The 288,358-nt window shown below is 48.3% G+C and overlaps 1 protein-coding gene and 1 pseudogene across 1 annotated transcript; one reads left to right on the top strand and one right to left on the bottom strand.

Annotated features, from left to right (window-relative positions):
* Positions 1–46,529: 46,529 nt before the first annotated feature.
* On the bottom strand, positions 46,530–123,241 carry LOC131571253 (serine/threonine-protein kinase PAK 3-like). The gene is given in 14 exon segments (XM_058823897.1): positions 46,530–46,628; positions 58,214–58,427; positions 66,098–66,165; positions 67,532–67,669; positions 69,408–69,604; positions 70,012–70,111; positions 70,797–70,914; positions 71,586–71,698; positions 75,730–76,062; positions 76,334–76,468; positions 110,265–110,396; positions 117,477–117,514; positions 118,368–118,598; positions 122,869–123,241. Coding segments are annotated over 14 exon segments (2,289 nt in total).
* Positions 123,242–129,882: 6,641 nt separating this feature from the next.
* LOC131571252 (serine/threonine-protein kinase PAK 3-like) lies at positions 129,883–209,096 on the top strand (annotated as a pseudogene).
* The last annotated feature ends 79,262 nt before the right edge of the window (positions 209,097–288,358 follow it).

Here is a 288,358-nt window from a genome sequence, read left to right as displayed (position 1 = left end):
TTAAAAACCTGTGCACAGGGGTGCTGGGGGTAACTTCTGGTTCTCCTTTGGCAGTTCTTTCCTATGTGCCTTCCCTCTGCCTCTACTGATAAATTAGCTGCACTTTACACTGCAGAAGAGCTTCCTCTGCCTCCTTCATTCGTCCTCCAGGGGTCTTTACTGCTAGGCAGCTGGCCTAGAGGTTCTGGCTGAGGCAAAACCCTAACCTAGCCAGTGCCCGCTCTTGCCATTGTCCCTGGAACATCACAGAGCTAGCCAGGGCTCCAGAGGGGACAGTGACAGTGACCCATGCCCTCACATGTCACAACCCCCAGGCCACAAGCCCCAGCCCTGGTCCCACTGCCGGCCTCAGGAGCTCCTGGGCATCCTCAGCCCTGGGTGCAAAGGCAGCCACAGGTGCCTTCCCAGGGTGGTCTGGATCCAGGCTACAGACACACCTAAAGCATCACTGAAAGGGACATGGATGGGGGACTGCAGGTGGATCTTCCAGTGCTCACCAGCCCTGACTGCTCTCTGAGTGCACCGAAATCTCACCTGCAGCACCTTGAGTACATTTACCTTTCTCACCCATCCCTGGAACATGGTGTTCCCACATAATACACTAGCCCTTTGCAGGGAGTGACCAGCTCCCGGCTGCTCTGCTGGCCCTGGACTTACTTTTTGGTTTCCTCGCAATGAACTTAATGGACACACTCATGCGAATGCCAGCACAACATATGCTTCTTAGGAGCTCTTAGCAAAAAAACTCCACTGATGACTAGTTCTTGCACAGAGGAGGAGGTGCTGACAAGCATAAGGCACAAGCAGTGCTCTGGCGTAATTATTCCTGATCCACAGGATTCCACCCATTGCTGTTGCCAGCTGCTTTCCTCATATGTTAGAGCCAGTTCTGGACAGGGGCTGCTGCGGACAGAGTAGGAAAAATTTGGAGAAATAAAGGTGCAGCAGGTGAGCAAAAAAAAAAAAAAAAAAAAAAAACAAAAAAAAAACCAAGGGGAAAACCCTTAGAAATATAGAGCACATAGAAGTCCTTGGAGATGGTTCAGTGAGTATGCCACCAGCAGTGAGTGGAGCCCGAGGCTGCTCACTGCCACCATGGGGGCTCCTCAATCCCCTGCTGGTTTTTGTCTGATCCCTACTGAGCTCTCTCTACCCCCTTCAGCAGACACAACCCTGCCTGGAAAGGGCTCCATGCTCTGGTGTTCCCAGCTTGCTCCGGGCTACATTCTTAGCAGCACTGAAAGATGAGGTGAAACAAAGCCATTTTCTGTCCTTGCCTGCAAACTCTTCTGCTTCAGTGCCCACTGCCAGAGATCATCCCTCTGTTGGCTTGGCACTGTGTCTGCTGCTGCATCCTCGTCCCAGTCCCTTCCATCAGCTCTGTACATTGCACTCGCCTGTCCCACATCATGAACAGAGAGCTGTGTCAGAAGTGCAAAGATTGCATTTTCTTGGCCTTTCAAACAGACACAGGAAGCATGAGTCCAAATAACTTTGTTGCTTGTTCCTGACCTCCTTTTAGATAACTCTTTCCTGCTTTAATGCAAAAGTCTCTTTTCCCACATGGATGGAATGTTCTGTAATGGCAGTTGTTGAGGCTGTCAGGCACCATCGGAGTTTTCTTTTGTCTCTGATGGGGATGTGGTGAATTTTCCATTGGCACTTGTTGGTGTCACCATGGGCTGGGCTCAGCGGCCGAGTCTGCTGTCCCCAGGGGATGCAGTGGGACGCCAAGCCCCTCAGGGCTGGAATTCGGGGTTGGGCCGGATCGGAGCGCCAGGAGCCTGGGCCCGTGAGGAGCTGCTGCTGGCGCTGGCTGTGCTCAATCCGCTGTGCCGAGCAGCCGCGGCCATGGAGACACGGGCGGGAGCTGTGGCCGAGGCCGGCAGGCGGCCCAGGCCGGCTCGCAGCTGCGAGGACGCCGACAGCCTGTGCCCTGAGGCCGAGGCCGTGGCGGGCGCTTTGCGGGCAGGGCTTTTCCGAGCCGGCCGCAATGTGCTGCCTCCCGTGTGGGCCGCGGCAGAGGCAGGCGGGAGCGCGGCGGGGCCGGCAGCGGCGGGCAGAGGCCGCAGAGAGCAGCAGCCCGGCCGGGCCCGCTGCGGAGCGGCACGGAGCTGCCGGACAGCCCTCGGCCGTGTCTGTGCGCACAGGGCAGGAGCAGAGGCCGGAGCAGAGACAGGAGCAGAGGCAGGAGCCGCGGCAGGAGCCGGCCATAGCGGCAGGTCGCCGTGCCCAAGCCCGCAGCCGCAGCTCTCCCCTGCCGGCCACAGCAGCAGCCGCTCGCCTCCGAGGCTCCGGCGCTTCCTGAAGACGAGGGGCCCGGCCCCCAGCACGGCCTGGAGCCCCGCAGCCAGAGGAGCCGCCGGCGCCGCAAAGGGCAGTGCAGAGGGCGCAGGTTGAGGAGGAGGAAATGAGGCTCGCTGTGGGCCACGGTGGGGCAGCTCTGCCCTCTCGGCCTTCGCCTTGAGCCCTTTGCTTCTTTTCCAGAAGCCCTGATCCCCGTCCTCGGCCAAGGGCCCCCGCAGCCCTTTCCAGGGGTGCAAGAAAAGCTCCCTCAGTGACAGAATCACAGAGTCACTGGCTTGGAAGACAAGACACCTTCAAGATGATCGACTCCAACCCATGTCCTAACACCTCAACTAAAGCACAGCACTGAGTGACCCATCCAGTCTTCTTTTAAAGGCTTGCAGGGATGGTGAGTGCACCAGCTCCCCGGAAGGGTCTGTCCCAGGAAGAACCAAGATAACACTGGGGCCTTCTAACCCCCAGCACTTGGAGCTCTGGAAGTTTGTCTTTCTGCTTAGGCAAAGGCCATGGAAAAGGACTGGGAAAAGTAGTCACAAATAGAGTAGCCTACAGAGCCCTAAATAGATGTGCAAAGAATACAGAAAACAGAAAGGAAAAAAAAAGGCAAAACCCAAATGGCATCAGCAAAGTCTTGGGCATAAACACATAGATGCAGATGGTCTTCTCAGCCCTTTTTGTTTGTATTTCTGGGAACCAGAGGAATCCTGCTTGAGCCTCTGGGGAGATGGGTTTGGGAGGTAAAAGTTCATTGCTTTTTTTTCTCCTTGGGGCAGCTCCTGTTCCTAACATCAGCTGAGCCTCTCTCCAGCCTGATGCTTGTTCTGATTGTTGCAGCAAAACAATTTATGGCAGACAGAAGACACTGACACTTGCAGAGATGTGACTTTTTCCAATGCCAGCTGAGTGGGAGTCAGAAGAAAAACTCCAGAAAGCACAATTCCATTGGAAGATTGCCTTCCTTTTCATTCTGTAAAGAAGCTCTAGATCCACTTGCAAATTGTCAGTTATTTGTTAAGGATGGAAAGTTGTCGTTCATGCTTTTTTTCATGTGGTTTGGAAGTGGATAAGGCTCTCCTTCATTCACAAACTCCAGACCCAAGTGCCTTTGGAATATGGCCCACTGGGCAGTTTTTGCCCAGCCATGGTACTTGTGGATATAAGAAAGCAAGGGCAATGGTATTTGCAGCCAAAACCCAGCAAAGCTTGGCTCAGCCAAAACATCCTGGGGAGACAGAGGCCTCCAGCTGTTCCTAGAAATCAGCAGAGTTCCAGCCAAATGGTTCTAAGTGCAATCTCTTTGCCTGGATCAGAGCCTTGCTCAGCTGAAGAAGCAGAAAGATAGCAGGGAGTTCCCAAATGCCCATCCCGTTATTTTGGTTTTGCTCTTCTTGTGTAAGTGTGCAACTAAACATGTGTTTGTGGTTGAGCTAATGAGAGGAAAAAAAACCAAAACCAAAACAAACAAGAGGCTTATGACAGGGCCATGACATTCCACAAGAGGAATCACTGGTGTGCATTTTATGGACCTCTCTCAGTCCTATAAAAAGTATTGTAGCCCTGACTGAAAATAGACCGGTATGAACCAGCTTGGAGAGACAGAGACTGAAATGGCTTATAGGGTTTTTTTTTAAAGTGAGGAAAACTACCCAAAGAGATTATTTTGTGACATTTTAAAATAATACTATTTCAGAATTACCAACTGCAATAAATCAAGAGTTTAAAAAGTATTTTGGTATAGGAATAATTAGAAACACAAAAATGTGAAGATATGAATGCATGTTTTCATAAAAATCTTGAAATTCTAGACAAAAAAATAGATGCCCTGAACAACAATAGAAAGGCAGGTAGAACTGTACTTGAATTAGCTCTTTTTACATTACTGGAGTATTTTCCTTCAGAAGAAGAGCTAGTAGGGTATTGCTGAAGAAAAGTGACACAAGCAGGACGGGGCAACATGCCGTGCTCAATGCAGAGGCTGCCAGGGGCTGCCCAAAGAACGCCCTGCTGCAGCCAGAGCCCTCCTGGCCTGTGGCCTGCTTGAAAGCATAGAAATGTGTGCAGAACCATTGTACAAATTTTGTTTTCTAGAACATGCCCATTTTTGTATTCGGTAGATGGATACTCTGGGTTTTACAGAATACATGGGGTTTTTTCTTAAGGTTTTTTGGGAGAACTCTCAAGTTTATTTTTATTTGCATTTTACATCCAGCATGTATACAGATTTTTTAAAATTGTTCCTTTGTAAATACTTAGGGAGCAAATACACAACCATTTTTTGGGATATTGTGATTAATATTCTTAGAAAGAAAACCTTGTTGAACAAGTGTGAAAACACAGAGAGAGGGAAAACAGTGTAAAAGTCTTTTAGAACAGGGCGTGTAATAGGTAGGTTCTGTATCCAAGGGTAGAGATCTCAGAATTGTTTTGCATTGTTCGTCTGGGTTACTCGTGGCAAGCTTGCATAACAGCCCCTTTCTTGCCTCTGTGCTCTCTATCTGTTTTTTCAGAGCATCTTTAATTCTGTCCACAAATTTGATAAAGCTTTCATCTACTCCTTGCTTAACATTAGAAAAGTGTTGGGTAGGGATAGAGTTATCTGGGGTAAGAAGTAAGGAAGTTTTTGCTGCAAGTGACCACATCTTGTAATGCTTCCTTAGGTAAGGTGTCAGCTTGGTCAGAGGGTTTCTGTAAATCCCCTTCCTCAGCCAGCTGTTCAACCGTAAAATCAGACTTACCAGCATTTGTAGAATATGAGTCTGATAATGTTTTTAATTGTCTTTTCCAACGCCTTTTCCAAAACATATATTCTGCTGGGGCAAGGAGTCAGTGGGCAATATTTTTAATGTCATGGGGTACTAAAATATGTGTTGAGAACATAGCTTCTAGGAAATTTCTAAAAATATGTGAACTTCTGCCATGTACTTTGGCTATGTTTCTTAATTGTGTGAGTTCCTTATTTGAGTTAGGTTCCCATGTTTTTCTATTAGTGGCCCCTCCTCTTTTTCCCGTTTTATAATCTACGGAGAAGGTGTTAATTTTTTGTGCCATCTGCCAGTCTCCTGCCTTGGTCGCTTCTATCTTAATTAGAGCCCATGGGTCAACGTCCTCTGTATGAGAATCGGAGTCACTGTCACTGCTGTCCTTAGAGGAGGAATGAGAGCGAGCAGGCCGTGGCCTATGCTTTTTACGGCGTGTTGGAGTGAGATTTTGCAGGGGTTTTTATGGCTGAGAGAAGGCACAAAAGAGCTTGGCCAGAGGGAGCCAGCAGTGGAGCTGGAATGGCAGCAGAATGGCATGCACAGGGTTGGGGAAGTGGGGTGGTACCGTGGGGGGTTTCTGAGGTTCCGTTCGGGTGACATTGAGGGTGGGTGGGCGGCTGGAAAGCCTGGGGGTGGGGGTAAAGGAGAAGCGGGGCAGAGGGGGCGGTGGGATTGGTCTGGGCTGCCGCGGGTACAGCGTGGTGTGCTGCGGCTGGGGTGTGCCGGCATGCAGGGAGACCTCCCAGTGCAGCAGGCAGGGATGGGATGGGGATACACGCCCGGGTGCAGGTGGCAGCAGCAGGGGTGGGGGCTGGGATTGAGGGACTGGTGGCGGGGATGGGAAGGACTGCGGCGGTGGCGGGGGGAGAACGGGAGGAGGGGTAGGGGGAGCCGCAGCAGAGGTGGCTGCAGTGGGGGCGGGCGCAGTGGGGGCAGGGGAAGCCGCGGTCGGGGTAGGAGAAGCAGCAAGAAGGGTGGGGGGAGCTGACTCAGAGGAACGAGGCACATTTGCACTTGCAGATAACACACAGGATGCCGCGGAATTCGTGTTTGCCACGTCCGGGAGGGGAAGGGGGGACCACGCAAACCCCGCGGGCGCGGAGGTGTTGGGGGGAAGCGGCGAGAGATTTGCAGGGAAAGGGGCAGAGGATGGAACAGCGGCAGAGGTGGCACTGCGACCTTGGGGGGACCCGGAGGCGGAGGGCGGAATTCCAGGGAAAGATTGTTATCAGTGTGATTGGGATTTGAAGGGAGGTAGTCTGTCCCTGCTGTGGGAGGTTGCAGGGAATGTGAGCTATTTCTGTTGGCTTTCTCTAGGGCTTTAGTTATAATGTGGAACATAGGAATAAACTGAGTTACAGAGAAATCTTGGTTAGTTTGGAGTGTATGTATTGTGTTCCCAACTCGGTCCTAAAAGAAGTCTTTAGCAGTGATGTCTGTGTTAGTATCTGGAAACTGAGAAAGGATCCATTTTATAAATTTTTTCAGGTTAGTTTTTGAAAGATTATCTTTAGAGAAAGAGAAGTTGTTAGAAGATAGGATTGCTAGGATTAGTAAGTATAAATTTCTCTCGTTGTGGGATCCTTTCAATATGCTAAGTTTTGATTCCATGTTTTCCTGTTCCCTACCAGCAGACAAAAGGACAAAAAAAAAAGAGAAAAAACCAAAAAGGGGACCCAAGATGCCTGTGATAAAAGCTGTTTTAAAACTTACACTTCTTCAGCTGGGTGTGGGTCAAGGGTCTGCTGGAGGTGGTCTGCTGATGTCAGTCTCCTCAAAGACTCGTTCAGAAATCAGCTGAGGGTCGACTGGCGCGCCCCCCCCCCCCCCCCCCCCCCCGAAGAGTCCTGCTATAATGGAGGCTTTTCTTCGGGGGCCCTAGCAATCTGAAGGCAATAACGATTTCAAAAGAGATGCTGCTCCAGAGTTCCTTCAGTTCAGTGCGCCATTTATTGCGACCTTTTGCTGGGTTTCGGAGTGTCTCCAGCAGGCTGCAGGGGCCCAGATAGCGCAGTCTGGTTCAGGACAGACTGTCCGAGCCACTTAGCAAGCTTGAGTGATATCAGCTCTTTAGTGATTATCAGCTCATTATAATTTCAGCCCTTCAGCTTTCTAGGTGCCTAGGCAGGCAGATGCAGGGAGAGAGAGGAGAAGTCTGTGTGGGGCTCCACAGGAGCGTCTTTGTTGATTCTTCTGAGAAGGTTCCCAGTGACAGCTCTTCTGCCCAAGCTGGGCAAAAGCAGCTCTTTACATAGGGTACCCGGGTATCAGAAATTGTCCAATAGCAAGGGTTAAAGGAAAGTGACCTACAGTCTTACAGAGAGGTAAGCAGGGGTCCAAAGGCAGAAGAGAGGGGCTTCTAGCCCATTCACCATGACTTGGCATTTCCTATCTTAGACTTCTGCACACCAGGGAGCCCTTGCAAGGCCCTGTGCCTGCTACATTGCTTATCATTTGCCCAGTCACAAGTTACTGCAGCTGGCAAAAACAACCAGTCTGTCCTTATGGCCAAATAATAGTTGAGTGCTAGTGCAGGGACCCACCGTCTTCACTGGCGGCTCAGGAAAAACAGGGAAGGCCATTGTTACCTGGAAGGATGATGAGTCTGTATGGCAAGTGCTGGAAGGCCACGTGTCCAGCTCGGCCCAACTGGTTGAACTAAAAGCTGTTGCTATGGCGTTCCAGAAATTTTCTGCCTCTGAATTTGGTCACTGACTCTGCCTATGTCGCAGACATAACCAAGCGTTTGGATTGCTCGCTTCTGAAAGAGGTCAATAATGCAGATTTGTTTGTTATTGGAAGCCTTGGGGTGTGCAATTCAAACCCAGGTTCATTTGTGTTACATCCTGTGCGCGAGGGCGTATGTGGCCCTGAGGTCCAGCTAGCTTAGGAGAAGCAGCCGACGCCTCTGCGCATCTGAGGACCAGCCCCCCTCAACTTCCTGGCCTCGGGCTGGGCTGGATTGCGGACGTGGATAGAAGCGCGCCAATGAGTTGAGGAAAGGAGGCGACCACTTGCTGGGGTGAAAACGTTGGTTTATTGAAGATGGACGGAACCAACCACAAGAAGGGCACCGACCAGCAAAATGGCAACGAACAGGGGGAGCAACAAGGTTTTAAAGAAGAGGGGTGGAGAAAGGAGGGACGCCCAGCTAACCAATAACAGAACAACAAGGGAGGTACAAAACTTAATGGGCATACAAGAACAACCAATAAATACAAAGTAGAGGAGGGGCCCCGGGACCACAGCCAACCACAACCCCCAGAGAGAAGAAGCTTCTAGAACAGAGGGAGGAGTGGGGGTGATTGACTGGGCCCAGGGAGGAGGAAAACTTGACCTTTAAGGATAAGAAGGGGGAGGAGAAGTTACATGACCTAAGAGCTTAGTAACTAAGGGGGAGGGGGTAACCATGGAAACTCAACAGGCAAGGGAACAATGGCGGGAAAACTGTGAGGGGAAGAACCATTTACAAGAACATAGGGGAAGGTACACAAAATGAGGGAGCGAACAGGGAAACTTAAAAACACATTACAACAATCCTGCACATTCGGAGTCTCACCACTTTACCAGGTTTCATAGCAGAAGGTAATGCCAGGGCTGACAGGTTCGCTGATGCTGCGTGGGTACCGCTTCAGCCTGACAAGATTGCGCAAGCCAAAGCATCACATGATTTTTTTCATCAAAGTGCACATACTCTGCAGAAGCAATTTCAGTTAATGTTGACTGAAGCTCATGGCATTGTCAGTTCCTGTGCTGAGTGCCATGGACTTGCTGCACCTTTACCAGCAGGGGTGAACCCCAGAGGCTTAAGGGGCTTGTAGCTTTGGCAAATAGATACTACATTGCTGAGTTTTGTATGTGCATGTGTCTATTGATGCCTTCTCCTCTGCCATGTGGGCATCTGCTCAAAGGGGTTGTGATGTGATTGCTCATTGGAGGATGGCTTTTGCAGTTTTGGGGATACCTTCTTCTATGGAAACTGACAATGGCCCTGCCTTGTCTCACAAGAAGACACGTCAGGTTTTACACCTATGGGGAGTCTCACACAAACTTGGTATTCTGCATTCACCAATGGGTCAAGCTATTGTTGAACATGCTCGTGGCTCTTTAAAGCATGTTCTGGAAAAACAAAATAGGGGAATTCTGGGAGAGACTCCCCACAGTCAACTGGAAAAAACTTTATACACAATTAATCACCTTACAGTGCCAAAGAATTCAGAGATTCCTGTAATTCTGAATCATTTTCTCTCGTTGAATTCAGCAGGTGAGACGCACCTGCGTCGAGCGAAGGTCTGGATATGGGACCTTGCCACCAATAAGTGTGAGGGCCCGTGCGACCTTATCACCTGGGGCCTCGGATATGCATGTGTCTCCACAGGTACCAGGGTACGATGGATACCTGCAAGGAGTGTTTGCCCTGACTTGCGACATCAGAAACAGAATGTGGCCAGCAGGCAACCTTCAAGCAGTGGCCAAAGTGCTGACCATCAGTCACAGTCTTTGAATGATGATCAAGATACTGACCATCAACAAGCTAGCCCCTCTGCGAATGGGGTATGAGCATTTATCTTTTCCTTGTTTCTGGAAACAGATTGTTGATGAGTTAGACTCCCAGTGTTATGAGCAGATTAACAATGTTACTATACTAAAAGTTGGTAACTGACTTTTAGAATTAATAGTTAAAGTTTATGGAATGTAATGGTAGAGAATTTATAGTATAAGTATGAGATCTCTTTGACCATTCTGAGCCAATGTCTGATTGCGGTTTTGATTGATAACTGATAAACCTCTGGAGCTGTGTTTATTCTCTTTCCTGCAAGGGATCCCACAGGAGATTACAAACACTGCCTCCTCCTTTAAACAAAAAGGGGGAATTATGGGTATCCTCGGTTCAGTAGAAGAAAGAACAGAGAAAATTTCTCCCAGGCCGAGCCTGGGAAAAGAATTAAAACAATTATTATCTCTCTTTCTGTAACCGTTGTTTATAGATATGGTTCTCCAGAGTGTGCTATTCATAGTTTACCAATAGTGTGAGAGGTTTTTACTTTGAGACCAACCAAGTCTTGCCTTAGCGAGTCACATTATAAAAGACACGCTACCATCATTAAATTGCCTTCTGATTCAGCTTCTGAAGACTGGAGTCTTTCATTCCATCCCTGACTCAACAGCATCAGTTAATTATTCTACTCATTCACCTGGAGGTTGCTGAGGCAGCAGCAATGCAGTTCAATATCAAAGATTTGTTATTGTTTAGGCCACATTATGAAATCTCTTGATTATCCATGTGCAGCATGATTTATTCCTTTGGCTAATATTTGTGCTCTTGGTAAGCAGCTATGAATTATAGGAGACATTTTAGATCACAGACTCTATGGCTTCCGTCTAGGAAAAGTAATACTAAAAATGCTTTAATATGCTTCTTCTTTATATTCTTCTTTAATATTTTATTATTTTAAGCCAAGAATCACTTTTGCCTGAGTTTTCGTCTTTGCCTTTCTGGGCTGCTCCAAGATTGTATATGAAGGCTCATCAAGTCTGTGAGAACGAGGTATCTAGAATTTAGATATCTATAATTTAGAGCCAGATATCTAGAATTTATCTGTAGTCTCAGCACAGCTGTCTAATATTGTTTTAAATGCAAAATGTCCACAATATGACCCAAGACCTGCAGAACATGCCCTTGGGACATGCAAAGAAAAAATTTCATATACCATTAAAATTGATAACAAACTCTTAGGCAGCTGCATAAAGTCTCTATAGTAGGACTGCATCTTCTTTGCATTCCTTATTTCCCTCCATTCCTTATTTCCACAGGTATATTATAGTTAGAGATTTAATAATTTTGGCTGTACTTTAGTTTCCCATGTACCTGTGCCTCCATGGGAGCTTGTTTAGATAGATATAGATATATAGATTTATACATATATACATCTAGAGATTAGATACAGCTATAGATATAGATACATAGATATCCATCTATATAGATACATAGATGTATAGATATATAGATATATGAAAATCTAGCTCAGCTCGGAGGCATGACGGTCTGCAGGAGATGTTGGCAGCTGCAGATGTGCTCAGCTGGCACTTCTGCTCTTAATTCTCAAGACAAACCCAAGAGGCTTTGTTGAGGAGGTCTCCATCGGTGGGAAAGCAGCTTCATGAAGGGCAATGACTTTAGGAGTCTGACTTTTGAAACAAATTATTCCCCGTGCTGAATTGCTGTGATATTTAGCAGGTATTAATGGTTAAGGTGAAACTCACTTAAGGAGAGGGTCACACACGTATGTGACGTAGCAATCAAAAACCAAAAAGACCACACAATTGGGGTGCACTTTTTGACTCTTCACTGTCCCTACTCATGTGACTGCTAGAAGAATAGAAAGGAGAACAGCAAATTCAATTTTAAGAGTGGTGTGAAATACCAAACTAAGACTAATAGCAGAGGAATGATTGTGATTTATAAGCATGTATCTTGTTTTTATTGGAGGAAACAGACTGATTACAAACCATATGAAGATCAGTTTAATGCTTTCTCTGGGATCTTTTCACAAAGTTAATTATTTCCAATTTGCATTTTCCAACCCACCGCATTCAGCAAGAATCCTTAAACTGATCTGAACTGACCTAATTTTTCTCATAATAGAAAGCACTTATGCATGGATATTTATTAAAGATGTCATAGCCAATCTTGTCTTTTTTAAAATTTATTCTGGTGTTTCTACCATTCCTTTCAGTTAGCGACTAACGAGCAGACTTCAGATAGCTTCAGAAATTGCTTGACATGGTTTGACATGATTTGATTCTGCCTGTGTTTAACATCACTCTTTAGACGGTACTAGGTGTACTTCATGCTTTTATTACTTTTTTTGTACAGCCCTACTTAAAAATAAATGATGGAAAAATCCATAAATACTTATACAACTTGAAATAAAAGTTTCGGAGTCATAGCCATTCAGTGTATAAAATAGGTTAAAATCTGTATTATGTGTTTCTGTGCTTTTATTCTCAGCTCTAAGCTAAGTTTCTTTTTGATCCCTATATTGCTTCATTGCCTTTACTGAAGTGCAGCTTTAAAAGCATTTAAAAGCAGGCAAATCTAGGGAATTCCCTATTGTAAACACTATTTTTCTCTTTGGAAAACCAACCTTTTTTCTTACCCATAAATCACAGATCAAGCCAGGAGAGGATATTTTTCCAATATCCCTTAACTGCTTTATTAAACACTGCTCAGAGTATGTAAGGATTACCATCTAACTCATGAAATGCAAGTTGGTCCGTTCAGGCTTTACTCATTATGCAGTTCTTCAGGCATGGAGATGGATTACTCACCAGTTCCTGAGAAAAGCAGTTCTTGACCATACTAACTGCCAGACCAATCAGCACCGAGTAAAATCATGTTCTCCTGCGTGTTTGGGCTATCCGCCCTTTGTGCTCAGCTGGGTAACAACCACCAAACCAGCAACAGGACGGGCAGCCCTGCAGTGCAGATAGTTGGCACGGAGACTGATTTTGTACAGTCTTTTGAAGAGTTCTCTTGACAGGAAACAAAGCACAGGTACATGCATCTCACCCTTGAGAGACAAGGAGATCTTCAAGGTTCTGTTCTTGGTGCAGGGAAGACCTCAGCAGCATGGAGTTGTCTCTGTCAGTGCCTTCCGAGCATCTTCACAAATTCTGAGCAGCACTAAGAGATGGAACCATTTAGTCCCAGTGTGCGAACTTGTGTGCCACTGGCTTAACTTCCCACTGGATAGACTTTGCACCAGAAAAACACCTGGACCATGACTGTGCAGGGGTATCTGCAGTTGGAGTCATCTGCTGCCAATATGCTCCATTTCGATGTATATCATCATGGGATTTTCCTGGTTCAGCATTTTCCCTGAGGGAAACCAAATGGAAGATGCTGACTTTAAAGCAGAGATGCCAGCTTCCAGGAGATACAAAAGGCAGCCCCACTCTCTGGGGCTCTTTCCCCTTTGTGCTCAGATGGGTAACAACCACCACAACAGGAAGAGGACGGGCAGCCCTGCAGTGCAGGTGGCTGGCACAGAGACTGATTTTGTACAGTCCTTTGAAGAGTTCTGCTTGACAGGAAACAAAGCACAGGTACATGCTGTGAGAGTCTGTCCAGAATATCTTTCATTTTTGCCTCACAATTGTCATGAAGAAAAAGACCACCAAAAAGTTAAAAACTGTTGAGCCAGTGGGGAGGGAAAGTCATAGGCCTATTAGCTTAGTGTGTTCACAGGTGTTGTTTGCAGAACATGCCATGCTGAACTTGAAGGGGGGATGCTGCCCTTTCTGAGCAATGGATCTGGACTTTCTCCCTACCTCCCGGCCTGGCTGGTCTGAGCTCTGGGGTGGTTCCCCCCTCCAAGAGAAGACCCCTCTCGCCTGCCTTCAACCACCGTGACAGACAAACAGAGATGTGAGCCTCTTCATCAGAGAACCAAGACAAGAAATCACCATGCAAGAAAACCCCCCTCGCACCTTCTTCCAGGGACTGGGACTGAACACGCCCCCCAGCACGGGGGAGGTGTGCACGAAGGGGGGAAAGTCTGCCCAGAATAAACGCACCTGCAAGCATTGGGCCATGAAAACAATGACTGTGTACTCCCCCTCTTTGTCTGTTCTTTGCCCTCCTTGGTGACCTTTGTTTCAGCTCCCCTTCACCTCTACAAAACACACTACAATTTGAGATGCAATTCGGCCGTGCTTTGAGATCTCCCTGGATGTGCCCCAGTGAGCTTCCCCGGCTGGACCCCGAAGGATTAAAGTGGCACCACGACTCGGTAGCTATAGCTCCCCCTGTCATTCTTTCCTCCCTCTTCCCTAATCTTCTCCTTTGCTTCCCCAAATCCCCTCACCAATGCATATCAGTTGTAGTTATTTCAAAAAAGCTGAATTTTGTCCATTTGTTACTGCAAATCCCCTGTGCCTTGCTGGTTATTTTTCCACCAAAAAATCATCGCGTCACCCGTCCACCGGAACAGACTGTGACACATGCATCTCACGCTTGAGACACAAGTAGATCTTCCAGGTCCTGTTCTTGATGCGGCAAGACCTCGGCAGCATGGAGATGTCTCTGACAGTGCCTTCTGAGCATATTCACGAATTCGAAGCAGCATGAGAGATGGGAGCATCTATCCCCAGTGTTTGAACATGTTTGCAGCTGGCCTAACTTCATGTTGGACAGGCATTTCACCAGAAGAACACCTGACCCATGACTGTGCAGGGGTATCTGCGGTTGGAGTCATCTGCTGCCAATATGCTCCATTTCAGTGTATATCATCATGGGATTTTCCTGGTTCAGCATTTTCCCTGAGGGAAACCAAATGGAAGATGCTGATTTTAAAGCAGAGATCCCAGCTTCCAGGAGATACAAAAGGCAGCCTCACTCTCTGGGTCTCTCTGCCTTTTGTGCTCAGGTGGGTAACAACCATCACAACAGCTATATACAGGCACGAATTGAACGGGACCGTCTGAATCAGTGTCGTGAGCTGTTTATTTCACACATCAGTCTCGCTACATTGTTAGGACAATGGAGACAGTATATTCACAGCTCTCTGATTCCAGTGGAATGCCAAGGATACGTCACATTACAGGGTAGCATAAAGCCATCTCTACCTAGGTTTCAGCCAATCACACATAGAGCAAAGAATTATTGACAATAATTCTATCCAATCGTATGAAACACACATAATGGTATTTAACACAATAGGGACTAATTTTCTAACACAGCGGCTCATTTATGAGAGACAAAGCACAGAGACTCATTCATACTAACCTTCTAAAGATATACATTAAATAAAGTTGTTGCAATCTATAAGGACACATCACAGGTGCTTATTGTTCTGTTTGTCATGTCTACTACTTACAAAAGTTTTCACTGTATTAGCAATGTTCATAACTCTGCTGTCTGAGGCCTGCCTTTTTAACCACTTTCTCAAAACCCTCTAATTTTATAAATCCCAACAGCCCCACTCTCTGTGTACCCAAAAAAAACCTTCATACTCTTGTCGTTTTTGGCAAAAAACCTTCAACTTGTTGCGTTTCATAGCCGTACTGTAAAATTTGTGCTTACTCTCTGCTGGAGGCCTAGTCATGCTGATTCTAGGCATTGCTATGTTACAGCACAGCAACTTATATCTGTGAAGGCCCAAGCCTTGAAAGAGGTATGAACCATGTCTGACAATAGTTACAAGTCATTGCTTAAAAAACTCTTGTCGATTCCAGGGTCTTAATTCAAAACCTTCCTCCATCTCTACACCTTCGTCTACTATTTCTGTGAGATTCTGAACACTCTCTGTGCTTCTACTTCCTAATTCTGTCTCTTGAATGACAAAATCTTCTCGGACCGTTTTGTTCATCATTTGCCACACACACTGAAATACGCAGGCTATTACTTTCAATATTAATACCAGAACACCCAATACATAACGACCTATCTTGCAAAGTTGCCTTAGCCAAGGTGCAAAGCTCCATTCTTGAAACAAATCATCTATCCAGGAACCACCATCTTCTTTAATTTGAGCTTTCAGATCTTTCAATTTTTGTATGCTTTTGTGAATGGATTCATAATGATCAGACAAATTCATACAACACAATCCTTCAAATTCCTCACAACCATGCCCTTGTGCCAGTAAATGAAAATCGATTGCTGCTCTGTTTTGAAGAGTTTGATGTCTAACACTATCAACATTGGTTAACATATCACTAATTGCAGAGGATGTGGCATTAGCTCGTTTGCTCAGCCAGCATCCAACTCAATCTAATTGTTTCAATGCCACTGCTGAAGCCAATTGGGGTAAAAACAAACCTGCTGAAACCTTTCTGGCATCTTTCCAAGGCCTAAAATCACTCTGACAGTTCTCCTCATAATGAGGAACCGCTCTCATTCTCCTTTGTTTCTTTTTCATAACTGCTTTGGCAGTGGGTGGGATTATAGTGAGCACCCCAATGCTACAAGGGCCACCTTCAAGGTGTGCTGGAATACGTTGCCAAGCTCTGTCTCCACAAATGAACCAATACCCCTTTGGCAATTGCTGTGGATATTGATCAGCCTCAGAAAGCACATCCCAACTGTTTGAAAAATTACACCAAAACCTCAAATTTCTATATGCAAAATAATGGGGGGTAACATTGTACTTTGGAGGATCACCTTTTCGCCAGGCACTAGCTATGAAAGTAAAGCAAAAATCCATGGTTAAAGAGCCAAGGATTTCTAATTCTTGAGGTTCAGATGCTGCCTTGGGAAGCTTTTTGGACCAAACGTTCCAATTCAATGAGGGATTGTTTCCATTGTCAATTCCACCTGGCTTACCATTGGATTGTTTTTGACCAAAGGCAATTCTTTTACTGTTACACCAACAAGACAGGTTGAAAAAGGTTTTTCTGGTTCCGAGTTAGACAAACATATAGTATCCAAGCCAGCTGCCTTGGCTAAGGTTACCCAAACATTTGTTTTCGGTTGTTCCACAGGCAAATCTGCACGACAAAAAACAATTAAAATCCACCAATATGAACATACAACTTGAATTTGCTCCATCTTTTTCTTGAGCTAAGTTTTGGCAGAATCCTTGCAGATATATCAATTTTAAAATTTTGTTCTCCACAAAAACAATAACCTAAACATTTGCCAAAAATCAGCTCTGTTAAACAAACATTCAGCATATAATTGACAGACTCATAAATAACATTAACACAAAATCAGATTTTGCCAGTTGTACTGATGCACAAAGAACGTCAGGCACAAGGAACGTCAGGCGTGACCCGGGATCCCTCTGTTTGGCTCACGTCAGTGTACTTGCTTCCTCGGTTCTGGGCTCGTCAACAGGTTCTGAGGTGCGATATGGTTTGACATTTTTGGCAGGGACCCACTTAATTCCAGCACCTGTAGAGACAGAAACATACCATTTGCCCCAGGTTATTAACCAAAAAGGACCTTCAATCTGTCCAGATTCAGGGTTTCTAATTAGAACAGGAGAATTTTCTTTCAGCTTTGGCTGTGTGTTATTTGAAAAGTGCCTAAAGATTGGTGGATCAGGTTCTGCACTCAAATTGTTTTGAAAATTAAAAACATACAAAGCCTTGTTCAGCCTCATCTGTGGTGTGATCTCACCTCTCCCTCTCTGTTGATCTAAAATGCGTTTTAATGTTTGATATGCCCTTTTAATAATTGCTTGGCTTGTGGGAGAGTGAGGAATACAAGGATGTGCCGAACACCCCATTCGTTTAGAAATGTGGCCAATTTTTGAGATATGTATGTGGGACAATTGTCAGTTTTTACTTCTTGGGGTACACCCAATGAAGCAAAATCTTGCCAAAAATGATGACAGGCATGATTGCCTGTTTCACATGTGTGAAGGGAAGCAAAAATTGCAGCTGAGAACGTGTCCACTGAAACATGAATATTTTTGGATTTACCAAAGGAAGGGTATTTAGTGTTGTCTGTTTGCCATAACTGCAGACTTTGCAAACCTCAGGGGTTGACTGCTCCTGTAGAAACAGGAGGTTGCACAATCTGACAATCAGGGCAAGTACTGGTGATAGCTTTAGCTTGACTTTTAGAGATTTGAAACATTTGTACAAGTGCTTGTGCATTTTGGTGAAAAAAAGCATGACTCAGTTTTGCTTGTTCAAAAATGTTTGGCAAAGTATTTGAAATAACCATTGTCAGTTTGTCCGCTCTCGCATTTCCTTCCACTAAAAATCCAGGAAGCAAAGAATGAGCCCTGATGTGAGAAACAAAATATGGATTAGTTCTATATTGCAAGGTTGTAAAAAGACATGAAAGCAAACGATATAAAGTTTCATTGCTAACATCCTTTAAAATTGACCCTTCTAATCTCTTAACCACATTAGCAACATAAGCAGAATCTATGATTAAATTAAAAGGTTGAGGGAAAAGCTGAAAAGCCCAAACCACAGCAGCAAGCTCGACAATTTGAGGAGATCCTTCTACTGTTTGAATATCAGACTCCCAAGCATTAATTTTTTGATTCAACCTAGTTATGACTGATTTGTGACTTTAGCCAGAGCCATCAGTGAAGAGGGTCACTGCATTTAAAGGTTCTTCACTTAATTTAGGTTTTTCTCTGAAACTCAATTTTGCCTGCAATAGTTTGTGAGCTGGGTAGTGAACAGAACAAACACCTGGGCAACCCAAGAATGCATATTGTAAATCATCAGAATTTTGCAGTGCCCAATTGAGGTAATCTTATTTCAATGGCAAATAGATAACTGAAAATTCTTAGCCTGCTTAAGTTAACAATCTGGTTCTGGCCTTAATTACAATGTGTGCAGTCATTTCTAAAACTGAAAATAATCTTTGGAAACCTGTAGGGAGGAAAAATCCACTCATTTATTAACAAAGGATCTGGCTCTGAAGGGTCCCACTGAAAAATGAGACCACAAAGTTGCATCTTTTCTCCTAAAACTGCAAAAAAGAAAGGGCTTTCTAGAACACAGTGATGAGCTTGTCTTCTTTGGAGAGCTTCTGTGATCTTGTCAAGGGCTGCACAAGTGTCAGGGGTTAAAGTTCTTGGTGAAGTGATGTTGCAGCTTCCTCTCAGCAAATCAAAGGGTGGGCCCAGTTCATCATTGGTAATTCCCAACACTGGTCTGACCCAATTGATTTCTCCCAGAAGTTGTTATAATTCTTGCAGGTTGTGGACACTGGTCCAGATCTGTATCTTTTGTGGTGTTATTGTCATCTCAGTCATCTTCCATCCCAGGTACTTCCAGGGTGGAACTTCTTGAATTTTTGTTGCAGAGATTCAAGTCCAGATTTTTGGATTTCAGCGACAACACAGGCACAGGTTTCTTCCATCTCTTCCTGTGTAGAAGCTGTGATGCACAAATCATCCATGTAGTGTAAAATCATGGATCTTGGAAACTTCTGTGAACTGAGGACAAAACTTGTACAACAAGACACTAGCAAATCATATACATCATGACAACCATATCTTATGACAGGTAGAAAGTTGTTTTGGTTGGAATGTTTACATATGACAATCCTTTTTTAACATGACCAGGTTTACAACAAGCAAAGCAATGAGGCCTTTTGTCAGAATCCAGCCGTAGAGTGCTAACAGAATTTTCCCAATTTTTTCTTGTTTTTCTAAAAGCTTTTCAATTTTATCCATTCGTTGTGTCAAATTAACTTCCAATGTTTTTCCCAAAGCATTGACCTGTAAATTTGCAAGATTTTGTGAACCCATAAGTCTGCTGCAAGCTGTTAGCATCTGGGTAATGGTTGGAGGCTGATCAGGCAAAGTTAAAATCATTTTTCTATATTCATCATTAGCATTTACAAAAGCAATGTTTTGAACAATATAGGAACAGGCTTGTTCATCTGGACATTGCCTTTCAACTGCTTGAGTTAATCTACCCAAAAAAGAACCATAGGATTCTGTTTCACCTTGTTTGATCAGTGGAAAAGAATTTAAAAGTGTGCCAGCTGGCTCAAGTGAAAAAAAGGCCTTCCTTGCAGCATCTTTAATGTCTGCTAATACAGGCCGAGGCAGGTCTACTGCTTGATTTTCAGCGCTATGTTAAGATGAGTCACCTGCTAATCGAGCAACATCTAAATCTGCATAATCAGTATTTGCTTATCCTTCAACAAACTTATTAAGAAGTTTTTTCCATTGTAATTCCCATAGGTGGTACTGTGAATTGGTTAAAATCAGAGAAGCCACATTTTGACCGTCAGCAGGGACTAAATCATAAGAGTTAAAAGTACTTTTTAACACATTGTTAAAATAGGGAGAAGAGAATCCACTTTCTTTCAAATCCTGACGTAATTCCTTTATATCATGGTGAGTGAGTCTTTCATATTGTGGGTTTCAATCATTCCTAACATATCTTACTGGTAATGCAAGGAATTGTTTCTTTGAGTCTAAATCTTTTTCTAATCTTTGATTAATTGATGGCCAATTCGGCAATCTTAATGGGAAATCAGAATTAGAGCTGAAAGTTTCACTTTGTCTAATTATAGTTTGCATTTTATTTCTATCTTTCATCAATACTTTTTCTGATTCAGGGGAACAGACAATTTCACTAACAGCAGCTGTTCTGGGAAGTCTGCCAATGTCCGAATTCTTGGCAGGGACATTGCTGTAGCAACAAGCTTTTCCGGGAATTCTGTCAGGGTGAGCATGAGGTCACACCTCCAGATTCTTGGCAGAGACCTCCAAACAAGATGCCCCCCTTGGAGCCCTGCCATGAGGGACAGAGGAGTGCTCCATCCAACAACACACCTCCTCTGAAGCCCTGCCCAAAGGGGCCGGGAAGGAGGCGTGTTCCCTGGATCGAGGAACAAAGCCAAAATTTGCCTCTGTGTTTGTCCTTGAACTTATATCTCTGATAAAGTTAGGAGCATTAATGCATGTTTCACAGTGTCTCCCTGCCAATGAAAACTCAGCTGGAGGGCTGCCCACACCAAACTGAGGATTTAAAATTCTATCTTTTCTCTCAATAGCAAAAGAAACAGACTCTGAGTTTTTTAAAACTTCAGCTTGTTTTTTTCCCAGAGATCTTTTGAAAATGTTCTGCTCTTTCCTCCAACCTCTGCCTGGGCAGAGCCCCCCTAGCTTGACTCAATTCCTGGCTGCCACTGCCAACCATTACATTCGACCTCTCTCCTCCCCTGCTCTCTGGAAACAAGGCTGCAGCTCCAGCTATTTCACCCTCTGTATCAAAAGCCTGACGAACCACAGAAAATCCAGGCAGTGACTTATTTGAACAATTCACCAAAAAAGAACTCACTAAATCCCCAAGCACCCAACACACTTGAACTGAATCTGGAGCGGTACTTTCCTGAGAAGGGACAACAGTGGTAGGAGCAGCCCCCAAAGCCCCCCGACCAGGGAAAGTAGACTCTAAATCAGTTTTTACTGTCCTTGCTTGTACAATTTTAGAACACACATTTCCTTTATCACAAAACTATCACAAAACCTGTTTTCATGTCCCCTTTCCACACATCTTACACCCTCCCCTGAACAAATTTCACATATTTTAACATTCCCGGAATGTAACGAAAAGTCTGAACAGTTTTCCTGACTCTGCAAGAGTTCCTTTTTTCCCAGAGGGAGGGACGGAAGGCTGTTCACGACTGCAGGGACACTGGAAAGCCTGGAAGAAACAGAGGACACAACACTGTCCACAGAGTCTGGAGATACACCCGATAAATTCCCCGAGAGGGATGCAGGCTCCGTTTTACTTGGATTTAAAGAGTCTGAGCAAGATATTTTATTTTGTGAGTCAGAACTGTCTTTGGTTAGTATCAGTTTGTTTAAAACACTCCAGCAAAGCCCTGGAGGCAGTTATAAGTACACTTAGGCTCTCATCTTTTTTGAGAGAGAACAAGTTTCCAGTGGAGAGAGAACAATAGATTTTCTAGTTTATCTGATCCCAAAACTCAAAGGTAAAAGCAGACTCTAAATTTATATTTTGAGTATTCGTTTTCACCCAGATGAGTAAAATTTTAAGCTCAGTTTTTGAGATATCTGAATGTCCTTTTTCCTCTAACATTGTCTCAAGCCGATAAACGACGTCCCATTCTGTTTTAAATAAATGATTTCCCATTTTCGTCACCCAGGCACCCCATAGAAAAAGATTACTTACAATCATATCAGCTGCAGGCTAAGAGGGGGATGGTAAAGTCCTCCTGATTAACACCTGGGTCTCCAGCGGCCGGGATTTTCCACAATTTTCTTTTTTATTCTAGTCTACTTTCCTCACACGAGCTCACCATTTTGCCGCGGCAGCCATATACAAGCATGAATTGAACGGGACAGTCCAAATCAGTGTCGTGAGCTGTTTATTTCATACATCAGTCTCAGTACATTGTTAGGACAATGGAGACGGTATATTGACAGCTCTCTGATTCAAATGGAATGCCAAGGATACGTCACATTACAGGGTAGCATAAAGCCATCTCTACCTAGGTTTCAGCCAATCACACATAGAGCAAAGAATTATTGACAATAATTCTATCCAATTGTACTAAACACGCGTAATGGTATTTAACACAATAGGGACTTATTTTCTAACACAATGGCTCATTTATGAGAGACAAAGCACAGAGACTCATTCATACTAACCTTCTAAAGATATACATTAAATAAAATTGTTGCAATCTATAAGGACACATCACAAGGGCTTATTGTTCTGTTTGTCCCAACTGCTCAACTGCTTAGAAAAGTTTTCACTGTATTAGCAATGTTCACAACTCTGCTATCTGAGGCCTACCTTTCAAACCACTTTCTCAAAACCCTCTAATTTTATAAATCCCAAAAGCCCCACTCTCTGGGGCTCTCTGCCATTTGTGCTCAGCTGGGTAACAACCACCACAACAGTAACAGGACGGGCAGCCCTGCAGTGCAGATGGCTGGCACAGAGACTGATTTTGTACAGTCCTTTGAAGAGTTCTCTTGACAGGAAACAAAGCACAGGTATATGCATCTCACCCTTGAGAGACAAGGAGATCTTCCAGGTTTTGATCTTGATGCCGGCAAGACCTCGGCAGAATGGAGATATCACTGACAGTGCCTTCTGAGCATATTCACAAATTCTGAGCAGCACTGAGAGATGGGAGCATCTATCCCCAGTGTGGGAACAGGTTTGCCGCTGGCCTAACTTCCCACTGAATAGACATTCCACCAGAAAAACACCTGGCCCATGACTGTGAAGGGGTATCTGTGGTTGGATTCATCTGCTGCCAATATGTTCCAGTTCGGTGTATATCATCATGAGATTTTCCTGGTCCACCATTCTCCCTGAGAGAAACCAAAGGGAAGATGCTGACTTTAAAGCAGAGGTGCCAGCTTCCAGGAGATACACAAGGCAGCCCCACTCTCTGGCACTCTCTGCCATTTGTGCTCAGCTGGGTAACAACCACCACAACAGCAATAGCACGGGCTGCCCTGCATTGCAGATGGCTGGCACAGAGACTGATTTTGTACAGTCCTTTGAAGAGTTCTCTTAACAGGAAACAAATAGCATTCTCATGAAAATAAACTGCAGATGTAGTAGTGGTAACTGTCATAAAAATGACTCAGTAAGATGTGGGGCAGAAGGGTTTTTCAGGAGGGAGAAAAATCAACTCCACCAAAAATCCCTCACAAACCATCAAACACAATAAAAAATCCCCTGAAAAGCAACACAAAAACACCCCCCCCCCTTAAAAAATAAAACAAAAAACTCAACCAAAAAGACAAAACTCCAAATCCCGTCTATTTCTTTGAAGTTTTTTTTGCTCTGATGACTGGTTGGAAGTCAGGAGTCTAAAGAGAATTTAGGAAGCTGAAAATTCTGTTCAGTTTGGCCACTAGCATACATGGACTTGCCTAAATTATTTGCTAGGTCACAGCCTTCTGCTGATTCCAGAACAGTTCCTGCTTCAGCCTTTAGCAGAGAGGGATGCTCAGGCAAACCCAAGCCGGTCCAAGGTGCCCTCAGAGGCAGCAGGAACACCCAGAGCGCTCTCTCGCTGCCTTGGAGCACAGCACTGCTCAGGGGAGTCCTTAATGGCCCTGTGACACCAAACTCAGGAGGAGCATTTGGTACAGCTCTGCTGACACCTGCACACAATGCACTGTCCCTAAGACAAGAAACACACTGGATGTACCCAGCATCTCCAGGTGCCTCTTCTCATTCTGCTGTTTCAGGGAGACGAAGGAACTGCCCAAGCTTGAGTTCCCAGGTTTGACAGAAGGGCTTCCTCGAGGTAATGCTGCTGCGGCAGCAGAAGGGGACCAAGGTATTTCTTCTCCCTCTTTTGTCTTTGGGATTGTTTCCTACCCACGGGGGAATTCCTGGTCAGGTGCGGGCAAAGCAAATTCCTCAGGTCCTGAAAGATCCACCTTACCAACCCATCTGATGCTCAGTCCTAGATAGCTGATCTCTTGGCCAACCAGGAGATGAAGGAGGTCTCCAATCACAGCTGAGGATCCAACCAGGTTTATTGAGGGCGAGGCAGAGGGTCCAGGAAGGGTAGAGGTGAGGAGAGAGGCAGGGGCACAACCACAGTCAAAGGGAGGCTGGTGGTGGAGCCAGGGGCAGGGGTGGGGCCAGGGTTTATAACTCAAGCCCAAGCTTAATTCCCAGGTTTGACAGAAAGGCTTCCTTCAGGCAATGCTGCTGTGGCAGCAGAAGAGGACCCCAGGGCATTTCTTCTCCCTCTTTTGTCTGCGTGATCGATTCCTCACTGCGGGGGAATTCCTGGGCAGGTGCGGGCAAAGCAAATTCCTCATGATCTGGAAGAGCCACCTTACCGACCCACCTGATGCTCAGTCCCAGATAGCTGATCTCTTGGTCAACCAGGAGATGAAGGAGGTCTCCAGACACAGCTGAGGATCCAACAGGGTTTACTGAGGGTGAGGCAGGGGGTCCAGGATGGGTAGAGGTGAGGATGTTAGCGTTCAAAAACACATAATCACAGGGGATTATATGCGGTGCTTTTTATTAAGAGCTCTGGGTGTCAGGGGTATATTCAACCCAAATCTGACTCCGACCATACATCCGAAATGATCATGTTTTTATACTCTATTGTTATATAACTTTCATGTTAATTTTTAAACTTATATTGTTCTATTGTAGACATAAATTTAGCCCCTCTCTGAATTTCCAGCATAGTTTCTCATTATTCTTCTTATGGTTATATAATAATTACATTTAATTACTAAACAATGATAACATCTAACAATTATATAATTTATCATACTGCTTACGCAGGTGCAGTTGATCTGGGAAAGCACAAAGCCTAACATTTTAGATTCTATCTTTAACTTTTTCCAGGGCTCCACTATCAAGGAGAGAGGCAGGGGCACAACCACAGTCGAAGGGAGGCTGGTGGTGGAGCCAAGAGCAGGGGTGGGGCCAGAGTTTATAACAGAGGAAAGGTGGGCAGGGGCAGGGTACAGGGAACCAATGAGGAGAGGGATCAGAGGAGGAGCCAAAGTGGGGTGACGAGGAGTACACCAATGAGAGTGGCAGGAGAGGGTGGTCTTAAGAGTAAAATCCAGTGGGGAATGGAGGAACATAGAACTTCCTAGAACTGGGAAGGGAGCCACGGTTGATTGACATTCAAACAGGAGTGTCCTCCTAAGGCATCCCCGTCCCATTCTCCTTGGGTCCCCTTCTGCACTCTTGTCCTGAACCCACAGGAGCTGACAGGTGCCGGCTAGCTGCTCCTGGAGTGACGGGTGGAGACCACGAATCCTGCCACTCCCAGGTTTTCTGCAAGAACACCCGAGTAGTGGCTCTGTCTGTGACGTGGTGACACAGGTGAGAGCAGGACTGCGAAGCACTGAGGTGAAGGAAGGAGCGGACACACATATGGGTGCCAAGGCGCTTTATTGACCCAGGCAGGGCCAGTAAATGGTGTCAGTGAAATAACTGTTGGGGAGTCACTTATAAAGGGCAAGGGCCTGACAGGAGGAGACACAAGGGAACCAATGAACGAAGCCAAGGGGAGGAGTGAGGGACATAACAAACCAATAAGAATGGCACAGGGGAGGGAAAAGGCTCAGGAGACAAATCATATCTTCAGTAAGGTATGATTGACAGAGAAAATTCTCAAAATAAAGGGAGGGGGTGGTTACAATGATGGACAGGTAACTGGCTGGAGGAATAAACCATTAGGAGGGAGAACATGGGGGAACTGAGGGTCAAACCAAAATCTTAACTTATAAGAAATAACCAACTTTAAAATAAAACCCGTGTAGAACACACAATGCTACATCTCCCTCTTTTTTGTTTTAAACAAGGGAGGGGGACACTGTAAAAAGGACAAAGGCCAGTCCATGGAGAGGCCACTGTAAAAGGAACAAAAATCCCCCACATATCCAATTTTGGGCAGTTCAAATATGTCCACGTATCGGTGGACACCTTCTCGGGGGCAGTCTTAGCCTCAGCCCACACTGAAAAAGCGGCAGATGCAAAAAACAACTTCCTCAAAAAAAGAGAGAACGTTCCAGTGTTAGATTAGCATTTTGCCTGTTCCAGAAAGGCATTTAATATATGCATGATAAGCAAAAAAACAGGAACCAGGTGGAAGTCTAGCGCACCGGCTCATTTTAAGAGCTGTAACAAAATGATCATAAAGTTGTTGCTTTGCAATTTGGGCATCCCATCTACCATCAAAACAGATAATGATAGGCCAGCCAGCTGCAGTGATGCTGCTAGGGCATCTGCCCTGCGGTTTCCCTCGGCAATAAACTCAGGGAGGTCGGTGTGTGATCTTACATGCATTACAAAGAAGGGTTGCTCTTGGTGGGAAACCAGGTGTATTAAACATGAGAGCAAGCAATAGATGGCAGGATTGGAGACTTCTTTGAGCACTGCATGTTCTGCCTGGGACACTACGCCTGCTACATAGGCCGAATCGATTACCAGATTAAAAGGTTGTGGAAGCTTCTCAAAGGCCATGATGACTGCATCTAAGTCAGCAACTTGTGGAGAACCCTCCACAATCTGAACATCTGCTTCCCACTGCTGAGTCTGAGGGTCCTTCCAAGTAATGACTGACTTGTGGGATCCCCCAGATGCATCTGTAAAAACTGTCAAGGCTTTGAGTGGGCAGCGACTTTGAATCTCTTTTGGAACCAAATTAAATTCAACATTAAACAATTTGTGGCCTGGATGGTCAATTGAAATTTGGCCAGTGTAGCTGTCTAGTGTGAACTGCAAACTCTCATTAGACTGCTATAAATTATCCACCGTGTCCAAAGATATCCTCCCCGTGGATGGCTGTATAGGGAGATGAATGCATGCAAAATCACACCCCACTGACACACGCAGGTGAGCCCTAGCCCTCGTTATCAGCTGAGCCATCAGTTCTTGTGGCTTGGTGATGCTCTTGGACAGTTAGTGACCCAGGAACACCCACTCTATAACTAAGAGGGGGTTGTTTTGGTCTGCGTCCCATTGGAAAATCAACCCATACAGATGCGGTAGTCTACCCAGGATTATGAAGTCAAAAGGCAGATCCTCACGACACTGGTGGTGTGTTGACTTGAAATGATGGATTGTACCTTCTCAAGTGCAGCCTTAGCCTCCAAAGTCAGGGCCCTCGGGGAATCCAGGGTCTCCTCCCATTTTAACAAGTTGAAGAGAGGGGATAAATCTTTTGTGGTGAGCCCCAACCAGGGTCTGATCCAGTTTAGGGATCCACAGAGCTGGTGCAAGTCTCTTAGGGTTTTAGGGTTAGTGTGAATAAGGATTTTTTGGGGTGTAATGGTACAGCGGGTGATCTCAAGGCCCAGAACTTCCAAGGCAGCAGGCGTTGGACTTTCTCTGAAACTCAAATCCTGCCACTGACAAGGTTGTAATAGTGTCCTCTAAGGTGCGTGCAAGCATGTCGTCATGAGGGGCAGAGATAATGATATCATCCATTGCAGTGGTTCAGCTTGAGATAATTGCCCAGGCTAGCCAGCCAGCAACCGCTAGCAGCACAGGGAGCACTGGTCCCAATAGCTGCGCTTCAGGACAGCGCCTCAGGCAGTGCCCAGTGTTATGGCTAGGGATGCTGCCAGGTATGGATGAGGCCGAAAGCAGGCTGCGGTAGACAGGAATAAAAAGCGCTCTCTGTTTGGGGCAAGTCTAGGCTTTAATGATGATCCCAAGAAGCCAGCAAGCGAAGAGGAGGAGGGAGGGATTTCATGAACTTATAAAGGGTGGAGAGTACATGGGTGGAACCAGGTCGGGAGTGAATGGTAATCCAGGGAGGAGTGGGGTACATCAGATTGACACAAAGAAAGCACTAATGAAAACAACTTAAGGGAGGGACCCTGGCCCCTGAACCAATCACTCTGAGCCCTAGACAGAAGATTCCGGAGAAAAAGGTGGTGGCAGGGAGTGACTGGCAGGGCACCAGGGTGGGGTGGAGGAAGGGATACATTGGGTTACTGGGGAAACTGGGGAATGGTTTAAAATAGATACAATGGTAGTCATAATAACTGGGGTGACTGGCAGTAACTGGGAAGGGAGGGAGAACCAGGGCATAACCATTTTAACATAGAGGGGGAACGGAACAAACCAACACAACATGAAATCTCCCCCTTTTTTGTTTAAAAAGAAAAAGAATTGAAAGCTCAAATAGAAGTAAACTGAACTGAACTATTGTCCTCTGAGTCCGGGTATTGGTCTCCGTACCAGGGGTGACTCATCGGTGCCGAAGCCCATTGATCTTCTTCTGGAGCCTCAACTTCATAAGATTGTTCCTCTTCCAAGGCCACCACCTGGTTGACACTTGGAGTGAATGTTAATTTGTTCGACAGTCTCTTAACTAAGCTCCAAATAATGGAAAAGGCAACCAAAACTACAACTAAGATAAGGAGAACTAAAACCACAGTTTTTAAAATCAACCCCACCCAACTGGAAAGGCCCCATCCTTTGAAAATGTCCCCCAGCCAGTCTGTCATCTCCTTTTTGATGTCATGTACTAGATCTTGCATCTTATTCACGGAGGCGCTCGCGTCCTCGGCCTTAGATGACAAGTTCAAGCAGCAGAGGCCCTCAAACTCCTCACAGTGATGGTTATGTAAAAGGAGCAGGAAATCTAATGCTGCCCTGTTTTGGAGCCTTGCCTTCCTTGTTTTTTCCTTGTCTGATAGGAGGTCTGACAGAGCGGCTGATGTAAAGTTGGCTTGCTTAGTGACCCAACACTCTAGGTGGGCCAATTCACCTAGAGCCTTGGCTATGGATACCCAAGGCAAAACAAGGTAACTGCAACCGTTTTTGGCTTTGACCAATGAGTAATTTCTGAGTCACACTCAGGGTTGAAATCTGTGATGTCTCTTTTGGGTCTGGCCAAATTTAGTGTGACGATTTTTGCTTTCCAGTTCTTAATTTGGGACATGTTGGGCATAATCAGCAACAGCTGTCCGATAGTACAGGGACCTCTGATTAGACGAGAGGGGATGCCTGCCCACACTTGGTCTCCACAAATTGAAAACACACCTCTGTGTAATGTGAAGTGTCTGCTTCCAGTAGTGGATGGTGCACTTATTTTGGTGACAATCTTGCACCGACGGGCGGTATATTCCACTTTGAATTGCAGCACCACCTGGAAGCTTTTATCAGAAGGGTCAGGGGTGAAGGGAGGGACAAACTGAAAACAAAGAGAAGCACTGGCGGAGCCGAGCAATTTGAATTCAAGGGGTTCAGAGTCCAAAGGGACCAGCCCTTTAAACCTGTTCCTCCAATCTACCCTGGGGTCAAAACTAGATGGAATGGCGACCCTTTTGGGGACCAAGGGAGCAAAGGAGGTGGCAAGGGTAGGAGGAAAATCACTAGGAGGGAAAGGAATCCCCACAAAGCATGATGACATTGGGTCCTCTGCTGAAGTGGTGTCCAAGCATATATGGTCCTGGCTGAGGGCTTGAGCAAGAGTCCACTTTGGGAACTCAGCACATCACTCTGGATGTCCAGAGTTGCCGAGACAACCCTTGGGGGGCTTGGAAATCCTGGAATGTTTCCAGAAGCCCCTGGTGGCTTGACTTTGACCCTTCGAGGCATGTGGCACCTGTTTGAGGACAAGAGAGTCACTTAGGAATGAGTGGTGTAAGAATGATGTATTTACATGGTGAAAGATAGATTTTAGGATTTTGGTGCAGGGGGGTTATGGAGACAAGATGGAGGGATCAGGGCGTTTTGTCCTTCTTCTTTCTTCTTCTTGTCATCCATTTTCTGTGGTGATGTTGGCACTTCGGGATTGGTCCTTGGTGAAGGTGCACTTGCTAATATTGGTGAAAGGTATTGGGAAATAAAGGTAAATATGATGTACATGGTTTTTAGTATAAAAATAGATGACCACCCAGTGGGAGGTCAGAGTGCCCTTGGCTGCCTTGCTGGTCAGACCTCTGTCGGGCTGAAAAAAAAGTTTATGGATAAGAAATAATAAACAATTTGAAGACTGAAAATCTGAAGAGTCTAGACTGGTCCTTTGAAGTGTGAGCTGTCCCAAGGCCATCCTGCGCGTGTCTGTGCAGAGACGAACAGCCAGAACCGACAGCCCACCAGATGTTTGTCTTCGGCTGAGGGACGATCCAAGGGTCCACAGATGTGGAATGAGGAACCCGAGTGCTGCGATCAGCCGGAAGATGTTGATTGGGAAAGGGGCCATCCAGGTGAGGGTCACTAAAACAAAAGGAAATATAATTAAGAAACTGGTCTGAAAATTTCCATTTTGCCCTGAGGGAAACTTAGAGGAGGTCAAAATATAGGGAAAAGGGCTTCCGCCTCCTTCGCCAACAGACCTCCTCAACCTGCGCCACTACTCCGACCTTAGGTGCCTTCTTTGGGAGGAAGGGCCGGACCCACTTGGATGGAACCCACCTGAGATCCGAGGGAGTGGACACGCAAGTGTATCCCCTCCCCCAGGTGACCAGGTTGAACAGCCCTTCTGTCTTCCAGGTCTCTGGGTCCTTAACTAGGACCGGAGGCCTGGCTTTCAGCTGCAGCTGCTTGTTTTGCCTGAAGTGTCACCCTATAGGAGGGTTCAGATTATCAAATGAGCAATTTTAAAAATTGATGGTAAAAAGTGCTTTGGCAAGATGGACATGGGGGGACTCCACCTTCACAGCCGTTTGTTGTTGCTCAAGAACCCTCTTAAGGCTCTGGTGGGTCCTCTCCACCATGGCTTGGCCTGTTGGGGAATAGGGGATGCCGGTCTTGTGCTCTATTCTCCATTGCTGCAGGAAGCTTCTCAGTTCCCTGGACTTATACGCTGGGCCATTACCAGTTTGGATGACCTTGGGGATACCCAGGACAGTGAAAGCCTGTAGGAGATGTCTTTCGGTGTCAACTGCCCTTTCACCTGTGTGGGCTGAAGCATAGATGGCACCGGAGAAAGTGTCCACAGATACGTGTACATAAGTCAGTCGGCCGAAAGAAGGGGCATGTGTTACATCCATTTGGCACACCTCACAACTAGAAAGACCTCTGGGGTTAGCTCCGGAGCTGAGTGATGGGAGCTGATGGGACTGACATTGGGGACATGTAGCCACAATCGCCTTGGCCTGTTTGCGTGTAAGTTGGAACTGCCGAACCAGGCCAGGGCTGTTCTGATGGAATTGCTGGTGGCTGATCTTAGCTTGACCAAACAGATCGGGGAGCAGGGCCATTTGGACAGGAGTGGCAAGGGCATCAGCTCTTCAATTACCCTCCGCAGTGAACCCCGGCAGATCAATGTGTGACCTGACGCGCATAACAAAGAAAGGTTGCTCTCGGCGGGAGACTAATGTAACCAATTTGGAGAGCAAGTTAAACAAGGGGATATTGGACACCCCTTGAAGAACTGCATTTTCTGCCCTGGACACTACACCTGCGACATACGCCGCATCTGTAACTAAATTGAATGGTTCAGAGAACCTCTCAAAAGCCCTGACGACTGTGTCCAACTCAGGTACTTGTGGAGAACCCTCTACCTTAGTGACATCAGCCTTCCACCGCTGAGTTTGAGATTCCTTCCAAGTCATTACTGACTTGTGGGATGCTCTGGACACATCAGGGAAAACAGTCAGAGCATTCAAAGGGGTCCGACTCTGAACTCTTTTTAATGATAATGAGAACTGAACAGTTTGATTAAATAATTTGTGGGCTGGCCGATCGACAGCAGTTTGGCCGGGGTAAATGTCCATGCAAATTGTAGCATTTCATTGATCTCAAGTAGTTCATCAAAGGTTTTCAGGTTGAACTGGCCTGATTCCAATTTGACGGGGATGAGAATGCAAAGTCACACCCTGCAAGCTCCCTGATCCGTGATCTCGCCTTCCAGATCAATTCTGCCACCAGCTGTGATGGCTTTGTCATCCTTTTGGACCTATGATGGCTGAGGTAAACCCACTCTATAATCAAGACAGGGTCCCCCGAGCCTTGGTCCTTGCCCTTGATGAATTTGTCCCATTGAAAAATCACCCCATGGAGGTGTGCCAACTTTCCCAAAATGACAAATCTGAACGGCAGGCCCAGTTGGTATCGGTGGGCCTGCCTGGCCAAAATGTACTGTTGGATTTTCTCCAGTGCTGCCTGAGCCTCTGGGGTAAGTGACCTAAGAGAACTAAGCTCCTCTCCACCTTTCAATAAATTGAAAAGGGGGGCTAGGTCGTTGGTTGGAATTCCTAGCCCAGGCCTTACCCAGTTCAAAGACTCACACAGTTGATGGACATCCGCCAAAGTCTTGATGTTAATTTTAATAGCCAATTTCTGCAGAACAATGGTCCGCCTAGTTATCTCCAGACCCAGGTACTTCCAAGGTGGCATCCTTTGAATCTTATCCTGCTGAAGCTCAAACCCTGCAGCAACCAACGTATTGATTGTCAAGTCAAGTGCGTGGGTAAGTATGTCATCTGTCAGAGCACAAACGAGGATGTCATCCTGGTAATGGTAGATGATGGCATCCTCGGCAGCTGTACGTATGGGGGACAGCAAGGAAGCGACACACCAATGAAGAACCAGGGCTGTTCTTCATTCCCTGCGGAAGAAAATGCCAATGGTAGCAGTTGCTTGGGGCTCCACTGTTGATGGCAGGAACCGTGAAGGCAAAACATGGGGCATCATTTGGGTGAAGGGGAATTTGGAAAAAACAGTCCTTTATATCGATAACCGTCAGATTCCAATCTTGGGGGAGCATCGTCGGGGACAGCATCCCTGGTTTGAGGGGACCCATATCTTGAGTGATGTTATTAATTTGGCGGAGATCGTGAAGGAGCCACCACTTATCTTTGTTTGGTTTCTTAATGACAAACACTGGGAAGTCCCACTGTGACATGGTCTTCACCAGGTTGCCTTTAAGCAGCTGCTCCTTGACGAGCTCATTAAGTGCCTTCAATTTTTGTTTATTGAGTGGCCACTGCACTAACTTTTCTGGTTTATCTGATTTCCAATTCATTTCCAGGTAAGGCGCTCTTCAGTGACCTCTGCCTAAAAAGCCTGGGGAGCTGCTGGAAGGTCAATTTGGGCTCCCCACTGGGCAAGGTGGTCCCTCCCCCACAGGGGTTCCATATAATCTAGAATGAATGGGCGTATAGATGCCAATTGCCCATCCGGCCCGAGCAAATGCACAGTGCTCTTGGATTGTTTGGCCAATTGTAAACCCCCACCACCGCAAATTTGACCAGCCATGTCTTGCAATTCCTAATGTGACGGCCATTCCTGAGAAGGAATGATTGTCACATCTGCCCCTGTGTCCAAAACACCCTTAAGGGGTTTCTGATCTCACACATGTTCAGGATCCGTCCTAGTGAACAGATGACCTTATGGTTCGTAGGAATGATCTCAGAGTGCAAAAACCAACACGGTACAAGGGGGTTTGCAGTGATAATCAAATCAAATGCAGTTTTATTGAAATAACAACAGCAAAAATGCGATACAGGGATCAAGGGAGAGAAAAAGATAGAGAAAAGAAAGAGAGGGAGAGGGGATATAGCTACCAACACAGAGACGAAGCCCTTTGGTGCAGTTCAGTTGAGGGTCTGCCTGCTATGCGGGGGAGATGGGGAGATCTCAAAGGTTCTAGCTAACTCAGAGGTTTTTATTACTGAAAATTGTGAGGGGGGGGAAACAGATACAATAGGGAACAGATGTAACAGGTAGTCTATGTTCTCAGCAGTAAACGACAGGCATTGTTTTCTTGGTTCAGTGATCATAACCTGCAGGCAAACATCTCATTTTGGTCAGCTTGCCTCCCCCACACACCTCCCCCGGGCTGGGGGTTTCAGTCCCAGTCCTTGGAAGGAGCAGAGGGGCCTTTTAGGAGTTTCATGTCTCAGTCCTTGATGGAAAAGCTTCTTACATCTCAGTCTGTCTGTCACGGTGGTTGTTAAACAGGTGAGGGTCTTCTGTGGGAGACCACCTGAAACTCAGGAGAAGTCCAGCCAGGCCGAGAGGTGGGACAGCTTCCAGAGCTGCTATTGGTGCAAACGGGGCACAGTGCCCCCTTCTTAGCATACAACAAACACACCTGTGAAAACAATAGCTCTACACTGAGCTTTCAGGTTTCAGGGCCCGTGGCATGTGACTTTTCTCCTTCAGAGCCAGATATTCTAGACAGGGGGGTCTTCTCTTCAGTGGTCTCCCAAGGACAATCGTGAGGCAGATGAGGGAAAATTCGGACAGACTCTCACACACCCTCGAAAGCTGACATGTTATTCTTGGTTTCTTCCGCCCAAGGACCTGAGCCCAGGCCACCGTAGGATATATGACTTGAGCTGGTGTGGAAGGCGGTCCTGGGACCCAGGTCAGCTCAGGCACTGGAATGGCCTGAGTGATGATCTGTCCCTTGGGCAGGAAGAGGGGAGGATGGACACAGTACAGCCCCATCGAAAATTGCCCCAGCTCGGATGTTAAGAGACCCGTGACAATGTTTATCTCCAGTGATGTGAACTTTTTGTCTCCGACAACTACATACTTACAGCTGATCCGTCCCCAGTTACCTGGGCACTCCGGGCACACGGTAACCAGATGGAAATCAGAGTCCTTGAGGTGTAGCAGCTCCATCAGCTGCAGCCTGAAAGGTACCGTTTTAGATGAGGTGATTAATATTGGCACAGGTCGGAGGCATGATAAGCAAGACAAGTCCAGTATATAAAAGTCATGTCCAGTTGTGGCAGCAGGCGGTTCTTCCTCTTTCCCCTCCCCACAAGATGGTAACAAACCCACCTTATTTATATCTTCGCACAGGGGGGGACTGCATTCTGATCTTAGATTTTTGTAGGGGGTCCCCCCGAATTCCCTGCCCTTTCCTAAATTCGGAAAATTGTTTCCTTAAAGGACAATCGGGCATCCAGTGCCCTAACTTCCCACACAGATGGCATGGGGAAGGCTTCCTTTGGGTTGGGCCAGGGGTACTCGGGAGCGGCAGATGTGTTGTGGTGTGCTGTAATGTCCCATTTTGGCCTTCCAGGTCACTTTCCCAGGTGTGCCTATACTCTCTCCCTTCCCCCTTACCCCCATGCTGAGTGAGTCCTGTCACTCAGACTTAGCATTCCAGCAAGGCATCGTGTGGTTGGTCAAGTTCAAAGGATGCCACTCAGGCCCAGGGGTCATTGGCCTGTCTGGGTGTCATCTTCCACTGGGCCCCTGCCCCTCTCACCTGGTTGGTGGCTCACCTGTACCTCCCCTCCCCCTGTCCCTGAGCTTAAAAAGGTCATCAGACCATGCGGTCGAGGATTCTGTTGGAGCAGTTGCTCACGTTCAGACCTCTGTAACCATGGAATAAACCTCTGGACATTAAACCCTCCAGCGGAATCCTCTCCTTTTTCTCTTCACCATCGCCTGAAGCTATTCCTCCTGAGGTGAACGGGGTTCCAACAAGCCTGGACTTGTTCAGTGCCCAGCTGCAACCACCAGCTAGCCAAGGTATCTCTGGGGTGACACGCCGCAGTTGCTGCCTTTGGCCCAGCAGCGAGGGTCAGACTGGCCCAGGCACAATCTAACTGGTAATATTGGGAGCCTTTTTTCCAATATTTGGCGTCCCTGGGTGGGCAAAGCGACTCTGCAGCCTGAGACGGACCGCAGCACCTCGGAGAAGCTTCTTGCAGCCGTGCATCCAGCTGAAAGGGGCTTTCGTTGCAACGCCCTCAGCTAGAGACTTAGGGAATATTCCCAGAAGAAGTTTCGTGGACTGTTCGGCGCCTCTGGAAAGCCCAGCTCCTTTCTGGTGAGCAGATTTTCCAGAGGAAGGACAGGAGAGCCTCTCTCGCCCACAGAGAGGTCCTGTTCCAGTGAAGAGACCTGCCTGTACCCAGCCAGCTACAGCTTCCATTTCGGGTGAGTATCTCTGCTCTCGTTAGGGTAGGAGCTCAAAAACAGACTCTGCCGTGAGTTCTGTTCCTTTTTGCATTTGCATTTTTGGCTGCGCAGCCCCACAGACGGGAATTCATTGATTTCTAGCTATTAGCTTTCTGCCGCATGTTTTGCTGTCTTTTAGAATTCGCGCGGGAGCTCTCTGCCCTTCCTCTTGGCTCGGCTCTCTCCACGTGGTCGGGAGATCTTTCTCTCTCTCCCTCTGTGTGGGGAAGGGGGGGTTCTCTGCACACGCGGCACGGGGGGCCCTGGTTTCGGCTTGCCACGTGGCGCGGCTGCTCTCTCTGCTCCGCGGGGGGGGGCTGCATTCCACGGCGGGGGAGGCTTTGTTTCTGCCTCAGCTCGGCAGGGCGTGCCCTGCTGCTGCTGCCCGGGAATTTTAAAAGCAGTACATACAGCTGCATTGAGAAGCTTTTGTCGGCTCGTTATCCCTTTCCATCTGTGGTTTTTTTTTGAAATCGGTAGCTGACTTTGGCTTTGTTTTTGGTCAGGCGGGATTTAGTACTTTGCTTTTTACATCTAACATGGGTTTGAAACTCAGCATTGTACAAAAAGGAGTGTTTTATAATATTGTTAGCATTTTAAACAGTAGTAATGTGAAGTTTTCAAAGGGAAAATTGAAACAGTTTGTAAGATGGCTTTTCCTCCACTTCCCACAAATCTCCCCTGAAGAAATCCACAATATTCAATTCTGGGATAAAGTTGGAAATGAATTGATAACCTTAGGACAATCTGGCAATGCACCCTCAGCTAAATTTGTGTTTTGGAGTTTACAAATTCGTACAGCATTGCTCAAACAAAAAGAAATGGAGAAAAAGCCAAATGTAAAGCCATGTACCTCTGCTCTCCCTGTTTCTCCCTCTCCTAATTCTAAAACCCCTAAACTTCTTTCCCCAAAACTTAGTATTTTAAACAGATCAAACTCATTGGGAAGTCGACGCCCAAAGTCTGTTGAAATGCCTGAGTTGCCCTATTCACAAGGCCCTGGCCAGGCTGCGTGCAACCTTTCCCAATCCCCTGTGTCCCATCCTCAGAAACCCACAGCACGTGTTAGCTTTGCAGAGAGCAGTGTTACCCAAAATGGCCCCCAGTCCCTAGGGGGTCCACAAGATGGTGGATGCCACGTGGCATCTTCTCAAACCTGGTCTTCTTCTTCCCAAAATCCTCTTAAGCATCCTGAAACTCCAGCCCCATCCCCCTCTCCTCCTGTTCCTCGTGATACCTTCCCCCCTCCCCCTCCCCTTCCTGCAGTACCCTCAGCTCCACCCCTCTACTCCTCCCAGGGGGCGTCTGCTGACGTGATGTCACCAGGTGTCCCCGCCCCCTGCCTGCCCCTTGACCCCGCCCCCTGTTCCCACAGTTTCCCCGCCTCCTACCAGCCCCCTGTCCCCGCCCCCTCCCCGGGTTCCCACGGTGGGGACACACCCACTGCCATCCCCCAAACCTGTAGCTGTGATCCCAATGCTTCTGTTTCAAGAGATACAGAGCAGGGAACAGCACATTCAATGCATAGTCCCATGTTGTCACTGGCTCCTGTTACCTTTCAGCCTGCAGCTCAGGGGGGAGCAGCTCCAACCGCTAATTGGAGTTCTTTTGGACGACAATTGATTAAAGAGATCTGTAAGTCTCATAAAGAATATGGTCCACACAGTCCATATTTCCGTGGCCTTTTAAATTCTGAATTGAGTAGGACTGTAGTGATTCCACATGATTTAAAACAGCTTTTTTCCTGTCTCATGACCTCCACGGAATTTAAAGTATGGGAAATAACATGGAAACAAATGCTGAATGATGCTCTCCCAGGCTTGCATTCTGATCCAAACACAGCCAAAGACAACAGTGGTAACCCTATCACCATTGAGCACCTCTGTGGTGAGGGCCAATGGTCTTCTCCCTCAATTCAAGCTACTGCAATTCCTGCAGAAACACTTGAGAAAGTAAAAGAAGCAGCTGAAAGAGCATTCTTTTCCCTACAACCTGAGGGGCTTTTTGAACCCTATAGTAAAATTAAACAGCTACCATCAGAGCCTTTTTTGAAATTTGTAGAAAGGTTAACTACAGCTATTGAAATACAAGTTAAAAAAGAGAATGCTAGGGAAGCAATTTTAGAAGAAATGGCATTTACAAATGCAAATAAACAGTGTCAAGCAGCAATCCTTAGCCTTCCTCTTCAACCGCCTCCTACGTTAAAGGACATGCTTCTAGTGTGTAACAGGAAAGTGCCTCTGATGAGTGTGGCTGAAGACACCAGACCAAGGCTGCTGCCAAGACCACCCCAGCGTGTCGCCGTTGCCAGCCCTGCGCCTTTTCCCTCAGCACAGCAGTACCCTGGGCAGCAGCGGAGACCAGCACTGGCTGACCCCACAAAGCCATGCCTGCTTTGTAACAACCTAGGGCACTGGAGTAACCAGTGCCCCCTGAAAAGGGAATTTGATGAATTTAGAAATGGCAGGGGAGGAGAACTACAAGCCCTCCCTGGGGGTCAACAACAACAAAAAAACTGAAAAGGGAGTGCCGGCCTGCCAGGCGCACAGACACAAGAAGAGCAGGCCAAGGGAATAAGGGTAGCAAAACAAATCAAGCGCGCGATAATATTAATGTTTGTGTAAGTGAAGCAGGTGCTTCAAAGATTGTGTATGATTTAAGTGATCCTGTGTTAACCACGTCTTCTGTCAATAAGCCTTACAGGTTGCAGCTGACTGAGTCACTCCATCTGGAGGACACTGATTGGCATTTTGTGTCTGTAAATCCTGAACAGAAAGGTACTTGGAACCGGATTCGTTGTAAGTACATCGTCATTGGGGACACCAAACACACACCACAAGAGATCGAAATTGCTCCAGGAATGACAACATCAGATCCTGAGCAATTTGTTCTCGGCCTGCATTGTTTCCACCCACCCCTGTTTCTTCCCAAGGGACAAATTGTTGCACAAGCTATCCCTGTGCCATCTTTACCTGAAAATATCAAAAAACAAGGGCCCACAGTCGCCCGAGTACAAGTTATTGGGAAAGACAAACCCAAATTATGGTGTAATGTCACTGGGGGTGGGGAGTCTAAACGCATTGAGATGCTTGTAGACACAGGTGCAGACTGCACAGTGATTCCAGTACAAGACTGGCCAGCACACTGGCCTTTGCAAAATGTTGCCGGTCACCTTCAAGGTGTAGGAGGTCTGCAATTGGCAAGACAATCCAAAAGCATTATTCAATTTGAGGGACCAAATGGACAATTGGCAAATATCCGTCCATTTGTGTTAGATTATTCAGAACCTTTGTTAGGGAGAGATTTGATGGCCCAGTGGGGTGTCACAATTGATATTCCAGACTCTCCACAGCATATTTGTACAGCAGTCACTGAACAACAGCGCCCCACCCAAAAACTGAAGTGGAAAACAGACAAACCAGTTCAGGTGAAACAGTGGCCACTCAGTAAACAAAAAATAAAAGTGCTTGAAGAACTAGTAGAAGAGCAACTAAAAAAGGGCCACATTGTAGAGACCATGTCCCCATGGAACTCTCCAGTGTTTGTCATCCAAAAAGCTGACAAAAAGAGATGGCGGCTCCTCTGCGACCTCCGACAAATTAATAATGTAATTGAAGATATGGGTTCTCCCCAACCTGGTATGCCATCCCCAACAATGCTTCCCCAAGATTGGAAATTAGCTGTTATTGATATTAAGGATTGTTTTTTCCAAATCCCCTTGCACCCTGACGATGCACCACGTTTTGCATTCTCAGTTCCTTCTATTAATATGGAATCCCCTATGAAAAGGTACCATTGGACCGTTCTTCCTCAGGGATTAAAGGTATCTCCAGCTATCTGCCAGTGGTATGTGTCTTCCCTGCTTTCCCCAGTACGTGCAGCCACAGAGAAGGCCATTATCTACCATTATATGGATGATATCCTTGTGTGTGCCCCCAATGATGATTTACTCACGCATGCGCTTGACCTAATGATCGATGCATTGATTGTTGCAGGATTCGAGCTCCAGGAAAGGAAAATTCAAAAGATGCCACCTTGGAAGTATTTGGGCTTAGAAATTGGAAATAGGACCATTGTTCCTCAAAAACTAGAAATCAATCCAAGGATCAAGACCCTTGCGGATGTCCACAAGTTGTGTGGGTCTTTGAATTGGGTAAGACCATGGCTCGGTCTGACTAATGAAGACCTTGCCCCTCTTTTCAATTTATTGAAAGGGGGAGAGGACCCAGGTGCTCCTAGGTCTGTTACCCCAGAGGCACGGAAAGCTCTAGAAAAGGTTCAGATTGCAATGTCCACAAGACAGGCCAACCGATGCCGGCCTGACCTGCCATTCAAATTTATCATTCTAGGTAAGTTGCCACACCTCCATGGAATTATTTTCCAGTGGGAGGAAAAACAAACACCTAAGGCAAAGAACACACCAAAAAAGGATCGGGACCAGAGGGACCCTCTCTTGATCATAGAATGGGTTTTCCTCAGTCACAAAAGGTCCAAGAGACTGACAAAGCCTCAGGAGCTGGTAGCAGAACTGATCCGGAAAGCAAGGACCCGGATCAGGGAGTTAGCAGGATGTGATTTTAAGTGCATTCACATTCCAGTTGAGTTAAAATCAGGTCAAAATACTATGAAAATACTGGAACAATTGTTTCAAGAAAATGAAGTGTTGCAGTTTGCTCTGGATTCCTACTCAGGACAAATTTCGGTAGCGCGGCCCGCTCACAAATTGTTCGAACAAGATGTTCAATTTACCTTAAAATTGAGAAGTGCTTTAAGTAGGAGACCTTTAAAAAGGGCTCTGACTGTCTTTACAGATGCGTCTGGGAGGTCCCACAAGTCTGTTATGACTTGGAAGGATCCTCAAACCCAGCAGTGGGAGACAGACATTGCTGAGGTGGAAGGTTCACCTCAGGTTGCTGAATTGGCTGCAGTTGTTAGGGCCTTTGAAAGGTTCTCAGAACCATTTAATCTGATTACAGACTCTGCATATGTGGCAGGAGTAGTATCCAGGGCAGATCAAGCAATACTGCAAGATGTGTCTAACATTGCACTTTTCGAATTGCTCTCAAAACTGGTAAAGTTAGTCACTCACCGAGAGCAACCTTTTTATGTGATGCATGTCAGGTCACACACTGACTTGCCAGGGTTTATCGCTGAAGGCAACAGAAGGGCAGATGCTCTTGCTGCACCTGCAGTGATGGCCACTCTCCCAAATGTTTTTGAACAGGCAAAAATCAGCCACCAGCTTTTCCACCAAAATGCACCTGGCCTGGTTCGTCAGTTTAACATCACTCGAGAACAGGCCAAAGCGATTGTGGCCACGTGCCCGAATTGCCAACAACATGCACTCCCTACAGTGAGTACGGGAGCAAACCCAAGGGGACTGAACAGTTGTGAACTGTGGCAAACAGATGTGACACACATACAGTCTTTTGGACGGCAGAAATGTGTTCATGTTAGTGTAGATACCTTTTCTGGAGCGGTCTATGCTTCTGCCCACACAGGAGAATCATCTATTGATGCTGTTAAGCACCTCTTGCAGGCTTTTTCTTTCATGGGCATCCCCAAGGAGCTGAAAACTGATAATGGGCCTGCTTACAAATCCAAGGAATTCGGGAGCTTCCTGCAGCAATGGGGAGTAGAGCACAAGACTGGCATCCCCTACTCCCCTACAGGTCAAGCCATTGTAGAAAGAACTCACCGTGATATTAAAAGGGTCCTAGACCAGCAACAACAGGTTCTGAAGGTAGAACCTCCCCACATCCGGTTATCCAGGGCGCTATTCACAATAAATTTTCTGAATTGTTCTTTTGACAGCCTGAACCCACCCATCCTACGCCACTTTGGGGGGAGCAATCATAGGTTAATTAAGGAAAAACCTCCAGTTTTAGTAAAGGACCCTGAGACTTGGAAAATGGTGGGACCCTACAAATTGGTTACTTGGGGACGTGGATATGCCTGTGTATCCACCCCCTCTAGTTTAAGGTGGGTTCCTTCCAAATGGGTAAAGCCCTATGTTCCCAAAGTCTCAGAGAAATCTACAGAAGCACCCCAGGTTGCTCATGCTGCCTGGAGAAGAAAACGCCGCACGTGTTCTCTGGAGGAAATTCCATTTAAACCTCCTATCTGGAATAGTTTATAATATATGTTTGTTTCAAGTTTTTGTACCAGTTTAGATCCCACTGTTCGTGTGTAGCCTCGAGACTCCATGAGACCGAGCCTGCTTCTTGTCCTACTCGTGATCATCCCACCTGTGACCTCCTGCATAGTTCCTCAGCCCAAACCACATATGGACAAAGGCTCTCGGACATCAAGAGAGAAACTGACAACTGGCTGAATGGACTGTTCAATGGCTGGGGAATCTCGGGCTGGTTGGGATCTATTCTGAAAACTGTGTTTTTACTGCTGTTTATTTTAGTTATTGTAGTTTTTAGCATTGTTTTTGGACTAAACAAACACAGTCCTCTTCTTTTTAAACAAAACTAGGGGGAGATGTTGTGGTGTGCTGTAATGTCCCATTTTGGCCTTCCAGGTCACTTTCCCAGGTGTGCCTATACTCTCTCCCTTCCCCCTTACCCCCATGCTGAGTGAGTCCTGTCACTCAGACTTAGCATTCCAGCAAGGCATCGTGTGGTTGGTCAAGTTCAAAGGATGCCACTCAGGCCCAGGGGTCATTGGCCTGTCTGGGTGTCATCTTCCACTGGGCCCCTGCCCCTCTCACCTGGTTGGTGGCTCACCTGTACCTCCCCTCCCCCTGTCCCTGAGCTTAAAAAGGTCATCAGACCATGCGGTCGAGGATTCTGTTGGAGCAGTTGCTCACGTTCAGACCTCTGTAACCATGGAATAAACCTCTGGACATTAAACCCTCCAGCGGAATCCTCTCCTTTTTCTCTTCACCATCGCCTGAAGCTATTCCTCCTGAGGTGAACGGGGTTCCAACAAGCCTGGACTTGTTCAGTGCCCAGCTGCAACCACCAGCTAGCCAAGGTATCTCTGGGGTGACACGCCGCAGTTGCTGCCTTTGGCCCAGCAGCGAGGGTCAGACTGGCCCAGGCACAATCTAACTGGTAATATTGGGAGCCTTTTTTTCCAATACAGATGGTCCAATGGAGGAGTAGCGGAAACAGGATCATCGGAAGCGGCGTCTAAGGAGTTGGCAGCGGCAACATGCCGAGGCAGTGGTCTGGCCCTGTGGTCGAGGTCTCCAGAAGTGGTGGCGACCTTTCGCGCGCAGATCTCTAGCATGCGTTGCAGGGTGGGAGGAGGATCCAGCAGCAGGCTGAGGATGGCATTCCTGCATGCTGGGTTGGCATTAGTGGAAGCTACTTCTTCGAGCAGCTTCCTTCTGGTCTCCTCACCCTGCACCTACGCTTCAATCACCTTTTGGAGACGCTCGACAAATGGGATAAACGGCGTGAGAGCACGCTGCAAAATCTTAGAGTTGCCCCCGGCAACCTCAGGAAAGCCCTCTCTGCCGCTTTGGTACTCTCCTTTAAAACCTCAGGCGGGATGTCTCTAGCCTGGGATTTCCCTTCTGCCCAGTTCCCCTCCCCACACAGGTGGTCGGTGGAGACAAACTCCCTGTACCGGTCTCACCCTATGCAAGGGTTCTCCCACAAGGATGGGAAGATCCCCACCACCTCACTGTTATATAACCGCTCCCACACCACGAATTCCAAGGGGTTGAGGAGGCATGAAAATAGGCTCCGGAGATCACAGGGTGTGATCTCCGAGCCTGATAGATTGGCCCTCAGGATCGCCTGGAAGTATTCACTCTCCTGGGAGAAATCCTTTTGGGCCTTGCAGAGCTCCTTTATTTGGTGGTGGGGAAAAGGGGTCCACTGGGCCCTTCCCCTTCAGGGTGGTATGTGACTGGAGCTACAGATGGAATGGAAACCAGCTCCGGATCACCATTCTCCAGCCACACCCCCTCCCAGCCCCCAAAGCGTGGGAACTGGTAGGGGGAGGGGGAGGGGAGTGGCTGGAGGACCGGGCAGAGGACGAGGTGGGGATATCAGGTGACAAGGGTCCCGCCCCTAGGGAGGCGTCAGGAGGTGTGGCTTGGAAAGAGGGAGAAGAGCTGGGAGGAGTCACTGAGGGAGGAGGAGTGGGAGGAAATGGGGAGGGATCAAGGAACAGGAAGGGGATTTTCCTGGACCTAAAAGGATTGTGGGGAGAAGAAGGATAAAAGGTGGGAGGAACCATGTCACTCCCTCCATCTTGGGCTCCATGGGACCCATCTTGTGGAGGGAGCTGAAAACGAACTGAGGGTCTTCTAACGGTGCAGTGGCGACAGCCTTGATATTATTCGCCCAGGCTAGCCAGCCAGCAACTGCTAACAGCACAGGGGGCACCCATCCTGATAGCCAGACTTCGGGACAGCGCCTCAGGCAGACATCCAGTGCTATGGCTGCAGGTGCTGCCAGGTGTGGATGAGACCGAGTAAAAGCTGTGACGAACAGGAATAAAAGAGTTCTCTCCATTTGGGGCAGGTCCGGGTTTAATAAAGTCCAGGGAAGCCAACAAATTAAGAGACCAGGGGAGTGGCAACATAGGTTTATAAAGGGAGTGGGAGGTAGGGGTGGAACCGGTACAAGGACGAATGGGAATCCATGGGGCAGTGGGGTACATAAGACTGACATACAAAGTAAACCAATGGATACAACTCAAAGGAGGGGCCCCAGTCCCTAAGCCAATCACTCCAAGCCCTGGAGAGAAGTTTCTGGATGAAAAGGTGTGAGCAGGGAGTGACTGGCAGGGCCGTGGGATGGAGTCGAGGGAAGGATACATTGGGTTGCTGGAGTAACTGGGGAGGAGTATAAATGGATACATTTGCAACCATGGGGACCAGGGAGATTAACACATAATGGGGAGGGGAGGGAGAACCCGGGCAGAACAGAACAATCCAACTTAAACAAAGTTGGGAGAGAGGGGGAAGGGTGTCAGGGTCTGTCCTAATGGACAGATGACCTGATGGTTCATAGGAATGATCTCAGAGTGCAAAACACCAACACGGTACAAGGGGGTTTGCAGTGATAATCAAAACAAATGCAGTTTTATTGAAATAACTACAGCAAAAATGCAATAGAGGGATTAAGGGAGAGAAAAAGATAGAGAAAGAGAGAGAGAAGGGGGGATATAGCTACCAACGCAGAGATGAAGTCCTTTGGTCCAGTCCAGACGAGGGTCCACCTGCTACGCTGGGGAGATCTCAGAGGCTCTAGCTAACTCAGAGGTTTTTATTACTGAAAATTGTGGGGGGGGGGGGAACAGATACAATAGGGAACAGATGTAACAGGTAGTCTATGTTCTCAGCAGTAAACGACAGGCATTGTTTTCTTGGTTCAGTGATCATAACCTGCAGGCAAACATCTCATTTTGGTCAGCTTGCCTCCCCCACACACCTCCCCCGGGCTGGGGGTTTCAGTCCCAGTCCTTGGAAGGAGCAGAGGGGCCTTTTAGGAGTTTCATGTCTCAGTCCTTGATGGAAAAGCTTCTTACATCTCAGTCTGTCTGTCACGGTGGTTGTTAAACAGGTGAGGGTCTTCTGTGGGAGACCACCTGAAACTCAGGAGAAGTCCAGCCAGGCCGAGAGGTGGGACAGCTTCCAGAGCTGCTATTGTTGCAAACGGGGCACGGTGCCCTCTTCTTAGCATACAGCAAACACTCCTGTGAAAACAATAGCTCTACACTGAGCTTTCAGGTTTCAGGGCCCGTGGCGTGTGACTTTTCTCCTACAGAGCCAGATATAGACGGGGGGGGGGGTCTTCTCTTCAGTGGTCTCCCAAGGACAATCGTGAGGCAGATGAGGGAAAATTTGGACAGACTCTCACAAAGGGAAAGACCCCTAAGAGTCTGGCCAGGACTCTTAGGGCGGGGGGAATGGGATATTTGACAGAAGTCAGGGGAGGGGTGGACACCCTGCACTGTGCTGGAGTGGGCTGCTCCTCCCAGAATCCCAGTCTTGGGGCAAGCAGGGGAGGGAAAAGTGCTAGGAGTAGGAGTAGAGGTAGAACTGGGGAACAAACTAGAAACTGAGGGTCGTTCTACCAATTTCGGCCTGGATAGTAACTGGGCTCTGATCTGAAGGGGTCAATAAGAAATTTTCGCCAGGGAGGAATCCCCTGATTGTATCGAATTTTGCAATCTGATAGAAACAGCTTCCCAGAAATCAGAGTCACAATTTTTTTTTGGGGAAATCTCCAGAAATTGGGAAAACAGCCATTTAAATAATTTCCTTAACTTTTTTTTTGGGAATGACAAATCCCTCTCCGGCAAGGATACCCACAACTTGGTTAGTAGCTCTCTTTTGGGTTGCAGAAAGTCGAGCATCCATGGCTAAGAGATTTTAAAAGGGGCAACTCAATCCGCCCACCATTCCAGGGAATTGTAAAGAAAACACAAGCCCCGCACTGGCCCGTCAGAGACAAGTAGCTGCGCAGCAGAAAGAAAAAATATGGCCCCAAAGAGTAAATAGATTAAAAAGACGGAGAGAGAAAAGAGAAAGACTTACAAAACTCCGGCAGGGGCAAAAAGAAAAACTGGAGTGGTGGTCCTGTTGGGGGAATGACTCCTGGGTGCACGGAGCTGCCGTTCCCGATCCCGTGGGAGTCCCACCCACTAGAATGGGGTCTGCTCAACCCGGGGGTAGTTCCGCGGCCAGAGAGGCTAATCAGCCTTGTCCATGGGGTCCAGCGAAACGCTCAGGTCCACGATGACCCGGATTTGGAAGCCTTCAGGGCCCCACGTTCGGTGCCAGAACTGCAGCTGTCCGGCCAGAGAAATGCGTCCCAGCTAGCTCGTCAGCACAGCTAGCAGCACAGGGGGCACTTAACCCGATAGCCCAGCTTTGGGTCAGCGCCTCAGGCAAGCAACCAGCGCCATAGCTGAGGATGTTGCCAGGTGCAGGACGAGGCCAAGGAGTGGCTGCGGTCAACAGGATAGAAAGAAGAGAGCGCTTTCCGGTCAGGGCAAAGTCCAGGTTTATTGAGTGTCCCAGGGAGGACAGCAACTGAAGAGAGAGAGAGAGGGAGGGTTACATGAACTTATAAAGGGTGGGGAGTACAGGGGTGGAGCCAGGTCAGGAGCAAATGGGAATCCAGGGAGGAGTGGGGTACATAGGATTGACACAAAGGAAACACCAATGAAAACAATTTCAGAGAAGGGCCCCAGCCCCTGAACTAATCACTCTGAGCCCTAGACAGAAGATTCTGGAGAAAAAGGTGGTGGCAGGGAGTGACTGGCAGGGCGCCAGGGTGGGGTGGAGGAAGGGATACATTGGGTTACCAGGGAAACTGGGGAATAGTTTAAAATAGATACAATGGTAGTCATAATAATTGGGGTGACTGGCAGTAACTGTGAGGGGAGGGAGAACCAGGGCAGAACCATTTTAACATAGAGGGGGAACGGAACAGACCAACACAACACTGTATCTAGTTCTTTATGTGTAGTGTAATATCTGTGTTTAGATTTCCATCTGTATACAGTTGTGTAGGTATGTATTTCTATTGATGTAGTTTTTGGTGTATGTCTTTTTAAATAGCTAAATTGGTATTTTTATTGGTATATATGTCTGGTTTTATATTTTTAGATGTATATTGATCTATTTCTATGTATATTATATTTACATATATATCCAGATGTATAGCTGTATATTTGCATTTATATTTGCATATTTGCAGCTGTACAGATATTTAGATTGGTAGTGCTGTTTGTCTCTTTATAGATAGGTTTGTGTTCTGTATCTGTTTCTGGAATGTAATAGGTAACATTTAATCTGTATTCACATCAATATATTGTGGTAGTTGTATAGGTATTCAGTTCAATTTAAATGTGTATGGCGTAACTCTATTTTTTGAGTTCTTGGTAATAGAGAGAGATACTGATATTTTTTGTATTTTTATATGGGGTGTATGCTTGTTGAAATATGCAAGAAATTAATTTTCCCTTGATCTCTGTGTATAGTGAGTGTTTGTAGGGGTTTTCAATAACTTACTTTTGTTAACAGAAGTTGTTATTTCTATGTGTTTAAATAGTGTGGTGTAACAATTAAATAAATTGCATTCTTTAACTGAGATCTGTTCTATGTTGTCAGCGCTGGTGGAGCAATTTGTAAGAAATGCCATTTGTCAACTGAGATGGATGTCTTGTAATTTGTGCTACCCAAAGCCATGAGCAGATGTAAATGCTGGAGGATTCTGGCCATGAAAATCTCCAGCCATGCCCAGGACAAGCCCCACCTGCACTCGGGCTGGGAAAGGGAAGCACAGACTTGAGCTGGCAGCAGACCCACATGTTGGCTCAGAACTCACTACAAAGGCCTGCTGGCTTAGAAAAAGATCAAGTATAGATTTTATATATTCTATTTATTACAGTACATATGTGGGATCTCAGCACCTCAGGATGGAGGTGCAGAGAGGCCGAGACCACCCTTGGGGGCTCGGGAGTCCTGGAATGTTGCCAGAAGTGTCTGGTGGCAGGATTTTGATCCTACACAGGAGACGAGACCTGTATGAGGACTGGGAGGAATTCACTGGGTGAATGGTGAAGGGATAAGTTAGTTAAAGTGTAAAACACAGGGTTTAGGATTTTGGTACAGGGGGGTCTAAAGAAGTAAGATGGAGGAATTGGGGCGTGTCCTGTCCTTCTTCTTCTTCTTCTTGGCCTCCATCTTCTGTGGTGGTGGTGGCACTTTGGGATTGGTCATTACTAAAAGTGCACCGGTTAATAAGGGTAGAAGGTATTGGGGAGAAATGATAAATATTGTACACGTAACTTAGAGTATAAAGATAAGTGACCGCCCAGGGGCTTCGGCGGTGTGCCCATGGCTGACTTGCTGTGCAGACCTCTGTCGGGCTGAAAGAAAATCTTTTAGATAAACAATTAATAAACACCAAGACCGAGACAAGATCAGAAGTCTCTCCTCGTCCTTTGAAGCGTCGGCTCTTCAAGGCCATCCCTGAGAATTCCAGAACACCTAAACAGCAGAAGCAGAAAACCTTACAAGCCTAAACAGCCGAGAAACTGAGCAAGTGGCATTCTCTGAGCTATCACTCTCCGGACATAAATCAGCCGAGCAAAGAAGAACGCCGAAAACTTGCATACATATATTAAAATATATATATTACATAGTATATTGTAGGAATCCTTTAAATCAGAGGGTTTTGGGAAAGCTGCTCCTCAGTGAGGAGGATTTCTAGCCTAGAGGAACATAAAAATAAAAAGAAGACCATGGGCAGTGCCATTGCCGGAGGCCCAGGCTGTTAAAAGGAGGAATGGGTCGTCCCCTTCGTCGTCTGTATCCTTGTCAGTAATAAGTAGCAACTTTAGGGGCTCCTGGGCAGCGAGATGGAAAACCACCTCTCTAAACCAGAATGGGACATCTTTTACCAGAGGCAATTTTTGGATAAAGGATGTTCAGACATCTCAAAATATGAACTAAAAGACATTAATCTGGGTAAAAGTGAATAATCAAAATACAGACTTGAAGTCTATTACAGCGACCTGTGTGGGTCGCTGGGGATGGTGAGAGATGGACGAGAATCTTGTTTCTTGATCAGAAGGTTGGATTTATTGATATATGATATATAATACATTATGACTATACTAAATAGAATAAAGAGAGAAGTTTGCAGATGCTTGCTAAGCTTAGAATAGAAAATAAAGAATCTATAACAAAGTTGTGTCCAGGGACTCTGTCCCCAGCTTGCTCCTGTGATTGGCCTTTAATTATAAACATAGAAACATGAGCCAATCAAGGTGCATCCCATTGCATTCCACAGGAGCTGATAACAATTGTTTACATTCTTTTTCTGGGGGCCCTCAGCTTCCCAGAAAATGCAGAAATCTGAAAGAAAGGATTTCTGTGAAAAAATGTCTGCAACAGAAGTCTGCTTTTACCTTTGATTTCTGGAACCAGATCAAGTGGAAAATTTACAATTCAGTCCCTCTCAAAAAGGAAGAGACTTTGGTCAAACTTATGCCTGTCTCCAGAGCTTTAATGGAGAGCTTTAAACAGAATGATTGTAACAGAGACTTTCTCCAACAACAAAACAGAGCACCGGTTCTGAGACTTTAATTCTGAGTGGTGCTGGGCCTTTGTCCTCCTCTGGCGGGATCTCTGGTTTTGTTCAGGGTTCCTTCCCTTCTCGTGGCATGTCCGGGGTTTCTCCAGGCAGTGTAGACAGCACCCTGAAACCCGGGAAGGAGGAATCAGATCAGCTTCCAGCTTCGGTCATGTCCTCTGTTTTTTCTGGGATTTCCTGAGTTGCTGATGCTGCGACCAGGCATCCTCCCACTCCACGGCAAAATCATCCACCCCCAGAATTCCCAGGAAAGCGTTCAGAATTTTTGTTACATTACAAGAATTTAAGGTGTTTTGTGGAGAAAAGAAGAAACCTCACAACTTTATAAAAGTTGTAAAGCCCGGTATGCCTTTATTACAACATGCGTCGGGATGCAAGCCTCCCCAAAAGGCATGCGTACCCCTGAAGACCTCAGGTCTCCTTTAATCCCCCTTCCAAATGCATATGCATACAGTTTCACAATAGGTTCATACATATTCATTCTGCGTGACATTTATCGCCAGTTCTTCTTTTATCAAAGGAATTCCTAGGTCGGGGGCAAATTGACCTCTTGGTCATTTCTGTTTTCTTTTCTTTGTCTCCTCGCTGTCTCCGGCATGCAATTTTACCTTCAGCTTTGGCCTCACAGACTTTTCACCTCTCCTAGACACTTCACCTAATTCAGACTGGATCTCTACTCTGTCTCAGAGGGGTCAGGGGATGTGTTCTGGGGAGGCTGGGAATTGAACGGGTCCAGGAGATGAGAATTTGAAGAAGGTTTGCAGAAGAGGAGCTGCTGTTCCTGTGCCCTGCTCCTCTTCCGAATAAGATGAGGCTGGATCTTGTTCAGAAGTTGTGCAGGCGGGGTCTGCCAAGGGAGGCTCTGGACCCGCTCTGCCTGGCCGAGGGGCTGCAGAGTCACTCCTGCCACTGTTTCCCCTTCCCAGGAAGTCACCTCCTCGGATTGGGCTAAGGCAGGCAGTTTGCTTTGCAGCTCAGAGGACTCTTTTCATATAGATTCCTCTGCCAACACTCTTCTGGGATTTTCACCACTTTTGGCTCCCCAGCCTCCCATTACAGCAGGTGGGGGGGCTCTGTATTTGGCTCTGCTGGCAGGGGAGCGGGCAGTGGGCAGCAGTCAAGGCTTGAGCAGGGCAGGGAGGGCTCTGCCCAGAGATGTGGATGGGGTGGAGGTGGAAGAGCTCAGGAAAGTTGCTGTGGAGACACAGTTTGTTTAGAAGCCTTGAAGCCTGTCTCATTTGCTCCTGGGCTGGGGGAGAAAGAATGCTGAGATTGCAGATCAGACCTGAGAGTTTTCCAGCTGTATCCCTGTGGGCAGGGATACGGGGTGGAACCTGTAACAGTCCATTGGAAAGAGTTACAAATACAAATTCAGGATCTACAGCTGGAGAGCAGCCCAATTTGTATGAATCTAAAAGGATCCAATTTAGTGAATCCAGACATGAATTAGCAGGCTCTGGCTTTCTTCCTCTCACCAAGAACTTGGAGGCCTCCTCCCCAGCCCTTCCTGGCAGGGCTCCTGGAAAAGTTTGTTGCTGTGGTGACATTATTGCCAAGAACTTGGAGCTTCCTGGCAGAGTTCTTGGGACAGCTGATTGCTGTGACAAAACTACCTGTTCTTCTGGATCAGATACAGGAGTGATGAAAGGGAAAAAACAAAACACAGTCTGAATTAGCGGTAAGCCTTCCATTGCAACTACTTAATTGGTCTAACATTATTCAAAATTTAGAAAAAAAATTGGATTCAAAACAACAACTCCTTGCCTTACCTGTAAGACATGGTCATAATGATGTAAATCCACAATAGGAAACTCTTTCTCACCATGATATCAAAGAACTTATAGGAAGAATGTAAAAAAATTGTAACTTCACCTGATCAGCCTCCAATGTAACAGAGATGCTAACAGCTTGCAGTAAGCTCATCTCTGCACAACATCTTGCTAATGTGCAAATCAATGCTTTTGGAGAGAAGATTGCAGAATCTCAAGGAAAGGTAGGAAAAACATTGGGACATAATTTGAAAAAGGCTTGGGGAGAAAATTTGGGACAAAAAATGAAAAAGCTTGAAGGCTTTTCAAAAGGCCCTTGAAGCACAAACAAAAATTTTTGCAAAATCTGTTGGTCCTGTACAGTTGGACTCTGATAAAATGTCTGGTTGCTTTGCTTGTGGTAAACCAGGACATATGAAAAGAGATTGTCCTACAACAACAATCCAACCTAAACAGCCTTCTATTTGCCCTTGATGTGGGAAAGGGAAGCATCTTACTAAGTACTGTCGTTCTCAATTTGACATCAATGGCAAAGCTTGGTCGTTAAACTGAAAAAAGAGCACAGATTATCACCGCACCTCGACACAAGTAGTGGTCCCTCCTTACAGTCAAGTACCCAGTCAAATGGCATTGGTACCTCAGTCATTTACTCCTCAGTCAACCATCCCTCAAATGGTCCCAGCTCAATACCCTCAGATACAAGGTTCGAATTGGCCTCCTCAAAATCGATACACCTTTTAAATAATTTCTGTTATGAAAGTATTTCTACTGGAATTACCAGGTTTTTTTCAACAAAGACAGTACCTGTTGATTTTAGGCAAAGCTAGCAACAAAATTTTTAGACTTTCAGGCCTTCCAGTTGTTGTTTCAATAAATTGTAACAAAGAGCTAGTAATTTTAGCTATTGCATTAAACGTTCCTATGGTGACTTCTCCAAAAACACCTATTGCTATTGTACTTCTTTCACCCATGAATACAGCCAAGCAAAACAACTTTCCAGAGAATTCAAAGATGTCTGTGCCATTTGGAACCTCAAGTCCTGAGATCTTTTGGATGCAATGTTTGGACTGCAACCAAGCAAAATTGACTTGCTGCCTGACTGACTGTGGTAAAACAATTTACATTACAGTCATGCCAGATACTGGTGCAGATGTCACTGTAATTTCATGTTTTGGCCCAGCGATTGGGATTTGGTAGCTCCTGCAGGTTCCCTCACAGGGCTTGCAGGTGCTACCGTGTGTTTGCAAAGTGCATCCATGATTAACATTACAGGTCCTGAAGGAAAGACAGCAACAGTGCATCCTTTTGTTCTTCAGAAGCCTTTCACCATCTGGGGAAGAGACGTCCTGTCCCTCCTGTCTGGGGGAGCAGAACTGGAGGTGGGACTGTGATGGAAATCACGTCAAAACCTGCCACTTGAAAGCTGACCTGGAAAACTGATCATCCAATATGGATTGATCAATGGCCTTTAACAGAGAAAAAATTAAATAGCCTTAAAAGATTGGTAAAGGAGCAATTACAAGAAGGTCACATCACAGCCACAAACAGTCACCAGTATTCTTCATCCATAAGAAGATATCGGACTCCTGGAGGTTCTTTCATGACCTGAAGAAAATCAATGAAGATCAATTGAAGACATGGGACCTATTTAACCTAGACTTCCTTCTTTATCAATGATCTCAAAACACTGGCCTCTCATTGTCATTGATTTAAAGGATTGTTTTTTCCACATCCCACTTCATCCCAATGATGCTCAAAGATTTGCCTTTTCAGTTGTAGTCATCAATCAAAGAGAACTCATGCAGAGATACTACTGAAAATCATTGCCCCAAAAATGAAGAATTCACCTATAATTTGCCAACATTTTGTCACACAAATTTTGTCTCCAGTTCGACAGAAGTATCCAAGATCCATGATTCTGCACTATGTGGATGATTTGCTCATCGCTGCTCCAATGCAGCCAGAGATGGAGCAAACCCATGCTAGTGTTGTTACTGAAATCCAACATGTAGGACTTAAAATTTCTATACCCAAAATTCAAGAAGTTCCACCTTGGAAGGATCTGGGATGGAAGATGACTGAAAAAACAATAACACCACAGAAGATACAGCTCTGGACCAGTGTCACCAACCTGCAAGATTTACAACAGCTTCCAGGAGAAATCTATTGGGTCACACCTGGTTTGGGAGTCACCAACAATGAACTGGGTCCACTTTTCAATTTACTGAGAGGAAGCTGTGACATCAATTCTCCCAGAATTCTAATACCTGAAGCTTGTGCAGCCTGTGACAAGGTCATGGAGGCTCTCCAAAGATGACAAACTCACCACTGTATTCCAGAAAAGCCTTTCTTTTTTGCAATTTTAGGAGAAAAAATGCAGCTTTGTGGTCTCATTTTTCAAAGGGACCCTTCTGAGAGACATTCTTTGTTGATAATAGAATGGGTTTGCCTTCCCTACAGATTTCCAAAGATTATTTTCACAGTTTTAAAGATGATAGCAGAAATTGTGATTAAGGCCAGAACAAAATTGTTAAGTTTAGCAGGTCAAGAATTTGGAGCTCTCTATTTACCACTGAAAAAAGATTATCTTGACTGGGCAATGCAAATGCATTGCAAATGCAAAATTCTGCAAAATTCTGATGATTTGCAATGAGCATTGTTAAATTTTCCGGATATTTCTTCTGTTCATTACCTAGCTCACAAATTATTGCAGGTAAAATTGAGTTTTAGAGAGAAACCTATGTTAAGTAAAGAGCCTTTTAACGCAATAATTCTCTTCACTGATGGATCTGGCAGAAGTCACAAATCGGTCGTAACTTGGTTGAACCAAACAACTAGAACTTGGGAATCAGATATTCAAATAGTAGAAGGATCTCCTCAGATTGCTGAACTTCCTGCTGTAGTTCAGGCTTTTCAGCTCTTCCACAGCCTTTTGATTAATTAACACATTTTGCTTATGTTGCTAATGTGGTTAAAAGAATAGAAGGATCAGTTCTAAAGAATGCTAGTAATGACACTTAGATATCATTGGCTTTCATGGCTTTATACAACTTTGCAATAATGAACTAATCCATATTTTGTTTCTCACATCAGGGTTAATTTTTCGCTTCCTGGATTTTTAGTGGACGGAAATGCCAGAGCAGGCAAAGTGACAATGCTTATTTCAAACACCGTGCCAAACATTTTGGAACAAGCAAAACTGAGTCATGCCTTTTTTCAGCAAAATGCACAAGCACTTGTGGGAATGTTCAAATTTCCAAAAGTCAAGCTAAAACTATCATAAGTACTTGCCCTGAATGTCAGCTTGTGCACCCTCCTGTTTCTACAAAGACTGACCAACCCACGGGGTTTACAAAACCTGCAGTTATAGCAAACGGATATCACTAAATAGCCTTCCTTTGGTAAATTTAACAATACTCATGTTTCAGTGGACAAGTTCTCTGGTGCAGTTTTTGCTTCTCTTCACACAGGTGAAACAGGTAATCATGCCTGTCAACATTTTTTGCAAGATTTTGCTTCATGGGGTGTGTCCCAAGAAGTAAAAACTGACAATGATGCTGCACGTACAGCTCAAAAATTGGCCACATTTTTAAAGATTGTGGTGTTCATCACATCCTTGCTGTTCTTCACTCTCCCACAAGTCAAGCAATTGTTGAGAGGGCACATCAGACATTAAAACACATTCTAGATCAACAGAAGGGAGAGTAGTGGTCACACCACAGATGCGGTGGAACAAAGCTTTATGTGTTTCTAATTTCTTAAACAGCTCTGTGTCAGAACACAATCCACCAATTTTTAGGCATTTTTCCAATAACACACAGGCAAAACTGAAAGAAAATCTCTGTTTTAATTAGAAACCCTGGGAAAGGACCCACTGAAGGTCCTTTCTGATCAATCCCTTGGGGCAAAGGGTATGCTTCTGTCTCTACAGGTGTTTTGCGGAGAAAAGAAGAAACCTCACAACTTTATAAAAGTTGTAAAGCCCGGTATGTTTATTTTACGACGCGTGCCGGACGCAAGTCCCCCAACAAGGCATGCGTGCCTCTGAAGACCTCGGGTCTTCTTTTATCCCCCTTCCAAATGCATATGCATACAGTTTCACAATAAGTTCATACACATTCATTCCGTGTGACATTTAGCACCAGTTCTTCTTTATCAAAGGAATTTCTAAGTCGGGGGCAGATCGACCTTGTGGTCTTTTCTGTTTTTCTTTCTCTGTCTCCTTGCTGTCTCGGCATGCGAGTTTTTCCTTCAGCTTTGGCCTCACAGACTTTTCACCTCTCTTAGACACTTCACCTAATTCAGAATGGATCTTTACTCTGTCTCACAGGTGCAGGAATTAAGTGGTTCCCAGCCAAAAACCATATCACAGCCAAGAATGTGTTGACGAGTTCAAGACTGTAGAAGCACGTAGGCAGACGTGAGTGAAACAGAGGGATCATGGGTCATGCCTGATGTTCCCTTTTCATCATCAGGATCTGCAAACTCTTATTGGATGCTATTTATAAATGTTTCAATTGTTGGTTTCATTGTTGTAAGTCTGGTGAAATTGACAATGGGAGCAATCCTGTATTGCATAGGAACATTTGGGCCAAAGAACTTCCCAAAGCAGTATCTGAGTCCCAAGAATTAGAAATCCTTGGCCCTTTAACAATGGATTTCTGCCTTACGTTTACAGCTAATGATTGGTGAGGTGATCCTCCAAAGTACATTATTTTGCATACAAAATTTTGTTAGTCATTTAACAGATGACTTTTAACTTTAAAAAAGTGTCTTGGTTTGAAAAGACAGGTGTCTGCTAAGGAAGGCAGGAGCCTCCCCTGAAATGGAAAATGTAAACCCCCTCCCTTTCAATTGTTATCATTTTGAAATTAAGGGGGCCTCTCAGGCAAAGATATGGAATAACAGTTCTTTATTAGGGAAGAAAAGAAAAGTAAAGTAAATAATGCAGTAATAGAAAACAACACTGACAGAGTCAGGATACAACCTACACTTGTCAGGGATGGAGAGAGATGGGAAATACTGCCTCGGTGATCAGAATCCAATTTTATTGTGGGATACAAGTGCTTATATACTATTTCAGGGAGACTAGTAATGTGTACTACAATGATTGGGTTAAAATCACATACACAAAGTTATGCATATATCAACATCTCTTGCTTGCAGAGTTTAATGAGATTTTCTTTTTCCAGTAAATCTGTTTGATTTCATCTTCTGGCAATCTAGGTCTAATTTTCAAAGTTCTGTTTGCTTTTGCCAAGGCATCCCGTTATCAAATCTCTGATGTTAACCAGGTCCAAAGTCCTTCATCTGTCTGGTGTCCCCCAACATTCCAATAGACACCCTGTTGTTCAGGGGACTGGTAGCAATCCAATTGAAATGGTGGCTGCCATCCTCCTGGAGAGGCAGATATGGTTCTGTTGAAGCAGTGATCCTGTAGAAGGGTGTGGTCTTCCTCTGAAGATCCAGTGGTGGTGTAGATGGGCCTGGTCTTCCTCTGGGAATCCAGTGGAAAAGGCAGCTGCTTCTCTGGGAATCCAGTGGAAAAGGCTGTCCTGGTGTCCCAAAATCTCAGCTTCTATCCAGTTAGGAATCTTTGGCTTCTCCCTCTGGGCAGAGCTTCTCACAATGTGGGATGATGTAATTTTATCAGTCATGCTGTGTCACTCAATGGCACATTAAGAGCAGATGTCTCCCTGGAGGGAGGACTGGTTTGTGGAAGAGATGAAGAAAACGGCTCAATTAACAGAAGATAACAGAGACACACCTCTAACAGATGCAAATAGAATATACACATTACCTTGCAACCTAGGACAAAATGATGACAAGTGGCAGAACTTCAGTTAAAGAACTTTGCAACTAAAATTTGGCTATGATAAATAGATTTTTTTTTTTTTTGTATCTTAGTGGATATCCCTTGGATCTTAACAATCCTTCTTGAAACAAGGCAATAATAATGAGTAGGAGTATTAAGAAAAAACTTCTTAATACACACACAATTAGACTTCCTTGATGCACAGCAGTAATTGTCTGAAACAGAAATATAACATTTTCCAAATCATAGGCATATTGATTTTGGTCCTAACAATCGCAAACACCCATAATGTGTATTTTACTACAAACTCTTAGGCATATTTTACAAAGAGTTGTACATTTTCCTAACTTTTGTAGGATAATCCTTCAGTGTGTTTATATTAGAGTTTTTGGAACATGAGAGCCTTGATTTTTCAGGAACTAAGGTGGTTGTGAGGTTTTGAAAAGGTTAATAGGGAAATGTTGGCTTTCTCTTGCACTTGGTCAGAGAGTGGCTCTCTCTTAGCTGCTGTGAAATGGCTGTGGCATGTGGCCAGCACCATCTTCTCAGGATGGCTTGGTTGCTATTGCTGGCATGGCCCCACACCCTCGCATGCTCCTTTCCACTGTTTTTTGCTGGTTGGGCCCTCCACAGGGGCTTTTCCCACACTCTGCTTCTGGGTTTGGTGTCTGCAGCTCTTCTCACATCCATCCTTGGAGGAAGGCTCGGGGGCAGGGCCACTCCCGGTGCAGACATGGCGAGACTCCATAGAGGTGTGACTTTGGAGCCAGCCCACTCGCTTTCCATGGTGATGGGAAGTGCGGGGGACCCGATGCCAATGGCAGGGTCGATCTCAGCGGCCACGTAGCACGGTTCAATAGCTGTGGAATTGCCCTTCAACCCAGAGGGGTCGGAGCAGCTGCATGGTGTGGTGTACCCAGAGGGGCAGAAGTGCCCACAATGTGCTCTGCTCCCCCAGAGCAGGGTGGCATGGTGTGCCCACCTGAGTCAGCTGCCAGAGCTGTGGGGGCCCTCATCTCTCCACGTGTCTGGATTGTGCAATCGGCACCACCTGAGTGGTGTGGGACTCCAGGCAGCTCTCCAAAATGCAGTTTATTCCATCCAAGAGATTACAGCAGTCCAGGGTCTTGGGTGACAGAGCCTATGCCTACAGCTGTTAGCTCCAGCTGCAGGCAGGCCTGGTTTTGGTTACATTGCATTATGTACTTTTCTTTGCTTAGCATATTAATACAGTACAACCAATCTACACCTCAACTATTATCTATAGCCTATCATAACTACTATAATTACCATATTCATGTTACTGTTCTCCAATCACTAAAAGTTAGTACATTACAGTTTAAGCTAGGAGTTGTTTTTCAGTTTTCTTGCAGTGGGAAATTCTGAGACCTTTTTTCTACTTGCAGTTTTGCTGACTTTTTTGCCTCTGCTATCTTTCTGCTTGGTAAAAACATCTTCTTCTTTGAGATGGGTTTTTCAGACTTTGCTCTAAGTCATAAAAACCCCTTCTAACTAACATACCCTTTGCCTCCTTGGTTATCCATTAAGACTGGCTCAGCAATTGTTTTCTTCTATATCAAAACTTGCTTCCATCTCTATTCCTTCATCAGACTCTACATTTAAAAATCTTTCTGCTAAGCATGCATATCTGTGTGAATTTCTTATCAAACTTTCATCCTTCCCAACAGCTGCCGGCTCGCTGGACATCGTTGGTGTCCTCGGCTTGGGCAGCCCCTGGATGCTCTCTGTTTTCCAAGATTCCCCCACTCCCTGGGGCTGTGCTGCTTTCCATGACCACTCCGCATCGGTCAGCCACAGTTCCATTGTAGTAGGACACGTTTTCTCAGAAGTGGGGCCCGCCGGCTCCCGCGGCAATGCTGCTCATGCCCAGGGTGGAACAAAGAGGTGGCTGCGCTGTTGCCCTTCCCCCTTTGCCCTTCATAATCCAATTTCATAAGTCCAGAACAAGCACCCATGGTTTTATAATACCGATGGCTGCATCATCACCAAATGACACTGCCTCAAATATATTCTGTCCAACCCTCTCCCAAAAGGGCAAATCTAAAATGTCCCCTTCTGATATGTGCAGCTCATGGTTTTCGCACCAGGTGAATAAAGCTTATAGAGCTCGTTCATCATGGTTTATCCCTCTTCTTTGAAAGAAGAAAATCAGTACCTTCATTACGCAGTTTTCTGGTCCTGACATCCAAGCTCCCACGGTCTCCTAAGTGGTTCCAGTCCACAAAAACAAGGCTAGCAACCTCACAGCACTTCACACTACTTAGAAAACTCCTGGGTTTTCACCATATTGGCTCTGTCCCCGTTTCCAGCTCCCAGGCTGTATTTCTCTGGTTCCAAACACCAATCCAGGGTCTGATGCCCTTGTAATCTGCTTCTAATCCAGTTCTACACCGTTTTCAGGCTCTAACGCCATGTGTCTCCTTTGTTCTGTGCTTCTGAGTTCTTATCATTTCGGAGTTTACCACGTGTTAGGCCACATGAGGGGGTTGCGGGTGCAGGAGACAGAGATTGCTCAGCCTCGAGGTTTGTGTGGCACAGAGAGTGTTTATTTCCCAGGCTACCCCTAATATAGAGCATTTGAAAGACCCGGTCTGCATATGCTCATTGGTCTGAACTCCACGCCCCCTGGGGATCTGGCCAGTGAAATGCTTGCAGCTTCCTAAAAGACCTGACTGGGAGAAGCCCCTGGCAGTCAGTCCTGAGGCTTGGTAGCAAGCTTATCCATGACATTCGGTAACACCAGCAAATGGGTGCCTTCTTTCTGCTCAGTTGTATCAGGTTTCACTTTGGTTTCAGTTATGTCAGGTTGAGATTAAAGGCATAAAAAGGATGCAATTTTTACAATAAACAGATCTCCTTTGGATGCATGAGGGGGTCCCTGTTGCTTTGTTCTCCACTGCCACATGCAAATCTGCCTTTTGGGAGTGCTAATTCAATAAATAGTCGCTATAATAAACAAAGCTAGGGCTATAATTCTCAAAAAAACTTAGAACTGTCTCAAGGTGTTTTGTTTTGTTTGACAGAATACCTTAGGTGTGGAGTTGTGGTGGTGTTCACAGGGGTCCCATGACAAGGGAAGAGACGAGAATCTTGACTCCATGCTTCAGAAGGCTGATTTATTATTTTATTATATATATTATTAAAATGATATATTAGAACTATACTAAAAGAATAAAAGAAAGGATTTCATCAGAAGGCTTGAAAGGAAAGGAAGGGAATGAATAACAAAAGCTCGTAACTCTCAGAGAGTCCAAGCCAGCTGACTGTGATTGGCCATTAATTAGAAACAACCACATGAGACCAATCAAAGATCCACCTGTTATGTTCCATAGCAGGAGATAATTATTGTTCACATTTTGTTCCTGAGGCCTCTCAGCTTCTCAGGAGGAAAAATCCTGGCCAAGGGATTTTTCAGAAAATATCATGGCTACATGGGGTAGAGAGTTATATCTTACAGGCTGCCTTAAAAGAAGAGATACTGCAATCCCACGAAATCACATCAACCAAAGCACTCCCAGTCTATTAATAAGAATTAACAAAGTCTGAACTTCGAGATAGAAAATATCTCAAAGCTTTGTACGTACATCCATCCATACAATACCACTGTGATTAACTACACTGACACACAGGTTTGCATAAGTACTATTTTCTCAAATACACTGGAGTATGGTAGACCAAAAGAAAACATCAATTGCAGAGTCTAAAGCATGTGGTTAAATATTCCCTTTGTGTTCACAGCTTTAAATTAAAATTTACCCTTATAAATAAAGGTATTAGAGATTACCCATGAACTCCACAGATTTTAAAAAGGTGTTTGAAGGCTAGGTCTGAAGAAAGAGAGGTATTTCATTAGAAGGTTTCAGTTGCAGAGTTTTCTGACTATTTGCCACCTGTCACTTCTGTTTACAGTGTCTATAAAATCATTTTCATGCTGAAACTCACTAACAACTACCTTCCATATTTATTTATGGTTAGGCACTCATGCCAACTCCTGCTGAAGTCAAGAGCAGGTTTCTAAATATAGCAGGAATAAGATTAAACCTGAATGGTCTGCCAGTGCTATCACTGAAATATTGATTTGTGTGTTTTCTTATTTTTTGAACCAAAATATGACCATGGCAGCTGGTATGCAGATGCAATAATCACAGAACTGAAGTCATTTGAGATTACAGAAAGGTTAAAAATTATGCACGGGAAGGCAATAACAGGAATTTCTAGCTAACAAAAAATGGTTTCTCCTGCAGCCTTGAGGTCATGTCCTTATACCCTTCTCAAAAGAAAACTTATTCATTGAACTCTCATCATCATCCCACACATATTTAAATTAATTGGAACTATTGATTAGTCCATGTCAATTAGCATCTTGCTTTTTCTTTCTGCTGACTAACTGATTCACTTTCAAATCATAAATCTTTCAAGGAAAAAATATACCATGCAGAGGAAAACCCAAGGCATAGGCTTCCGTACATGCTATTGGCAATCCCTGTGTGACAGCCTCCTGCTAGCTTCCTACATCAGACACAGGGCAACTTCGCTGCAGCACTGACTTTCTTAATATTGGTGACATTTTAAAAATCCAAAGACACTGCTTGTTTTAAAAGTCCTAAAAAGAGCATTCTGAGTTCCTGATAGCAAACATAGAGGGACTAATTTGCTTTAGGAGAGAAGGTGTTTGTGCAGTTGGATGACAGCTTGTATGTTGATGTGGCTGTGGGGATTTATATGTTTGCGCTCCCCTTGTTTGAGGCAATGAGCGCAATGTCACCTGTGCATAGCCGACACCACAGTTTAAGACTATATGCCTTGAAGGTGCAATGCTTTATTTGTAATCAAAGGGGAAATGTATCTAAACTTATTAGGATAAGCAGTTCCTTTGCAAACAGACTGATCTAGAAACTTTGTCATTTTTAAGGAGTAAACTCCCAAGGTTATAAGGAAAATGCACATATGCTTTTCATCACCGTATAGAATTTTCTTGGACACGATTTCATTTTTCTGAAACTGGACTTGTACACCTGCAAATACATATGAAGGGTCTTGTTAAATTTATTTCAAAGGTATTTCAGACAGCAGGAGTAGCAGTAACATCTTTCATTTCAACAATGCTTGTTGGTTTCTTTTGTACTTAACTCCTAGACTACTCATTTCCTTAAAATAGGATTTAATTTATGCAGAGATATGTTATTGTTTTAGTCTACAACTGTTACTCAGAACTGAGTTTTGCAAAATGAATGCTCACAGAAGTGCTGATTTGACAATCTTAAGTACTGCAGCATTTTAAAGAGATAGGATATTGGGATCTGTATTCCACATCTACTCCAATAGATGTGGAATAGAAACCACATTACCTGTGACTTCCTTTCTCAGTTAAAAAGAAAAAGAAGAGAGAAATAGCTGGGCTTTAGCTGTGTGTCTGGATATGAAGCCATGTGAGATTTTTGAATGGCTTCACACAAGTTTTTCAAGTTTTCTCGGTGTCTCTGAGTTCCCCAGCCCTTGGACCACCACTGGCTGGTTTTGTTCGTTTTGCATGGCTTAATTTTTAGAGAGGAGGAAAGAGGGCAGCCACCAAAGTGGGATTTCTCTGAGGAGCTGCTAAAAGCTTTCTCCACGCAGGCAAAACCAATCACTGACTGGCTCTGAAAATAGGCCCACTGCTGAACCAATTAGAAAAGCTGGTGACGCCTCTGGGACAACATATTTAAGAGAGGAAAAAAGGTGCAGGAAGCTCTTTCTGCCTTCCGAGGGGGGCTGCGGGAACAGCTGAGCCCCTTCCCAGTGGGGTTGGTGGCTCTTTCCCATCAGGGCCGCCGGGCCCTGCTGCCAGGACCCATCCCAGCGCCGCCAGCAGCTGCGGCCAAAGCCGGGAGGTGGCCCTAGGGACAGGAGCAGGAATGGCCCCGCTGCCTGTGCCGGGAGCAGCCCCGGGACCGGTGCCAGGGGAGGCCCCACGGCCGAAACTGCAAGTGGCCAGGGCCACAGGAGCCCACGCAGCCACCGCCACCTGGGCGCGGCCCGCGACACGCTTTGCCTGCCAGGCCACCAAGAGCCTGCTGCGGCGCAAACCAAAGGACAGAAACCTTCTTAGCAGGACCACTCTCTTTGTTCTCAAGGCTAAGACAACCATTTGCATGCATTAGTCACTGCACTGGGGGAATAGAGGGCTCAACAATGTCTGCTACAGCTAAAGGAATTCAGCATTTGTTACAATTCGACTTGTTCTCAACACCTTCTTTCTCTGGGAATTGCTCACAGCATTTCATCAATGCACCTCGCAAATGCTTTTGCTGACTGAAGCTGCTTTGCCTTTTTCCTTCAGAAATGAATGAAGAAAACACAAACTGCCTTCTGAAATCCTTCTGCTCCCTTCCAAATCAGTTCACTACCCAAGCACAAGCCACAGACTCATTCCTGATTCCCTCTGGGAGATAGGAGGTAATATTTTGCTGCAACCAAAAAGTTATTAGAAAAAAAAAAGAAAGCTGTTGGCGCTAGGTGGAGTTAATTATTCTTTGCATTTGTTCCAGTTAATTTGGTGGGTATTGCTGTGAGCTGGATAAGGGGAGGGGCTGAACACTAGACCAAAAGGGAAGTAGAAGTGGAGAGGGGACAGAAAAGTAGGCTGTCAGTAGAGAACAGACTTTTCCTTTGGCTGGGTACTCCCTAGTAGCCAGCCAAAGGAAAAGGGCAGAGGGATCGTGCAGGGCTGGGAAAAGCAATAAAAAGCAGCATTATCTTGGCGTGTGTATGTTCGGCTCTCAGGAGAGAGAGATACACAGCTGGCTCAGTTGAATCCTTACTGATAAGGTTCTCTTTTGCTTTAATAACTTTGTCTCCATTAAATTGTATCCAAGAGTTTGTTTATTTCTAACACCTCTCTCCCAGCAGCTCAGAGCTGCATTGCACAGCGCTTGCTGTGTGCCAGAGAACACAAAGCAGGCTGGCCTGGTGGGCCTGAATATTCCTGCCAAACACTCTGCATCTCACACCTTTTCTCTGGCTCAGTGCAGAACTGCAGGATTGCAGGCGCTTCCTCCCAGAGCTGCGTGAGGCGCTGGCTCCTGCAGATGTGCCCTGCCAAGCTGTCCCTGCCTCACGCTGGCCTCGCTTGCCCTGGCACAAGAGCTGGGCCTGAAGGAGGCTGCCCTGTGCTCCAGCCTGCCGAGCACCCCGGCTCCCTGCCCCGGTGCCCAGAGTGCTGCACACACTGCTGACCTTTGCCAGGAGTTGCAGGGCAGCTGGCAGAAGAGGAGGAATCCTCAGGCAGCCCAGTGGCCCTCGGCTGCCCTGGGCCTTTCTCTGCTCCTGGGCACACTCCAGACAGCCAATGCCTCCAGGCTGGGCTGTGCCCAGCATGGCTGCGCTTCCCCTCGGCAGCAGCCAGCTGCCACCTGGGCTCTGAGAGCAGAGGATTCGCCTGCTGCCAGGAACAGGCACCCAGGGCCCGGCTGCTGCCTCTTGCAGCTCCAAGGGCCTCCTTCCAGCCTGCCTCTGCCGGGGCTCAGCCTGCTCCGGCCTCTGCCGGGGCTCTGCTGGGGCTCCACCCCAGCCAAGGCTGGGCCCGCTCTCACCTCATGTTGTCATCTTATTTCAAAAGTTTCATACCTTCTCAGTGATTTCTCATGGCCATCTCCTTACACCACTGATTCCTTCTTTTTCACAGCACAACCAACAAACTCAATCTCTCTCCTCACCTAACTAACCCACTCTTTTGTAGCACTCGTCTTCTCATTGGACACACCTGTGGCCTATTAGGGACAGGCCTGCTCCTAATCTTTGGTGATTAGTACAGCTGCAGCTCCTCAGGGGTGAGATTGCCTTCTGCACTATTCTCTTATATTCTATCCCTCCACAACCTCCCAGGCGCTGACAGCTCTGCACCACAGAAGACCTTCCCGAGTACCCTCTCTGATCTTTCTGCTTTCTAACTTGAGCAAGGCTCTCCATCCACCAAAGACATTGCACTTAGGGATACAAATCCAAGTGGCAGGAACTCAAATGCTCTTGAGTCACAGGTCAATGCCTTCATCTGCACAAGGGGTTTGGGCTGCCCAGTTCTTCCTTTGGTTTTTCCTGCAAATGCCATTGCTTTTTCTGCCTCAACTAGAAATACCACAGCTAGGCAAAAACCAGCCAGTGGGTCATATTCCAAAGGCAATGTGCTCTGGGTAGGATGAATGAAGAAGATCCTACCCCCAAAAACCAGCTAGTGGGTTGTATTCCAAAGGCAATGTGCTCTGGGTAGGATGAATGAAGAAGATCCTACCCCTTTCAAAGCACACCAAAGAAGCCCTAAGTGTGACTGAGGACCAAGAAAAAATAACTGGTAATTCAAAAGGAAATGCTGAGTTTTCTGAAGGGGTCAGAAGGAGGGGAATCTTCCAGATGAGCTGATATTTCAGAAACTTTATTTAATTAATCCTAATCTATAATCCTATTCTACAAAACTCTTCAACAATCCTACTCTAGAATCCGACTCTACAATCCTACTCAAAATTGGCTATGGAGATAATGTCTTGACACAATTGTTACGTTCTCGTCTCCTACTGCTTCTTGATTGAGTTGATGAGTGGTGCCAAAATGGATGCTGGTTTGGCTGTTGTAACAAATGGATGCTGTCCACAGGAAAAAAATACAAAAACAAAACAATGAACCAATACTTTCCAAGCTCAGTGCTCCACAGCCTCAATCAGGATTCCTCTGGGTCCTAAAAAGACCCAGAAAGTAGAACAATGGGACCATCTGCTCCCCATTTGTCATGGGCAGGACCTTGCCATCACAGGCGAACCTGGCCCAGAATCCCACTCATCTGTTTATTGTGATGTCTTCATCTCCCTGGGATTTTTGCCCTGCCAGTGCTCTAGAAATGGTGCTTTCTGTCCCTGGGGTTTCTTCCTTTCAGGAAACTCCAAGGACTCACATAGGTCCCTGCCTTTGCAAGACAGGCATTGTGCTGATTCCCACAGGGAGACAGAGCAGTGTCTACCTTTCCATGCCCTGCTCCTCATGTGCTGGATGGCATCTTCCTTCCCAGCAGGGCCAGCCCAGTGGCACCAGGTCCTGCAGTTCCCTCTCTGCCACACAACCTGGCAGTAACCCTGGCACAGTTCCCGTCTGCTTGAGCGTGCCAGGCAGCAGATGGGGCTGGGACAAGTCCCTCCCAGCTGTCCCTGTTTGCGTGGCAGAAACCTCTAAGGGTGGGCTGGGGGGCACAAACCAGGGCCCCTCAGAGGCTCACAGTGAGCCCCCCAGAGCCCCTGCTGCCCACAGCCAAATCTCTGACCCCTAGGCTGGGACTGGCTTCCTTGGCTTCCTGCACCACCATTTCATGTCTCTGTACCCTGAATTGCTCTATTTCAATTCTTTTGCCATTAGATAAAAATGAACACCCCAGCAAATTACAAAACAAGGTGACAGAAACAGTCAGGAAACAGAGCACCTCTCTTCTCAGGAAATGCAGAGAGAGGTGGAGTTATTCAGTTTTGTGAAGAACAGGCCCCAGGGAGACTTTGTTGCCACTTTCCAAGACTTCAGAGTGGTTTTGAAGAAAGTGGTGGATAGCTTTTTTACAGGGCCACTTAGAATAGGATGTGGGCGAATTTTTTAAAAAACAAAGGACATCTAATCAGAGTAGGCCTAAACAAGAATTTGCTCACTCAGAGCATGGTGCCACCCTGGCACAGGTTGTTCCAAGAGCTTGTTGGTGCCCCGTCCATGGAACCATTCCAGGTTAGGTGGCAAAGGGCTCTGAGCAACCTGATCTCTTTAAAGATGTCACTGCTCATTGCAGGACACTTGGACCAGAGGACTTTTATAGGGCCCTGCCAGCCCAGCCCAGTCTAGGATTCCTCACCATTTTCATTTGAAGAGCAGCAAGAGTGGAGGTGAGGAGGAAGGGGGCTCAGCTGATGCCTTGGACTTCAGTGGAGGAGGACCCCATCCCTCAGACCCTGTTTCACCTGCAGCCCCTTCACATTTTACCTTCAGGAGCTCCTTGGCAGACCAGCGCTGCTGCTCATCTGTCTGCAGGCAGTGGCTCAGGAAGTCACGCAGGCAAGGCGAGAATCGGTTGGGGTGCCGCAGCCTTGGGGTCCCTATTACTGCGATCAGGAGTTTAACCTGGGAAAAAAGGAGACACGAGGCTCCACCTGCTGCTTTCACATCTCTAAGTTCTCTCCCAGATCCCTTTGTTTAACCTCTGTTCTTCAGTGGCAGTTCCTGCCCTGGCAGAGACCCAGAGATGACCTTCCTTTACCAACCAAAAACCCAAACCCCAATGCAACCACAGCTTTTCCACCATCCCGTAGATCTTGCCTTGTCAGCTGATTTCATTGACTGACCTAGTTAGTTGGAAGGAACTACATCAACAAAAGCATGTTTGCTTCTCCAAGGATTCATACCAGCTTGAGAGGCTTTTTGGAAGAGGGACATTGCTATACTAATGTCACAGACATCTTTTGTGAAAAATCTTTTCTTTAAGATTTTTCCCTCTTCTGAGAAGCTGAAGCACCAGAGAAAGAATGTAAACAATAGTTATCTGCTGCTGTGGAATGCAACAGGTGCACCTGTGATTGGCTCATGTTGCATGTTTACAATTAATGGCCAATCAAAGACTGAGCTCTCTCTGAGACAAAATCAGAGAGAGCTCCTTTGTTGATTAATTCCTTTTCTATTCTTAACATAGCAGCTTCTGAGACTTTTCTCTCTATTCCTATTAACATAGTCACTAAGTAATATATAACATAAAATAATAAATCCAACGTTCTGATCAGAGAGTCAAAATTCTCGACTCTCTCTTCAACCCTGAAAAACCCTTGCAAGCCCTGTAACATCCTAACTAATTTCAAGGATTAATACATGAAAGGCATATCTGCAGTGCCTGTTGGTCCCTTAAGTACAGCTCCTGTAGAACAAAATTCATCAAGCTTTTTGGGCTGTTCTTGAAAACAATGGTAATTGGAAGAAAAGAAAGGAAATCCATCAGTTAATCCCCAGGTAAGGAAACAAACATTTACAATCTCATCTTCTAACACAGACACATTAAGATGCATGCACAAATGTATTGGGATTAAAATGCCTGCTTGGGCACACAGGAGTCACCTGCAGTTCTGTCTCTCAGCAGTCTAAAAAATTTCAGCTTCCCATTTTTCACCAAAAGAAAAATTGTTATGGTCAGGAGAAGGAGAGGTGCCATCCCTATGGTCACCCTCTGCTCATTTGGCTACTCAAGTGAATGCATTTATGGTAGTCCCATCCCAGAAAGTGCCAGGAAACACTGGGAGGTTTTGGCAGGCTCTCTGCATCACCAGGCTCTGGCTGGGTGATGTGGAGAACATGCCTTGGGCTACGAGAGAAACACGGTCACTGAGTGTTTCAGCAACACTGCACAAGAAGCAGAAGAGACTGTGTTGCCTTTACACCCTCATGCCCAGGTTTCAGGCATGTTTCCCAGTGAGAAGAAACTGCACGGTGGGCAAAGTTCCTCCCTAAAAAACAGTGCTTTAGAAACTTTGTTGGGTTTGGGTTTCCTTCCATCATGTCTGGAAAGATAACAGTAGTTCTAAGGTGCTTGTTTCCTGTTACTTGGGGCCATCTTCACAGACAAAAGAACTGGAACCAAAGGAAAGTGTTGCCTGAGAATAGAGTTTCTTTGGAGTTTGTTTCATGTGGTAAGGCTTGAGCTCCCCCACTGATGCAACCAAAACTACAGCAGATGCTGATGTGTTGCAGGGACATTTTTAGGAGGGGACCTTGGTGGAAGTAGTTCCAGCAGATGGCAATGGGATTTTGTCCAATGGCACACAGGACATGGGGCAGGTGAGAAAGACAGTAGGATCAATGAGTATTTGCTTCTTACTGAGGCAGGACTTCGGTTCCAGTAAGGAGGTCCTTGTTCTACCATTTCGATGCCCACGATTCCAAAAGACCATATGTCCACTTTGGGGCCATATGGTTGATGCGTCACCATTTCAGGCGCCAGCCACCAAGTTGTCCCGGCTACCGAGCACCGTCTGCTCTGCTCAGGTGTGAGCTGAGTAGAGAGGCCAAAATCAGCTGAGGAGAAAACAAAATACGGGTCTTATCTGAATTCTGTGCAATTAGGAAAGCAAGCAAAAGAATTCCCCAGTAGAAGTTTGAAAATGTGCTGTTGAATCTCCTGGCATTGGTGACTTAAAAAATCCCCCCATTTTTTACACTGCCTCCAGCAGTAGCTTTTGTTCTTTGAAAGCTTTACACTTGTAGCTCCCTCCCTCTGGCAGGGACACACACAGAGCAAGGCCACTCCTGACTGCTTGTTCCTTCTCATACCTCTGTGCACATTGCAACCATGTCACCAGCTCATGGTTGACATGGTGTCCCTGCGCTGCCACCAGCACCATTTCTGGGGAGCTGGCAGTCACTCAAAGCAGCCCTAAACCCCACATCCCTGGAATGCTGCACCTGACCAAGAATACACTGACCCAGCTTTACAGAACCGTCGCTTCTGAGAAGGATGTTGCCACTCTTCACATCTCGGTGGATCACATGGTTTGAATGAAGAAAATACAGTCCTTGCAGGCACTGAAAGAGAAAACAGAAAGAAGAAGGAAAAAATAAGTGATGGGATTTCATCACATAAGAAAGGAAACAAAGAATCTAACAGATTCCCTTTCCACAGGGGAATGGGGAGTAATGGCAGAACACAGTGCCACTGAGAGGAAGAGCTCGCTGCTCCAACACTTGCAGAGCAGGACCTTTCTGACGAAAGGCACATCAGCTTTTGAAAGAGCAACAGCACCTGCTGTTGTAGACTGTCCCCTGCAAACCAGCCAGGATGACTGCTGCTGCAGTGCATGTGTTCAGAAGCAAAGAGCATTTGGGCTGCAGTCCTGTCCTTTTTAGCTGAGGACTGAAAGAAATGAGTCTCTTTTTTCCTTTGCTGTTTGTTTCAAACCCTGTCACCAGCACCTTTGCTTTCACAGGCAAAGAATGCAGTGAAGACAGGCAAAAGTTTAGCGAGGTAAGATGGACAACAGCAAATACATCAGGCAGAGTGAGAGTACAACAGCAGGAGATAAGAGTACTGGCACTGAGTACAGTGAGTGCAGGGGCACTAGCAGGCCTTTCACTTGAAGTGCTTTTACTTGCCCATAGCATACCAGCAATACAGAAACAAAACTTGGCAGATGAAACCTCTCCTGATCTGAGCCCCTGTTTCCCAGACAACCCTGCCCAAGTCCTTGGAAACACAGACTGGATTGCTGACCTCCCGACAGATGGCTGCCATGTGGTCTTCAGACAGGCAAGTCTTGCTAATGACGTCGCTCAGAGTGCCTCCATCCATGAACTCCATAACTAGCCAGAGTTCCTCACCCAGAAGGTAGCTGAAAGAAGGAAACAAGGGTGTGGAGATAAATATGCATGGCTGTCTTGATTTTTTGCTTCTGGGGTTTTTGTTTCCAGGTTCCTTTGTGACTAGGACAGAATCAGAGGAATAGACGTTCCCTGTCAGCTCTGCATTGTTTGCAGTCTGTGCAGTCTGGAGGAGAAAGACACAGCTGTGAAAAAGGAGATGTCTTAGATGGACAGCAAGTGAAAAGTGCAGTTTAGTAACAGCCCAGATAAAAATATGTCAGGCATAGTGTTTCTGGAAATAAGCACCTAGTCTTCCTGGCATGCACAGCAATGGCAACGAGCGCTAATGATCTAAGGGAAATCCACTTCAGGATGGTTCATCAGCATTTAAGAAACTTTAAAAAATCTGTCCCAAAAAAGTGTGGAGGCCATGTACTTCAAGGCTATTGACTTAGGAAGATACAGCTGATCCAGGTTTTGAATAATTTTGGAATAATTTTCAAACTAGGAGTGCCAGGGAAGACTCAGGCAGACAAGATGCACTCTCTTCTAATCCATTGGAGATGAATAGAGAAATATGAATGAATAAAAATTAACAGCTCTACTTTCTGCAACTGACCAAAGTGGGTTTTTAACCTCTCATATTTGCTGTATGTAAATGCTGTATGTAAATTGATGGGATAAGACCAAGACCTCTCACCTGTCTAAATAATTCACAACACTGGGACTCCTGTATCTCTTCATAATCATGATTTCATTAACAGTTAGTTGCTTGCTCCTCAGTCCTTTTAGATTTATTTTCTTTATGGCCACCTAAAATGACATTTAAAATCAGTAACTTGAGAAGTTGGTGGCATGAGACCACAATGCAATGGAGCAAGTGATTTTGCAATGACACAGCTGAGCTGTGCCAAACTGCCTTGTGATTAGGCACTGCAGTAATTAGGAACTGACATTCCAACAGCCCATTTCTCTGCTCCCTTGGGGGCCAGTTACAGGACATGTGGGGCCACTGACGTTTTGCTTTGTCCACTTGGTAACAGTGGTGTCTCAGCTATGACCCACAAACCTCTGACCACAATCTCTGCTGCTTTGTTTGGGATTCAGAAGAAATAATCCATGCCTTAACACTCTGTGGATACATCTTGCAAAGGCTATGGGTGGGTCTTAGGGCTTTTAGGGCACCTTGCAGATCTCTCCCTATGTGCAATTGCCAAGTGCAGCACTGCAAGCGGCTAAGGAACTACCAGCAACTTTCAGATGGATTTGCTGGCCACCAGAATTGAGAATTCAGGACTCTGAAGCTGTAGCCCCAAAGAGCAGGGAGGTGCTCTAAAGCACCACCTTTGTTTTAGCAATGGAGAGCGAGTGAGCGCGTCCTTCTCTGAAAGGAAGTGCTGCCCTCCGTGCCTTCCTTCTGGCAGCTGAGGAGGACAAAGTGCCAAATGTATTTTGCAGGCTGGCACCACTCTGTGCTTCTTGTGCCTTTTCAGCACGGCTCTACCCAAAGCTCCAGCCACAGCTCACACCAGAAGGGAAAGCCCCTCAAGAGCAGCAGAGTCTGCAGGGCCTGTTGATATTTACCTCTCCTCCTGTGGCATTGTTGAGTGCTCTGACCACTTGTCCAAAACCCCTAGAAACAAAACAGAAGGAGAGAAAGGAGAAGCTGTTTAGGTCCTAAAGTGAAAGCCAGCCCACAGAGGAGATCTGTGCTGGCAATGCCAAAAACCTGGAGGATGCAGGAGGGCTCTGCCAGAAGGCAGATGATGCATTTTCCTCTCAAGTGCAGGCACTGGGCCTGTTCCTGAAGCGCTGGAATTCAACTTCTAAAGGGAGTTTATTCTTTCCTCTTGGGTTTCACTTTCTAAACTGTGTGGTTCCTATCCTGACCACAGAGTATTTCCTTCTGCCAATGAGGGGAAAGAAATGCTCCTGGCAACTCTTATCTCACACAGCTTTGATAGGGATAGGTTGCTCTTTGAGGCAAGCAAGTTTCTTCTTTTTCCATTAGTATGCCAGAATGATTTTGAGACACAGAAAAATGCTAAAGAAATTAACACTGAGCATTCCCACACTTGAGAGACAAGGAGATCTCCCAGATCCTGTTCTTTGATGCAGGCAATACTTTGTCAGCATAGAGATGTCTCTTACAGTGCCTTCTGAGCACACTCACAAATTCTGAGCAGCACTGAGAGATGGGATCATCTATCTCCAGTGTCTGAACATGTTTTCAGCTTGCGTGACTTCACGCTGGATAGACATTTCACCAGAAAAACACCTGGCCCATGGCTGTGCAGGGGTATCTGCGTTTGGACTCACCCGCTGCCAATACGTTCCTTTTCAGTGTATTTCATCACAGGATTTTCCTGGTTCACCATTCTCCCTGAGAGAAACAAAATGCAAGATGCTGACTTTAAAGCAGAGATCCCAGCTTCCAGGAGATACAAAAGGCAGCCCCACTCTCTGGGGTTCTCAGCCCTTTGTGCTCAGCTGGGTAACAACCACCACAACAGCAAAAGGATGGGCAGCCCTGCAGTGCAGATGGCTGGCACAGAGACTGATTTTGTACAGTCCTTTGAGAAGTTCTCTTAACAGGAAACAAAAGCACAGGGACATGCATTTCCAGGAGAGAAGGATATCTTCTCTACCTTTCAGCTGTTTGCCAAAATAATGCCTTTCCGTTTGTAAAGCAGAGCAGCTCATGCTAGAACCAATCCCAGTGGGGTTTCAGCATCAGGACCCTGACCTGTTCATGAGCAGGCTGAGCTCAAAGATGCCCCTCTCCCAGCTAAGGAAGGCTCCAGCCTCTGCAGTCAAAGCAACCCTCAGGGACAGGGCAGCTAGCACAACAAGGCTGGCAAAGCCCAAGCATGAGCACTGACAGGCAGTGGGAAGAAGCCACAGCCAGTCTGAGCCCCGTATAACCTGTTGTCCCCATTCAGGACACAACAGGATGGGCTTTGAGATCAGCCCCACCGAGGTGTGGATCAGTGCCCTTTTTGTCCCAACAGGTGATGGTAGACACAGAATCCACTGGGCTCTGCTCTCAGCCCCACCAGGTCTTATCTGAGAGCACAGCACTGGCAGCTGGTATGGGCAAGAGGCAGATTCATTGGGTTGTGCTGCAGAATCACAAAGGACTTGATGTGTTTTCCTAGAAACTGACCTGAGCAGGGCTTGGCCCAACAGGTAGGATCCTAACAGTCAGGGGAAAGAGTGGGAATCGGGTATGGAAAAGTGCCATGGATCTGAGGAATATACCATGGCTGGGCTGGAGGCTCTCTCCTGAGAAATGCCTGCAGTACAGTTTTATCTGATCACGCCACTTGGATGTGTCTCTTAGACACATCTTGAAAAGCATAAAACTAGAAGATTAAATAAAGTTTGTTACAAAAGTATCTGATTTTTTGGGGGGGCACATGGAAAACACCTCTTGCTTTCTATTTTCCTGTAACCTGATGTTCTTTCAAAGTAGGTGGTATTGACAAAAACATAGCATTCTCTTATTGACAAAAAATATAGCATTCTCATGAAAATAAACTGTGGGTGTAGTAGATGTAACAGTAACAGTCATAAAAATGTCAGCAGTTAGACGTGACACAGAAGAGCTCTTTCAGGACGGAGAAAAACCAACTCCACCAAAAAAACCCCACAAACCATCAACAAAAAAAAACCCCAAAACACAACAAAAAACCTCACAAAACCCAAAACCAAAAAATCACCACAAAAAATAAACAGTACAAAAACATCCCCCCTCAAAAAAAAAAAAATCACCAATCAAAAAGACAAAACTCCAAAACCAGTCCATTTCTGTGAAGTTTTTTTGCTCTGATGACTGGTTGGAAGTCAGGACTCTAAGGAAAATTTAGGAAGCTGAAAATTCTATTCAGTTTGGCCACTAGCACACAGGACTTTCCTAGATCATTTGCTAGGTCACAGCCTTCTACTGATGCAAGGACAATCCCTGCTTCAGCATTTAGCAGAGAGGGAAACTCAGGCAAACCCAAGCCAGTCCAAGGTGCCCTCAGAGGCAGCAGGAACACCCAGAGCGCTCTCTCGCTGCCTCAGAGCACAGCACTGCTCAGGGGAGTCCTAAATGGCCCTGTGACACCAAACTCAGGAGGAGCATTTGGTACAGCTCTGCTGACACCTGCACACAATGCACTGTCCCTCAGACAAGAAACACACCAGACATACCCAGCATCTCCAGGTACCTCTTCTCAGTCTCCTGTTTCGGAGAGATGAAGGAACTGCCCAAGCTTGAGGTTCCAGGTTTTACAGAATGGCTTCTTCCAGGCAATGCTGCTGCGGCAGCAAGCTCAGAGCCCTTGGTGTGCTGGACCTGGAGCACTTCTGGTGGGCACTGTTCCTGTGCCTCACTCTTAACTTGGGGTCCGTCATTGCCAGACATTTGCTGGAAGTCTTCGCAGGCTGCCCGGTCAGATGTCAACTCTTGCTCCTCAAATGAAACAGAACAAAGGAGTCAGACACTACAGCTTGTCCCTGTCAGCCAGGAGTCATCGACTGTGAGGAAAGGGAAAGAACAGATTGACAAGGAATGCAGACAGCTTGTTTCAGTCCCCCATCTGGGTCTGAGAACAGGAGAGCAGGAATCAATTTGGATGACTGCTGGCAAAAAGGCCAAAGGAAAAATTCCACTATCCAGGGAAGCACAGGAGATTGAGCACACCAGGAAATGTCCTTCAGAGTGACTGTGATACACACTACAGCAGGATGGCACTCAGAGGCATGGCCCCACTCCCTGCTGCTCTGCACTGGAAAGGCAAAAAGGGCAGAAACCACCAGTTTGGTGACTGCAGTGACTGCATCCCTCTTTCACTCACTTGCTTTTGTAGAGAATGAGGGAAGCAATTAAGTTTCTCCCTGATGATTTTCATTTCTTCCTCCAGCCTCTTCTGCCTTGTCTTGATCCTAGTGTCAGCTATCTGAAGCTCAGCGTTTAGCTGTTCCTTCATGTTCTCTAAAAAACAAGCGAGAGGATGTTTCATGAGTGGAGTGCCTGCCACTCTTTCACTCACCTGGTTTTGTTGATCGCCCCTCTGCTGATGGAGATTCTCCTCTTGATTTCTTCCCATGTCTTCCTTGTTCATGTTCTTCACGTCCATGATGGCACTCTGAGCTTCGGGCAGCTCTGCTTGTGGCTCTGCCTTGATCTTCTGTACACACAAATGCAGGACAAGTGACTCTTGCTCAGGCTCCGTTTTTTTCCTCTTGCAGCCTCAAAATCACATTTATTCAGCCACTTCTTTCTGCCTCCCTGCCCACCTTGCTTCCATTGCAAACCTCCTGTCCCAGGGCTGATCTCTGCAGATTCCAAGGCTCTGTGCTTCCAGTGCCTGTGGGACTCCTGGCCTCCTCAGTCCCAAGAGCTCTGGTTTATGCCCCTCTTCCTGCCGTTCCCTCTGAGCCTTGGCCAGTCAGGCTTACCTGGCCATTGTCCTGTGGCTCTTCCACCTGCTGCCTGAGCTGCTCTTCCTGCTCTTGGGCTGGGAACAGCTCTTCCTGAGTTTGGCATGGCATCTCTGTTGAAGCAATCTGCTCCTGCTCTTTCTCTAGAAGCACCTGCACAGAAAGCAAGAGAAGATGGGTTTCAGCTTCCCATACAACCTTTGTGGGCCAAGACTCAAAGACTGCTGGGCTCACACATTCCCAAAGCACTGTGCTGCTGCTCTCCAGGGTCATTCTCTGTTCAAGGGGAGGCACAGATTCCAAAGTGACCCTGGCCCTACAATCAGGGGCCATCTGGGACTGAAGCTCCAACAGCCTCTCAGGCAGCTGACAGGGAAGCTGTGGCATTCCTCAAGGGTCTGGTGAGGGCTTCCCTCTGCTTCTGCCATGTCCTGTTTGTCTTTCAGTAGTGACTGACACCCTGCCCTGTCCCACAGCTCCATCCTGGCTCTGCAAGTGGCTTCAGCCCTTGTGAGACACTTCTGGAGTTCATGTTCTCTTCAGGCCTGCACAAGCATTCCTGCCTTTCTGACATCTGCACTCTTGTTAGAAAACCTGGTCATTCAGAAGATGAGGATGAATGCAAAGTTCTCTGATGGGTGTGACTGAGCCCCTAGGGCCACTTCAGTATACGGAAGAGGACCAAGGTGTTTTTTCTCTCTCTTTTGTCAACTGAGAATTCTGACCAGCAGTTACAGAGACTCTCCTAAGGCCCCATTAATGAATGCACTTACACAGCCCTGGGGATGCCAGTGAAGGAAACCATGCGTCATGTAATGTATGGCATGTGTGACCAGAGTCACCGAACACCACCTAAACCTGGAATTGTTCCACCTCTCTAGGACAGGCAGAAATTTAAAGAATTAACTGGGGACTTCAGGGCAGAAGAGGCCAGAGGACTAAAACAACTCTGAGGGGAAAAACGATCATATCTGGAAGGGAAAACATCTCTGCCTGCTCAGAACTGGTCAAGAGAACATGTCTCTAATCCCCTCCTGAGAGGGATGCTTTAGGTGACATCTCCAAATGCCTTGGACCAGAGCCAGGAAGATTCAATTATGTAAATGTTGCATAGATATATAAATGGACAGATAGATAGATAGATAGATAGATAGATAGATAGATAGAGAGATCTCATTACTGAAATCTCTCTTTAATGTCCTCTCTATTGCTACACACATCAAAACTTGATAGCCAGTGCCCTGCTCAGCAGCAATCCTGAGAATGCTCTCCTGTAGCTTCAATAAAGGACACTCTTGGGGAATCTGGAGCATGTAGGTCCTATGGAAAGGGGTCAGACTCAAAGCATTGCACTGGGAACTGCGCTCTCTGTGCATCTGTGCTCGAGCAAGTTCTTCTCTTGGACTCAATCACACTGATGGTGCTAAAGTGTCTGGAATCAGAAATGCAGCCCAGCCACTCCCAGCTCCTGTGATCTCTGAGGAGCACGTGGAATGCAAGGACATTGATCTTCTATTTAATTCCCAGACACAACACACACTGATTACCTGGGCAGCAAAAACGCATAGGCGCTGCTAAGCTCAAAGTGAACAGAAAGACCCTACTGGCTGGAATAGAACCACAACAGCTCCTTCTGCGCCAAGGTCCCTGCACAAAATGATCTGTTCTCATGCAAAAAAAAGCATTCTCCAGAAGTGCTACCGTGGAATATAAAATTTTACCATAGCCAGGCCCAAAGATTTACAAGGCCTGGAAATAATTACGAAAAGCACAATGCTTGGGAGAAAAAGAAAATGAAAAGGCCTCCTCTTAAAAGAAAACCAAAATATAACGATGAAAACAAAGGGGGAAAAGTCGCTACAAACATGGCTATAATATTTGGATATACTGAGGAGATGCTGAAGGCCACTCATGAGCCACTCATTATCCAGACAAAAGGTCCCTCAGTACCTCTTTACTGGCCTTGTGCTGCACTCCCTTGCCCAGCTCCCCTGTCCTGTGCAAACACTGCAGCTGCTCCATGACTTTCGGCTTCCCAGGGGCCCACAGCTGCACACAGCACTCCAGCTGTGGCCGCAGCGCTGCCCAGCACAGGGCCACGCTCACTGCCCTGCTCCTGCTGCCCCACTGCTGCTGACACAGCCCACCATGCCCTTGGCCTTCTTGCCCATCTGGCCACATGCTGCCTCATCTTTAGCTGCTCAAGACGGGCAGAACCCCTGGGTCATTTTCGCCCACACACCTCCCCAAGCACAAAGTTGTCTATCTGACTTATGGTACAGCTTTCACCATTTCAAGATGGCCTTCCCCTTCGGAGCAGCACAAGACAGCAGTCAAGGACTTGCAGCTTCAGCCCCACTCCAGGCTCACATGCACTTTCCAAAGCGGCAGACTACATCACAAAATGCATCCAAAGAAACTTGCCCCTTCTGCTTTTGGCCTCACAAGAAGCCTGCATAATATGCACTTTGTTTCTTTGGTGACATGGGAGAAGAATGAGCATGCACAGCTTCATGGACATCTCCTTGCAGCTTATCAAAGCGAAAAGTCAGCCAGGAAGTAAGACATGATAGAACCGAAGAATTACAGAAGAAAACTGCAGAGCAGTCTTACAAGCCAAACACAACTTTCCAACAAAGGAAAACAAAGAAAGCCCCATGACCTCCAGCACTACCACGTGTGCCCTCAGCCACAGCGCTGCAGAAGCCCAGAGACAGAGGTTCCCTGAGCCAAGCAGCCACATGCTCTCCCACAGGCACCAGCCCTTTGGATTCTCAACATCACAGGTCTAAGGCCAAGTTCTGCTGTCGCTGCGTGCAGGAAATCCCGAGCTCCTGGCAGCACTCCAGCACTCAGCATCCTCAGCCAGCAACAGGAAGCACTGGCTGCTCTGAAACTTGCACCTCTACCTTGCTCTAAAGACACCACCACACACAACTGGCACTTACGGGCTCACGATATCCAGGCTCTGGTGTGAGCACTGATGGAGTTTGGCGCTCCTCCACGTCAATTTGCTCCTCTTGGGCTTCTTCTCCAGGAGCAGCGGGAGCCAGGGGAGAGACGGCTATTGGTTCTGTCAGCTGTGGCAAGAGAGGAGCATAAAGGACAGGCTGTCACCTCTCACTCAAAACCTCATTTCTTTTCAGATCTACCACCTAATGTTTTTAGGAGAAATCAGACCATTTTGTAGCCACACAGGGATTCTAAGTTCCACCGACCAAATTAATATGGGCCAACTCAACAGAATTCTAGATGGATATGAAGTTGATATTTCTCCCTGGCTGCTATCAGCAAGCAATGTTGTCTCTGTATAATGCAGCTTTTAGTTCTTGAATTGAAAAGTAGGAAAGAGACAGCAATCCATTGCTACTGCTGCTACAGACGTGGAAAACTCAAACTGGATCACAGTCTCAGTAAAGTGCTGCAACAGGGAATGCAACATTGTGCAGAAGCGTCTTTGCTTGCTGGAAAATGCAAAAATGATGAAAGCTTCCTCTCCTAGCAAACCAACCAGCCAGCAAGCAACAAGATGGAAGTGTCTCCCACTGCTGTGTCTAAAGCACTTGGATTCAGTGAGGGCATGTTTGTGAGGGAAACGGCCCTTTTGCTGAGCACTATCACATAAGAATAGATGGAAGTCTGCCTGAAGGTCCCTCGTGTGCCTCCCACTGTCCATATTAAAGGTCCCTCAGCGCCTCCTCACTGGCCTTGTGCTGCACTCCCTTGCCCAGCTCCCCTGTCCTTCTCTGCACACACTGCAGCCCCTCAGGGACTTTTTGCTTCCCAGGGCCCACAAGTGCACACAGCACTCCAGATGGCCGCAGCGCTGCCCAGCACAGGGCCACGCTCACTGCCCTGCTCCTGCTGCCCCACTGCTGCTGACACAGCCCACCATGCCCTTGGCCTTCTTGCCCATCTGGCCACATGCTGCCTCGTCTTTCGCTGCTCAAGACCGGCAGAACCCCTGGGTCCTTTTCGCCCACGCAGCTCCCCAACGACAAAGTTGCCTATTTGACTTAAGATACAGCAATCGCCCTTTCAAGATGGCTTTCCCCTTCAGAACTGCACAAGACAGCAGTCAAGGACTTGCAGCTTCAGCCCCACTCCAGGCTCACATGCACTTTCCAAAGCGGCAGACTACATCACAAAATGCATCCAAAGAAACTTGCCCCTTCTGCTTTTGGCCTCACAAGAAGCCTGCATAATATGCACCTTGTTTCTTGGCGACATGGGAGAAGAATGAGCCTGCCCAGCTTCATGGACAACATAACCATCTCCTTGCAGCTTATCAAAGCAAAAGGCAGCTAGGCAATAAGACATGATAGAACTGAAGAATTACAGAAGGAAACTGCAGACCAGTTTCACAAGCCAATCACATCTTTCCAACAAGGGAAAACAAAGAAAGCCCCATGACATCCAGCACTACCACGTGTGCCCTCAGCCACAGCGCTGCAGAAGCCCAGAGACAGAGCTTGCCTGAGCCAAGCAGCCACATGCTCTCCTACAGGCATCAGCCCTTTGGGCCTCAACATCACAGGTCAAAGGCCAAGTTCTGCTGTCGCTGCCTGTAGGAAATCCCGAGCTCCTGGCAGCACTCCAGCACTCAGCATCCTCAGCCAGCAACAGGAAGCGCTGGCTGCTCTGAAACTTGCACCTCTACCTTGCTCTAAAGACACCACCACACACAACTGGCACTTACGGGCTCACGATATCCAGGCTCTGGTGTGAGCACTGATGGAGTCTGCCGCTCCTCCACGTCAATTTGCTCCTCTTGGGCTTCTTCTCCAGGAGCAGCAGGAGCCAGGGGAGAGACGGCTATTGGTTCTGTCAGCTGTGGCAAGAGAGAAGCATAAAGGACAGGCTGTCACCTCTCACTCAAAACCTCATTTCTTTTCAGATCTACCACCTAATGTTTTTAGGAGAAATCAGACCATTTTGTAGCCACACAGGGATTCTAAGTTCCACCGACCAAATTAATATGGCCAACTCAACAGAATTCTAGATGGATATGAAGTTGATATTTCTCCCTGGCTGCTATCAGCAAGCAATGTTGTCTCTGTATAATGCAGCTTTTAGTTCTTGAAAGCTCAGATTTGGAAGAGTAGCAAAGAGACAGCGATCCATTGCTATTGCTTCTGCAGACGTGGAAAACTCAAACTGGATCACAATCTCATTCAAGGCGTCAAAAGGGCAGGAAACAATGTGCAGAAGCATCTTTGCCTGCTGGAACAGGAGAAAACAAACGGGGCTTCCTCTTCTGGCAAACCAACTGTTGCACATTGAGCCATTTCTCAGGGATGAGTCTTTTGTCGCTTGCAGAGAAAACATGGGACGCTCAATATGAGAATTAGCAAGCTTCCTTTATTGAAGAGAGCATCAGATATTTAAACAGCAAGTAATAACCTCATGAATATTCTGTAATTTACACTGTCCATTGGCCACACCACTACATTAGTTCTTCTCCATTCTTTAAATGTTACATCTCACTTTTCTCATGTCTCTTTAACTATTTATTATCATACTACAGCTGGGCGCAAGGACACACTATCTTGCAGGTGTAGGACTTGGAATTGGCCACGGCCTGGTACTTCTGGTACTTTTCCAATTCTTAGCTACTCTCCCAACAACCAACTAGCCAGAAAACACATGATGGAAGTATCACCTATGCTGGTGTCTAAAGCACCCTGATTTACTGAGGGTATTTGGTAGGAAAACAGCGACTGTGCTGAGCACTGTTGTGTAGGGATGGATGAAAATGTGCCTGAAGGTCCCTCACGAACCTCGCATTGTCCAGACTAAAGGTCCCTCAGCGCCTCCTCACTGGCCTTGTGCTGCACTCCCTTGCCCAGCTCCCGTGTCCTTCTCTGCACGCACTGCAGCCCCTCAGGGACTTTCTGCTTCCCAGGGCCCACAAGTGCACACAGCACTCCAGCTGTGGCCACAGCTCTGCCCAGCACAGGGCCACGCTCACTGCCCTGCTCCTGCTGCCCCACTGCTGCTGACACAGCCCACCATGCCCTTGGCCTTCCTGGACACCTGGTCCCAAGCTGGCTCTAGTTCAGCTGATCTTCTACGGCACCCCTGCGGCCTTTTAACCCATGCAGTTTCCCAGCCACAGCATGGCCCGTTTGAGTTCAAATACAGCATCCACCATTTTTACATGTACCTCTTCTGATCAACACAAGGCAGCAGTCAAGCACTCGCGGCTTCACCCCCACTCCAGGCTCCAAGGCTCTTTCCAATGCAACAGACTTCATCACTAAATGCATCAACAGAAACTTGCCCCTTCTGCTTTTGGCCTCACAAGAAGGCTTCCCAAATGCGTGCATACATTCTTTGGCCACACAGGAAAAGAATGGCCCCCACAGCTCCATGCACATAACATCCATCTCCTTGCAGCGTATCAAAAGACAAAAGACACCTGGCCCAAAAGAAATTGTTGAACTGAAGAATAACTCAACAAAACTGCAGACCAATTTCACAAGCCAAACACACCTTTCCAACAAGGGAAAACAAAGAAACAAAGGCCCGTGCCATCCAGCACTACCACGTGTGCCCTCGGTCACAGCGCTGCAGAAGCCCAGAGACAGAGCTTCCCCGAGCCAAGCAGCCACATGCTCTACCACAGGCATCAGTCCTTTGGGCTCTCAACATCACAGGTCAAAGGCCAAGTTCTGCTGTCGCTGCCTGTAGGAAATCCCGAGCTCCTGGCAGCACTCTAGCACTCAGCATCCTCAGCCAGCAACAGGAAGCACTGGCTGCTCTGAAACTTGCACCTCTACCTTGCTCTAATGACAGCACCAAACACAACTGGCACTTACGGGCTCACGATATCCAGGCTCTGGTGTGAGCACTGATGGAGTCTGGCGCTCCTTCACTTCAATTTGCTCCTCTTGGGCTTCTTCTCCAGGAGCAGCGGGAGCCAGGGGAGAGATGGCTATTGGTTCTGTCAGCTGTGGCAAGAGAGGAGCATAAAGGACAGGCTGTCACCTCTCACTCAAAACCTCATTTCTTTTCAGATCTACCACCTAATGTTTTTAGGAGAAATCAGACCATTTTGTAGCCACACAGGGATTCTAAGTTCCACCGACCAAATTAATTTGGGCCAACTCAACACAATTCTAGATGGATATGAAGTTGATATTTCTCCCTGGCTGCTATCAGCAAGCAATGTTGTCTCTGTATAATGCAGCTTTTAGTTCTTGAAAGCTCAGATTTGGAAGAGTAGCAAAGAGACAGCGATCCATTGCTATTGCTTCTGCAGACGTGGAAAACTCAAACTGGATCACAATCTCATTCAAGGCGTCAAAAGGGCAGGAAACAATGTGCAGAAGCATCTTTGCCTGCTGGAACAGGAGAAAACAAACGGGGCTTCCTCTTCTGGCAAACCAACTGTTGCACATTGAGCCATTTCTCAGGGATGAGTCTTTTGTCGCTTGCAGAGAAAACATGGGACGCTCAATATGAGAATTAGCAAGCTTCCTTTATTGAAGAGAGCATCAGATATTTAAACAGCAAGTAATAACCTCATGAATATTCTGTAATTTACACTGTCCATTGGCCACACCACTACATTAGTTCTTCTCCATTCTTTAAATGTTACATCTCACTTTTCTCATGTCTCTTTAACTATTTATTATCATACTACAGCTGGGCGCAAGGACACACTATCTTGCAGGTGTAGGACTTGGAATTGGCCACGGCCTGGTACTTCTGGTACTTTTCCAATTCTTAGCTACTCTCCCAACAACCAACTAGCCAGAAAACACATGATGGAAGTATCACCTATGCTGGTGTCTAAAGCACCCTGATTTACTGAGGGTATTTGGTAGGAAAACAGCGACTGTGCTGAGCACTGTTGTGTAGGGATGGATGAAAATGTGCCTGAAGGTCCCTCACGAACCTCGCATTGTCCAGACTAAAGGTCCCTCAGCGCCTCCTCACTGGCCTTGTGCTGCACTCCCTTGCCCAGCTCCCGTGTCCTTCTCTGCACGCACTGCAGCCCCTCAGGGACTTTCTGCTTCCCAGGGCCCACAACTGCACACAGCACTCCAGCTGTGGCCGCAGCTCTGCCCAGCACAGGGCCACGCTCACTGCCCTGCTCCTGCTGCCCCACTGCTGCTGACACAGCCCACCATGCCCTTGGCCTTCCTGGACACCTGGTCCCAAGCTGGCTCTAGTTCAGCTGATCTTCTACGGCACCCCTGCGGCCTTTTAACCCATGCAGTTTCCCAGCCACAGCATGGCCCGTTTGAGTTCAAATACAGCATCCACCATTTTTACATGTACCTCTTCTGAGCAACACAAGGCAGCAGTCAAGCACTCGCGGCTTCACCCCCACTCCAGGCTCCAAGGCTCTTTCCAATGCAACAGACTTCATCACTAAATGCATCAACAGAAACTTGCCCCTTCTGCTTTTGGCCTCACAAGAAGGCTTCCCAAATGCGTGCATACATTCTTTGGCCACACAGGAAAAGAATGGCCCCCACAGCTCCATGCACATAACATCCATCTCCTTGCAGCGTATCAAAAGACAAAAGACACCTGGCCCAAAAGAAATTGTTGAACTGAAGAATAACTCAACAAAACTGCAGACCAATTTCACAAGCCAAACACACCTTTCCAACAAGGGAAAACAAAGAAACAAAGGCCCGTGCCATCCAGCACTACCACGTGTGCCCTCGGTCACAGCGCTGCAGAAGCCCAGAGACAGAGCTTCCCCGAGCCAAGCAGCCACATGCTCTCCCACAGGCATCAGTCCTTTGGGCTCTCAACATCACAGGTCAAAGGCCAAGTTCTGCTGTCGCTGCCTGTAGGAAATCCCGAGCTCCTGGCAGCACTCTAGCACTCAGCATCCTCAGCCAGCAACAGGAAGCACTGGCTGCTCTGAAACTTGCACCTCTACCTTGCTCTAATGACAGCACCAAACACAACTGGCACTTACGGGCTCACGATATCCAGGCTCTGGTGTGAGCACTGATGGAGTCTGGCGCTCCTTCACTTCAATTTGCTCCTCTTGGGCTTCTTCTCCAGGAGCAGCGGGAGCCAGGGGAGAGATGGCTATTGGTTCTGTCAGCTGTGGCAAGAGAGGAGCATAAAGGACAGGCTGTCACCTCTCACTCAAAACCTCATTTCTTTTCAGATCTACCACCTAATGTTTTTAGGAGAAATCAGACCATTTTGTAGCCACACAGGGATTCTAAGTTCCACCGACCAAATTAATTTGGGCCAACTCAACAGAATTCTAGATGGATATGAAGTTGATATTTCTCCCTGGCTGCTATCAGCAAGCAATGTTGTCTCTGTATAATGCAGCTTTTAGTTCTTGAATTGAAAAGTAGGAAAGAGACAGCAATCCATTGCTACTGCTGCTACAGACGTGGAAAACTCAAACTGGATCACAGTCTCAGTAAAGTGCTGCAACAGGGAATGCAACATTGTGCAGAAGCGTCTTTGCTTGCTGGAAAATGCAAAAATGATGAAAGCTTCCTCTCCTAGCAAACCAACCAGCCAGCAAGCAACAAGATGGAAGTGTCTCCCACTGCTGTGTCTAAAGCACTTGGATTCAGTGAGGGCATGTTTGTGAGGGAAACGGCCCTTTTGCTGAGCACTATCACATAAGAATAGATGGAAGTCTGCCTGAAGGTCCCTCGTTTGCCTCCCACTGTCCATATTAAAGGTCCCTCAGCGCCTCCTCACTGGCCTTGTGCTGCACTCCCTTGCCCAGCTCCCCTGTCCTTCTCTGCACACACTGCAGCCCCTCAGGGACTTTTTGCTTCCCAGGGCCCACAAGTGCACACAGCACTCCAGCTGTGGCCGCAGCGCTGCCCAGCACAGGGCCACGCTCACTGCCCTGCTCCTGCTGCCCCACTGCTGCTGACACAGCCCACCATGCCCTTGGCCTTCTTGCCCATCTGGCCACATGCTGCCTCGTCTTTCGCTGCTCAAGACCGGCAGAACCCCTGGGTCCTTTTCGCCCACGCAGCTCCCCAACGACAAAGTTGCCTATTTGACTTAAGATACAGCAATCACCCTTTCAAGATGGCTTTCCCCTTCGGAGCAGCACAAGACAGCAGTCAAGGACTTGCAGCTTCAGCCCCACTCCAGGCTCACATGCACTTTCCAAAGCGGCAGACTACATCACAAAATGCATCCAAAGAAACTTGCCCCTTCTGCTTTTGGCCTCACAAGAAGCCTGCATAATATGCACCTTGTTTCTTGGCGACATGGGAGAAGAATGAGCCTGCCCAGCTTCATGGACAACATAACCATCTCCTTGCAGCTTATCAAAGCAAAAGGCAGCTAGGCAATAAGACATGATAGAACTGAAGAATTACAGAAGAAAACTGCAGACCAGTTTCACAAGCCAATCACATCTTTCCAACAAGGGAAAACAAAGAAAGCCCCATGACATCCAGCACTACCACGTGTGCCCTCAGCCACAGCGCTGCAGAAGCCCAGAGACAGAGCTTGCCTGAGCCAAGCAGCCACATGCTCTCCTACAGGCATCAGCCCTTTGGGCCTCAACATCACAGGTCAAAGGCCAAGTTCTGCTGTCGCTGCCTGTAGGAAATCCCGAGCTCCTGGCAGCACTCCAGCACTCAGCATCCTCAGCCAGCAACAGGAAGCGCTGGCTGCTCTGAAACTTGCACCTCTACCTTGCTCTAAAGACACCACCACACACAACTGGCACTTACGGGCTCACGATATCCAGGCTCTGGTGTGAGCACTGATGGAGTCTGCCGCTCCTCCACGTCAATTTGCTCCTCTTGGGCTTCTTCTCCAGGAGCAGCAGGAGCCAGGGGAGAGACGGCTATTGGTTCTGTCAGCTGTGGCAAGAGAGAAGCATAAAGGACAGGCTGTCACCTCTCACTCAAAACCTCATTTCTTTTCAGATCTACCACCTAATGTTTTTAGGAGAAATCAGACCATTTTGTAGCCACACAGGGATTCTAAGTTCCACCGACCAAATTAATATGGGCCAACTCAACAGAATTCTAGATGGATATGAAGTTGATATTTCTCCCTGGCTGCTATCAGCAAGCAATGTTGTCTCTGTATAATGCAGCTTTTAGTTCTTGAAAGCTCAGATTTGGAAGAGTAGCAAAGAGACAGCGATCCATTGCTATTGCTTCTGCAGACGTGGAAAACTCAAACTGGATCACAATCTCATTCAAGGCGTCAAAAGGGCAGGAAACAATGTGCAGAAGCATCTTTGCCTGCTGGAACAGGAGAAAACAAACGGGGCTTCCTCTTCTGGCAAACCAACTGTTGCACATTGAGCCATTTCTCAGGGATGAGTCTTTTGTCGCTTGCAGAGAAAACATGGGACGCTCAATATGAGAATTAGCAAGCTTCCTTTATTGAAGAGAGCATCAGATATTTAAACAGCAAGTAATAACCTCATGAATATTCTGTAATTTACACTGTCCATTGGCCACACCACTACATTAGTTCTTCTCCATTCTTTAAATGTTACATCTCACTTTTCTCATGTCTCTTTAACTATTTATTATCATACTACAGCTGGGCGCAAGGACACACTATCTTGCAGGTGTAGGACTTGGAATTGGCCACGGCCTGGTACTTCTGGTACTTTTCCAATTCTTAGCTACTCTCCCAACAACCAACTAGCCAGAAAACACATGATGGAAGTATCACCTATGCTGGTGTCTAAAGCACCCTGATTTACTGAGGGTATTTGGTAGGAAAACAGCGACTGTGCTGAGCACTGTTGTGTAGGGATGGATGAAAATGTGCCTGAAGGTCCCTCACGAACCTCGCATTGTCCAGACTAAAGGTCCCTCAGCGCCTCCTCACTGGCCTTGTGCTGCACTCCCTTGCCCAGCTCCCGTGTCCTTCTCTGCACACACTGCAGCCCCTCAGGGACTTTCTGCTTCCCAGGGCCCACAAGTGCACACAGCACTCCAGCTGTGGCCGCAGCTCTGCCCAGCACAGGGCCACGCTCACTGCCCTGCTCCTGCTGCCCCACTGCTGCTGACACAGCCCACCATGCCCTTGGCCTTCCTGGACACCTGGTCCCAAGCTGGCTCTAGTTCAGCTGATCTTCTACGGCACCCCTGCGGCCTTTTAACCCATGCAGTTTCCCAGCCACAGCATGGCCCGTTTGAGTTCAAATACAGCATCCACCATTTTTACATGTACCTCTTCTGAGCAACACAAGGCAGCAGTCAAGCACTCGCGGCTTCACCCCCACTCCAGGCTCCAAGGCTCTTTCCAATGCAACAGACTTCATCACTAAATGCATCAACAGAAACTTGCCCCTTCTGCTTTTGGCCTCACAAGAAGGCTTCCCAAATGCGTGCATACATTCTTTGGCCACACAGGAAAAGAATGGCCCCCACAGCTCCATGCACATAACATCCATCTCCTTGCAGCGTATCAAAAGACAAAAGACACCTGGCCCAAAAGAAATTGTTGAACTGAAGAATAACTCAACAAAACTGCAGACCAATTTCACAAGCCAAACACACCTTTCCAACAAGGGAAAACAAAGAAACAAAGGCCCGTGCCATCCAGCACTACCACGTGTGCCCTCGGTCACAGCGCTGCAGAAGCCCAGAGACAGAGCTTCCCCGAGCCAAGCAGCCACATGCTCTCCCACAGGCATCAGTCCTTTGGGCTCTCAACATCACAGGTCAAAGGCCAAGTTCTGCTGTCGCTGCCTGTAGGAAATCCCGAGCTCCTGGCAGCACTCTAGCACTCAGCATCCTCAGCCAGCAACAGGAAGCGCTGGCTGCTCTGAAACTTGCACCTCTACCTTGCTCTAATGACAGCACCAAACACAACTGGCACTTACGGGCTCACGATATCCAGGCTCTGGTGTGAGCACTGATGGAGTCTGGCGCTCCTTCACGTCAATTTGCTCCTCTTGGGCTTCTTCTCCAGGAGCAGCGGGAGCCAGGGGAGAGATGGCTATTGGTTCTGTCAGCTGTGGCAAGAGAGGAGCATAAAGGACAGGCTGTCACCTCTCACTCAAAACCTCATTTCTTTTCAGATCTACCACCTAATGTTTTTAGGAGAAATCAGACCATTTTGTAGCCACACAGGGATTCTAAGTTCCACCGACCAAATTAATTTGGGCCAACTCAACAGAATTCTAGATGGATATGAAGTTGATATTTCTCCCTGGCTGCTATCAGCAAGCAATGTTGTCTCTGTATAATGCAGCTTTTAGTTCTTGAATTGAAAAGTAGGAAAGAGACAGCAATCCATTGCTACTGCTGCTACAGACGTGGAAAACTCAAACTGGATCACAGTCTCAGTAAAGTGCTGCAACAGGGAATGCAACATTGTGCAGAAGCGTCTTTGCTTGCTGGAAAATGCAAAAATGATGAAAGCTTCCTCTCCTAGCAAACCAACCAGCCAGCAAGCAACAAGATGGAAGTGTCTCCCACTGCTGTGTCTAAAGCACTTGGATTCAGTGAGGGCATGTTTGTGAGGGAAACGGCCCTTTTGCTGAGCACTATCACATAAGAATAGATGGAAGTCTGCCTGAAGGTCCCTCGTGTGCCTCCCACTGTCCATATTAAAGGTCCCTCAGCGCCTCCTCACTGGCCTTGTGCTGCACTCCCTTGCCCAGCTCCCCTGTCCTTCTCTGCACACACTGCAGCCCCTCAGGGACTTTTTGCTTCCCAGGGCCCACAAGTGCACACAGCACTCCAGCTGTGGCCGCAGCGCTGCCCAGCACAGGGCCACGCTCACTGCCCTGCTCCTGCTGCCCCACTGCTGCTGACACAGCCCACCATGCCCTTGGCCTTCTTGCCCATCTGGCCACATGCTGCCTCGTCTTTCGCTGCTCAAGACCGGCAGAACCCCTGGGTCCTTTTCGCCCACGCAGCTCCCCAACGACAAAGTTGCCTATTTGACTTAAGATACAGCAATCACCCTTTCAAGATGGCTTTCCCCTTCAGAACTGCACAAGACAGCAGTCAAGGACTTGCAGCTTCAGCCCCACTCCAGGCTCACATGCACTTTCCAAAGCGGCAGACTACATCACAAAATGCATCCAAAGAAACTTGCCCCTTCTGCTTTTGGCCTCACAAGAAGCCTGCATAATATGCACCTTGTTTCTTGGCGACATGGGAGAAGAATGAGCCTGCCCAGCTTCATGGACAACATAACCATCTCCTTGCAGCTTATCAAAGCAAAAGGCAGCTAGGCAATAAGACATGATAGAACTGAAGAATTACAGAAGAAAACTGCAGACCAGTTTCACAAGCCAATCACATCTTTCCAACAAGGGAAAACAAAGAAAGCCCCATGACATCCAGCACTACCACGTGTGCCCTCAGCCACAGCGCTGCAGAAGCCCAGAGACAGAGCTTGCCTGAGCCAAGCAGCCACATGCTCTCCTACAGGCATCAGCCCTTTGGGCCTCAACATCACAGGTCAAAGGCCAAGTTCTGCTGTCGCTGCCTGTAGGAAATCCCGAGCTCCTGGCAGCACTCCAGCACTCAGCATCCTCAGCCAGCAACAGGAAGCGCTGGCTGCTCTGAAACTTGCACCTCTACCTTGCTCTAAAGACACCACCACACACAACTGGCACTTACGGGCTCACGATATCCAGGCTCTGGTGTGAGCACTGATGGAGTCTGCCGCTCCTCCACGTCAATCTGCTCCTCTTGGGCTTCTTCTCCAGGAGCAGCAGGAGCCAGGGGAGAGACGGCTATTGGTTCTGTCAGCTGTGGCAAGAGAGAAGCATAAAGGACAGGCTGTCACCTCTCACTCAAAACCTCATTTCTTTTCAGATCTACCACCTAATGTTTTTAGGAGAAATCAGACCATTTTGTAGCCACACAGGGATTCTAAGTTCCACCGACCAAATTAATATGGGCCAACTCAACAGAATTCTAGATGGATATGAAGTTGATATTTCTCCCTGGCTGCTATCAGCAAGCAATGTTGTCTCTGTATAATGCAGCTTTTAGTTCTTGAAAGCTCAGATTTGGAAGAGTAGCAAAGAGACAGCGATCCATTGCTATTGCTTCTGCAGACGTGGAAAACTCAAACTGGATCACAATCTCATTCAAGGCGTCAAAAGGGCAGGAAACAATGTGCAGAAGCATCTTTGCCTGCTGGAACAGGAGAAAACAAACGGGGCTTCCTCTTCTGGCAAACCAACTGTTGCACATTGAGCCATTTCTCAGGGATGAGTCTTTTGTCGCTTGCAGAGAAAACATGGGACGCTCAATATGAGAATTAGCAAGCTTCCTTTATTGAAGAGAGCATCAGATATTTAAACAGCAAGTAATAACCTCATGAATATTCTGTAATTTACACTGTCCATTGGCCACACCACTACATTAGTTCTTCTCCATTCTTTAAATGTTACATCTCACTTTTCTCATGTCTCTTTAACTATTTATTATCATACTACAGCTGGGCGCAAGGACACACTATCTTGCAGGTGTAGGACTTGGAATTGGCCACGGCCTGGTACTTCTGGTACTTTTCCAATTCTTAGCTACTCTCCCAACAACCAACTAGCCAGAAAACACATGATGGAAGTATCACCTATGCTGGTGTCTAAAGCACCCTGATTTACTGAGGGTATTTGGTAGGAAAACAGCGACTGTGCTGAGCACTGTTGTGTAGGGATGGATGAAAATGTGCCTGAAGGTCCCTCACGAACCTCGCATTGTCCAGACTAAAGGTCCCTCAGCGCCTCCTCACTGGCCTTGTGCTGCACTCCCTTGCCCAGCTCCCGTGTCCTTCTCTGCACGCACTGCAGCCCCTCAGGGACTTTCTGCTTCCCAGGGCCCACAAGTGCACACAGCACTCCAGCTGTGGCCGCAGCTCTGCCCAGCACAGGGCCACGCTCACTGCCCTGCTCCTGCTGCCCCACTGCTGCTGACACAGCCCACCATGCCCTTGGCCTTCTTGGACACCTGGTCCCAAGCTGGCTCTAGTTCAGCTGATCTTCTACGGCACCCCTGCGGCCTTTTAACCCATGCAGTTTCCCAGCCACAGCATGGCCCGTTTGAGTTCAAATACAGCATCCACCATTTTTACATGTACCTCTTCTGATCAACACAAGGCAGCAGTCAAGCACTCGAGGCTTCACCCCCACTCCAGGCTCCAAGGCTCTTTCCAATGCAACAGACTTCATCACTAAATGCATCAACAGAAACTTGCCCCTTCTGCTTTTGGCCTCACAAGAAGGCTTCCCAAATGCGTGCATACATTCTTTGGCCACACAGGAAAAGAATGGCCCCCACAGCTCCATGCACATAACATCCATCTCCTTGCAGCGTATCAAAAGACAAAAGACACCTGGCCCAAAAGAAATTGTTGAACTGAAGAATAACTCAACAAAACTGCAGACCAATTTCACAAGCCAAACACACCTTTCCAACAAGGGAAAACAAAGAAACAAAGGCCCGTGCCATCCAGCACTACCACGTGTGCCCTCGGTCACAGCGCTGCAGAAGCCCAGAGACAGAGCTTCCCCGAGCCAAGCAGCCACATGCTCTACCACAGGCATCAGTCCTTTGGGCTCTCAACATCACAGGTCAAAGGCCAAGTTCTGCTGTCGCTGCCTGTAGGAAATCCCGAGCTCCTGGCAGCACTCTAGCACTCAGCATCCTCAGCCAGCAACAGGAAGCGCTGGCTGCTCTGAAACTTGCACCTCTACCTTGCTCTAATGACAGCACCAAACACAACTGGCACTTACGGGCTCATGATATCCAGGCTCTGGTGTGAGCACTGATGGAGTCTGGCGCTCCTTCACGTCAATTTGCTCCTCTTGGGCTTCTTCTCCAGGAGCAGCGGGAGCCAGGGGAGAGATGGCTATTGGTTCTGTCAGCTGTGGCAAGAGAGGAGCATAAAGGACAGGCTGTCACCTCTCACTCAAAACCTCATTTCTTTTCAGATCTACCACCTAATGTTTTTAGGAGAAATCAGACCATTTTGTAGCCACACAGGGATTCTAAGTTCCACCGACCAAATTAATTTGGGCCAACTCAACAGAATTCTAGATGGATATGAAGTTGATATTTCTCCCTGGCTGCTATCAGCAAGCAATGTTGTCTCTGTATAATGCAGCTTTTAGTTCTTGAATTGAAAAGTAGGAAAGAGACAGCAATCCATTGCTACTGCTGCTACAGACGTGGAAAACTCAAACTGGATCACAGTCTCAGTAAAGTGCTGCAACAGGGAATGCAACATTGTGCAGAAGCGTCTTTGCTTGCTGGAAAATGCAAAAATGATGAAAGCTTCCTCTCCTAGCAAACCAACCAGCCAGCAAGCAACAAGATGGAAGTGTCTCCCACTGCTGTGTCTAAAGCACTTGGATTCAGTGAGGGCAGGTTTGTGAGGGAAACGGCCCTTTTGCTGAGCACTATCACATAAGAATAGATGGAAGTCTGCCTGAAGGTCCCTCGTTTGCCTCCCACTGTCCATATTAAAGGTCCCTCAGCGCCTCCTCACTGGCCTTGTGCTGCACTCCCTTGCCCAGCTCCCCTGTCCTTCTCTGCACACACTGCAGCCCCTCAGGGACTTTTTGCTTCCCAGGGCCCACAAGTGCACACAGCACTCCAGCTGTGGCCGCAGCGCTGCCCAGCACAGGGCCACGCTCACTGCCCTGCTCCTGCTGCCCCACTGCTGCTGACACAGCCCACCATGCCCTTGGCCTTCTTGCCCATCTGGCCACATGCTGCCTCGTCTTTCGCTGCTCAAGACCGGCAGAACCCCTGGGTCCTTTTCGCCCACGCAGCTCCCCAACGACAAAGTTGCCTATTTGACTTAAGATACAGCAATCACCCTTTCAAGATGGCTTTCCCCTTCGGAGCAGCACAAGACAGCAGTCAAGGACTTGCAGCTTCAGCCCCACTCCAGGCTCACATGCACTTTCCAAAGCGGCAGACTACATCACAAAATGCATCCAAAGAAACTTGCCCCTTCTGCTTTTGGCCTCACAAGAAGCCTGCATAATATGCACCTTGTTTCTTGGCGACATGGGAGAAGAATGAGCCTGCCCAGCTTCATGGACAACATAACCATCTCCTTGCAGCTTATCAAAGCAAAAGGCAGCTAGGCAATAAGACATGATAGAACTGAAGAATTACAGAAGAAAACTGCAGACCAGTTTCACAAGCCAATCACATCTTTCCAACAAGGGAAAACAAAGAAAGCCCCATGACATCCAGCACTACCACGTGTGCCCTCAGCCACAGCGCTGCAGAAGCCCAGAGACAGAGCTTGCCTGAGCCAAGCAGCCACATGCTCTCCTACAGGCATCAGCCCTTTGGGCCTCAACATCACAGGTCAAAGGCCAAGTTCTGCTGTCGCTGCCTGTAGGAAATCCCGAGCTCCTGGCAGCACTCCAGCACTCAGCATCCTCAGCCAGCAACAGGAAGCGCTGGCTGCTCTGAAACTTGCACCTCTACCTTGCTCTAAAGACACCACCACACACAACTGGCACTTACGGGCTCACGATATCCAGGCTCTGGTGTGAGCACTGATGGAGTCTGCCGCTCCTCCACGTCAATTTGCTCCTCTTGGGCTTCTTCTCCAGGAGCAGCAGGAGCCAGGGGAGAGACGGCTATTGGTTCTGTCAGCTGTGGCAAGAGAGAAGCATAAAGGACAGGCTGTCACCTCTCACTCAAAACCTCATTTCTTTTCAGATCTACCACCTAATGTTTTTAGGAGAAATCAGACCATTTTGTAGCCACACAGGGATTCTAAGTTCCACCGACCAAATTAATATGGGCCAACTCAACAGAATTCTAGATGGATATGAAGTTGATATTTCTCCCTGGCTGCTATCAGCAAGCAATGTTGTCTCTGTATAATGCAGCTTTTAGTTCTTGAAAGCTCAGATTTGGAAGAGTAGCAAAGAGACAGCGATCCATTGCTATTGCTTCTGCAGACGTGGAAAACTCAAACTGGATCACAATCTCATTCAAGGCGTCAAAAGGGCAGGAAACAATGTGCAGAAGCATCTTTGCCTGCTGGAACAGGAGAAAACAAACGGGGCTTCCTCTTCTGGCAAACCAACTGTTGCACATTGAGCCATTTCTCAGGGATGAGTCTTTTGTCGCTTGCAGAGAAAACATGGGACGCTCAATATGAGAATTAGCAAGCTTCCTTTATTGAAGAGAGCATCAGATATTTAAACAGCAAGTAATAACCTCATGAATATTCTGTAATTTACACTGTCCATTGGCCACACCACTACATTAGTTCTTCTCCATTCTTTAAATGTTACATCTCACTTTTCTCATGTCTCTTTAACTATTTATTATCATACTACAGCTGGGCGCAAGGACACACTATCTTGCAGGTGTAGGACTTGGAATTGGCCACGGCCTGGTACTTCTGGTACTTTTCCAATTCTTAGCTACTCTCCCAACAACCAACTAGCCAGAAAACACATGATGGAAGTATCACCTATGCTGGTGTCTAAAGCACCCTGATTTACTGAGGGTATTTGGTAGGAAAACAGCGACTGCGCTGAGCAGTGTTGTGTAGGGATGGATGAAAATGTGCCTGAAGGTCCCTCACGAACCTCGCATTGTCCAGACTAAAGGTCCCTCAGCGCCTCCTCACTGGCCTTGTGCTGCACTCCCTTGCCCAGCTCCCGTGTCCTTCTCTGCACGCACTGCAGCCCCTCAGGGACTTTCTGCTTCCCAGGGCCCACAAGTGCACACAGCACTCCAGCTGTGGCCGCAGCTCTGCCCAGCACAGGGCCACGCTCACTGCCCTGCTCCTGCTGCCCCACTGCTGCTGACACAGCCCACCATGCCCTTGGCCTTCCTGGACACCTGGTCCCAAGCTGGCTCTAGTTCAGCTGATCTTCTACGGCACCCCTGCGGCCTTTTAACCCATGCAGTTTCCCAGCCACAGCATGGCCCGTTTGAGTTCAAATACAGCATCCACCATTTTTACATGTACCTCTTCTGATCAACACAAGGCAGCAGTCAAGCACTCGAGGCTTCACCCCCACTCCAGGCTCCAAGGCTCTTTCCAATGCAACAGACTTCATCACTAAATGCATCAACAGAAACTTGCCCCTTCTGCTTTTGGCCTCACAAGAAGGCTTCCCAAATGCGTGCATACATTCTTTGGCCACACAGGAAAAGAATGGCCCCCACAGCTCCATGCACATAACATCCATCTCCTTGCAGCGTATCAAAAGACAAAAGACACCTGGCCCAAACGAAATTGTTGAACTGAAGAATAACTCAACAAAACTGCAGACCAATTTCACAAGCCAAACACACCTTTCCAACAAGGGAAAACAAAGAAACAAAGGCCCGTGCCATCCAGCACTACCACGTGTGCCCTCGGTCACAGCGCTGCAGAAGCCCAGAGACAGAGCTTCCCCGAGCCAAGCAGCCACATGCTCTACCACAGGCATCAGTCCTTTGGGCTCTCAACATCACAGGTCAAAGGCCAAGTTCTGCTGTCGCTGCCTGTAGGAAATCCCGAGCTCCTGGCAGCACTCTAGCACTCAGCATCCTCAGCCAGCAACAGGAAGCACTGGCTGCTCTGAAACTTGCACCTCTACCTTGCTCTAATGACAGCACCAAACACAACTGGCACTTACGGGCTCATGATATCCAGGCTCTGGTGTGAGCACTGATGGAGTCTGGCGCTCCTTCACGTCAATTTGCTCCTCTTGGGCTTCTTCTCCAGGAGCAGCGGGAGCCAGGGGAGAGATGGCTATTGGTTCTGTCAGCTGTGGCAAGAGAGGAGCATAAAGGACAGGCTGTCACCTCTCACTCAAAACCTCATTTCTTTTCAGATCTACCACCTAATGTTTTTAGGAGAAATCAGACCATTTTGTAGCCACACAGGGATTCTAAGTTCCACCGACCAAATTAATTTGGGCCAACTCAACAGAATTCTAGATGGATATGAAGTTGATATTTCTCCCTGGCTGCTATCAGCAAGCAATGTTGTCTCTGTATAATGCAGCTTTTAGTTCTTGAATTGAAAAGTAGGAAAGAGACAGCAATCCATTGCTACTGCTGCTACAGACGTGGAAAACTCAAACTGGATCACAGTCTCAGTAAAGTGCTGCAACAGGGAATGCAACATTGTGCAGAAGCGTCTTTGCTTGCTGGAAAATGCAAAAATGATGAAAGCTTCCTCTCCTAGCAAACCAACCAGCCAGCAAGCAACAAGATGGAAGTGTCTCCCACTGCTGTGTCTAAAGCACTTGGATTCAGTGAGGGCATGTTTGTGAGGGAAACGGCCCTTTTGCTGAGCACTATCACATAAGAATAGATGGAAGTCTGCCTGAAGGTCCCTCGTGTGCCTCCCACTGTCCATATTAAAGGTCCCTCAGCGCCTCCTCACTGGCCTTGTGCTGCACTCCCTTGCCCAGCTCCCCTGTCCTTCTCTGCACACACTGCAGCCCCTCAGGGACTTTTTGCTTCCCAGGGCCCACAAGTGCACACAGCACTCCAGATGGCCGCAGCGCTGCCCAGCACAGGGCCACGCTCACTGCCCTGCTCCTGCTGCCCCACTGCTGCTGACACAGCCCACCATGCCCTTGGCCTTCTTGCCCATCTGGCCACATGCTGCCTCGTCTTTCGCTGCTCAAGACCGGCAGAACCCCTGGGTCCTTTTCGCCCACGCAGCTCCCCAACGACAAAGTTGCCTATTTGACTTAAGATACAGCAATCACCCTTTCAAGATGGCTTTCCCCTTCAGAACTGCACAAGACAGCAGTCAAGGACTTGCAGCTTCAGCCCCACTCCAGGCTCACATGCACTTTCCAAAGCGGCAGACTACATCACAAAATGCATCCAAAGAAACTTGCCCCTTCTGCTTTTGGCCTCACAAGAAGCCTGCATAATATGCACCTTGTTTCTTGGCGACATGGGAGAAGAATGAGCCTGCCCAGCTTCATGGACAACATAACCATCTCCTTGCAGCTTATCAAAGCAAAAGGCAGCTAGGCAATAAGACATGATAGAACTGAAGAATTACAGAAGAAAACTGCAGACCAGTTTCACAAGCCAATCACATCTTTCCAACAAGGGAAAACAAAGAAAGCCCCATGACATCCAGCACTACCACGTGTGCCCTCAGCCACAGCGCTGCAGAAGCCCAGAGACAGAGCTTGCCTGAGCCAAGCAGCCACATGCTCTCCTACAGGCATCAGCCCTTTGGGCCTCAACATCACAGGTCAAAGGCCAAGTTCTGCTGTCGCTGCCTGTAGGAAATCCCGAGCTCCTGGCAGCACTCCAGCACTCAGCATCCTCAGCCAGCAACAGGAAGCGCTGGCTGCTCTGAATCTTCCACCTCAGCCTTGCTCTAAAGACACCACCACACACAACTGGCACTTACGGGCTCACGATATCCAGGCTCTGGTGTGAGCACTGATGGAGTCTGCCGCTCCTCCACGTCAATTTGCTCCTCTTGGGCTTCTTCTCCAGGAGCAGCAGGAGCCAGGGGAGAGACGGCTATTGGTTCTGTCAGCTGTGGCAAGAGAGAAGCATAAAGGACAGGCTGTCACCTCTCACTCAAAACCTCATTTCTTTTCAGATCTACCACCTAATGTTTTTAGGAGAAATCAGACCATTTTGTAGCCACACAGGGATTCTAAGTTCCACCGACCAAATTAATATGGGCCAACTCAACAGAATTCTAGATGGATATGAAGTTGATATTTCTCCCTGGCTGCTATCAGCAAGCAATGTTGTCTCTGTATAATGCAGCTTTTAGTTCTTGAAAGCTCAGATTTGGAAGAGTAGCAAAGAGACAGCGATCCATTGCTATTGCTTCTGCAGACGTGGAAAACTCAAACTGGATCACAATCTCATTCAAGGCGTCAAAAGGGCAGGAAACAATGTGCAGAAGCATCTTTGCCTGCTGGAACAGGAGAAAACAAACGGGGCTTCCTCTTCTGGCAAACCAACTGTTGCACATTGAGCCATTTCTCAGGGATGAGTCTTTTGTCGCTTGCAGAGAAAACATGGGACGCTCAATATGAGAATTAGCAAGCTTCCTTTATTGAAGAGAGCATCAGATATTTAAACAGCAAGTAATAACCTCATGAATATTCTGTAATTTACACTGTCCATTGGCCACACCACTACATTAGTTCTTCTCCATTCTTTAAATGTTACATCTCACTTTTCTCATGTCTCTTTAACTATTTATTATCATACTACAGCTGGGCGCAAGGACACACTATCTTGCAGGTGTAGGACTTGGAATTGGCCACGGCCTGGTACTTCTGGTACTTTTCCAATTCTTAGCTACTCTCCCAACAACCAACTAGCCAGAAAACACATGATGGAAGTATCACCTATGCTGGTGTCTAAAGCACCCTGATTTACTGAGGGTATTTGGTAGGAAAACAGCGACTGTGCTGAGCACTGTTGTGTAGGGATGGATGAAAATGTGCCTGAAGGTCCCTCACGAACCTCGCATTGTCCAGACTAAAGGTCCCTCAGCGCCTCCTCACTGGCCTTGTGCTGCACTCCCTTGCCCAGCTCCCGTGTCCTTCTCTGCACGCACTGCAGCCCCTCAGGGACTTTCTGCTTCCCAGGGCCCACAAGTGCACACAGCACTCCAGCTGTGGCCGCAGCTCTGCCCAGCACAGGGCCACGCTCACTGCCCTGCTCCTGCTGCCCCACTGCTGCTGACACAGCCCACCATGCCCTTGGCCTTCCTGGACACCTGGTCCCAAGCTGGCTCTAGTTCAGCTGATCTTCTACGGCACCCCTGCGGCCTTTTAACCCATGCAGTTTCCCAGCCACAGCATGGCCCGTTTGAGTTCAAATACAGCATCCACCATTTTTACATGTACCTCTTCTGAGCAACACAAGGCAGCAGTCAAGCACTCGAGGCTTCACCCCCACTCCAGGCTCCAAGGCTCTTTCCAATGCAACAGACTTCATCACTAAATGCATCAACAGAAACTTGCCCCTTCTGCTTTTGGCCTCACAAGAAGGCTTCCCAAATGCGTGCATACATTCTTTGGCCACACAGGAAAAGAATGGCCCCCACAGCTCCATGCACATAACATCCATCTCCTTGCAGCGTATCAAAAGACAAAAGACACCTGGCCCAAACGAAATTGTTGAACTGAAGAATAACTCAACAAAACTGCAGACCAATTTCACAAGCCAAACACACCTTTCCAACAAGGGAAAACAAAGAAACAAAGGCCCGTGCCATCCAGCACTACCACGTGTGCCCTCGGTCACAGCGCTGCAGAAGCCCAGAGACAGAGCTTCCCCGAGCCAAGCAGCCACATGCTCTACCACAGGCATCAGTCCTTTGGGCTCTCAACATCACAGGTCAAAGGCCAAGTTCTGCTGTCGCTGCCTGTAGGAAATCCCGAGCTCCTGGCAGCACTCTAGCACTCAGCATCCTCAGCCAGCAACAGGAAGCACTGGCTGCTCTGAAACTTGCACCTCTACCTTGCTCTAATGACAGCACCAAACACAACTGGCACTTACGGGCTCATGATATCCAGGCTCTGGTGTGAGCACTGATGGAGTCTGGCGCTCCTTCACGTCAATTTGCTCCTCTTGGGCTTCTTCTCCAGGAGCAGCGGGAGCCAGGGGAGAGATGGCTATTGGTTCTGTCAGCTGTGGCAAGAGAGGAGCATAAAGGACAGGCTGTCACCTCTCACTCAAAACCTCATTTCTTTTCAGATCTACCACCTAATGTTTTTAGGAGAAATCAGACCATTTTGTAGCCACACAGGGATTCTAAGTTCCACCGACCAAATTAATTTGGGCCAACTCAACAGAATTCTAGATGGATATGAAGTTGATATTTCTCCCTGGCTGCTATCAGCAAGCAATGTTGTCTCTGTATAATGCAGCTTTTAGTTCTTGAATTGAAAAGTAGGAAAGAGACAGCAATCCATTGCTACTGCTGCTACAGACGTGGAAAACTCAAACTGGATCACAGTCTCAGTAAAGTGCTGCAACAGGGAATGCAACATTGTGCAGAAGCGTCTTTGCTTGCTGGAAAATGCAAAAATGATGAAAGCTTCCTCTCCTAGCAAACCAACCAGCCAGCAAGCAACAAGATGGAAGTGTCTCCCACTGCTGTGTCTAAAGCACTTGGATTCAGTGAGGGCATGTTTGTGAGGGAAACGGCCCTTTTGCTGAGCACTATCACATAAGAATAGATGGAAGTCTGCCTGAAGGTCCCTCGTGTGCCTCCCACTGTCCATATTAAAGGTCCCTCAGCGCCTCCTCACTGGCCTTGTGCTGCACTCCCTTGCCCAGCTCCCCTGTCCTTCTCTGCACACACTGCAGCCCCTCAGGGACTTTTTGCTTCCCAGGGCCCACAAGTGCACACAGCACTCCAGATGGCCGCAGCGCTGCCCAGCACAGGGCCACGCTCACTGCCCTGCTCCTGCTGCCCCACTGCTGCTGACACAGCCCACCATGCCCTTGGCCTTCTTGCCCATCTGGCCACATGCTGCCTCGTCTTTCGCTGCTCAAGACCGGCAGAACCCCTGGGTCCTTTTCGCCCACGCAGCTCCCCAACGACAAAGTTGCCTATTTGACTTAAGATACAGCAATCACCCTTTCAAGATGGCTTTCCCCTTCAGAACTGCACAAGACAGCAGTCAAGGACTTGCAGCTTCAGCCCCACTCCAGGCTCACATGCACTTTCCAAAGCGGCAGACTACATCACAAAATGCATCCAAAGAAACTTGCCCCTTCTGCTTTTGGCCTCACAAGAAGCCTGCATAATATGCACCTTGTTTCTTGGCGACATGGGAGAAGAATGAGCCTGCCCAGCTTCATGGACAACATAACCATCTCCTTGCAGCTTATCAAAGCAAAAGGCAGCTAGGCAATAAGACATGATAGAACTGAAGAATTACAGAAGAAAACTGCAGACCAGTTTCACAAGCCAATCACATCTTTCCAACAAGGGAAAACAAAGAAAGCCCCATGACATCCAGCACTACCACGTGTGCCCTCAGCCACAGCGCTGCAGAAGCCCAGAGACAGAGCTTGCCTGAGCCAAGCAGCCACATGCTCTCCTACAGGCATCAGCCCTTTGGGCCTCAACATCACAGGTCAAAGGCCAAGTTCTGCTGTCGCTGCCTGTAGGAAATCCCGAGCTCCTGGCAGCACTCCAGCACTCAGCATCCTCAGCCAGCAACAGGAAGCGCTGGCTGCTCTGAATCTTCCACCTCAGCCTTGCTCTAAAGACACCACCACACACAACTGGCACTTACGGGCTCACGATATCCAGGCTCTGGTGTGAGCACTGATGGAGTCTGCCGCTCCTCCACGTCAATTTGCTCCTCTTGGGCTTCTTCTCCAGGAGCAGCAGGAGCCAGGGGAGAGACGGCTATTGGTTCTGTCAGCTGTGGCAAGAGAGAAGCATAAAGGACAGGCTGTCACCTCTCACTCAAAACCTCATTTCTTTTCAGATCTACCACCTAATGTTTTTAGGAGAAATCAGACCATTTTGTAGCCACACAGGGATTCTAAGTTCCACCGACCAAATTAATATGGGCCAACTCAACAGAATTCTAGATGGATATGAAGTTGATATTTCTCCCTGGCTGCTATCAGCAAGCAATGTTGTCTCTGTATAATGCAGCTTTTAGTTCTTGAAAGCTCAGATTTGGAAGAGTAGCAAAGAGACAGCGATCCATTGCTATTGCTTCTGCAGACGTGGAAAACTCAAACTGGATCACAATCTCATTCAAGGCGTCAAAAGGGCAGGAAACAATGTGCAGAAGCATCTTTGCCTGCTGGAACAGGAGAAAACAAACGGGGCTTCCTCTTCTGGCAAACCAACTGTTGCACATTGAGCCATTTCTCAGGGATGAGTCTTTTGTCGCTTGCAGAGAAAACATGGGACGCTCAATATGAGAATTAGCAAGCTTCCTTTATTGAAGAGAGCATCAGATATTTAAACAGCAAGTAATAACCTCATGAATATTCTGTAATTTACACTGTCCATTGGCCACACCACTACATTAGTTCTTCTCCATTCTTTAAATGTTACATCTCACTTTTCTCATGTCTCTTTAACTATTTATTATCATACTACAGCTGGGCGCAAGGACACACTATCTTGCAGGTGTAGGACTTGGAATTGGCCACGGCCTGGTACTTCTGGTACTTTTCCAATTCTTAGCTACTCTCCCAACAACCAACTAGCCAGAAAACACATGATGGAAGTATCACCTATGCTGGTGTCTAAAGCACCCTGATTTACTGAGGGTATTTGGTAGGAAAACAGCGACTGTGCTGAGCACTGTTGTGTAGGGATGGATGAAAATGTGCCTGAAGGTCCCTCACGAACCTCGCATTGTCCAGACTAAAGGTCCCTCAGCGCCTCCTCACTGGCCTTGTGCTGCACTCCCTTGCCCAGCTCCCGTGTCCTTCTCTGCACGCACTGCAGCCCCTCAGGGACTTTCTGCTTCCCAGGGCCCACAAGTGCACACAGCACTCCAGCTGTGGCCGCAGCTCTGCCCAGCACAGGGCCACGCTCACTGCCCTGCTCCTGCTGCCCCACTGCTGCTGACACAGCCCACCATGCCCTTGGCCTTCCTGGACACCTGGTCCCAAGCTGGCTCTAGTTCAGCTGATCTTCTACGGCACCCCTGCGGCCTTTTAACCCATGCAGTTTCCCAGCCACAGCATGGCCCGTTTGAGTTCAAATACAGCATCCACCATTTTTACATGTACCTCTTCTGAGCAACACAAGGCAGCAGTCAAGCACTCGAGGCTTCACCCCCACTCCAGGCTCCAAGGCTCTTTCCAATGCAACAGACTTCATCACTAAATGCATCAACAGAAACTTGCCCCTTCTGCTTTTGGCCTCACAAGAAGGCTTCCCAAATGCGTGCATACATTCTTTGGCCACACAGGAAAAGAATGGCCCCCACAGCTCCATGCACATAACATCCATCTCCTTGCAGCGTATCAAAAGACAAAAGACACCTGGCCCAAAAGAAATTGTTGAACTGAAGAATAACTCAACAAAACTGCAGACCAATTTCACAAGCCAAACACACCTTTCCAACAAGGGAAAACAAAGAAACAAAGGCCCGTGCCATCCAGCACTACCACGTGTGCCCTCGGTCACAGCGCTGCAGAAGCCCAGAGACAGAGCTTCCCCGAGCCAAGCAGCCACATGCTCTACCACAGGCATCAGTCCTTTGGGCTCTCAACATCACAGGTCAAAGGCCAAGTTCTGCTGTCGCTGCCTGTAGGAAATCCCGAGCTCCTGGCAGCACTCTAGCACTCAGCATCCTCAGCCAGCAACAGGAAGCACTGGCTGCTCTGAAACTTGCACCTCTACCTTGCTCTAATGACAGCACCAAACACAACTGGCACTTACGGGCTCATGATATCCAGGCTCTGGTGTGAGCACTGATGGAGTCTGGCGCTCCTTCACGTCAATTTGCTCCTCTTGGGCTTCTTCTCCAGGAGCAGCGGGAGCCAGGGGAGAGATGGCTATTGGTTCTGTCAGCTGTGGCAAGAGAGGAGCATAAAGGACAGGCTGTCACCTCTCACTCAAAACCTCATTTCTTTTCAGATCTACCACCTAATGTTTTTAGGAGAAATCAGACCATTTTGTAGCCACACAGGGATTCTAAGTTCCACCGACCAAATTAATTTGGGCCAACTCAACAGAATTCTAGATGGATATGAAGTTGATATTTCTCCCTGGCTGCTATCAGCAAGCAATGTTGTCTCTGTATAATGCAGCTTTTAGTTCTTGAATTGAAAAGTAGGAAAGAGACAGCAATCCATTGCTACTGCTGCTACAGACGTGGAAAACTCAAACTGGATCACAGTCTCAGTAAAGTGCTGCAACAGGGAATGCAACATTGTGCAGAAGCGTCTTTGCTTGCTGGAAAATGCAAAAATGATGAAAGCTTCCTCTCCTAGCAAACCAACCAGCCAGCAAGCAACAAGATGGAAGTGTCTCCCACTGCTGTGTCTAAAGCACTTGGATTCAGTGAGGGCATGTTTGTGAGGGAAACGGCCCTTTTGCTGAGCACTATCACATAAGAATAGATGGAAGTCTGCCTGAAGGTCCCTCGTGTGCCTCCCACTGTCCATATTAAAGGTCCCTCAGCGCCTCCTCACTGGCCTTGTGCTGCACTCCCTTGCCCAGCTCCCCTGTCCTTCTCTGCACACACTGCAGCCCCTCAGGGACTTTTTGCTTCCCAGGGCCCACAAGTGCACACAGCACTCCAGCTGTGGCCGCAGCGCTGCCCAGCACAGGGCCACGCTCACTGCCCTGCTCCTGCTGCCCCACTGCTGCTGACACAGCCCACCATGCCCTTGGCCTTCTTGCCCATCTGGCCACATGCTGCCTCGTCTTTCGCTGCTCAAGACCGGCAGAACCCCTGGGTCCTTTTCGCCCACGCAGCTCCCCAACGACAAAGTTGCCTATTTGACTTAAGATACAGCAATCACCCTTTCAAGATGGCTTTCCCCTTCAGAACTGCACAAGACAGCAGTCAAGGACTTGCAGCTTCAGCCCCACTCCAGGCTCACATGCACTTTCCAAAGCGGCAGACTACATCACAAAATGCATCCAAAGAAACTTGCCCCTTCTGCTTTTGGCCTCACAAGAAGCCTGCATAATATGCACCTTGTTTCTTGGCGACATGGGAGAAGAATGAGCCTGCCCAGCTTCATGGACAACATAACCATCTCCTTGCAGCTTATCAAAGCAAAAAGGCAGCTAGGCAATAAGACATGATAGAACTGAAGAATTACAGAAGAAAACTGCAGACCAGTTTCACAAGCCAATCACACCTTTCCAACAAGGGAAAACAAAGAAAGCCCCATGACATCCAGCACTACCACGTGTGCCCTCAGCCATAGCGCTGCAGAAGCCCAGAGACAGAGCTTGCCTGAGCCAAGCAGCCACATGCTCTCCTACAGGCATCAGCCCTTTGGGCCTCAACATCACAGGTCAAAGGCCAAGTTCTGCTGTCGCTGCCTGTAGGAAATCCCGAGCTCCTGGCAGCACTCCAGCACTCAGCATCCTCAGCCAGCAACAGGAAGCGCTGGCTGCTCTGAAACTTGCACCTCTACCTTGCTCTAATGACAGCACCAAACACAACTGGCACTTACGGGCTCACGATATCCAGGCTCTGGTGTGAGCACTGATGGAGTCTGCCGCTCCTCCACGTCAATTTGCTCCTCTTGGGCTTCTTCTCCAGGAGCAGCAGGAGCCAGGGGAGAGACGGCTATTGGTTCTTTCAGCTGTGGCAAGAGAGAAGCATAAAGGACAGGCCGTCACCTCTCACTCAAAACCTCATTTCTTTTCAGATCTACCACCTAATGTTTTTAGGAGAAATCAGACCATTTTGTAGCCACACAGGGATTCTAAGTTCCACCGACCAAATTAATATGGGCCAACTCAACAGAATTCTAGATGGATATGAAGTTGATATTTCTCCCTGGCTGCTATCAGCAAGCAATGTTGTCTCTGTATAATGCAGCTTTTAGTTCTTGAAAGCTCAGATTTGGAAGAGTAGCAAAGAGACAGCGATCCATTGCTATTGCTTCTGCAGACGTGGAAAACTCAAACTGGATCACAATCTCATTCAAGGCGTCAAAAGGGCAGGAAACAATGTGCAGAAGCATCTTTGCCTGCTGGAACAGGAGAAAACAAACGGGGCTTCCTCTTCTGGCAAACCAACTGTTGCACATTGAGCCATTTCTCAGGGATGAGTCTTTTGTCGCTTGCAGAGAAAACATGGGACGCTCAATATGAGAATTAGCAAGCTTCCTTTATTGAAGAGAGCATCAGATATTTAAACAGCAAGTAATAACCTCATGAATATTCTGTAATTTACACTGTCCATTGGCCACACCACTACATTAGTTCTTCTCCATTCTTTAAATGTTACATCTCACTTTTCTCATGTCTCTTTAACTATTTATTATCATACTACAGCTGGGCGCAAGGACACACTATCTTGCAGGTGTAGGACTTGGAATTGGCCACGGCCTGGTACTTCTGGTACTTTTCCAATTCTTAGCTACTCTCCCAACAACCAACTAGCCAGAAAACACATGATGGAAGTATCACCTATGCTGGTGTCTAAAGCACCCTGATTTACTGAGGGTATTTGGTAGGAAAACAGCGACTGTGCTGAGCACTGTTGTGTAGGGATGGATGAAAATGTGCCTGAAGGTCCCTCACGAACCTCGCATTGTCCAGACTAAAGGTCCCTCAGCGCCTCCTCACTGGCCTTGTGCTGCACTCCCTTGCCCAGCTCCCGTGTCCTTCTCTGCACGCACTGCAGCCCCTCAGGGACTTTCTGCTTCCCAGGGCCCACAAGTGCACACAGCACTCCAGCTGTGGCCGCAGCTCTGCCCAGCACAGGGCCACGCTCACTGCCCTGCTCCTGCTGCCCCACTGCTGCTGACACAGCCCACCATGCCCTTGGCCTTCCTGGACACCTGGTCCCAAGCTGGCTCTAGTTCAGCTGATCTTCTACGGCACCCCTGCGGCCTTTTAACCCATGCAGTTTCCCAGCCACAGCATGGCCCGTTTGAGTTCAAATACAGCATCCACCATTTTTACATGTACCTCTTCTGATCAACACAAGGCAGCAGTCAAGCACTCGCGGCTTCACCCCCACTCCAGGCTCCAAGGCTCTTTCCAATGCAACAGACTTCATCACTAAATGCATCAACAGAAACTTGCCCCTTCTGCTTTTGGCCTCACAAGAAGGCTTCCCAAATGCGTGCATACATTCTTTGGCCACACAGGAAAAGAATGGCCCCCACAGCTCCATGCACATAACATCCATCTCCTTGCAGCGTATCAAAAGACAAAAGACACCTGGCCCAAAAGAAATTGTTGAACTGAAGAATAACTCAACAAAACTGCAGACCAATTTCACAAGCCAAACACACCTTTCCAACAAGGGAAAACAAAGAAACAAAGGCCCGTGCCATCCAGCACTACCACGTGTGCCCTCGGTCACAGCGCTGCAGAAGCCCAGAGACAGAGCTTCCCCGAGCCAAGCAGCCACATGCTCTACCACAGGCATCAGTCCTTTGGGCTCTCAACATCACAGGTCAAAGGCCAAGTTCTGCTGTCGCTGCCTGTAGGAAATCCCGAGCTCCTGGCAGCACTCTAGCACTCAGCATCCTCAGCCAGCAACAGGAAGCACTGGCTGCTCTGAAACTTGCACCTCTACCTTGCTCTAATGACAGCACCACATACAACTGGCACTTACGGGCTCATGATATCCAGGCTCTGGTGTGAGCACTGATGGAGTCTGGCACTCCTTCACTTCAATTTGCTCCTCTTGGGCTTCTTCTCCAGGAGCAGCGGGAGCCAGGGGAGAGATGGCTATTGGTTCTGTCAGCTGTGGCAAGAAAGGAGCATAAAGGACAGGCTGTCACCTCTCACTCAAAACCTCATTTCTTTTCAGATCTACCACCTAATGTTTTTAGGAGAAATCAGACCATTTTGTAGCCACACAGGGATTCTAAGTTCCACCGACCAAATTAATTTGGGCCAACTCAACAGAATTCTAGATGGATATGAAGTTGATATTTCTCCCTGGCTGCTATCAGCAAGCAATGTTGTCTCTGTATAATGCAGCTTTTAGTTCTTGAATTGAAAAGTAGGAAAGAGACAGCAATCCAATGCTACTGCTGCTACAGACGTGGAAAACTCAAACTGGATCACAGTCTCAGTAAAGTGCTGCAACAGAGAATGCAACATTGTGCAGAAGCGTCTTTGCTTGCTGGAAAATGCAAAAATGATGAAAGCTTCCTCTCCTAGCAAACCAACCAGCCAGCAAGCAACAAGATGGAAGTGTCTCCCACTGCAGTGTCTAAAGCACTTGGATTCAGTGAGGGCATGTTTGTGAGGGAAACGGCCCTTTTGCTGAGCACTGTCATGTAAGAATAGATGGAAGTCTGCCTGAAGGTCCCTCGTGTGCCTCCCACTGTCCATATTAAAGGTCCCTCAGCACCTCCTCACTGGCCTTGTGCTGCACTCCCTTGCCCAGCTCCCCTGTCCTTCTCTGCACACACTGCAGCCCCTCAGGGACTTTTTGCTTCCCAGGGCCCACAAGTGCACACAGCACTCCAGATGGCCGCAGCGCTGCCCAGCACAGGGCCACGCTCACTGCCCTGCTCCTGCTGCCCCACTGCTGCTGACACAGCCCACCATGCCCTTGGCCTTCCTGCCCATCTGGCCACATGCTGCCTCGTCTTTCACTGCTCAAAACCGGCAGAACCCCTGGGTCCTTTTCGCCCACGCAGCTCCCCAACGACAAAGTTGCCTATTTGACTTAAGATACAGCAATCACCCTTTCAAGATGGCTTTCCCCTTCAGAACTGCACAAGACAGCAGTCAAGGACTTGCAGCTTCAGCCCCACTCCAGGCTCACATGCACTTTCCAAAGCGGCAGACTACATCACAAAATGCATCCAAAGAAACTTGCCCCTTCTGCTTTTGGCCTCACAAGAAGCCTGCATAATATGCACCTTGTTTCTTGGCGACATGGGAGAAGAATGAGCCTGCCCAGCTTCATGGACAACATAACCATCTCCTTGCAGCTTATCAAAGCAAAAAGGCAGCTAGGCAATAAGACATGATAGAACTGAAGAATTACAGAAGAAAACTGCAGACCAGTTTCACAAGCCAATCACATCTTTCCAACAAGGGAAAACAAAGAAAGCCCCATGACCTCCAGAACTACCACGTGTGCCCTCAGCCACAGTTCTGCAGAAGCCCAGAGACAGAGCTTGCCTGAGCCAAGCAGCCACATGCTCTCCTACAGGCATCAGCCCTTTGGGCCTCAACATCACAGGTCAAAGGCCAAGTTCTGCTGTCGCTGCCTGTAGGAAATCCCGAGCTCCTGGCAGCACTCCAGCACTCAGCATCCTCAGCCAGCAACAGGAAGCGCTGGCTGCTCTGAATCTTCCACCTCAGCCTTGCTCTAAAGACACCACCACACACAACTGGCACTTACGGGCTCACGATATCCAGGCTCTGGTGTGAGCACTGATGGAGTCTGCCGCTCCTCCACGTCAATTTGCTCCTCTTGGGCTTCTTCTCCAGGAGCAGCGGGAGCCAGGGGAGAGACGGCTATTGGTTCTGTCAGCTGTGGCAAGAGAGAAGCATAAAGGACAGGCTGTCACCTCTCACTCAAAACCTCATTTCTTTTCAGATCTACCACCTAATGTTTTTAGGAGAAATCAGACCATTTTGTAGCCACACAGGGATTCTAAGTTCCACCGACCAAATTAATTTGGGCCAACTCAACAGAATTCTAGATGGATATGAAGTTGATATTTCTCCCTGGCTGCTATCAGCAAGCAATGTTGTCTCTGTATAATGCAGCTTTTAGTTCTTGAAAGCTCAGATTTGGAAGAGTAGCAAAGAGACAGCGATCCATTGCTATTGCTTCTGCAGACGTGGAAAACTCAAACTGGATCACAATCTCATTCAAGGCGTCAAAAGGGCAGGAAACAATGTGCAGAAGCATCTTTGCCTGCTGGAACAGGAGAAAACAAACGGGGCTTCCTCTTCTGGCAAACCAACTGTTGCACATTGAGCCATTTCTCAGGGATGAGTCGTTTGTCGCTTGCAGAGAAAACATGGGACGCTCAATATGAGAATTAGCAAGCTTCCTTTATTGAAGAGAGCATCAGATATTTAAACAGCAAGTAATAACCTCATGAATATTCTGTAATTTACACTGTCCATTGGCCACACCACTACATTAGTTCTTCTCCATTCTTTAAATGTTACATCTCACTTTTCTCATGTCTCTTTAACTATTTATTATCATACTACAGCTGGGCGCAAGGACACACTATCTTGCAGGTGTAGGACTTGGAATTGGCCACGGCCTGGTACTTCTGGTACTTTTCCAATTCTTAGCTACTCTCCCAACAACCAACTAGCCAGAAAACACATGATGGAAGTATCACCTATGCTGGTGTCTAAAGCACCCTGATTTACTGAGGGTATTTGGTAGGAAAACAGCGACTGTGCTGAGCACTGTTGTGTAGGGATGGATGAAAATGTGCCTGAAGGTCCCTCATGAACCTCGCATTGTCCAGACTAAAGGTCCCTCAGCGCCTCCTCACTGGCCTTGTGCTGCACTCCCTTGCCCAGCTCCCGTGTCCTTCTCTGCACGCACTGCAGCCCCTCAGGGACTTTCTGCTTCCCAGGGCCCACAAGTGCACACAGCACTCCAGCTGTGGCCGCAGCTCTGCCCAGCACAGGGCCACGCTCACTGCCCTGCTCCTGCTGCCCCACTGCTGCTGACACAGCCCACCATGCCCTTGGCCTTCTTGGACACCTGGTCCCAAGCTGGCTCTAGTTCAGCTGATCTTCTACGGCACCCCTGCGGCCTTTTAACCCATGCAGTTTCCCAGCCACAGCATGGCCCGTTTGAGTTCAAATACAGCATCCACCATTTTTACATGTACCTCTTCTGAGCAACACAAGGCAGCAGTCAAGCACTCGCGGCTTCACCCCCACTCCAGGCTCCAAGGCTCTTTCCAATGCAACAGACTTCATCACTAAATGCATCAACAGAAACTTGCCCCTTCTGCTTTTGGCCTCACAAGAAGGCTTCCCAAATGCGTGCATACATTCTTTGGCCACACAGGAAAAGAATGGCCCCCACAGCTCCATGCACATAACATCCATCTCCTTGCAGCGTATCAAAAGACAAAAGACACCTGGCCCAAAAGAAATTGTTGAACTGAAGAATAACTCAACAAAACTGCAGACCAATTTCACAAGCCAAACACACCTTTCCAACAAGGGAAAACAAAGAAACAAAGGCCCGTGCCATCCAGCACTACCACGTGTGCCCTCGGTCACAGCGCTGCAGAAGCCCAGAGACAGAGCTTCCCTGAGCCAAGCAGCCACATGCTCTCCTACAGGCATCAGCCCTTTGGGCCTCAACATCACAGGTCAAAGGCCAAGTTCTGCTGTCGCTGCCTGTAGGAAATCCCGAGCTCCTGGCAGCACTCCAGCACTCAGCATCCTCAGCCAGCAACAGGAAGCGCTGGCTGCTCAGAAACTTGCACCTCTACCTTGCTCTAATGACAGCACCACACACAACTGGCACTTACGGGCTCACGATATCCAGGCTCTGGTGTGAGCACTGATGGAGTCTGCCGCTCCTCCACATCAATTTGCTCCTCTTGGGCTTCTTCTCCAGGAGCAGCGGGAGCCAGGGGAGAGATGGCTATTGGTTCTGTCAGCTGTGGCAAGAGAGGAGCATAAAGGACAGGCTGTCACCTCTCACTCAAAACCTCATTTCTTTTCAGATCTACCACCTAATGTTTTTAGGAGAAATCAGACCATTTTGTAGCCACACAGGGATTCTAAGTTCCACCGACCAAATTAATATGGGCCAACTCAACAGAATTCTAGATGGATATGAAGTTGATATTTCTCCCTGGCTGCTATCAGCAAGCAATGTTGTCTCTGTATAATGCAGCTTTTAGTTCCTGAAAGCTCAGATTTGGAAGAGTAGCAAAGAGACAGCGATCCATTGCTATTGCTTCTGCAGACGTGGAAAACTCAAACTGGATCACAATCTCATTCAAGGCATCAAAAGGGCAGGAAACAATGTGCAGAAGCATCTTTGCCTGCTGGAACAGGAGAAAACAAACAGGGCTTCCTCTTCTGGCAAACCAACTGTTGCACATTGAGCCATTTCTCAGGGATGAGTCTTTTGTCGCTTGCAGAGAAAACTTGGGACACTCAATATTAGAATTTGCAAGCTTTCTTTATTGAACGGAGCATCAGATATTCATACAGCAAGTAATAAGCTCATCAATATTCTGTAATTTACACTGTCCATTGGCCACACCACTACATCAATTCTTCTCCATTCTTTACATGTTACATCTCTCTTTTCTCATGTCTCTTTAACTATTTGTTATCATACTACAGCTGGGCGCAAGGACACACTATCTTGCAGGTGTAGGACTTGGAATTGGCCATGGCCTGGTACTTTTCCAATTCTTAGCTACACTCCCAACAACCAACTAGCCAGAAAACACATGATGGAAGTATCACCTCTTCCGGTGTCTAAAGCACTTGGATTTAGTGAAGGCGTGTTTGACAGGAAAACAGCGACTCTGCTGAGCACTGTTGTGTGGGGATTGATGGAATCTGCCTGAAGGTCCCTCACGAACCTCGCATTGTCCAGACTAAAGGTCCCTCAGCGCCTCCTCACTGGCCTTGTGCTGCACTCCCTTGTCCAGCTCCCCTGTCGTCCTCTGCACGCACTGCAGCCCCTCAGGGCCTTTTTGCTTCCCAGGGCCCACAAGTGCACACAGCACTCCAGCTGTGGCTGCAGCGCTGCCCACACTCACTTACCCACTCCTGCTGCCCCACTGCTGCTGACACAGCCCACCATGCCCTTGGCCTTCTTGGATACCTGGACCTGAGCTGGCTCTTGTTCAGCTGATCTTCTATGGCACCCCTGGGGCCTTTTACCCATGCAGTTTCCCAGCCACAGCATGGCCCGTTTGAGTTCAAATACAGCATCCACCATTTCTACATGTACCTTATCTGATCAACACAAGGCAGCAGTCAAGGACTCACGGCTTCACCCCCACTCCAGGCTCCAAGTCTCTTGCCAAAGCAGCAGACTTCATCACTAAATGCATCAACAGAAACTTGCCCCTTCTGCTTTTGGCCTCACAAGAAGGCTTCCCAACTGCATGCATTTCCTTTCTTTGGCCACACAGGACAAGAATAGTTCCCCACAGCTTCATGGACAACATAATGTGAGTCTGTCCAAATTTTCCCTCATCTGCCTCACAATTGTCATTGGGAGACCACTGAAGAGAAGACCCTCCCCCCCCGCCCCTTCAATAATCTCTGGTTCTGAAGGAGAAAGTCACACACCAAATGCTTGGAGACCTGAAAGCTCAGCGTTAAGCTCTTCGTTTTACCAGGTGTAGTTTGCTGTCTGCTAAGAAGGGGGAACTGTGCCCCGTTTGGAATAACAGCTTTGGAAGCTGTCCCATCTCTTAGCCTGGTTGGACTTCTCCTGAGTCTCAGGTGGTCTCCCACAGAAGACCCTCACCTGTTTTACAACCACCATGACAGACAGACTGAGATGTAAGGACCCTCTCCATCAAGGACTGGGACTGAAACCCCCAGCCTGAGGGAGGTGTGTGGGGGGAGGCAAGCTGACCAAAGCGAGATGTTTGCCTGCAGGTGTGACCACTGGACCAAGAAAACAATGGCTCTCAATGGCTCTCATTTACTGCTGAGAAATAGACTACCTCTTACATCTATTCCCTATTGTATCTCTTCTCCTCCCCACCACCACCCCAAAATTTTCAATAATAAAAACCTCTGAGTTAGCTACAGATTTTGAGATCTCCCGAGTGTATCAGGCAGATCCTCGACCGGACTGGACCAAAAGACTTTGTTCTATGTCGGTAGTTATATCTCCCCCTTTCTCTGTCTTCACTCTCTTTCTCTGTCTTCACTCTCTTTCTCTACCTTTTTCTCTCCCTTAATCCCTCAATCGCGTTTTGCAGTGGTCATTCAATAAAGGTGCATTTGTTTTGATAATTATTGCAAACCCCCTTGTACCATGTTAGTTCTTTTGCACCCTGAGATTACCTCCTACGAACCATCACAACATCCATTCACTAGGATGGATTGTGACACATAACCATCTTCTGTAGCTTAGCAAAAGACTAAAGACACCTGGCCCAAAAGACTTTGTAGAATTAAAGAATTCCTCAAGAAAACGGTAGACCAATTTCACAAGCAAAACACACCTTTCCATCAAGGGAAAACAAAGAAACAAAGTCCCGTAACATATAGCACTACCACGTGAGCCATCGGCCACAGCGCTGCAGAAGCCCAGAGACAGAGCTTCCCCGAGCCAAGCAGCCAGATGCTCTCCCAAAGGCACCAGCCGTTTGGGCCTCAACATCACAGGTCAAAGGCCAAGTTCTGCTGTCGCTGCCTGCAGAAAATCCCGAGCTCCTGGCAGCACTCCAGCACTCAGCTCCCTCAGCCAGCAACAGGAAGCGCCGGCTGCTCAGAAACTGGCACCTCTGCCTTGCTCTAAAGACACCACCACACACCACTTGCACTTACAGGCTCACGATATCCAGGCTCTGGTGTGAGCACTGATGGAGTCTGGAACTCATACACCTCAATTTGCTCCTCTTGGGCTTCTTCTCCAGAAGCAGCAGGAGCCAGGGGAGAGACAGCTCTTGGTTCTGTCAGCTATGGCAAGAGAGATGCATGAGGGACAGGCTGTCACCTATCATTCATAATCTCATTTCTTTTCAGATCTACCACCTAATGTTTTTAGGAGAAATCAGACCATTTTGTAGCCACACAGGGATTCTAAGTTCCACCGACCAAAATACTATGGGCCAATTCAACAGAACTCTAGATGGATATGAAGTTGATATTTCCTTCTAGCTGCTATCAGCAAGCAATGTTGTCCCTGTAAAATGCAGCTTTAGTTCCTGAAAGCTCTGAATTGGAAAAGTAGGAAAGCAACAGCAATCCATTGCCTTTGCTGCTACAGACGTGGAAAAGTCCAACTGGATCATAATCTCATTCAAGGCTGCAAAAGAGCAGGAAACATTGTGCAGAAGCATCTTTGCTTGCTGGAAAAGGAGAAAACAAACGGGGCTTCCTCTCCTAGCAAACCAACTAGCCATCAAGCTACAAGATGGAATTGTCTCCCACTCCAGTGTCTAAAGCACTTGGATTCAGTGAGGATAGGTTTGGTAGGGAAACGGCCCGTGTGGTGAGTACTGTCGCGTGGGGATTGATGGTAGTCTGCCTGAAGGTCCCTCGTGAGCCTCCTTCATTGCCCAGACCAAAGCTCCCTCATCACCTCCTCACTGGGCTTGTCCTCTACACCCTTGCCCAGCTACCAGCATGGCCCGTTTGCGTTCAAATACAGCATCCACCATTTCTACATGTCCCTCTTCTGAGCAACACAAGGCAGCAGTCAAGGACTCGCGGCTTCACCCCCACTCCAGGCTCCAAGGCTCTTGCCAAAGCTGCAGACCTGGTCACTAAACACATCAACAGAAACTTGCCCCTTATGCTTTTTGCCTCACAAGAAGACTTCCCATCTCCGTGATTCCCTTCTTTGGCCACACGGCTCCCCTCAGGTTCATGGATAGCATAATAATTTCTTTAAAACTTATCAAAAGCCAAAAGTCACCTGGTCCATAAGACTTTGTAGAACTGAAATAAAACTCAAGAAAACTGCAGACCAGTCTCACAAGCCAATCACATCTTTCCAACAAGGGAAAACAAAGAAACAAAGGCCCGTGCCATCCAGCACTACCACGTATGCCCTCGGTCACAGCGCTGCAGAAGCCCAGAGACAGAGCTTCCCCGAGCCAAGCAGCCACATGCTCTCCCACAGGCACCAGCCCTTTGGGCCTCAACATCACAGGTCAAAGGCCAAGTTCTGCTGTCTCTGCCTGTAGGAAATCCCAAGCTCCTGGCAGCACTCTGGCACTCAGCATCCTCAGCCAGCAACAGGAAGCGCTGGCTGCTCTGAAACTTGCACCTCTACCTTGCTCTAAAGACACCACCACACACAACTGGCACTTACGGGCTCATGATATCCAGGCTCTGGTGTGAGCACTGATGGAGTCTGGCGCTCCTTCACCTCAATTTGCTCCTCTTGGGCTTCTTCTCCAGAAGCAGCGGGAGCCAGGGGAGAGATGGCTATTGGTTCTGTCAGCTGTGGCAAGAGAGAAGCATAAAGGACAGGCTGTCACCTATCACTCAAAACCTCATTTCTTTTCACATTTACCACCAGATCTTCTAAGGAGGAATGAGAAACTTTGATTGCAATGGGTTTCTGAATCTATAGGAATAGAATTCTCAGTCACTCTGACTAAATTGAAATGGGCTAATGCTAATCTATAGGGAATTGGTCTTAGTTCAGTATTCCCCTCTAGCTGCTTGCAGGAGAAGACTTTCTCACTGCCAAACTGAGTTTATAGTTCTTCAGGGCTCTGAGATGAAAATTTAAAAAAATCCACTTATGCTTTTTTTGGTTTTGTCGAAGGCATGAAAATTATTTCCTTTCAGCCTCCCTAGCTGGCCCTCTACCCTCTACTGTTCTGGCCAAGCTGACAGCTGGTTCTACAATTCCTTAACACAAGAAATGAACATGAAATCTCCCTTTCTCACTCACCTCATGATCAGTACCTCTGAATACATGCCTGAGGTGACCTGTAGTGGGCAAGGGAAAATGAACAAAGGCTGTGAGAAAACTGCTTGGGCTGCTGAATCCCACAGAACAAGTCAACCCAAACAGATGATTTTCCATTTCACAAAATCCCTCCAGGAAACACATTTCATTCACACGGCCAGCAAGAGATCAGGACAATATTCTTGCTTGTGCCTACACTTTGGCTGTTTTGCCAGTAAATGAATACAAACATGACCAAGAAAATGCAAATTCATCTGTAACACTCAATGCTCCTGTTTTACCAAACACATCAAGCAGCTTTTTTTATCCTCTCCCTCAGGTACTTTTTTAAAAAAAATCATTTGCATACCCTAATTCTCATTTACTTGCTGGAAACAAGTTGCCCAGGAAATCTTCCCCAAAATCCTCCTGAGATGTGGCAGTTCTATTGTGAAACAGCACAGCAGCAGCTCCAGGGTTCTGGAGCAGACATTTACTGTTTTGGAGTTTGCACTTCCTTGCAAAGGGAATCAATATTTTAGCACTCAGTAAAAGATCAAGTTAGACAGTGAAATCCCTTCATGACAAAATTTAGAAAGAAAGAAGCTTTCCCTGAATTCTGGGAACAACTCAGAGTTTTTAGAAGGCCCTCCAAGAAAGTCTGCCAGTCTACATTTCCAAAGCTGTCTTGCTTGTCCTTCCAGGTTCCCTTGCAAATGCTGCCCCTGTGGGTACAGAAACCCCCTTTTTAGCTGAATGACTTGACAGGAGCATTACACAACCAATGGCCTCCTAATGTTCTTTTCATTCTAATTCAATGGAGTCTTTAAGAAAGAGCAGGAAGGCATACAAAAGTTATCGGTTAGGTTACAGCCAGGGAAAACCTCTACTTACGTGCCAGCTGAGTCAGGTAATATGCAGAATAAAAAATGGCAAAAGCAGCAAAAACTGCAGCAGTGAGTTCCTCCCGCATTGTGGCACTGCTCTACAAGTCTGCAGGCTGTGCTCACACAGTTGGAAAGACAAGGCTCTTGTCAGTGCACAGCTGTCCAATGACAAATGTCTTAACCAGAAGGATGCTCCTGCTCTCAGCAAAACCTACAGCTGCTCTGACACTCAGGCCTTCTGTGCACCAAGGCAACCTTCTGATGTCACTATGACAACGTGGAAACCATGCCCTGACATCACAAAGCAAACCTTCTATGTTGGTCTGTGAGTTTATGCCAAGCAATAACCAACCTTCCCTGCAGCAAACACAAAATAGCCTGCAAAAAGCAGCACAAATTCCCATCATGGGCCAAACCCTGTTGTTCAAGAGATCCAAGAGAAACTCCAAGAGTGCACAAAGCACCTACAGGATGGACCCCAATTGAGCACTCAGATGGGGCCCAAGCAAAGAAAACCAGACCAAGAAAATGGCCCACAGCATTGCACAGAACCAGGAGAGAAGCCACTGCTGGCATAACAGCTGAAATCATTCCTAAAAAATCTCCCCACATATTTGCACATTTATTGGACATGCCCAGGGCTCTGGTGCATGTACATCTCTGCCTTTATTCCCCTTTGGAAGCAGTAGAACTGGCAGCATCTGCCTGCATGCAGGAGCTGCTCCAGGCTGGGAACGCGACTGGTGGTGCTGATTTCCAGAGGCTTCTGTGTGCCAGGGGAAGCCAAGGCAGGAGCGGGTTGAACGGTGCTGCTGCTGCTGCTGCTCTGTGCCAGAGAGCCCCGGCTGGGCAGGCCACAGTGCCCACTGCGCTGCGGGCTCTTTCTCCTGCCAGAGCTGGGCACACCTGGAACAAGGCATGACAACTGGTGGGCAAGCCAAGGGCTTTCTGGGGCTGCTCTGCTCTGCACACACCCAGGACACCTTGGCTCCCAAAAAGGTCCACCAGAGGAAAACATAAGGTGAACATGTTTAATTTTGACCTTTCTTACCTGCTAACAGAAGTTGCCAAAATGAAAGTTTCCAAGCAGGGTCTGATCCCTGCTGCCAGCTCAGGGTTGGAAAGGAGGCATTACTGTATTTTAGTACTCCATGCATACGGAATCACTTCTCTTACATATGTACACCCTTCAATCTCACTTACTACTTTGTATCCATGGAATTAAGACATATTCAATACTTTGCGGAAACTCACAGGCTAAACATTACTCCAATTTTATCCGACATATTTCAATCACTCTCAGAATTTACTGACATCAGAGTAGGAGTGGGTCCCTGGTAGTCACTGTCACAGGCTCAGGAGGAGACCCATGCACAAAAGAACCTAAGACACAACCAGGCCTGCAAAGCAAATAATACACAGAACCACTGAATTTCTAGGTTGGAAGAGACCTTTAAGATCATCGAGTCCCACCCATGTTCTAACACCTCAACTAGATCATGTCACCAAGTGCCACATCCAGTCTTTTTTTAAACACATCGAGGGATGGTGACTGCACCACCTCCCTGGGTAGATCATTCCAGTGTTTGACCACTCTTTCTGTGAAAAACTTCCTCCCTAATTCTAGCCTGTATCTCCCTTGAGACAGCTTGAGACTGTGTCCTCTTGTTCTGTCTGTTGTTGCCCGGAGAAAGAGACCGACCCCCAGCTCATTACAGCCACCCTTCAGGAAGTTGAAGAGAGTGATAAGATCACCTCTGAGTCTCCTTTTCTCCAGGCTGAACAACGCCAGCTCCCTCAGTCATTTTTCATACAGCTTGTGCTCCCAGCCCCTCACCAGCCTCGTTGCTCTCTTTTGGACACGCTCAAGCATCTCAATATCCCTCATAAACTGAGGGGCCCAGAACTGGACACAATACTCCAGGTGAGGCCTCACCAGTGCTGAGTACAGGGGAAGAATGACTTCCCTGCTCCTGCTGGCCACACTGTTCCTGATACTGGCCAGGATGCCATTGGCCTTCTTGGCCACCTGGGCACACCGCTGGCTCATGTTCAGCCGACTGTCAACCAGCACCCCCAGGTCCCTTTCCACCTGAGCACTGTCCAGCCACACTGTCTCCAGCCTATAACGTTGCAGGGGGTTATTGTGGCCAAAGTGCAGGACTCAGCACTTGGACTTACTGAACTTCATCCCATTAGATTCTGCCCATAAATCCAACCATTCCAAGTCCCTCTGCAAAGCCCTCCGTCCCTCTAACAGATCAACACATGCTCCCAGTTTAGTGTCATCTGCAAATTTACTAATAAAGGACTCTAAACCCTCATCCATGTCATCAATAAAAATATTAAACAGAAGTGGCACTGACCCCTGAGGAAAACCACTGGTCACTGGCCGCCAGCTGGATGCAGCACCATTCACCACACTCTCTGGGCCTGGCCATGCAGTCAGTTCCTAACCCAGCACAGAGTGCTCCCGTCCAAGCCACAGGCTGCCAGCTGGTCTAGGAGTATGCTGGGGGGGACAGTGTCAAAGGCCTAGCTGAAATCCAAATAAACAACATCTACAGCCTTCCCTGCATCCACTAGGTGGGTTACCTGGTCATAAAAGTGACCAGGTTGGTTAAACATGAACTACCCCTCCTAAACCCATGCTGGCTGGGTCTGATACCCTGGCCATCCTGTAAATACTGTGTGATGGCACTTAATATATGTGGGATCTCAGCACCTCAGGACTGATGTGCCGAGTCACCGAGACCATCCTTGGGGGGCTCGGAGGTCCTGGAATGTTGCCAGAAGCGTCTGGTGGCTGGACTTTGATCCTGCATGGGAGATGACACCTGTATGAGGACGGGAGGATTTCACTGGGATAAATGGTGAAGGGATAAGTTAATTAGAGTGTGAAACACAGGGTTTAGGATTTCTATACAGGGGGGTCTAGAGAAGTAAGATGGAGGAATTGGGGCGTGTCCTGTCCTTCTTCTTCTTCTTCTTAGCCTCCATCTTCTGTGGTGGTGGTGGCACTTTGGGATTGGTCCTTACTAAAAGTGCACTGGTCAATAAGGGTGAAAGGTATTAGGGAAAATGGGTAAATATTGTATACGTAGTTTTGAGTATAAAGATAAGTGACCGCCCCGGGGGCTCTCAGTGTGCTCATGGCTGGCTTGCTGTGCAGACCTCTGTCGGGCCGAGAGAAAATCTTTTAGATAAAAAACTAATAAACACTGAAGACCGAGAAAACACCTGAAGCTGTTTTTCATCCTTTGGAGCGCGGGCTGCCCAAGACCACCCCGAGCCTTTCTAGGTCATTAAAAACAGCCGAGACAGAGACAAATATAAACTGTTCCATTATTTTGCCAGGTACTGAGGTCAGGCTGACCGGTCTATAATTACCAGGATCCTTCTTTGCACCCTTTTTGTGAATGGGTACCACATTGGCCAGCTTCCAGTCATCCAGAACCTCACCAGTGAGCCGGGACTGTTGGTAAACAATGGAGAGTGGCTTTGCAAGCTCATTTGCCAGCTCTTTCCTTACCCTGGGGTGGATCCCGTCTGGTCCCATAGGTTTATGAACATCCAAGCATTTCAGTAGTTCTTTGACTGCCTCCTCTTGGATAATGTGGGGACCATTCTGCTCCCTGACACCATCAACCAGCCCAGGTGGGCAGGTGTCTTGAGGGCAAGTCATCTTCCCACTAAAAACTGAGGCAAGGTAGGCGTTAAACGCTTCTGCCTTCTCCTCATCTACAGATACTAAGTTCCCTCCCTTTCCCAATAAAGAACAAAGGCTGGTCCCGCCCCTCCTTCTAGCATTAATGTATTTGTAAAAACATTTTTTATTATCCTTTACAGAAGTTGCCATTTTAAGTTCAAAATGAGCTTTGGCCTCCCTAATTTTTTTTTTCTGCATGCTCCAGCAGCCTTCTTGAATACTTCCTTAGAGGCCTGACCCTCCTTCCAATGCTGATACATCCTCTTTTTATTCCGAAGTTCCTCCAAAGCATCCTTGCCCAGCCAGGCTGGACATTTACCCCATTGACTGATCTTTCAGCACACAGGGACAGTCTGTTCCTGTGCCCTCAAGATCTCTATTTTGAGGCATGCCCACCTTTCCTGAACTCCTTTGTTTTTAAGGGCTGTTTCCCAAGGGACGCTCTGAATAAGTCTCCTAAATAGGCCAAAGTCTGCCTTCCGGAAGTCCAATGCAAGAGTCTTACTGGTGCTCTTCTTGACTTCACCAAATATTGAGAACTCTATTATTTCATGATCACTCTGCCCCAATGGACCTCCAACCACCGCATCTCCCACCAACCCATCTCTATTTGCAAACAGCAGATCTAACATAGTCCCTCCCCTGGTGGGTTCCCCCACCAGCTGCGACAAAAAGTTGTCCTCCATACATTCTAAGAATTTCCTGGACTGCCTCTTTACTGCTGTATTAAGTTCCCAGCAGATGTCTGGTAGGTTGAAGTCACCCACAAGAACAAGGGCTGATGATCTTGAAACATTACCTAGCTGCTTATAAAATAAGTCATCAACCTCTTCTTCCTGTTTGGGTGGACGACAGCAGACTCCCGGTAGGGTGTCAGCCTTGTTGGCCTTCCCCTTAATTCTTACCCATAGACATTCAACTCCATCTTCCTTAGTTTCAATTTCTACAGCATTGAAAGTCTGCCTAATATAAAGGGCCACCCCTCCTCCTCTTCTTCCTTTCCTGTCTCTTCTGAGGCACTTGTATCCATCCAGTGCAGTATTCCAGCTATGTGAGTCATCCCACCATGTTTCCGTGATGGTAACTACATCATAGCTCTGCAGTTGCACCATGGCCTCCAGCTCTTCTTGTTTGTTGCCCAAGCTGTGTGCATTGGTATACATGCACCTCATCTGGGCTACTGACTTCACCCCTAACTTAGCCTTGCAACCCTTGGGCCTGCTTCCAGACAGCTAAGCTGCTTCCCCTTCCTCCTTCAAACCTAGTTTAAAGCCCTCTCAATGAGGTCTGCCAGTTCATGAGCTAAAAATCTTTTGCCCTTAACAGAGAGATGTACCACATCTGGTTCCAGCAGAGCAGATGCTGTAAAAGTTTCCCCATGATCAAAGAATCCAAAATTTTGCCAATGACACCAACACTTAAGCCACTTGTTCATGATGTGGATTCTCCTGTTTCTTTCATCATTTTCCTCCACCACCTGAGGGACTGAGCAGAACACTACCTGTGCTCCTGCCCTATCAACTACCTGACCCAGTACCCTGAAGTCCTTTCTAATTGCCTTGACACTCCTCCTTTCAATCTCATCACTACCAGCCTAGAGTATCAGCAGTGGGTAATAATCAGAGGGCTGAATCAGCCCAGGAAGTCTCTCAGAGATATTTTGTACCCGGGCTCCAGGGAGGCAACAGATCTCCCTGTGGGATGGATCTGGCTGACATATGGGGCCCTCAGTTCCCTTCAGAAGGGAATCACTGACTACGATTACCCTTCTTTTCTTCTTGATCTTAGAGGCAGTGATCCATCTCACAGATGAATCATAATTGAGGGGTTCACTGGGCAGACAATTTTCTCCTAAATCATCTAGCTGCGTCTCTAGATCCAGAACCTCATACCTATTCTGAAGTGTGACATACCAACCCCTGGATTCCCAAAATCTGCTGAGCAGGAAGAGATGGATTGTGGTGCTCGGCACCAGGGGCAGGTAGGCAGTGCACTTCCAGGACATCCCTGGATCAAACGGTGTGCATCTCATCCTTCTCACCCCTCCACCCCAGAACCAGGCCCTGTATCTCCGGTTCAGGAGTGGAATTTTCCCAGTTACAGCATCGGCCCACACATGGCCGGTGTGTGAGATGAGGCCATGATGGCTCAGGATACCGACTCCCTGCCACCAAGGGATACATCATGCACTGTTCCCCTTTCAAAGCTTGACTGCCCACCGATTGATCAATACATTGTTTCTCTTTCAAGGGTCTCCTGGCCTGACTATATCATGCTTGTATCCCCAGTCTTCTGTTCTGGTTTTGCACCTTTAAGACTTGTTCCAAGAGTGAAGGGGGGGAGAGAAGAAGCACAGAGGAAACTGCACTCATTCCTCCACATTCCTGCTCCTGCACTCTGACGTCTGCACATGGACAGACAGCAGGACAGAGTTCTCCTTCGCTTTTAGTTAGTTTTAGCTAGCTGAGGCAAAGAAGTTCCCTGGACCGTGGGTTTTTTTTCCATTTTCTTTGAACCTGTTTAGACCTTCTCCAGTCTGAACACCAGAAGAGCACTGGCAGCTCACACCTGTGACCCACCAAGCCGGGCCTGGTCCGCAGCATTTCCAGCACCCCTGGGACTGACAGGAGACTGAGTGAGCTGAGCCACAGCCCACGGAGGAGACTTTCTGAGTTTGGCTTTTTTTTGGAGCCACAATAGGTTTTCTTGTTTAATATTGTTTGGCTTTTATTGTTTAATAAAGAGTTTTTTCCACGCTTCTCCAAGGATGTGTTTTCTCCCAAACTGGTTGGGAAAGGGGCTGATTGAATGTGCTTTCTACAGGAACCCCTTCGGGGGTTCTCTCCCAAATTTGCCCTCAATCAGGACAAAGGGTCAAGTTCCCACCCATTAAACAAGATACTTTTCTTCATTGCCTTGTCAAGTTGCTCAAACATCAAATATGGCAGGGCCTTGGAAAAAGTTGTTTGAGAATTATTCCCATTAAAATTCTCCTTTACTGATCAAGAGCATCCTAAAAATACTTTCTTCCCTTGAATGCATTCCAGCTACCATCTTGGAAGGACCATTCTCTTTATTCTCAGGGTTAAGATAGCAACTTGCACACATTAGGCACTGCATTGGGGGAATACAGAGTTCAGCACTACCTATTAAAGCTCAAGGAATTCACAAGACTAAGCCCCATTTGTTACACTTTAACATTTTCCCAACATCTCTTCTTCCTACTCTCAAAATCAAACACAAGCATTTTGCCAAGAAGTCCTGCAAGTGCTTTTGCTGAGTGAAGACACATTGCATCCTTCCTTCAGAAACTAATAAAAAACCCCACAAATTGCCTACTGCAACCATTCTGCTCCCTTCCTAATCAGTTCACTACTCAAGCAAAATCCTCAGGCACATCTCTGATTCCCTCTCTCCCAGCAGCTCAGAGCAGCATTGCACAGCACTTGCTGTGTGTCAGAGAACACAAAGCAGGCTGGCCTGGTGGGCCTGAATATTTCTGCCAAACACTCTGCATCTCACACCTTTGTGCTGGCTCAGTGCAGAACTGCAGGATTGCAGGCGCTTCCTCCCAGAGCTGCGTGAGGCGCTGGCTCCTGCAGATGGGCCCTGCCAAGCTGTCCCTGCCTCACGCTGGCCTCGCTTGCCCTGGCACAAGAGCCGGGCCTGAAGGAGGCTGCCCTGTGCTCCAGCCTGCCGAGAAGCCCAGCTTCCTGCCCCAGTGCCTAGAGTGCTGCACACACTGCTGACCTTTGCCAGGAGTTGCAGGGCAGCTGGCAGAAGAGGAGGAATCCTCAGGCAGCCCAGTGGCCCTCGGCTGCCCTTGGCCTTTCTCTGCTCCTGGGCACACTGCAGACGGCCAATGCCTCCAGGCTGGGCTGTGCCCAGCACGGCTGCGCTTCCCCTCGGCAGCAGCCAGCTGCCACCTGGGCTCTGAGAGCAGAGGATTCGCCTGTTGCCAGGAACAGGCACCCAGGGCCCGGCTGCTGCCTCTTGCAGCTCCAAGGGCCTCTTTCCAGCCTGCCTCTGCGGGGCTCAGCCTGCTCCAGCTTCTGCCGGGGCTCTGCTGGGGCTCCACCCTGGCCAAGGCCGGGCCCGCTCTCACCTCCCAGGTGCTGACAGCTCTGCACCACAGGAGACCTTCCCGAGCACCCTCTCTGATCTTTCTGCTTTCTCACTTGAGCAAGGCTCTCCTCCACCCAAAGACATTGCATTTAGGGATACAAATCCAAGTGGCAGGAACCCACATGTTCTTGAGTCACAGCTCAATGCCTGAATCCACGCAGGGTGTTTGGGCTGCCCCATTCTTCCTTTGCTTTTTCCTTCAAATGCCATTGCCCTTTCTGCCTCAACTAGAAATATCACAGCTAGGCAAAAACCTGTCACTGGGTCCTATTCCAAAGGCAGTGTGCTCTGGGGGGGATGAATGAAAAAGATCCTTCCCCACTTTCAAGGCACAACAAAGAAAGCAATAAATTTTACTTTGCACATTTCAGAGACAGGTGGTAACTCAGAGCGAAATGCTGAGCTTATTCGCAGGGTGAGAAATAATGGAATCTTCCAGATGAGTTGAAGTTCCTGACAATTTATTGATTTACAGTCCTACTCTATAATCCTACTCTAAGCTAGTTATGGAGTAAATGGTCCTGATGTCATTATCACAGTGTTAACATCTCCTTCCTCCTCTTCACTGAAATGATGAGTGGCACCAGGAATGAAGCAAGCTTGGCTGATAATACAAATGGATGCTGCTCACAAATAAAACCCAAAACAATAACAAACAGTGAAGCATGACTTTCCAAGATCAAGTGCTTCACAGGCTCTATCAGGATTCCTCTAGTTCCTAGAAAGATGTAGAATAAGGATCTGCACCTCCATCTTCATCTGCAGGACTTTGCCATCACAGGTAAACGTGGTCCAGAAACCCACTCATCCATTTGTTCTGGTTGCTTCATCTTGCTGGGATTTTTGCCCTGCCAGTGCTCTAGAAATTGTGCTTACTGTCCCTGGGGTTTCTTCCTCTCAGGAAACTCAGGGCGACCAAAACTATACAAGGCAACAGAAACAGTCAGAAAACAGAGTACCTCTCTGTGGGAATTGTCAAAACACAGGGTTTTGGGAAAGCTGCAGAAGGCAGGCCTCAGAGACAGCCGATCTTTGATTAGAGCTGAGCTGTAGCCATCATTTTTGTCAGCAGAAAAGTTATATAAGAAGTGGAAAAGAAAGGACAAATAGAACAATGGTGCGTGTATTAGTGCTTGTCTAGAATAAGTCTGTAAGCTTCAGAAAAGTATATCTAGCAAGATATGAGGAACTTGTAAGCTTAATAGCAGAGTTCTGTGCATTGTGTTTTGAGGGTTACAAGCAGGTATTGTATTCAGAATAAGAAAGCATTGCTTTAACAAAAGAGACATGTGCTTATAGTCGTTAGATAGAACTACTGTCAATATGCTTTTGCTTTGTGTGACCGGTCAAAAACTTTTAAAGTAAGTTATAACATTAAGTTCTTTGTCTGTTGCTGGGGATAAGAGCTACTAGCATCTTCCCACTGTCATAACCATGGAATGAGACTGATGCTGGAAAACAAACGGCTCGAGGCGCATTCTGCAGCAGTCCCATCCCGTTCATAGACCCCCCAACAATAGTATTTAGATGTTAAATTACATCTTTGATAAATGACTACCTGTTATTTCATACATTTTGATCTATTTTGATTTCATATCGATTTATATCTTTTCATTTCATATAGATTTGATAAATTCCTCCAGCTTGGGAGAGTGAAGATGTACAGCAGTTCAAAACCTTCTGCCCACACAGCAGTCAGCCCCGAGTGTGTGCATGCACACCCACCCACTGTGCTTGCTCTTCTCAGCATCTTGGGGCTGCTGTTTGCACAGAATTGGGATGAATTTACCTCAACAGAGCCATGAGTTGGGTATCCAGCCTGTTATGAACACTCATGCAGCAAGGCACAACACAGAGCTCTCAAATCACAATACTACGTCTTCTTTCATTCCTGTTGGGCACTGAGGAACTCTTAAAAGCACCAAAGAGACAGAAAAGAGGTGGAAAACATTGGAGTCATGCTACTGCTGGTAACCACGTGGAGGAAAATCTGTTTGGTTTCTTAAGGTATATGCTTTCTGAAAACTAGGCAGAAAAAACCTACTGCTCAGCACCAGTACCTCAGTTGTGAATGGTTTTCATGATTTGGCAAAACTGGGGTGTTAACAATGGACTCCGTCCTTGGTTCAAATCACCTGCCCTCACCTGCAGACAAAAGCACCACCACCAGAAGCAGAAGCTACATCAGTCAATTTTCTCAAAAAGCTGTGTTAAATCTGGGAGAGGAAAAGAAGACACATCAGACACTGTGGATTAATGACAAGACTCTGAGGAACAGTTCCAAAGCAAAGGGCAGCAGCTTCTCTCTGGGCCACTCCTTGTGATCCAAGGCAGCCGGGCTGCCCTGGCTGCCCAGGACCCTGCGCCCCGCGGGCTCTGCAGAGCTGCACAGCGGGGAGGCAGCTTCGGGCACCTCAGCCCTGGGCAGGAGTGGCTGCTTGCTCTGCAGGGCTGCCTATGGGCAAAAGCAGAGTGCTGGCCTTCTGCTCTTGGCCCTAGCCTGGCCTTACAGGGCTAATCCTGTTCCCTGTCTCAAATGTGCTAAAGACAGACTTGTTTGTTTCCAGCTCTGCACAGCATTGATTTACACCACAAAGTACTGAAGGACTAAGGCCTGAACAACAGACTCTGACTGATGCCTCAACGATAGGGCCTGAGCTAAAGCTGCCCTTTAGATGACCTTTCCAACCAAAAGTTCCATGTATCTGCTCCTTAACCAAGTATTACTATCAAAAGGATTGTTGCATCCATTCACTGGTGAAACACGTCTTCACCTTTCTGCATGAGGAAAATGGACAAGGCCACACCTGGCCTTGGTTCCTCCTTGAGCCCTGGGCACACTCAGGGAAAAAACCAAGAGCAGAATGAAACCAGCTGTCCCCCCAGCAGAAGCTCTGGCACATTGCTCGTCCAGCACTGTCAGAGCCGGGCTACTCTCACAGCGCACTTGGGAGCCTTGTGGCCGGCAAAGGGGAGGCACCGCAGAATTTCCCGGTTCCCGGCCGTGGCTCTGCAGGGCTTTGCTGGGACAGCTTCCCCCAGCTGATGTGCAGCACTGGAGGAAGGGGAAAGCATTGTGGTACCTGGTGATGCATCTTCCTTAATAACCAGAGGCAACCTTTTGTAATAATGCTGAGATGCATTGCTTAGCTTATCCTTTCCTGACTCTTTTTCACACTTTTGCATTACAGTAAATGACACTGTTCCTTCAGATGGTGTCTGTGTCTGACCCTCCCCACCATCTAAACAAACACACAGCCAGTTTAGCATGAGACCTGCCTCTCTCCCAGCCCATCTCTTGGCAAACACCCCTGGTGGCCATCTCCACAAATTAAATTCCCACTTTGCAACTTCCTTTTCTGCAGGCAGGTGAGAAAAGGAGCCACTCCCAGTTCTGGACACCTCCGGAAACCAGCTGCTTTCAGCATTCACAACCCTGAAATATCAACCTCCTTCCTTAACCTGCCTACAAGGAGCCCCCACCAAGAGGCCTTTTGTCCAACAATACCCACAGAAGAGCTCGAGGAGGGAGCAGATTGAAATACAACTGCTTCAGAGTTTAAACCTGCCTTTATCAAATGAGCACACACCAACCTGTCCCAAAGGGAAAGAAGGCAGGAAAGAAAAGCTCCTCTCCCACAACAGCAAGCTCTGTACTTCCTTCTGTTCAAGCTGGAGAATGGAGGCCATGGGCTACACCTCACTCTGGGAAGGAGCCCTGGGAATTGGCCCAATCTGGGAGAGCAGCAAAAGGAATTGCCCAAAAAGTAGGAAAAGATTCTCTGGAAGCAAAAGAAAAGCAAAAAAAAAAAAAAAAAAAAAGAATACTTGAAGCATTTCAAAAAGTTCCCAGACTGAAATTTCTTTGCCAATAAGACAACCTCAAAGTGTCTGTGGTGTGTCAGTGTCAGGAAGCTCGGGAATGAACTGCAAGGCTTGGATAAACATCATTGGTTTCCATCCCTCAGACCACAAGCAGCTCCCAACAAGACTTCAAGACTAAAGGACAAAGCTTCCCCCTTCACCTCTCCACAGCAGCTCTAGGGAGTCTCTCTCCACTGCAAGATCTCCTTTGTCAGTCTGCAGTGACAAGAGTTAGCTGCAGGAGACATTTGCATGGGAACTCTCTCCAGATGGGCAGAAGAAGTGGTGATTCCTGAGAAAAGAAAAAGGCAACGCTGTTTGGGAAGACACCAGTGTGAGTTTCCCATAATTCTAGGCCAAAAATCTCTTGAATAAAGCAACATCCCTCAATGGGGCAGCACTTCAGCTTTGATATGAATGCTGAAAAACTTCCTGCCCGTTTCTGCTGCTGTAGCTGACTCCAAATCACAAGAAATGTGCCAACTCTGCTAAAGAGATGCAGACATGGTGAGATAAAAAGACCTAGTTGGCTGAAAAGGAGACCAAATGAATGTTTTCCAACCTCCCCCCTTTTTATCCTTTCCCCAGCCAAGACAGAGCAATGTCCTTCCTCTCAGTCACTGATGGTGACCCAGGCATGGCATGCAGCGTGGGGACAGAGCCTGTCACTGCTCCCAGTGCCCTTGCCAAGGGGTTCCACTGCCCTGCTCTGCCATATCAGGCCCTGCCCTTCCCTTCCCTGTGGAGGCCAGTCAGCCGTGGGAGCCGCCCTGCCCGCACTGTGCCCGCAGCCCCGGCTCTGCCGCGCTCATCCCCGCCAAGTCCGGCCCGCGCTGGGGCCACGCTGCTGCTGCCCACTGGGCTCAGCGTCAGCACCTTCCCTGCCAAGCCGAGGCACCTGGTGAACAGCCCCTGTGTCCGCTCCGTGCGCTGGGACAGCTGGGCCCAGGGGCTGCTCATTGACCTCTCCCTCTTCCAGCGGGCGCTGCTCAGCCTGCGTGATGCCTGCCGGGTGGCTCTGTACCCCTTCCAAGCCACGCAGTTCTGCAGCTTCGTGCTCCAGCTCCACCGCTACAGCTTCCACAGGGTGCCGGGCTGGGTTGGCTCAGCTGGGCTGGGCAATGCCGGGGCCTGGCCCCACTACAGCATGGCTGCGACTGCCCCAACCTCCTTATCCACACCAAGCGCTGGAGCGCGGCCAACAGGCAGCAGCAGGGCAAGAAGGTCACAGCCGCTTCCAGCAGCTCCACAATGAGCAGGCAGTGCCCTCTTCCCCACCAGGCAGCCACCCAGAGCCGGAGAGACAGGCTGGGAGCTGCGGGTGGCGTGGGCTGTGGCCGTGGGCGCTGCCCAGCGGGGCAGGAGCGGGCCCTGCCCGTGCTGGGGCTGCTCAGCGCAGCTCCCCTGGCTGGCACAGGGGCTGTCCTTGGGCAAGGCAGCTGTGCCAGCAGGGCCTGGGAGCTGTGCCAGCTCTGCCGGGCTGCCGGGGCTGCGGGACGGTCCCGCTGCGACTGCGCTCACCACAGCCTGGCCCGCTCGGTTGCAGCTGGTCCAGCCGTGCGCCGTGGCTGGCACTGCTCCTTGCCCTGCCCTGGGATGCTTGGGGAGCTCTCCGTGAGTGTGTGTGAGCCTAGGGCTTGGTCCTGGTCACGCCCAGCTGGAGGGAGCCTCCTGTCCCTCTGGGGCACTGGGGAAAAGACCTGCCAGTTGGCTTTCTGGCAGCTGCCTCCTGCCAAGAAACAGCAGCAGCACAGTTTTCCCAGACAGTTGAACAAATAGGGGAGAGCTAAATGGACAAGGCATTGCTAGTTGAATAGCCCCAGAATATATGGGGGTCTTTGTGTTTTGCTTTCTCGCCCTGTTTGGGATGTTGGGAGCTTTTGTTTTCCCTGACAGAAGTACAGTTGCTCAGTACCGCTTCACCTGAGGATTTAGAGCTGCCTCTGGGCTAAGTGCAGGTGCTCAAGACTCTGAGGTTTTCCTACCTTCTCCCAAGAAAGTGTTTGCCACATCTGGACTTCTTGGGGTTTCATTGGAGGAGCCAGGCACAAGCAAATTTCATCTCAACTGTGAGCTCTTCATTCTGCTTGGTCCCATGGAGCTTAAATGCCAACCTGAGCTAATCCTTTCTCTGGCTCACATAGACCATCACAGCCCTTCCATGGCCTCTCCAGAGAGAAGCAGCTGCACATCTTCAGAGCAGCAGTTGCCAGCCCGCAGCCCATCAGGTAGGGAAAGAGCTTCTACCCTTGCTTTCCAAGCAGGTCCTAGTAAATGACCCTTTCAAGTGTTTTCCTGCAGTGCTCTATCATGGGTACATCTCAAGTGAGAATCAGGTAGAAAGTGTCAAGGCGCCTAGGAAGAGGGTCGTTGAAAACAGAAAGATTCTCTTCCTGCTTTTCCTGTCCTTGCCACAGATTTGGAGGGAGTTCTGGGCATTTTCCACACAGCCTCTCTGTAGGGGGACAAGGGCAAGGGGAAAGATATTGCCTAACAAGTAGTCAGTGTTAGTTGGACTCCCCTCTTTTTCTGAATTAAACCAAACTAGTACCCTGATAGGATATTGCAGATATTTAAGACTGTCTGCCCTGCAAATCAAGCTGTGTCATTGAAATGAGCTCTGTGTGCCCCAGAACAGCTGGAGCTGCAGAATACAGCCTCACCCTCAAGGATGGTTTTAGGAAAAACTCACAGTTTAATTTCAGCATGTGTGTCTGAAGATCTGGGCTCTTCCTGGCTGAATCCACTTGCTGTGTTCTTTTGTGATAAGAACCCAAAACTGCTGGGAAGATGCAAAAGACTGTGATTATAAGGGGTTTGTGTGTGTATTTGTATCCGATTTACAATCCGTGCTTTAATCTATGTACATGTCAATTTGGATAAATATTTTTAAGAGGAAGAACTCACTCCTCCAATCCCCTGGGAAGTCTGAATACATTTCTGGAATTGAGGTTGGTGTGTGCTTCCTGTGATGTTTGATCCAAGGCACCACTAGAGCTCTGCGTCCCAAAGACACATTGTGGAGCCTGACCAATGTGTTTGGATTCTTGCAGCCACCCCAGAAACTTCATCCCCCAGCACTCCAGCTGCCAGTACAGGTTCTGAAGCATGGACAGCCACAGCTGGCTGTGGAATATTCCTGGGGAAGAGGAATTGCCACCACCGGATCTGGACATGGTGCTTGAGACACCGGAGGAGATGTTTTCTCCCTCTGCTCAGGTAACAGCATTCAACAGGGAAGAAAGGGGCTGGACTGGGAGCTTCTGAATGTTGTTGCATGGCTGAGGAGCAAAGGCTTCTTGAGTTCAGCTGTGAATGGACAAGGAAGGCTTTGTCTGGTAAAATAAGACTTCCTAAAGAAGAGGGAATGAAAATGTCATCCATGAGTAAGGATGAAAAGGCGTGAGCCTGTGTTGGCCAAGTTTGGATGCTCCTTTTCCTGGGAAGAACCCCTCATGCAGGAGCATTTGTGGTGTGGAAGTGGAAGCTCTGCAGGTTCTAAGAGGCTTTGTTTGATGGGAAAGAAGAGAAGAGTGTTTGGGGAAGTGGCACGGAAGGCCAAGTGTCCCAGGCAGGGAGGGGCATGCCAGAGGTGCCTCTGTTGCAGCAGCAGATGTGGGCTGTGCCTCTTTTGGGTGGGAAGGCCAAGGCAAAGCAAGGGCTGGGCTGCAGCTGCTGCTGCTGTGTGAGCCCTGCCGTGCGTGTGGGCGCTCCCAGAGCCGTGGCTGGGGCTGGGCGGCAGCTGCAGCTTTCTTGTCCTCTCAGTAAGCTGTTGCCTGCAGTCCAGTTTCCATCTGGGAAATCCTCAGCTGGGCAAACTGGCCAATCTTGCTGTCCATGTTGCAGAGCTCAGTCCCCTTGCTCTTGGGCATCTCTGTGGGAAGAGATGTGTGTTTCCATGCTGTCCCTGCCAAGCTGCAGCCTGGATGAGACTGCTGTGCTCAGGGCTGTGGAGGAAGGGGCACATCCCTGTGCCAGGAGCTGGCAGGACTCCTCCTTAGCAGCCATTCCACGTTTTCAGTATCACACCCATGTTCAACACTGCCAGCTTTGACAGCTTTTGGACTGTGTTTGAGAAGTCAAATCTTTTTGACTATTGAAGGCCTTTCCGGCCCAGAGTTCTTGTTAGGAACAAGAGACTATGAACTGTGAGCCATGGAGTTGTTGGACCAGGTGTTTTGTGTCAGTGGTGAGAAGGGTTTCTTCCTTTCTGTTTCTCTTTCAAGGCCAATAATACTGTTGCCTCTGAGTCTTCAGGAGGGGAGCCTGTGGGCAGAGCTGCAGCAGAGGGAGCTTTGCCTGGCACCAAGAGCTGCAGGAACAATTCCCAGGAGCCCGAGGAGCTTGGTAAGGAAAGAGCCCCCACTGGTTTAGAGAGGGGTGAGCCTGCCTCTGGCAAGAAGGGAGATGAGAAGAGTTGAGTTCCTGTCTGCAGGCTTGGTGCTTTCTGTTGCCTTGAGTTCAAATCCTGCACAGGCACAACCTGCCTGAGCCCTGCCCTCCACGCTTCTCCAGAGGCTCTGACACTGAGTCCTCTGCTGGGGCAAGAGAGCAGGGAATAAACCTGACCTTGTGGCAGTTGTGTCACCAAGCTGGGTGTCCCAGTTTTGTGCTGATGTCCATGGATAAATTTGCTGCAGAATGTCAGTGCTCTGGAGGCAATCCTGAGTGACTCTTGAAGCAAGAGAGGAAAAGCCCAGCAAAAGGTCAGTGTAGAAGTCTGAGCTTTTTGTCTCCAAGCATTAAATCCATGTAGTGCCACTGTGCTGATAGGTATAGTGAGATACATTAAAAATACAAGCAGCAGAAGCTCTGAGGCCAAGGAAATCATTAGTCACAAATCCACTAGCTCAAGAAAAAAAAGAAATTTCCCCTTTAAACTAAAGGAGAGAGAGAGCACTTTGGGTCTGCATTCTTGAGCAAAACTGGTGCAGCCTGCAGGCCTGGTAGGGAGCTCTTTCCCTCCCAGATGTGAAAAACAGAATTCACTGCTTAGAATTTTTAAAAGTTTAATACTAATAGGATAAAAAAAGACAATATTTGCAGCACTGGGGTGCTCCTGGCCAACAGCCAAAGAGCACCCGCTGTACAGAGACAGTGTTATCTTTATAGGGTTACATTGCTGAGATGCCAGCATATTCATGCGTTTCAGGCTGTATTGAAACATTCTTGGGAACTTTCTGATGTTTTGGGAACTCATTTGTTTGACTTCTTCACACTCACTCAGGCTTACTGCATGACGTCCTGTGCATCAGATCAATATATTTTATTTCTTCTTGTGTCTCCTTCCTGCTGTTTCACATCCTCTGATAAGGGTTTAGTATGTCCTCCTTAAATTTAACATGGTATTCTCTAATTGTCCTCTGGTGCTCTGGTTGGTGTCAGGGTTATTTTATCACTTGAACAGGTTGGTCAGTGGATGGCCTTACACTGTTTTCAGTTACACACAAGCCTTTTTTTCCCCCTTATGATTTGCTAGGGTCTGTAACACAATACACTCATCACACAATTGTTTCCATAAGTGATACATAGATATTATATTCATTACACTACTGTTTCTATGAGCAGCACAGTGCACACTTAAGCTGATAGATTCTATTAGTTTTACAAGCAGCTAAAAATGTTTTAACTGATGCTATTTTTAAATACTCATAATCACTAACAACATGCATAACCTAATACATAAATGCCAAAGCCAATATTACCTGGTCATTTGTCACAGAGCTGTTCATCCCAGAGCTGGTGGTTGTTTTGGAGGAGCTGTGGCTCACTGCAGAGGGCAGGTTGTAGATGGCAGGGAACGGTGCTAGTTCATAACTCAGCTCCAGCACCTTCAGCTTCAGCCATTTCAGTGAGGACTGAGGTCTCTCTATCAGCACAGAGAAAGAACCAGGCTGGGCTTCCTTGTGGCAGCTGGCACTGTCTGTGTTTCAAGCTCTCATGGGGGCCCTTTGCACTGAGAGGGCTTTGAGTTTATTGGGATACTTCAAAACTTCAAAAGTTTTGAACACGTGGAAGGAGTCTGGCTCTTTGAAGAGCAGGCTTCAAATTATCAAGCGTGAGTCTGCCTTTCCAGCCATCTTTTACAGTCTTTCAAAGAAGAAAGTTACTTCCAAACAGGACAGATGCACAGAGGCCAATATTGACCCAGTGTTACCTTTGCGTCCCAGATTTCCAGCTGATCTGCCTTGCCAGGAGGGCTGTCCTGCGTGGGAAGAAGGATCAGAGGGAGAACCTGTGACCATCAGGCAGGTGGAATCCTTAAGTGTACACATAGATTTATAGATTTCTACAATTCTATTTCTAAATCCATGTAGTACAGATTTATAGAGGTGTGTTTGTATGTGCATATATATACATCTATACAGGTAATTGATCTATATTGTTATAGATGGGACAGAATTAGTTACATTTCTAGACTTTGAGATTTACATTTATATATTTATAGAGTTACATTTAGATGCTTGCATGTATATGCTTACATTTGGGCGCTTAGATATAGATTTAGAAATGTGCATAGGTTTTTAGTTAAAGGTATGTGGAAGTTTAGATGCATAGATTGACCCGTGTAGGCCTAGGCTGCATTTTTAGCTCTTTTCCCCCTCAGCTGCCTTTTTCACCTCTTGCTTTTTACAGAATCACAGTATGACCGAATTTCTAGGTTGGAAGAGACCTTTAAGATCATCGAGTCCAACCCATGTTCTAACACCTCAACTACATCATGGCACGAAGTGCCACATCCAGTCGTTTTTTAAACACACTTTTTCTCCCACGGTACCCCCTGTGTCCCCTGTCCCTGTGCTGGGTCCGAGCTGGCGGCCGGGCCGGGCGGAGCAGCGCTTCCAGCCCCGGCTGTCCCTGGAGCGGTGGGAGCTGCCGCTGGCCCCAGGCACTGTCCCCTGAGGAGCTGCTGAAGGACGGTGAGACAGAGGGGGCTGAGGGGGCTGAGGGGGCGGTGGCGCCGAAGGGACGCTGACCCTGAGCTGCTGCTGGGGCTGAGGGCTGTGGGGCAGCCGAGGCCCATGGTGGCACTGAGGTGACAGGGAAGTGACATTGGCTGAGGGCTGGCGGGTCTTAGGGGACGGGATGGCTCAGAAGGGACTGAGGGGTGTGAGAGGACTGTGAGGGGCTGAAGAAACTGAAGGGGGCTGGGGCTTCACCCAGAGCATGGCGGGGCTGAGGGGATGGAGCGGGCCAGCAGGGAGCACAGCAGGGACTGCAGCTCTGCCAGGCCTTGGAAGCAATTCCAGAGCCTCCACTTTTGCCACAACTGCAAGGAAAAACCTTGAGGACAGCCGGAGACTGACGGGAGGCAGCAGGGAGGAGCTGAAGGCCAGTGCAAGAGCAGTGAACGGGGACCTGCTGCTGCCAGCCTGCAGAGAGCCCGGCTGAGGCCACAGGCCCGGGGAGGCAGGCTGGGGCTGAGGTTACCGTGGGCTGTGGCCGTGGGCACTGCCCGGCGGGCAGGAGCGGGCCCTGCCCGTGCTGGGGCCGCTCAGCGCAGCTCTCCCGGCTGGCACAGGGGCTGTCCTTGGGCAAGGCAGCTGTGCCGGCAGGGCCCGGGAGCTGTGCCGGCTCTGCCGGGCTGCCGGGGCTGCGGGACAGTCCCGCCGCGACTGCGCTCACCACAGCCTGGCCCGCTCGGCTGCTTTCTCTTTCCCACCCTCCTGGTGAGGCTCTGACATTTCCTCTTCCCTGATGGAAGTGCAGCTGCTGCCAAGGGAAACATCCCCATACTCACTCAGTGTTCCCTTTCCTTGTCAGATGTTCCATCTGCTGTTCCTGTCCAGGAGAGCTGCTCTGCACGGGAGGAGAGCCCGAGGAAGAGGCTTTGAAGATGGGGCAGCTGGGATCCCTCTACTTGGAGCTCTGTTTAAAGATACACGGACTTACATGTGGACAGAGATTATTATATGGATATGTACATATGTAGCCTGCTATTTGTACAGGCATATTTCTATATGTCATTATATTTATGGATGTATGCTATGTATAGATTTATATATGTTTGTTATTACACATATGTGTATATATGTATCTAAGTGTACATATATACACATAAATGTAATAACAACCATATATAAACATATACATAGCATATGGAAGTTGATATATCTGTCTTTAGTTCTATTTCCTATGTATACAGTTTTGTTGCTATCTATGTCTCTTGATGCAGTCATAAATATATGGCCCTTTAAATAGGTATATTGGTATTTGTATAGGTATACATGCCTATACATGCCTATTCTTATGTTTTTATATGTATATTGATCCATTTCTATGTGTAATTATTTTTACCTATGTATCCAGATGTATAGTTGTTTATTTGTATTGATGCATTTGTGTGGATATTTAGTTTGGCATAGTGATATTTGTATATTTCTAGATAGGTTTGTGTTATATATGTATTTATATATTTTTTTGGTATATATATATTTAGTACTATTTTAACATGCATGGAGTGGGATAGTTGTATAATTCTATCCATAAGGTTTTTGGTACAAGGTTACTTGGGGAGGGAATGCATATTTTTGTATTTCTATATGGGCTGTATACTTGTAGAATTATGTAATAAATTAAGTTGTTAAACACCTAATTGATCTTTGTGTTTGGTGAGTTGTAGAGGTTGGCAATAAATTAGGTTTTGTTAACTGAAGTTGGTGTTTGTATAATTTAACATGGACTGGTTGCAATAATGTAATAAATTCCTGTTTTTAACCTAAATTGAGATTTCTATAGAGCTATAGTTCTATAGTTCTCAATTTCTATATAGAAATTGAGATTTCTATTTTGTCAGCATGAGTATAGCAATTTGTAAAAAAAGGACATTTTCCAACTGAAATTGATTCTTGTGAGTTGTAGCCACACCTCTCTTCACAGAGAGCAGCAGCTACAGCGTGTATTTGTCGATCAGCAGTGTGGCTCTAGCAGTCTGCAAGAAATATCATTTATCAAGTGAGATGGATGTTCTGTGATTTGTGCTACCCAAAGCCATGGGCAGATGTAAATGCTGGAGGATTTTGGCCATGAAAATCTCCAGCCATGCCCAGCACGTGCCCCACTTGCACTCAGGCTGGGCAAGGGAAGCTCAGATTTGGGATGGCAGCAGAGCCCCACATTGGCTCAGAACTCACTGCAAAGGCCTGCTGAGAAAACTCCGGGACTCCACTGAGGCCTGCTGAGAAAACTCTGGGAGCACAGAACTCCTGCTCTGTGGATATGCAGATAATTCAGTCCATGTTTGGTTCTTTACATACAAACACACACACAGATATATGTAGGCAGCACTTAGTAACCTGTACCATACTTGTGGGATTGTGGAAACTGAAATGGATTCTTCTCTGTTTATATATAGGGTCAGCAGAGTTGTGCCATTCTGTAGCCATCCTGTAACAGTGGTCACTCTGTCTAAGCAGCGCAGTTGTAGCAATGTGTAATTAAGTTCCCTTTTAAACTGACATTGGCTTTGGGGCACTTCTCATTTTCATGACGAGTGACCACATCAATGTTTGTCCCTATTTCTTCACTGATCCTGAAGCTCTGATGAGTGTATGACAAGCTGTGGCACCCAATTGCTCACAGGTCCGTCCAGCTGTGGGTAATAAACATGTCTTCTCTGTGAAACATCCTTCTCAGGTTGTCTAAGAGTTGTGGTCTATCTCTAGAACCCCTTCAGGCAGCACCCTCTCTGGGGAGGAGAGGGAAAAAATGTATGGGGATTATGGCATTTATTCTCCTTTAACACGTATTTTCACTAAGCTATAGCCTAAACTCAGTAAGGAAAAAGATAGATTTTCTTTAGTCATGCAGTGTAGAATAAATGGTGTGGGAATAGGCACAAACCAAGCTGCAGGAGCAGCCTGTTCTTGGTCTTAACAGGAAATTGTATACAGGAAAGCACCACAATCTTAATGATTCATCTCTTAGGTAAAGACACAATGGTCCACCATGTAAACCTACCTGGGGATGGAAACAACAAATGTCCCTGGGCTGGGGCAGAAGCCTGGGAGTCGAACACTTGGAAAAAGAGATGTGGCAAAGCCAGCCCAAGGCACAGGCACGCATTTGGCTGCAGGCAAGAGGGAGCTTTTACTGCCAGCAGGGGAAGGGACTCCAGGCAGAAGAGCTGGCCAGCGGCAGGGAGCAGCTCCTGCTGCCAGGACTCGCAGGATGCAGCAGCAGCGGGCACATCGCGGATGGACAGCGGAGCCGCTCCTGAGCCGCCAAGGTGACGCCTCCTGGGGCTGCAGTCACAGTGCAGTCACCTGTCCTGCAGGCTCTCTTTGGCTTCTTGAGCTCCAACCACTGCAGGAAGCAAACTTGAGCCAAAATCATAGAAATTATAAGACGTCAGGACTAGTTGCAGTATGATAAATTATATAATTGTTAGATGTGATGATTTTTTAGTAATTAAATGTAATTATTATATAACCATAAGAAGAATAATGAGAAACTATGTTGGAAATTCAGAGAGGGGCTAAATTTATGTATACAATAGAACAATATAAGTTTAATAATTAACGTGAAAGTTATGTAACGATAGAGTATAAAACATGATCATTTCAGATGTATGGTCGGAGTTACATTTGGGTTGAATATACCCCTGACACCCAGAGCTCTTAATAAAAACACCACATATAATCCCCCGTGATTATATGTTTCTGAATGCTAACATACCTATAGTATAAAGACACTTTGCTGAAACTAGTAAGGATGACAATTGCAGGGCTGTATTTTGGATTAAAATCTTATCCAACTTCTATTTAATTCTGTGCAGTATTTCCATTAAATCTGATTAATGCCCAGGAATAAAAATGAAGATTTCTCTTTTGTTCTCTTTTTTTCTGGGAAACAAGGCATGTATCTACTTTTGATTTTTATTTTAAAGACAGTAAACCATTAGACTAATTGATACCTTGGAACATCTTTATCATTTACAAGTACTCATGGCTCTCAGGAATAGAAAAGTTAAAGGAAGAGAAGAGAGGAAAACATTTAAAGCAATGACTGAGAGTTATTTTACATCACTTTGTAAACTTGGTTAATTACACTATTATCTAAAAATAATGTATATATGTACTTGGTATGAAGTATTAGCTAAATAAATGCTATACAGAAGCAAGTTCTCATTTATGTTTTTGCTATCCTCGTGTTCTTTCTTAGTAGAATCAGGAAGAAAAACACTGCTGTTCTTTGAAAAATGAACCAGTTAAAATATTGACAAGTCTGAAGTTTGATTTAGGAATGTACAAACAATAAATTTAATTGTCATCAAAGAAAAACAAAATTGACATGTTATCTCTAGTAAACATCAGGCATTGTTAACAGTAGGGTTGCACAAAGTATCTCCTAGATACAGTAAAGAACTTAATATGAAGGTCTCATAAATGATGGAGACAAGAGACACTGACCCTTGAAGATTCCAAGAATCATTTGATAACAATAAAAAGAGCTTATCTAGCTCATCTTATTTATACTTAAAATGTATTTTATATGGATTAGATTTATAGTGTTTGAAAACTCATCACTTCTTTTATGTTGCTGAATAATTAATGCTGATTATTTTAGTCACAGCCTACAGATTTAAAAGACAAACACAGCTACAGCTTGCAGAACAGAACCAGTATCACTTGATTTGTCAATGAAGTATCAGAAAGTGTTATAAATGACATAGACTGCCATCATGAGGTATTCCCAGGAGCTGTTCAACATTGCAAGTAAACTGAAATTTAGGTAAACTGAAATCCTCATAGGTCCGATTTGCAGTCTGTCAGCAAATTTGCTGAGAGCAAAACAAATTTCTGAATTGCCATGGCTATAAAGGAGGAAATGTGCCAGTAGAAAAAAGCTGATTAACAAATACTGTAAGAAATCATGAAATGACAATTAAACAACATGATGCAGAATTGTAAACACAAGGGGCCAGTATCATCATATCCTGTTTAGAAAGGCAGAAAAATTCAGTCAATTAATAGTTAAATGTGGATATTCTTAGTTCAGTCGAAGAAAGAACAGACATAATTTCTCCCAAGCCGAGCCTGGGAAACTTAGAGGAAAGAATTAAAACAATGATTATTTCTCTTTCTGTAAGCATTGTTTATAGATATGGTTCTAAAGAGTGTGCTATTCATAGTTCACCAATATTTTGAGAGAAGGTTCCTAAAGCCAAGTCAGATCTTAGGTCCACCATTGTTTATATAAGAACTGTAGATTTCTAAAACCCAAGTACCTTTTCATGCCTTCTGATGATGGAGTCTCTGTATCACCTTTGTCTGTCTCCCATACCCCTTCAGTGATAGACATGTTTTCCTTTCCTCTCCCAAATTTAACACAGCTTTTTGAGAAAATTGACTGATGTAGCTTCTGCTGCTGGTGGTGGTGCTTTTGTCTGCAGGTGAGGACAGGTGATTTGAACCAAGGATGGAGTCCACTGTAAAGACCCCAGGTTTTGCCAAGCCAAGGAAATCATTCACAATTGGGCTACTGGTGCTGAGCACTAGGTTTTTTCCCCTAATTTTTGGAAAGCTATGACGTTAAGAAACCCAACAGATTTTCCTCCAGGAGGATACCAGCAGTAGTATGATGCCAATTTTTCCCACTTCTTTTGTGTGTCTGTGGCGCTTTTAAGAGTTCCTCAGTGCCCAACAGGAATGAAAGAAGACGTAGTATTGTGATTTGAGAGCTCTGTGTTGTGCCTTGCTGCATGAGTGTTCATAACAGGCTGGATACCCAACTCATGGCTCTGTTGAGGTAAATTCATCCCAATTCTGTGCAAACAGCAGCCCCAAGATGCTGAGAAGAGCAAGCACAGTGGGTGGGTGTGCATGCACACACTCGGGGCTGACTGCTGTGTGGGCAGAAGGTTTTGGACTGCTGTACATCTTCACTCTCCCAAGCTGGAGGAATTTATCAAATCTATATGAAATGAAAATATATCAAAATGAACAAAATAATGCATATTCATTTATCATAGATGTAATTTAACATCTATACACTATTGCTGGCCAGGGGTCTGTGTCCAAATCAGGAATGGGATGGGACTGCTGAGGAACGCGCCTCGAGCTGTTTGTTTTCTAGCATCAGTCTCATTCCATGGTTATGACAATGGGAAGATGCCAGCAGCTCTTATCCCCAGCAGCAGACAAGGAACTTAATGTTATAACTTACTTCAAAAGCTTTTTGACCAATCACACAAAGCAAAAGCATATTGACAGTAGTTCTATCCAACCACTACAAGCACACATCCCTTTTGTTAAAACAATGCTTGCTTATTTCTGTGACAGTTCCAGTTGTTGATTTCTCTGGGTCTGGATTGAAGGCACTTGAGACAGTAGCTCATGTTCGCACTCAGGTGTTTATTATTTCTTATCAGTAAAACAGTCTCACTACTGTGAGTTCAGCAGCTTTTCTTCAGAAGGCAAATATGGCTAACAATCTCTTATTATAAAGTCTTTTAAGACTAAACTATCCAATTAAGAACTGACGCCTAGATTATTTTCCCTTTCAACCCAAAAACTGATCCCAAAGACCTTGCAATGCAGACTTTTCTGCCCCCAATTACAAAATGCCACCCAAACCCATGAAGAAGAAGGAAGAAGAAGCATGAAGAAGAAACCCAGGATGACACCCTGTGCCCTCCATCTTGCTTCCATCCACAACATCCTAAAAATCCCAAATCTAAATTTCTCACCTAGACTGCTCTCTAGAATCTATTCCACACTTTTGTTGATTCTAGTCTATCTTGAAGTCTAGGCAACTTTCTCCATGAATGAGGGTCAAAGTCAGTGCTCCTCTGGGGATCAGGGCACCCCAGAGCAGACAGAGAAACATTCCTGGTGCCCTGGGTTTCCACATCTTTGAATACAATACCTCCTTGTGAGCCTTAAAACACAATGCGCAGAGCTCCATTATTAAGCTTAGAATTCCTCATATCTTGCTAGATATACTTTTCTGAAACTTAAAGAATTATTCTAGCCAAGCGTTAATACACAAACCATTATTTTATTTGTAATTTCTTTTCTACTTTTTATATAGTTTTCTGCTGACAAATCTGCTGGCTACTGCTTTGTGGGAATCCACAAGATTAGAGGATTTTGGGAAAGGTACAAAAGGCAGGCCTTAGATACAGTAGAACTGTGATTAGAGCTAAGCAGCAGCCATGAGATAGGTCAGCAGAAAAATTATTTAAACTGTAGAAAAACAAGGACAAACAATGGTCTGTGTATTTATGCTTGTCTAGAATAACTCTCTAAGCTACTGAAAAGTTTATCTAGCAAGATATTACAAAGATTGAAGCTTAATAATAGAGCTCTGTGCATTGCGTTTTAGGGCTTACAAGTAGGTGTTGTATTTGAAATAAGCAAGCATTGTTTTAACCAAAAGTATGTGTGCTTATGGTGATTGGATAGAACTACTGTCAGTATGCTTTTGCTTTGTGTGATTGGTCAAGAAACTTATAAAGTAAGTTGTAACATGAAATTCTTTGTCTGCTGCCTGGGATGTGAAATGATGGCATCTTCCCATTGCAATAATCATGTAATGGGACTGATGCTGAAAAATAAAACAGTTCAAGGCACATTCCACAGCAGTCCCCTTCTGTTGGCGATTTGTAAATAGTGCCCTGCCGGCGACACTGCTTAGCTCTACTCAGAGTTCTGCTGTCTCTGAGGCCTGCCTTTTGCAGCTTTCTCAAAACTCTCTGATTTGACGATTCCCACAGAGAGGTACTCTGTTTTCTGACTGTTTCTGTTGCCTTGTTTTGTTTTTGTTGCCCTGAGTTTCCTGAGAGGAAGAAACCCCAGGGACAGTAAGCACAATTTCTAGAGCACTGGCAGGGCAAAAAACCCAGCAAGATGATGCAACCAGAACAAATGGATGAGCATTTTTCTGGGCCAGGTTTACCCGTGATGGCAAGATCCTACACATGAAGATGGAGGTGCAGATTGTCCTGTCGATGCTTATTCTACATCTTTCTAGGAACTAGAGGAATCCCGATGGAGCCTGTGAAGCACTTGAGCTTGGAATGTCATGCTTCACTGTTTGTTATTGTTTTGGGTTTTATTTGTGAGCAGCATCCATTTGTAACATGAGCTGAGCCTGCTTCATTCCTGGTGCCATTCATCATTTCAGTGAAGAGGAGGAAGTAGACGTTAACACTGTGATAATGACATCAGGACCATTTACTCCATAACTAGCTTAAAGTACGAATGTAGAGTAGGATTGTAAATCAACAAATTGTGAGAAACTTCAACTCATCTGGAAGATTCCATTATTTTTCACCCTGTGAATAAGTTCAGCATTTCCCTCTGAGTTACCACCTGTCTCTGAAATGTGCAAAGTAAAATTTATTGCTTTCTTTGTTGTGCCTTGAAAGTGGGGAAGGATCTTTTTCATTCATCCTCCCCAGAGCACACTGCCTTTGGAATAGGACCCAGTGACAGGTTTTTGCCTAGCTGTGATATTTCTAGTTGAGGCAGAAAGAGCAATGGCATTTGCAGAAAAAGGCAAAGGAAGAATGGGGTAGCCCATTCTCTGGACTCAAGAACATGTGGGTTCCTCCCACTTGGATTTGTATCCCTAAATGCAATGTCTTGGTGGAAGGAGAGCCTTGCTCAAGTGAGAAAGCAGAAAGGTCAGAGAGGGTGCTCGGGAAGGTCTCCTGTGGTGCAGAGCTGTCAGCGCCTGGGAGGTGAGAGCGGGCCCGGCCTTGGCCGGGGTGGAGCCCCAGCAGAGCCCTGGCAGAGGCTGGAGCAGGCTGAGCCCCGCAGAGGCAGGCTGGAAAGAGGCCCTTGGAGCTGCAAGAGGCAGCAGCCGGGCCCTGGGTGCCTGTTCCTGGCAACAGGCGAATGCTCTGCTCTCAGAGCCCAGGTGGCAGCTGGCTGCTGCCGAGGGGAAGCACAGCCGTGCTGGGCACAGCCCAGCCTGGAGGCATTGGCCGTCTGCAGTGTGCCCAGGAGCAGAGAAAGGCCCAGGGCAGCCGAGGGCCACTGGGCTGCCTGAGGATTCCTGCTCTTCTGCTGGCTGCCCTGCAACTCCTGGTAAAGGTCAGAAGTGTGTGCAGCACCCTGGGCACTGGGGCAGGAAGCTGGGCTGCTCGGCAGGCTAGAGCACAGGGCAGCCTCCTTCAGGCCCGGCTCTTGTGCCAGGGCAAGTGAGGCCAGCGTGAGGCAGGGACAGCTTGGCAGGGCACATCTGCAGGAGCCAGCGCCTCACACAGCTCTGGGAGGAAGCACTGAGCCCGAGCAAAGGTGTGAGATGCAGAGTGTTTGGCAGAAATATTCAGGCCCACCAGGCCAGCCTGCTTTGTGTTCTCTGACACACAGCAAGTGCTGTGCAATGCTGCTCTGAGCTGCTGGGAGAGAGGGAATCAGAGATGTGCCTGAGGGTTTTGCTTGAGTAGTGAACTGATTAGGAAGGGAGCAGAATGGTTGCAGTAGGCAATTTGTGGTTTTTTTTATTAGTTTCTGAAGGAAGGATGCAATGTGTCTTCACTCAGCAAAAGCACTTGCAGGACTTCTTGGCATAATGCTTGTGTTTGATTTTGAGAGTAGGAAGAAGAGATGTTGGGAAAATGTTAAAGTGTAACAAATGGGGCTTAGTCTTGTGAATTCCTTGAGCTTTAACGAGCAGCGCTTAATGTGTCCAAGCTGCCTTCCCCCATTGCAGTGCCTAATGTGTGCAAGTGTCTATCTTAACCCTGAGAATAAAGAAAATGGTTCTTCTAAGAAGGTAGCTGGAATGCATTCAAGGGAAGAAAGTGTTTTTAGGATACTCTTGATCAGTAAAGGAGAATTTGAGGATTGGGAATATTTCTCAAACAACTGTGTCCAAGGCCCTGCCATATTTGATGTTTGAGCAGGTTGAAAAGGTAATGAAGAAAAGTATCTTGTTTAATGGGTGGGAACTTGACCTTTTGTCCTGGTTGAGGGCAGATTTGGGAGAGAACCCCCGAAGGGGTTCCTGTAGAAAGCACATTCAATCAGCCCCTTTCCCAACCAGTTTGGGAGAAAACACGTCCTTGGAGAAGCGTGGAAAAAACTCTTTATTAAACAATAAAAGCCAAACAATATTAAACAAGAAAACCTATTGTGGCTCCAAAAAAAAGCCAAACTCAGAAAGTCTCCTCCGTGGGCTGTGGCTCAGCTCACTCAGTCTCCTGTCAGTCCCAGGGGTGCTGGAAATGCTGCGGACCAGGCCCGGCTTGGTGGGTCACAGGTGTGAGCTGCCAGTGCTCTTCTGGTGTTCAGACTGGAGAAGGTCTAAACAGGTTCAAAGAAAATGGAAAAAAAACCCACGGTCCAGGGAACTTCTTTGCCTCAGCTAGCTAAAACTAACTAAAAGCGAAGGAGAACTCTGTCCTGCTGTCTGTCCATGCGCAGATGTCAGAGTGCAGGAGCAGGAATGTGGAGGAGTTAATGCAGTTTCTGAATGAAACTCCATACTTCTTCTCCCCACCACTTTACTCTTGGAAGAAGTCTTAAAGGTTCAAAACTTATTATTCAGCAAAACCAGAACAGAAGACTGGGGATACAAGCATGATATAGTCAGGCCAGGAGACCCTTGATAGAGAAACAATGTATTGGTCAATCGGTGGGCAGTCAAGCTTTGAAAGGGGAGCAGTGCATAATGGAGCCCTTGGTGGCAGGGAGTCGGTATCCTGAGCCATCATGGCCTCATCTCACACACCGGCCATGTGTGGGTCAATGCTGTAACTGGGAAAATTCCACTCCTGAACAGGAGATACAGGGCCTGGTTCTGGGGTGGAGGGGTGAGAAGGATGAGATGCACAGCGTTTTGATCCAGGGGATGTCCTGGAAGTGCACTGCCTACCTGCCCCTGGTGCCGAGCACCACAATCCATCTCCTTCTCTGGCTCAGCAGATTTTTGGGAATCCAGGGGTTGGTATGTATTATTTGCTTTGCAGGCCCAGTTGTGGCTTAGGTTCTTTTGTGCATGGGTCTCCTCCTGAACCTGTGACAGTGACCATCAAGGAGCTACAGAACACTCCTGCTCTGATGTCAATAAATTCTGAGAAGTAATTGAAATGTGTTAGATAAATTGGGGTATTGTTTAGCGTGTGAGTTTCCACAAAGTATTGAATATATCTTAATTCCATAGATACAAAGTAGTAAGTGAGATTGCTGGGTGTGCATATGTAAGAGAAGCGATTCCCTATGCACTGAGTTCTAAAATACAGTAATGCCTCCTTTCTAACCCTGAGCTGGCAGCAGGGATCGGGCCCTGCTTGGAAACTTTCATTTTGGCAAGTTCTGTTAGCAGGTAAGAAAGGTCAAAATGAAACATTTTCAAAGTGTAGGCATGTATGTTTTTCTCTGGTTGATCTTTTTGGGAGCCAAGGTGTCCTGGGTGTGTGCAGAGCAGAGCAGCCCCAGAAAGCCCTTGGCTTGCCCACCAGTTGTCATGCCTTGTTCCAGGTGTGCCCAGCTCTGGCAGGAGAAAGAGCCCGCAGCGCAGTGGGCACTGTGGCCTGCCCAGCCAGGGCTCTCTGGCACAGAGCAGCAGCAGCAGCAGCACCGTTCAACCCGCTCCTGCCTTGGCTTCCCCTGGCACACAGAAGCCTCTGGAAATCAGCACCACCAGTCACGTTCCCAGCCTGGAGCAGCTCCTGCATGCAGGCAGATGCTGCCAGTTCTACTGCTTCCAAAGGGGAATAAAGGCAGAGATGTACATGCACCAGAGCCCTGGGCATGTCCAATAAATGTGCAAATATGTGGGGAGATTTTTTAGGAATGATTTCAGCTGTTATGCCAGCAGTGGCTTCTCTCCTGGTTCTGTGCAATGCTGTGGGCCATTTTCTTGGTCTGGTTTTCTTTGCTTGGGCCCCATCTGAGTGCTCAATTGGGGTCCATCCTGTAGGTGCTTTGTGCACTCTTGGAGTTTCTCTTGGATCTCTTGAACAACAGGGTTTGGCCCATGATGGGAATTTGTGCTGCTTTTTGACAGAGGAGAACTTTGCAGGCTATTTTGTGTTTGCTGCAGGGAAGGTTGGTTATTGCTTGGCATAAACTCACAGACCAACATAGAAGGTTTGCTTTGTGATGTCAGGGCATGGTTTCCACGTTGTCATAGTGACATCAGAAGGTTGCCTTGGTGCACAGAAGGCCTGAGTGTCAGAGCAGCTGTAGGTCTTGCTGAGAGCAGGCACATCCTGCTGGTTAAGGCATTTGTTGGGGGTAGCTCTGCACTGACAAGAGCCTTTTTTTTCCAACTGTGTGAGCAGAGTCAGCAGAGTTGTAGACCAGTGCCACAGGGATGGAGGAACTCAAGGCTGCAATTTTCGCTGCTTATGCAGTTTATTATTCCGGCTATTATCTCACTCAGCTGGCATGTAAGTAGAGGTTTTCCCTGGGTGTAACCTAACCTGGCTTTTGTATGTCTTCCTGCTCTTTCTCAGTGACCGGGTTTATGAGTTTGAAACAGGAAGAACATTAGAATGACACTGGTTTGGTAAACGTCCTTTCAAGTAGTTCAGCTAAAAAGGGAGTGTCTGTAGCCACAGTGGCAGCATTTGCAAGGGAACCTGCAGGGCTTCTGTTCCCTCCACAGGAGAGTTTGTGGCAGCAGAGTCTGTCATTTCCTCAATTTACTGGAATTGCAAGACACCTTTGAAAATGTAGAATGGGAGACCTCCTTGGAGGGCCTTCTAAAAACTCTGCAGTTGTTCCTAGAATTCAGGAAAAGCTTCTTTCTTTCTAAATTTTCTCCTGAAAGGATTTGACTGTCTAACTTGATCTTTTACTGAGTGCTAAAACAGTGGTTCCCTTTGCAAGGAAATGCAAATTTCAAAGCAGTGAGTGTCTACTCCAGAACCCTGGAGCTGCTGCTGTGCTGTTTCACAATAGAAGTGCCACAGCTCGGGGTGATTTGGGGGAAGCTTTTCTGGGCAACTTGTTTCCAGCAAGAGAATTAATGAGAATTAGTGCATGATTTTTTAAAACAAGGACCTGAGGGAGAGGATAAAAAAAGCTACTTGATGTGTTTGGTAGAACAGGAGCACCGAGTGATAAAGAACAATATGCAGTTTCTTGATCATGTTTGTATTCATTTATGGCAAAACAGGCCAAAGTGTAGGCACAACCAAGAGTACTGTCCTGATCTCTTGCTGGCTGTGAATGAAATGTGTCTTTTGGAGGGAAGTTGTGAAACGGGAAGTCATCTCTGTTTGAGTTGACTTGTTCTGTGGGATTCAGCAGCCCAAGCAGTTTTCTCACAGCATCTGGTTTATTTTCTCTTCCCCACTACAGGTCATGTGAGGCGTACATTCAGAGATGCTGCTCATGAGGTGAGTGAGAAAGAGAGATTTCATATTGGGGTGATGAAGAAATGTAGAGCAAGCTGAGAGCTTGGCCACTGGGAGTAGAGAGTAGAGGGCCAGCTGGATAGGCCAGAAAAAAATCCCTTTTGGTGACTGCAGCATCAAAAACAAAGGAATCACTGCCTAATTCCCTCTTTTCCATTTCAGAACTTTAAAGAACTAGAAGCAAGGTGTTACAAAAATAACATTGTTACCAGATAAGAGGCAGGGTGAAGTATTTAAATGAGAGCAACTTGCAGTGCATTTCAATTGGTATTCCATTGCTATCAAAATTCCTGATTTCTCCTTAAAATATGTGGTGGCAAATGTGAAAAGAAATGAGGATCTGAATGATAGGTGACGGCCTGTGCCTTATGCTTCTCTCTTGCCACAGCGGACAGAATCGAGAGCCATCTCTCCCCTGGCTCCCACTGCTCATGAAGAAGAAGCCCAAGAGGAGCAAATTGAGGCGGGTGAACGACAGACTCCATCATTGGTCACACCAGAGCCTGGATATCTTGAGCCTGTAAGTGCCAGCTGTGGGTGGTGCTGTCTTTAGTGCAAGGCAGAGGTGAAAGTTTCAGAGCAGCCAGCGCTTCCTGTTGCTGGCTGAGGATGCTGAGTGCTGCAGTGCTGCCAGGAGCTAGGGATTTCCTGCAGGCAGCGTCAGCAGAACTTGGCCTTTGACCAGTGATGTTGAGGCCCCAAAGGGCTGGTGCCTGTGGGAGAGCATCTGGCTCCTTGGCTCAGGAAAACTCTGTCTCTTGCCTTGTGCTGCAGCACTGTGGCTGACGGCACGCGTTATAGTGCTGGAGGTAACAGGGCTTTGTTTGTTTGTTTTCCCTTTTGGCAAGGTGTGTTTCACCTCTGGGACTGCTCTGCAGTTTTCTTGAGTTATTCTTCAGCTCCACAAAGTGTTATTGCCCAGTTGTCTTTTGGTTTTTGATAAGATTCAAAGAGATCGTTGTTATGCTCAGGATGCTGTGCGGGGCCATTCCCTTATCATGTTGCCAAAGAAAGAAAGTGACTAGTTATGAAACCTCCAAGCAAGGCAAGAAAGCAGAAGGGGCAAGTTTCTGTTGAGGCATTTAGTGATGAAGTCTGTAGCTTTGGGAAGTGCCTTGGAGCCTGGAGTGAGTGTGAAGACACAAGTCTTTGACTGCTTTCTGGTGTTGCTCAGAACATGAAGGCCATCTTAGAAGAGTGGATGCTGTATTTGAAGGAAAATGTGCAACTCTGTGACTGAAGATATGTGTGGGTCAAAAGGTCCCAGGGGTGCGGTAGAAGATCAGCTGAACAAGAGCCAGCCTGGGACCAGGTGTCCAAGAAGGCCAAGGGCATAGTGGGCTGTGTCAGCAGCAGGGGGGCAGCAGGAGCAGGGCAGTGAGCGTGGCCCTGTGCTGGGCAGCGCTGCGGCCACAGCAGGAGTGCTGTGTGCACTTGTGGGCCCTGGGAAGCAGAAAGTCATGGAGGGGCTGCAGTGTGTGCAGGGAAGGACAGGGGAGCTGGGCAAGGGTGTGGAGCACAAGGCCAGGGAGGAGGTTACTACAGCGACCTGAGGAGGTCACTTGGGAAGAGAAGGAGGAGAATCTTGTTTCTTGATCAGAAGGCTGGCTTTATTGATATATGATATATATAATACAATATAACTATACTAAATATAATAAAGAGAGAAGTTGCAGAAGCTTGCTAAGCTAAGCTAAGAATAGATACTAAAAACAAGAGAATTCTCTGTCCCTGTGTTCCAGAGAGCTTGCCCTGTGATTGGCTCTTAATGGTACACATGGAACATGAAACAATTACAGGTGCATCCTATTGCATTTCACAGCAACTGATAATCATTGTTTACATTCTTCTTCTGGAGCCTTACTTCCCAGAAGATGAAAAAATCTGAAAGAAAGGATTTCTGTGAAAAAATGTCTGCAACAGGAGGTGCTGAGGGAGCTTTAGTCTGGACAATGGGAGGCACACGAGGGAACTTTAGACAGATTTCCATCAATCCCTACATAACAATGCTCTCCACAAGGGCCGTTTCCCTACCAAATATTCCCTCCCTAATCCACATTTACATGCTGCAATGGGTGATACTTCACTCTTGTGCCTTGTTGGCTTGTTGGCTTTTTAGCTTCTTGGTTTGCTAGGAGAGGTTTGCCCTGATCATTTTCTCCTTTTCCCGCAAGCCAAGATGCTTTTCCAAAGCGTTTCCTACCCTTTTCCAGCCCTGGATGAGATTGTAATCCAGGTGGAGGTCTCCATGTCCTCAGCTGCAGTAGCAAATGAATTCTTGTCTCCTTCCTACTTTTCCACTTAAGGGCTTTCATGAAATTAAAATTCTGTTTTACAGAAGCAACATTACTTGCTGAGAGCAGTAAGGGAGGAATATCAACATTCTAGTCATCTAGACTTGTGTTGAATTTTCCCATTTAAATTTGGTCAGTGGGAGTAAAAATCCCTATATCACTATGCAGTGTTCTGATTTCTCCTTAGAAGATGTGGTGGTAGATCTGAAAAGAAATGAGGTTCTGAATTATAGGTCATGGCCTGTAACTCATGATTCTCCTGTGCCACAGCTGACAGAACCAACAGCCGTCTCTTCTCTGGCTCCCACTGCTCCTGGAGAAGAAGCCCAAGAGGAGCAAATTGAGATGGATGAACATCAGACTCCATCAGTGGCCACACCAGAGCCTGGATATCATGAGTCCGTAAGTGCCACTTGTGGGTTGTGCTGTCTTTAGGGCAAGGCAGAGGTGCAAGTTTCAGAGCAGTCAGCGCTTCCTGTTGCTGGCTGAGGATGCTGAGTGCTGGAGTGCTGCCAGGAGCTAGGGATTTCCTGCAGGCAGCGACAGCAGAACTTGGCCTTTGACCTGTGATGTTGAGGCCCCAAGGAGCTGGTGCCTGTGGGAGAGCATGTGGCTGCTTGGCTCAGGGATGCTATATTTCATGGCTTCTGCAGCACAGTGGCTGTGGGCACAAGTTGTAATGCTGTAGGTCACTGTTCTTTGTTTGTTTTCCGGTTTTGGAATGGTGTATTTAGCTTGTGAGTCTGGTCTGGAGTTTTCTTGAGCTCTTCTTCAGTTCTACAAGGTCTTTTGGACCAGGTAACTTTTTGCTTTTGACAAGCTGCAAGGAGATGGTTGTGTTGTCCATGAAGCTGTAGGGGGCCATTCTTACCCTGTGTGGCCAAAGAAAGAAAGTGAGTAGTTTTGAAGCCTCCTTGTGAGGCTAGAAAGCAGAAGGGGCAAGTTTCTGTTGAGGCATTTAGTGATGAAGTCTGTAGCTTTGGGAAGTGCCTTGGAGCCTGGATTGGTGGTGAAGCTGCAAGACCTTGACTGCTGTTATGTGTTGCTGAAAAGAAGAAAGCCATCTTGAAACACTAAATGCTGTATTTTAAATCAAATGGGCAACTCTGTGGCTGGGGAGCTGCATGCGTCAAAAGGCCCCAAGGGTGCGGTAGAAGATCAGTTGAACAAGAGCCAGCCATGGACCAGGTGTCCAAGAAGGCCAAGGGCATGGTGGGCTGTGTCAGCAGCAGGGGGGCAGCAGGAGCAGGGCAGTGAGCGTGGCCCTGTGCTGGGCAGCGCTGCGGCCACAGCAGGAGTGCTGTGTGCACTTGTGGGCCCTGGGAAGCAGAAAGTCATGGAGGGGCTGCAGTGTGTGCAGAGAAGGACAGGGGAGCTGGGCAAGGGAATGGAGCACAGGCCCAGTGAGGAGGTGCTGAGGGAGCTTTAGTCTGGAAAATTGAAGTCTCTTGAGGGACCATCAGGCAGACTTCCTTTAATCATTACGTGATAGTGCTCACCACAAGGACCGGTTCCCTGCTAAACATGATCTCGGTAAAAACAAGTGCTTTAGACACTGGAGTTGGGGACACTTGCATCTTCTGACTTGTTGGCTTGTGGGCTGTTGGTTTTCTAGGTGAGATTTGCCATGTTCATTTTCTTCTTAACCAGCATGCAAAGATGCTTCTCAATAACGTTTCCGGTCCGTTTCCCAACATTGATGAGATTGTGATCTAGTTGGAGTTTTCCCTGTCTGCAGCAGCAGTAGCAAAGGTGTTGCTGTCGATTCCGTGCTTTTCCATTTCAGAGCTTTCAAGCACAAAAACCAGCATTTTACCGAGATAGCATTGCTTGTTGATAGCAGCCAGGGAGGAATATGAACCTCATATCCATATAGAGTACTGTTGAATTGGCCCATTATACATTGATCGGTGGGATTTAGAATCCCTATATCACTGTGAAATTTTCTGATTTCTCTTTAGAAGATGTGGTGGTAGATCTGAAAAGAAATTATGTTCTAAATGATAGGTCATGGCCTGTGCCTCATGCTTCTCTCTTGCCACAGGTGACAGAACCAACAGCCGTCACTCCTCTGCCTCCTGCTGGTCCTGAAGAAAAAGCCCAAGAGGCGCAAATTGAGGTGGATGAAGTCCAAACTCGATCAGTGGTCACACTAGAGCTGGGATATCCTGAGACTGTAAGTGCCAGTCGTGAGTTGTGCTGTCTTTGGTGCAAGGCAGAGGTGCAAGTTTTGGAGCAGCCAGCACTTCCTGTTGCTGGCTGAGGATGCTGAGTGCTGGAGTGCTGCCAGGAGCTAGGGATTTCCTGCAGGCAGTATCAGCAGAACTTGGCCTTTGACCTGTGATGTTGGGGCTCTAAAGGGCTGGTGCCTCTGGGGGAACATCAGGCATGAAGCTGTTGGGGAGCCATTATTACCCCGAGTTGCCAAAGAAAGAAAGTGAGCAGGTATGGAGCCGCCTGGTGAGGCAAAAAATCACAAGGGGCAAGTTTCTGTTGTTGCATTTAGTGACGAAGACTGCAGCTTTGGCAAGTCCCTTGTAAGCTTGAGTGGGGATGAAACTGCAAGTCCTTGACTGCATTGTCTTGTTGCTCACAAGAGGAAGGCCATCTACTAATGGTTGATGTCTTATTAAAAGTCAAAATGGAAAATCTGTGTCTAGGGAAATGCCTGAGTTAAAAGGCCCCAGGGCTGTGGTAGAAGATCAGCTGAACAAGAGTCAGCCTGGGACAAGGTGTCCAAGGAGGCCAAGGGCATGGTGGGCTGTGTCAGCAGCAGTGGGGCAGCAGGAGCAGGGCAGTGAGTGTGGCCCTGTGCTGGGCAGCGCTGCGGCCACAGCTGGAGTGCTGTGTGCACTTGTGGGCCCTGGCAAGCAGAAAGTCATGGAGGGGCTGCAGTGTGTGCAGAGAAGGACAGGGGAACTGGGCAAGGCTGAGGGAGCACAAGCCCAGGGAGGAGGTGCTGAGGGATCTTTAGCCTGGACAATGAGAGATTCATGACGTCTTTCAGGCACACTTCCATCAATCCCTACACAAGAAGTGCTAACCACAGGGGCCATTTCCCTGCCAAAAATCCCCTCACTGAATTCAGATGCTTTAGACACTGGAATGGGTGACACTTCCATCTTGTGGCTTGTTGGCTTGTTGGCTTGTTGGCTTGTTGGTTTGCTAGGAGAGGTTTGCCCTGATCATTTTCTCCCTTTCCAGCAAACTAAGATGCTTTTCCACCACGTTTCCTACACTTTTCCAGCCCTGGATGAGATTGTAATCCAGTTGGAGTTTCCATGTCTTCAGCTGCAGTAGCAAAGAGTTGGGGTCTCCTTCCTACTTTTCCAAATCAGAGCTTTCAAGATCTTAAAATTCTGTTTTACAGAGGCAGCATTGCTTGCTGATAGCCACCATGGAGGAATATCAACCCTATATCCATCTAGAGTTCTGTTGAATTGGCCAATTTAAATTTGGTCAGTGGGTGTAAGAATCCCTATATCACTATGAAGTGTTCTGAATTCATCTTAGAAGATGTGGTGGTAGATCTGAAAAGAAATGAGGTACTGAATTATAGGTTATGGCCTGTAACTCATGATTCTCCTGTGCCACAGCTGACAGAACCAACAGCCATCTCTCCTCTGGCTCCCACTGCTCCTGGAGAAGAAGCCCAAGAGGAGCAAATTGAGATGGATGAATGCCAGACTCCATCACTGGTCACACCAGAGCCTGAATATCGTGAGCCCGTAAGTGCCAGTCGCATGAGTTCTGCTGTCTTTGGTGCAAGGCAGAGGTGCAAGTTTTGGAGCAGCCAGCACTTCCTGTTGCTGGCTGAGGATGCTGAGTGCTGGAGTCCTGCCAGAAGCTAGGGATTTCCTGCAGGCAGCGACAGCAGAACTTGGCCTTTGACCTGTGATGTTGAGGCCCCAAAGGGCTGGTGCCTGTGGGAGAGCATGTGGCTGCTTGGCTCAGGGAAGCTCTGTCCCTGGGATTCAGCAGTGCTATGGCCAAGTGCACACGTGGTAGTGCTGGAGGTCACGGACTTTTGTTTCTTTGTTTTCCCTTTTTGGAATGTTGTGTTTGGCTTGTGAGACTGCTCTGCAATTATTCTTGTGTAACTGTTCAGTTCTACGAAGTCTTTTGGGGCAGGTATCTTTTGGTTTTTGATAAGCTTCAAGGAAATGGTTGTGTTGTCCGTGAAGCTGTGGGGGGCCATTCTTATCCTGTGTTGCCGAAGAAAGGAAGTGAGTAGTTATGAAGCGTCCGACTGAGGCAAGAAAGCAGAACGGGGCAAGTTTTGGTTGTTGCATTTAGTGATGAAGTCTGCAGCTTTGGCAATTGATTTAGGGCCTGGTAGGAGGGTGAAGGTGCAAGTCCTTGACTGCTTTCTGCTGTTGCTCAGAACATGAAGGCCATCTAGAAATGGCTGATGCTGTAGTTAAAGTCAAATGGTCAAATCTGTGGCTGGGGAGCTGCGTTTCTCAGAAGGACCCCAGTGTGCAGTCGAAGATCAGCTGAACAAGAGCCAGCCTTGGACAACCTGTCCAAGAAGGCCAAGGGCATGGTGGCCTGTGTCAGCAGCAGTGGGGCAGCAAGAGAAGGGCAGCGAGCGTGGCCCTGTGCTGGGCAGTGCTGCGGCCACAGCTGGAGTGCTGTGTGCACTTGTGGGTTCCTGGGAAGCACAAAGTCATGGAGGGGCTGCAGTGTGTGCAGAGAAGGACAGAGCAGCTGGGCAAGGGAATGGAGCACAGGCCCAGTGAGGAGGTGCTGAGGGAGCTTTAGTCTGGACAATGGGAGGTTCATGAGGGACCTTCAGGCAGACTTCCATCAATCGCTACAACACAGTGCTCACCGCACAGACCATTTCTCTACTAAACCTGCTCTCACTGCAACCAAGGGTTTACACACTGGAGTGGGTGACATTCCATCTTATACCGTGCTGGCTTGTTGGTTTTCTAGAAGAGGTGTGCCCTGTTCATTTTCTCCATTTCCAGCAAGCCAAGATGCATCCGCACAAAATTTCCCGCCCTTTTCAGCACTGATGCAAATGCTCTTGAGTTACAGTTTTCCTTATCTGTATCAGCAGCAGTAAAGGTGTTGGTGTCTCCTTCTTACTTTTCCAATTCCAAGCTATTAAGAACCAAAACCTCTGTTTACGGATGCAACGTTGCTTGCCGACAGCAGTCAGGGAGGACTACCCAGCCTATATCCATCTAGAGTTCTGTTGAATTGGCCCATTTAAATTTGGTCAGTGGGTGTAAGAATCCCTATATCACTATGAAGTGTTCTGATTTGTCCTTAGAAGATGTGGTGGTAGATCTGAAAAGAAATGAGGTACTGAATTATAGGTCAAGGCCTGTGCCTCATGCTTCTCTCTTGCCACAGCTGACAGAACCAACAGCCGTCTCTCCCCTGGCTCCTGCTGCTCCTGTAGAAGAAGAAGCCCAAGAGGAGCAAATTGAGATGGATGAACGCCAGACTCCATCAGTGGCCACACCAGAGCCTGGATATCCTGAGCCCGTATGTGCCAGCTGTGGGTGGTGCTGTCTTTAGTGCAAGGCAGAGGTGCAAGCTTCAGAGCAACCAGCGCTTCCTGTTGCTGGCTGAGGATGCTGAGTGCTGCAGTGCTGCCAGGAGCTAGGGATTTCCTTCAGGCAGCGTCAGCAGAACTTGGCCTTTGACCTGTGATGTTGAGGCCCCAAAGGGCTGGTGCCTGTGGGAGAGCATCTGGCTGCTTGGCTCAGGGAATCTCTGTCTCTGGACTTGTACTTCGCTGTGGCCAATGGCATGTGAAACTGGTCTGGAGTTTTCTTGAGTTATTCTTCACATCTACAAAGTCTTTTCGGCCAACTGATTTTGGCTTTTGATATGGTGCAAGGAGATGGTTGTGTTATCCATGAAGCTGTGGGGGGCCATTCTTGTCCTGTCTCGCCAAGCAAAGAAAGTGAGTAGTAATGAAGCCTCCAAGTGAGGCAAGAAAGAAGAAGGGACAAGTTTCTGTTGATGCATTTAGTGATAAAAACTGTAGCTCAGGCAAGTCACTTGGGGCCTGGATTAAGTGTGAAGCTGCAAGTCCTTGACTGCTGTCATGTGTTGCTCAGAACATGATGGCAATCTTAGAAGAGTGGATGCTGAATTTGAAGGAAAATGTCCAACTCTGTGACTGGAGAGCTGTGTGGGTAAAAAGGCTCCAGGGAAGCGGTAGAAGATCAGCTGAACAAGAGCCAGCCCTGGACAAGGTGTCCAAGGAGGCCAAAGCCATGGTGGCCTGTGTCAGCAACAGTGGGGCAGCAGGAGCAGGGCAGTGAGCGTGGCCCTGTGCTGGGCAGCGCTGCGGCAACAGGTGGAGTGCTCTGTGCACTTGTGGGTTCCTGGGAAGCAGAAAGTCAAGGAGGGGCTGCAGTGTGTGCAGAGAAGGACAGGGGAGCTGGGCAAGGCTGCGGGAGCACAAGCCCAGGGAGGAGGTGCTGTGGAGCTTTAGCCTTGACAATTGGAGGTTCATGAGGGACTTTCAGGCAGACTTCCATCCATCCCTACACAACAGTGCTCACCACACGGGCCGTTTCCCTGCCAAATATCCCCTCACTAAATTCAGATGTTTTAGACACTGGAATGGGTGACACTTCCATCTTGTGGCTTGTTGGCTTGTTGGCTTGTTGGCTTGTTGGTTTGCCAGGAGAGGTTTGCCCTGATCATTTTCTCCCTTTCTAGTAAGCTAAGATGCTTTTCCACCACATTTCCTACCCTTTTCGAGGCCTGGATGAGATTGTCATCCAGTTAAGAGATTCCCATGTCTTCAGCTGCAGTAGCAAAGAGTTGGGGTCTCCTTCCTACTTTTCCAAATCAGAGCTTTCAAGAACTTAAAATTCTGTTTTACAGAGGCAACATTGCTTGCTGATAGCCACCATGGAGGAATATCAACCCTATATCCATCTAGAGTTCTGTTGAATTGGCCAATTTAAATTTGGTCAGTGGGTGTAAAAATCCCTATATCACTATGCAGTGTTCTGATTTCTCCTTAGAAGATGTGGTGGTAGATCTGAAAAGAAACGAGGTACTGAATTACATGTCATGGCCTGTGCCTCATGCTTCTCTCTTGCCACAGATGACAGAACCGAGAGCCATCTCTCCCCTGGCTCCTGCTGCTCCTGAAGAAGAAGTCCAAGAGGAGCAAATTGAGATGGATGAACATCAGACTCCATCATTGGTCACACCAGAGCCTGGATATCCTGAGCCTGTAAGTGCCAGTTGTGGGTTTTGCTGTCTTTGGTGCAAGGCAGAGGTGCAAGTTTCAGAGCAGTCAGCGCTTCCTATTGCTGGCTAAGGATGCTGAGTGCTGCAGTGCTGCCAGGAGCTAGGGATTTCCTGCAGGCGGTGACAGCAGAACTTGGCCTTTGACCTGTGATGTTAAGGCCCCAAACGGCTGGTGCCTCTGGGAGTGCATTAGGCTCCTTGGCTCAGGGAAGCTCTATTTCATGGCTTCTGCAGCACAGTGGCTGTGGGCACAAGTTGTAATGCTGTAGGTCACTGTTCTTTGTTTGTTTGTTTTCCGTTTTTTGAATGGTGTGCTTAGCTTGTGAGTCTGGTGTGAAGTTTTCTTGAGTTCTTCTTCAGTTCTACAAAGTCTTTTGGACCGGGTGACTTTTTGCTTTTGACAAGCTGGAAGGAGATGGTTATGTTGTTGGTGAAGCTGTGGGGGGCCATTCTTATCCTGTGTGTCCACAGAAAGAAAGTGAGTAGCTATGAAGCCTCCTGGTGAGGCTAGAAAGAAGAAAGGGGCAAGTTTCTGTTGAGGCATTTAGTGATGAAGTCTGTAGCTTTGGGAAGTGCCTTGTAAGCTGGAGTGGGGATGAAACTGCAAGTCCTTGACTGCTGTCATGTGTTGCTGAAAACAAGAAGGCCATCATGAAATGCTAAATGCTGTATTTGAAGGCAAATGGGCAACTCTGTGGCTGGGAAGCTGCATGAGTCAAAAGGCCCCAGGAGCACCATAGAAGATCAGTTGAACAAGAGCCAGCCATGGACCAGGTGTCCAAGAAGGCCAAGGGCTTGGTTGCCTGTGTCAGCAGCAGAGGGGCAGTAGGAGCAGGGCAGTGAGCATGGCCCTGTGCTGGGCAGCGCTGCAGCCACAGCAGGAGTGCTGTGTGCACTTGTGGGCCCTGGGAAGCAGAAAGTCCCTGAGGGGCTGCGGAGTTTTCACAAAAAGACACAGGAGCTGGGCAAGGGAATGGAGCACAAGCCCAGTGAGGAGGTGCTGAGGGAGCTTTAGTCTGGACAATGGGAGGTTCATGAGGGACCTTCAGGCAGACTTCCATCGATTGCTACAAGACAGTTCTCAGCACAAGGGCTGTTTCCCTATTAAACCTGCTCTCACTGCAACCAAGGGGTTTACGCACTGGAGTGGGTGGCTCTTCCATCTTGTGCCATGTTGGCTTTTTGGTTTTCTAGAAGAGGTATGCCCTGTTCATTTTCTCCTTTTCCAACAAGCCAAGATGCATCCGCACAACAATTCCCTCCCTGTTGAGCACTGGATGTGAATGCTCTCAAGTTAGAGTTTTCCTTATCTGCATCAGCAGCAGTAAAGGAGTTGGTGTGTCCTTTGTACTTTTCCTGTTCAGAGCTATTAAGAACCAAAACCTCAGTTTGCGGATGCAACGTTGCTTGCCGACAGCATTCAGGGAGGAATATCCAGCCTATATCCATCTAGAGTTCTGTTGAATTGGCCCATTTAAATTTAGTCAGTGGGTGTAAGAATCCCTATATCACTATGAAGTGTTCTGATTTGTTCTTAGAAGATGTGGTGGTAGATCTGAAAAGAAATGCTTCTCTCTTGCCACAGCTGACAGAACCAGCAGGTGTCTCTCCCCTGGCTCCCACTCCTCCTGAAGAAGAAGCCCAAGAGGAGCAAATTGAGATGGATGAACGCCAGACTCCATCAGTGGTCACACCAGAGCCTGCGTATTTCGAGCCGGTAAGTGCCAGTTGTGGGGTGTGCTGTGTTTAGTGCAAGGCAGAGGTACAAGCTTCAGAGCAGCCAGCACTTCCTGTTGCTGGCTGAGGATGCTGAGTGCTGGAGTGCTGCAGGGATCTCGGGATTTTCTGCAGGCGGCGACAGCAGAACTTGGCCTTTGACCTGTGATGTTGAGGCCCCAAAGGGCTGGTGCCTGTGGGAGAGCATCTGGCTGCTTGGGTCAGGGAAGCTCTATCTCTGGACTTGTACTTCGCTATGGCCAATGGCATGTGAAACTGGTCTGGAGTTTTCTTGAGTTATTCTTCACATCTACAAAGTCTTTTCGGCCAGCTGATTTTGGCTTTTGATATGGTGCAAGGAGATGGTTGTGTTATCCATGAAGCTGTGGGGGGCCATTCTTGTCCTGTCTAGCCAAGCAAAGAAAGTGAGTAGTAATGAAGCCTCCAAGTGAGGCAAGAAAGAAGAAGGGGCAAGTTTCTGTTGATGCATTTAGTGATGAAGACTGTAGCTCAGGCAAGTCATTTGGGGATTGGATTAAGTGTGAATCTGCAAGTCCTTGACTGCTGTCATGTGTTGCTGAAGACAAGCAAGCCGTCTTGAAAGGCTAAATGTTGTATTTGAAAGCAAATGGGCAACTCTGTGACTGGAGAGCTGCATGAGTCAAAAGGCCCCATGAACGCCATAGAAGACCAGCTGAAAAACAGCCAGCCCTGGACAAGGTGTCCAAGAAGGCCAAGGGCATGGTAGCCTATGTTAGCAGCAGTGGGGCAGCAGGAGCAGGTCAGTGAGCGTGGCCCTGTGCTGGGCAGCTCTGCGGCCACCACTGGAGTGCTGTGAGCACTTGTGGGCCCTGGGAAGCAGAAAGTCAAAGAGGGGCTGCAGTGTGTGCAGAGAAGGACAGGGGAGCTGGGCAAGGGAATGAAGCACAAGCCCAGTGAGGAGGTGCTGAGGGAGCTTTAGTCTGGACAATTGGAGGTTTATGAGGGACTTTCAGGCAGACTTCCATCAATCCCTACACAACAGTGCTCACCACACGGACCATTTCTCTGCCAAACATCCCCTCACTGAATTCAAGTGCTTTAGACACTGGAATGGGTGACACTTCCATCTTGTGCCTTTTTGGCTTTTTGGCTTGTTGGTTTTCTAGGAGAGGTTTGCCCTGATCATTTTCTCCTTTTCCAGAAGCTAAGATGCTTTTCCACCACATTTCCTACCCTTTTCCTGCCTGGATGAGATTGTCATGCAGTTAGAGTGTCCCATGTCTTCCACAGCAGTAGCAAAGAGTCTGGGTCTCCTTCCTACTTTTCCAAATCAGAGCTTTCAAGATCTTAAAATTCTGTTTTACAGAGGCAACATTGCTTGCTGATAGCCACCATGGAGGAATATCAACCTTATATCCATCCAGAGTTCTGTTGAATGGCCCATTTAAATTTGTTCAGTGGGACTAAGAATCCCTATATCACTATGCAGTGTTCTGATTTCTCCTTAGAAGATGTGGTGGTAGATCTGAAGATAAATGAGGTTCTGAATGATAGGTCATGGCCTGTGCCTCATGCTTCTCTCTTGCCACAGATGACAGAACCAACAGCCATCACTCCTCTGGCTGCCACTGCTCCTGAAGAAGAAGTCCAAGAGGAGCAAATTGAGATGGATGAACGCCAGACTCCATCATTGGTCACACCAGAGCCTGGATATCCTGAGCCTGTAAGTGCCAGTCGTGAGTTGTGCTGTCTTTGGTGCAAGGCAGAGGTGCAAGTTTCAGAGCAGCCAGCACTTCCTGTTGCTGGCTGAGGATGCTGAGTGCTGGAGTCCTGCCAGGAGCTAGGGATTTCCTGCAGGCAGTATCAGCAGAACTAGGCCTTTGACCTGTGATGTTGGGGTCCAAAACGCTGGTGCCTCTGGGAGTGCATCACACTGCTTGGCTCAGGGACGCTATATCTCTTGGCTTGGGCTGCACTATGGCTGATGGCATGTGAAACTGGTCTGGAGTTTTCAGGAGTTCTTCTTCAGTTCTACAAAGTCGTTTTGGCCCAGGTGGTTTTCTTGGCTTTTGATAAGGTGAAATGAATTTGTCTTTTGTTCATGAAGCTGTGGGGGAGCCATTATTACCCCGAGTTGCCAAAAAAAGTATATGAGCAGGTATGGAGCTGCCTGGTGAGGCAAAAAATCAGAAGGGGCAAGTTTCTGTTGTTGCATTTAGTGATGAAGTCTGCAGCTTTGGCAAGTGCCTTGTAAGCTTGAGCAGGGATGAAACTGCAAGTCCTTGACTTCTTTGTCTTGTTGCTCAGAAGTGGAAGGCCATCTACTAATGGTCGATGTCTTATTAATAGTCAAATGGGACAATCTGTGGCTGGGGAGCTGCGTGAGTTAAAAGGCCCCAGGGGGGCGGTAGAAGATCAGCTGAACAACAGCCAGCATGGGACCAGGTGTCCAAGAAGGCCAAGGGCATGGTGGGCTGTGTCAGCAGCAGTGGGGCAGCAGGAGCAGGGCAGTGAGCGTGGCCCTGTGCTGGGCAGCGCTGCGGCCACAGCTGGAGTGCTGTGTGCACTTGTGAGTCCCTGGGAAGCAGAAAGTGATGGAGGGGCTGCAGTGTGTGCACGGAATGACAGGGGAACTGGGCAAGGCTGTGGAGCACAAGACCCGGGAGGAGGTGCTGTGGAGCTTTAGTCTGGACAATGGGAGTCAGACGAGGAATCCTTAGACAGACATCCATCAATCCCTACATAACAGTGCTCACCACAAGGGCCCGTTTCCCTACCAGATATCCCCTCCCTGAATCTATGTCGTTTACATGCTGGAATGGGTAACACTTCAGTCTTGTGCCTTGTTGTCTAGTGGGCTTGTTGGCTTGTTGGTTTGCTAGGAGAGGTTTGCTCTGTCCATTTTCTCCTTTTCCAGCAAGCTAAGATGCTTCTGCACATTGTTTCATACCATTTTCCAACCCTGGATGCGGTTGTGATTCAGTTTGAATTTTTCATGTATGCAGCAGCAGTAGGAAAGGCGTTGCTGACACTTTCCTACTTTTCCAATTCACAGCTTTCAAAAACTACAAGCTGCATTGTACAGAGACAGCATTGCATGTTGATAGCAGCCAGGGAGGAATATCAACCCTATATGCATTGAGGTTTCTTTTGAATTGGCCCAATATAAAGTGGTTGGTGGGACTTAGAATCCCTATGTCGCTACGAATATTTCAGAATTCTCCTTAGAATTTGTGGCGGGACATTGGAATAGACATGAAGTTCTGAGTGATAGGTGGCAGCCTGTGCCTCATGCTTCTCTCTTGCGACAGATGACAGAACCAACAGCCATCTCACCCATGGCTCCCTCTGCTCCTGAAGAAGAATGCAAAGAGGAGCAAATTGAGATGGATGAACACCAGACTCCATCATTTGCCACACCAGAGCCTGGATATCATGAGCCTGTAAGTGACAGCTAATCTTGAGTGCAAGGCAGAGGTGCAAGTTTCAGAGCAGCCAGCGCTTCCTGTAGCTGGCTGAGGATGCTGAGTGCTGGAGTCCTGCCAGGAGCTAGGGATTTCCTGCAGGCGTGACCACAAAACTTGGCCTTTGACCTGTGATGTTGAGGCCCCAAATGGCTGCTGCCTCTGGGAGAGCATCTGGCTGCTTGGCTCAGGGACGCTCTATTTCAAGGCTTCTGCATCGTAGCGGCTGTGGGCATAAGTGATAATGCTGTAGGTCACTGTTCTTTGTTTGTTTTCCGTTTTTTGAATGGTGTGCTTAGCTTGTGAGTCTGGTGTGAAGTTTTCTTGAGTTCTTCTTCAGTTCTACAAAGTCTTTTGTACCAGGTGACTTTTTGCTTTTGACAAGCTGGAAGGAGATGGTTATGTTGTTGGTGAAGCTGTGGGGGGCCATTCTTATCCTGTGTGGCCAAAGAAAGAAAGTGAGTAGCTATGAAGCCTCCTTGTGAGGCAAGAAAGCAGAAGGGTCAAGTTTCTGTTGTTGCATTTAGTGATGAAGTCTGTAGCTTTGGGAAGTGCCTTGTAAGCTGGAGTGGGGATGAAACTGCAAGTCCTTGACTGCTGTCATGTGTTGCTGAAAACAAGAAGGCCATCATGAAATGCTAAATGCTGTATTTGAAGGCAAATGGGCAACTCTGTGGCTGGGAAGCTGCATGAGTCAAAAGGCCCCAGGAGCACCATAGAAGATCAGTTGAACAAGAGCCAGCCGTGGACCAGGTGTCCAAGAAGGCCAAGGGCTTCTTGAAGGTCTGTGTCAGCAGCAGAGGGGCAGCAGGAGCAGGGCAGCGAGTGTGGCCCTGTGCTGGGCCGCGCTGTGTCCACAGCTGGAGTGCTGTGTGCACTTGTGGGCCCTGGGAAGCAGAAAGTCCCTGAGGGGCTGCGGAGTTTTCACAAAAAGACACAGGAGCTGGGCAAGGGAATGGAGCACAAGCCCAGTGAGGAGGTGCTGAGGGAGCTTTAGTCTGGACAATGGGAGGTTCATGAGGGACCTTCAGGCAGACTTCCATCGATTGCTACAAGACAGTTCTCAGCACAAGGGCTGTTTCCCTATTAAACCTACTCTCACTGCAACCAAGGGGTTTACGCACTGGAGTGGGTGGCTCTTCCATCTTGTGCCATGTTGGCTTTTTGGTTTTCTAGAAGAGGTATGCCCTGTTCATTTTCTCCTTTTCCAACAAGCCAAGATGCATCCGCACAACAATTCCCTCCCTGTTGAGCACTGGATGTGAATGCTCTCAAGTTAGAGTTTTCCTTATCTGCATCAGCAGCAGTAAAGGAGTTGGTGTGTCCTTTGTACTTTTCCTGTTCAGAGCTATTAAGAACTAAAACCTCTGTTTTACGGATGCAACGTTGCTTGCTGATAGCGGTCAGGGAAGAATAACAACCTCATATCCATCTAGAGTTCTGTTGAATTGGCCCATTTAAATTTAGTCAGTGGGTGTAAGAATCCCTATAACACTATGAAGTGTTCTGATTTCTCCTAAAACATGTGGTGGTAGATCTGAAAATAAATGAGGTACTGAATTATAGGTCATGGCCTGTGCCTCATGCTTCTCTCTTGCCACAGCTGACAGAACCAACAGCCGTCACTCCTCTGGCTCCTGCTGGTCCTGAAGAAGAAGCCCAAGAAGAGCAAATTGAGATGGGTGAACGCCAGACTCCATCAGTGGCCACACCAGAGCCTGGATATCCTGAGCCTGTAAGTGCCAGTTGTGGGTTGTGCTGTCTTTGGTGCAAGGCAGAGGTAAAACTTTTGGAGCAGCCAGTGCTTACTGTTTCTAGCTGAGGATGCTGAGTGCTGGAGTCCTGTCAGGAGCTCGGAATTTCCTGCAGGCCGCATCAGTAGAACTTGGCTTTTGACGTGTGATGTTGGGGCTCTAAAGGGCAGGTGCCTCTGGGAGTGCATCTGGCTGCTTGGTTCATGGAAACTCTGTCTCTTGGCTTGTGCTGCACTATAGCCGATGGCATGTGAAACTGGTTTGGAGTTTTCTGGAGTTTTCTGGAGTTCTTCTTCAGTTCTACAAACTTGTTTTGGCCCAGGTGTTTTTTGACTTTTGATAAGGTGCAATGAGTTGGTCTTTTATCCATGAAGCTGTGGGGGATCCATTATTACCCCGAGCTGCCAAAGAAAGTGAGCAGGAATGGAGCCGCCTGGTGAGGTAAAAAATCAGAAGAGGCAAGTTTCTATGGTTGCATTTAGTGATGAAGACTGCAGCTTTGGCAAGTGCCTTGTAAGCTTGAGCAGGGATGAAACTGCAAGTCCTTGACTGCATTGTCTTGTTGCTCAGAAGTGGAAGGCCATCTACTAATGGTCGATGTCTCATTAAAAGTCAAATGGGACAATCTGTGGCTGGGGAGCTGCATGAGTCAAAAGGACCCAGGGGGGCGGTAGAAGATCAGCTGAACAACAGCCAGCATGGGACCAGGTGTCCAAGAAGGCCAAGGGCATGGTGGGCTGTGTCAGCAGCAGTGGGGCAGCAGGAGCAGGGCAGTGAGCGTGGCCCTGTGCTGGGGAGCACTGCGGCCACAGCTGGAGTGCTGTGTGCACTTGTGGGTCCTTGGGAAGCAGAAAGTGATGGAGGGGCTGCAGTGTGTGCAGAGAAGGACGGGAGCTGGGCAAGGGAATGGAGCACAGGCCCAGTGAAGAGGTGCTGAGGGAGCTTTAGTCTGGACAATGGGAGGGTCATGAGGGACCTTCAAGCAGACTTCCATCGATTGCTAAAACACAGTGCCCAGCACAAGGGCTGTTTCGCTTCTAAACCTGCACTTACTGCAACCAAGGGATTTATACTCTGGAGTGGGTGAAATTCCATCTTGTGCTGTGTTGGCTTTTTGGTTTTCTAGAAGAAGTGTGCCCTGTTCATTTTCTCCTTTTCCAGCAAGTCAAGATGCTTCCGCAAAACCTTTCCCTCCGTGCTGAGCACTGGATAAGAATGCTATTGAGTTAGGGTTTTCCACATCTGCAGCAGCAGCAGTAAAAGACTTGGTGTCTCCTTCCTACTTTTCCCATTTAGAGCTATTTATTAAGAAATAAAACCTCTGTTTTATGGATGCAGTGTTGCTTGCTGACAGCAGTCAGGGAGGAATATCAACGCAATATCCATCTAGACTTCTGCTGAATGGCCCATTTAAATTTGGTCAGTGGGCGTAAGAATCCCTATATCACTATGAAGAGTTCTGATTTGTCCTTAGACGATGTGGTGGTAGATCTGAAAAGAAATGAGGTTCTGAATGATAGGTCATGGCATGTGCCTCATGCTTCTCTCTTGCCACAGCTTACAGAACCAATAGTCGTCTCTCCCCTGGCTCCTGCTGCTCCTGAAGAAGAAGTCCAAGCGGAGCAAATTGAGATGGATGAACACCAGACTCCATCTTTGCCCACACCAGAGCCGGAATCTTCTGAGCCTGTAAGTGCCAATTGTGGGGTGTGCTGTGTTTAGTGCAAGGCAGAGGTGCAAGTTTTGGAGTAGTCAGCGCTTCCTGTTGCTGGCTGAGGATGCTGAGTGCTGGAGTCCTGCCAGGAGCTAGGGATTTCCTTCAGGCAGCGTCAGCAGAAATTGACCGTTGATCTGTGATGTTGAGGCCCCAAAGGGCTGGTGCCTCTGGGAGAGCATCTGGCTCCTTGGCTCTGGGAAGCTCTATCTCTGGGCTTCTGCAGTGCTATGGCCCAGGGCACACGAGGTAGTGCTGGAGGTCATGGACCTTTGTTTTTTGGTTTTCCCCTTTTGGAATGGTGTGTTTGGCTTGTGAGACTGCTCTGCAATAATTCTTGTATAATTCTTGAGTTCTAAGAAGTCTTTTGGGCCAGATGTCTTTTGGTTTTTGATAAGATTCAAGAAAATGGTTGTTTTGTCCATGAAGCTGTGGGGGGCCATTCTTATCCTTTGTTGCCAAAGAAAGAAAGTGTGTAGCTATGAAGCCTCCGAGTGAGGCAAGAAAGGAGAAGGGGCAAGTTTCTCGTGAGGCATTTAGTGATGAAGTCTGGAGTTTTGGCAATTGCCTCACGGCCTGGAATGCGCGTGAGCTGCAAGCCCTTGACTGCTTTGTGCTGTTGCTCAGAACATGAGGGCCATCTAGAAATGGCTGATGCTTTATTTAAAGTCAAATGGTCAAATCTGTGGCTGGGGAGCTGCGTTCCTCAGAAGGCCCCAGTGGGTGTGGTAAAAGATCAGATGAACAAGAGCCAGCCTGGGGACCAGGTGTCCAAGGAGGCCAAGGGCATGGTGGGCTGTGCCAGCAGCAGTGGGGCAGCAGGATCAGGGTAGTGAGCGTGGTCCTGTGCTGGGCAGCGCTGCGGCCACAACTGGAGTGCTGTGTGCACTTGTGAGCCCCTGGGAAGCAGAAAGTGATGGAGGGGCTGCAGTGTGTGCAGAGAAGGACAGGGAGCTGGGCAAGGGAATGGAGCACAGGCCCAGTGAGGAGGTGCTGAGGGAGCTTTTTTCAGACAACAGGAGGCTCACGAGTGATCTTCAGGCAGACTTCCATCCATCCCTACGCAACAGTGCTCACCACACAAGCCATTTCTCTACTAAACATCCTCCCACTGCATCCAAGTGCTCTAGACACTGGAGTGGGTGACACTTCCAACTTGTGCCTTGTTAGCTTGTTGGCTTGTTGGTTTGCTAGGAGAGGTTTGCCCTGATCATTTTCTCTTTTTCCGGCAAGCAAAGATGCTTCTGCACAGCGTTTCCTGCCCCTTTTGCGGCACTGGAGGACGTTTTGATCCAGTTTTAAGTTTTCACATCTTCAGCTGCCACCGCAAATTCATTACTGTGGCTTTCCTACTTTTCATTCCAGAGCGGAAAGCTGCGATTTACAGAAATAAGGTTGCTTGCAGATAGCGGCCAGGGAGGAATATCAACCTCAAATGCATCTAGAGTTCTGTTGAATTGGCCCATTTTAAATTGGTCGGTGGGATTTAGAATCCCTATGTCACTATGAAATGTTTTGATTTCTCCTTAGAATTTAGGTAGGACATCAGAAAAGAAATGAGGTTCTAAAGGACAGTTGACAGCCTGTCCCTCATGCTTCTCTCTTGCCACAGGTTACAGAACCAATAGCCATCTCTCCCCTGGCTCCCGCTGCTCCTGGAGAAGAAGCCCAAGAGGAGCAAATTGAGGTGGAGGAGCACCAGACTCCATCATTGGCCACACCAGAGCCTGGATATCATGAGTCCGTAAGTGCCACTTGTGGGTTGTGCTGTTGTTAGAGCAAGGCAGAGGTGGAAGATTCAGAGCAGCCAGCTCTTCCTATTGCTAACTGAGTATGCTGAGTGCTGGTATGCTGCCAGGAGCTAGGGATTTCCTGCCGGCAGTGACAGCAGAACTTGGACATTGACCTGTGATATTGAGGCCCCAAATGGCTGCTGCCTCTGGGAGAGCATCACACTGCTTGGCTCAGGGACGCTCTATTTCAAGGCTTCTGCATCGTAGCGGCTGTGGGCATAAGTGATAATGCTGTAGGTCACTGTTCTTTGTTTGTTTTCCGTTTTTTGAATGGTGTGCTTAGCTTGTGAGTCTGGTGTGAAGTTTTCTTGAGTTCTTCTTCAGTTCTACAAAGTCTTTTGTACCAGGTGACTTTTTGCTTTTGACAAGCTGGAAGGAGATGGTTATGTTGTTGGTGAAGCTGTGGGGGGCCATTCTTATCCTGTGTGGCCAAAGAAAGAAAGTGAGTAGCTATGAAGCCTCCTTGTGAGGCAAGAAAGCAGAAGGGTCAAGTTTCTGTTGTTGCATTTAGTGATGAAGTCTGTAGCTTTGGGAAGTGCCTTGTAAGCTGGAGTGGGGATGAAACTGCAAGTCCTTGACTGCTGTCATGTGTTGCTGAAAACAAGAAGGCCATCATGAAATGCTAAATGCTGTATTTGAAGGCAAATGGGCAACTCTGTGGCTGGGAAGCTGCATGAGTCAAAAGGCCCCAGGAGCACCATAGAAGATCAGTTGAACAAGAGCCAGCCGTGGACCAGGTGTCCAAGAAGGCCAAGGGCTTCTTGAAGGTCTGTGTCAGCAGCAGAGGGGCAGCAGGAGCAGGGCAGCGAGTGTGGCCCTGTGCTGGGCCGCGCTGTGTCCACAGCTGGAGTGCTGTGTGCACTTGTGGGCCCTGGGAAGCAGAAAGTCCCTGAGGGGCTGCGGAGTTTTCACAAAAAGACACAGGAGCTGTGCAAGGGAATGGAGCACAGGCCCAGTGAGGAGGTGCTGAGGGAGCTTTAGTCTGGATAATGAGAGGGTCATGAGGGACCTTCAGGCAGACTTCCATCAGTCGCTAAAACACAGTGCTCAGCACAAGGGCTGTTTCCCTATTAAACGTGCTCTCACTGCAACCAAGGGATTTACGCACTGGAGTGGGTGACATTCCATCTTGTGCTGTGTTGGCTTTTTGGTTTTCTAGAAGAGGTATGCTCTGTTCATTTTTTCCTTTTCCAGGAAGCGAAGATGCTTCCGCACAACATTTCCCGCTCTTTTGAGGACTGGATAAGAATGCTATTGAGTTAGGGTTTTCCACATCTGCAGCAGCAGTAGTAAAAGAGTTGGTGTCTCCTTCCTACTTTTCCCATTTAGAGCTATTTATTAAGAACTAAAACCTCTGTTTTATGGATGCAGTGTTGCTTGCTGACAGCAGTCAGGGAGGAATATCAACGCAATATCCATCTAGACTTCTGCTGAATTCAGCTATTTTAATTTGTTCAGTGGGACTAAGAATCCCTTTATCACTATGAAGTGTTCTGATTTCTCCTAAGAACATGTGGTGGTAGATCTGAAAAGAAATGAGGTCCTGTATGAGAGGTCATGGCCTGTGCCTCATGCTTCTCTCTTGCCACAGCTGACAGAACCAACAGCTGTCTCTCCCCTGGCTCCCGCTGCTCCTGAAGAAGAAGTCCAAGAAGAGCAAATTGAGATGGATGAACGCCAGACTCTATCTTTGCCCACACCAGAGCCGGAATATTCTGAGTCTGTGAGTGCCAGTTGTGCGTGATGCTGTCTTTAGTGCAAGGCAGAGGTGCAAGCTTCAGAGTAGCCAGCACTTCCTGTTGCTGGCTGAGGATGCTGAGTGCCGGAGTGCGGCCAGGAACTAGGGATTTCCTGCCGGCAGCGACAGCAGAACTTGGCCTTTGACCTGTGATGTTGGTCGCCCAAACGGACTGTTGCCTCTGGGAGAGCATCTGGCTCCTTGGCTCTGGGAAGCTCTGTGTCTGGGCTTCTGCAGTGCTATGGCCCAGGGCACACGAGGTAGTGCTGGAGGTCATGGACCTTTGTTTTTTGGTTTTCCCCTTTTGGAATGGTGTGTTTGGCTTGTGAGACTGCTCTGCTATAATTCTTGAGTAATTCTTGAGTTCTAAGAAGTCTTTGGGGCCAGATGTCATTTGGTTTTTGATAAGCTTCAAGGAAAGGGTTGTTTTGTCCATGAAGCTGTGGGGGGCCATTCTTATCCTTTGTTGCCGAAGAAAGAAAGTGAGTAATTATGAAGCCTCCAAGGGAGGCAAGAAAGCAGAAGGGGCAAGTTTCTGTTGAGGCATTTAGTGATGAAGTCTGGAGTTTTGGCAATTGCCTCAGGGCCTGGAATGCGCGTGAGCTGCAAGTCCTTGACTGCTTTGTGCTGTTGCTCAGAACATGAGGGCCATCTAGAAATGGCTGATGCTTTATTTAAAGTCAAATGGTCAAATCTGTGGCTGGGGAGCTGCGTTCCTCAGAAGGCCCCAGTGGGTGTGGTAAAAGATCAGATGAACAAGAGCCAGCCTGGGACCAGGTGTCCAAGGAGGCCAAGGGCATGGTGGGCTGTGTCAGCAGCAGTGGGGCAGCAGGATCAGGGCAGTAAGCGTGGCCCTGTGCTGGGCAGCGCTGCAGCCACAACTGGAGTGCTGTGTGCACTTGTGAGCCCCTGGGAAGCAGAAAGTGATGGAGGGGCTGCAGTGTGTGCAGAGAAGGACAGGAGAGCTGGGCAAGGGAATGGAGCACAGGCCCAGTGAGGAGGTGCTGAGGGAGCTTTTTTCAGACAACAGGAGGCTCACGAGTGATCTTCAGGCAGACTTCCATCCATCCCTACGCAACAGTGCTCACCACACAAGCCATTTCTCTACTAAACATCCTCCCACTGCATCCAAGTGCTCTAGACACTGGAGTGGGTGACACTTCCAACTTGTGCCTTGTTAGCTTGTTGGCTTGTTGGTTTGCTAGGAGAAGTTTGCCCTGATCATTTTCTCTTTTTCCGGCAAGCAAAGATGCTTCTGCACAGCGTTTCCTGCCCCTTTTGCGGCACTGGAGGATGTTTTGATCCAGTTTTAAGTTTTCACATCTTCAGCTGTCATCGCAAATTCATTACTGTGGCTTTCCTGCTTTTCATTCCAGAGCGGAAAGCTGCGATTTACAGAAATAAGGTTGCTTGCAGATAGCGGCCAGGGAGGAATATCAACCTCAAATGCATCTAGAGTTCTGTTGAATTGGCCCATTTTAAATTGGTCGGTGGGATTTAGAATCCCTATGTCACTATGAAATGTTTTGATTTCTCCTTAGAATTTAGGTAGGACATCAGAAAAGAAATGAGGTTCTAAAGGACAGTTGACAGCCTGTCCCTCATGCTTCTCTCTTGCCACAGGTTACAGAACCAATAGCCATCTCTCCCCTGGCTCCCGCTGCTCCTGGAGAAGAAGCCCAAGAGGAGCAAATTGAGGTGAAGGAGCACCAGACTCCATCATTTGCCACACCAGAGCCTGGATATCATGAGTCCGTAAGTGCCACTTGTGGGTTGTGCTGTCTTTAGAGCAAGGCAGAGGTGGAAGTTTCAGAGCAGCCAGCTCTTCCTATTGCTAACTGAGGATGCTGAGTGCTGGTGTGCTGCCAGGAGCTAGGGATTTCCTGCAGGCAGCGACAGCAGAACTTTCACCAGTGATGTTGAGACCCCAAATGGCTGCTGCCTCTGGGAGAGCATCTGGCTGCTTGGCTCAGGGACGCTCTATTTCAAGGCTTCTGCATCGTAGCGGCTGTGGGCACAAGTTGTAATGCTGTTGGTCACTGGTCTTTGTTTGTTTGTTTTCCGTTTTTTGAATGGTGTGCTTAGCTTGTGAGTCTGGTGTGAAGTTTTCTTGAGTTCTTCTTCAGTTCTACAAAGTCTTTTGTACCAGGTGACTTTTTGCTTTTGACAAGCTGGAAGGAGATGGTTATGTTGTTGGTGAAGCTGTGGGGGGCCATTCTTATCCTGTGTGGCCAAAGAAAGAAAGTGAGTAGCTATGAAGCCTCCTTGTGAGGCAAGAAAGCAGAAGGGTCAAGTTTCTGTTGTTGCATTTAGTGATGAAGTCTGTAGCTTTGGGAAGTGCCTTGTAAGCTGGAGTGGGGATGAAACTGCAAGTCCTTGACTGCTGTCATGTGTTGCTGAAAACAAGAAGGCCATCATGAAATGCTAAATGCTGTATTTGAAGGCAAATGGGCAACTCTGTGGCTGGGAAGCTGCATGAGTCAAAAGGCCCCAGGAGCACCATAGAAGATCAGTTGAACAAGAGCCAGCCGTGGACCAGGTGTCCAAGAAGGCCAAGGGCTTCTTGAAGGTCTGTGTCAGCAGCAGAGGGGCAGCAGGAGCAGGGCAGCGAGTGTGGCCCTGTGCTGGGCCGCGCTGTGTCCACAGCTGGAGTGCTGTGTGCACTTGTGGGCCCTGGGAAGCAGAAAGTCCCTGAGGGGCTGCGGAGTTTTCACAAAAAGACACAGGAGCTGTGCAAGGGAATGGAGCACAGGCCCAGTGAGGAGGTGCTGAGGGAGCTTTAGTCTGGATAATGAGAGGGTCATGAGGGACCTTCAGGCAGACTTCCATCAGTCGCTAAAACACAGTGCTCAGCACAAGGGCTGTTTCCCTATTAAACGTGCTCTCACTGCAACCAAGGGATTTACGCACTGGAGTGGGTGACATTCCATCTTGTGCTGTGTTGGCTTTTTGGTTTTCTAGAAGAGGTATGCTCTGTTCATTTTTTCCTTTTCCAGGAAGCGAAGATGCTTCCGCACAACATTTCCCGCTCTTTTGAGGACTGGATAAGAATGCTATTGAGTTAGGGTTTTCCACATCTGCAGCAGCAGTAGTAAAAGAGTTGGTGTCTCCTTCCTACTTTTCCCATTTAGAGCTATTTATTAAGAACTAAAACCTCTGTTTTATGGATGCAGTGTTGCTTGCTGACAGCAGTCAGGGAGGAATATCAACGCAATATCCATCTAGACTTCTGCTGAATTCAGCTATTTTAATTTGTTCAGTGGGACTAAGAATCCCTTTATCACTATGAAGTGTTCTGATTTCTCCTAAGAACATGTGGTGGTAGATCTGAAAAGAAATGAGGTCCTGTATGAGAGGTCATGGCCTGTGCCTCATGCTTCTCTCTTGCCACAGCTGACAGAACCAACAGCTGTCTCTCCCCTGGCTCCCGCTGCTCCTGAAGAAGAAGTCCAAGAAGAGCAAATTGAGATGGATGAACGCCAGACTCTATCTTTGCCCACACCAGAGCCGGAATATTCTGAGTCTGTGAGTGCCAGTTGTGCGTGATGCTGTCTTTAGTGCAAGGCAGAGGTGCAAGCTTCAGAGTAGCCAGCACTTCCTGTTGCTGGCTGAGGATGCTGAGTGCCGGAGTGCGGCCAGGAACTAGGGATTTCCTGCCGGCAGCGACAGCAGAACTTGGCCTTTGACCTGTGATGTTGGTCGCCCAAACAGACTGCTGCCTCTGGGAGAGCATCTGGCTCAATGGCTCTAGGAAGCTCTGTGTCTGGGCTTCTGCAGTGCTATGGCCCAGGGCACACGAGGTAGTGCTGGAGGTCATGGACCTTTGTTTTTTGGTTTTCCCCTTTTGGAATGGTGTGTTTGGCTTGTGAGACTGCTCTGCTATAATTCTTGAGTAATTCTTGAGCTCTAAGAAGTCTTTTGGGCCAGATGTCTTTTGAGTTTTGATAAGCTTCAAGGAAAGGGTTGTTTTGTCCATGAAGCTTTGGGGGGCCATTCTTATCCTGTGTAGCTGAATAAAGAAAGTGAGTAATTATGAAGCCTCTGAGTGAGGCAAGAAAGCGGAAGGGGAAAGTCTCTGTTGAGGCATTTAGTGATGAAGACTGCAGCTTTGGCAAGTGACTCGGGGCCTCGACTGGGGGTGAAGCTGCAAGTCCTTGACTACTTTCTGGTGTTGCTCAGAACATGAAGGCCATCTTAGAACAATGAATGCTGTATTTGAAGGAAAATGTGCAACTCTGTGAATGGAAAGCTGTGTGGGTCAAAAGGTCACAGGGGAGCCGTTGATGGTCAGCTGAACAAGAGCCAGCCTGGGACCAGGTGTCCAAGAAGGCCAAGGGCATGGTGGGCTGTGTCAGCAGCAGTGGGGCAGCAGGAGCAGGGCAGTGAGCGTGGCTCTGTGCTGGGCAGCGCTGTGGCCACCACTGGAGTGCTGTGTGCACTTGTGGGCCCTGGGAAGCAGAAAGTCCCTGAGAGGCTGCAGTGTGTGCAGAGAAGGACAGGGGAGCTGGGCAAGGGAAAGGAGCACAAGGCCAGGGAGGAGGTGCTGAGGGAGCTTTAGCCTGGACAATTGGAGGTTCATGAGGGACTTTCAGGCAGACTTCCATCCATCCCTACACAACAGTGCTCACTACATGGGCCATTTTCCTGCCAATCATCCCCTCACTGAATTCAAGTGCTTTAGACAGTGGAATGGGTGACACTTCCATCTTGTGCCTTGTTAGCTTGTTGGCTTGTTGGTTTGCGAGGAGAGGTTTGCCCTGATCATTTTCTCCTTTTCCTGCAGCTAAGATGCTTTTCCACATCTTTTCCTACTCTTTTGCAGCCTAGGATGAGATTGTCATCCAGTTAGATTTTTCCACGTATTCAGCTGCAGTGGCAAAGATTTGGGGTCTCCTTCCTACTTTTACAAATCAGAGCTATCAAGAACGTAAAATTCTGTTTTACAGAGGCAACATTGCTTTCTGATAGCCACCATGGAGGAATATCAACCATATATCCATCTAGAGTTCTGTTGAATATGCCCATTTTAATTTGTTCAGTGGGACTAAGAATCCCTATATCACTATGAAGTGTTCTGATTTCTCCTAAGAACATGTGGTGGTAGATCTGAAAAGAAATGAGGTCCTGAATTATAGGTCATGGCCTGTGCCTCATGCTTCTCTCTTGCCACAGATGACAGAATCAACGGCTGTCTTTCCCCTGGCTCCTGCTGCTCCTGAAGAAGGATGCAAAGAGGAGCAAATTGAGATGGATGAATGCCAGACTCCATCACTGCCCACACCAGAGCCTGGATATCCTGAGCCTGTAAGTGACTGCTAGTCTTGAGTGCAAGGCAGAGGTGCAAGTTTCAGAGCAGCCAGCGCTTCCTATTGCTGGCTGAGGATGCTGAGTGCTGGAGTGCTGCCAGGAGCTCGGGATTTCCTGCCTGTAGGGACTGCCAGGAGAACTTGGCCTTTGACCTGTGATGTTGAGGCCCTAAAGGGCTGGTGCCTCTGGGAGAGCATCTGGCTGCTTGGCTCGGGGAAGCTCTGTCTCTGGGCTTCTGCAGTGCAGTGGCTGTGGGCACAAGTTGTAATACTGTAGGTCACTGGTCTTTGTTTTTTTCCGTTTTTGGAAAGATGTGTTTAGATTGTGAGTCTGGTGTGGAGTTTTCTTGAGTTCTTCTTCAGTTCTACAAAGTCTTTTGGACCAGGTGACTTTTTGCTTTTGACAAGCTTCAAGGAGATGGTTATGTTGTTGGTGAAGCTGTGGGGAGCTATTCTTATCCTGTGTGGCCAAAGAAAGAAAGTGAGAAGTTATGAAGCCTCCTTTTGAGGCAAGAAAGCAGGAGGGGCAAGTTTCTGTTGTTGCATTTAGTGATGAAGTCTGTAGCTTTGGGAAGTGCCTTGTAAGCTGGAGTGGGGATGAAACTGCAAGTCCTTGACTGCTGTCACGTGTTGCTGAAAGCATGAAGGCCATCTTGAAATGCTAAATGCTGTATTTGAAGGCAAATGGGCAACTCTGTGGCTGGGAAGCTGCATGAGTCAAAAGGCCCCAGGAGCACCATAGAAGATCAGTTGAACAAGAGCCAGCCATGGACCAGGTGTCCAAGAAGGCCAAGGGCTTGGTTGCCTGTGTCAGCAGCAGAGGGGCAGCAGGAGCAGGGCAGTGAGCGTGGCCCTGTGCTGGGCATCGCTGCAGCCACAGCAGGAGTGCTGTGTGCACTTGTGGGCCCTGGGAAGCAGAAAGTCATGGACAGGCTGACGTGTTTTCACAAAAAGACACAGGAGCTGGGCAAGGGAATGGAGCACAAGCCCAGTGAGGAGGTGCTGAGGGGGCTTTAGTCTGGACAATGGGAGGTTCCTGATGGACCTTCAGGCAGACTTCCATCAGTCGCTACCACACAGTTCTCAGCACAAGGGCTGTTTCCCTACTAAACCTTCTCTCACTGCAACCAAGGGGTTTTATACACTTGAGTAGGTGACATTCCATCTCGTACCTTTTTGGCTTGTTGGTCTTCTAGGAGACATTTGCCCCTTTTCATTTTATTCTTTACCATCAAGCAATCATGATTCTGCATGACATTTCCTACCCTTTTGCAGCCCAGGATGTGATTGTGATCCAGTTAGAGTTTTCCACGTATCCAGCTGCAGTAGCAAAGGAGGTGCTTTCTCTTTCCTACTTGTCCATGTAATAGCTTTCTGGAACTAAAAGTTTAATTTTACAGACAGAGCGTTGCTTGCAGATGGCAGTCAGGGAGGAATATCAACCATCTATCCATCTAGAGTTCTTTTGCATTGGCCCATTCTAATTTGGTCAGTGGGGTTTAGAATCCCTGTGTTGCTACAAAATGTTCTGATTTCACCCTGAAAGATGTGGTGGTAGATCTGATCAGAAATGAGTTTTTAAATGCTACATGAAAGCCTGTCCCTCATGCTTCTCTCTTGCCACAGATGACAGAACCAAAAGCTGTCTCTCCCCTGGTTCCTGCTGCTCCTGGAGAAGAAGCCCAAGAGAAACAAATTGAGGTGGATGAGCCCCAGCCTCCATCAGTGGTCACACCAGAACCTGGATATCCTGAGCCTGTAAGTGCCAGTTGTGGGTTGTGCTGTCTTTAGTGCAAGGCAGAGGTGGAAGTTTTAGAGCAGCCAGCGCTTCCTGTTGCTGGCTGAGGATGCTGAGTGCTGGAGTCCTGCCAGGAGCTAGGGATTTCCTGCAGGCAGCAACAGCAGAACTTGGCCTTTGACCTGTGATATTAAGGCCCCAAACGTACTGTTGCCTCATGGAGAGCATCTGGCTGCTTGGCTTACGGAAACTCTGTCTCTGGGCTTCTGCAGCACGGTGGCTGAGGTCCCATGTTGTAGTGCTTTAATTAAGTCATTGGGCTTTGTCTGTTCGTTGTCCCATTTTGGAAAGGTGTGTTTTGTCGACGGAAGGAGACCCACACATCAATTTGATCATCACAGGCCCAATTTTATTGATCAGTACGGCGGGTTAAATACAGTTAATAATGAGCTTCATACATATTGCAAAAGTTAAGCTCAGGATTGTTCAGTTACATATCAGCACCTACGCCTACTTCTGCATTCCTATGGTTCTACTTTTGATACTTTTCACATATTCTCAGGATATATTCAGGACTAATCTCTACTCCCTCTCCTCATGTTGCAGCAAGGTCACTGCTGACCTTTCCTTTTAGCTTGCTGACTGCTGACTTTTCTCCTTCAGCTTAACCAGCGGCATTATTTCAGTATGGCCTTTCTCAGCTAACCAATTATTAATAATACTCTCCACATTTCCCCCGTTTTCTTCTTGTGCAAGGAGATTAGTTTGCCATGTTTTTGTTATTGTACGGCTGACCATGTTTTGAATACAGTTAAAGATACAAGGCAAAATAAGCAAAAACAGTGAAATTACACCCAGAAGTCCTATAGCATAGATCACAAGGTTCCTCAGCCACGGTCCAAGTCCTAAGCCTTTAAGCCATTCGTCAATTCCTAAACCGTCTTCTTCCATAAGTTTGTGAAGTTCCTGTTGCAATTCTTTTATCTTTGTGTGAATGGACACCGAATGATCAGACAGATTCATGCAACACATTCCCTCAAACTCTTCACATCCATGCCCTTGTGCTAAGAGCAAAAAATCTACAGCAGCTCTATTCTGCAAAACAGCATGGTTAACACTTTGCACATCTGCAGTTAACATGTCTAGAATTTGTGATGTCTTGTTCAGCTCATCCCTTTCCCAGCATCCTAATTGTTTTGCTAAATTCATAGCTTTATTGGCAGATCCTCCTGGCAAGATAGTTGAAACCACCACCTGTTTGAATGTGCCCCAAAACCGTGGATCTCCTATCTTGCTGCAGTCTAAGTCATGTATGCTACGTTTTTTCCTGTTTGAATTTTGACTCAGCTGCATTAGCAAGGACACATTAGGGTGAAACAGTGACAATTTTCCCAAAAAACAGGGTCCACCCTGTGGTTTAGCTGGTATACCATTCCACGCCCTGTCTCCACAAATCAAAAATATTCCTGTGGGTAATTTCATTGGTGCCGTGATATTTGTGCTGTTACATTGACTGTAATGCTGTGGAGAGAATTCACTCACATTCAGGGATGAATCTAGGGTGGCCCATGTTTCTTTAGGTTTGTTTAAATTCTGAGCACCTAAAAATTTGAAGCTAAACCATCCACCAACTGTAGTGTTAGATATACTGGCGTTTGAACTTCCAAAAAGATCCAATTCCTCAGGAGGAGAATGCAAAGAGGTGTTAAGTGATTGGATTAGTAAGCATTGACGATAGCCATCACTTTGACCTGCAGTATACCCTTGTTGCACTGGCAATGTGATGTTTGACATGTTAGACATACATAAGGTTTGGTTGTTTATCAAACTGCAAAATTCTCCAGGAGACCACACCGGAAGTCCTACCAGGCATGTTCGAAATGGGTTAGTGACTCCTCCAAGACTAAGACAAAGTGATGATTGGTTAGTTTGATTAGCAAGTGTCACCCATAAATTTTCCCTTGGTTGACTAAAGTGTGTTATTCCTACTGCTTCACTTGCTACAGCATTGAGCAGTATAACAAGAACAAACCTCATTTTTCTTTCTGCTTGCTTTGCTTCTCTTTTCCTTCCTTCTGCTTGCTTTGTTTTTCCTTTCTTCGCTGTCTTTTCCCTGGTTTTCTAGATTGTCTATTGTAAGGCTGAGTCAATTTTTGAATGTACTGATCTAATTCTAAATCAGCATCCTTGCTCACAAGTATAGCATGAGATAAGTTTGAAGGCAAATCAGCTTTACAGCGAGCTGCTATGATGCGTGAGGCTTTAGTAATTTCAAATATTCTAAGGTTTTCCTGCAACTTCCATATAAGATATGCTATAACCACTTGTTCTGCACTCTCAAAGAGCTGTAATCCTGTCCGTCCTGGCAGGCCAGTACTTTGTTCAAGAGCTCTAACCCAGAAAAAATTTCGAATCCACCTTCCAAAACAAGGTGCACACCATAAATATCCCAATGATCTCTGTGAATACCAATAAACCTGATTACAATCTGCACAATGCAAAGCTACCCATGCATAGCATTTATCTTTATCCTTTTTGCAAACATAACAAGGAAGTGAATGTAAGTAAGGACCAGTATAAAAGTCTGGTTCTTCAACCCAAAGCAACCAATTCAATGGTGGTGATCACAAAGCCTCTTCAGCTTTTTTACTATATGAGGCTAACAGCTCAAGGTCTTTCTTTAACACAAGGCGTATCTTATTTCATAACCGTAGGTCTTGTTCGTTATCCTCCTCAACAACTATATCCTCCTGAGGGTCCCACAACTGTAAAATTGTTCTAATCATAGAAAATTAATTAGCAATCACTGATACCCTTATTCAAATGAGACCGTTCCCTTTTTGCCTTCTTTTTCTTATCTGTCTTTAATCTTGCTGCTCCTGATTTCACTGGTCCTGCCACTTGCAAACTCAATTTTTGCAACTTGTCAATGCAGCAATCTAATGCTCTATCAGGATCCCCTTTGAAGGGTCCTACAATTGAATGCTGTGTTAAAGGCACTAATTTCCTACACCTTATAGAAACTATACGTGATTTACTTTGAACCTTAATTCTATTTACAATACATTGTACTTCCCATCGATAATAAGCAAGAATTTTCTGTTCAGGAGACTCATAAAGATTTAAAGCTATATATGCATTTTGCCCTGTTTGTCTCCTTAATTGATCTTGCCAGCTTTTGCCCCACGTGTGCTCGTGTTCACAAGTATGACACCACAAATCCCACAATAATGATTGTTCTATCCAAAAAGTTCTTTCACAACCCCCACAATGTAGAGCTATCCAGGCAGCACAATGTGGATTGTGACAGTCAAGGCAATATAGTTTCGCTGGATTTGTTAAGCAAAAAGTTGATAATGAGTCAATAAAACCAATCAGCTCCTGGGCTGTCCGATAGTGACGTGTCAGTGCTCTGTCCACAGCTTCCGAGTACCCCTTCAATTGTAACAGTAGTGGTTGTAGGACTAGAAGCAGTTTCTTCCCCAGTCGCTCCCTGTCCTCCTCCGTAAGGCGATCCACCAGAGGCTGCATCAAAAACAGGTTTAGTCCACTTAGCAGGCACCCACAAAGGCCCTGTAGGTGAGGAAACACAAAGATACCCCCGACCCCAATATAATACTTTTGCAGGTTTTTCCCATAGTCCTGTACTTGGGTTCTTATACTTAACCCAGACCTCTGTTTCCTTAGTATTTTCCTGACCTGACCTTGGATGATGTTTCATTGCAGGGGGGGTATCATCTTCCCCAAAAATGCATAAATAGTTAATCACATACAAAACCTTAGCCAAACATGCTTGTGGATCTGCCAAATCTTGATGTTTTTCAATATACTGCTTAAGGGTACCGTTTGCTCTTTCCACTATTGCTTGTCCAGTAGGAGAGTGTGGAATACCTGTCACGTGCTTAACAGACCACTGATTCAAAAATTTCCGAACCCTAGCACTTACATAAGCTGGACCATTATCAGTTTTAATACTCTTTGGAACTCCCATAACAGCGAAACAACTTAACAGGTGTCTGATAACATGTGTAGCTTTCTCTCCTGCCTGAGCCGTAGCCCATATGTAATGACTATATGTATCTATGGTGACGTGCACATGCTTGACTTTACCAAATCTGGCTATGTGTGTAACATCCATTTGGCATTTCTCATTTATTTCTAAACCTCGAGGATTAACCCCGATGCCTAGACCTATCCCACCATTATGATAACTACATGTTGGACATGCTCTGACAATGGCCTTGGCTTCTGACAAACTCAGCTCAAAGTGTTTTGCTAAACCTCTTGCATTTTGATGATATCTACTATGTGCTTCTCTGGCCAATATGTGCTTGTCAATAGGACAAGAATTATCAATGGGTAGGGTAACCAATTTATCTGCACGTTCATTCCCTTCTCCTAAACCTTCAGACCATTTATGACTCCTAATATGAATCACAGAATATGCTGCATTTCTTTCTCGTAAAGCCTTCCTTAACTGTATCAGTAACTCATACAATTGTTTATTATTCACTTCCTTAATCGCTGCTTCCTCTATTCGTTTGACTACTCCTGCAACATACATAGAGTCTGTGACCACATTTAAAGGCTCCTGTAAGTTGGACACCGCCCATACAACTGCTAACAATTCCAAAGTTTGTAAGCTATCTGCAGGGTCTGCTGTGAGGAGTTGATGCTTCCATTGTCCCTTTTCTTGTCAGGTAACAGCAGCACGCCTTGATTTCTTTCCTGCATCTGTAAAAACTGTAATAGCTCCTTCTATGGGGTTTTCTTCTCTCAAAGGTCGAGTGATCCAGTTCCATTCTGTCATCCATTGCAAAACTCTAGGCACTAATTTACTAGTCTCTACTTTAGCAGGTGACATCAATAATGCTTCTTGTAAATTCTTTGAATTAATCAAGTACCAGTCCAAGGTTTCTTTTTCCATAGGCAATCTAATAGTAGCAGGTTCTCTACCATCCACTTCAAGAATTCTGAGACGCCCCTTTTTGATTAATGCAGCCAATTGTTCAATTTTTGAAGATATTGTTTTCTTATGCTGTAGTGGTGGTGATAACCATTCCAACACCTGTATCTCCCCCGTTTTCTTTTGCAACTGAGAGAGAGCACCAAGCAAGTGGCAAGGGCTATTCCAGATAGTAAGGTCAATGGGGTGGTCGAGTTGTCGACGAGACACATACCCTTGCTGTACACAGTTACTAATTTGCTACAAAGCAAGATGATGCTCCTTTGTCAGGTGTACAGGAGTAGTAGGGTCCACGCCCTTTAACAAAGTCCGTAGGGCTTCTAATAAATGATTTGGTATTCCCACAATAGGCGTCAGCCACTGTAAGTCTCCCAGCAACTTCTGTGCATCATGTAGAGTTTTAATGTCCAATTGTAATTCCAATTTTTGTGGTATTACTATTTGATCCATCAGAGTCCATCCCAAATATTTCCAGGGCTTTGTAGTCTGAATTTTCTCTGCAGCAATAACAAGTGAATATGCAAGGGCTTGTGGATAAACGTAGGTGTCCCTTTGTATATTGTTCCTGTACCAATTCATGGGCATGCATAAGACTCTCCCCTTTTAATGGCCATTGCTTAACCATCACCGGTGTATCCGTTTTCCAGGTGAGTGGAATGGGGAAAGTCCAAGCAATGGCAATTACCCCAAAGGGTGCTGATTAGTCAACACCACTCCCAATTGTGTTAAAATGTCCCTTCCAATTAAGCAGGAAACTGTAGGAGGCAGTTGAACAATTGAAAACACAGCAGATATTTGTTGATTCTCAATGCACACAGACAAAGATGGCGATCTGCTTGCCAATGTAAATCCTCCCACTCCTGTGAGCATGTTTGATGAAGGAAATAGAAGCCAATGTTGTGGCCATGCTTCTGGAGAAATGATGCTAGTATCTGCTCCTGTGTCCAATAATCCATAAAGGGTTATGCTTTGATGCCCATAAGTAATGTCAACCTTTTGCTTTGGTCTATTTTGTAAATCCACAGTTAAAAGTGTAACACCAGTAGAGCCAAAACCTTTTTCATCCCGTGTTTGCCCAGTAAATGATTGTATTCCTGATGTCATTTGTGACAGTGGTACCAATTGTGCAATGCGTTGTCCCTTTGTAATTTTAATCGGAGGATAAAGGGTGTAAGCCATGATTTGTATTTCCCCTGTAAAGTCCGCATCGATAACACCAGGCAAAACAAATAATCCCAACATAGTTGTAGAAGAACGTCCCAGCAATAATGCTCCACATGTTTGTCCATTTAATATAAGAGGGCCCTTTACTCCAGTGGGTATCCTCTCAGGCCGGTTCGTCCTTAGTGTGACGTCTACTGCTGCTGATAAGTCCAAGCCGAGGCTCCCTGTTGTTGCGGGTTGCAGACAGGAGGTAGCAACGATGTTACGGCAGCAGCTGGTGTCTCCGATGTCATGGCAGCAATTTGTGTCTGTGCCTCATTGCCGCATTGGTAACACTTGATGAATGGTCTCGAGCCTCCTTGCGTGAATGCCAGTGAGCCGCTTCGGAGAGGAGCAAGAGCAGCTAACACCTGATTTTGAGTAGACTATGCTTTTGCAACCCTAATCCTAATTCCTTTAAGGCTTCTGCTATAAATGCCTATGAAGCTATTGGCATTAATGCCATTCGCTCTAATGCCTCCTCAATAGTCCAATTTGCTCCTAAAGTAGCTAACACTCTTTGGGTTGCTGGATTGCTATTTTGCAAGGCACACTGCTTCAATAGCGCCCTGCAACACCAGCCCGATCTATAGCAATAGCTGTTCTATCAATAAAATTTCCAAATGATTCTTCCCTACCTTGTTTAATGCCCATATAAGCCGGTAACCCTCCTGGCTCTTTAACCATGTCTATTGCAGCACGCACTAACCACATAGACTCTCTAAGTTTATCTTCTCCCGATATCATCTGTGCCTCTGTACGTAAAAATGCCTCTAAGCCCATCAGCTCCTTTACTGTTACTCCATGTAATGGGTCATGTGCATTAAACAATAACTGCTGATGCTGAGTGAATATCAACCGAACTATTCCTCTTAAATCATTAGGACATAAAACCTGAGTATTAAAAAGATAATCTAGCATTTGCCTAACAGGTTCACTTTTTACTCCAAACTGACTAACCGTAGAACGTAGCTGAGTTAACAGCTTCCAATCTAAGGGAGTATATTCTGCTATATTATGCGTAAGGTTTCCCTGTGCATCATACTGTGGTGTGTATGTAACTGGGCATGCAAGACTAGAAGCTATTTCCACCGCTTCACCTCCTCCATTTGCATTACTTCCTTCGCCAAAGCAGCCCAAGCTTCCCTCCTCTGTTTAGCCATCTCCCCCCATGGATCACGGTGTGCCCCTGGGATGGGATCTGACTCTTTGAGGGTGCTATGCTGCTGGCGCTTCGGTGCAGACACCGAGGTTTCGCATGGGGAAGGCAGTGGAGCAGAGGCTGGCTCGCGCGGGGGAAGCAGGGGAAGCAGCCCCCCCGCTGGAGCTGACAGTGAAACCGGAGCCGGCTTCTGTTGCCCTTTCTGCTGCCTTTCTCTCAGAAACTTGCTGAAGTAACGTGTTATACACCACCCGCCATAACTTCCCGAATTTCTTTGCTGACTTATCATTGTCTAACACTGTATCCCACAATATTTCCCCAAACTTCTTCCACTCTGCTAGCTCATGAACTGTATGAGGATTAGAAAAGATACCCTTAGCATGGCCATAAGCTAATAACCCTGGTAACTCCTTTTTTAAATCTATCCCTTTTATGCCACGCCGCTCTAAATAGGCGGTAAATAAATCATATGCCGCTTGCCTATCCATACCTATTAATCAGCGCGCGCTGTTGCAGCTCTCCAGGCTCCGGCGGACACGTATTGGCTTGAGTCACCATTGTAAACCTCAAGGGTGCTTCAAATTCTGGCACCGTCCCGGCTGCAGGGACCCAAACTCAACTTCCTCGACCGTCACGTAATCCCTTTTTCTTTTAATCCGAGAAAAAGGGCAGAGATTTGGTTATGCCCGCATTCTCCACCATTTGTCGACGGAAGGAGACCCACACATCAATTTGATCATCACAGGCCCAATTTTATTGATCAGTACGGCGGGTTAAATACAGTTAATAATGAGCTTCATACATATTGCAAAAGTTAAGCTCAGGATTGTTCAGTTACATATCAGCACCTACGCCTATTTCTGCATTCCTATGGTTCTACTTTTGATACTTTTCACATATTCTCAGGATATATTCAGGACTAATCTCTACTCCCTCTCCTCATGTTGCAGCAAGGTCACTGCTGACCTTTCCTTTTAGCTTGCTGACTGCTGACTTTTCTCCTTCAGCTTAACCAGCGGCATTATTTCAGTATGGCCTTTCTCAGCTAACCAATTATTAATAATACTCTCCACAGTGTTTAGCTTGTGAAACTAGTCTGGTGTTTTCTTGAGTTCTTCTTTAGTTCTACAAAGTTGTTTGGACCAGGTGACTTTTGCTTTTCATATGGTGCAAAGACGTGGTTGTGTTTTCTGGAATCCATAAAGTTAGAGGGTTTTTAGGAAATGGTTAAAAAAGTATAGGCCTCAGACTGAAGTTTTGTTAGCATTGCAAGTACAGCAGAAAAGTTTCCTAAGCCGTAGAGCATACGTGACAAATAACAATAGGCCTCTGTAGAATTGGCTTATGGATGGCAACAAGGTTATTTAATGTATATCTTTAGAAGGTTAGCATGAATAGAGCTCTGTTCTTTGTCTCTTATGAACCAGTCTTTGTTTTAACTACCATTACGTGTGTTTTATAAGATTGGATAGAATGCTTGTCAATATGTGTTGTTCTATGTAGGATTGGCTGAAATCTAGGATGACGTGGTTTTATGCTATGCTGTAATGCTCCACCTCCTTGGCATTCCCTGTGGATCAGCGAGATGTTAATATCCTGTCTCCATTGTCTAACAATGTCCTGAGACTGATGTGCTGAAAATAAAAAAGCTCTTCACTGGTCTGGTTTGTCCAGTGTTGTCCATATCTGGACGTAGTTGCCGCGGCCCATGGTTTCCTTGGTAATGTGTGGGTTCCTGACAAAATTGGACATATATTTTCCCATATATATACCCCCCGCAGTGTTCTCCATGTAGTTGTGGGGGGCCATTCTTATCTGGTGTTGCTAAAAAAAAAAAAAAGTGAGTAGCTATGAAGCCTCCAAGTGAGGCAAGAAAGAAGAAGGGTCAAGTTTCTGTTCTTGCATTTATTGATGAAGTCTGCAGCTTGTGCAAGTGTCTTGGTGTCTTGAGGGAGGGTGAAGCTGCAAGACCTTGACTGCTGTCATGTGTTGCTCAGAACATGAAGGCCATCTTGAAATGGTGGATGCTGTATTTGAAGTCAAATGGGCAACTCTGTGGCTGGGGAGCTGCATGAGTCAAAAGGCCCCAGGAGCGCCATAGAAGATCAGTTGAACAAGAGCCAGCCTTTGACCAGGTGTCCAAGAAGGCCGAGGAGTTCTTGGTGTCCTGTGTCAGCACCAGTGGGGCAGCAGGAGCAGGGCAGTGAGCGTGGCCTTGTGCTGGGCAGCGCTGCAGCCACAGGTGGAGTGCTGTGTGCAGTTGTGTGCCCTGGGAAGCAGAAAGTCATGATGGGGCTGCAGTGTCTGCAGAGAAGAGCACAGGAGCTGGGCAAGGCTGAGGGAACACAAGCCCAGGGAGGAGGTGCTGAGGAAGCTTTACCCAGGAAAATGGGAGATTATGACCTTCAGGCAGACTTCCATCAATCCCAATGTGACAGTACTCCCCACATGGGCTGATTCCTTACTAAACATGCCCTCAATGAAACCAAGTGCTTTAGATAATATAGTGAGTGACACTTCCATCTTGTGCCTTGTTGGCTTGTTGGTTTTCTAGGAGAGGTTTGCCCTGATCATTTTCCTTTTTTCCAACAAGCAAAGATATTTCTGCACAATATTTCCTGCCCCTTTCCAGCCCTGGATGAGATGGTGATCCAGTTGGAGTTTTCCATTTCTGCAGCAGCAGTGGCATAGGCGATGCTGTCGCTTTCCTGCTTTTCCATTTCAGAGCATTCAAGAATTAATAGATCTCTTTTACAAAATCAGGTTTGCTTGCTGATAGCAGCCAGGGAGGAATATCAACCTTCTATCCATCTAGAGTTCTGTTGAATTGGCCCTTTAGAAATTGGACGGGGGGACTTAGAACAGCCTTCTGTTGCCATGAAATGTTCTGATTTCTCCTTAGAAGATGTGGTGGTAGATCTGAAAAGAAATGAGGTTCTGAATGACAGGTCATGGCCTGTGCCTCATGCTTCTCTCTTGCCACAGGTGACACAACCAAGAGCCGTCTCTCCCCTGGCTCCCTCTGCTCCTGAAGAAGAAGCCCAAGAGGAGCCAATTGAGATGGATGAACACCAGACTCCATCAGTGGCCACACCGGAGCCTGGATATCCTGAGCCTGTAAGGGCCAGTTGAGGGTTGTGTTGTCTTTGGTGCAAGGCAGAGGCACAACTTTTGGAGCACCAAGGGCTTTCTGTTGCTGGCTGAGGATGCTGAGTGCTGGAGTCCTGCCAGGAGCTTGGGATTTCCTGCAGGCAGTGTCAGCAAAACCTGGCCCTTGATCTGTAATGTTGAGGCCCCAAAGGGCTGGCTGCTTGGCTCAGGGAATCTCTGTCTCTGGGCCTCTGCAGTGCTGTGGCCGAGGGCACACGTGGTAGTTCTGCATGTCACAGTGTTTTGTTTATTTATTTTTCCTTTTTGTAATGGTGTGTTTGTCTGGTAAGACTAGTCTGCAGTTTTTTTGAGTTCTTCTTCAGTTCTACAAAGTCTTATTGCCCAGTTTTCTTTGGGCTTTTGAGATGGTCCATGAAGTTTTGGGGGTGCCATTCTTATCCCGTTTAACCAAAGAAAACAGTGAGTAGTTATGAAGCCTCCTTGTGAGCCAAGAAAGCAGAAGGGGGAAGTTTGTTTTGATGCTTTTATTGATGAAGTCTGTATCTTTGGCAATTGCCTTGGAGCCTGGAGTGGGGTTGAAGCTGCAAGTCCTTGACTGCTGTCATGTGTTGCTCAGAACAAGAAGAACATCTTGAAATATCAGATACTGTATTTGAAGTCAAATGGTCAAATCTGTGGCAGGAGGGCTGCGTGGTCCAAAGGCCCCAGGGATGCAGTTGAAGATCAGCTGAACAAGAGCCACCCTGGGACAAGGTGTCCAAGAAGGCCAAGGGCATGGTGGCAGTGGGCAGCAGAAGCAGGGCAGTGAGAGTGGCCCTGTGCTGGGCAGTGCTGCGGCCACAGCTGGAGTGCTGTGTGCACTTGTGGGCCCCTGAGAAGCAGAAAGTCATGGAGGAGCTGAAGTGTTTTCAAAGAAGGACACAGGAGCTGGGCAAGGGAATGGAGCACAAGGCCAGGGAGGAGGTGCTGAGGGAGCTTTAGTCTGGATAATAAGAGGGTCATGAGGGACCATCAGGCAGACTTCCACCAATCCCTACACGACAGTGTTCACCACACAGGGTGTTTCCCTATTAAACATGCCCTCACAGCATCCAAGATCTTTAGACACAGGAGTGGGTGACACTTCTATCTTGTGGCTTGCTCGCTTGCTGGGAGAGATTTGCCCTGTTAATTTTCTCCTTTTCCAGAAAGTAAGATGCTTTTGCACAATGTTTCTGACTTTTTTTAAGGCCTGGATGAGATTCTGATCCAATTTAATATCCCACTAGTGCAGCAGCTGTAGCAATGGCGTTGGTGTAGCTTTCCTGCTTTTCCTTTTCAGAACTTTTAAGACCTAAAAGCTCTGGTTTACAGAAACAACCTTGCTTGCTGATAGCAGCCAGGAGAAATATCAACACTTTATACATCCACAATTCTTTTTAGGTTACCCATTTTTTTTTAGTCTGTGGGACTTAAAACCGCTATGTGGTTACGAAGTGTTCTGATTTCTCCTTAGAAGATGTGGTGGTAGATCTGAAAAGAAATGAGATTCTGAATGATAGGTGATGGCCTGTGCCTCATGCTGCTCTCTTGCCACAGCTGACAGAACCAACAGCCGTCTCTCCCCTGGTTCCCTCTGCTCCTGAAGAAGAAGCCCAAGAGGAGCAAATTGAGATGGATGAATGCCAGACTCCATCACTGGCCACACCAGAGCCTGGATATCCTGAGCCTGTAAGTTCCAGCTGTGTGTGGGTGATGCTGTCTTTAGTGCAAGGCAAATGTGCAAGTTTTGCAGCAGCGAGCACTTCCTGTTGCTGGCTGAGGATGCTGAGTGCTGGAGCCTTGCCAGGAGCTAGGGATTTCCTGCAGGCAGCAACAGCAGAACTTGGCCTTTGACCTGTGATGTTAAGGCCCCAAAGGGCTGGTGCCTCTGGGAGAGCATCTGGCTGCTTGGCTCAGGGAATCTCTGTCTCTGGGCTTCTGCAGTGCTAAGGGCAAGGGCACAGGTGGTAGTGCTGGAGGTCACGGACCTTTGTTTGTTGTGTTCTCATTTTGGAATGTTGTGTTTGGCGTGGCCAAGTACACACGTGGTAGTTCTGGAGGTCATGGGCCTTTGTTTGTTTGTTTTCCCATTTTGGAAAGGTGTGTTTGGCTTGTGTCATGGCTTGACACTGGCACAATGCCAGTGCCCCTATGAAAATACCCTCTCCTTGGTGTCTGCTCTGAGATGTGACCTGGAATAAGCAAAGCTGGCTCCTACTTAGAAATAAAGAAAATTTTATTAACTAAGCTACAAGAAAATAACTAAACTACAAGGAAAAAAAAACAACACACACAAGGAAAATGAATACCTTACAAAAACATTTTCCTCCTCCCCCCCACCAAATTCTAATACAATACATCTCCCAAATCACCAACTTTTGGTCCAGCACCGCCCTTTAGAATACTCAATCCTCAGTTCATCAAGAGGAGAAGGCGTCCTTCTTTGTGCCATGGGCTTCTTGTCACATATGGCACCACCCAGAAATCATTTGCCATCGTGACATCTTCCTTCCATGCCCAGTGCTCTCACCACTGCGCATGGACAAGGGCAGCTTCCAGGGTTTCCTCTTTTAAGGATGCCTCATCCCACTCAAAAAAAAAGGCACAGTCTCAACTTTGGAACATCTGTCCCCCCCATACTTTTTGCACCCCCTGGGGCCAAGGGGTACCCACACTGAACCCTCCTGGGTCTGGTACATTGCTCCCCCTGGATCCAGTCTGTGTATCACAAGGAAACATTGCTCTGTCCACAGCTATACAAAAAAGAGTCCAGCAAAAATGCCACTCCGTCTTCTCTATTCCTCCAGCATCTCTCTCTCTGGCCCAGACCTTCATCACTTGCCCATTTCCTTCTTCGTCCTCTACGCTTATCTCTCTTCTACGAAGGGTTAATGTTCTGTAAAGTTTTCAGTGTCCACAAAGGGTTAAAAGTTCCTTCAAATGGCTGGACTCCTCACTGCCCCCCTTCCCACAGGCCAAGCCATGCAGGCAGCACATGATATCAGGTTTCAAGATAACAGTCCCCAGCACAGCTCTCTCTTCTCTCTCTCTCTCTCTTTCCGAGGTGGGAGGTGGTAATGGTCTGCCTGGTGCTTCCCAGTACTTCTTTCTTCCCCCCATGGGCCCCTCAGGGCCAGGCCTACCTCTCCCGGACCATGTGGCTTTCCCCTCCCCCGCTGGGCAGGGGAGGTCTGACCTGCAGCCCCTGCCGGAAATCCAAAAAAAGAAACTTCCAAGGGCGCAGCACTGCTTTTAACTCCTGTGTGTTCACAGTGGCGTGTCCAAATCTCAGGGGCCAAACCAGGTGCCAATATTAAAATCTGAGCACCTATTGGCAACCACAGCACATCCCAGAAAACCTACTTCCTGTCAATGTCAAACCACCACAGCTTGTGAGATTGGTCGGCAGTTTTCTCAAGTACTTCTTTGGTTCTACTAAGTCATTTTGCCCAGCTTTCTTTTGGGTTTTGAGATGGTTATGTTGTCCATGAAGCTGTGGGGGGCCATTCTTATCCTGTGTGGCCAAAGAAAGAAAGTGAGTAGTTATGAAGCCTCCTGGTGAGGCAGAAAAGCATCAACGGGCAAGTTTGTGTTTATGCATTTAGTGATGAAGTCTGAAGCTTTGGCAAGTGCCTTCGAGCCTGGAATGCGGGTGAAGCTGCAAGTCTTTTACTGCTGTCATGTCTTGCTTAGAACAAGAAGAACATCTTGAAATGGTGGATGCTGTATTGGAAGTCAAATGGGCAGCTCTGTGGCTGGGAAAGTATGTGGGTCAAAAGGCCCCAGGGGTGTGGTAGAAGATCAGCTGGATAAGAGCCATCCTGGGACAAGGTGTCCAAGAAGGCCAAGGGCATGGTGGGCTGTGTCAGCAGCAGTGGGGCAGCAGGAGCAGGGCAGTGAGTGTGGCCCTGTGCTGGGCAGAGCTGCGGCCACAGCTGGAGTGCTGTGTGCACTTGTGGGCCCTGGGAAGCAGAAAGTCATGGAGGGGCTGCAGTGTGTGCAGAGAAGGACAGGGGAGGTGGGCAAGGGAATGGAGGACAAGGCCATTGAGGAGGTGCTGAGGGAGCTTTAGTCTGCACAATGGGAGGCTCATGAGGGACCTTCAGGCAGACTTCCATCAATCCCTACACGACAGTGCCCAGCACAAGGGTCGTTTCCCCACTAAATTTCCCCTCAATGAATCCAAGTGCAATAGGCACTGGAATTGGTCACACATCCATCTTGTAGCTGGCTGGCTCGCTGGCTTGGTGGCTTGTTGTTTTGCTAGGAGTGGTTTGCCATGTTCATTTTCTCCTTTTCCAGCAATCAAAGATGCTTCTGCACTATGTTTTTTGCACTTTTTCAGCCCTGGATGGGATTCTGATCTAATTTTAGTTTTCCACGTCTGCAGCAGCAGTAGGAAAGCCATTGTTGCTTCCCTACTTTTCCATTTCAGAGCTTTCAAGAGCTAAAAAAAAAGCTCCATTTTACAGAGACAACCTTGCTTGCTGATAGCAGTCAGGGAGCAATAGCAACCTTATATACATCCACAGTTTTTTTAGGTAGCCAATTTATTTTTAGTCTGTAAGACTTAGAACGGCTATGTCGCAATGAAATGTTCTGATTTCTCCTTAGAAGATGTAGTGGAAGATCTGAAAAGAAATGAGTTCTAAATGATAGGTCATGGCCTGTGCCTCATGCTTCTGTCTTGCCACAGCTGACAGAATCAACAGCTGTCTCTCCCCTGGCTCTCACTGCTCCTGAAGAAGAAGCCCAAGAGGAGCAAATTGAGGTGGATGAATGCCAGATTCCATCACTGGTCACACCAGTGTCAGAATATTCTGAGTCCTAAGTGCCAGATGTGGGTTGTGCTGTCTTTAGTGCAAGGCAGAGGTGCAAGTTTCAGAGCAGCCAGTGCTTCCCGTTGCTGGCTGAGGATGCTGAGTGCTGGGGTGCTGCCAGGAGCTCGGGATTTCCTGCAGGCAGCGTCAGCAGAACTTGGCCGTTGACCTGTGATGTTGAGGCCCCAAAGGGCTGGTGCCTCTGGGAGAGCATCTGGCTGCTTGGCTCAGGGAATCTCTGTCTCTGGGCTTCTGCAGTGCTGTGGCTGAGGGCAGATGTGGTAGTGATGGAGGTCACGGGGCTTTGTTTGTTTTCCCTTGTTGTAAAGCTGTGTTTAGCTTGTGAGACTGCTCTGTGGTTTTCTTTAATTTTTCTTTAGTTCTACAAAGTCTTTTTCCCCAGCTGTCTCTTGGCTTTTGATAAGGTTCATGGTGATGATTGTGCTGATTTTCCTACATCTTTCCTCCCTGTTTCCAGCACCATGAGAAATTCTGATTGAATTTTATTTTGCACATTTGTAGTTCTTGAAGATGCAATATATATTTGCATTAGAACTCATAGTTTGGGGTGTGCGTCTTGGTGCAGAAGGAACTTTTCTTCTGCCAGGCTAGTTAATTGCGCCTTGCAATTCACATTCAGGCTAACACTACCGCTGTCTTTTTGCAGCCAAGAAATCAGTTTTTGTTGTGTTTAATTTGGGAAGGAAATCAATGCCCTTGCATTCTAGCTGGTACTCAAAGATCTGATGAGATAGGAGGGGCTGGGTGATGGAAGTGAAGGGAGACAAGCACATCCTAATGATCATTGGTCTCAAATTTATTGATCCAGCTTACATACTTTTATAGTACTGGGAATTAAGCTCATACATATTGCAAAAGCTAAGCTCATCATTGGTTACAGATTACATGTCAACCCCTCCTTTGTGGCTACATTCTCAGAATACTTGTGGTTTTCTTGTTGAGGCTAATACTTGTTTTTACATCCTGCTGTTGACTACAGTTATCCATTCAAGGGCACTGTGTTTTTCTTGTTATTTGCTCAAGGACGCAGTGTTGTTGTTCTTCTCGTAAGGAAAAGGCTGAGAGCTTTCTGCTTACAGCTGCTTTTTACTGCTTAACCAGCTGTATATGATCATGGCCTTTTTCCTCAAGCCACGTCTGCACAAAACTCTCCAACATATCCCCCGTTTTTTTTTTTTTTTTTTGTGCAAGGACGTTAGTCTGCCAGGATTTTTGTATCATTCTACTGACCATATTTTGAATACAATTCAAAATACAAGGCAAAATAAGCAAAAGCATTAAAAGCACACCTAGTATCCCTATAGCATATGTCACAAAGTTCCTCAGCCACGGTCCAAGCAATGGCTTTTATCCCAAAGGGTGTTCATTGGTTAAAACCACTCTCAACTGAGCCATAATGTCCCACCCTATAAGGCATTGCATGGTAGGTGGTAATTGGACAATTGAAAAAATAGCTGTTAGCTGTTTTCCATCTATGCGAACCCGGAGAGGAGGAGAACGGCTAGCCAGGGTTAAGCCTCCAACCCCGGTCACTGTGGTGGCTGCTGGCTGCAAAGACCAGTGTTGAGGCCAACAGCTAGAGCTAATAATGCTGGAATCTCCTCCAGTGCCCAGCAAGCCTGAAAATTATCTTTTCTGTCCTTGAAATTCCACTTCCACCCTTTTCTTGGGTCTCTCAGAAAGGTTCAAAATCAGCAAGGTAAATCCTCCAGTGGATCCAAAACCATTTTCCCCCCCTCTCTTGTCCTTTTATAGCCTGTAATCCCTTAGTCATTTGCTCAAGTGGCACCAGATGAGCAATCCTCTGTCCCTTATTAATTTGGAGTGGGGGGAAAGGGGTATGTACCATGACCATAATTTCTCCTGTATAATCCGCATCAATGATGCCAGGCAAAACAAATAATCCCAACATAGATGCAGATGATCTTCTGAAAAGCAAAGCACCCACCGCTTGACCCTGTATAACAATAGGTCCCTGAATCCCTGTCGGGATTTTTTGTGGGTGCAGGGTCATCAGCGTAACTTCTACGGAGGCTGCCAGGTCCAAGCCTCCCTGTGCTGGTGGGTTGGAGACAGGAGGGGGTGCTGATGCTGCAGCGACGACTTGTGTTGGTGCGTGGTCACTGCGGTTTGTGCTCCTGTCAAAGCTTCCCAGTCCCCGCCTGCAAGCGCCCGTATTGTGCATGTCCGAGCGGCATTTTTGGCACCAACTAGCTGTTAGAACCAGTGCAGCTGACCCTTGAAGTGGTGCAAGAGCAGCTAACACCTGATTTTGAGAGGTCTTTGCTTGTTCTTGTAAGCCTAGCCCTAATTGTTTGATTGCATCTACCAAAAAGGCTTGTAGTCCTGTTGGCATCAAAGCCATTCTCTCTAATGCCCCCTCTATAGTCCAATTGGCACCCAAAGTATTAAGCACGCTTCTAGTAGTGGAATTACAATTTTGGAGAGCACACCCCTTGTGTAATGCCCCTCTAAGATATTCTGGTACTCCAGCCCTTTCGATTGCGGCAGCAGCTTTATCAATAAATGATCCGAATGATTCTTCTTGCCCTTGCTTAATTCCCATATACACGGATACCCCTCCCGGCTCTTTTACCTTCTCTATAGCAAGCCTGACCAACCTCATAGCTTCCCAGCACTTTTCTTGCCCCAGCAAAGCTTGTGCTTCGGTACAAAGAAAAGGTCCTAAGCCCATAAGCTCGTTCACAGTTATACCATGTTTGGCTGGCTCACTTTTCACTCCAAATTGACTAACAGTAGACCTCAGCTGAGATAGTAATTTCCAATCAAGGGCTGTAATGGTAGCCTGCATGCTCCCTCCCTCCTGCGGATTGAATACAACAGGACAAGCTAGCTGGGTAGCAGCACTGATAACCTCGTCATCCCCTTTCTCCACGGCGTCTTTTGCCAAAGCAGCCCAAGTCCCCATTCGCTCCCTCGCAATAGCCTCCGCTAGGTCATTTTCCGCCCCAGGGATCGGCTCATTATTTTGCGGGAGCTTATTGGGTGGTTTTGGCCACGGCTCCCGTTCTTCAGGAGGTGCGGAAGGCTCACAAGCATGCTCTATACCCAATCCTGCCGAAGCAGAGGAGGACGGCAAGGCAGGCAAAAACCCCATCCTAACTGCAGGGGCTAGGGGAGTACCTGCATCCTGAGTATAATCTTTATTACCGCCTTGTGCAGCTGTTGCCTGTTCAGCCGCTTTTCTTTCAGCTTGATGTTGTAAAAGCTCATTATGAACCACCCTCCATAATTTACCTAACTTCTTGGCAGTTTTATCGTACTCTAAAGTAGCCTCCCACAATAAATCACCGAGCTTACGCCACTCTGTTAACTCGTGAACAGTGTGGGGGTTAATAAAAACTCCCTTAGCATACCCATAGGCTAAAAGCCCTGGTATATCCTTTTGTAAATCTATTCCGCTAACCTGCCGTTTTTATAAAAAGGCAGTAAATAAATCATATGCTGCTTGCCTCTCCATACCTAAATCATCAGCGCTGTTGCAGCTCTTCAAGGTTTCGGCAGCATGTATTGACCGGGCTCGCCTGTACAATCACCCAGGGCATGGCGCGTCTCAGCTTCTTTTTTCCCCTTTTTTCTCTGCGCTTATCTGCCATCCCAGCTGCTTCAGGACCCGACCCAATTCTTCACTCCTGCGTGGTCAATCGCCGTATCACGATCAGGGTTCACCATTTGATGGAAGTGAAGGGAGACAAGCACATCCTAATGATGATCATTGGTCTCAAATTTATTGATCCAGCTTACATACTTTTATAGTACTGGGAATTAAGCTCATACATATTGCAAAAGCTAAGCTCATCATTGGTTACAGATTACATGTCAACCCCTCCTTTGTGGCTACATTCTCAGAATACTTGTGGTTTTCTTGTTGAGGCTAATACTTGTTTTTACATCCTGCTGTTGACTACAGTTATCCATTCAAGGGCACTGTGTTTTTCTTGTTATTTGCTCAAGGACGCAGTGTTGTTGTTTTTCTCATAAGGAAAAGGCTGAGAGCATTCTGCTTACAGCTGCTTTTTACTGCTTAACCAGCTGTATATGATCATGGCCTTTTTCCTCAAGCCACGTCTGCACAAAATTCTCCAAACGCTGGGCTGCATTTCTGATTCCAGCAACTTTAGCACCATCAGTGTGGTTGAGTCCAGGAGAAGAACTTGCTCAAGCACAGATGCACAGAGAGTGCAGTTCCCGTGCAATGCTCTGAGCCTGATCCCTTTCCAAAAGGACCTACATGCTCCAGATTCCCCAAGAGTGTGCTTTATTGAAGCAACAGGAGAGCAATCTCAGGATTGCTGCTGAGTGGGGCACTGCTACGGAGTGTTGATGTGTGTAGCAACAGAGAGGACAGTAAACAGAGATGATAGTGGTGATATCCATCAGTCTGTCTGTCTATCTGTCTGTCTACACTATGTAACATTTACATAATTGAATCTTCCTGCCTCTGGTCCAAGGCAGTTGGAGGTGCAAAGGTCACCTAAAGCATCCCATTCAGGAGAGGATTAGAGACATGTTCCCTCGACCAATTCAGAGCAGGCAGAGATGTCTCCCCCTTCAGATACTGTGGTTTTTTCCCCTTAGAGCTGTTTTTCTCCTCCAGCCTCTTCTTCCCTGAAGCCCCCAGTTAATTCTTTGAATTTCTGCCTGTCCTAGAGTGGTGAAGTATTCCATGTTTTAGGTGGTGAAGAGAACATGAACTCTAGAAGTGTCTCTGACAAGGGCTGAGCTCACCCAGGAAGCACCTGCAGAGCCAGGATGGAGCTGTGAGACAGGGTGGGCTGTCAGTCACTACTGAAAGACAAACAGGACATGGTAGAAGCAGAGGGAGGCCCTCACCAGACCCTTGAGAAATGCCACAGCTTCCCTGTCAGCTGCCTGAGAGGCTGTTGGAGCTTCAGTCCCAGATGGCCCCTGATTGTAGGGCCAGGGTCACTTTGAAATCTGTGCCTCCCCTCAAACAGAGAATGACCCAGCAGAGCAGCAGCACAGTGCTTTGGGAATATGTGAGCCCAGCAGTCTTTGAGTCCTGGCCCACAAAGGTCCTATGGGAAGTTGAAACCCATCTTCTCTTGCTTTCTGTGCAGGTGCTTCTAGAGAAAGAGCAGGAGCAGATTGCTTCATCAGAGATGCCATGCCAAACTCAGGAAGAGCTGTTCCCAGCCCAAGAACAGGAAGAGCAGCTCGGGCAGCAGGTGGAAGAGCCACAGGAGAATGGCCAGGTAAGCCTGACTGGCCAGGGCTCAGAGGGAAGGGCAGGAAGAGGGGCATAAACCAGAGCTCTTGAGACTTAGGAGGCCAGGAATCCCACAGGCACTGGAAGCACAGAGCCTTGGAGTCTGCAGAGATTAGCCCTGGGACAGTAAGTTTGTAACGGAAGCAGATGTGGGTAGGGAAGCAGAAAGAAGTGGCTGAATAAATGTGATTTTGAGGCTGCAAGAGGAAAAAAACTGAGGCTGATGGCAGCTGCCAGTCACTTGCTCTGCATTTTTGTGTACAGAAGATCAAGGCAGAGCCACAAGCAGAGCTGCCCGAAGCACAGAGTGACATCATGGACATGAAGAGAAAGAACAAGGAAGATCTGGGAAGAATTCAAGAGGAGAATCTCCATCAGCAGAGGGGCGATCAACAAAACCAGGTGAGTGAAAGAGTGGTGGACACTCCACCCATGAAACATCCTCTCTCTTGTTTTTTAGAGAAGATGAAGGCACAACTGAATGCAGAGCTTCAGACAGCTCAAACTCGGATGAAGGCAAGGGAGAAGAAGCTGGAGGATGAAATAAAAATCATCAGAGAGAAACTTAATCCCCTCCCTCAGTCTCTACAAAAGCAAGTGAGTGAAAGAGGGATGCAGTCACTGCAGTCACCAAAGTGGTGTTTTCTGCCCTTCTTGCCTTTCCACTCAGAGCAGCAGGGAGTGGGGTGATGCCTCTGAGTGCCATCCTGCTGAAGTGTGTATCACAATCACTCTGAAAGACATTTCCTGGTGTGCTCAATCTCTTCTGCTGCCCTGCATAGAGGTACTTGTCCTTTGGCCTTTGGCTAGCAGTCATCCAAATTGATTCCTCCTGGCCTGTTCCTGCTCTCTTAGTTTCTTGAGGTGTTTTTACAGTGGAACATGGTGACCCAGATGGAGGATTGAAACAAGCTGTCTGTATCCCTTGTCAATCTGTTCTTTCCCTTTCCTCACAGTCGATGACTCCTGGCTGACAGGGACAAGCTCTAGTGTCTGACTGCTTTGTTCTGTTTCATTTGAGGAGCGAGTGTTGGCATCTCACCGGGCAGCCTGTGAAGATTACCAGCAAATCTCTGGCTCTGAAGGGCCCCAAGTTAGGAGTGAGGCACAGGTACCATCCCCACCAGAAGTGCTACAGGTTGAGCATGACCTGAAGATGGTGCAGGAAAAGAGAACGCAGTGGGAGGAGGCAGAACACTTGAACAAGGAACTGAAAGTGTGTCTGCAGCTCTTGGAGGGGGAAAGGAATCCTTGAGAGGAAGTAGAATGGTGATTGTGGCAGTCATCCTTTGGAAAATCCATGAAAATGGAACATGAATCTGGCCATGAACTCGAGTAAAACTAGCCTATGGTTTTGATCCATCCAGTTTGAGAAGTGGACATCAGAAAAAAGCCATTTAAAAGCCGTGCATGTGGCTGACAGCACATTTCTAAGGGCTTGCATTTCAAAAAGGGATCTCAGGGTAATTTCTGCCAGCCACCTTTTTGATATCAACTCATTTCTTGTCCCAGATCTACACGGGCTCTTTCACCGAACCTGCTGCAGCAGCAGCAGCATCGTCTAAAGGAGCCTTTTCTCCCCGACCTGAGAAGTGGAGCCAGGGCAGTTTGTTCACCTCCCGCACTGACCCAGCTGCTGCTCAGCAACAGGAGGTCGAGGGTGACTCTCTGGAGCTACTGAGTACGTCTGCTGTATTTCTTGTCTGAGGGACAGTGCATTGTGTGCAGGTGTCAGCATAGCCGTACCAAATGTTTCTCCTGAGTTTGGTGTCACGGGCACATTCAGGAGTCCCCACAGGAACTGCTGTAGAAAATCAGTCTCTGTGCTGGCCACCTGTGCTGCAGATCTGTCGGCCTGGTTGTTGTTGTTGTTATCCAGCCGACCACAAAGGGCTCAGAGTTCTAAGCACTGGGGCTGCCTTTTGTATCTCCTGGAAGCTGAGGTTTCTGCTTTAATGTCAGCATCTTGCATTTTGTTTCCCTCAGGGAAAATAGTAAACAAGGAAAATCCCAGGATGAAATACACCAAACTGGAATATATTGGCAGTGGGTGAGTCCAACCGCAGTGACTTCTACATAACCATGGGCCAGGTGTTTTTCTGGTGGAATGTCTATCCACCATGAAGTCAGGCAAGCTGCAAACAGACATCTATCCCCATGTTCCCACATTGGAGATAGACCGTCACATCTCTCAGTGCTGCTCAGAATTGGTGTATTTGCTGCTCAGAAGGCACTGTCAGAGACACCTCCGAGTTGCCGAGGTCTTGCCTGCAGCAAGGAACAGGACCTAGAAAATCTCATCTCTCAAGCGTGAGACACTTCTGTGTTAATTTCCTTAGCATTTTTTTATTTCTCTAAATCATACTGCCACACTAATAAAGAGGGAAGAAACTTGCTTGCCTGAAAGAGAAATCTCCTCCCTGATATCTGTCAGATAACAGTTCTCAGGAACATTTTTTCCAAGAGTTTGCTGAAGGAAATACTCTGTGGTCAGGATAAAAACAGAACAGTTTAGAAAGTGAAACCTGAGGTGGAAGAAGCAGCTCTATTTTTGAGCTGAGGCAGTAAATCCAAGCACTTCAGGAACAGGCCCAGTGCCCATGCACTTGAGAGGAAAATCCATCATCTGCCTTCTGGCAATGTTCTCCTGCATCCTGCAGGTTTTTGGCACTCACAGCAGAGATCTCTCGTGTGAGCTGGCTTTCACTGCAAGATCTAAATGGCTTCTACTTTCTTTGCTGCTTTTTTGTTTCTAGGACTTTTGGGGATGTGTGCAGAGCAATCGACAGTGCCACAGGAGGAGAGGTAAATGTCAACAGGCCCCGCAGACTCTGCTGCTCTTGAGGGGCTTTCCCCTCTGGTGTGAGCTGTGGCTGGAGCTTTGGGTAGAGCCGTGCTGAAAAGGCACAAGAAGCTCAGAGTGGTGCCAGCCTGCAAAATAGATCTGGAACAGTCTTTGAACTCCTCAGCTGCCGGAAGGAAGGCACGGAGGGCAGCGCTTCCTTTCAGACAAGGACGCGCTCACTCGCTCTCCATTGCTAAAACAAAGGTGGTGCTTTAGAGCACCTCACTGCTCTTTGGGGCTACAGCTTCAGAGTCCTGAATTCTCGATTCTGGCTGCCAGCAAATCCATCTGAAAGTTACTGGTAGTTCCTTAGCCACCTGCAGTGCTGCACTTGGCAACTGCACATAGGGAGAGATCTGCAAGGTGTCCCTAAAAGCCCTAAACCCTGCCCATAGCCCAAGATGTATCCACACAATATTAAGGCATGGATTACCTCTTCTGAATCCCAAACAAAGCAGCAGAGAGTGTGGTCAGAGGTTTGGGGGTGATAGTTTAGACACCACTGTTACCAAATGGACAAGGCAAAACGTCAGTGGCTGCAGGTGTGCTGTAGCTGTCCCCCAAGGGAGCAGAGAAATGGGCTGTTGGAATGTCAGTTCCTAATTACTGCAATGCCTAATCACAAGGAAGTTTGGCACAGCTCAGCTGTGTCATTGTAAAATCACTCGCTCCATTGCATTGTGGTCTCGTGCCACCAACTTCTCAAGTTACTGATTTTCAATGTCATTTTAGGTGGCCATAAAGAAAATAAATCTAAAAGGACTGAGGAAGAAGAAATTGAAAGCAAATGAACTCATGGTCATGAAAATTAATAGGAATCCCAACCTGATCAACTATTTAGACAGGTGAGTTTTTGTGAATGTTTCTTTACAGAGAGCAAACATGCAAGGTAAAATCCCACTTTGGTCAGTGGCAGAAAATAGAGCTGTAATTATTGGCGAATTATTATTGCTCTGCTCACCTCTAATGGATGGGAAGAGAGTGCATCTTGTCTGCATGAGTCTTCTCTGGCATACATAGTTTGAAAATTACTCAAAAACCGGGATCAGTCATATCTTACTAAATCAATAGCCTATAAGTTCACAGCCACCACTTTGTTTTGGGGCTTGATTTTTATCAAGTGTCTTTTTCCATCTGCATAAACTAACATAAATTTCCCTTGGATTGTGTCCCCTGTTTTTCCATTGCTCTGCATGCCAGGAAGACTAGGTGCTTATTTCCAGAAACACATAGTGTGACAGGTTTTTTTATCTGTTACTAAACTGCATTTTTCACTTGCTGGCCATTTAAGACATCTCCTTTTTCACAGCTGTGCCTTTCTTCTTGAGACTGCACAGACTGCAAACAATGCACAGCTGAGAGGGAATGTCTATTCCTTTGATTCTGTCCTAGTCACAAAGGAACCTGAAACAAGAATCAATCAAGAAAACAACCTAGTCATGCATGTTGATCTCCACACCCCTGTTTCCTTCTTTCAGCTACCTTGTGGGTGATGAACTCTGGCTAGTAATGGAGTTCATGGATGGAGGCACTCTGAGCGACATCATCAGCAGGACTTGCCTGTCTGAAGACCAGACGGCAGCCATCAGTCGGGAGGTCAGCAATCCCATTTGTGTTTCTGAGGGCTTGGGCAGGATTGTCTGGGAAACAGGGGCTCAGAACAGGAGAGGTTTCATGTGCCAAGCTTTGTTTCTGTGTGGCTGGTATGCTATGGGAGAGTAGAAGCACTTCAAGTGAAAGGCCTGCCAGTGCCCCTGCATTCACTGTACTCAGGTCCAGTACTCTTCTCTCCTGCTGTTGTATTCTAGCTCTGGCTCATGTATTTGTATTTGCTGTTCTCCACTTTGCCTCTCTAAATGTTTTCCTGGAGTCTGTCTTCACTGCATTCCTTGCCTGTGAAAGCAAAGGTGCTGGTGGCAGGATTTGAAACAAGCAGCAAAGAAAAAAGTCCTTTTTCACAGTCCTCATCTAAAAAGGACAGGAATGCAGCCAAAATGCTCTTTACTTCAGGAAGGTGACTGATGTGATACTTCCAAGTCTGTGCTGAGGCCAGCAATAAAACCTTTGTCATGCAGCCTCCCACCCAAAAGTGATCTGCTCCACACCAAAGGGAGGGACTTTTTCTTTCTTGGCAAAACCCTCATTTGTCTTCTGCATGGAGATAGCACATGCACTGCAGCAGCAGTCATCCTGGCTGGTTTGCAGGGGACAGTCTACAACAGCAGGTGCCGTTGCTCTTTCAAAAGCTGACATGCGTTTCCTCAGAAAGGTCCTGCTCTGCAAGTGTTGGAGTAGCAAGCTCTTCCTCTCAGTGGCACTGTGTTCTGCCCTGGAGAGGGAATCTTTTAGATTGTTTCCTTTCTTGTGTGATGAAATCCCATCACTTTTTTTTTCCCCTCTTCTTTCTCTTTTCTCTCTCAGTGCCTGCGAGGACTGGATTTTCTCCACTCAAACAATGTGATCTACCGAGATGTGAAGAGCTGCAACATCCTTCTCAGAACCAATGGTTCTGTCAAGCTGGGTCAGTGTATTCTTGGTCTGGTGAAGTGTTCCAGGGATGTGGGTGTAGGGCTGCTTTGAGTGACTGCCAGCTCTCCAAAAATGGTGCTGGTGGCAGTGCAGGGACCCCTGCTGTGAGCTGAGGGCCCAGTTGCAATGTGCACAGAGGTATGAGAAGGAACCACAAGTAGTCAAGACTGCTCTTGGTCTGTGTGTGTCCCTTCCAGAGGGAGTGAGCTATAATCTAAAGCTTCAGGGGAATAAAGTCCACTGTTGGAGGGAGCGTTAAAAAATCTGGGTTTTTTTGGATGTGGCCAATTTCATACTACCTTGGCTAAAGCCCCAAGGAAACTGAGTGTGGAAAGTTCTCCAGGATTCAACAGCACATTCTTAGACTGAGAATGGGGAATTCTTTTGCTTGGTTTCCTAATTGGAGCTGGCTTTCATGGTTTGTTGTTTTCCCCACAGCTGACTTTGGCCTCTTTGCTCAGCTCACCCCTGAGCAGAGCAGACGGAGCTCTGTGGCTGGCACTTCTGGGTGGCTGGCGCCTGAAGTGGTGACAGGCCAACCATATGGCCCCAAAGTGGACATATGGTCTTTTGGGATCGTGGGCATTGAAATGGTGGAACGAGAAGTTCCTTGCAGGAACGCAACTCCTGTTTTGGTAAGGAGCAAATACTCACTGATCCCAGTGTCTTTGTCACCTGTCCCATTTTCTGTGTGCCATTGGACAAAATCCCATTGCCATCTGCTGGCCCCACTTCCACCAAGATTCCCTTCTAAAAATGTCCCTGCAGCACATCAGCATCTGCTGTAGATTTGGTTGCATCAGAAGGGACGTGGCAGTTCAGAAACCTAACCAGTTCAGAAAGTTGCCATTTTGGCCTCCAGCCATGCCTGACGTTTCTCATTTGCTTTTTGAACCCTGTTGGAGCTCTGGCTCTGTAGGATAAGAATTTTTCAATGAAACAGTTGGATGTGTGATAAATATCCTTCAAAATGGATGTTGAGTCTTCCCAGTTACAATTTTACAGAAAAAGAAAAAGTGAAAAAGAAACAACCAGTAAAGCAATGCCTAGGCAGTTGTGCTTTCTTTTCCCTTTTTGAACCAGAGCACATCAAATTTCCTCCATACTGTAGCATGTTTTTCAAATCCTGTGGGTCTTTGAAACTTCCAGATTTTCAAGTCATCTGTACATTGTTCAGTCATGTGTGTGGGATGCCTGGATATGTTTAGGATGTGTTTTTCTCCAACTGCAGTTAGAATTGTACACCAAACCCGTGGCTGTTTCTTGGTACTTTAGCAAATTGATGAGCTTGCAGTCAGGTGCCTGGGCTGGGATCCAACGTGGGCAGTTGACGCCGGTGCTGTGTTTCTTTACCATAGGGGCAGCGCCATCCCTGGCCTGCACAGTTCTAATGACAGTGAGGACTCCAGCTCCCCACCATGGCCAGTGGCTGAGCAAGCTGCAGAGGGACAGGATAAAACCCCCTTTATGACCTCTGGTGGTGTGGGAAAAGAAAGAAAGATGTCCTAATTATTTATACTCAAGCAGAATGTGTTTGTTGTTTTAGGCTTGGAAATTTTCCTTTGGGTTGAAGAGGATAATAACAAAGTCTCTTTGGTCACCATCTATTTCAGTGTCACCAGCACAAAGCTGTCAGCATTGTAACGGGCATTTTTATGGATACCAGGCTGCAGCCTGGGGTCATGGAGATGCTGCCAAACCTCCCATTTCTTACCCGACACTTTCTGCGATGGCCACACCTTTAATGCATAGACTTGAGCAAACAAATGAGCAGAGGGTGGCCAAAAGCATGGCACTTCTTCTTCGGATTTGACCATGAAAAGGTTTCCTTTTGTAACATAAAGAAGCCAACATGTGCAGCTGAGAGACAGAGCTACAGGTGGCTGCTGTGCACCCAAGCAGGCATTTTCATCTCAATATATTTGTGCATGCATCTTAATGTGTCTGTGTTGAATATCAGATTCCAAATGTTTGTTTTGTTTTCCTGAGGAATAACTGGTGGATTTCCTTTTTTTCCTTCCACTTAGCAGTGTTTTCTAGAAGAGGAAAAGAAGCTCAATGAGATTTGTTTTATGGCAGTTGTGTTTCAGGGACCAACAAGCACTGCAGAGATGCCTTTCATGTACTAATCCTTGCAAATAGTAGAGTTAGTATAGCAAAATCCCTCTTCCAAAAAGCCTGTCAAGCTAGTGTGAATCCTCAGGGAAGGAAACATGCTTTGCTGATGTAGTTCCCACTTACTAGGTCAGTCAATGAAATCAGCTGCCAAGGCAAGATCTGCAGGATGGTGGAAAAGCTGTGGCTGCATCAGGGTCTGGGTTTTTGGTTGGTAAAGGAAAGTCATCTCTGGGTCTCTGCCAGGGCAGAAACTGCCACTGCAGAGTGAAGCTTAACCAATGGGATCTGGGAGAGCATCTAGAGATGTGAAAGTAGCAGGTGCAGCCTGGTGTTTCCTTTTTCTGTAGGCTCAGCTGACAGCCAGGGGAGAGAGACCACAGCTGCAGCAGCCCAACAGATTCTCGTCTTGCCTATGTGACTTCCTAAGCTGCTGCCTGCAGACAGATGAGCAGAAGCGCTGGTCTGCCAGGGAGCTCCTGAAGGTAAAATGTGAAGGGGCTGCAGGTGAAACAGGCTCTGAGGGATGGGCTCCTCCTCCCCTCAAATCAAGGCATCAGCTGAGCCCCCTTCCTCCTCACCTCCACTCTTGCTGCTCTTCAGCTGAAAATGGTGAGGAATGCTAGGCTGGGCTGGACTGGTAGGGACCTGTGAAGTTCCTCTGCTCCAAGTATCCTGCAATAAGCAGGGACATCTTTAAAGTGGTCAGGTTGCTCAGAGCCCTTTCCCACCTGACCTGGAATGGGGCACGTACAAGCTCTTGGGACAGCCTGTGCCAGTATTGCACTATGCTCTGAGTAAACAAGTTCTTCCTTAGACCTACTCAGACTTGATCCCGATTTTGATTAAAAATATTCATCACATTCTATTGTAACTGGAACTGTTAAAAAAGGTGTCCCCACTTTCTTCAAAGCCACTCTGAAGTCTTGGAAAGTGGCAGCAAAGACTCCCTGGGGCCTGTTCTTCACAAAACTGAAAACCTCCACCTCTCTCTGCATTTCCTGAGAGGAGAGGTGCTCTGTTTTCTGACTGTCTCTGTCGCCCTGTTTTGTAATTTGGTGGGATGTTTCATTTTATCTAATGGCAAAAGAATTGAAGTAGAGCAGTGCAGGGTACAGAGTCATGAAATGGTGGTGCAGGAGCCCAAGGAAGCCAGACCCAGCTGAGCAGTCAGAGATTTGGCTGGGGGCAGCAGGGGCTCTGGGGGGCTCACTGTGAGCCTCTGAGGGGCCCTGGTTTGTGCCCCCCAGCCCACCCTTAGAGGTTTCTGCCTCGCAAACAGGGACAGCTGGGAGGGAATTGTCCCAGCCCCATCTGCTGCCTGGCATGCTCAAGAAGACGGGAACTGTGCCAGGGTTACTGCCAGGTTGTGTGGCAGAGAGGGAACTGCAGGGCCCAGTGCCACTGGGCTGGCCCTGCTGGGAAGGAAGGTGCCATCCAGCACACGAGGGGCAGGGCATGGAAAGGTGGACACTGCTCTGTCTCCCTGTGGGAATCAGCACAGTGCCTGTCTTGCAAAGGTAGGGACCTATGTGAGTCCTTGGAGTTTCCTGAAAGGAAAAAAGCCTAGGGACAGAAAGCACCATTTCTAGAGCACTGGCAGGGCAAAAATCCCAGGGAGATGAAGACATCACAATAAACAGATGAGTGGGATTCTGGGCCTCCTTTGCCAGTGATGGCAAGGTCATGCACATGATGACTGGGGGAGCAGATGGTCCCATTGCTCCTCTTTCCTGGTCTTTTTGGGACCCAGAGGAATCCTGATTGATACTCCGAAGCACTGAGCTTGGAAAGTCATGGTTCAATGTTCTTTGTTGTATTTTTTTCCTGTGGACAGCATCCATTTGTACGTTCAGCCAAGCCAGCATACAGTTTGGCACCACTCATCAACTCAATCAAGATGAAGAAGAAGAAGGAGGATTGGAGAAGAAGAATATAATAATCAAGATGTTATCTCCATTATCAACTTAGAGTAGGATTGTAGAGTAGGACTCTAGAGTAGGATTGTTGAGTAGTTTTGGTTTATAGTGTAGGTTTATAGTATAGGTTTATAGAGTAGGATTATTATTAAATAAAGTTTCTGAAACATCAACTCATTTGGAAGATTCTCCTCCTTCGGACCCCTTTAGACAGCTCAGCATTTTCTTTTGAATTACCAGTTGTGTTTTACTGATGCTAAGTCACACTTACGGCTTCGTTGGTGTGGTTCGTAAGCGGAGAAGGTTCTTCTTCATTCATCCTCTCCAGACCACACAGCCTTTGGAATATGGCCCACTGGCTGGTTTGGCACAGCTGTGGTATTTGTAGTTGAGGCAGAAAAGGTAATGGCATTTGAAGGCAAAACCAAAGGAGGGGTGAGGCAGCCAAGACACCCTGTGTGGATTCAGGACTTCAGTCGTCACTCAAGAGCATTTGGGTTCCTGCCACATGGATTTGTATCCCTAAATGCAATGTCTTTGGTGGAAAGAGAGCCTTGCTCAAGTGAGAAAGCAGAAAGGTCAGAGAGGGTGCTCAGGAAGGTCTCCTGTGGTGCAGAGCTGTCAGCGCCTGTGAGGTGAGAGCGGGCCCAGCCTTGGCTGGGGTGGAGCCCCAGCAGAGCACCAGCAGAGGCCGGAGCAGGCTGAGCCCCGGCAGAGGCAGGCTGGAAGGAGGCCCTTGGAGCTGCAAGAGGCAGCAGCCGGGCCCTGGGTGCCTGTTCCTGGCAGCGGGCAAATCCTCCGCTCTCAGAGCCCAGGTGGCAGCTGGCTGCTGCCGAGGGGAAACGCAGCCGTGCTGGTCACAGCCCAGCCTGGAGGCATTGGCCGTCTGGAGTGTGCCCAGGAGCAGAGAAAGGCCCAGGGCAGCCAAGGGCCGCTGGGCTGCCTGAGGATTCCTCCTCTTCTGCCGGCTGCCCTGCAACTCCTGGCAAAGGTCAGCAGTGTGTGCAGCACTCTGGGCACGGGGGCAGGGAGCCGGGCTGCTCGGCAGGCTGGAGCACAGGGCAGCCTCCTTCAGGCCCGGCTCTTGTGCCAGGGGAAGCGAGGCCAGCATGAGGCAGGGACAGCTTGGCAGGGCCCATCTGCAGGAGCCAACGCCTCATGCAGCTCTGGGAGGAAGCGCCTGCAATCCTGCAGTTCTGCACTGAGCCAGAGCAAAGGTGTGAGATGCAGAGTGTTTTTCAGGAATATTCAGGCCAGCCTGCTTTGTGCTCTCTGGCACACATCAAGTGCTGTGCAATGCAGCTCTGAGCTGCTGGGAGAGAGGGTATCAGGGATGTGCCTGAGGGTTTTGCCTGAGTAGTGATTAGGAAGGGAGCAGAATAATTTCAGTAGGGAATCTATGTTTGCTTCATTAATTTCAGAAAGAAAATTGTAATGTTTCAATAGCATTTGCAGGACTTTATGACAAATGTTTTGTTTGATTCCTAGAATAGGAAGGAGAGGTGCTGGGAAAATATTTAGGTGTAACCAATGGGGCTTAGTCTTGTGAATTCCTTTAGCTTTAGCAGGCAGTGCTGAACCCTGTATTCCCTCATTGCAGTGCTTAATGTGTGCCAGTGGCTTTCCTGGCCTTGAGAATAGAGAGAGTGTTCCTTCTAAGAAGGAACCTTTCTTTCCCCTTTACGGGAAAGAAAGTGTTTTTAGGAGGCTCTTGACCAGCAAAGGAGAATTTGAGGAATGGGATATTTTGCAAACAACTGTGACAGGAATGGAATTGTGTCCGAGGCCCTGTCATATTTGATCCGTGTTTGAGCAGGTCAACGAGAAATGAAGAAAAGTATATCATTCAATGGGTAGGAACTTAATCTTTGAAAGAGAAACAGTGTATTGATCAATCTGTGGGTATTGGAATTAATTAGCAATATAGCCAGAAGGGACGTGCCTGGACTTGTCTGGCCCTTGCTGCATGACTAAAGGGCAGCAGCTGTGGTGTTTTCACCTCAGACACAACTTTGGCTAAGCTGGATGCTGCAGCTGGGCGCTAGAGACAAGTCCAGTCATGCAGGAGCTCAGGTTTACCTTGGCAAAGAAGCTTTAAGGCAAGGATGAAGGAAAGGAGTCGGGTTCTGCTAGAGGGTTTCGATCCAGAGCTTTAATCCTTGCCCACAAGCCTCTGAATCCAGAAACAGAACCTCTCAAACTGCGTGGTTGCTGTTCCTTTTAACCCCAGGGAGAGGGGGAGGGAAGGGGCAGGGATCCCACAAACCAGGTAAGGGGGCAGAAGTCTCAGGGGGCAAATGGCACCTGGATGGCCCAATGTCCTCCAGGGGTGTAAGGCATCTTTTGAACTCTGCCAATCACTCAATGTCCTTCTGGAATGCCAGGATTGATAGACAGTGCTCAGCAGGGGTCAGGGTGGGGGAAAGGAGAGGTGATTGACACACCTGGGGAAGAAGTCTACAGGGAGAAACCCGAGATATCTGAGCCAACACACGACATCACACCACAACATCTCCTCCTTGTTTTGTTTCAAATGAAGAGGACTGGGTTTTGGGGGAAAAATTCTTGGCAAACCACAGTTGGTAAATTGGTTCCTCCTCTTCAGAAGGGTCAGTGTTTTCTTCTGCAACTTCCATGTCATCTACTGGAGCACTAAGGACTTCCAAATGGTAGACTTCCAGAGGGGAAGATGAGCTTGAAATTAACTTGTGAACCATGTGCTTGATTAGTCCGAAAACAATGCTAATGACTACAATAACAATAACTAGAATAAACAATACTAAAGTACAGTTTTCAGCATAGGTCCCAACCAGCCCGAGAGTCCCCAGCCCTTGAACAGTCCTCTCAGCCAGTCATCTGTTTCTCTCTTGATGTCATAATTTCAGGGTGGTCTATATGTTTGCTTTGGGCTGACGAACAATGCAGGAGATCGCTGGTGAAATGATCGTGAGGAGCAGGCTCAGTCTCATGGTGTCTCGACACTGCACACGAACAGTGTGATCTCAACTGGTACAAGGAACTTAAGACAAACATATATTACTATTACTCATAGTATTACTATTACTATATTTCACAAACTATTCCAGATAGGAGGCCTAAATGGAATTTCTTCCAGGGAACACACCCAGCATTTCCTTCTCCAAAGCAGAATTAGCAACCTGGGGCGCTTCTGTAGACTTCCCTGAGAATTTGGGGATGTAGGGCTTACCCATTTGGAAGGAACCCACTTTGAACCAGACGGGCTGGACACGCAGGCGTATCCACGTCCCCATGTAACTAATTTCTAAGCTCTCATTGTCTTCCAAGTCTCAGGGTCCTTTATTAAGACTGAAGGTTTTTCTTTCACTGACATCTGACTGCTCTCCCCAAAGTGGCGTACGAAGGGCAGATTCAGGCTGTCAAAAGAACAGTTCAGAAAATTGGTTGTGAACAGAGCCCTGGATAACTGGATGTGGGGAGGTTCTACTTTCAGAACCGGATGTTGGTGGTCCAGGACTCTTTTGATATCCCAGGGAGTCCTTTCTACTACAGCTTGACCTGTAGAGGAGCAGGGGATGCCTGTTTTGTACTCTACTCCCCATTGCTGCAGGAAACTCCTGAATTCCTTGGATTTGTAAGTGGGCCCGTTATCAGTTTTTAACTCTGGGGATGCCCATGAAAGAAAAAGCCTGTAAGAGGTGCTTTATGGCCTTGGAAGATGATTCTCCTGTGTGGGCAGAGGCATAGACCGCTCCAGAAAAGATATCTACACTAACATGAACATATTTCTGCCGTCCAAATGACTGTGTGTGTGTATTACATCTGTTTGCCACAGTTCACAACTGTTCAACCCCCTTGGGTTTGCTCCCATACTCACTGTAGGGAGTGCATGTTGTTGGCAATTGGGGCATGTGGCCAAAATTGCTTTGGCCTGTTCTTGAGTGATGTGAGACTGACAACCCAGGCCAGGTACATTTTTGTTGGAAAAGCTGGTGGCTGATTTTCGCCTGTTCAAAAACATTTGGGAGAGCGCCCATCTCTGTAGGCGCAGCATGAGCATCTGCCCTTCTGTTGCCTTCAGCGAAAACCCTGGCAAGTCAGTGTATGATCTGACGTGCATCACATAAAATGGTTGCTCTCAGTGGGAAACTAACTTTACGAGTTTTGAGAACAATTCAAAAAGTGCAATGTTAGACACCTCTGATTCGGGTCCTAGCTTTCTGGATCATTTCTGCTACCAGCATTTGGGACTTTGTCATTCTTGTGGATCTTTGGTGACTGAGGAAAACCCACTCTGTGATCAAGAGAGGGTCCTTCTGGTCCTGGCCCTTTTTAGGTGTTTCCTTAGCCTTAGGTGTTTGTTTTTTCTCCCGCTGGAAAATGATTCCATGGAGGTGTGGCAACTTACCTGAGATGATAAATTTGAATGGCAGGTCAGGCCTAGATCAATTGGCCTGTCTTGTGGACATTGCTGTCTGAACTTTTTCTAGAGCTTTCTGTGCCTCTGGGGTAATAGCCCCAGGAGAACTCGGGTCCCCTCCCCCTTTCAATAAATCAAAAAGAGGGGCAAGGTCTTTGTTGGTCAGACTTAGCCAGGGCCTTACCCAATTTAAAGACCCACACAACTTGTGGACATCTGCAGGGGTCTTGATCTTTGTTTTGATTTTTAATTTTTGAGGAACAATGGTCCTATTTCCAATTTCTAAGGAATTGGAGTATTCCCAAATACTTCCAAGGCGGCATCTTTTGAATTTTCCTTTCCTGGAGCTCGAACCCTGCAACAATCAATGCATCAATCGTTAGGTCAAGCGCATGGGTGAGTAAATCATCATTGGGGGCACACACAAGGATATCATCCATATAATGATAGATGATGGCCTTTTCTGTGGCTGCAAGCACCAGGGAGGGCAAGGAAGAGACATACCACTGACAGATCGATGGTGAGGCTTTTAGTCCGTGAGGAAGAACTTTCCAATGGTACCTTTTCATCGGGGCTTCCCTGTTGATAGTGGGGACCGAGAATGCGAAACGCAGTGCATCATCAGGGTGTAGGGGTATTTGGAAAAAACAATCTTTTATATCAATAATGGCCAATTTCCGATCTTGGGGAAGCATCGCTGGGCATGGCATACCAGGTTGGAGAGAGCCCAACTCTTCAATGACATTATTAATTTGTTGGAGGTTGTGGAGAAGCCGCCATTTCATTTTTTCAGCTTTCTGGATGACAAACACTGGAGAGTTCCACAGAGACGTGGTCTCCACAATGTGACCTTTTTTCAGTTGCTCTTCCACTAGCTCCTCAAGCGCCTTCAGTTTTTGTTTACTGAGCAGCCACTGCTCTACGCGAACTGGTGTGTCCATCTTCCAGTTCAGTTTTTGGGTAAGGTGCTTTTCAGTGACTGCTGCCCAAAATCCTGTGGAGAGTCCAGAATATCAATTGTGACTTTCCACTGAGCCATTTAATCTCTCCCTAACAACGGTTCCAGATAATCTAACACAAATGGATGTATATTTGCCAATTGTCCATTTGGCTGCTTGTTTTGGATGACACTTTTGGATTTTCTTGCCAATTGCATGCCCTCTACACCTCGAATGTGACCAGCCACATTTTGCAAAGGCCAATGTGCTGGCCAGTCCCAGATCCTGTACTGGGATCACTGTGCAATCTGTACCCATGTCTACAAGCATCTCAATGCGTTTTGACTCTCCACTCCCTCTGACATTACACCAGATTTTGGGTTTGTCCTTCCCAACAGCTTGGACCAGGGCGACTGTGGGCCCTTGTTTTTCAGTGCCTTCAGGTAAACTTGGCACCGGGATAGCTTGTGCAAGGATTTGTCCTTTGGGAAGAAATGGGTGGGTGGAAACAGTGCAGGCCAAGAGCGAATTGCTCAGGATCTGCTGTTGTCATTCCTGGAGCAATTTTGATCTCTTGTGGTGTGTGTTTGGTGTCCCCAGTGATGATGCACTTACAGTGAATTCGGTGCCAAGTACCCTGCTGTTGTGGGCTGACGGAGACAAAATGCCAGTCAGTGTCTTTCAGGAGTGGCTCTGTCAGCTGCAAGCTAAAAGGCTCAGTAACAGAAGTTGTGGTCAACATAGGTTCACCTAAGTCATAGCAAAGGTTATTTGGTTTCACTTTCAGCGGTGGACCAGCAGAATTGGTCCTTGAAGCATCTGCTTCATTCAGAGGAATAGGGATGTTACTGCATACTTGGTCCTTTTTGCTTCCCTCATTCCCTTGGCCTACTGTTTTTGTGTCTGCGTGCCTGGCAGGCCAGCGCTCCCCACTCAGGTTTTTTTTGTTGTTGTTGACCACCAGAGAGTGCTTGTAGTTCTCCTCCCCTGCTATTTCTAAATTCATCAAACTGCTTTTTCAGGGGACACTGGTTACTCCAGTGCCCAAGGTTGTTACAAAGCAGGCATGGCTTTGTAGGGCCAACCATTGCTGGTTTTTGCTGCTGCCCAGGGTACTGCTGTGCAGAGGGAATGGGTGCTGGGCTGGCAACAGTGACTCTCTGTTGGTCTTGGCAGCAGCTTTGGTCTGGTGTCTTCAGCAACACTCACCAGAGGCACTTTCCTGTAACAAACTAGAAGCATATCTTTTAGTGTAGGGGGGTGTCTTGGTTCAGGGCAGATTTGGAAGAGAACATCTAAAGGGGTTCTTTTAGGAAAGCAGATTCATTTGACTTCTCTCTCCAATTGGTCCAGGAGAAAATAGCTCTTTGGAGAAAAGTGGAAAAAACCTGTTTATTAAACAATAAAACCTAAACAATATTAATCAATAAAACTCCTTGCTGCTCCAAAAGACATGACAAATTCAGAAAGTCCCCTCCCTAGGTTGCAACCTAGCTCACTCAGTTTCTTATCAGTATTTCTGGAGCTGGAAATGCTGCGGCCCAGGCCCGGCCCGGTGGGCCACAGGTGCGAGCTACCAGTGCTCTTCTGGTGTTCAGTCCAGAGCAGGTTTGAACAGATCTAAAGAAAGGGGAAAAGGAAAGAAAAAAAGTACAGTCCAGGGAACTTCTTTGCCTCAGCTAGCTAAACTAACTAAAAGCAAAGGAGAGCTCTGTCTCACTGACTATCTACAGACAACACAGTCTAGGAGCAGGAATGTGGAGGAGTGAGTGCAGTGTCTGAAAACAAACTGCACATTTCTTCTTTCCCCTCTTCACTCTCTGGAACAAGTTTTAAAGGTGCAAAATTTATTATTCAGCATAGACGATTGGGGATAAAAGCATCATAAAGTCAACCTAGGACAGGGGGGTTTCTAGACGTAAGCTTAAAATTGCTGCTTGACAATGTTCATTTGCATTTGTAATTGCCATTTCCTCTGAAACCTCTTCCCTTGCCTTCTCTTTTTCAACTTTGATTTCAATAGCTGTAGTTAACCTTTCTACAAATTTAAAAAAAGTATCTGATGGTAGCTGCTTGATCTTACTGTATGGCACGAATGGGCCTTCAGGTTGGAGGGTAAAGAAGGCTTTTTCAGCTGCTTCTTTGACTCTCTCAAGTGCTTCTACAGTAATACTGCAGCTTGGACTGGCGCTAAGGACCATTGGCCATCACTGGAGAGATGGTCAATGGTGATTGGCATGCCATTGGCATCTTTTGCTGTGTTTGTATCAGCAAGTCTGTGAGAGCTTCTTTAAGCAGTTGTTTCCATGCCAATTCCCATAATTTGAATTCTGTAGAGGCCATGAGGAACGAAAAAAGCTGTTTTAAATCATGTGGGACTACTACAGTCCTACCCAGTTTGGCATTTAAAAGGCCACAGAAGTATAGGCTATGTGGGCTATGTGGGCCACATATTCTTTGTGTGCTTTGCAGACCTCTCTTATAGTTTCTCATCCAAAATCTTTTCAATTAGCAGTTGGGGCTCCTCCCCCTTGCCCTGCATGCTGATATGTAACAGGGACAAATGACAAAGTGGAACCCTGTATTGGGTCTGCAGTTCCCTGCCCTATATCCTTTGAATCAGAAGGATTGGGATCACAGGTGCAGCCATGGGGACAAGCAGTGGCCGTGCCCCCACTGCAGGAGGGGGCGGGGACATTGTGGGAACAGGGGGTGGGGACAGGGGGGTGGGAGGGGCGGGGACACCTGGTGACATCACATTGGCAGACGCCCCCTGGGAGGGGTAGAGGGGTGGAGCTGAGGGTATGGCAGGCAAGGTGGGGGGAGGGAAGGTGTCAGGAGGATCAGAGAGGGTGGGGGGTGAGGAGGGATTTTTGGGATGCTTCAGGGAATCATGGGAAGAAGGAGACCAGATATAGCATGGTGCCACATGGCATCCTCCATTTTCTTGACCCCCTAGGGTCTGGGAGCCATTTTAGGGGTCACTGCTCTCCGAAAAGCTAACACATGCTCTGGGTTTCAGAGCAGGGCACACAGGGGTATGGGGAGAGTTCCACGTGGTCTGGCCAGGACTTTGTGGACAGCTGAACTCAGGCATTTTAAGGTGCTCAGGGAGCTGGCTTCCCTGGGCATGAGCAGAATCTGCTCTCCTAAAAACACCAAGATTTGGGGTAGAGGGTTCAGAGCTGGGGGGAAGGAGAAACAGGAAGGGCAGAGGTACATTCCTTGTGTGGCTTTTTCTCCACTTCTTCTTTTTTGAGTAAGGCTGATTGAACTCCAAAACACAAATTTAGCTGAGGACGTGTCCCTGGACTTTCCCAAGGTTATCAATTCATGCCCTACTTTATCCCAGAATTGAATATTGTGGACTTGTTCAGGAGAAATTCGTGGGAAGTGTAGAAAAAAACCACCTTATAAAATGTTTCAATTTTCCTTTAGAAAATGTTACATTTCTACTAACTAAAATTTCAACAATCTGATAATATACTCCTTTTTGTGCTGTGCTTAATTTAGAGCCCATTTTAGATGTAAAAGGCATAGCACAATGTCCTGCCTACCAAAAATAAAACCAAATCAGCTACCGATTTCCAAAAACCACGGTTAAGAAGTGCAAGCACACAGACCTTTAGCCCTTCACAGTGCAGCTGCTTGTACGGCTTTTTAAAGTGCTGCCGGCAGCAGCACGGAATTGGAACTCACCGTGCTGCCCGGGGGATAGACAGAGCCTCCCCGCCCACACAGCAAACCTGAAACCGGAGCCGCCCTGCACCTCCATGTGAGCTGTGCCGCCCCACACTGAGAAAGCCAGGAAGCCAGGCTGGTGCCGCAATGATGGGTAAGGGTAAGCGAGAGTCCCCCTGGCTCCTCTGAGCCAGCGCCGCGCTGCAAGCTCACTGCCATGTGATTTCTAAAAACGGCAAAACCGCGCTTCTCTGGGCTATGCCTAACGTGCTATCGCTACCACTCCACAGGGCTGTGAAGCCTTTTTGTGCTCTGAATAAGAGCGAAAAAGAACAGATTGCAGCAGTCAGTGGCCTTAAAATAAAGTCCGTCCAGCTAGCAGAGCGGCCAGCTGGCTGCTACAGCAGTGGGGAGTCAACCCTGGTGGCAGGGCCCCAGGGTTGCTCCTATGGACGCCCCTCGGTGGCAGTGGCTTTGGGCTGCATCCGTGTGGACGAGATCACGCTGAGAGTCCAATATCAAGCTGCAAGGAATGATGAGACGAGAGACGTACACTCTCTGGGGACGGTCAGCTTTATTGCCTAGATGGAGGCCAGCCAAGGAGGGACAATCTGGCTTGCACCTAACATAAGTCCAACAGGGAGTGACAAAGAACAATGAGTGTGACAGAGTTATAAAGGGGGGAGGAATCCAGGGAAGGGGTTCAACCAGAACCAATCCAGGGTGTAGAGGGAATGAACCTATGGTAATAGACAGTAAAGGGAGACCAATCGATACACAACAAAGGAGGGGCTCCGGTCCCACAGCCAATCATAACTCCCAAAGTGAGGAACCTTCTAGAAAATTAGGTGGAGTAGGGAGTCACTGGCAGGGCCCAGGGTGGGAGGAGTATGCTCTATGTAAGGAAACAAGGGGAGGGGAACTGGGAGTTAACCAGGGGATTGACATAACTCAAGGCAGGAGTAACCAAGGCAACAGAATGACTGGCAACACAGTGGCAGGAAAGACAGTTGAGGGCAGAACCATTATACAAAATGGGGGAGCAATTAAACAAACTAACCTAGCACACTACAACATCTCCCCATTTTTTGTTAAATAAAATTGAAAAGAACGGAAATGTCCACATAAAGAACTTAAAACAAAGGGACCCGCGGCCGGTCATGCCAAGTGTTTTCTTCTTCTAGATCGAGTCCATCGACCCACTGGCAGCTGTATGGTGGTGCGGTGGGCCCCGCTTCATTAGCGGCTCTCTCTGCCTCTGAAGAGAGGTTGTCCATTTCAATAGGCTCGTTGTACTGAGCGACCGCTTGATTTACACTTGGCGATGTCATCTTAAGCACAAGTCTTTTGACCAGCTCGCGGATTATAGAAACCAAATTCAAAAGTAAAACTAAACCAAACACAATCTTACAAACAGTTTCTAAAATGGAACTGGCCCAGCTGTTCAGGCCCCACCCCTTAAAAATGTCCCCCAGCCAGTCCGAAGTTTCCTGCTTCACCTGATGGATTTGGTGTTGCAGGCGTTGGATGGTATGTCTGGCGCCCTCGGCTCTAGAAGACAGGTTCAAGCAGCAGAGGCCCTCAAACTCCTCACAGTGGTGGTGGTGGAGCAGCAGTAGGAAATCAATTGCTGCCCTATTCTGGAGTGTCGCCTTTCTTGTTATTTCCTCGTCCGTAAGGAGGTCGTAAAGAGCAGCTGATGTAAGATTGGCTTGTTTAGCCACCCAACACTCTAGGCGGCCCAATTAACCTAGAGATTTGGCCACCAATACCCAAGGCAATAACAGGGTAAGGGCAACAGCTTTAGGTTCAGACCAATGGGTAATTTCGTCATCACATTCAGCTGTGAGATCTTTAAGATCTCTTTTAGATCTGGCCAATTCTGATGTGACGTTTGTCTTTCTCCAATTTATAATTTGCGTTATGTTGGGGGTAAACAGCGACAGCCTCCCAAATGTGCACGGCCCTCCGATCAGACAAGAGGGGATGCCTGCCCACGCTCAGGTGCCACAAATTAAAAATGCTCCCTTGGGAAGGGCGAAGGGGGTCTCACCAGTGGTGGTGGGTACGTTGATCTTTAAAACTGCTGCACACCACTGGTGAGCCTGATACTCTTTCTTCTGTTGTTTGACAATTTCAACGCCCTTCTTGACGGGAGCAAATGGGTAATCAAACTGAAAACATACTGAGGCATTCAAGGAACCGAGTAGTTCTAACTCAGCAGGCTCAGAGGCTAAGGCGACCAGCCCCTTTACTCTGTCTCTCCAGGCAGCATTGGTATCAAATCCAAAGGGAATTGTGAGGCTCCGGGCCAAAATCGGGGCAGGGGACAACTGAAAGGTAGGAGGAAACTTGCCTGGAGAAAAGGGATCCCCACAAGGCAAGACGACATCGGGTCCTCTGCTGAACCTGTGTCTAGGCAGATATGGTTTTGCCCTAATATTTGAGCCAAGGTGCGCCAGATGTTGGCCTTTGGCTGGGGGACGACCCATGACTCCATTGGTGTTGTCAGGACACCACAGGCCATCAGTAGCAGGAGGTAGCTTGGGTTGGGGGCCATCAGTGAAGTGGCAAGCGGGCACTTGAGGAGAGGTACTAAAAGATAAAAGGAAAATAATTTAGACACTTAAAACTTAAACAGATGATTCTGCCGTAAACAATAAATTCAACTCAGAAGAAGATTGGGAGGAGACGGGAGAGGATGGTCTGGTGACACAAAGGTAAGTCTGGAAGGGATGGGGAAGAGGAGGGAGAGAACTCAGTTTCCTCAAACAGATTGAGGTTGGAGGAAAAGGGAGAAGCAAGAGGTGAGGAGAATTCCTTTCTCCGCTGCCAACACACCACATGCACCTGTGGTACAACCCTCTGTTGTTTGGCTTGCTTGGGGAGGAAGGGCCTGACCCACTTAGATGGGACCGACTTTGGTCCGGAGGGAGTGGATACGCAAGCGTACCCTCTCCCCCAAGTGACCAGGTAAAAGGCCCTTCCGTCTGCCAGGTCTCCGGATCCTTAATCAGGACTGGTGGCCTGGCTTTTGGCTGCACTGCTGGTGACTGCCGAAATGCCGGACAACTGGAGGGTTCAAATTGTCAAAGGAGCAGTTCAAGAAATTTAGAGTGTAAAGTGCCCTTGACAATCGGACATGGGGGGTCTCCACCTTCACAGCCACTTGTTGACGTTCTAGGACCTTCTTGAGGCTCTGGTCGGCCCTCTCCACCATGGCTTGGCCTGTCGGGGAATAGGGGATGCCGGTCTTATGCCCTATTCCCCATTGCTGTAGGAAGCTCCGAAGCTCCTGGGAGGTATATGCAGGGCCATTGACTGTTTTTAGAGCCCTAGGGATGCCCAAAACAGCGAATGCCTGAAGAAGGTGTTTCTGGATATCCGCTGCCTTTTCCCCTGTGTGGGCAGAGGCAAAGATAGCACCCAAGAAGGTGTCTACTGAGACATGGACGTAACACAACCTCCCAAAAGATGGGATGTGTGTCATGTCCATTTGCCACACTTCACAGCTTGCCAAGCCCCTGGGATTAGCCCCTGCCATGATGGTCGGCATTTCATGGGCTTGATATTGGGGACAAGTGGCCACGATCGCCTTGGCCTGATCCTGAGTCAGTCTGAACTGTCTGACCAGGCTAGGCGCATTCTGATGGAAGAGCTGGTGGCTGATCTTAGCCTGGCTGAACACATCTGGGAGTGGGCCCACCATGACTGCAGCCACAGCCAGAGAATCGGCTCTCTGCTTGCCATCAGCGATGAACCCAGGCAGATCTGTGTGCGACCTCACATGCATTACATAAAAGGGATGCTCTCGGTGGGAGACTAACTCTACTAGTCCAGAGAGCAAATTAAACAAATTTTGATTTGAGACTTCTTGAAGAACTGCTGATTCCGCTCTGGAGACTACACCAGCTACATACGCAGAATCTGTCACCAAATTGAAAGGTCCAGGGAACTTCCCGAATGCCCGGACAACTGCGTCCAACTCAGCAATTTGTGGAGAACCTTCCACAATGGCAATATCAGTCTCCCACCTCTGAGTTTGAGGATCTTTCCAAGTCATCACTGACTTGTGAAATGCTCCAGACACATCAGTGAAAACTGTCACGGCATCCAGAGGGGCTCTGCTCTGAATCCTTTTAATGGATAATTTAAACTCTGAATTAAACAATTTGTAGGCCAGCCGATCAACTGCAATCCGGCCAGTGTAGCTATCCAAGGCAAATTGGAGCATTGTGTTTGTTTGCAGCAGTTCGTCAAAAGTCTTCTTTGTTAGTTGGCCCAAGTCTAATTCAATTGGGATGTGAATGCATGAGAAGTCACAACCTGCCAACTCCCTGATCCGAGATCTTGCTTTCCAGATCAGCTCGGCTACCAGCTCTTGTGGCCTTGTCATTCTTTTGGATCTGTGGTGGCTGAGGAACACCCACTCTATGATTAAGAGGGAGTCCCCCAAGCCCTGATCCTTCAAGCTCTTGTCCCACTGATGGATCAAACTGTGAAGGTGTGGCAACTTCCCCAGTATAATGAATTTGAATGGCAGGCCCGGATGGTAGCGATGAGCCTGCCTGGCCGAAACGGATTTGTGGATGCTCTCGAGTGCCACCTGAGCCTCTGGGGTGAGAACCCTAGGAGAATTAAGCTCCTCTCCCCCTTTCAATACATTGGAAAGGAGAGCTAGGTCTTCAGTTGGTATACCCAGGCAGGATCTCACCCAGTTTAAGGATCCACACAGTTGGTGGACATCTGCTAGGGTCTGGACATTTGTCCTGATAGCCAATTTTTGCGGCACAATGGTCAGCTTAGTAATTTCAAGGCCCAGGTATCTCCAGGGTGGCATCCTTTGAATCTTCTCAGCTTGGAGCTCGAACCCTGCAGCGATCAATGCATTGATTGTCAGGTCAAGTGCATGGGCAAGCAGATCATTGTTAGAGGCGCACATGAGGATGTCGTCCATATAGTGATGGAGAACAACGGCATCCCCAAGGGCTGTACGGATCGGAGACAGCAGAGAAGCGACGTACCACTGGCAAATCACTGGAGAGTTCTTCATTCCTTGTGGAAGGACTCGCCAGTAGTAGCACTTGTCCGGGGACTCACAGTTGGTGGAAGGAACCGTGAACGCAAAACGCGGGGCATCATCAGGGTGTAAGGGAATTTGGAAAAAACAATCTTTAATGTCAATAACAGCCAATTCCCAGTTTTGAGGGAGCATTGCAGGGGATGGCATCCCTGGTTGAAGAGACCCCATATGAACGATTTGATCATTAATTTGACGGAGGTCGGTCAGGAGCCGCCACTTATCTTTATTGGGCTTTTTAATTACAAACACTGGAGAATTCCATGGAGACTATGTTGCCCTTAAGCAGCTGCTCCTGAATGAGCTCCTTGAGTGCCTTTAATTTCTGTTTATTGAGTGGCCACAGCAATACCCGTACTGGCTTATCTGACCACCATTCAAGCTTCCAGGTACGGCGCTCCTCAGTGGCCACCACCCGAAAAACCTGGGAAGCCTTTGGAAGGTCAATTTTGGCTCCCCATTGAGGCTAATAGGTCTCTTCCCCACAGGGGCTCAGTATAATCCAAAACAAATGGGCGTACTGAAGCCAATTGCCCATCTGGTCCTGTAATTTGCACAAAGCTCCTTGATTGTTTAGCCAATTTTAGGCCCCCTACACCTTGAATATGACCGGCCGCATTTTGCAGATCCCAATGTGACGGCCACTCCCTAGAGGGAATGATCGTCACATCTGCTCCAGTGTCCAAAAGACCCCTCACTATCTTGTTATCATTACCTAGTGATAACTGGCATGTTAATCTAGGTTTCTCCCTCCCCACGACCTGGGCCCAGGCCACCGTTGGAGGCGAGGATCCCTTAGGTGGCTTGGATTCCTGCACCTCCTCCAGCACAGGGATGGCCTGGGCAATAACTTGGCCTTTGGGAAGGAAGAGTGGGGGTCGGACACAGTACAGCCCCACTGCAAACCTGTCCCGGTCCGTTGTGACAAGGCCCGGCACAATGTGTAAATTGTGCGGTGTATGTTTAGTGTCACCAACAATGGTCCACCTGCAACATCCAAGTTTCCTCCAGCTGCCGGGATGTTGAACATCGGCAGACACCAGGTGGAAATCGCCGTTAGTTAGATGTACCGCTTTGGTCAGCTGCAGCCTGTAGGGTGAAAAAGATGACACGGTTGTTAAAACAGGCTAGGGCTGTAACCAGCAGGTGCAATGTGTCAAGTCCGGTAACGTAAAATTTTGCTTAGACAAGTCATGTGGCGGTTTTCCTACTCCTCCCTACCCGCACGATGATGTTTTTCCCGCCTTATTTTTGTCTGAGCACAAGGAGGGATTGCGCTTCACTCTCAGTTTTTTTGTTCCCCACTGTCCTGCTTAGCAGCAAAGCACTCTTTTTTTCTGAATTCAAGGAATTTTTGCCACAATGGGCACTGCGGCATCCAATGCCCAAGTTTCCCGCAGAGGTGGCAGGGTGCGGATGCCTGTCAGAACGGCTCCGGTGTTTGTGAGACGGTAGCTGCTGCGGCTTCCAGTTGTTATGAGAGGTCAGCTTCGGCGGTGAAGGCCACAGATGCCCGACGGGATGGGAGACGAACCTTCGGATCCAGCTTAGTTGACATTAGTGGCACCTTCCTGGTGCATATCTTGATCATATCCTCAATTGTGGGACGAGGGCCAAGGGAAGCGACTGGATGGCCTCCTTGCACGCAGAGGTAGTGTTCAAGAAAGCCATCTGGCGTAAAACCTCCTCCCTAGCCGCGTCTCCCAGGACCTGTACATCTACTATTCTATTTAACCATTCTACAAATGAAAGAAAAGGTTTGTTAGGACCCTGTTTTATTTCCCCGTAATCACCCTGGCCAGTGGTAGAGGGAAGCCTGAAGAAAGCTCTCTCAGCAGCTTTACACGTCTCACTAATTTGGGCCGATGTTAGGGCCCAAGCTTGGGCCGCCCCGTTTGCCCAGTTCCCAGTGCCCACCAGATGTTCAGTGGACAACACCAAGCCCTCCGTATCATGAGATGTGGATGGGCTCCCCCATGGAAACGGGAGAGCTTCCACAATCTCTTTCTTCCACCCAACCTCCCAAACCCTAAACTCAATGGGGCCTAGGAGGCTGGAGAAGATGGCCACAGGTCCGCAGGGACCAGATCTGCACGGGCATTCCGAAGGAGTCCCGGAAGTATTCGCTGTCCTGGGAAAACTCCCTCTGGGCCTTGCACAGCTCATTGATCTGAGCCTGCGATACTGGTACCCATTGGGCCTGCAGCCTCCCCTCCCCACTATGATGGTAAGTGACCGCCGGGGCAGCTGATAGTACTGAGGCCTGCCCCGGTTCCCAGCTCCCACCTCTCCCCCCCAGAACCCAAAGCGTGGGAACTGGAAGGAGGAGCATGGGAACCGGAAGGGAGTGGATCGGAGGTGTGGCTGGCAGACTGGGCAGAGCAGCGACATGGGCAGGGCATTTTTGAATTCTCTGCCTCCAAGGTGGAGTCAGGAGGCAGAGCATCATAAGGAGGCTGGTCTTTCAGGGTGGAGTCTGCAGGGGGTGGAGCAGAGGAAGGAGCAGAGGGTGGAGAAGGCAAAGAAGGGCACGGGTCGGGGGATAGGAAGGGGTTGAACTTGGAGCGAAAAGGGTTTTGGGAAAAAGAAGGGACTGTGGCGGGAAAAGCCACATGGCTGCCACCATCTTGGACTCCCTGGGAACCATCTTGGGGTGATGAGGTAGACCTGACAACTTTGGGAGTGAGAACCGGGGACTTGGGGAGAAGGGCAGTGGGATAGGAAAGTGAGCTCCGAAGAGTCTGGCCAGGACCTCTTCGGAGACCCTCCTTTGGAGGAGGAGGTCGACCCGATCAAGAGGAGGCAGAGGAAGGATGGGCCCTCTGCGTGCTGCTGGCCTTAAGGGCTCCTCTCAAGGGCTCAGACCGAGGGGAAGAGGGTGAGGAAGAAGGGGTAGGGACACATGAACTCCGTAAACTGGGGGCTAAACTTAAACGGGATGGGATCCTCTTCAGTTCCCCGGGCAGGCGCAGCGAAATCAGCACCTTGCCCACCTAGTATGCCGCAGATGAAAGATTTGCTTCACCAGAATTAACTGCTTGTTCTAATTTAGCTAAAACAGCATCCCAAAACTGCGGCTCTCTAACAAGTTCTGGGGAGGCATCGGGCAACTGAGTTAAAACCCATTTTATTAACTCTTTTAATTCAACTTTGGGGATATCGAACCCTCCCCCAACTAGATAACCTATAACTTGATAAAGAACTCTCTTTTGAGCCGTGCTCTGTTTAGCACCCATCGCTGCTGTCCCCAAGTCTGGGGTTTTAGAGAAAGAGTGAACACTCTGATGTTATTGCTGCTTGCTCAGGAAAAAGGAGCAATTAAACCACAAACGCGCCTGCCACTGGCCCCTGCTAAGGAACTGCGCAGTTTTAAAAAGGACAGAGAGTAACAGGCGAAAATGGCGGGTGGCGTCTGCCAGGCTTCCCGTGGCACGTGATCGCCACGCGGGAGCTCAGAGCCGCTTGTGAAATCGCGCGCGTGAAAAGCGGCAGGGACTCCACCGCGGGGGCGGGGAAGCGGCCGCCCCGCGCCAAAAAGCCACCCCACGCTGAAAAGACCATGGGAGCCACTCGGCGCCAAAAAGCCGCCCCACGCCGAAAACCCGCCCCGCACCAAAAAAAAACCTGCAGGAGCTGCTCGGCGCTGAAAAGCCGCCCCACACAGAAAAGCTGCCTAGCACCAAAAAAAAACCGCGGGAGATGCTCAGCGCTGCACCGAGAGAGCCTGAAACCCGCCCCGGTGCTGCCATGCAGGGAAGGGGCAGGCAGCGTGCCGTGATTGCAAAACCACATGCGTGAAAAGCGGCAGAGGGAAACCGCGCACGAGAAAAGCAGCAGAGGGAAGGGGCAGGCAGAGAAACACTGCGTGGCACCGGAGGATACTGTCCCTAGGTCTAGGGTTTCAGTGGGAAAAATTAAAAAGACAGGGGGGTAAGATAAACTGTCCCCAAGTCTGGGGTTTCAGATTAACTTACCTAAACCAACGTCGGCAAACGAAAATCCTGGGCAAACAGGTCCCGTCAGCAGAACCCTCCTCGGGTGCACGGAGTTCTGGTCCTGCGTCCCTCAGGAACGCCACTCCTAAAGTGGACTCTGCTGCAACTGAGGGTAGTCTGACGGCCAGTGAGATCCAGCGATCTCGTCCGTGGGGTCCAATTGGGCCCCAATGTTAGGCGTCAAACTGCAGCAGTCAGCAGCCTTAATATAAAGTCTGTCCGGCTAGCAGAGCGGCCAGCTGGCTGCTACAGCAGTGGGGAGTCAACCCCGGTGGCAGGGCATCAGGGTTGCTCCTATGGACGCCCCTCGGTGGCAGTGGCTTTGGGCTGCATCCGTGTGGACGAGATCACGCTGAGAGTCCAATATCAAGCTGCAAGGAATGATGAGACGAGAGACGTACACTCTCTGGGGACGGTCAGCTTTATTGCCTAGATGGAGGCCAGCCAAGGAGGGACAATCTGGCTTGCACCTAACATAAGTCCAACAGGGAGTGACAAAGAACAATGAGTGTGACAGAGTTATAAAGGGGGGAGGAATCCAGGGAAGGGGTTCAACCAGAACCAATCCAGGGTGTAGAGGGAATGAACCTATGGTAATAGACAGTAAAGGGAGACCAATCGATACACAACAAAGGAGGGGCTCCGGTCCCACAGCCAATCATAACTCCCAAAGTGAGGAACCTTCTAGAAAATTAGGTGGAGTAGGGAGTCACTGGCAGGGCCCAGGGTGGGAGGAGTATGCTCTATGTAAGGAAACAAGGGGAGGGGAACTGGGAGTTAACCAGGGGATTGACATAACTCAAGGCAGGAGTAACCAAGGCAACAGAATGACTGGCAACACAGTGGCAGGAAAGACAGTTGAGGGCAGAACCATTATACAAAATGGGGGAGCAATTAAACAAACTAACCTAGCACACTACAACAACAGATCTCTTGGCAGAGACTGTATTTGAGCGTCTACCCCTCTATGGAGCAGAGATACTCAGCCCAAACTGGTGCTGTTGGTGCCATGGTCTGGTAGGGTCTTCTCTTCAACCTGAATAGGACCCCACGGGCAGGAGGGGCTACACTATTCTCCCTCTCGGAAAGTCTGCTCACCAAAAAGGAACTGCACTTTCCAGAGGCGCAGAACGTCCTCAAGGCTTCTGTGGGATAAGTCCCAAAATCTCTGCTGGAGAGCTATGCTGTCAAAGCTCTGCTAGTGGACACTAAGCTGCCTTAAAGTCTTTCCGAGGTTCTGGGAGCTCCGGAGTGTCTTCTCAGGGCTGCCAGGTTGTGGCACCCATATATTGGAATTATTACCAATATAGCCAGAAGGGACGTGCCTGGGCTTGTCTGGCCCTTGCTGCTTGACCAAAAGGAGGCAACTGTGGTGTTTTCACCTCAGACACAACTTTGGCTAAGCTGGATGCTGCAGCTGGGTGCTAGAGACAAGTCCAGACATGCAGGAGCTCTTGTTTACCTTGGCAAAGAAGCTTTAAGGCAAGGATGAAGGAAAGGAGTTGGGTTCTGCTAGAGGGCTTCGATCCAGAGCTTTATTCCTTGCCCACAGGCCTCTGAATCCAGCAACAGCTCTAACAGACCTCTCAAACCGCGTGGTTGCTGTTCCTTTTAACCCCAGGGAGAGGGGGAGAGAAGGGGTAGGGATCCCACAAACCAGGTAAGGGGGGAGAAATCTCAGGGGACAAATGGCACCTGGATGGCCCAATGTCCTCCAGGGTCTAAGGCATCTTTTGAACTCTGCCAATCACTCAATGTCCTTCTGGAATGCCAGGATTGACAGACAGTGTTCAGCAGGGGTCAGGGTGGGGGAAAGGAGAGGTGATTGACACACCTGGGGAAGAAGTCTACAGGGAGAAACCTGAGGTATCTGAGGCAACCCATGAAATCACACCACAACACGTGGGTAGTTAACCTTTGAAAGAGGAACAGTGCATAATGGAGCCGTTGTTGCCACGTGGTTGGTATCATAAGCCATCGTGGTGAAGCACAGAATAAAACTCGCCACTAGTTACAGTTAGAAGTTGGTGTGTTTATTACAGCAGGAGGCACACAATGAGTCTTCACCTAACGACATGTGCGAAGAATCACAGGCTCTGGCTCTTCATCTAAAAATGTCTTACATATTCATATAATTCCCAAAATGCCTACTACATATTCATTAGCTAATCCACCCACCCCCACTTTAAAATGTATTATAATTGAGTTCAAAGTTCCTTCACGTTAGTGGATACTTTCACTTCAAATGGGTTGGTGGGTTTTGAAGTGAGGAATGGTCTCCTTCTGATGAAGGCTGAGATATTTTCCTCAATTTGACCTCTTTACTTATGACCTGTTGGCAAGCTTTCACACTCCTTGGCTTTAGCTGAAGTTTTGGGGCCCAGGTCCAGGCTATGGTCCTCCTCTTTGTCACAAAGAAATCTGCATCCCATCCTGTTTCTTTAAAGGTAGTAAAGACAGGCAAGTGATATATTACCCTAGCCTTAACTACTTTACCTGCTAAAAATTACCTATCCCTTATTATTTCTACTCTTCTTGCTATACTCTCCCCCCCATACTAAATCTAGTAAGCTTTTAATTCTTTCAGTTTTGTTAAATCCTTGATTCATTCCCCCCTTTTTCTATAGGGTTAGTAAATTCTTTTACTAATACACAGTTTCTTTCTTTCTTCTTTCTCATCTAACCAAGTCATACAGTAAGTATCTTTGAAGGCTATTCCATATGTTCTTGGCAATGAATTCAAGACTGCCATTAGTTGTAGCATCCTCCAATTCCAAATAAGTGTTGCAATGGAAAAAATTAAGCTTCTGGCAGGTAAAATAAGCAAAACAATAATTGGAGGGATTAGGGCATTAAGTATATCAGTTGCTTTTGGTGACCATCTGAAAAGTACATCCCACCAATGATGACTTGCTTCTTGTTTTATGTTTTGCAGAACCCTGCTAATTTCTTTTGCATCATGATGAACAGTTACTAAAATTTTCTCTCCATTCTCTTTCATTTTTCTCAAGATCTCAGTAAGATCTTTATCTTTAATCAACTGTTTTACTAAAGTAAGGTTTATGCCAATGGGTGCAAGTGATAAAGGGTGATACATTTTATAGTTGGCCTTCATCAGTTGGTGAGAGACAACTAGTACTGAATATGTAAAATCACAGTCTATAACATTAACAAAATTACAAATGCAAAAGTTGGAGTAATTTTTAATAAGTAAGTATCTATTTTCATTGTCTATTTTTAATGAGGCACAGGCAGTTCTCAAGCATACAGAGCCTTGACCAGTGTGCATAAGCACTGTTTTCTGAATGGTGTCTGGGTGGATCTCAAAGTGGCACACACTCTGTTAAGTATCTAAGCATATGTCTTGGGCATCAATGGTATTGCTTTCACAGATGAATCCCAACTGTTGTTGAGTAACAAAGGATTCTATGTTTGCAATTTGCCATTTCTTTTTTACCATTCTGGCTCATACCCGATGTTCAGAGAGGTAAAGTACTACCTTCTCACGATTAATGATAGGGTGGATAACATCAATTGTGGCTTTATGTATGGTAAGTGCAAAGGCAGTGGTGGCGTTTGTAATGGGGTCATAACTATGGTCATAATCATTACTTATGGGGTCATAACCTTGGTCATAACCATGCGTTGGAGATGGATTTGTAGAGAGTTCTCAGGGCCTGACAGGAGGCCCACACAATATGCATCTGTATGCAAACTTTGAGACAAGAAATGCTGACTTAGCCATGGAATAGGACAGATATTGTTGTAAAAGAAATGGAGCTAGAAAAAGGTTTCAAAGGATGGCCTTGCAAATGAGACTTGATACTTCGGAGAAACAGAAATATGAAAGATGCATTGTAGTGGGATGTACGAGGGGTAGTTTTCGGTGATTGGCTTTAAGGCATCTACAGCATGGTGTGGCAAAAAGCTGATAGGCCAAGAAGCACTGCTAGTGTGCTGGAATTAGGAAATGGTTGGCTTCTGATTGTGATGGTGTGAATTTTAACATCTGTATTGTCTCACCCTTCTCATGAGACTGAAAAGGGAATAAAAGTTTTTAAAATGCCTCTAAGTTGCTCCATCTCTGGGTCAGGAATAGGGTATTGTCAAATCTCTTGCCACAAATTATTGACAAATACTGGGTGAATTTTTCAAGAACTCAACAAATGGAATTCTACCACTATACAACTCCATACACATTTACATAGAACTGAATACATATACAAGTACCACAATATACAGATGTGAATACAGATTAAAAGTTAGGTATTACATTCCAGAAACAGATACATAAAACAAACCTATCTATAAAGAGACAAAAAGCACTACCAACCTAAACAACTGCATCAATACAAATATACAGGTATATATCCGGATATATATGTAAATATAACATATATAGAAATAGATCAGTACACAGCTAAAAATATAAAATCAGACATATATACCAATACAAGTACCAATATAGCTATTTAAAAAGACATATACCAAAAACTACATCAATACAAATAGATACCTACACAACTGTATACTTATGGAAATCTAAACACAGATATTACAACATACGTAAAGAATTTGATACATACATGTGGCAGTGAGGGATTGAAGCCCTGCCTGTGGTGATTTGTGGAAGTAAACAAACTCCATAACTTTTGTCAAAGTTGTAAAGCTGTTTATGTTTATTACAGTGCTGGACGCATGTGGGAATCATTCCCCTAAAATCACATGCGTACCTCTGGAAACTCCAGATCTGATGCTGGCAGTTTATTTAGAGATGCGAACAGGATGGGGCTGCTGGGAGAGTGTCTTGAGCTATTTATTTTTCAGCATCAGTCTCATTACATGATTATTATAATGGAACGATGCGAACAGCTCGCTGTCCAGGCAGCAGGCCAGAAAGCTTAATGTTACAGCATACCATATAGCCTTCCTGGCCAATTACACAAAGCAAAAGCATATTGACAGTAATTCTATCCAATCACCATAAGCACACGTACCTTTGGTTAAAGCAATGCTTGCTTATTTTCGAGTACAATACCTGTTTATAAGAGACAACACACAGAGCACTATTCATAAGCTTAATCTTCTTAATATCTGCTAGATAAACTTCTGGCAACTTAGAAAGCCAAACAAATACTAATACACAGCTCTATTGTTCTTATTCCCATATCTTCTCTACAGCTTAAATAATTTTTTCTGCTGCTTTAGTGCTGTTTATAATTCTGGTGTATCTGAGGCCTGTCTCTTACAACCTTCCTAAAACCCTCTGATTTTATGGATTCCCACACACATCACCTTTTATTTCCTTCTTAAACACATATGCATGTTATTTTACAATAGGTTCATATATATTCATTCCACTGATTTAAGGGCATGACACTTGCTGCTAATTCTTCTTTATCAGAAAGAATTCCTGGGTCAAGCTGCCCTGCTCTGTCTGCCCCCCCGCTCCCCCCCTACCTCTTGTCCTTCGGCTGAAGCAGTCTCTCCAAGAGCAGGTCATTTGCGAGAACAGGCAGTCAGACTAAACAGCAAGCTACAGACTTAACTCAAAGATGTACATTCCACCTAAATCAAAATGGATTTCTACTCTGGAAAATTTCCACTCTGCCTCAGTGGCAGTGGTGGTTTGCGGGATGTTTGGTCTCTCCCTGCCTGTGGCATTGGTGGTTTGAAGATGTTTGGTCTCTGTCTGAAGTTGTTTGCCCCCTGTCTCACCATGGCAGTTAATACTTCCAGATTCTTCCCTGTCTATTCTCAAAGATCCCGTTCCTTTGTCTGGAAAGTTCCCTGTCAGTTAGGATTTTTCCTTTATGCGATTGGTCTGTGTTCTACCTGCTTCAGGTTATGTTTAGAGCTAGCCAGACAACCCCCTCTCGGATTTCCATCCCCCTCCTGCATAAAAGCCGCTGTTTTCCTCTTTTCCCCACTCTCTGCCACTGCCTCCCTTCAAGCCGCGCAGCTCCTGCGCCCGCCGGCACCCGCTGCAGCGCAGCCCTCTGCAGCTGGCACCACTCTCTGCTGCGAGAGAGAAGATCACCCATGTGGCATCAGCTGTCCCGTCCTGGTGAGGGGAAAGATGCTGCCGCTCCTGCACTCCCTCCCCAGTGCTCCCTCTGCACCACCGGCACTGCAGCGGCTCCTGCTGAGAGAGAGAGAGAGAGAGAGATCGCTCATATTGCCAGCACGGCCTGTGTGACCATCTCTGCTGTCGCTGCCGTTGCCCGCATGGCAACTACCAAGAAGGGAATTGTCGCAGACATTTTTTCATAAAAATCCTTTCTTTAGGATTTTCCCTTCTAGGAAGCTGAGGCCCCAGAAAAAGAATGTAAACAATGGTTATCTGCTGCTGTGGAATGCAACAGGTGCACCTGTGATTGGCCCACGCTGGATGTGTATAATTAATGGCCAATCAAGGACTAGCTCTCTCTGGGACAGAGTTGGAGAGAGCTCCTTTCTTATTCATTCTTTTCTATTCTTAGTTTAGCTAGCCTTCTGAGAACTTTTCCTTCTATTTCTTTTTAGTATAGTCATAACGTAATATATATCTCATAAAATAATATATCAAGACTTCTGATGATGGAACCAACATTCTTGCCTCTCTCTTCACCTGCAAACACTTGTGACCACAGTCACAGGGAATCTCTGCTGCTGCCTGCACAGCCCCGCTGCAGGGGAGAGACTGCCACTGCCATTGCCACTGCCACTGCCATTGCCACTGCCACTGTCACTGCCACTGCCACTGCCTCCACTGCCTCGCTTCAGCACTGTGCCTGCCATGGGAAAGAATAACTCCTGTGCCATGCTGCTAGTTCCAAGTGGCACCACCCCGGCACTGCTTCTGCGTGGGAAAGAAATAAAGCTGCTTGAAGAAGCAAGCACAGAGTCCTTCCTTTTTCCTTTAGCTCGTTCCTTCTGTGTTGGGTACAAATTTAGCAGTCGCTCGGTGGTTTAGGATCCCAGCCAGTGACCGTACTGTGACCCTGCCTGCTGATGGCTAAGGCAGGATGCGACCTCTTCTGGAGAGCGTGCCAATCACCTCCCACAACCAGGACGCAATGTTACATTTACATACAAATGTGTAACTGCAAACCTGTATGTATGCAGGTACCTATACGTACATATATACATAGTACATTGGTAAATATAATGACATATGTATAGAAATATGCCTGTATAAATAGCAGGCTACATATGTATATGTCCATATAATAATCCCTGTCGCATCCAAGTCTATGTATGTTTAAAGGGAACTCCAAGCAGAGGGATCCCAGCTGCCCCATTTTCAAAGCCTCTCCGTTGGGCTCCTCCTCCCGTGCAGAGCAGCTCTCCTGGACAGGAATAGCAAATGGAACATCTGGGAAGCAAAGGTGTGGGATCTCAGCACCTCAGGATGGAGGTGCAGAGAGGCCGAGACCACCCTTGGGGGGCTCGGGAGTCCTGGAATGTTGCCAGAAGTGTCTGGTGGCAGGATTTTGATCCTACACAGGAAATGACACCTGTATGAGGACTGGGAGGAATTCACTGGGTGAATGGTGAAGGGATAAGTTAATTAGAGTGTAAAACACAGGGTTTAGGATTTTGGTACAGGGGGGTCTAAAGAAGTAAGATGGAGGAATTGGGGCGTGTCCTGTCCTTCTTCTTCTTCTTCTTGGCCTCCATCTTCTGTGGTGATGGTGGCACTTTGGGATTGGTTATTACTAGAAGTGCACCGGTTAATAAGGGTAGAAGGTATTGGGGAAAAATGATAAATATTGTACATGTAACTTCGGGTATAAAGATAAGTGACCGCCTGGGGGCTTGCGGAGTGTGCCCATGGCTGACTTGCTGTGCAGACCTCTGTCGGGCTGAAAGAAAATCTTTTAGATAAACAATTAATAAACACCGAGACTGAGACAAGATCAGAAGTCTCTCCTCGTCCTTTGAAGCGTCAGCTCTTCAAGGCCATCCCTGGGCCTTTCCAGGCCACCTAAACAGCCTAGACAGCACAGAAAACTTACAAGCCTAAACAGCCGAGAAACCGAGCAAGCGGCGTCCCTGAGCTATCACCGGTCATAAATCAGCCAGGAAAATCAACACAAAGGGAACACTGAGTGAGCATGGGGATGTTTTCATTGGCAGCAGCTGCACTTCCATCAGGGAAGAGGAAATGCCAGAGCCTCTACAGGAGAGTCAGAAAGAGAGCAGCCAAGCGGGCCAGGCTGTGGTGAGCGCAGTCACGGCGGGACTGTCCTGCAGCCCCGGCAGCCCGGCAGAGCCGGCACAGCTCCCCGGCCCTCCTGGCACAGCTGCCTTGCCCAAGGACAGCCCCTGTGCCAGCCGGGGGAGCTGCGCTGAGCAGCCCCAGGACGGGCAGGGCCCACTCCTGCCCTGCCAGGCAGCGCCCACAGCCACAGCCCACAGCACCCTCAGCCCCAGCCTGCCTCCCCGGGCCTGTGGCCTCAGCCGGGCTCTCTGCAGGCTGGCAGCAGCAGGTTCCCGTTCACTGCTTTTGCACTGGCTTTCAGCTCCTCCCTGCTGCCTCCCGTCAGTCTCTGGCTGTCCTCAAGCTCTTCCTTGCAAGCTGTGGCAAAAGTGGAGGCTCTGGAATTGCTTCCAAGGCCTGGCAGAGCTGCAGTCCCAGAGCCCTCTGTGCTCCCTGCTGGCCCGCTCCATCCCCTCAGCCCCGCCATGCTCTGGGTGAAGCCCCAGCCCCCTTCAGTTTCTTCAGCCCCTCACAGTCCTCTCATCCCCCTCAGTCCCTTCTGAGCCATCCCGTCCCCTGAGACCCGCCAGCCCTCAGCCTGTGCCACTTCCCTGTCACCTCAGTGCCACCATGGGCCTCGGCTGCCCCACAGCCCTCAGCCCCAGCAGCAGCTCAGGGTCAGCGTCCCTTCGGCGCCACCGCCCCCTCAGCCCCCTCAGCCCCCTCTGTCTCACTGTCCTTCAGAAGCTCCTCAGGGGACAGTGCCTGGGGCCAGCGGCAGCTCCCACCGCTCCAGGGACAGCCGGGGCTGGAAGCGCTGCTCCGCCCGGCCCAGCCACCAGCTCGAACCCAGCACAGGGACAGGGGACACAGGAGGCACCGGGGGAAAAACAAGAGGTGAAAAAGGCAACCGTGTGCTGTGTTGTACTTGTTTTGCTCTCCCTTTATTTAAGTTGGATTGTTCTGTTCCCCCTATATTAGAATGGTTCTGCCCAGGTTCTCCCTCCCCTCCCCCTTATGTGTCAATCTCCCTGGTCCCCATGGTTGCAAATGTATCCATTTATACTCCTCCCCAGTTACCCCAGCAACCCAATGTATCCTTCCCTTGACTCCACCCCAGGGCCCTGCCAGTCACTCCCTGCTTGCACCTTTTCATCCAGAAACTTCTCTCCAGGGCTTGGAGTGATTGGCTTAGGGACTGGGGCCCTCCTTTGAGTTGTATCCATTGGTTTTCTCTGTATGTCCATCTTATGTACCCCACTCCCCCCTGGATTCCCATTCGTCCTTGTACCAGTTCCACCCCTACCTCCCACTCCCTTTATAAACCCATGTTGCCACTCCCTTGGCCTCTTCGTTTGTTGGCTTCCCTAGACTTTATTAATGCCTGGGCTTACCCCAAATGGAGAGCGCTCTTTTATTCCTGTTTGTTGCAGCTTTTACTCGGTCTTGTCCACACCTGGCAACACCTGCTGCCATAGCGCTGGGTGTCTCCCTGAGGCACTGTCCCGAAGCCTGGCTATCAGGACGGGTTCCCCCGTGCTGTTAGCGGGTGCTGGCCGGCTAGCCTGGGTGAATAATTTCAAGGCCGTCGCTTCTACAGCCATGGAGGGAAACAGGTAAAAATGCAGCTTATGCCTACACAGCTCAATCTATGCATCTGTGCAATCTATGCACTTCCACATACCTCTAACTAAATAACTATGCACATTTCTAAATCTATATCTAAGTATCTAAATGTAAGCATCTAAATGTAGGCATCTAAAAGTAGACGTCTAAATGTAAGTCTCAATGAAAATCCCAGTCTATAAAGGTACCTATCTATAAATGTAACTATAAATTTAACTATCTCATCTATAACAATATACATCTTTTTAACTATGTAGATGAATATATATGCACATATAAACACATCTCTATAAGTCCGTCGATGTAGCAACATGGATAAATAAATATAATTATAGAAATCTATAAATCTATGTATACTAGAAAGGATTCCAATTGCCCAATGGTCACAGGCTCTCCCTCTGATCCTTCTTCCCATGCAGGGCAGCCCTCCTGGCAAGGCAGATCAGCTGGAAATCTGGGAAGCGTACGGACCGCTGGGTCAATATTGGCCTGTGTCCATCTTTCCCTTTGGAGGTAACTGTCCTTCTATCAAAGTCTGTAAAAGATGGCCAGAAAGGCAGAATCTCACTTGGTAATTTGAAGCCTGCTCTTCAAAGAGCCAGACTGTAGAAGTCCATCTGAAAATCCTTCATTTTTTGCCTCACAATGGTCATGAGAAAAGACTACCGAAGAGTTAAAACTGCTGAGCCGGTTGGGAAAGAAAGTCTCCTGCTTATCTAGCGTGTTCACAAGTGATGCTTGCAGAACACGCCATGCTGTACTCGAAGGGGGCATGCTGCCCTTTTCTGGACAATTGAACTGGACTTTCTTCCAAACTCCTGAGCTGGCTATACTGAGCTCTGGGGTGGCTCCCCCCCGCTCCATGAGAAGACCCCTCTTGCCTGTCTTCAACCACCGTGACAGACCAACTGAGATGAGAATCCCCTCATCAAAGAACCAAGAACCCCTCTGGAACCCTATTGTCACCCCCATGGCACCCCCATGGCACCCCTCTGGCAACCTCCTTCCAGAGACTGGGACTGTACCCCCTCCCAACTCAGGGAGGGGGAAAACTTAACGTACATGTGAGCATTCGGCCATGAAAACCTTCACACAGACTCATCCAAAGTGTTCAAAACTTCTGAAGTTTTGAAGTATCCCAATAAACTCAAAGCCCTTTCAGTGCAAAGGGCCCCCATGAGAGCTTGAAACACAGACAGTGCCAGCTGCCACAAAGAAGCCCAGCCTTGTTCTTTCTCTGTGCTGATAGAGAGACCTCAGTCCTCACTGAAATGGCTGAAGCTGAAGGTGCTAGGAGCTGAGTTATGAACTAGCACTGTTCCCTGTGTGAAGGTCCGCCCGAAATAAACGGGTGACGAATGATTTTTGGGTGCAAAAATAACCAACACAAGGCACAGGGGTTTTGCAGTAACAAATCAACAAGGTGCAATTTATTGATTATAACCACAGCTAAATATGCGTTGGTTAAGGGATCCGAGGAAGAGAAGGGTAAGACAAGGAAAAAGGGAGGAAAGAGGTCAGGGAATGGGGTATAGCTACCAAAATGTGATGTCTTCGGGGTCCCGCCCCCGAAACTCGCTGGTACACGTCTTGGGGAGATCTTAAAGGACAGTCGGGCCGAACCCCAATATATATACTGTTCTTGGTTGGGGGAAGGTAACTGAAATTAAGTTTCCATGGAGGGGAGAAGTCCATTGTTTTCATGGCCGAATGCTCACATGTACGTTAAGTTTTCCCCCTCCCTGAGTTGGGAGGGAGTGCAGTCCCAGTCTCTGGAAGGAGGTTGCCAGAGGGGTGCCATGGGGGTGACAATAGGGTTCCAGAGGGGTTCTTGGTTCTTTGATGAGGGGATTCTCATCTCAGTTGGTCTGTCACGGTGGTTGAAGACAGGCAAGAGGGGTCTTCTCATGGAGCGGGGGGGAGCCACCCCAGAGCTCAGTCTAGCCAGCTCAGGAGTTTGGAAGAAAGTCCAGTTCAATTGTCCAGAAAAGGGCAGCATGCCCCCTTCGAGTACAGCATGGCGTGTTCTGCAAGCATCACTTGTGAACACGCTAGATAAGCAGGAGACTTTCTTTCCCAACCGGCTCAGCAGTTTTAACTCTTCGGTAGTCTTTTCTCATGACCATTGTGAGGCAAAAAATGAAGGATTTTCGGATGGACTTCTACACCCTGCCATCTACAACCTGCCCTCTGCAGTGAGCAATAGCTCCTCCAAAACAACCTCCAGCTCTGGGATGAACAGCTGGGTGACAAATGATCAGGTAATATTGGTTTTGGTATTTATGTATAAGCTTATGCATATTGTTGGTGATTATAAGTATTTAGAAATAGCATCAGTTAGAACTCTTTTTATCTGCTTGTTAAACTAATAGAGTCTATCAGCTTAAGTGTGCACTGTGCTGCTGATAGAAACAGTAGTGTAATGAATATAATATCTATGGATCACTTATGGAAAACAATTGTGTGATGAGTGTATTGTGTTACAGACCCTAGCTAAACATAAGGGGGGAAAAAAAAAGGCTTGTGTGTAACTGAAAACAGTATAAGGCCATCCACTGACCAACCTGTCCAAGTGATAAGAAAACCCTAACACAAACCACAGCACCAGAGGACAATTAGAGAATACCATGTCAAATTTAAGGAGGACATACTAAACCCTTATCAGAGGATGGGAAACAGCAGGAAGGAGACACAAGAAGAAATAAAATACATTGACCTGACACACAGGATGTCATGCAGTAAGCCAGATTGTGGGAGACAGCCATGGAGAAGATGAACCTGGAATGCCTCACCCTCACCTCACCTGGACCCTTGGATTTTCCCTCAATAAACCCTGCTGGATCTGCCATGCAGAGAGTCTCTCATCACTCTGGTGAGGCTTTGATTTCACCATCCAGGCTCAGTCATCTGGTGGGCTGAGGGAGTTGTCAAGGCAGCCCAAGGTGGGTAATCGTTTGTCCCCAGACCAACAAAAGTTCTATGTCCAAGTTAAAACTACCCTGGTTTTGGGAGATGTTTCTTTTTCAAAGAGGGACCTCAAATCTTTTCTTTGCTTTTTGTTTGAACATTTTCCCAAGATTACTCGGGATGACATTTCTCTGGTTTTATTTTGGGGAAAAGTTGGGTGAAGCATTTATGATATACAAGTTAAGGGGAATTATAAGGTAGGCCAGTTTAATCCTAATTTAGATTCAATTCTGAAATTATTAAAATCTAAATGGGAATACAGGGTCCCCAGTTCTCCTCTCCCATGTTCCTCCCTCCCTGATCCTAACCCTGCTTCCCCTGTGAGTGGGATGGGAGTCAGATCCTGCCCACAGGCACAGGGTTTTCACCTACTCCTTGCTGCCTCTCACCCCACTCAGTCCCACTCTTGTGCTGGACCTGGCCACTCCAGCCCAAGCCCTGTCCACTCCCTTGTCCCTAGCTCCCCTGTTCCCAGTTCAATCCCCAGTTCTAAAAGTGTTAACAGTTAAGTGCAAAATGATCCCAACCAAATGGTCAGGTGCCCAGAATATTTTCCACAAATTGGTGTATCTCCTTCACCCCCTCATGTTCCGGCCCCTCCACCTCCTGCCTATTGTGCGCCGAGCCCTGCCCTTCGGGTCCCTTCCCTTTGGTTGCAAATGCGTCAATGGTGTCACTGTCGGGACCCACCCCTTCCGTCCGTTCCACCATACCCTCGGGTGAACCTCCTGTGGGGTGTGCTGGCCTCCAGGAAGGCCACACCCCAGTGGGTGGGTCAGGCCCACCACCAGGCCATGCCCCTCCCTCTTCAGCCTCTTCCAATTCCCATGCCGCCAGAACCAGAAGTAGGCCTGGCCAGAAGCAGGCCATCTTGGCCTGCTGGGACCCAAGACACCAGGTCTCGCTGGTCAGTCGGAGACTCCGTGCCCCAGCCTGCTGGGTCTCATCCTCTGAGGAGAATGGGAACACTAACACCCCTGGCAGCACAATCAAACCGGGAGGAAGCTGGACGCAGATCAGGGAGGAAGCCTTATGGGAGGGTGATTTGGGCTTGGTGTGAGACCTTGATTGTTTTGTGGCAATAGTCATTGCAAAACGAGGGAGGAATCCACGATGGGAGCAAATTCCTTACACCAAGGTGAAGGAGCTGAGAAAGGCAGCCAAAGATTATGGCTGCAATTCACCTTAATTTAAAAATATTCTGGACTTAACTTTTACTGGACACGTCTTAATCCCTCATGACTTAATGATATATTGCCACTGCACTACTTTCTCCCACTGAATTTTTAATATGGGAGATGAAATGGGGAAAGCTGTTAAAGCCCATTCTTTCTAAATAAGATTTAAATGCTATGCTAGGAAAAGGGGAAGAAGGCCTTGAGGATTTAGTGGGGGAGGGGGAGTTCTCCAGACCAGAAGACCAGGTCATGCTACCCACTGATGTTCTAGATGATATCAAAGCTGCTGCAAAGACTGCTCTTTTAAAGATCTCTGATGGAAATACCCCCCTCCAAAACTTTTCTTCCATCCACCAAGGGATTAAAGAGACATTTATTAAGTTTGTTGACCACCTCTGAGAAGTCACTGAGCACCAAATTGATAATGTTGAGGCCAGGGATGAGCTCTTGAGGAAAATGGCCACAACCAATGCCAACGTAGAAATGAAAAAGATCCTCAGAGCTCTCCCTCAGAGCCTGAGCCGACCATCCCCCAGATGGTCGATGCTTGCAATAAAACCTCGTCTGTCAAAAACACTTTGGCACTGCCTGTTAGTAAAGGAGTGGGAGAGGCAATGGTGAACAGAAACAATGTGAGGTGTTTTGACATTTCCAATTTAACTGCCCTCATTTGCCCCCCGGATACTTTAATCAACCATGTATGCCTTCTCCAAGAATGCCTGAAAATTACCAGCCCCCAAACCATCCAGGAAATGAGTGGCAGAGTGCGGAGCGGCCCCTCACTGAGACACCCAATGGCAGGGCATATTGCCAAAGTCTCTCTCTCTCTCTCTCTCTCTCTCTCTCTCTGTACCATCCAGGAGACCCAATTCCCAGATGGCTCATTTCCCAGGATTGGAGCAATGAAGAGGGACTCAGGGTCTCTCTCTTCAGCAGAATCTGCAACCTGAACCAAGACACTTGTCAAATTTCATATAGCTCTGTCCATCTGCTATTTGCCGATGAGGATCTGGTAAGGGTCTCTGCAGGATACTTGGGTCCCCCTCACCATGATCACATCACCACCATGCTCCTCCTTGGAGCAACTCATCATACACTGCACAAGCTTACCATCCTCCCCGAAGTAGTAACTATTGATCCTGGGAATGAAATCACTGTTACAGTAAAATGTTACGACTCCCCCTATACCCTGTTCAAAGGGTCCTTATTTTCCCAAATGTATATCCTGTCTGGACAAGACTATTTACATGATGATAATGACTTTCATGTCTCTTTTTCTAAGATTTTAAGTAAAGAAAGACCGCTCATTTCTTCTGTTATTTCCCAAAATGGAAAGTCCATCGAACTGAACATGGTGGCAGACACCAGTGCTGTCTGAATATTTACACCAAAACCTTGAATTTGTGTATGCAAAATAATGGGGAGTAACACTGTAGTTTGCAGGATCACCTTCTCGGCAATGTAAGGCAGAATGTAGCTGCAAGGCAGAAATCCATCATTAAAGGACCAAGGATTTCTAATTCTTGGGGCTCAGATACTGCTTTGGGAAGTTCTTTGTCCTAAATGGTTTTGGGGATTGTTCCCATTGTCAATTTCATCAGGCTTACTACTGACTTGCTTTTTGACCAAGGGCAAATCCTTTACTGTCACACCGACTAGACAGGTTGAGAAAGGCTTTTCTGGTTCTGAATTAGACAAACATGATATCCAAACCTGATGCCTTGGCTTAAGTCACCCAGACATTTGGTTTTGGTTGTTCCACAGGCAAATCTGCACTACAAGAAGCAATTAAATCCACCAACCAACACCAGCGTATCATTGGATTTTGTTCCATGCTTTTTGTGAGCTAGAAGATCCTCCCATATCCTCTTCAATTTAAAACCTTTGCTTTTGGCCTTTAACTAAAATTTTACCTTTCGAAGTCCAAGAGAGGGGATCTATAACATAACGAAACAAAACCCCATGCTTTTGCCAAAAAAGCTCTACACCAACAATTGACACGTTTCTAAATAGCATAAAATCAGAGTTTGCAGGTTCCACCAATGAAGAGGGAACGTCAGGCATGACCTGTGATCCCTCTGTTCTGCTCATGTCTGCATACTTGAATGAATTGCCATAATTGCTTTTAATCAAGGAGAGTGTATTGGCCTATTTAGGCTTGGAATTTTTCCTTTCCTTTGTGGAAGAGGAAAGTAACAAGTCTCTTTGGCCACCAGCTATTTCACCGCCACTAGTGTGGAGTTATTATTATCCTGGTGGGTATTTTAATAGAGCCTCCAAGGCCTCTTGCCACTGTTATTTTTGTCTATTTTAGGTGGATTCTGCAAGCTGAGGTTTGAGGACTTCCAAGTCTGTTTCTAAATGCCATCTTGCAAAAGCAGAATGAGCTCTCTCCCTTTGGCTTGTTAGCATGTTAGAGCTTGGTTCCGCATGAACCACATTGGATATTGTTCCCTTGATGTCTTGCCAAATTACACAGTAATTCCTTGGCCTGAGGAGTATAAGGAAGACCTGCTGAGTTCCATGGACACTTTCAGCTGCATGGAAGTGAGCATCCTTAGCTTTGTAGAACAAACTGGAGCTCAGCTTAGGTTAGATGCTCTTGAGCAGGAGAAAGGCTGGAATCATCAGATGTTTCCAGAAGCCTGTATGCCCAGAGGGACTGAGTTACAGGGAGCAGCTGGATGTGTCTGCGCATCATGGAAGGGGGTTGCTATGTTAGCATTCAAAACCACATAATCACATAGGGATTATATGCGGTGCTTTTTATTTAAGAGCTCTGGGAATCAGGGTATTACCCAAATCTGATTCCGACCATACATCCGATGATCATGTTTTTATACTCTATTGTTATATAACTTTCATGTTAATTATTAAACTTATATTGTTCTATTGTATACATAGATTTACACTAAGCTTAGCTCCCCTCTGAATTTCCAACATAGTTTCTCATTATTCTTCTTATGGTTATATAATAATTATATTTAATTATTAAACTATCATCACATCTAACAATTATATAATTTATCATGCTGCTTACGCAGGTGCAGTTGATCTGGGAAAGCACAAAGCCTAACATTTTAGATTCTATCTTTAACTTTTTCCAGGGCTCCACTATCATTCTCCCCCCTTTGAAAGCATTTTCACTTCACTACAGGTGTAAATGTTTTCACTTGATACAGTCCTTTATTCCTCAGTTCGTACTTGGTTCTTCAAATCCAGGGTTGATGTACACGTTGTCGTGGATGCTGTTATGAACTGGAAAACCAGAAGATGGTGGGCATGAATCTAGTGTTAGTGCCTTTATTATCCTCTGGTTTCAGGATGTTTTCTTCTGTATCTCTCTGTATCTTTAAGATGCTGTAAACTAACCAAATTGCTAAGAATACAATCAGTAAGATTATCACACTCTCAATGATAGATTTAATCCATGAACTCACATTCCACCCTAATCCTTTAAAGATTTTTCCTAACCAGCTTGTAGCCAAATCCTTTTGCTCTTCTTTTGCTTCATGCTCTATTTGTTTCAACTGATTGATGTCATATTCTACATCTGCAGTTACATTTGGGATATGAACGCAGCAATGATCAACTTGTCCCTTTAAGAATCCACATACTCCATGCTCTTTCAGGAGTAACATATCTAGGGCTAATCGATTTTGTAAAGTCATTTTTGTGGTGGCCTGTAATTGTATATTTAATTCTTTAAATCGTTCCCGGGTGACTCTTGCCAGTCTACCTACCTGACCTGTAAGTTTGTACAGCATCTCTCTACTCATAGTTTGCTATAGGACCAAGCAATGACTCTAGGGCTCATCCAGATTTCACTCCACTAGAGGGTTCTTGCCAAGTGTCATCTGAGTTTTCATTTTCTAGAACTTCTCGTCTTGCTCTTATCTGCAGAAGTTCATGTTTTCCATTAAATGGGGACTTTTTCCAAATTGGACATAAGGTTGGGAGGCCTAAAGTAATCTCCTTTACTTTCCCGTCTACAGGCAGATGTGTTGTCCAGGTACTTGCTGCCCATACAAATTGTCCTGGACCTTGGACTGTAACTCTGGTACACCCTATAATTACTCTATAATTCACTCTGCCTTGTTTATGTTTGATCCCTCTGCAAGCACATCCAATTTGTAGGGCTATTGCCAGGGGGAGCATCTGTTTTATCTCTTCATCATCTGAAGTGCAGTCGTAAGTTTTATTACATGCCCACCAACTTACTTTGTCTGCCCTCATTCTGCTGCTAATGGCAGTGTTCGTTTTTGCTGGATCTGTTTCATTCTCAGGGCCTTCCCACTTAATACACCAAGGAGTGTTTGCCATATATTGGAATCTTTGAAGAATACTCACAGACCACGCACTGTCCCAAGGTTCTATCTGATCTTTCTTATCCTTGGCCTCATGTTTCCATACCACAGTGGTTTCTGTAACATTTTCTCGTCACAGACGTCTTTTCATAAAAATCCTTTCTTTGGGATTTTTTCCTCTTCTGGGAAGCTGAGGCCCCAGAAAGAGAATGTAAACAATAATTATCTGCTGATGTGCAATGCAATAGGTGCACCTGTGATTGGCTCATGTTCCATGTTTACAATTAAGGGCCAATCACAGGACCAAGCTCTCTGGGACAGATTCACAGAGAGCTCTCTTGTTTAGCAGATTCCTATTCTATTCTTAGCTTAGCAGCTTCTGAACTTTTCTCTCTATTCCTTTCAGTATAGTCATAATGTATTATATATCATAAAATGATAAATCCAGCCTTCTGATCATGAAGCCAAGATTCTCGTCTATCTCACCCTGAGGAACCCTTGCAAAACCATGTAACATTTTCTAAATTCTTTTTATAGTGTGGTAAATGGCATTGCCATTGTATGATGCTTCTTGATTCTCCCATAGGGGTTCCTAGTATGCCATCACTTAGAATACAGTCTTTCTCGCTCATGGGTCTCATCCATGTTCCTATTTTCTCCCAAGTTTCCTTGATTGCTTGCCTCGATTCGGTACCTTTTTACATGTAATTGTTTTGTTCTTTTGTATTTCAGGTAGTTTTGATGTTACGATTCCCTACTTTACTGGGTCTCCTGCTGCCTTTGGTATTGGCAGACAGGCAGTTATTCGACTGGTGTTTTGCATTTTGGCAAAATTTTGACTAATCCAATCATTACATTCTCAGCCCGAACTGCATTAGAAACCTTTAGCACCTGTGTTTCTGTTTGTACCTCTCTCTTCATTTTAGAATGAAGAGTGGTTAGTTGATCATTTTGCCTTCCACATCCCAAAAATATTAATAACCATAACGTTAGCACAATTACTGATAACATTCTGAAAGCAATTAAACCCATTTTATCTGCAACCTTTGTTGATTCCAGAGTTCACACAGTCTGTGATCCAGGATGGACTTTCTTCACTCGGGTATAGTGAATCCAGGGGTCCACGCTGGCTACTTTGACTGCTGTAAAGGTGGTCAGTAGTACCTGATGTGGTTCACTCCACTTTTCTTTCAGTGGTTCTTCATTCCAGTTCTTGATGTACACCTTGTCTCCTGGATGTATGTTATGAACTGGGTTCTCGAGAGTCAGTGGTCTATTCCACATGAGGATACTCCGTAGCCAAGCTAAAGTTTTCCTGAGAGACAGAACATAATTATACACTTCCTGCTTTCCTGTGACGTGTACATAGGGGTTAGGCTCAGGAGATTCATATAGTTTCCCATACAATATCTCATACGGACTGACTGACATCCCACTCCTAGGCTTTATCCGAATCCTCAACAGTGCTATTGGCAAAGCCTGGGGCCACTGCAATTTGGCTTCTTGGCATATTTTACTGATTTGCCTTTTTAGTGTCTGATTCATCCTCTCTACCTGTCTACTTGACTGGGGTCTCCACGGTGTGTGGAGGTCTCAAGTTATCACAGCAATCTACTTACCTCTCTTACTACTGTAGCTATGAAATGGGGTCCCCTATCTGATGATACCCCGAGGGGTACCCCGAATCTGGGAATAATCTTCTGTAATAACCATTTAACTGTTTCCTTTGCTTGGTTCGTGCAACAGGGAAGGGCTTCTGGCCTCCTGACAATGTGTCAACCCCCACTAACAGGTATTTGTATCCTCGAGTCCTTGTAGTTCTACAAAATCTACCTGCCAATAGTCTCCTGGCTCTATTCCTATCCAAATTCTTCCTAGCTGTGCCTGTCGCCTGGCCACTGGGTTGTTTTTCAAGCAGATATCACATTTTGACATTACTGATTTTGCCATTGTTAACGTCCGTACTGAAATTAAACTCTGCTTTAGCAATTTTACCAATGCCTCTGCTCCCCAGTGAAATTCATTATATTTAATTTGTAGAACTTCTCTCATTATCAAGGGGGGGTACCACTATTTGTCCTTGTGCAGTCACATACCATCCCTCTGAATTCCTTTGTGCATTTAGCAAACGTGCCAGTCTCTCATCTTCTACTGAACATTTTGGTTTTGGAGGCAAATTGAATTGGGATACATTAAGCTTCAAAGGTCTCAATGCCATTGTTGTTTGTACCTCTCGAGCAACCTTTCAGGCTGCCCAGTCTGCCTTTCGATTTCCTTCACAGAATTTGGAGTTTCCTGATTGGTGTGCTTTGCAGTGTATGATTGCCACTTGTTCAGGTTTTTGTACTGCCTTTATCAATTGCAGGATTGCATCCTGATGTTTAATGTGCGTACCCTGAGAAGATAACAGTCCTCTTTCTTTCCACAGTGCTCCGTGTACATGCACCACTCCAAAAGCATATTTTGAGTCAGTCCAGATATTTACCTTTTTCCCGTCACTTAATTCTAGTGCCCTGGTTAAAGCAACCAGTTCTGCCTTCTGGGCAGATGTATTTGGTGGTAATGCCTTTGCCTCCACTACTGCATTGACTGTTGTTACCGCATATCCAGCGTATCTGGTTTCGTTTTCCACGAAGCTGGTCCCATCTGTAAACAGCTCCCACTCTGGCTGCTCTAGTGGGACGTCTTTCAGGTCTTCCCTTGCTGAATAGGTGTACTCTATAACTTCTACACGGTCATGTTCTAATGGGCCTTCTTCAGTTGTGGTATCTAGGAACAAAGCTGGATTCAAAAGATTAGTTGTTTTTATTGTGACATCATCCTGCTCAGTCAGGACTACCTGGAATTTCATCATCCTGCTGGGAGATAGCCAATGGCCCCCCTTTTGTTCTAAGACAGTGGTTACCATGTGTGGTACATAGACATCTATGTGCCTTCCCATAGTAAGTTTCCTGGCTTCTTGTATCAGGATCACAGTAGCTGCGACTGCCCGCAGACATGGGGGCCACCCGGCACTTACGTTGTCGAGTTGTTTGGAAAAGTAGCCCACCGGCCTTTTCCAGCTTCCCAGACATTGGGTCAGGACTCCTAGTGCTAGGCGCAGCCTTTCATGTACAAACAGCTGAAAATCTTTAGACAGATCAGGTAACCCTAGTGCTGGAGCAGTTGTCAGTGCTTCCTTAAATTTTAGGAAGGCTTCTTTCTGTGGTTTGCCCCAGGTGAATGGCTGCGTCTTCTGAGCTTCATACAGGGGTTTCACAATCAGTCCATAGTCCTTGATCCACAAGCGACACCATCCTGCCATCCCGAGGAAGACTCACAGCTCATGTAAATTCTGGGGCTTTGGAATAGCACAAATAGCTTGGATATGGTTAGTACCTAGTTTTCATTGCCCTTGTGAAATTTCACACCCCAGGTAAATCACAGTCTGTTGTGCATTTTGTGCCCTTCCTCTGGATACTTTATAGCCTCCCATTCCCAGTGAATTTAAAATCTCAATGGTTACATTTATACAGGTTGCTCTTTCTTCTGTAGCTATTAGTATATCATCAACATACTGCAACAATAATTGGTCTCTTGGTACTTGCCCATTTTCAGTCCAAATCTCCAGTTCCTTTGCCAGTTGGTTTCCGAATAGGGTCGGCGAGTTCTTGTAGCCTTGTGGGAGTCATGTCCAGGTCAGCTGGGTCTTTCTTCCGTTCCCTGGGTTCTCCCACTCAAAGGCAAACAGTTTCCTACTTTCTTTGCCAAGGCGGATGCAGAAAAAGGCATCTTTTAAATCAATTACGGTAAACCATTTATATATCTCCTTTACGGATGTTAGCAATGTATAAGGATTTGTTACCACTGGATAAATGTCCTTTGTTATTTTATTTATTGCTCTCAAATCCTGCAGTAATCTATATTCACCATTTGGCTTCTTTACTGGAAATATCAATGTATTAAATTCTGATTCACATTCTTCTAAAATTCGGTATTTCAAGAATTTCTCAATAATGTTTACTGTTCCTTGCCGTGCTTCTTGTTTTATGGGATACTGTTTGACTTGTACAGCCCTTGCCCCTTCTTTTAACTCTACATGCACTGGTTGTGCCAATTTAGATTTCCCTGGTATATCTGTCTCCCATACAGAGGGAATCACGGCATCTTCTACCTCCCTAGGGATAGGCGGAACAGGTTTCTCTTTGATCATTAATATCTGTCCTGTCTTTGATTCAGGCATTTTCATTATAAGCTCTCCATTTTCAAAGGTTATTACCACATCAAGTTTCACTAGCAAATCTCTCCCTAAAAGCGGAATTGGACACTCGGGTAAGTATAAAAATTCGTGTGTTATAACCTTGTTTCCAAAACACAAATCTAGGGGTTGCAGGAATGGCTGTTTTTCCTCTTTCTCTGTAGCGCTGACTATTGTTGTTTCCTTGTCCCAATTTGTCCTTGCAAATCATTCAATACAGAAAAAGTAGCTCCTGTATCTATTAGAAATCTGACCTCGTTATGCCCTAACTGTATATTTATAACAGGTTCCTTAACTTTTCTACCGGTTCTATGTCTAGTCAGCTGGTATACTCCCCCAGGACCATCTCCTTGGTAACCTGCCAGAACTGATTGTCCTGGTCAAACTGGTTATTCAAGCTTGGACAATTTCGCTTCCAATGCCCCTCCCGCTTACAATACGCACATTGATTCAGGCTTAACCCCTGGGTAACTGGTCCCCTACCCCGACCATTCCTGTTACGCCCCCTGAAATTTGGGTTCCATTCTCCTTATATTACTGCCAATAGATTCTGCTGCTGCCTTTTACTAGCTTCTTTTTCACGATTGTTATATACCTTCCAAGCAACCTCAAGTAACTTATCCAAATTCCTTAGTTCTTCCCATTCTAATTTTTGCAATTTTCTATGAATGTCATCCTGTGATTGGCCCAAGAATATGAGAGCGAGCTGAACCTTTGCTTGCTCTGTATCCATTTGGAGGTCTGTGTATTTCCTTGCTACCTCCTTAAGCCTTTCCAAAAATGCAGTGGGAGATTCCTTCTTTTCCTGTCGAACCTCATATTGTTTGGACCAATTTATAGTTTTGGGCACAGCATTCTGAACTCCTATTTGGATCCACTCTTGATATTTCTGTAATTTCCTCATATCGCAAAATAAATTAGAGTCCCAATTTGGATCCTCAATTGGGAAATTCACATCTAAATTCCCTGTTACCAGCCCATTTCTAATATCTTCTCTTGCCCTCTCTTTGGCTGCCTTAAGTACCATTTCTTTTTCAGTAGAATCCATCAGAGTATCTAATATTACTTGTATGTCATCCCAGTCAGGATTTTGAGTTTTTATAACCATTTTTACTACGCATGCCATTTTATCAGGATTTTCTCTATAAGTTCTGGCTGACTGTTTCCAAATAACTAAGTCTGCCGGGGAAAAAGGCACTTTTACAAATACTGGCCCTTCCACTCTGACACCTTGTTGCAAGGGGGCAATCACAGTCCATTTTTGTGTGCTTATGCCTTTTCTAAGCACAACTGGGGCAAGCTTTGCCCAACCCCGGGTTCTGTGGGTTATTGGGGTCCCTGATTCATTACCATTGCTATCTTTTTCACTTTCATACCTCTTTCCCCTTTCTATCACAGTTAGGTTTTGTTCATCTTCCGAGGAAGAGGGATCAGGTGACGATGGGAAAGGAGGAAAAAGAGGTAAAGGTGTACTCGACAAGATGGGCTCAGGACTAGGTGGGTGAGGAGCAGGTAGTGGGATAGGGACAGATGAAACAGGTGAAACAGGTGGGATAGGGTTAGGTTCCCTTGTTCCTATTGCAGCTACTTGTAAATCAATATCTGTATAATTTTCCCTACTCAGGCTTTCTCTTAACGCCTAGTGTTCTAAACAACGTTCCTCACAAACCCCACACTTTGCCGATGTTTTAACCACTAATAATCCACATTCATCCTGCCATTCTGGCTTTCCCCGTAAGTAGAAAAATAGATCAACGTATGGGACTTCATCCCATTTTCCTTCTTGTTTACAAAACTACATTAACTGCGAAATAGTGTTATATTGCAGAGTGCCGTATTTTGGCCATTTTTCACCTTTCTCCAAGGCATACTCTGGCCACCATGAATTACAGTAATCAAGCAACTTAGTTTTATGTAATTCTTCCCCAAAGTTACCTTGTTTCCAATGTGCTAATAAGCACCCCAAAGGAGAATTTTGCGGGATAGGGGTGTTACTGTCCAAAATCCCTTTAAGTTTCTCCATTTCAAATATACCACAAACTGCCAAACCCGCACCGCTTTCGCGATTGTCTTATGGAATGACACCATACTAGGCTTGTACCACCAAGAATTCCTTTAGCCCAACCAAGCGTAGCTTTCACTGCGTCTTATTGGCAGGCACCCAAAACCAAAGTAAAAAAGCACCTTACCTTTCTCTTGGGGATGTTGTGAGTGGCGGGAGCGGTTGTGGCTGATGGGCTCCCCGAGAATCCCTCTGTGCTGGCTGGAGTGTGATCGAGTCGCGACCTCGCTCAGCAACACTCACAAGGGAACCATCTGGGTCGCCAAAAAGTTAGCATTCAAAAACACATAATCACGTAGGGATTATATGCGGTGCTTTTTATTAAAGAGCTCTGGGAATCGGGGTATTACCCAAATCTGATTCTGACCATACATCCGAGATGATCATGTTTTTATACTCTGTCGTTATATAACTTTCATGTTATATAACGATAGAGTAAAATTTATTATTAAACTTATGTTGTTCTATTGTATACATAGATTTCAGCTAAGCTTAGTCCCCCTCTGAATTTCCAACATAGTTTTTCATTATTTTTCTTATGGTTATATAATAATTACATTTAATTACTAAACAATCATCACATCTAACAATTATATAATTTATCATACTGCTTACGCAGGTGCAGTTGATCTGGGAAAACACAAAGCTTAACATTTTAGATTCTATCTGTAACTTTTTTTCCAGGGCTCCACTATCAGCTGGACAGCTCAAGCCTTACCACAGGCCAACACTCCCCAGCCATTCTCATGCAACACTTTGCTTTGGGTTTCAAGTTGTTCCCACTTGTCTGTCTGTGAAGATGCCCCTAAAACCACCATGCAAGCCTTGTATAACTGGTGTTACATTTCCAGAAATGAAGAACAGAAGCTCAAACCCAGCAAAGTTTCTAAGGCGGTGGTTTTTAGAGAGGAACTTAAACCCACTGTGCAGTTTCTTCTCACTGGCAAAAATGCCTGAAATCTGGGCATGAGAGCATGTAAAGGCCACAGAATCTCTTCTGTTCCTTCTGCAGTGCTGCTGAAACCCTCAGTGACCATGTTTCTCCCCTAGCCCAAGGCACTTTATCCCACGTCACCAAGCCAGAGCCTGGTGATGTGGAGAGCCTGCCAAAACCTCCCAGTGTTTCCTGCCACTTTGTGGGATGGACCTACTATTAATGTACTGACTTGAGTAGCCAAATGAGTAGAAGGTGACCAAAGGGATGAAAATTCTCTTTCTGATTTGATCATGGGAAGTTTTCCTTTTCCACAAAAGGAAAGGAAAAATTTTCAGACTGCTGAGAGACAGAGCTGCAAGTGGCTCCTGTGTGCCCAAACAGACATTTTCATCCCAATACATTTGTGCAGGCATCTTAATGTGTCTATGTTGAAGATGAGATTGTAAATGTTTGTTTCCTAACCTGAGGAATACGTGGTGCATTTCCTTTCTTTTGTTCCAATTACCATTGTTTTCAAGAACATCACAGAAAGCTTGATGAGTTTTGTTCTATGGCAGCTGTGCTTAAAGGACCAACAAGCACTGAGAAATTATTTTCATGTACTAATCCTTGGAATTAGTTACTATAGCAAAGTCCCTCTTCCAAAAAGCCTGTCAAGCTGATGTGAATCCTCAGAGAAGCAAAGGAATTTTTGCTCATGTAATTCCCACTAACTAGGTCAGTCAATGGAATCAAGGCAAGATCTGCTGAATGTTGGAAAAGCTGTGGCTGCATCAGGGTTTGGGTTTTTGGTTGGTAGAGGAAAGTAATCTCTGGGTCTCTGCCAGGGCAGTAACTGCCACTGAAGAACAGAGGTTAACCAAAGGGATCTGGGAGAACACCTAGAGATGTGAAAGCAGCAGGTAGAGCCTCGTATTTCCTTTTTATCCAGGCTAAACAACTGATAGCCACAGTAGGGACCCCCAAAGCTGCGACAGGCTAAGCTCCTCTCGGCTTTGCTGTGTGATTTCCTGAGCCGCTGCCTGCAGACAGACGAGCAGCAGCACTGCTCTGCCAAGGAGCTCCTGAAGGTAAAATGTGAAGGGGCTGCAGGTGAAACAGGCTCTGAGGGATGGGCTCCTCCTTCACTGAAGTCCAAGGCATCAGATGAGCCCCCTTCCTCCTCACCTCCATTCTTGGTGCTCTTCAAATGAAAATGGTGAGGAATCCTAGACTGGGTTGGGCTGGCAGGGCCCTGTGAAGGTCTTCTGGTGCAAGTGTCCTGCAATTACCAGGGATATCTTTAAAGAGATCAGGTTGCTCACAGCCCTTTGCCACTTGACCTGGAATGGTTCCATGGACGCGGCACCAACAAGCTCTTGCAAAGACCTGTACCAGGGTGGCACCATGCTCCAAGTAAAGAAGTTCTTCTTTAGACTGACTCTGAATAGATCTCCTTTATGTTTAAAAATATTTGCCAAAATCCTCTTGTAACCGGCCCTGTATAAAAAGTGTCCCCCACTTTCTTCAAAGCCACTCTGAAGTCTTGGAAAGTAACTTTGCATTTCTTGAGAGGAGAGGTGCTCTGCTTCCTGACTGTTTCTGTAGCCCTGTTTTGTAATTTGGTGGGATGTTTTATTTTATCTAATGGCAAAAGAATTGAAGTAGAGCAATGCAAGGTACAGAGACATGAAATGGTGGTGCAGGAACCCAAGGAAGCCAGTCCCAGCTAAGCAGTCAGAGATTTGGCTGTGGGCAGCAGGGGCTCTGGGAGGCTCACTGTGAGCCTCTGAGGGGCTCTGGTTTGTGCCCCCTAGCCCATCCTTAGAGGTTTCTGCCTCGCAAACAGGGACAGCTGGGAGGGATTTGTCCCAGCCCCATCTGCTGCCTGGCACACTCAAGTAGACGGGAACTGTGCCAGGGTTACTGCCAGGTTGTGTGGTAGAGAGGGAACTGCAGGGCCCAGTGCCACTGGGCTGGCCCTGCTGGGAAGGAAGGTGCCATCCAGCACACGAGGGGCAGGGCATGGAAAGGTGGACATTGCTCTATCTCCCTGTGGGAATCAGCACAGTGCCTGTCTTGCATAGGCAGGGACCCATGTGAGTCCTTGGAGTTTCCTGAAAGGAAAAAAGCCTAGGGACAGAAAGCACCATTTCTAGAGCACTGGCAGGGCAAAAATCCCAGGGAGATGAAGACATCACAATAAACAGATGAGTGGGATTCTGGGCCTCCTTTGCCTGTGATGGCAAAGTCTTGCACATGACAACTGGGGAGCAGATGGTCCCATTGTTCTACTTTCTGGGTCTTTTTAGGACCCAGAGGAATCCTGATGGAGGCTGTGAAGCACTGAGCTTGGAAAGTCATCGTTCAATGTTCTTTTTTGTTTTGTATTTTTCTGTGGACAGCATCCATTTGTAATTTCAGCCAAGCCAGCGTCCATTTTGGCATCACTCATCAACTCAATCAAGATGTAGAAGGAGTAGAAAAGAAGAATGTAATAATCAAGATGTTATCTCCATAACGAACTTAAGAGTAGGATTGTAGAGTATGATTCTAGAGTAGGATTGTTGAGTAGTTTTGATTTATAGAGTAGGTTTATAGTAAAGGTTTATAGAGTAGGATTATTATTAAATAAAGTTTCGGAAACATCAGCTCATTTGGAAGATTCTCCTCCTTCGGACCCCTTCAGATAGCTCAGCATTTTCTTCTGAATTACCACTTGTTTTTTACTGATGCTAAGTCACACTTACGGCTTCTTTGGTGTGGTTCGTAAGTGGAGAAGGTTGTTCTTTATTCATCCCCTCCAGACCACACAGCCTTTGTAATATGGCCCACTGGCTGGTTTTGGCACAGCTGTGGTATTTGTAGTTGAGGCAGAAAAGGTAATGGCATTTGCAGGAAAAATCAAAGAAGGAGTGGGGCAGCCCAAACACCCTGTGTGGATTAAGGCCTTCAGTCATGACTCGAGCATTGGGTTTCCTGCCACTTGGATTTGTATCCCTAAATGCAATGTCTTTGGTGGAAGGAGAGACTTGCTCAAGTGAGAAAGCAGAAAGGTCAGAGAGGGTGCTTGGGAAGGTCTCCTGTGGTGCAGAGCTGTCAGCGCCTGTGAGGTGAGAGCGGGCCCGGCCTTGACCAGGGTGGAGCCCCAGCAGAGCGCCGGCAGAGGCCGGAGCAGGCTGAGCCCCGGCAGAGGCAGGCTGGAAGGAGGCCCTTGGAGCTGCAAGAGGCAGCAGCCGGGCCCTGGGTGCCTGTTCCTGGCAGCAGGCGAATCCTCCGCTCTCAGAGCCCAGGTGGCAGCTGGCAGCTGCCGAGGGGAAGCGCAGCCGTGCTGGGCACAGCCCAGCCTGGAGGCATTGGCCTTCTGGAGTGTGCCCAGGAGCAGAGAAAGGTCCAGGACAGCCGAGGGCCACTGGGCTGCCTGAGGATTTCTGCTCTTCTGCCAACTGCCCTGCAACTCCTGGCAAAGGTCAGCAGTGTGTGCAGCACTCTGGGCACCGGGGCAGGGAGCCGGGCTGCTCGGCAGGCTGGAGCACAGGGCAGCCTCCTTCAGGCCCGGCTCTTGTGCCAGGGGAAGCGAGGCCAGCGTGAGGCAGGGACAGCTTGGCAGGGCCCATCTGCAGGAGCCAGCGCCTCACGCAGCTCTGGGAGGAAGCGCCTGCAATCCTGCAGTTCTGCACTGAGCCACAGCAAAGGTGTGAGTTGCAGAGTGTTTTGCAGTAATATTCAGGTCCACCAGGCCAGCCTGCTTTGTCTTCTCTGGCATACAGCAAGCGCTGTGCAATGCAGCTCTGAGCTACTGGGAGAGAGGGAGTTGGGGACGTGCCTGAGGATTTTGCTTGAGTAGTGAACTGATTAGGAAGGGAGCAGAAGAGTTGCAGTTGGCAATTTGTGTTTTCTTCACTAATTTCTGAAAGAAAGTGATAATGTGTTGCACATAGGTAGAGGAATTAGAAAAGAAAGGCCTTATAAATTCAGGCCATGCTATGGTAAATTCCCAGCTGGCCTGTTAAAACTTCTATGTGCAGCTAGCTAACTTCGCATGGGAATAGTCCTAATGTTGGAATCCATAAAGTTAGAGGGTTTTTAGGAAATGGTTAAAAAAGTATAGGCCTCAGACTGAAGTTTTGTTAGCATTGCAGATACAGCAGAAAATTTTCCCAAGCAGTAGAGCATACGTGACAAATAACAATAGGCCTCTGTAGAATTGGCTTTAGGATGGCAACAAGGTTATTTAATGTATATCTTTAGAAGATTAGCATGAATAGAGCTCTGTTCTTTGTCTCTTATGAACCAGTCTTTGTTTTAACTACCATTATGTGTGTTTTATAAGATTGGATAGAATGCTTGTCAATATGTGTTGTTCTATGTATGAGTGGCTGAAATCTAGACTGAGATGGTTTTATGTCATTCTGTAATACCCCACCTTCCTTGGCATTCCCTGTGGATCAGCGAGCTGTTAACATCCTGTCTCCATTGTCTAACAATGTCTTGAGACTGATGTGCTTAAAATAATAAAAGAAGCTCTTCACTGGTCTGGTTTGTTCAGTGTTGTCCATATTTGGACATTCTGCCACAGCAAATGGGTTCCTTTTTTAAGACATGGGTTCCTGACACAATTGGACATATATCCTCCCTTATATACCTGAACCCTACATCCTAAGAATGAATGCAGTTAGCACAACAAGCTATTGTGCTAAGAAAACTGTTTACATCTGTAATAAACAAGAAATCTGTCCCATGAGGTTCCATGAAAGAAAAATGTAAACACCTGAGTGTGTCTTAAAAAGAGAGTCTTAGCATGTACACACCAAAACACCTTCTAAGCAATGAATTGTGTGGCAAGGAAACAACCAGCCAGCTGGAGTTAAACACAAGGTCTGTGAAAACAATATAAAAATGAGTTATGTGAATAAAGAATTGGCTTTCCCTGCATGAAGAAACTGAGTCCCGGCTGCTTTATTGACACAGCTGTTGAAGTGTGAGCCTATTTCCTGTTTTACTTCCCAGTCTCTTCCCAGGTGTGGCAATACCTCTCTCCCTTCCCCCTCCCCCTCACCCCCTTGCTGAGTGAGTTCTGTCAATCAGTCTTAACATTCCAGCAAGGCCATCATGTGGTTAGTCAAGTTCAAAGGATGTCCCTCAGGCTGGGGGTCATTGGCCTGTCTAAGTGTCTCTCGTTCCCTGAGACCCTCCTCCTCCCACCTGGTTGGTGCTCACCTCTCCCTTCCCCTTCCCCTGTCCCTGGGCCTAAATTGAGCCAGGACTATGTGCTGAGTATTCTGTTGGAGCTGTTACCAAGATTCAGATGTCTGTGACCATGGAATAAAACTCTGGATTAAACCCTCTGCAGAATCCGTCTCCTTTTCCTCTTCACCCTCACCTGAAGCCTTTCCACCTGAGGTAAACTAAGTTTCTACAAGCTTGGGTTTGTTTCAGTGCACAGCTGCAACATCCAGCCAGCCAAAAGTGTCTCTGAGACACTCTGAAATACCACAGTTGCTGCCTTTGGCCCAGCAGCAAGGGTCAGACGAGCCCAGGCACAATCTACCTGGTAATATTGGGATCTTATTCCAATACACAGCAATGTGGCTTCACTCAGCAAGAGCACTTTGAGGGTGTATTGATGAAGGGCTTGTGTTAGATTCCCAGAATAGGAAGGAGAGGCGTTAAGTGTAAAAAACGGGGCTCAGTCTTGTGAATTCCTTTAGCTTTAACAGGAGTGCCGAACCCTGTATTCCCCCAATTACTGCAAATTTTCCTTATTCAATCCTTTGTTAGGGTTTAATAAACCTTTAAAAAGTTAAAAGCAAGAGTCTTTTCTCAGATGTGTAATGCTGTGGGCCATTTCTTTGGTGTGGTTTCCTTTGCTTGGGTCCCATCTGAGTGCTCAGTTGGGGTCCAGGCTGTAGGTGCTTTGTGCACTCTTGGAGTAACTCTTGGATCCCTTGAACAACAGGATTTGGCCCATAAGGGGAATCTGTGCTGGTTTTTGAGAGAGGAGAACTTCCCAGGCTATTTTCTGTTTGCTGTGGGGAAGGTTGGTTATTGCTTGGCATAAATTCACAGACCAACACAGAGCATTTGCTTTGTCATGTTGGGGCACGGTTGCCACCTCGTCGTAGTGACATCAGAAGCTTGCCTTGGTGCACGCAAGGCCTGAGTGTCAGAGCAGCCCTAGGCCGTGCTCAATGCAGGAGAATCCTCCTGATTGAAGCATTTGTCAGTGGGTACTTGCATACTGACAGAAGTCTTGCTTTTACCGATGCTGAAGCACAGCCTGCGAACTTGCAGAGCAGTGCTACAATGATTCACCATCTCGCTCCTGCACTTTTTACTGCATATGGTGTTTCCTTTTCCATCTATTATGTGACTCACTTCGCAGGTAAGTAGAGGTTTTCCCTGGGTGTATCCTAACCTGGCTTTTGTATGTCTTCCTGCTCTTTCTCAGCAACTGAGATTCTGATTTTGAAACAGAGAGAACACTAGGAGGCCACTGGTTTGGTGAAGCTCCTGGTCAAGACATTCAGCTAAAAATGGGGTGTCTGTAGCCACAGGGGCAGCATTTGCAAAGGAACCTGCAGGGCTTCTGTTCCCTCCACAGGAGAGTCTGTAGCAACAGAGTCTGTCATTTCCTCAGTTTGCTGGGACAAGCAAGACAGCTCGAAAATGTAGTCTAGGAGACCTTCTTGAAAGATCTTCCAAAAACTCTGATGTTGTTCCCAGAATTCAGGGAAAGCTTCTTTCTTTCTAAATTTTCCCCTGAAAGGGGGTTTGACTAACTTGACCCTTTACTGAGTGCTAAAATCGTGATCTTCCCTTTGCAAGGAAGTGCAAACTCCAAAGCAGTGAGTGTCTGCTGCAAAACCCTGGAGCTGCTGCTGTGCTGTTTCACATAAGAACTGCCACAGCTCAGGGGGATTTTGGGAAAGCTATTTTAGGCAACTGTTTCCAAAAAGTTAACGAGAATTAGTGCATGCAACTGATTTTAAAAAAAACAAAGTACCTGAGGAAGAGGATAAAAAAAGCTGCTTGATGTGTTTCATAGAACAGGAGCACCGAGTGTTACAATGAATCTGCATTCTTTGGTTTTGTTTGTATTCATTTACTGGCAAAACAGGCCAAAGCGTAGGCACAAGCAAGAATATTGTCCTGATCTCCTGCGGGCTGTGTGAATGAAACGTGTCTCCTAGACGGAAGTTATGAAACGGAAAATCATCTCTGTTTAGGTTGACTTGTTCTGTGGGATTCAGCAGCCCAGGCAGTTTTCTCACAGCATCTGGTTTATTTCCCCTGCTGGAGGGGGAGGGGGACAAAGATTATGACACTGAGATACCCTGGGATGGAGCAGTCAGTCAAATGTAAACTGTAACGTTCGTGATAGAAAGTTCTTTGCTCTGAACTTCTCCATTGGATCACCCCTGTACCCCCGTCCTAGTGGTCAAAGAGCACCGCTGAGCCCGCCCAGTCTGTTTCCCTTCTTACACCTAAGTCCCGCCCGGGTTCGGGGCTCGGCACCCCGGCTCTGGCACCCTTCATCAGAGCTGCACCCCGCTTTCCTCCCCCATCGGTACCCTCAGATTCCCCGAAAATAAAGCCTGGTGGAATTTTGCCGGAGTCTCCCGAGACCTCTCTGTTTGGCTGTGACTTCTTAAACATCCAGGCCTGTGAGTGCGTGTGACCCAGCTGCATCCCTCTGTGGCTGCAGATGCCGAGGAGTGGGCCTGCTGGTACCCACCCAGTTTAGGGGCCCCTGGAAGCTAGCCGGACCCCAGAAAATCCGCACCCTGCTCAATACAGGTCACCTGAAGCGTGTATTCAGTGGTGCTGATCCTGAGGTGAGAAAGGGAGATTGCATGTTCCTGGTGTTTAAGAATTGTAGAGCTAGCTGTCAGCTGGCAAACGGCAGCAGAGTGAAGAGAGCCAGCTAGGGAGGCTGAAAGAAAATCCATTTTCCTGCTTTCAACACAAATAACAAAGGCATAAGTGGATAGTTCCTAATTTCCATCTCAGAGCCCTGAAGAACTACACACTCAGTTATGCAGAGACAATGTTGCTTGCTGACAGCAGCCAGAGGGGAACACTGAACTAAGAGCAACTTCCTAGAGAGTAGAGATAGCCCATTTATATTTAGTCAGAGGGACTAAGAATTCTATTCCTGTAAATTTAATGACATCTCCTTAGAAGATGTGGTTGTAGAACAAGACCACCATCTTGAAAAGGTGGATGCTGTATTTGAAGTCAAACGAGCACTTAGTGCCTGGAGAGCTGCGTGGGCCAAAAGGAGCCAGGGGTCCTGCCAGTCTTGAGCAGCTGAGGATGAGGCAGCGTGTGGCCAGGTGTCCAAGAAGGCCAAGGACTTGGTGGCTGTGCCAGCAGCAGTGGGGCAGCAGAAGCAGGGCAGTGAGCGTGGCCCTGTGCTGGGCAGCGCTGCAGCCACAGCTGGAGTGCTGTGTGCAGCTGTGGGCCCTGGGGAGCAGAAAGTCGCTGGGAGGGGCTGCAGTGTGTGCACAGAAAGACAGGAGAGGTGGGCAAGGGAGTGCAGCACAAGGCCATTGAGGAGGTGCTGAGGGAGCTTTAGTCTGGACAATGGGAGGCTCATGAGGGACCTTCAGCATCTCCTCAGTGCATCCAAATATTTGAGCCTCTTTTGGAAGTGACTTTTCCCCCTCTTTTTTCTTGTTATTTTTTTGTTTGCTTTGAGGCTTATTCATTTTCTTTTTCTACCAACTAAGGTGCTTTCCCTAATTATTTCCTGCCCTTTTAAAGCACTGGGACTGGGTCCTCTACAATTTTAATTTCCAAGGTGTCACTTCTGGAGAATGCAGTGTTTTTGCATGAGAACACATCATTCGGTGCAGGAACCTTAGTGCAGAAGGACCTGTTGTGGTTCCAGGCCAGCCAGCATGGCATTACAGATCACTTTGAGCTTAGCAGTGCCCATGCCTTTTTGCAGCCCGGGGAGTCAGAGTGTGTTTTGTTTGGGAATTAAGCAGGAGATCAATGCCCTTGCATTCCAGCTGCTCCTCAGAGATCACAGGAGCTGGGAGGGGCTGGGCTGCATTTCTGATTCCAGACACTTTAGCACCGTCAGTGTGGTTGAGTCCAAGAGAAGAACGTGCTTGAGCACAGATGCCCAAAGAGTGCAGTTCCCAGTGCAATGCTCCGGGTCTGATCCCTGTCCATAAGGACCTACATGCTCCAGATTCCCCAAGAACGTGCTTTATTGAAGCAACAGGAAAGCAATCTCAGGATTGCTGCTGAGTGGGGCACTGGCTATCAAGTTTTGATGTGTGTAGCAACAGAGAGGACAGTAAAGAGAGATTTCAGTAATGAGATCTGTCTATCTACCCATATATGTAACATTTACATAATTGAATCTTCCTGGCACTGGTCCAAGGCATTTGGAGATACAAAGGTCACCTAAAGCATCCCTTTCAGGAGAGGATTAGAGACATGTTCCCTCAACCAATTCTGAGCAGGCAGAGATGTTTCCCCCTCCAGATATGATGGTTTCTTCCCCTCAGAGCTGTTTTCCTCCTCTGGCCATTTTTGCTCTGAAGAAATTTAATTCTTTAAATTTCTGCCTGTCCTAAAGAGGTGGAACATTTCCGTGTTTAGGCAGTGGTTCGGTGACTCTGGTCACACATGCGTTACATGACACATGGTTTCCTTCACTGGCATCCCCAGGGCTGTGTAAGTGCATTCGTTCATGGGGCCTTAGGAGAGGCTCTTTCCCTCAGCAGCAGCAGCAGCAGCAGCAAGGAGCAGTGGCAGGGTCAGGATGAGGAGGAGGTGGCTGCCCTGGCCCTTTGCTCCCAGGCCCCAGGCCAGGAGGGCTCTGGCTGCAGCAGGGCGCTCTTTGGGCAGCCCCTGGCAGCCTCTGCACGGAGCACAGCACGCTACCCAATCCTGCCTGGGTCACTTTTCTTCAGCAATACCCTACTAGCTCCACTTCAGAAGGAAAAAACTCCAGCAATGTAAAAAGAGCTAATTCAAGTACAGTTCTACCTGCCTTTCTATTGTAGCTCACGGCATCTATTTTTTTGTCTAGAATTTCATTATTTTTATGAAAACATGCATTCATATCTTCACATTTTTGTGTTTCTAATTATTCCTATACCAAAACACTTCTTTTTTAACTCTTGATTTATTGCAGTTGGTAATTCTGAAGTAGTATTATTTTAAAATGTCACAAAACAACACCCTTTGTGTAGTTTTCCTTAAAGCACTCCTAAAAAAAAAAATCCGTAAGCTAGTTTAGTCTCTGTCTCTCCAAGTTGGTTCATACTGGTCTATTTTAAATCAGGGCTACAATACTTTTATAGGCTTGAGAGAGGTCCATGAAATGCACACCAGTGATTCCTCTTGTGAAATGTCATGGCCCTGCCATAAATCCTCTTTTTACTTTTTTTTTTTCTTTTCATTAGCTCAACTGCAAACACATGTTTGGTTGGAAACCTACACAAGATGAGCAAAATCAAAATGATGTGATGAGCCTTTGGGAACTCCTTGCTGATCTTTCTGCTTCTTCAGCTGAGCAAGGCTCTGATCCAGGCAAAGAGATTGCACTTAGAACCTTTCGGCTGGAACTCTGCTGATTTCTAGGAAAAGCTGGAGGCTTCTGTCTCCCCAGGATGTTTTGGCTGAGCCAAGCTTTGCTGGGTTTTGGCTGCAAATACCATTGCCTTTGCTTTCTTATATCCACAAGTGCCATGGCTGGGCAAAAACTGCCCAGTGGGCCATACTCCAAAGGCAATTCCAATTGGGTCTGGAGTTTGTGAATGAAGGACAACCTTATCCACTTCCAAACCACATGGAAAAAAATCATGAAAGACAACTTCCCATCCTTAACAAACAACTGACAATTCCCAAGAGGATCTAGAGCTTCTTTACAGAATGAAAAGGAAGGCAGTCTTCCAATGGAGTTGTGCTTTCTGGAGTCTTTCTTCTGACTCCCACTCACAGCTGGCACTGGAAAAAGTTACATCTCTGCAAGTGTCAGTGTCTTCTATCTGCCATCAATTGTTTTGCTGCAACAATCAGAACAGGCATCAGGTTGGAGAGAAGCTCAGCTGATGTTAGGAACAGAAGCTGCCCAAGGAGAAAAAAAGCAATGAACTTTTACCTCCCAAACCCATCTCCCCAGAGGCTCAAGCAGGATTTTCTGGTTCCCAGAAATATTAAGAAATGGGGTTGAGAAGACCCTCTGCATCTATGTGGTCATGCCCAAGATCTTTGCTGATGCCATTTGGGTTTTGCCTTTTTTTTTTTTCCTTTTCTTTTCTGTTTTCTGTATTCTTTGCAGATTTTTTAGAGCTCTGTAGGGTACTCTATTTGTGACTACTTTTCCCAGTACTTTTCCATGGCCTTTGCCTAAGCAGAAAGACAAACTTTCAGAGCTCCAAGCTCCGGGGATTAGAAGGCCCCAGTGTTATCTTGGTTCCTCCTGGGACAGGAGGGTGGACTCACCATCCCTGCAAGCATTTAAAAGAAGACTGGATGCGGCACTCCATGCTGTGCTTTAGTTGAGGTGTTAGGGCATGGGTTGGAGTTGATCATCTTGAAGGTGTCTTGTCTTCCAAGCCAGTGATTCTGTGATTCTGTCACTGAGGGAGCTTTTCCTCCAGTCCTGGAAAGGGCTGCGGGGGCCCTTTGCCAAACACGGGCATCAGGGCTCCTGGAAAAGAAGCAAAGGGCTCAAGGCGAAGGCCGAGAGGGCAGAGCTGCCCCAGCGCGGCCCACAGCGAGCCTCATGTCCTCCTCCTCAACCTGCGCCCTCTGCACTGCCCTTTGTGGTGCCGGCGGCTCCTGTGGCTGCGGGGCTCCAGGCCGTGCTGGGGGCCGGGCCCCTCGTCTTCGGGAAGCGCCGGAGCTTCGGAGGCGAGCGGCTGCTGCTGTGGCCAGCAGGGGAGAGCTGCGGCTGCGGGCTTGGGCATGGTGAGCTGCTGCTATGGCCGGCTCCTGCTGCGGCTCCTGCCTCTGCTCCTGCCCTGTGCGCACAGACACAGCCGAGGGCTGTCCGGCAGCTCCGTGCTGCTCCGCAGCGGGCCCGGCCGGGCTGCTGCTCTCTGTGGCCTCTGCCCACCACTGCCGGCCCCGCCGCACTCCCGCCTGCCTCTGCCGCGGCCCACATGGGAGGCAGCACATTGCGGCTGGCTCAGAAAAACCCTGCCCGCAAAGCGCCCGCCACGGCCGCGGCCTCAGGGCACAGGCTGTCGGCGTCCTTGCAGCTGTGAGCCGGCCCGGGCCAGTTGCGGGCCTCGGCCACAGCTCCCGCCCATGTCTCCATGGCCGCGGCTGCTCAGCACAGTGGGCTGAGCACAGCCAGCGCCAGCAGCAGCTCCTCACGGGCCCAGGCTCCGCGCGCTCCGAGCCCACCCAACCCCGAATTCCAGCCCTGAGGGGCTTGGCGTCCCAATGCATCCCCTGGGGACAGCAGACTCGGCCGCTGAGCTCAGCCCATGGTGGTACCACCAAGTGATCAATGGAAAATTCACTAAATCCCCATCAGAGACAAAAGAAAACTCCCGTAGTACCTGACAGCCTGAAACAACTGCCATTACAGAATATTCCATCCATGTGGGAAGAGAACCTTTTGCATTAAAGCAAAAAAGAGTTATCTAAAAGGAAGCCAGGAACAAACAACAAAGTTATTTGGACTCATGCTTCTTGTGTCTGTTTGAAAGACCAAGAAAATGCAACCTTTGCACTTCCAACACAGCTCTCTGTTCATGATGTGAGACAGCAAGTGCTGATGTGCAAGAGCTGATGGAAGGGACACGGACAAGGATGCAGCAGCTGGCAGTAGCACTGAAGTAGAAGAGTTTGCAGGCAGGATAGAAAATAGCTTTGTTTCACCTCTCTTTCAGTGCTGCTAAGAATGTAACCTGAAACAAGCTGAGAACACCAGAACATGGAGCCCTTTCTAGGCAGGGCTGCATCTGCTGAAGGGGCAGAGAGAGCCCAGCAGGGATCAGACACAAAGCGACTGAGGAGCCCCTGTGGTGGCAGTGAGCAGCCTAGGGTTTCGCTCACTGCTGGTGATATTTTCTATTGAACCATCTCCAAGGACTTCTCCTGTGCTCGGTGTTTCTAAGGGTTTTCCCCCTTGGTTGTTCTTGGTTGACTCCTGCACCTTTGTTTCTCGATATTTTCCTACCCTGTCAGTATCAGCCCTTATCCAGAACTGGCTCTAACATATGAGCAAAGCAGCTGGCAACAACAATGGGTAGAATCCTGTGGCTCAAGAATTCCTATGCCAGAACTCTACATGTGCCTTATGCTTGTCAGCACCTCCTTCTCTGTGCAAAAACTAATCATCAGTGGAGGTTTTTTGCCTAAGAGTTTGTTGTAGTGTGTTCATTAGGTTCATTTAATTCCTCCCCCATTTTATGTATCTGCTCCCCCCCATTTTGTGTAAAATGGTTCTGCCGTCCTCAGTTTTCCCGCCACAGCCCTGCCAGTTCTACTGTCAATCTGTTAGGTTATATAATTCCTCCTCCCCATTTTCCCTTATATGTATGCTTTTTCTCCTCCCTGGGCCAAGTCAATCACCCCCCACTCCACCTAGTACTCCAGAAGCTTCTCCTCTTTGGGGGTTGTGGTTGGCTGTGGTCCCGGGGCCCCTCCCATACCTGGTACCTATTGGGCTCTCCACTATGTCATTTGTATTAAGTTCATCCCCTCTTCTCCGCCTATTGGTCTTCTGTAAACCCCTCCCGGGTCCACTCCTTCCCTTTATAACCCCTAAGCACCCTTTGTTCTTGGTCATTCGCTGGGACATCGTGGGCTTTCCAATAAACCAAGTTTAGCCCCCCGGCGAGTGTCCAGCTCCTTCCTTCTCGTCGTTTAGCAGCGATCCAGTCCGCAACCAGCACAGCCCGAGGCCTTACAACACCAAGGTGTGCTGGCAGGTTATGCAGCGAGGTGTCAGCCTTAACCTCAGCTAGCCGGACTCTGACCTTCTCTGCTCTAGAAGGCTAGATACTCGTCGCTGCAGTGTGGCGCCCAACGTGGGGCCTGGACTACGCCCGGACGCTTAGCCGTTGGGACTGCCGGACCCCACGAAGGGATTATAAATTCCTCTGGCGGTCAGACTACCTCCGGTGGCAGCAGACCCCGTTTTAGGGGTGGCGCTCCCGGGGGATTCGAAGCCGCAACTCCCCGCTCCTGAGGAGGGCTTTGAGATGAGAAACCATCTGCCTGAACTTTTCGTTTGCACCGCTGCTGGGTTAGGTGAGCCCTGGACTCGGTGGTTACACCCCCTGCCTTTTTAATTTTCCCTGGGAGCCGTCCCTGCGCTGGGGAGTGCTCCCGATCCTTCTTCTCTTGGGGACTGGTTCCCGGGTGCTGCTCGGGGCCGGGGGAAATTCTCTCTCTCTCGGCGCGGGGCAGGGGGACAGCTCTTCATGGGGGGGCGCGGTCTGCCGCTTTTTGCGTGCCGCTGAAGGCCCCAGCAGGTGCCGCCCGCCGTGCCACGCGTCGAAGCCCTCTGCTGCTTTTTCGCGCATGCGGCGTCCCTGTTTGCCACGGCGGGGTGAGCTCCAAGCTCTCGGCGCGGCATTGGGTGGCTGCCGCGGTTTTTTCAGCGCGGGGCGGTTTTTCCGCTCGGTTCGCCGCGCCGGGGCTGCTCCCCCTCCCCCCCCCGCTTTTCTCGCACCTTTTTGCCGCGTGGCGCGGGGGGCCTTGGTGCCTGCCACGTGGCGCGGTTCTCGGCTCTGCGGGGGGGCTGCATTCCACGGCGGGGGAGCCTTTGTGCCTGCCTCGGCTCGGCAGGGTGTGTCCCAGCTCCCTGCTGCTGCTGCCCGGGAATTTTAAAAGCAGTATACACAGCTGCATTGTCTCTCTCTGTGGCGTGTTTTGCTGTCTTTTGGAATTCGTGCTGGCGGGCGCGGGGAAGCTCTGCCTTCTCTCTGTCCAGGGGGGGGGGGGCCTCTTGGCGTGGGGTGTTCTTCTGGGGACAGTCCTCACCCCTATCGTTTTTTGTTTTCCCTTTCCTGTGGGGTCTGCTTCCTGAGACTTGGGGCCAGGTCCTACCACCTAAATTCCTTTCTTTCCCCTCAGTGAATCCTCAGACTTGAGGACAGTGGGGGGAGCATTGGCTGACAGCGTGTGCTTCATTGTTTTAGTTTGCATTTTTCTTGGGCAGGTGGAGTGTTCCATTGCAGGTGCTTGCTCCTCCTGAAGTCGCCTTGTCTAGGGTGCTTTAGGAGCAGGATCATGGGTGCAGGTCTGAGCAAAACCCAAAAAGGAGTTTTTATTGTGGTTAAGGGTTTGTTACTTGGGGGAGTGTTTACTGCCCCCAAGAAAGAGTTAATAGTGTTGCTTGATGGGTATTCTCCCATTTCCCCGAAGTTTCCCTGGAACTTGCGAAGCAGCCACGGTTTTGGGCAGCCGCTGTAGCTAAATTAGATGAGGCCGTTAACTCCGGGGAAACTAAGCTGGCCACCGTGGCATATTGGGCGGGCAGAGTGCATGCCACACTCCGCCCGTCAGGGGAGCTGAGGAAAAGCCTTTCTAGTTTGTGTTTGTCTCCCCGTTCTCCCGGTTTGGTTGCCCCTACCCCTCAACCCTTACCCTCTTCCCATAGGCAGGAGCCCTCGAGGGGAATTTTGAGGGCTGACAAGAGGCAGGGGGTCCATCCTGCCCCTGCTCCCCCTCGACCCGCTCGGCCTTCCCCTTCGAGGAGCCCTGGCCAGGCTCCTTCTCTTCCCTCACCCTCTTACCCAGTCTCTAAGTCCCCAGTTAGTGTCCCGAAGTTTTTACGGTCTATGGAAGGTTTGCCAAATGGCTCCCAAGGAGCCCATGATGGCGGCGACTGCGTGGTCGTTCCCACCAAGGCTTCTTCTTCTTCCTCCAACCCTTTCCGGCCCAGTGCCAACCCCTTCCTTCCCCTTGACCCAACCCCTCCTCCTGTTGCCCCCTCCTCCGGTTTCAGTTGCCCCTCCTTTGGTTCCTCCCTCTTTCCCACCCATTTCTCCGCCCTCAGCTCCTCCCAAGACTCCTGCCTTTGCCCCACCTGCAGCTCCGCCCCAAATTGACTCCTCCCCCGCTCCTCCCTCGTATTCTGCTCCACCTCTGAACTCCACCCAAGGGGGTGGAGTGGGGTGGTGTGCCGCGCCCACGCCCTCGTCCCGCCTCTTTGCCAGACCCCGCCTCAACCTCCTCCTATTCCGGTTCCCACGCTCCCTCTTCCAGTTCCCACGCTTTGTGTTCCGGGGCGGGGGGGGGGGGGGTGGATGACCGGAAACCGGAGCAGGCGCCTATATTGGAAGCTGCTCCGGTCACGTACCACCTGAGCGGAGAGGGGAGCTCCCAGGCCCAATGGGTGCCTTTAGCACAGGCCCGGATCAAGGAACTGTGCAAGGCACAGAAGGAGTATACCCGGGAGTCCGAATACTTCCGGGGGCTCCTCTGTAACGCCCTAGCACAGGGAGATCTGGTGCCCGCGGACCTGAGGGCCCTCTTCTCCAGTCTCACTGGACCCATGGAGTTTAGGGTCTGGATGGCAGAATGGAGGAGGGAGATCTTGGAGGTTCTCCCAAATCTTTGGGGGAGCCCTTCAATATCTCACGATGCGGATGGTCTTGTGATCTCCGAAGACCATCTGGTGGGCGAGGGGCAGTGGGCAAACGGGGCAGCGCAGGCAAGGGCTCCCTTCCCACAGCAGCTGGTGGAGGCCGGCAAGGCGGCTCAGCGGGCCTTTTATAAGCTGACTGTTGTGACCTCCCAGTGGGAAGATGATGAAATTCGGCAGGGGGCGCAGGAACCCTACATGGCTTTCATCGAACGTTTATATCGTTATGTGGAGGCACAGGTGTCCGGGGACAGTGAGAGGGAGGACATGCTCAGAAGGATGGCATATAACAATGCCAACTCTGAGTGTAGAAAAGCCATTAAGACACTCCCTCGAAGTCCCCAGCCCACAGTGGAAGCAATGATTGAAGCCGTGGTTAGTAGGGTTCCTTTACAATCGCACCCGAAAAGGTCATCAGTCGCCTTCACCGAATGCCCAGAGCCTGAGTCTTATGAAGCTGAAGCTGCCCCCGTCGCCGGACCTTAAACACCAGGGTCCGGCAGAAGATCAGCAGCCACCCACCCCTGCCACTTTTGTGGCAAAATAGGACATTGGATGCCTCAGTGCCCCTTGAGGCAGGGGTTCTTTGAATACAGGAGGAAGGAGGAGGAGAAAGAGAAAGGGCCAAAAAACTAGGCCCTGAGCGCAGCCCCTCCCTGTGCCACGATAAAAATGCGGCGGGTCAGTTAACATCCAGCGGGGAGGGAGGAGTAAAGGGAGAGCCGCCGTTCACATTGCCGGACTTGACCAATTTCCTGGACTTGACTACTCCAACTTGTGGTACCTCGCCTAATCCTGCGCTTAATACCATGTCCTCTGTTTCCCCCTACAGGCTGCAGCTCACTAGGGATCTTTATCTCCCAAATAGTGATATTCAGCTGGTGTCTGTCGACCTGCAACACCTGGGTCGCTGGAGGAAACTAGGACGTTGCAGGTGGACTGTCGTCGGGGACACTAAGCACACGCCGCAAGACATCTACATCGTCCCGGGTTTGGTAATCACCGACCGGGACCGTTTCGCGGTAGGGCTGTACTGTGTCCAACCCCCTCTCTTCCTCCCTAAGGGACAGATTATCACCCAGGCCATCCCAGTTCAAGAGAAGGATCACTGGAAACAACCTGCTGAGGAGTCATCGCCTCCGACGGTGGCCTGGGCGCAGCTGGTAGGGAGGGAGAAACCCCGCCTGACTTGTCAGCTTTCATTGGGCGGGGACAAAAAGATCGTGAGGGGTCTATTAGACATGGGGACAGATGTCACGATCATTCCCTCTCGGGAGTGGCTGTCGCATTGGGGCTTGCAGAGCACTGCAGGCACGATCTCGGGTGTTGGGGGCCTTCAATTGGCAAATCAATCTAAGAGCATTGTACAAATTAGGGGGCCCGATGGGCAATTGGCTTCTATACGCCCGTTCGTTTTAGATTACACCAAGCCTCTCTGGGGAAGAGACCTGCTAGCCCAGTGGGGAGCCAAAATTGACCTGCCAAAGGCTCCCCAGGTTTTTTGGGCGGTGGCCACTGAAGAGCGCCAGACCTGGAAACTGAATTGGCTGTCAGATAAACCAGTACAGGTCTTACAGTGGCCATTTAATAAGCAAAAATTAAAGGCGCTCAACGAGCTCGTTCAGGAGCAGCTGCTAAAAGGCAACCTGGTGGAGACCATGTCACCTTGGAACTCCCCAGTGTTTGTCATTAAGAAGCCTAATAAGGATATGTGGTGGCTCCTGACCGACCTCAGACAAATTAATGACATAATTGTCAAAATGAGGTCTCTCCAGCCAGGGATGCCCTCCCCAGCAATGCTCCCCCAAAATTGGAATCTGGCCATCATAGATATAAAAGACTGTTTCTTTCAAATTCCCCTTCACCCAGACGATGCCCCGCGCTTTGCATTCACGGTTCCATCCATCAACCGGGAGTCTCCAGCCAAGCGCTACCATTGGCGGGTCCTTCCTCAGGGCATGAAGAACAGCCCTGTGATCTGCCAGTGGTATGTTGCTTCGCTGCTGTCACCCATACGTACAGCCCTCGGGGATGCCGTCATCATCCATCGTTACATGGACGACATCCTCGTGTGTGCACCCGATCACAGTCTACTTGCCCATGCGCTTGACCTGACAACCGATGCGTTGGTTGCTGCAGGGTTCGAGCTCCAGCAGGACAAAATTCAGCGGATGCCACCTTGGAAATATCTGGGCCTCGAAATTACGAAGCGGACCATTGTTCTGCAAAAATTGGCTATTAGGACGAAAGTCCAGACCCTAGCGGATGTCCATCAACTGTGTGGGTCTTTAAATTGGGTGAGACCCTGGCTGGGCATTTCCACCGAGGACCTGGCCCCCCGTTTCAATTTGTTGAAAGGGGGAGAGGGGCTTAGTTCCCCTAGGGCTCTCACCCCAGAGGCACAGGGAGCTTTGGAGAAGATCCAAAAGGCTATTTCGGCCAGGCAGGCCCACCGCTACCATCCGGGCCTGCCCTTCAAATTTATAATACTAGGAAAGTTGCCACACCTCCATGACATAATACACCAATGGGACAGTAGTCTTAAGGACCAAGGCCTGGGCAACCCCCTCTTAATTATAGAGTGGGTGTTCCTCAGCCATCATCGGTCCAAAAGGATGACACGGCCACAGCAGTTGGTAGCCGAGCTGATCCTCAAAGCAAGATCGAGGATCAGGGAGGTGGCAGGGTGTGATTTTGCATGTATACATATTCCAATTAAATTAGAATCGGGCCAACTAAAGTTAAGGACCTTTGAGGAACTGCTGCAAACTAACGAATACCTTCAGTTTGCACTCGACAGCTACACTGGGCGCGTCGCAGTAGATCGGCGGCCCACAAATTATTCAATTCGGAGTTCAAATTGTCTCTGAAAAAGGTTCAAAGCAGGGAGCCACTGGACGCTGTGACAATTTTTACAGACGCGTCTGGAGCATCTCACAAGTCAGTGATGACTTGGAAGGATCCTCAGACTCAGCAGTGGGAGACCGATGTTGCTGTTGTGGAGGGCTCTCCGCAAGTTGCTGAGTTGGACGCAGTCGTCAGGGCGTTCCAGAGATTCCCAGGACCTTTTAATTTGGTGACAGATTCTGCGTATGTCGCAGGTGTAGTGTCTCGAGCTGAATCGGCGGTTCTCCAAGAGGTCACGAACAAAAAATTGTTTGATTTGCTTAATAGGCTCGTTGAATTGGTCTCCCACTGTGAGCACCCATTTTATGTTATGCATGTGAGATCACATACGGACCTGCCTGGGTTTATAGCGGAAGGTAACCGTTGTGCCGATTCCCTGGCCGCGGCTGCTGTTACGCAGGGCCCTCTCCCAGATGTGTTCGGCCAGGCTAAGATCAGCCACCAACTCTTCCATCAGAACGCGCCTGGCCTGGTTCAGCAGTTCAATCTTATGCAGGATCAGGCCAAGGCGATAGTGGCCACATGTCCCCAGTGCCAACAACATCAAATGCCCACCGTGGCCTTGGGAGGCAATCTGGCGAGCTGCGAGGTGTGGCAAATGGACGTGACACATATTCCATCTTTTGGTCGATTGTGTTATGTCCATGTCTCAGTGGATACCTTCTCCGGGGCTATCTATGCTTCTGCCCACACAGGAGAAAAGGCAGTGGATGTTCAGAGGCACTTGCTTCAGGCATTTGCTGTCTTAGGCATCCCTAGGGCCCTAAAAACAGACAATGGCCCTGCGTACACTTCCAAGGAGCTGCGGAGCTTCCTGCAGCAATGGGGAATAGTTTGTAAGACCGGCATCCCCTGTTCCCCGACAGGCCAGGCCATGGTGGAAAGGGCCCACCAAAGCCTTAAGAAGACCTTGTCCCGCCAACAACCGGCGATGAAGGTGGAGACCCCCCATGTCTGGCTGTCAAGGGCATTGTATACCCTCAACTTTTTAAACTGCTCCTTTGACAGCCAAAATCCTCCAGTCGTCCGACACTTCGGCAGCCACCGGCAGCTGCAGCCTAAAGCCAGGCCCCCGGTTCTTGTGAAGGATCCGGAGACCTGGCGGACGGAGGGGCCCTTTGACCTGGTGACCTGGGGAAGGGGATATGCTTGCGTGTCCACTCCCACAGGCCCCTGGTGGGTAGGTGGGTCAGGCCCTTTGTCCCAAAGCAGAGGACAAAGCAGGAGGCAGTACCACAGGTTCAGGTGGCGTGCTGGCGGCGGCGGAGAAAACCCTCTCAAACACCATCAGTTTCCTCAGATATTCAGTTCCTCCTCAATGCTGAGACTCCTCCACCTACCCCTCTCCTCACTGAACTACCTCTGGTTTATGAATCCCGACCTTCCTCCCCCATTTCCTCTCCTTTTACCGAACTTGATTTATTATTTGGGGCAGAACCATCTGTTTAAGTATTTTGTGTCTAACTGTTCCCTTTTTGTCTTTTAGTACATTTCCCCAACTCACTTTTGATTTTCACCCCCCTGATTAACAAACTAGTCCAGAGAAAACTGACAGCGCCACGTGCCACTGTCCCTTGCAACGAGCCCATGGAAAGGAGCGACCCCTCTCCTTCAACCTCTCTTTGGAGGCAAGCCGCAGAGGAGGAGGGGGCTACCGCTCCAACATCCAGCTACTCATGGGCCGATGGACTATGTTCAGAAGACAAAGGCTCTTGTCAAGACCAGCCGAGAGTCACAGCCTTTTAAGTTATTTCACTTGGACTTTCCAGTTTTACATGGACTTTTCCCTTCTTTTAACTTTATTTGGTAAAAAACGGAGAGATGTTGTAGTGTGTTCATTAGGTTCATTTAATTCCTCCCCCATTTTATGTATCTGCTCCCCCCCATTTTGTGTAAAATGGTTCTGCCGTCCTCAGTTTTCCCGCCACAGCCCTGCCAGTTCTGTTGTCAATCTGTTAGGTTATATAATTCCTCCTCCCCATTTTCCCTTATATGTATGCTTTTTCTACTCCCTGGGCCAAGTCAATCACCCCCCACTCCACCTAGTACTCCAGAAGCTTCTCCTCTTTGGGGGTTGTGGTTGGCTGTGGTCCCGAGGCCCCTCCCATACCTGGTAACCCAGTATCCCCATACCTGGTATCCCCACCCCTCACAGCCTGGAACCCCTTCCATCACTCATGGGGCCCTGCCCCTCACCATTTGAACCCCGCCGCTCAAACATGGAGCCCTGCCCCTCACTGCAGGGAGCACAATCCCTAACTCATGACGCCCCGCCCATCACTAGCTAGAGCCCCGACTATCACTGACTGGATCCCCCCCCCGAAAGCCTGGAACCTCGCCCATCACACATGGAACCCCTTCCCTCACACATGGGGCCCTGATGCTCACCATTTGAGCCCCGTCCCTCAACCATGGAGCCCTGCCCCTCACTGCATGGAGCCCGATACCTAACTCATGAAGCCCCGCCCATCACTGCCTAGAGCTCCGCCCCTCACTCACTGGATCCCCACCCCTGACAGCCTGGAACAACTTCACTCATTCATGGGGCCCTGCCCCTTACCATTTCACCCCCGCCCCTCAAATATGGAGCCCTGATCTTCACTGCATGGAGCCCGATTCCTAACTCATGGATCCCCGCCAATCACTGCCTAGAGCTTCGCCACTCACTGACTGGATCCCCACCCCTGACAGCCTGGAACCCCTTCCCCCACTCATGGGGCCCTGCCCCTCACCATTTGAGCCCCGCCCCTCAAAAATGGAGCCCTGCCCCTCACTGCATGGAGCCCGATACCTAACTCATGGAGCCCCACCTATCACTGCCAAGAGCCCGGCCCCTCACTGACTGGATTCTCACCCATGAGAGCCAGGAACACCTTCCCTCACTCACGGGGCCTTGCCCCTCACCATTTGAGCCCCACCCCTCAAACATGGAGCCCTGCCCCTCACTGCATGGAGCCCGATACCTAATTCATGAAGCCCCGCCCATCACTGCCTAGAGCCCCGCCCCTCACTCACTGGATCCCCACCCCTGACAGCCTGGAATCACTTCACTCACTCATGGGGCACTGCCCCTTACCATTTGACCCCCGCCCCTCAAACATGGAGCCCTGCCCTTCACTGCACGGAGCCCGATCCCTAACTCATGGATCCCTGCCAATCACTGCCTAGAGCTTCGCCACTCACTGACTGGATCCCCACCCCTGACAGCCTGGAACCCCTTCCCCCACTCATGGGGCCCTGCCCCTCACCATTTGAGCCCCGCCCCTCAAACATGGAGCTCTGACCCTCACTGCATGGAGCCCGATACCTAACTCATGGAGCCCCCCCTATCACTGCCAAGAGCCCGGCCTCTCACTGACTGGATTCTCACCCATGAGAGCCAGGAACCCCTTCCCTCACTCACGGGGCCTTGCCCCTCAACATTTGAGCCCCACCCCTCAAACATGGAGCCCTGCCTCTCACTGCAGGGAGCCCGATGCCTAACTCATGGAGCCCCGCCAATCACTGCCTAGAGCCCCGCCCCTCACTTACTGAATCGTAGCCCCTGACAGCCTGAAACCCCGCCCATCACGCATGGAACCCCTTCTCTCACTCATAAAGCCCTGACTCACACCATTAGAGCCCCACCCCAAAAATATGGAGCCCTGCCCCTCACTGCATGGAGCCCAATCCCTTACTCATGGAGCCCTGCCCATCACTGCCTAGGGCCCGCCTCTCACTGACTGGATCCCTACCCCTCACAGCCTGGAACCCCTTCCTTCACTCCTGCGGCCCTGCCCCTCAACATTTGAGCCCCGCCTCTCAAACATGGAGACCTGCCCCTCACTGCATGGAGCCCAATCCCTAAGGCACGGAGCCGCACCCATCACTTCCTGGAGCCCCGCCCCTCTCTGCCTGGATCCCCACCCCTGACAAACTGAAACCCCTTCCCTCACTCATGGGGCCCTGCCCCTCACCATTTGAGCCCCACCCCTCAAACATGGAGCTCTGCCCCTCACTACATGAAGCCCGAACCCTAAAACATGGAGCCCCGCCCATCGCTGCGTAGAGCCCCGCCCCTCACTTACTGAATCGTAGCCGCTGAAAGCCTGGAACCCCGCCCATCACTCATGGAACCCCTTCTCTCACTCATGGGGCCCTGACCCACCATTAGAGCCCCGCCCCACAAATATGGAGCCCTGCCCCTCACTGCATGGAGCCCAATCCCTTACTCATGGAGTCTCGCCCATCACTGCCGAGATCCCTGCCCCTCACTTACTGAATCCCAACCCCTGACAGCCTGGAACTCCGCCCATCACGCATGGAACCTATTCCCATACTCATAGGGCCCTGACCATCGCAATTTAAACCCCGCCCTTTAAACATGGAGCCCTGCCCCTCACTGCATGGAGCCTGATCCCTAACCCATGGATCCCCGCCCATCCCACATGGAGCCCCGCCGCTCACTTACTGGATCCCCACGACTGACAACCTGGAACCCCTTCCCTCACTTCTGGGCCCCTGCCCCTCACAATTTGCGCCCCGAACCTGAAATATGGAGCCCTGCCCCTGACTGCATGGAGCCCAATCCCTACATCATGGAGTCTCGCCCATCACTGCCGAGATCCCCGCCCCTCACTTGCTGAATCACAAGCCCTGACAGCCTGGAACCCCGCCCATCACGCAAGGAACCCCTTCCCTCACTCATGAGGCCCTGACCCTCACCATTTGAGCCCCGCCCCTAATTATGGAGCCCTGCACCTCACTGCATGCAGCCCAATCCCTAACTCATGGAGCTCGCCCATCACTGCCCAGAGCCCCAGCGCTCTCTTATTGAATCCTAAACCCTGACAGCCTGGAAACCCGCCCAGCACGCATGGAATCCCTACCCTCACTCATGGGGCCCTGACCCTCGCCACTTGAGCTCCACCTCTCAAACATGGAGCCCTTCCCCTCACTGCATGGAGCGCGATCTGAAACTCATGGAGCCCCGCCCATGACTGCCTAGAGCCCCGCCCCTCACTCACTGGATTCCCACCCCTGAACGCTTGGAACACCTTCCCTCACTCATGGGGCCCTGACAATCACCATTTGAGCCCCGCCCCTCAAACATGGAGCCCTGCCCCTCACTGCATGGAGCCCGATCCCTAATTCATGCAGCCCCGCCCATCACTGCCTAGATCCCCGCCCCTCACAGACTGGATCCCCACCCCTTACAGCCTGGAACCCCTTCGCTCACTCATGGGGCCCTGCCCCTCACCATTTTAACCCCGCCCCTAAAACATAGAGCCCTGCACATCACTGCATGGAGCCCAATCCCTAACTCATGGAGTCCCGTCAATCACTGCCTAGAGCCCCGCCCCTCAGGACTGGATCCCCACCCCTGAAAGCCTGGAACCTCTTCCCTCACTCATGGGGCCCTGCCCCTCACCATTTGAACCCCGACCCTGAAATATGGAGCCCTGCCCATCACTGCATGGAGCCCAATCCCTAACTCATGGAGTACCGCCAATCACTGCCTAGAGCCCGGCCCTCACAGGCTGGATCCCCCCCCCTGACAGCCTGGAACCTCTTCCCTCACTCATGGGGCCCTGCCCCTCACAATTTGAGACCCGTGCCTCAAACATGGAGCCCTGCCCCTCACTGCATGGAGCCCGATCCCTAACTCAAGGAGCCCCACCCATCACTGCCAAGAGCCCCGCCCCTCACTCACTGAATCGTAGCCCCTGACAGCCTGGAACCCCTCCCATCACGCATGGAACCCCTTCCCTCACTCATGCGGCCCTGCCCCTCACGATTTGAGCCCCGTGCCTCAAACATGGAGCCCTGCCCCTCACTGCATGGAGCCCGATCCCTTACTCATGGAGCCCTGCCCATCACTGCCTAGAGCCCCTGCCTTTCACTGACTGGATCCCTACCCCTGACAGCCTGGAACACCTTCCCTAACTCATGGGGCCCTGACCCTCACCATTTGAGCCCCGCCCATCAAATATTGAGCCCTGCCCCTCACTGCATGGAGCCCGATCCCTAACTCATGAAGACCCGCCCCTCACTGCCAAGAGCCCTGCCCCTCACTGCCTGGATCCCTACCCCTCACAGCCTGAAACCCCTTCCTTCACTCAGGGGGCCCTGCCCCTCATCATTTGAGCCCCGCTGCTAAAACATGGAGCCCTGCCTTTCACTGCATGGAGCCCGATACCTAAGGCACGGATCCCCGCCCATCACTGCCCAGAGCCCCGCCCCTCACTGCCTGGATCCCCATCCCTGACAAACTGAAACCCCTTCCCTCACTCATGGGGCCCTGCCCCTCACCATTTGAGCCCCGCCCCTCAAACATGGAGCTCTGCCTCTCTCTGCATGAAGCCCGAACACTTAAACATGAAACCAGGCCCATCACTGCCTAGAGCCGTGCCCCTCACTGACTGGATCCCCACCCCTTACAGCCTAGAACCCCATCCCTCACTCCTGGGGCCCTGCCTCTCTCCATTTCAGCCCCAACCCTGAAACATGGAGCCTTACCCCTCACTGCATGGAGCCCAATCCCTAACTCATGGACTCCCGCCCATCACGGCCTAGAGCCCCGATCCGCACTTACTTAATCCCAGCACCTTACAGCCTGGAACCCCGCCCATCACTCATGGAACCCCTTCCCTCACTCATGGGACCCTGACCCTCACCATTTGAGCCCTGCCCCTCAAACACGGAGCCCTGCCCCTCACTGCATGGAGCCCAATCACTATCTCATGAAGCCCCGCCCATCACTTCCTAGATGCCCGCACCTCACTCACTGGATCCCCACACCTGACAGCCTGGAACACCTTCCCTCACTCATGGGGAACTGCCCCTCACCATTTCAGCCCCGCCCCTCAAACATGGAGCCCTGCCCCTCGCTGCTTGGAGCCTGATCCCTAACCCATGGATCCCCGCCCATCCCAGATGTAGCCCCGCCTCTCACTTACTAGATCCCCACCACTGACAGCCTGGAACCCCTTCCCTCACTCATGGGGGCCTGCCCCTAACCATTTGAGCCCCGACCCTGAAACATGGAGCCCTGCCCCTGACTGCATGGAGCCCAATTCCTACATCACGGAGTCTCGCCCATCACTGCCTAGATCCCCGCCCCTCACTTACTGAATCCCAGGCCCTGACAGCCTGGAACCCCGCCCATCATGCAAGGAACCCCTTCCCTCACTCATGGGGCCCTGACGCTCACCTTTTGAGCCCCGCCCCTAATTATGGAGCCCTGCCCCTCACTGCATGGAGCCCGATCTTAAACTCATGGAGCCCCGCCCTTCACTGCATAGAGCCCAGCCGCTCACTGACTGGATCCCCACCCCTGAACGACTGAAACCCCTTCCCTCACTCACGGGGCCCTGCCCCTCCCCATTTGAGCCCTGCCCTTCAAACATGGAGCCCTGCCCCTCGCTGCATGGAGCCCGATCCCTAACTCATGGATCCCTGCACATCCCACATTGAACCCCGCCCCTCACTTACTGGATCCCTACCACTGACAGCCTGGAACCCCTTCCCTCACTCATGGGGCCCTGCCCCTCACCATTTGAGCCTCGCCCCTCAAACATGGAGCCCTGCACCTCACTGCATGGAGCCCAATCCCTAACTCATGGAGTCTCGCCCATCACTGCCGAGATCCCCGCCCCTCACTTACTGAATCCCAACCCCTGACAGCCTGGAACCCCGCCCATCACGCATGGAACCTATTCCCACACTCATAGGGCCCTGACCATCGCAATTTAAACCCCGCCCCTAAACATGGAGCCCTGCCCCTCACTGCATGGAGCCTGATCCCTAACCCATGGATCCCCGCCCATCCCACATGGAGCCCCGCCGCTCACTTACTGGATGTCCACGACTGAAAACCTGGAACCCCTTCCCTCACTCCTGGGCCCCTGCCCCTCACAATTTGCGCCCCGACCCTGAAATATGGAGCCCTGCCCCTGACTGCATGGAGCCCAATCCCTAACTCATGGAGCTAGCCCATCACTGCCCAGAGCCCCGCCCCTCTCTTATTGAATCCTAAACCCTGACAGCCTGGAAACCCGCCCAGCACGCATGGAATCCCTACCCTCACTCATGGGGCCCTGACCCTCGCCACTTGAGCTCCACCCCACAAACATGGAGCCCTTCCCCTCACTGCATGGAGCGCGATCTGAAACTCATGGAGCCCCGCCCATGACTGCCTAGAGCCCTGCCCCTCACTCACTGGATTCCCACCCCTGAACGCCTGGAACACCTTCCCTCACCCATGGGGCCCTGAAAATCACCATTTGAGCCCTGCCCCTCAAACATGGAGCCCTGCCCCTCACTGCATGGAGCCCGATCTGAAACTCATGGAGCCCCGTCCATCACTGCATAGAGCCCCGCCCCACACTGACTGGATCCCCACCCCTGAAGGACTGGAACCCCTTCCCTCACTCATGGGGCCCTGCCCCTAACCATTTGAGTCCCGCCCCTAAAACATGGAGCCCTGCCCCTCACTGCATGGAGCCCGATCCCTAATTCATGCAGCCCCGCCCATCACTGCCTAGATCCCCGCCCCTCACGGACTGGATCCCCACCCCTTACAGCCTGGAACTCAATCCCTCACTCATGGGGCCCTGCCCCTCACCATTTTAACCCCGCCCCTAAAACATAGAGCCCTGCACATCACTGCATGGAGCCCAATCCCTAACTCATGGAGTCCCGTCAATCACTGCCTAGAGCCCCGCCCCTCAGGACTGGATCCCCACCCCTGAGAGCCTGGAACCCCTTTCCCTCACTCATGGGGCCCTGCCCCTCTCTCTTTGAGCCCCACCCCACAAACATGGTGCCCTGCCCCTCACTTCATGGAGCCCAATCCCTAACTCATGGAGTACCGCCAATCACTGCCTAGAGCCTGGCCCTCACAGGCTGGATCCCCCACCCTGACAGCCTGGAACCTCTTCCCTCACTCATGGGGCCCTGCCCCTCACCATTTATGACCCGCGCCTCAAACATGGAGCCCTGCCCCTCACTGCATGGAGCCTGATCCCTAACTCATGGAGCCCCGCCCATCACTGCCTAGAGCCCCGCCCCTCACTGACTGGATCCCCACCCCTCACAGCCTGGAACTCCTTCCCTCACTCATGGGGCCCTTCCCCTCACCATTTGAGCCCCGCCCCTCCACCATGGAGCACTGCCCCTCCCTGCAACGAGCACAATCCCTTACTCATGGGTCCCTGCCCATCCCACATGGAGCCCCGCCGCTCACTTCGTGGATCCCCACCACTGACAGCCTGGAACACCTTCCCTCACTCATGGGGCCCTGCCCCTCACCATTTGAGCCCCGACCCTGAAACATGGAGCCCTGCCCCTGACTGCATGGAGCCCAATCCCTACATCATGGAGTCTCGCCCATCACTGCCTAGATCCCCGCCCCTCACTTTCTCAATCCCAGTCCCTGACAGCCTGAAACCCCGCCCATCACGCATGGAACCCCTTCCCTCACTCATGGGGCCCTGCCCCTCACCATTTGAACCCCGCCCCTCAAACATGGAGCCCTGCCCCTCACTGCATGGAGCCCGATATTGAACTCATGGAGGCCCGCCCTTCACTGCATAGAGCTCACCCGCTCACTCACTGGATCCCCACCCCTGAACGACTGAAACCCTTGCCCTCACTCTTGGGGCCCCGCTCCTCCCCATTTGAGCCCTGCCCTTCAAACATGGAGCCCTGCCCCTCGCTGCATGGAGCCTGATCCCTAACTCATGGATCCCCGCACATCCCACATGGAGCCCCGCCCCTCACTTACAGAATCCCAGGCCCTGACAGCCTGGAACCTTACCCCTGACAGCATGGAACCCCTTCCCTCACTCATGGGGCCCTGCCCCTCACCATTTGAGCCCCGCCCATCAAGCATGGAGCCCTGCCCCTCACTGCATGGAGCCTGATCCGTATATCACGGAGCCCTGCTCATCACTGCCTTGAGCTTGCCCCTCACTGACTGTATCCCCACTCCTGCCAGCCTGAAACCCCTTCCCTCACTCATGGGGCCTTGCTCCTCACCATTAGTGTCCTGCCCCTCAAACATGGAGCACTGCCTCTCACTGCATGGAGCCCCATCCCTAACTCATGGAGCCCGGCCCATCACTGCTTAGAGCCTCACCCCTCACTTACTGTATCCCAGCCCCTGACAGCGTGGAAGAACGTCCATCACGCATGGAACCACTTCTCTCACTCATGGGGCGCAGACCCTTTCCATGGATTCCTGCCCCTCAAAAATGGAGCCCTAGCCCTCACTGAATGGTTTCCAGTTCCTAACTCATGGAGCCCCGCCAATCACTGCCTAGAGCCCCGCCCCTCACAGACTGGATCCCTACCTGTGACAGCCTGGAACCCATTCCCTCACAAATGGGGCCCTGCCCCTCACCATTTGAGCCCCTCCTCTCCAACATGGAGCCCAGCCCCTAACTCCATGGAGCCCGATCCCTAACTTATGGAGCCCGGCCCATCAATGCCCCACCCCTCACTTACGGAATCCCAGCCCCTCACTGACTGGATCTCCACTCCTGACAGCCTGGAACCCCTTCCCTTACTCATGGGGCCCTGCCCCTCACCATTTGAGCCCCACCCCTCCAAATTGGAGTTTTGCACCTCACTGCATGGACCCCGATCTCTAACTCATGGAACCCCATTCATCACTGCCTAGAACCCCGACCCTCACTGACTGGATCCCCACCCCTTACAGCCTGGAACGCCTTCCCTTAATAATGGGGCTCTGACCATCACCATTTGAGCTCCAGCCCCTAAGACATGGAGCCCTGCCTCTGACTGCATGGAGCCCGACACCTAACTAATGGAGCCCCGCCCATCACTGCCTAGAGCCCCGCCCCTCACTGACTGGATCCCTACACCGAACAGCCTGGAACCCCTTCCCTCACTCATGGCGCCCTGCCCCTCACCATTTGAGCCCCGCCCCTCAAATATGGAGCCTTGCCCCTCACTTCATTAAGCCCAATCCTTTACTCATGTAGCCCCGCCCATCACTGAATAGAGCCCCGCCCCTCACTTACTGAATCCCAGCCCCCGACATCCTGGAACCTTGCCCATCACGCATGGAACTACTTCCCTCTCTCATGGAGCTCTGACCCTCACCATTTAAACCCCGCCCGTCAAACATGGAGCCCTGCCCCTCACTGCATGGACCCTGATCCTTAACTCATGGAGCCCCGCCCATCACTGCCTAGAGCCCGGCCCCTCACTGACTGAATCCCCAGCCCTGACAGCCTGGGACCCCTTCCCACACACATGGGGCCCTGCCCCTAACCATTTGAGCACTGCCCCTCAAACATGGAGCCCTGCCGCTCATTGCATGGAGCCCGATCCCTAACTCAAGGAGCCCCGCCTATCACTGCCTAGAGCCTTGCCCGTCAATGACTAGATCCCCACCCCTGACAGCCTGGAACCCCTTCTGTCAGTCATGGGGCCCTGCCCTTCACCATTTTAGCTCCGCCCCTATAACATGGAGCCCTGCCTCTCACTGCATGGAGCCCGATCCCTAACTCATGGAGACCCGCCCATCACTGCCTGGAGTCCTGCCCCTCACTTACTGAATCCCAGCCCCTGACAGCCTGGAGCCCCACCCCTTACAGCATGGAACCCGTTCCCTCATACATATGGCGTTGCTCCTCACCATTAGTGCCCCGCCCCTCAAACATGGAGCACTGCCTCTCACTGCATGGAGCCCAATCCCTAACTCATGGAGCACCGCCCATCAATGCCTAGAGCCCCCCCCCTCACCTCCTGAATACCAGGCCTTGACAGACTGGGACCCCGCTCATTAAGCATGGAACTGCTTCCCTCACTCATGGGTCCTGCCCCTCACCATTTGAGCCCCGCCCCTCAAACATGGACTCCTGCCCCTCACTGCATGGAGCCCGATCCCTAACTCATGGAGACCCGCCCATCACTGCCTAGAGCCCCGCCCCTCACTGACTGGATCCCCACCCCTGACAGTCTGGAATCCCTTCCCTCACTCATGGGGCCCTGCCTCTCATAATTTCAGCCCCGCCCCTCAAACATAGAGCCCTGCCACTCACTGCATGGAGTCAAACCGCTAACTCACGGAGTGTCGCCCATCACTGCCTAGAGCCCCGCCCCTCACTGACTGGATCCCTACACCTGACAGCCTGGAACCCCTTCCCTCAATCATGGGGTCCTACCCTTCAGCATTTGTGACCCCCCCCTCAAAATTCGAGTTTTGCGCCTCACTGCATGGAGCGCGATCCCTAACTCATGGAGCCCCATTCATCACTGGCTAGAGCCCTGCCTTTCACTGACTGGATCCCCACCCCTGACAGCCTGGAACCCCTTCCCTCACTCATGGGGCCCTGCTCCTCAACATTTGAGCCCTGATCCCTTGAACATGGAGCCCTGCCCCTCACTGCATGGAGCCGGATCCCTAACTCCTGGAGCCCCGCCCATCACTGCCTAGACCCCGCCCCTCACTTACTGAATCCCAGCCCCTGACAGCCTGGAACGCCTTCCCTCACTCCTGTGGCCGTGCCCCTCACCATTTTAGCCCGGCCCCTGAAACATGGAGCCCTGTCCCTCACTGCATGTTGCCCAATCCCTAACTCATGGATCCCCGCCCATCACTGCCAAGAGCCCCGCCCCTCACTAACTGGATCCCTACTCCTGACAGCCTGGAACTCCTTCCCTCACTCATGGGCCATGCCCCTCACCATTTGAACCCCGCCCCTCAAATATAGAGCCCTGCCCTTCACTGCATGGAGCCCGATCCCTAACTCATGGAGTCCCGCCCATCACTGCCTAGAGCCCCGCCCCTCACTGACTGGATCCCCACCCCTGACAGACTGGAACCCCTTCCCCCACTCATGGGGCCCTGCCCCTCACCATTTGAGCCCCGCCCCTTAAATATGGAGCCCTGCCCCTCACTGCATGGAGTCCGATCCCTCACACATGGAGCCCCGCCTGTCACTGCCTAGAGCCCCGCTGCTCTTCGATAGTATCCCTGCCCCTGACAGCGTGGACCCACGCCCATCACGCATGGAACCACTTCTCACACTCATGGAGCCCTGACCCAAACCATGTAGCCATGCCCCTCAAACATGGACCCCTGCACCTCACTGCATGGTGCCCAATCCCTAACTCATGGATCCCCGCCCATCACTGCTTTGAGCCCCGCCCCTCACTCACTGGATCCCCTTCCCTGACAGCCTGGAACTCCTTCCCTCCCTCATGGGGTCCTGCCCCTTCAGCATTTTTGACCCCCCCTCAAATTTGGGTTTTGCGCCTCACTGCAGGGAGTGCGATCCCTAACTCATGGAGCCCCATTCATGACTGCCTAGAGTCCCGCCTCTCAGTGACTGGATCCCCACCCCTGATGGCCTGGAACCCCTTCCCTCACTCATGGGGCACTGCCCCCCACCATTTGAGCCTCGCCCCTCAAACATGGAGCCCTGACCCTCATTGCATGGAGCCCGATCTCAAACTAATGGAGCCCCGCCCATCACTCCCGAGAGCCCCGCCCCTCACTAAATAGATCCCCACTCCTGACAGCCTGGAACTCCTTCCCTCACTCATGGGGCCCTGCCCCTCACCATTTCAGCCCTGCCCCTCAAAATTGGAGCCCTGCCCCTCACTGCATGGATCCCGCTCCCTTAATCATAGAGCCCTGCCCATCACTGCCTAGAGCCCCGCCCCTCACTTACAGAATCGAAGGCCCTGACAGCCTTTAACCCCACCCCTGACAGCATGGAACTTTTTCCCACACTCATGGAGCTTTGCCTCTCAAAATTTGAGCCCCGCCCATCAAGCATGGAGCCCCGCCCATCACTGCCTCGAGCCCCGCCCCTCTCCGATAGTATCCCTGCCCCTGACAGCATGGACCCACGCCCATCACGCATGGAACCACTTCTCACACTCATGGAGCCCTGACCCTTACCATGTACCTCTGCCCCTCAAACATGGAGCCCTGCACCTCACTGCATGGTGCCCAATCCCTAACTCATGGATCCCCGCCCATCACTGCCTAGAGCCCTACCCCTCACTGACTGGATCCCCACCCCTGACAGCCTGGAACGCCTTCCCTCACTCATGGGGTCCTGCCCCTCAGTATTTTTGACACCCCCCTCAACTTTGTGTTTTGCGCCTCACTGTATGGAGCGCAATCCCTAACTCATGGAGCCCCATTCATCACTGCCTAGAGCCCCGCCCCTCACTTACAGAATCCCTACCCGTGACAGGCTGGAACCCCTTCCCTCACTCATGGGGCCCTGCCCCTCACCATTTTAGCCCCGCCCCTCAAACATGGAGCCCTGCCCCTCACTACATAGAGCCCGATCCCTAACTCAAGGAGTCCTGCCTATCACTGCCTAGAGCCCCGCGCCTCACTAAATGGATCCCCACCACTGACAGCCTGGAACACCTTCCCTCACTCATGGGTCCCTGCCCCTCACCATTTGAGCCCCGCCCCTCAAACATGGAGCCCTGCCCCTCACTGCATGGAGCCCGATCCATAACTCATGGACCCCCGCTCATCACTGCCTAGAGGCCTGCCCCTCACTGACTGGATCCCCACCCCTGACAGACTGGAACCCCTTCCCTCACTTATGGGGCCCTGCCCCTCACCACTTAAGTCCCGCCCCTAAAACATGGAGCCCTGACCCTCACTGCATGGAGCACAATTCTTAACTCATGTAGCCTCGCCTATCACTGCCTAGAGCCCCCCCCCTCACTTATTAATCCCAGCCCCTGACAGCCTGGAACCCCACCCCTGACAGCATGGAACCCCTTCCCTCACTCATGTGGCCCTGTACTCACTATTTGGGCCCCAGCCCTTCAAAATAGGAGCCTTGCCCCTCACTGCATGGAACCCGATCCGTATCTCACGGAGCCCCGCACATCACTGCCTAGAGCCCCGGCCATCATTGTCTCGATCCCAGCCCCTGACACCCTGGAACCCCGCCCATCACACATGGAACCCCTTCCCTCACTCATTGTGCCATGCCCCTCACCATTTGAGCCCTGCCCCTCAAAATTGGAGCCTTGCCCCTCACTGCATGGAGACCGATCCCTAACTCATGGATCCCCGCCCACATTGCCTAGAGCCCCGCCCCTCACTTACATAATCCCAAGCCCTGACAGCTTGGAACCACACCCCTGACAGCATGGAACCTCTTCCCTCACTCATGGGGCCCTGCCCTTCAACATTTGAGCCCCGCACATCAAGCATGGAGCCCTGCCCCTCACTGCATGGAGCCTGATCCGTATCTCACGTACCCCGCTCGCCACTGCCTAGAGCCCTGGCCCTCACTGAGTGGATCCCCACCCCACTACGCCTGGAACCCCTTCCCTCATTCATGGGGCCCAGCCCCTCAACATTTGAGCCCCACCCCTCAAACATGGAGCCCTGCCCCTCACTGCATGGAGCCCGATCCAAAACTCACGGAGTCCCGCCCATCACTGCCTAGAGCCCCACCCCTCACTGACTGGATCCCCACCCATGACAGCCTGGATCCCCTTCCCTCACTCAAGGGGCCCTGTCCCCCACAATTTGAGCCCCGCCCCTCAAATATTGAGCCCTGCCCCTCACTGCATGGAGTCCGATCCCTAAGTCATGGAGCCCCGCCCATCACCGCCTAGAGCCCCGCCCCTCACTGACTGGATCCCCACCCCTGACAGCCTGGAACCCCTTCCCTCACTCATGGGGCCCTGCTCCTCAATATTTGAGCCCCGCCCCTTGAACATGGAGCCCTGCCCCTCACTGCATGGAGCCCGATCCCTAACTCCTGGAGCCCCGCCCTTTACTGCCTAGAGCCCCGCCCCTCACTGACTGAATCCCACCCCTGACAGCCTGGAACTCCTTCCCTCACTCCTGCGGCCCTGACCCTCACCATTTAAGCCCAGCCCCTCAAACATGGAGCCCTGCCCCTCACTGCATGGATCCCAATCACTAACTCATGGAGCCTCGCCCATCACTGCCTAGAAACCTGCCCCTCACTGACTGGATCCCCACCCCTTACAGCCTGGAACGCCTTCCCTTACTCATGGGGCCCTGAACCTCACCCTTTGATCTCCAGCCCCGATGACATGGAACCCTGCCTCTTACTGCATGGAGCCCGATACATAACTAATGGAGCCCCGCCTATCACTGTCTAGAGCCCATCCCCTCACTGACTGGATCCCTGTACCGAACAGCCTGGAACCCCTTCCCTCACTCATGGCGCCCTGCCCCTCACCATTTGAG

Source organism: Ammospiza caudacuta, chromosome Z, assembly GCF_027887145.1.
Source record: "Ammospiza caudacuta isolate bAmmCau1 chromosome Z, bAmmCau1.pri, whole genome shotgun sequence".
Classification (NCBI taxonomy): Eukaryota; Metazoa; Chordata; class Aves; order Passeriformes; family Passerellidae; genus Ammospiza; species Ammospiza caudacuta.
Note: the sequence above shows the minus strand (reverse complement) of the source record. Positions and strands in the feature narration are given on the sequence as shown.